This window comes from Numenius arquata, chromosome 5 (genome assembly GCF_964106895.1).
Source record: "Numenius arquata chromosome 5, bNumArq3.hap1.1, whole genome shotgun sequence".
NCBI classification, from domain to species: domain Eukaryota; kingdom Metazoa; phylum Chordata; class Aves; order Charadriiformes; family Scolopacidae; genus Numenius; species Numenius arquata.
Genome location: NC_133580.1, coordinates 14,914,626 through 15,202,983, shown reverse-complemented (window position 1 = coordinate 15,202,983; position 288,358 = coordinate 14,914,626). Strand labels below are relative to the sequence as shown.

At 37.0% G+C, this 288,358-nt stretch overlaps 2 protein-coding genes across 2 annotated transcripts; both read right to left on the bottom strand.

Annotated features, from left to right (window-relative positions):
- Positions 1-18,347: 18,347 nt before the first annotated feature.
- On the bottom strand, positions 18,348-39,183 carry APOOL (apolipoprotein O like). Its single transcript, XM_074147446.1, has 9 exons — positions 39,149-39,183; positions 31,693-31,797; positions 30,974-31,093; positions 29,364-29,418; positions 28,360-28,458; positions 27,055-27,146; positions 26,129-26,215; positions 24,334-24,490; positions 18,348-22,580 (listed from the first exon to the last, which is right to left on the bottom strand). Exons 1-9 carry the CDS (start codon positions 39,158-39,160, stop codon positions 22,483-22,485), a joined length of 825 nt encoding a protein of 274 aa, XP_074003547.1. The 5' UTR covers positions 39,161-39,183; the 3' UTR covers positions 18,348-22,482.
- Positions 39,184-46,989: 7,806 nt separating this feature from the next.
- LOC141464290 (connector enhancer of kinase suppressor of ras 2-like) lies at positions 46,990-260,272 on the bottom strand. The gene is made up of 25 exons (XM_074147092.1): positions 260,121-260,272; positions 259,170-259,243; positions 185,665-185,828; positions 162,331-162,533; positions 160,774-160,861; positions 153,656-153,697; positions 148,763-148,882; positions 137,568-137,627; positions 132,316-132,384; positions 119,410-119,556; positions 111,329-111,462; positions 110,547-110,752; positions 106,097-106,182; positions 104,383-104,637; positions 88,117-88,151; positions 77,188-77,236; positions 73,547-73,595; positions 71,999-72,174; positions 70,453-70,526; positions 63,041-63,112; positions 50,899-50,969; positions 50,045-50,148; positions 48,106-48,613; positions 47,574-47,773; positions 46,990-47,205 (listed from the first exon to the last, which is right to left on the bottom strand). Exons 1-25 carry the CDS (start codon positions 260,144-260,146, stop codon positions 46,990-46,992), a joined length of 3,228 nt encoding a protein of 1,075 aa, XP_074003193.1. The 5' UTR covers positions 260,147-260,272.
- Between the last annotated feature and the right edge of the window lie 28,086 nt (positions 260,273-288,358).

Below are 288,358 nucleotides of genomic sequence, written 5' to 3'. Positions count from 1 at the left end.
CACTTCCATTTCTTTTGACCTGTAGTGATCCTTTGCAAGTAATCCATAGATCAAAACTCTGGAAGGAACATCCTGTATTTTCATTCCTTCATCATTTTTCCATTGAGTTAATGGCAAAACAGTCAATGCATATCACAACTCCTTCTTATTTAATTATTTTCCCACTTATGCTAAAGGCTCCACCTTTTTAATATTTTTCTGCAGTTGGAACATGTCTTTCTGAACTGTGAGTTTTCTTTGTTGTAAAATGTTAATATTTTTATTTTTACAATAAACTTTACCCATTTTGTCTTTTTTTAAACTATTATGAAGAGAAATGCCTGTTTTTTCTGTTTTTTACTGGTAATTTATACCAACTATTGGTACCTCCTTACAGAAATAACCCAAAAGGCTCATTTACATAAACTGTAATCACAAAATACTGATCTATCAAGATAAGTGCAAGACAGACAGCTGACTAACACATTTAACAATTTTGATGAGGCTCATTTTTTAGGTACAGAAAGGTCTTACGGTACATACATCAGTCTACAAATCGTGCAATTGTCTGGGGTGTTGCAGGAGGAAGCCTGCTAGAACACTTAGTTACATGAATGATTTCATAAGTTCTGGAATAAATAATTTATTTTCTCTGTACATCATACTATTTGTACATGAAACATACTATAACAACTTCCCATGAAGCTTTAATAAGTTTGAATTATGAAATGGTGGAGGGAGGGGAATAGGAACCCCAGAGTCTCAAAGGAAAGCTGCTTTGTAAGAGGAAAGCACTAACAGAACTATTAGCAGTCATATTTTTCACACGAGTGGGAATTCAGTTGTATCGTTATTCAGGATAGAGTTTAGAAAATTATTGTAATTTTAAAAATTTTACATTGTCATTAAATGTAACAAGACAGTTGTTCCATGAGAGTTAGCACTCATTCATTACGCAAGTTTTCAGCATGGCTGGAAAGTCATTGCTTGATCTTCCACAGTATTCCAGTGCAATCACGAGACATGCTGGCATGAAAAAGCAGTATTGCCCTAACAGGCACCGAGCTTTTAGGCATTTATTTTTTCATGTCAGCCATATAAATTCCCTTCACTGTACAGTGAGTTCAAACATAGAATTCCAGTAATCTGCCAGAGGTGCAGGGATATCTCTATTGACTGCAGTGTCCGTTCTTAAGGGGTTGTCTTGGGCAGCCATTCCTCAGTTTGGTGAAAACCCTGTTTCTATTAGTTGTCATATCTAAGTGTGAATGACTCAGAAAATGATTAAAACACTGCACAATTTATCCAGGCTAGAATAGAATTAGCAGATATGTAATATTCCTGAAGAAGACACCCATATAATAAAAGATGGGTTTAGACTACTTATTAGCTCACATTTTTTCTTAGACTTAAATACTACCAGTCTGAATTACGGTAATTTGTTTTCAGTACCAAGACAGAAGATGATATAATATATATGCAAAGGTATGTTATTGATACCTACCCGATACTGTCTCCTCTCTGCATAACCTGCATAAGGCACATTATTGCTTGGAGAGCCAAATTTATCATACCGAGGTCGCTGATTAGGAATATAGTCTGTTGCTGGATCTGGGCTCCCTAATGACTGAGGATGCATGGGACTATGCAAAAGAGAAAAAAGAGGTTATAAAAATATGCGTAATAACATACTGCAAGTTACGTAAAAGGTTAGTTTAAACTAGGGTAAAAATAATACAGCTCACTACTGCATGCATGACATTGAGGCAATAACTTTAAGACATCTAAATGTTTTAATGTTCTGTCTTTTAAGTTCATTTTACTGTCAAACCCTCATCCTGCAAACACAAATAAAACTGAATTTAAAGGAGCAACATATTCTTTCAGTTTTTGCACCTTTACACTGAACAGTGCCATAATATCTAATTTTCTATATTCCCATGATTATTTTGAAAATTATTTAAAATCATGATTTTGAAAATGTTTTAAATCCATGATAGGTATACCTTCAACATTTTCAATGTTTATATTAAAAAAAATCAGACCTTCTTGATAGACCTAAATATCAGAAAGGTCCAGTCTGTTTCTGCAGTTGAACCCTGCTACTTATGAGAAGAATGCTCTGCTATCATTTACTTGCCTCATGGTAAATAAATTCTCTGCAAAAGTTGTGGGCAGGAGCTGCAACAAGTTGGCTGGTGTTAACGAGGAGTGTTAAAATGAGGAAGTACAACTAAGGAAACTGCATTTCTAAAATGTAATGAAAATGAATACATTTGCAATTATTAGAGGAAAACCATACAAGCCTTTGGATAAATCAGTACTTTAGGATTTAGCTTCAGAAACAAGAGAAATAGGCACTCTTTCTTTTTGATGATACATTAGGAAAACAGACCAAGTCTTACACAGCAAACTCAATGTAGTCCTGTGTGCTAGTTTACATTTAGTAATAACATATAAAATAGTCCTAGAACTCTTGCAGTAATGCTGTCAGAATTATGCAAGGTAGAGGAGAAAAAAAAATATCAGAAAAACACCTTCTTTCTATCAAAGAATCAAGCCGTGAAATATATATGAATAATCCAGTCTAAAGCTTAGCCATTTACTGGATCTTTGCCACTGGCAAAACTACAAAGTCATTCTTAGTCTCCAAACCAGAATATGAATTGAAAACAAGTAAAAGGGAGAGAAAAAACAGCAGCATACCTGTAATTCCCTAATTGCCTTGGGCTTGGGACATCATCAAAATCTTGTCTTCCCAGTACAACTTTTGGAATTTGTCGACTCCAGACATCCTACATGTAGAATATCAGGTGGTTACACACAGCACTATGACAACAAATTACAAAAATAGCTCACCAGGTACAGTATGTCAGCAGTTGTCTTTGGTATAAAAAAAATTGTAAAAGCTGATTTACCAGTTAAAAAATACAATTGTTTGTTACAGACACATTTTCAAATACGTAAATTCCATTTATCTAAAAGACTCAGTAGAAGAGAAGCCTTTACATATTTGGATAATGCAGAAAACGTATCTCTCTATATAAGATATAACAGAGAAATGCCCACCCAGGTAAGTCTCTGCACAATTAAGTAAACCAAGTATTAAGGGTCTTATCAAGGTCTGGAAGTTTTGTTGAGTCTTTTATGATTAAACATTTCAGAAGGATGCCACTTCCTAAATAACAGTGGGTTTACCTCCCATTTGTGGAAAAAAACCAGTGATAATTAAGATCAATTGAATATTGCCGTTTAAAGTGGCTGCTGTCTTGCCAAACATACTGCTAGAGGAAGAAGGAAAACATCATGAAGAAACAAAATATTTTATGTTGTTCATAAAACTAATAAATTATGTTCATTTGCTAAAGGTATCTTTGTTTAAAAATAATAACAACTTGAAGTCATTTTCAAAACAAGGTACCCTCAGGAGAAAAGCAGTGTTCAGGGCAGTTCATCAGCAAAAGCTGACACTGTCAGCTGCAGATTTTGGTTTCCTTTTTTGCCTCTCTCCGACAGCTTTGGGGAGGGTCCCACAGACTGCAGAGCAATATGAGCAGTCGCCTGCATTATTGGCATAAAAGCAAAAGCTCAGACAATTAACAATGGGCTTTTTACAAGCTCATATCTTCACAACCACCACATCTAGCAAGGAGATGAGGCAGGCAGAAGTGTGCCAGGGACTGCCTCTGGGCTCGCACATGAAGCCAGGAGCATGAAAAAATAGGAAGTACTGCAGCCCTTACCCAAAGCAGTTCCTTTTACAGTAGGTTTTCTTCCCTAACAAAGCATGCAGGATTTGGTCTAATTCACACCTTGAAAATGACAGCATCAGTTGAATGAAATTCAGAATTAGTTAAAAATTAAACAGCACCATCTCCTGGTGAAGACAGGCTCATGCCTCATTTTTTTTCACCACTGCATTTCCAAGATACCAATACCTTACAAATATATTTAACAGGAAGTAATGTATCAGACTAGATTATTTTCTTTCTGTTCTCCAACAGCCTACGTCTTCTTCTCACACACCCTACAACATCTTCTTCGACATTACACATCCCTTAGATATGTAAAATAATCACTTTAAGTACCGAAGGAGGAAATGAACCCCCACAGACAACTCTTTTGCGTTTCTTTTTATTTCCCAATATTTCCCATTTCCCATTCTGGTTTTGAAATTAATTTATCCATCTTTTCTTGTGACACTCACTAGTTCAAGCGATGATCTCTAAAGGACACGTTGGTCAGTGGAAAAAACGGGCATGGCAGAGGGTTAGCCCAGCCAAAAAGGCAGCGCCTGGCCCTTTGGGGACCAAAGCTCAAATCCCAGCTCTATCACAGATTACCTTTGTAATCCCATAAATGACACTGTCTACTCTATCTCACAGGAATGTTGCAAAGGTCCCAGTGAAACATTCTGTTACAAAGGTAGCACAGGTAATTTAATTTCAGATTTGATTTAGAGAGTTTCTCCTTTCTAGAAAAAAATAATAAACCAGGAAATGGTTAAATATTCTAGCCCCAAACCTAACTCGGTTTTAGGCAGTTAATTTTAAACAAATATAGCCAGAACCCTGCCAACAATGTACTACAAGCAGTTATGTACTATCATTCCTAGAATACACAGCTGAGAGATGGCAAAGATAAACAATACATTTGGTACAGCCATATCCTTCTGATTATCTACACTGATCCCTCCCTTGCCTCCAAAAACGTCCTCAGAAAGCATTGCTCACAACATGAAAGAAGGGTCACATTATTGCAATTTAACCCATTCCATTAATTTTCATTCCTCTTCCAATTGAATAACCATATTCGAAACAAACATTTCTAATTTTCATAAAGTTTTAATCTTAAGACTGGGCCTGCAGAACGCTGTGGTGTTTATTCACCAAGGGTCAGATTCTCAGCTCGTACCACCTGGTTTGCCTTAATTGAGTTGTGCAATTATGCTGCTCTGCATCAGCTGAGGACCACGTACATCTTCATTACAAAAATAAGTCTGATTTCTTGTCTCTGAAGTGAACGATATAGATAAATCTTTACTAGGCCTCTCTACCTATACCCTGACACATCTCATACTTGCAAAATTTACTTTTGCACATATGGAAATAGAATATAGGAAGAGACTGACGGAGTCAGGCCACCTAACACATCGAGAACAGCCAGTAATGGAAGCATAAGGGAAATATATGCCAACAGTGTAAATAACTTGAAGTACCATCAATACATCAACGTCATGAATTGACTGAGCTTGAGTAGAGCCTGTGGCTGCATTCGCAGCAGCAAACAAAGCGGACTGATGTAAGTGGGACCCCACATTGACACTTCATGCACATCAGAAGGGTTTGCTTTTTGGCCTGGGCAGCAACTGTTTATCAGGGACTGAAGCACATATTCTGGTTAGCTTAATCTGAAGGGGAATCAGTTTGCGCACTCCCAGGTTGCTCTGAGATGTGAACTGCAGCACCACAAGTGGAACAACCAGGATATTACCTACCTGAAAGCACACACCCAATCTGAACACCTCCGCCTCCCTGAATGTGTCTGATTTTTTAAAAACTAATTTACATTATGATTACATACGGCTGGATTATGCGTTTTACCAAAAAGCACTTTCTTTTTGGTTTAGAAATTCTGTCTGATTTCATTTGACATTGCCTAGTTCTTACACTAAAAGTAGGGAACAGTAATTTCTCACACAACCTCTCCTCATACAGAAATCAGTATTGATGATCCTGAAATTCTAGATGTACTACATTGCTTGCTGAGATGGGGGCTCAAAATTACATTCAGTAGTCAAATACAGGCATAATTAAGATTTGGACACTGGTATTACAATGTTCCTCATATTGTTTTCAGTTTCTTCCTAAAACCCCTAGCGAACAAACTTTTTCAGAAAACATTACTCTAGATGTCTCTTCTGAGTTCTGATTTTTTATTTAGAGATTATTACCACCTACACAAAGTTAAAACTGCTTTTCTATGTGCATATATTCCTTGCATTTATAAAAAATAAATTTAATTTGTCATTTTCTTGTCCAGTCAATCATTATTATATGCTCCTTTTGTACTTCTTCATAGTAAGGCCTGTTTTTGACTACTCTGAGTACTATGGTATCATCAGCAACGTGTCACCTCACTAGCACTGCCTTTTACCTGTTCTTACATGAACACTACACAAATCCTCATGGAACCTTGTTGATAACCCTCATAAAAGCAAGAAAACCTTGAAGACAAATAGCCTTTGGTGAAATATAACTAGTAAACAGTCAAATTAAACAGCAGACATGGCTCTTCAGCAGTTTAAATTGGTTGAAGTTTGGACAGTATACCAAACTCTTCCCTCTGAATTTGTAGCACGTGGCTTGAGCTCATACTCAAATTATCTCTCTCCTTAACACTAGTCTTCTAACTGGCTTAAAAGGAAATACTTATTTGAACATTCTCTTAAAATAATCCCTACTTCTTTGTTTTCTCCTACGCAAATTAGATTCACTTCATCCTTGATGAAGAGTTTCACCTTCTCACATGCATTTAGATGATCTTGGAAATCAAATACCAGTCAAATAATAAAAAAATCAAACTCAGTTTACCTTGAATTTTACCAGATGACATTTTTTTGCTATTCATATACCATTCTGTTGAATCACAAAATCACGTCCGAGTTCCACTAGCATTAGGAACTCATGATTTGCCCCACACACTGTCTCTTACCCTTGGTGACTGCTGATAACCATGCTCCATGTTATTAGCCATTTCAGCAGTAAATGCAGGGTTATGTTGTGCTTCACGGTCTGGAGGATTGGTCTGGTTCCTGGTTGGGGAGAACAATGTGAATTTAGAGCATTAACAATAGTTCTGAGAGTCTTGAATCTTTTTGTACTACAGATTTATTCAACAGCCACATCACATGTTTAGATGTACTGTGGCAACGACTATGCCAGAGCTATGTATTATTACAACTTTTCCATGACAGAGGAAGTACCGGTGATACACATTAATGGGGCTCAATGAAAGAAGAAAAAAACCCACATACTCTCTATGTACTTGGGATATTTATCGGGGGAAAAAAACCAACCATAGTGTTGAAAACAAAAAGCAGCATAAATTGCCAATGCCCAGGACTGAAGACTGTGAGAAATTGTGTTTATTCACCAAAACTCTTGTCAATGTTTACTGGTCGTACCTTTTTTTTTTTTTTTTTTTTTTTTTTTTTTTAAACCTGTGGAAAGCAAGCCAACCCTTAATAGCAAATAAATCAGCAAGACAGATTTGGTAGTCTTGAGTTAAAGTAGTAAATGTACTTACTAATCTTTAAAGCTTGCCCGGTTAGCCCTACAGAAGAGAAGCAACAACTTAAAGTGAAAGTTCTGTGCAGAGCAGTAAAATGCTGAATAACTGTTAAGTGCTCTGGTAAGATGCTTTAATTTAGTTTTTAATTGCATAAACAACATTTTGACAGAGGATGCTTTATGGCATGCTTGTTGATTTAAAAACCCAGAGGTTAAAAATTAATCAGAATACCAGACTTCTTTTGCTTTAACTTCATCCAGAGTAACTTACCCAGCTTTTCCACTTTTACAGGAGTAGATACTGTAAAATATTGCAACAAGTATGATAACCAGTGCTACTGGAGGAGTAACAGTTACTAAAATAAAATCTAAAGTGTTCCAAAGGTGGTTACATTTGGGACCCATGTACCAATAATCCTTCCAATCCACTCTGTAGTAATCACATCTGCAAATAAAAATATTAATTTTTACCAACATTATTTAAAAGTAAATAATACCAAAAATGGAAAATATTTTGCTATATAATTATTTATCACTGAATACTGTAGGGATCAAGATATTCAATACTTTTCCTGTTTATCTAAAGATGTTACTTAGCAATACACATCTTATTCTAGATTTGATGTAAATGCACTCTGCCAGGCTCTGCGTCAACCAGTCTAAGGGTCACGCTATATGTAAAAAACAAACATGCGAGATACGGTAACAAGATTTTCTACTCAAATGACTAGATTTTTTTTTTTAAAAAAGGAAAAAAACCCAACTGTGTACTGTAGAACAGAATATTAAGATATGTATCTTTTTTTTTTTAAACATTAAAGAAATTTTGATCAACCTGGGAAAAAACTTGCCATTACACAGCATAATTCAGTTCTAAAGAAAAATACCTGAGACAACAGCAAGCATGTAAAAATTGAAGATTATAGTGATTACCTAACTTATGAATTACACGGCCTACGCATATTCTAAAAAAGAAAACGCTGTGCTCAGATCCCAGATTTGATGCTTTGTAGCAGAGTTAAGAGCTTATGCAGATTGTGAATGAAGATCAACATCCACTGTCATGGATTGCACTGCGGGGTCTAAATTTGTTTCATCATTAGTAATATATTTGACAAGCTGCATTTACATAGCACATATTTACACAAACAAACCAACCAACCCACCCCACACCTTACCTGCAAAAAGGCTTTTCATTTTTACATTGACAAGAAATATTGACAGGACAGAAGCCTTCTGTATCACCCAAGCAGTCTCTAAAGTCCTCAACTCCAGTGCAGTTGGCTGTAAGTTAAAACAAATAAAATATTTATTTAATTCAATTATACACTAACATGTTGTTAGTGGGCTGTATTTCTAATTACATCAGAAATTTGAGCTGCATATGATGTACTTTGCAGATGATACTAAATCTTCCTTTCCAGTGACTGGCCCCTTCAAAATTTTGAAATTATTTGAAAAATGGAGGTTTGCCTGCTCGTATTAGCAGGCTTTACTCAGAATTTGCACCCATCTTCTAGTTAGCCGGTAAATTGTATGGCTTGTATTATTATGACTTCTATCTTATCATTTAAGTGTGGTTGTGTCTGAATTCCACTATGTATCCTCTCTGGTCTGCTAACAAAGGATAAAAATCATTAAACCCATATGAGACTCAAACTCTCCAATTATAATTCAAATTCAAACCTTTTTGTGTGTTTTGCACTGGTATTATTCCTTATTTTGGTCTACAAAGGGATTTGTTTTGCATTAACGTTGGTTCTTCTCCATTTCTTTTACTGTTTAAACATCGCGGGCTGTAAATTATGTTCCAGAAATTGAGTGCGGCTTACAGTACTTCACAGGCTTACAGCTATCTAAAAATAACTTCCTCATCAGCAACCTTAATGAGACATCAGAAGTCACCATGTTGGGCACCCAAACCCTACATTCTTTGCTACGCAAGTACTCATTGTTCACATCAGCAAGCTACAAGCTGACCCAAAGCCACCGAAGTCTGCGATTTACAGAGATGTACCTGGAATCTTGATCTATAATGTATAATCAAACACACAATTGCAAGACACCACTGGAGATGCTGAGAGAGGAAATTAAAAATGGTACCATACGTTGCAAGGTCAAGCATGATTATGATACTCAAAAAAGCCCGAAACAGTCAATACAGCTGAGTATAGCTCTGCATAACTTTTCACAATGAGAAGATACACATTTAGAATGAAGCCAGAAAGTCAGAAGTGGAAGAGATCTCTTGAGTAAATCCTTCTGAGCCCACCTGGCAACTGACAGGAAGAAAGTAGCATCAGAGCATTGTTAATATTACTGTTTTGCTATTGCAAGAGGGATTTTACACTTTGAACAGGTGGATTAGCAAACTCATGACTGATGCATTATTAGCTAGGGAAACTATGCTTTAGTCAGCAGTCTTTATTTCAAAAAAATATGGAAGCCTTCCTCCTCCCCACTGTCAGAGACAATCTAACCCAACGTTTACTGTTAGTCAGAGATAAATCTAAAGGGTTACACAGTGATCGAGGCTTGCATTTATATAAAACTATTTACATATATTGCATTCCTTTCTCTCAAGAGGGCATCACATTGAAGCATTTTCCAAGACAACCTAAATATAGATCATATGTTATGACTACAAAGTACAGAACAGTGAAAAATCCCTTGTATTATTTGACATCATATCATCTGGGAGATAAGCAGCACTAATGTTTAGCTACCCCTATGATCAGTAACAGAATGACAATTCTTTTAGCAATATTACAAAAACTACTAAAGTAGAAAGTAACTAGCTGTGATTCTGCTGGAGAGCGAGCGAGCACGTACCCTTTGATATTAATGCTGTAATATTCCATGTCATTATGGAACCCACTGCTGAGCCCTTCATAGTACTGCAGTCTATACAAATGCAAAGTTTTCCATGAAGTGGCAACTTTTTTTGGCAATTTAAAGGCTAAAGTAGAATAAAAAAAATTCCTCAAATCACAAACCAAAACCGTATTAGAAAAATAGTAACTGCAGCTGGTTTACACCACTGTCAGGTTAGTGATACCTAATTACTAGTAACTGGTAGCTACCAGGTAAAGAACAGTAATAACAATAAAATAAATAAGTAAAATCAATCTGTAGGGAATCTTCCCATTAAAAAAAATTCCTGACCAATACTGTATACTCTAACAGAACCAGAGACACTTACCTCCTCATTTAAAATAACCTTTTTTTTCAATGCATTCTGGTTGACATGCTCTTAATTACTGATGATTTCCTCCCTGTTCCTCTCCAAAAAATTTTCTAAAAATACTTGCTATAAAAAGAATATACAATTTTTTAACCCCTACAGTGGGTATTTCTTCCTACTGAAAAAGAACTGAATCATCTCACTCATTTAAAATGCACTCTTTTGTCATTGACAAATTGACTCAAAATGATTCAAACCCACCAGAACACCTCGTATTTCCGCTGCAATTCATATGGTTGAAATCTTTAATGTACAGAAGCACAGAGTAAGAGATTAAATGTCTTACGTGAAGCTTCTTGTTCACTCAGCGAATCACTGGCCATGAACAGAATGAAAAGCAAGACTTTAAGAATGGACATCCTGAAGTCCATTGCAGTAGAAGACCGTTTCTTCCAGAGTTTGCGAGCAGAACACACTCTCCTTTCTGCTACTCTTACCGTAACAAGTCAAGGATCATGGATTTTGAGCTTGTTTACAGCATCCTTCTCTATAAAGAATTACTAATTAACTTTAACAGATACAACTTCCTGATAACTTCTCCAGTATATTTTCTTTTATGACAAGTGGGTAGTTCCATAAAATTGTCTCAGTAATCTTGCTATTTCTGAATTTTTTAAAACATACGTGAAGTATTCCTTTAAGGACTTCAGTTTCAACACACTAATGTATCTGTCACGTGTTTATTTGTCATCCTTTTAGGGTTAATGCTACCTTTTAAAGTTAACAAACTTTGAATGTATTAGAAAACAAAGTTCCATAGATATACACTGGTTTTGAAGACAGGTCAATGACATGGATCAAGAACATAAAAATTATGATTAAAAGGTTATTATCAGGCTGGTCCTATGATGTTTCTGCTCCTAGAAAAAATGAAGTCTTGCTGCAGTAATTATTGCTGCTCCAATTGTTAGGCACAGCTGCAGCACATAGTATGTTACTGACACCTCTTTCTTCAACTCCCAGTCTGTTTGATTACAAACCGTGGTTGCAATCTGTTTGCATTTTTCATCATTTCCTAATAATCAATCTCATGATTTTACCAAAACTTCTCCCATAGTTTGGCATGAAATATCAGACAAATGCTTCCTCATTATTGCCAAATGAATTTATGCATTTTCAAATCAGATTCTACACGGAAATTAAACCTAAAATTTCTGTACTGAATAGACATGAATACTTACACTGTCCCAATTACTCTGAATCTGTTTTCTTTTTGCAAATGTGGAATTACACTGAGATTTATTTCAGTTCAAACTGCAGCTTTATTTAGGTATTTTTATCCACATATATAAAGGTAAAAAGATGTCCACTCTCTGCAAATAAGTGCACCGGATTCTGTCCCAATCACAACAGCTCAATTTACTACATCTGGAAGTGAAAAAAAAAACTTACTTCATAGCATGCTTTCCCCCCCAGATTAAAACACAATTTAAAGGCAAAATAACCAAATACCCACATTAATGAACATACCTTATTATCTTTTGGAGAAGGTAATTCATAAGTGGACAAGGAGTTCAGTATATTCTAGCACAAAGCCAGAACATTTGTTCATAACTAGGAGAAATAAATATTTCAAATCATAGTGTTGACTACACCAAGACTACTGCTTGCAACTTAATCATAATTCTTATTAGGATTTTGCTAGTGAACCAACTCGGTGCCCTTTCGTGTGATATCTAAACATAGCACATATGGAAGTTGTCGTTTTCTTTCAGATATATTTTTTTTAAATAAAAAATTGCCCAAGGCAGGTAGGGAAGGAATTACCAGAACCAGATGGAGAAGCTTTGATAGGAAAAAAAAATAATCTCCAAGTTTCATTTTAAGAGTATACCTTCCATGTGTGTGTATATACATATATATATATATATATATATATATATATATATATAAACCATCTGAAAAGAGAAGGGACAGAAGGTAAAAATCTGACTGCATAAAATGGGGCGATGAATTTTGGGTAAAAACAGCCAGATAGGAAAACAAGTACAAACACATTTTGAAGACTAAGAAGGAAGACTGCTTTGTTAGACTACAGTTCAGAAAGAGACTAAACTTGCTGGCTGTTTTCTTCCCTACATCATGAGATAAGAAGGGAGTGAGAAAGACAATATCCCAAGTAACCTCCCAGAGGTTTATCCTTCTACCTGGAAGTTTCTGATTCTCTGCTGGCAGCATTTTCTTCCAAGCCTGGCTTTGATGTTTGCACCACAAGCTGTTTTCAAATTTGCCCAGCAACACCTCAGGATTATCTTGAAATTCTGTCTCATCAAAGAATGACAGGGAGGAAGACACCTCAGACAGGAATGTGACATCTTCTCCCGTATTGTCTTTCCTAGATCACTTTTTAAAGGCTTACTAGAATCTTCCCTGTTCACCATTACTAAAGCAAGCATCTATCCCAGCTACTGCTGAAGTATTTTGTTGTCATTTATACTGTTAAAACAATCCACATTGTTAGTTAGGAATGTAAGATGTGCCCACAGCTCCCACATTGCAATCCAAGGCTTCTTTTCATACTGCCAATTTATTTCCCCTTTGCACCTACCCCAGTAAAAGTTGGGATCCATTTCCTCCATGAGTCCCTCACGCTGTTGTTTCCCACCTTTCCTCCTTGACTGTCCTCCTCTCTGTGATCTGCGATACTTTTAATCTTCTCAAGTTCTCTTTTTTTCTTCCAGAAGTACCAAGAATCCAAGTGCAAGTAACTGTAACAGGGAAAAATAAGTGAATAATATGGAGATAGCTATCAAAATGTAAACATGATCTAAATGTCATCCTAAACTATCTCAGCCTGCTCTTCAATGCCGCCTTCCTCTACCTGTATTAGAAAGCTGTGTCTTGGCAAACTCTTAAGTATAAAAACTTTTATCTCAACCCATAAAATGCTGTTTGTAATGTGTAAATACTGGGATGAATTAAGATGGCTAAATTAAAAAAGGAAATCTCCTGATGTTCACAGTAATTAATGTCTTCTTACTTCTGAAACCCATGATTTTCTGACCTATAACTCGCAACTATCTTCTGAAGAGATAATGAAAGCTCTACTAATTTTAGACTTTTGAATGGAAAAAAAATAGAGAAAAACACCAGAATATGTAACACAGGAACTTGTACTCAGCTGGCACGATAAAGAATGTTTTGCTGACCTCCGCCACATTTGGTTTCTAAGGCTTCACATACAGCGTGTATATTATAAACTGTAGATCAAGATACATAAACACAATCCACTGATACAAATATTTGGTGTTGGAACTGAACTGTATACGTAAAAGTAGCTGCACACACTTCTACACTATTTTGTTTTTTAGTTGACAATGCTACTATTTATACGCGATGCCTCTATGTGAGATCTAAATCACTAAGTAGTCATATGTAGGCTGTGAATAAGAGTATTTGTCAGTAGTTTTGCGTAATAGCAGAGAAACTGGCCTGCTTTGTAGTAACAGCTGTTTTCTTCATCAATACTTCCTAGCTATTCTGTTTCCCTGGGACTTGACAAAGATGAAACTATAAAGGGCTTCTCTTATCCCTCTCCTTGGAGGTTCTTTCCATCAAAGTACTATGACATGCAGACATCTAACTCCAGAGTGAAGAGTTTTGTAATTTAAACTCACCACGTTGTTCTGAACTGTCATTTTGGTCTTGGCTCAGTCAAGAATGATTGACTTAAAACCTGCTTTACTCAAACTCATCATAGCAAGCGTTATCAATACACTAGTGACAGCTAATTAAATTATTTATAATAGTTTGTACCACAAACAGAAAAGATTCCAAACGCACACCATTGGTGCCAGAGGATTATATCAACAGCCCACTGATTACCTCAGTTAATCAAAGTTAACCCCTTTGACATATTATGTAATATTGTTTTGGTCAATGAAGAAAAAAACCCCTTATTTCATTATAAATATTACCAATGAATGCAAAATAAATAACAGTAAGTGTGTACAATAACTACTTCCTTTTACAAATGAAGTACATCTACCTAGAGTGCACAACTCCTCTAGGGAAGGAGGAGTTTAACAAATACAACTATAGACAGGAATTTGTTTCTCCAATTACTCTATATCCTTTATTCAGTTGTAACAGCTCTAAAGAGGCACCAAATATGAGGAAAATCCACATGAAGGGAATGTGCACACTACCGTTACAGTCTTAGATCAACAGGAAACACAAAACAGCAAGTGCCACAACAGCAGCATTTCTTTGCTGTTCTTCATCTCTTCTGGGTATTTGTTAGGGCTTTTTTCCCCTCAAATGTTTGTTTATTCAATTTCAGAGCTGATCTGCCCTCAAGACCTCCCAGATATGTTTTATAGACTGTTTTATAGACTCACATTGCTGAATTGTTTTTCCATTATAAAAGCATCTATGCAAGTTTACCTGTGGATAACTGGCATCACAGTATTTCTCCATTTACCTAACTCCCACAAAGGAAACTCCTGCTACTTTTCTACTCCTTACACAACCACTGTTTTTGTAAGCATTGAGACAAACCTATTCCTTCTGAAGTCAGTGACTTCAGAAACTATGAGATTAAGAGAGAAGAGAGTACAAGGGAGAAACAAAGATCTGAACAAAGTGCTGAACACCGAATCTCTATTATTTAATATCTTTCATTATTAAAATATTTTCTGTTATTTATTTCCTGTGCAATTTCTATAAAGCTATAAGCTAGACATCAAGAGTTTGGTAAGACACACTGTGGAATGCACACTTACTGTATCTTAGACCATTAAAACACTTTAAAAACTGTAATGAGCAGGAAGCCTTTGAACTGAGGAGGAACGAGGCAGGGCACAGGAAGAATAAAAACTCAGAAGACTCCACCTGGGGGAGGGAGGTAGCCTCAGCTGCTACATGTACTCTGACCATCAGCCTGATCCAACTTACAAATCAAGTTACAAATGTGAGAAAGGAAAAGAAGGATTTCTCCATCATTTTGTCTGAGACTAAATGTAGTCTCAGGAAGGTGTGCGGGGCATGCTGGTTCTGAAGCTAACTAACAGGGATGAGACAGAAGCTAAGAAGGAATCCTGTAATCGTATGAATGTACCATTACGGTTTGTTGGTTAACTTTTCTCTTTTGCAATCACGTTTCCTTTCTGAGGAAAGAATAGAAAATACCCCTCTGGCAAGGATGAATGGCAACAAAAATTGACACTTTAGCACACCCCCAAACTGTCAGCTTGCCTTTTTATTATTTAAAAAGTCTTTAAAAAATTCTCCACATTCACTGCACAACAAGACCCTGAATATGTGATGGCCTCTATGTGAATGATTCGTCATCCTGAGGAACTACAGAGGAAGAATTGGGGATACACCCAAAGTCTGTAAAAGATTAACTGCGCTGAAGTTTAAGTTAGCACAAGCATTGCTTTTTAGGATGGTGCCCTTGAAACTTCTCCATAACTGATAAAATCCCAACATGGATTTCTTCATTTGACAGGAGATAGCTGCTTATGAGAACATGCCAAACGCAATTACATTAACAGCGAAAGGTAAACTTTAACCTTTACTCTTCAAAGGATAAATAATGATCTGTAAACATCAATGCCTAGCAAATTCTTGAAAGAATACTGCTTTGGCTGAAAGCCCAACAGCACTTAATTTTACAGCAGACGATAGCGAAAAGACTGATTCTTAGCCCTGCCAGATCGCTTTGCAAGAGATCCCAGAATCACGTCCACAAGAACAGAAAAATAAATGTATACCTCAGTAAAAATAATTGTGTCATCCTTTTTCAATTGTAAGGCAGAAGTGCGAAGTACCAGTTCATACACTTGCTTTGTTCTTGCAGTTGACAAGGAATTTCCCCTCTGGTTCCAGCTGCTGAATGCTGGTACTTCAGGTTGTGTTATACACAGAACGCCTTTACCTACAGCTTTTAAATTTCATTGAGAGATTGAGACAAAGATGCAGAAATGTAATTTGCAGTTTTTACTCAGGTGAGCTGTTCTAATGAAGCAGATTACAAAATCCAATCTATTAACCTTCTGTTATATTGTTGCCATTTTATTGAATGCAATAGGTTTGGAATGGGCCTCAGGGACGGGCTGCAGAGGCCATCAGTAGGTTTCTCTTTTTAGTGCCTACTTAGGTAACAACAAATAAAATGAACACCAATAGGCCTAAACAGCTGTTAGCTTTGTATTTCACAGCATACCCATTTATTTCCCTTAATTGTCTTAGTTTCTGGAACACAACAAAATCAAGTGGAAATTTATGCATTCTACAACTACAGTCTAGGTAGACTACAGCTAGACTAATTTTATTTCCTCAAATAGAGAGCTGTAACTAAAACGAAGTTACTGACCAAAATTAATGGTGGAAGCTGATCAACTCCTCATTACCTTTAATCTTAATTTCAGATCTGCTTCAAGATGGCTTTGGAGAACTCCTTCTACTACTGTTGTGTTGCAGAGCTTCCGAGGGAGACGCAAACAGAAAGCAAGCTACTTATTTCCTGATATTAGGATGCTACAAATAAAGCATAAAAAAACGTTACCCATGAAACGTTACCCATGAAACCCATGATAACCTAAGTTTAGACCTATTACCTGGCCACAGCAAGGGAAACAAATAATTTATTTCAATTGTTTCAGTAAAAGCAATCTCCTACAACACATAAACAAAAGGGCAAAGAACTAATTGCACCTTGAATAATGTTCTGACTCTGCCCCGCAGTAAACCCCTAATTCCCAACTGCACACCCCTGTCACCACCTTCGAGTCAGTAATGAAACTTCCATTTCCCTCTCTTTTCCCTTGTTGTACAACCTGTTAGCATGTACCAATATATTTGGGGTTTGCAACACAAAATAGATCAGGCCATTAGACTTTAGAATGTAAAGGAGTTTCTTCAAATAAAAAAGAATGTAACAACAAGATTTTCCAACTTTGAGATGTTCTCTTCAGCATTTCAGTTTGTTTTGTACACTTGTGCTGGTCTACAAGAAGAGCACATCAATACTGTGGTAATAAATAAAATGATAACTTCTAGAACGGTTCCAATTAGTCTTTCTTGACTGTAGCTTACCATCAGCATGTACCTGAGCTTTGCTTCTTAGAATCCCTCTGATTTAAAATAAAAACTACACACAATCTAGTGCATACTAATGCTCCTTTTTAAAAAGTACAGGCTCTATAGGACCCCACTTTCTTTTTAGATTTAAAATACATTTTCTGTATTTGAATATGATTCAGAAATACACCAAATTTTCACTACAAGATAACTGATGCATTAAAAAAATCTTTACAATATTTCCTAAGTTATTTGAGAATCATAATGATAATCTGCCATTAAAATAGCTACATTACTTATTCATGCAATTTTTCTTCTTTTAAGTAGTTACACTGTAGGTTACATCATGTATTACATTATTTATGACCCTTGGATTGGCAAATTACTTCATCTTGAAGATTATAAAGGAGCCATACTGAAGTAAATATATTTGCTATCTGCCTCGTTCTTATAACAGTATGTGTCATTCCTCCAGTATGGATGAAAGTCGTCTTTTTCCCAAGTTGTGAGCTACAGTATTCTTTAGAAGAAATTACCAAGAAAAGAAAGTGGAAGCACTTCTCAAAATTTAAGACGCATAAAATAACTGAATGCTGAGCATTAGCATGCCCTGCATGTTACTTCGACAATTTCTTCCAGGAATGTATGTTTCAGTACTTCAGGGGTGAAGCTTTTTCCCCCCAACATGAGGGAAACACGTGTGATAGTCATGATTACCAATTAACTTTTAACATGTACTTTAGAGAAATGGAATTAACAATTTGCCCTACAGATGAGACAGTATACAGAAGTCCAACTTACTTTTTAAAAAGTATCTTATCACCCTTTATTTTCAGGTGCTTCACAATGATATGACAAAATAAAGTATCACAATCAGTTTTATGTAAATAAAAAATATCAACAATTTCCAAATCTCTCTATATTGAGTACAATCATAAAACCATGCATTAAATAAAACTATTTCTATATTATAAAATATCATTATGTGACCCAGTTCCTTAAGACATTGAATTTTTCACAAATATATAACTTACATCATATAAAAATTACAGTATACATTCTTTTATTATGTTAATGTATTATTGCATTATGAAAGAAACTTTAAGTGGCTAATAGTGATACATGTGAGAGGCATTTCACAGAATCACATTTCAAAGTGTTTCACTATAAATTAATAAAACCACGTCTTGCAATGCCACTTTTCTTGTGTACTTATGTTAATTTTTCATTGTTTAACAAGTTTGCACATTGGGTTTGAAATCTTAAAGAGATCAAGCCAGGCACACGTGTTTGAAATGAGGACTCACAAGCATGGCATAACGTAGATTCGAATTTGCTTTTTTTAAAGCCATTTCATAGCACCTTTACTAGAAATTATTAATAGACAGTTTCTTTCACTTATCTGGAACAAGATATCTGTAAAGCATTATATAAAACACGGAGGTTCAGATGTCTGAACTGAAGAGGACAGGTACCTTTTTAGATTTGAAAAGAAACACTTCACAAAACGTCAGCTGAGTAACAAAGATTCAGTCACCATTCCAATACTTGTACAACAGCCGATTAGTAATCTGACTGGGACTGCCTCCATTTCAGCAAATACATTACAAACTTCTCTATAATAACCTGCATCTTTTTTAGTACCTCTAGAAATTTCTCTCGTCACGTGTCTCAGATGGGTGGATGAGACAATGACTGACTCTAACAGAAGTTTATGTTAGCAAAGATCTATTATAATAGATCATATTCCAGGTTTTACTAAAAAAATTCCTTCCCACTACTAATAAATTTATGCTGCAGGACAGAGAAATACCGAGAGATTGATTATCTTTCTGAAAGCAGAAAACACACCCAGACAGGATACAAAACTTTTCATACTTAGTCTCGTTTTCTTTGGCTGCAGATAGGGAAACAGTTGTCTTTAGCTATCTCTGTTTTGGTGCCAAAACCCAAGCCTCTAATTTTAGTCGCTGCTTTTAAATTGTGTGGGGATATTAAACAAAAGCTGTTGATAGAAAACAAACAAAAAGTTACCCTATCTTGTAGAGAAGAATGAGAAACACAAATCTCAACTGGCAAAAAAACTAAACTAAAAAGTGACAGTAGTAGGCAAATCCTGTACTGGAATAAATCTGTGCTGACTTACTCCTCTTGTCCACCAAGACGAAATGACACAGCACAGGGATACCATTTTGAGATCCAGACCTGTACTCCTCATACTGTTCATTCATTAAAGTGGGTAGGAGCAGTAATTTTAAGTTATGTCCTAGAAAACGTATCTAAGACTTCCCAATGGTGATTTAACCCTGAGGTATATTTCTATTACAATTTTGCCCTAAGGAGTAATCTGAGACTGAAATACCACTCAAGGATGGCTTTGTGTATCATGTACATTTACAGCATGAACTGCTTATAAAATCAGTGGTTGTCATACAAACTGCTTGCGTGAAACTTCTAATTCTTGACTGCCTAACCACCAAGGAGTCCCACGTACCTTTTGCAGACCAGACACTTTCGTTTGTATCATGAGATTTAAGTAGTAATGCCCTTACAAGTATGGAAAGGACCAGACCAGCTTTTGGCACTGCATGTAAAGGTATCTGTGTTAAGGCCCACTCTTGCCTGGAAAGGGCAGACATCCTTGTTCCTTAACAGCCATCCACAGCAGCTTCTCTCTCTGCTCCCAGAAGACTAATTCCTGTGCGAAGCTTTCCACTATGTGCTGAAAAACATCACCACAGTTAACCCCTACAAAATCCACGCAAACCTCCATCAGCTTACCTTTCTTGTTGACTTGTTGTGGTAGCATATCACTCAAAGGACACAAGTTAGAATTTAAATGTAATCTAGGAGTAGAGCAGACGGTTTTTCCTTTACGTTTTTTAATCCAGAATCTGATCAAAGGGAGATAGATAATACCATTTCTGTCATCCAGTCTTGCACTTGAAAACCATTTCTTCCCTGTTTTCACTTCCTGCCTTATGTCTTCACCTGTTTCCCTAGAAATGGTATATGTAGCCAAGATACCTAGTTTTTCTACTCCTCTCTCTGTGATGGAACACTAAATGTGTCTTGTCCAGGAGCTCTGTGAAGATTGATTTAATATCCTCTGATTGCTGCCTGATTTCTGACAGTTTCCTAGGCCTTAAGAGATGATTAAAGAAACAAAATACATTTAACTCTATGTCAGCCATCCCAAGCAAGTCTAACTAATAGAATTCCTCCTCTTTAAACTTCATATTTACTGACTTCACCTTCTATTGACTCTGTATAACGAAGTCCAACACTTTGTCTGAAATCTGGATTTCAAAAATCTCAATACTTATCTATTTCTGAACCATCAGAAAAGCCTTACTTATTCTTTCGCTCATTCATTTGTGCCTTGTGCACATCCCATTATGCAGTATCTCCTCACAACTTCTGCTAGTCCCACAGTGACACTAGGACTACTGTTTGCCTGTATTGCACAAGTCATTTGCCTTTGCATTAGTAGCCCTGGAAAAAGGAATCAGGTTGTGGAATCTCTTCTTATGAAGAACAGGAGCGAATATCCCTTCATATCCCGGTGCCACGAATACACCATTTTCTTTTGTGTATTTATATACAAAGTATTTATATTAAAGTGCAGCATTTCTTTTCAGGTTTAAGTCTTCCAACCAAACTATCTGTTTGTATAGTTTGTTCTTGCGTCACCCCTTCAACTTACAACAAAGCACTTATTTTCATTAATGGAAAGATAACAGAATTCAACAGATCAAAGGACAAACTACTAGCACAGTGTCCTTCTGCAGTTTATACTAGGAAAAGTGCCACAGCAGATAAAGATGAGACTACCTCTAGGCAGCAGGCTCATTATCATTGCGTACTGATAATGAGTTGCACTCAGTTAAAGGAAGATCACTAGATCTATTCCAACCCTTATAAAAGTGTTTTGAAGCGAAACGGAAGATGAACAGAAGTAGAGTGATTTACACAGCGATAAAAGCAGTGTTTGAAAGTTTCATTCTAGGAAACTTAATCCATTTCCGATTCCATTGTTATGGAAAAATACAGAATTTCACAGATATCCTACCAAGATCAGTGGGTACTGCATACACACTTCTAGGAAGAAAAAGCTGGCTGCCTATTACTTCTGCATTTTTAATACTTGTCAGCACTTTAAACCTCAAAACTACAGAAAGTTTCCAGCTTCCTCAAGATTGCTAACGCATTCTATATAAATTCAAACAGTATCAGTTTCACAGATTTGCATACAGTTCTTCAAGGTATTAGGAGTTGGTGAAAACTAATGCATAGTCTATAAAGGATGATTTAGAGATTAGGTGTGTGTTTTTTCCCCAATTTAAGTGACATTTCAATACACAAGAAGCATGCAGGACAAGAAGTTGTTCCCATTCACCTTCGTGAAAGAGGCAAACAACAAGCGACTTGTTTATACAAGCGTTAAAGATGATGCTATTCATATGATACAACAACTGACTTTTTAAGGGTACTCAAGACCAATAAGAAATTGCACTTCATTCCAAAGGTGCAAGAGAAAAAGACTAAGAAGCCTCTGCAAACCCGATCCATCACATTCTTCTTTCAGATCAATGAACATCTGAGCCGAAGTATAAAGATATGTTTACATTTTCAAATATCCTTTGTGAAGTGACATTTATTAACAAGCTTGGCACAGAGAAACCTCTTTGTGAGAAGACACTGACATTTTCTCAGTGTTTCACTAATGACACAGACAATAAGTAATTCTCACCACTTATAAGTAGTGAGAAACAAAATATTCACTGAACAGAATCATGTAAGTCAATAATACAAATTGGTATATAAGAAAATACCTGATTAAATTATAGCTCACAGAGTATGCACTGTAAGGATTATTCCTTCCCTTCTTCCCTCCCCCTTATCTGTAATACTTTGCAAAGATTTGTAAGCAGATTTGTCTTAGCTTCTAGTACTGTACATATCCACATCTTCTGGGCTGGACTGACCATGGTCCATAAGTTTTGGATCAGGCTTAAATTTTGGTGTCTTCACTGTTCCTGTTAGAGATATTAAAGAAATTTAATTAATAAATACATATATTTTTGATTTGTAGGAAAAAAAAAAAAGCTTATTGACACATTTTGAGAATTACCGTATTGCCAAACACTTACAAAATATCAAAATATGTATGTTCTAGTTAAAACTGGGTGACACAGGACAATGAAGGCATGTTGTAATCATTAGCATAGAGAGCAAGTCTTCCTCCTATTCTGTATAATTTAATACTAGTTCCTGAACACAGCAGGGTGACAGAAGAAATAGTGGTGCTTTTCACTACACATGGAAAGGAAGAGAAAGTTTGGGACATGGAAAGAAATCTCCAATCTTTTTTCCCCCACTGCTCCCAGGAGCAGAGCTGTCTCCCAAAACCAACTGAATCAGTATCTTTCTTGAAGCTACTGCCAGATGGTAAGAATTCGAAATTAAGGCAAACATTCTTACCTAGTTTCACTTCATGACTTCCAAAAACAAAGAACCGAGTTTACAAAAACATTGAGCCCTCACACTCATCCTGAATGACAATGCACAAAGACTGACATATTTAATGATACTGTAATTCCAGAGGACTGAAGAGAATAGAAAGGCAGGTTTTCTAGGACTGAGCTTCGTACTACGAGTCTGATTCTTTTCCAGCTACATGAGTTGGTTTAACAAAGGGTGCTATGTTCTCCTGAAAGCTTTACCCGTCTGCTAGTGAAAATAATCATCTCTGGCAACACATATTAATTTAGGGCATGGACATTTTTGGCTGTATTAGGGACATGAACTAATTCCACCCACAAAAGCAAAGACAGAAGATATCTATATACATAAAACCACTACAGACAGTCTGGCCTGAAGCAAACGTAAAAGAAGATCTAAGTATTCCACAAATTAAATCAGAGAAAATGCAGGGGCAAAGCAAAAAGGATATGAATGTATATTATAGTGAAACTAAAAGGAAAAAAAATTAAAACCCCATCCAAATATTTTCTACTTGCTCTCCAGAAAAAAAAAATATTCTGGTAAAGAAGACAATAAAAGTAAGCAAGCTTAAGTGATGAGTAAAATTCAGAAACTGTCCCTACAAAAGTTCACATTACTTTTAAACAAATTCTGTCCTCTAACAGGTATTTTCACTGTTTCTCTTAGCAATTGACCCATCAAAATATTTCTATGTTAAATATGCTATTACATGATCTAGTCAGTTATCTCAACCACTTAAGATGCACAAAGAGCACCACTGCAAAAAACCTAGCAAAATAAAATCCAATGCTTCATTTGTCAATTGCACATCCCTCTTTTACCAGTATCTGAAGATATAGAACCTGTATAGAGAAATGAACGGTAATTCCAATTAGCTGCTTTCCCAAAAATCCAGCAGTAATCCTTTAAATTACAGTTATGGTATTCTGACAACAGAAAGACAATTTAAAATAAGTATTTAACAGAAGTGCTTAATGATATCATCTTATTGCTAATAATATGGGATATGGTCCACACCCTATAGAATGAAAGAAAACATTATTGAGAGAGAACAACAAATACATAAAACTTCTGATACTGTGACAGGGTCTGCAGTGAGAAAACTATCACCTCCCTGAGGCTCTGAAGTACATATTAAATGACAGCATGTAGAATATTCTCAGGACTAATATGCTATGACAACCTGCTCCATATTAAAGCAACAGTAACTACAAACTACAAAATTAAGTAAAGTAATTGGATTTGCAAGTTGCCCTGAGATTACACTTGAAATGCTTAATTCACCTGATGAAGGCACTGGATTTTTATTACTCCAAGACTCTACTGGAGAAGATTCTGTTCTGTTAAATGATCCGGACTCAATAGCAGATTCAGGTTTTGTACTAGAAATTTCTTTCTTTTTCTTATCTTCTTGCGTAACTGATTTTGACTCTTGCTGCAGCTGTGAACCAAACAGTAATAAAAAAATAAATGCACATGGGTATATGCTTAATACATTATTGCAAAAAAAAAAAAAAAAAGCTTTCAAGTCTGAAAGCTTATCTTTAATGAAATTAGATATGATATCGCACAATGATATTCAATGATGTTAAAGTGAGCTGGGACACGGACACAGCTGGAAAAAATAAAATGTATGAAAGAACCCCACAGTTCAGATGCAGTAACTTCAGGTTCACACGTAAGGAAATTTACTTTGTCGTGAGTACACATGTAAGCCTTGTACTGTGCTTTTACCTGACACCCTCAAAGCACTTCACAAGGAAGTCACTGTCCATTTACAGATGAGGAAAATACAGTCTTACACAAGACTGAAGTAGCAGTTAGTTTTTACAGAACTCTTACTACCCTTAGTTAACAGAAGATGGAAAGACAAATCATGGTAACACCCGAGTAACGAAAAAAACCCAACTGTTTTGGGAACAGGCTTCACTCGGGGGACAAAAAGTTAACAGAAACTTTCTTTACCACACCAATTCCTGTTTCACTATCAGTCTAATGACATTTATTTGAATCTCATTTTCAAAATTCAGAATTCCATTTGCGCTCCTCAGTGGAAATAAAAGGTGAGGACTGCATACAAATGATGACCACAAATGTAAAGCAAAATACTTCTAAATGTTAATAGGACTGAGAAACTTTCATTTTTCTTTAAAAAGTGAAAAACACCAAATCATTGTGCAAAGCAGAATTTTTACTCAGGGAAGTACTACTTTTGTCAGGGTTTTTCTTAAATTTCCACTGGAGAAAACCCTTTTCAGGTTCAGAAACAACATGTTTAATTCTGGGATGTAATAACGCAAATTCCATATGTAATTTACAGGAGGTTAATATTCCCCTCTACTTAGTGCTGGCAAGGTCTCAACTGGTTTACTATCTCCTATTTTGACCACTTCACTTAACAAAAACAACCAACAACACAAACCACACACAAATCCCCTAAAAACAGAAAAAGGAGAGGGAGAAACTAGAGAAAGCTCAGAGGAGAACAAGAACTAGGTAAGAGTTCAAAACCCTGCTCTGTAAGAAAAGGTTATAGTAGGGAGAAGATTATGTCAAAAACCACAATAAATTTTCCTTACGTAACAAGGAAATATAAAGAGGTTACTGACCATTAATTCACTACGGCTGCAATGAGGACACAGCAAGAAAAAGAAAAAAATCAGACAGGGACAATGTATATCACAGGGTAATTAAAACAAACTACCTAGAAGAGTTGTGGAATTTCGTTCACCGATATGTTTAAGAATAAGCTCATACCTAATCATGTGTGTACTTATCTTAAATTCAGCGGTCTGCTTAGAACCAAAGCTTGAAACAGAATGGATTATTTTTGTCAAGATCAAAAGAGAAACTATCTTCTCTTGTGCATGTCTTGTGGGACTACATAGGGGATCTCAATATCTATTGGTCTGAAAGGTACAACACATATAAATTAAACTCTGAAGTTACGAGGGGTTTTTGTGACTCACAATGCAATTAGTAATCTTAAACACTATCAGCAGAACAGTACTTGACCTTCTCATTTACTTTTTTCTGCCGTTGAATTTATGAGTTAGAGTCATTACTTCATAAAGCGTACCTTGGTGACATCATCTTTTTTTGCCCATAGTGATCGCACAGCTTCATAGGTTTGATGGCTTGCAGAAAATAACTTTTTTCCTGTTACCTGTTTGTTTAGACAAACGTAATTTAATTACTTTAAAAAATCCCAAGATACGTAGACCATTCAAATAAATGCATTTGCATGAGAATATGCTTGACCCCATACCAAGACATCTCAATCATCTACTTTTCAAGATCTAGTGCATAGTTCTCTCTTACATCAAGCAAATCCTAAATCGTGTTTAAATTGGTATTAGAAATCCGCAGGTAGCATTCACATGCTATATCCACCTACTCAAAATGGAATCAAAACCTGATCAGCAAACGGTGTTTTGGCAATGTTAGCACAACAGACTGCAGCAGCAGTTTAAAGCATCCAAACTTGTCTCGCTATGTTGGAAATGATCAAAGACAGTAACACAAAAGGAAAAAACCCCAAAGATGACCTGGCCCATGTAAGTGAGCAGTGCTTTGTTTTACTAATGGCCAAATCCTTCACTCTATTTTCAAAAAGTAATTTTATAATAGTGCAGCAATTATGGAGTACTTTCACAAACACTCTAGAAACTGAATACTTCACAGCTGCAGCTACAAAAAACTGTGCAAAAGGTGATACATAATGTGAAGTAGACAAGAAACAAGGATTTAGCTTCCTGAGACAGGTCATAACATACAGTGTAGCACTCTCTATTCATTTCTCCAGCTTCCAACCCTGACATTTAAAGTCTTATGACAACTAGCCAAGAAATCGCACTGCCTCTTGAGAAACTGTAATCCTCATTGATTTGCATATAAGAAAAACCAACATAGCAGTTTAGCAATGTAAGACTTTCCAAAGATTTTAACCACAGTATAGGTCTTTGCAATCTTCCTACATCCATATTAAAATTCAAGCAAACTTACCTTAGCAAATACCACTGACTGAGCTGGATAACACACAGAAATTCCTAAAGTAGTAAGTCCCAATGGATAAGCAATTTTCTTAAATCTAGAATCTGTACAAAGCCAAATATTTCAAATAATTAGACACTAATGAAATGTAAAGCTAAGTAGTTGTATCAATTAAACGCAATTGTTCAACCCCTAACCATTGTTTACATCAAACTTATCCCCACAACGGCTGAAGGAGAGAATACAGAGTGTGATTATAGTTTAGTAGAGTCACGTCTGCAGGAGACACTGGTATTCTGAGCATCAGTTTCTTGAATGAGAATTAATCCCAAACTAGATTTTCCAATATTGTGAAAAATGAGAAGAGCGCCTGTGTTATTTAGGAGCTGCTGTGGTTCTTCACTAGCTCCATGCACACTCTCTTCAGGACACAGGCGGCAGCATTTGGAGCAGCCAGGAGCCTGGAAACCGGGGCCTCCTTGTTTAAATGTGAGAACAGCTGGGCCAGGCTCACGTTCCTGTTTGCTGACAAGGAGCCCTGGTGACATAGACTCTCAAGCCCAAGTCTTTTTTTTTTTTTTAAATCCGTCCACCAAGAAGTAACAGGGGAGTTGGACTAGATGATCTCCAGAGGTCCCTTCCAACCCCATGATTCTGTGATACAAAAAACCGTTTTCACTGATCTGCGAATGTATTGATGATTCAGATAGACATTCACTAGGTATTATGGATTAACGTTTTCTGAACAATGTTTTCTGGCAGGTTAAGCATTATTCCTCTAATATTTATCTTGAAAGGAGAAGCGGTTGTATCTATTAAATTACCCTTTTGGCTTCAAACCTGCTGAAAACATGCCTTCTAACATGTATTCTCCTGTACCTGTTAGCCAAATGCCAACATTCTTTAGCATCTTTCCTCTAAATTCCCTTAGCTTTCACTACATTCAGTAACCTTACCTGTTATAATTTGTCTCCCATTTCCTCCCATACATTGTTTCTGAAAACCAATAATGAACAAACTCAAAACAAATGTCCTAGTTCGAATTTTTGTTGATTCCACCATTAAAAATGACTACATAATCCTGCTCTATTAGGCCTTAGCCAGCTTCTGAAAGAAATATTTAATAATGTTCCTTAAATTTATCAGGAAGGATTTTTTTTTCATACTAGTTACATAGGCTTTTGCCTATGTTTCAGAACTAAAAATCTTTTGACCATAAAAATTACTACATGCTACATATTCAACATATCAATAATGAAAATATCAAAAATGAAAAATGAAAATGAAAATCAAAAATGAAAAATCAAAAAATCCTACCTTTTCTTGCCAGCACTACACCAGCTAAGCCTGATATTGTAATTACACCAACTTTGGGAAGAAATTCTGGTGGTGGATTCTTCAGGTAAACATAAGCATCTTAGAATTAAAAAAAAAAGAAAAAAAAGAAGCATAGCAATTCAATTTTAAAACTTTTACTTTACTTCCCACTTAATAAAGATGGAAGTAAAATTATGAATATCCAAAACTGAAAACAGTCCAAGACTGGATTTTTGGTTAATGAATGCCTTATTTTCCATGTGCACGCTCTGTGGTCTATGTTAGAACCAGAATCACAGTCCCCCAAACACAGCAGCAAAGTTAACAGCTTTCCTCTTTAGATACTTTTTTTGTGTTTTATAAAATGTTAGTCCTTAATAAAGGAAAAGGAAATCATAATTTTAAGTTTTGATTTTACTGTGAGTTAATATAGATTAAATGAGACAATGCATATTTTGGAATCTCCCACTACACTATTTCTAAGGAAAATAACTGTTACCTATAGCTTCTGATACTGAACTTGAATGCAAATACTGCTTGTAACTTGTGCTAAAATTAAGAAGTCATTTTTATAATTAAGACAGGTTGTGGGATTTCCATCCCTGCAGATGTTGAAGACCTGACTGGACAGAGATTTAAGTAACCTGCTTTGGCCCTGCTTTAAGCAGGTGACTGGACTAGATGATCTATAGAGAGATCTATGGATCTGTACAGATTCCAACTTCAATGATTCTGTGATAAGAATAAAGCTAAAATCAAAGTAATAAGAAATACTATTTAGTTGGTCATGTCTCTCATTTCAGACAGAATGAAACTCCATAGTGAATTAACAGCAGTCCCAATTTTTTTGTCTTCACACTTGCAGAAAGCATTGCAGTGCACTCCCCTTCCGCCTGTTCCCTCTCCTCCTCCCTGTCACTAGAATTTGCTGTTTCAACCGTCTTTCTAAGTTGCAAGGAGAAACAACAGAAAAAGCTCAATTCAGAAATATGTGACTTGCCTACCTTTTCCAAATTGAATTGAATCCATTATTCCATTTTTAACAAAGACAAAAGCATCCTACAAAAAAACAAAAACAAAAACCACCAAAAAAACCCACACCACAAAATAAATATAAAATCTTTGCAAAAGTACACATCTTCAGTACAAAACTACTCGGTTGATACATATGGCTCAGCACAATGAAACGAAGAAGTATTATGTAACTTTAAAAAAACCCAAACCAGATCAGTGAACTTCTACAGAGGCTGTGCTGAGACCTAGTTCCTTTTCAACTACCATGTTTATATTTTTTAAAACTTCCATCCATATTTTATTTTTAAAAATCTCTTTAACATAGTAAGATCAGTTTCAAAATTGACATTGTAGGGCGGCAAAACATCTGGATGCCAACTGTATAACATAAGAAAACTCAATAATACAATATAATCTCCTCTTCCCTAAAGAGACTTACCCAGTAAAATTGACTTTGTCTTTTAGTCTGTAAAAAATGGTGATCAGTTTTGCTAAACATAAGCAATACTGATTTGATATGCTCAACTTCAAGGGAGTTTGCATTATTCCCTTCAAATTGGTCAATTTATTTAATTACAAGTTTGTCTTTATTGAGAAAAAAACCTCTTTTACTAGCCTACTATTAGTATCATTGTCTCAACAAATTGAGTAAATACACATTCTTTAGGAGATTAAGGAAAAAGAAAGTCATCTTGAGTTATTTCACCAAAATAACTTGTTTGCAGTAACACAAAATTTGTGCCACCAGAGGTCGCTGCTAGTCAATTTCGCAAACACGATGATTAAGGGCATGGAAAAGTTTGATACAGATTTATAACTGAATTATTTCTGTTATGTAGCCACTGACAAAATTTTCAGAGACCAGTTGAATAAAAATTTACAGAAAATACAGGAGATATTTTGATTTCTTTGTCTTTTTCAAATAACAGGGACTACTTTGTTTATAAGCGAAAAATACAAGCATAAAATTTCATACTAACAGCAGCCAGGGCAAAGCTGTCGTTTACCAGCAGTTAAGAGAAGGGTGGCAGATACCACATTTTCTTCTATGCCTAGAATATTCAATAACAGAATTGTAAGGTCTTTTTGATGACTAGTTAGTAATAGCCTGCTTTAATAGTTCCACTGCATGCACTCAGATTGTCTTTCCTAAAGTACCTAAATCAGGTCTTTTAACCTTCCCTTTGGAAGCAGATCGCTCTCTCCCCATGGACTGTACCTGGGAATTTCAGACTCCTAAATGCTATCAAGTTCTGCCAGGAAGAATTTACCTACATCACTCTTGCTGTAGAAGTTAACCAAGAGGTATTTCTGAACCTGACATTGTGGGTTGGCCTAGACCCAGTTTAGCATTGACTGAAGGGGATCTCTTTATGTCACTGCCTTTGGATTTGGAAAACAGGGAGAACGTGCGTGTTCCCTGTTGTAAGCACAGTAGGGAAAAATGAGAGAAGAGTTCATTTTTGCATCTTAAATTATAGGTGTACGCTAACACAGGGAACTGCACAAAAAGCTCCAGGGTGAAGTATGCTGTTTTTTCCATGTTTTAATGTAGTGTTGTCAGGAATTGTAGGAAACTTTGGGTGTGGCTATTTCTTACCTTGCACCATCCAATATAGCGGCCGGTTGTCTGTCTTACCGAAGAAAATTGCTTCTGCAAGTGACCAGGCTGTTCTTCAATGTATTTCGATTTCAGAGGTGGTGGACAATAAATTGGGAGCTGGAAAGAAAAGCATAACTGTACTGCAGGGAGACAGTTGTGTATTCTGGTTATTATTTACACTGAATAGTATTTTTCAAGACCGCAAATCCTAAGTGTTCCCATAACAGCAAACAAAACTTCTATATCAAATTATGTTCTTTTATATTTACAAACTTACTTTACACAAGCTTGACTACAGGTTAATTCTTTAGAAATGAAAACTGAAAGTATTGTATTCCAGAAAGTGGAATTACTCAATAGAGTGAGAACATCTTTTATTCAGAAAAAGTATGAGCAAGAATAATTGGAAGATGCGTATATGTATTACTAGAAGTTGTACAATAGGAAAAGACTTATTATCGGTAAGTATTATACTCTTTTACCTTTTCTGGCTTCAGTCTGGAAATAATGTAATAATGAAAATGACATAAAACTTAACTAACTTGCTATTGTGACACTTGATGTTTTATTTGTGCGATAGCAGTCAGTTATTTAGGAAGTAATTTTTATTATCAGATATTACTTAGCTATGTATTTTATTTGCTGGATAATATAATTCAATGGAAAGAGATTCTTCTAGTATTATTTTAAAGACTCACAAACTGTAAGATTCTTACCTGATTTGGCTTCACAAGCTGACTTTTTGTTTCCTTTTCTGCCGCTGCATATACAGTAATACATGCAAACGGCAGTCCAGAAGAAACAGCTGCCAGCTTTGCCACCTGAAATAGAGAGATGAAAAAAGGACATCTTAACACAGAAATAAAAACTTCACTACAGTAAAATCTGGATTTTACTATTACGTTGTGCTTGATCAAATATGGAATTAAGTCACACTTAAAATCTTTTAAAAACAGTACTCCTTTTAGGAACCTCTGCTGTCTTACACAAAGATTTTCTCAAATTACAATGGTAAAGAAAAAGCTAGAGTTCACTGACAACAACAGTTAGGTTGTTGATATTAGGTTGTTGAATACCAGGAGAATTTTGTATTCAAAGCCATGCTGGAGCTTTCATCATCCCTTAAGGTACATTAAGTTCTAATCTATTCAACCTGCAGGTACTCCAAGTCAATGAATGACTCTTGTTTCAGCAAAAAGCACCTCAATTTTATTTACAGGAATTCGCCATGACATCAGACAAAATGTCATCTCCCTTCCAATCCATAGAACAGTCCAACTACTGCCTGTTTGGAATAACCATGTGTTGACAATAAATGAAAATACATAGCAGTAACTGGAATTAAGAATCACCTACTTAACCTTTTGAATCACGTATAGAATCATAGAATCATCCAGGTTGGAAGAGACCCTTGGGATCATCGAGTCCAACCATCTACCCTACTCTACAAAGTTCTTCCCTATATCATATCCCCCAACACCACATCTAAACGTCTCTTAAACACATCCAGGGATGGTGACTCAACCATCTCCCTGTGCAGCCTATTCCAATGCCCGACCACTCTTTCTGTGAAAAATTCTTTCCTAATGTTCAGTCTAAACCTACCCTGCTGGAGCTTGAAGCCATTCCCTCTTGTTCTGTCATTAATTACCTGTGCGAAGAGACCAGCACCAACCTCTCTACAGTGTCCTTTCAAGTAGTTGTAGAGAGTGATGAGGTCTCCCCTCAGCCTCCTCTTCCTCATACTAAACAGTCCCAGCTCCTTCAACCGCTCTTCATATGATTTGTTTTCCAGGCCCTTCACCAGCTTCCTTGCCCTCCTCTGCACTCACTCCAGCACCTCGATATCTCTCTTGTATTGAGGTGCCCAAAACTGGACACAATACTCGAGGTGTGGCCTCACCAGTGCTGAGTACAGGGGCACAATCACCTCCCTACTTCTGCTGGTCACGCTATTTCTAATACAAGCCAGGATGCCGTTGGCTTTCTTGGCCACCTGGGCACACTGCCGGCTCATATTCAGCCGCTTGTCAATTAGAACCCCCAGGTCTCTTTCTTCCAGGCAGCTTTCCAGCCACACTTCCCCAAGCCTGTAGCGCTGCTTGGGGTTATTGTGGCCCAAGTGCAGAACCTGGCACTTGCCCTTGTTGAAACTCATGCCATTGATTCTGGCCCAATGATCCAATCTATCTAGGTCTCTCTGTAGAGCTTCCCTAATCCTCCTGGGAATCAACACTCCTGCTTAACTTGGTGTCATCTGCAAACCTGCTGATGATACACCCTATGTCCTTGTCAAGATCATCAATAAAGACATTAAACAGAAATGCTCCTAACACTGAGCCCTGAGGCACACCACTTGTGACCGGCCGCCAGCTGGATTTAAATCCAGCTGTATGTTACAATATAAATTACAGAAATACAGGTTTGGTCATGAGAGTTGAGATGTCTACTTAGAACATTAGTTTGGAAAAAAACCACCATGTATTACACAAAGCTTAAACTCAAATATAGCTTCATGTAAATGTTTTTTAAATGATTGCCTTAAGATTCCAATCAGAGCTGGTATTAAGCATGCTGGCACACCATATACTAAAAAAACCTGCCCCAGCACATTGCAGAAGTTGCAGAAGTATCTGCAACTTAGGTAGCTTATGGTTTCTTCTATATCAGTAAAAATTCTTCTTTCTTCACCTGAAGTATTTTTGGAACTTCAGAATTGTGAAAAAAAGTATGAAAAACTTTCCCATGATCTGCATAGGGATAACAGTGAAAAATAGAAAAGTGGGGAAAAAATAAACTTCATTTTGGGGAACACCTTAAATCCCTAGTATATCAGCTTTCAATCGGAAACAATCTGTCAAAGGAGTGGGATTTACTTCACAGCATTTAGTGGCAATAATGAAAACACAATGAAAACAAAGAAATGCAAAAGCACCACCCTGAATTAGCTCAGGTTCATGAGATGTCAATCACATTCAGATTAAACTACTCAAGACAACAAAACACTATCTAAAGCAAACTGTGCAATCTTTATAGCAAAACTTTCAGATCTTACAATCACAACGAAACACAAAGCCACAGGAGAACAAAGGAGGATGCTGCAATGATAAGAAGACTGTTACAAAAGAAGGGGCAAGCACGCAATGCCAGAACTGAAAGCTGTAGGAGAAAGCTAAAAATTACTCTTCAGTTGCATTTTTTTTGCTTGGGGGCTGAGGAGCGGAAGGGTTACTTCAGGTTTCTCTACACTAACGGTCTTAACATATAGTTTTCCCGCTCTTAACACACAGCCAGTGTGCCCTCCCCTTTCCTTGGAGCACAAAACCTTCTTGTCAGCATAATTATCGCCCCACCTTAAAAGTCTGCTGGTGGCTACTACTTATTTCATGCTTTTCTTCAACACAGAAATAGTAGAAACGCGTCTAGGACTGAGCTCATTTTGCTTTGAGAAACAGAACCCCACCATTTTTCTCTTCAGGCCAGCTTGATGTTATGAAATTTTTCAAACACAGCTATGTCAGCTGGAAGTGTCAAAAAACCCACAACTCCAGTACAGCTGGGCTAGCAAATCTCAGCTGGCAAATCACTGCAGACACAATCATGCTGACCAGCATGTGCTATTCTCTTAATTTACACTAGTGACACCACAAAATACTTTCCCTTTGCAGATGAAGTCCAACAGCCCTGGGGGGCACTGATACAGAACTGCTAGATGTGGCTACTGGACAAAAGTTGGGGACACAACTGAGGAACCTGCTGCACCAGGAGTCCCAGCCAGGGGAGAAGGGGACAGCACGATGGCCAAGACTGAGTCACCTCTTCTCCCCTGTGGGCTGACAGGCTGGGCAGCGACTCGAAGGCAAGAGCTCTGATAACAGAACTAGATGATCTTTAAGGTCCCTTCCAACCTAAACCATTCCATGATTCTATACCTGCTGCCTGTTTATCCCCCGGGGAGGGAGGCAGGGTCCTACAGGCACCACACATGCACACAGGCACGGGAGCAGACACTGCAACGGAAACCAACGACGCATCTGGATTTGGAGCACGACAGAGGGGGAGATACCAAAAAATCATGTTACTAAAGAATTGTGTTTTTCCCATGTTGACCTAGCCATGCTGGCAAGTGCAGACACAGTCAGAAGGAAGACAGAGGTGATACCACTTCCAGAGATCTAGAGAGAAAAGTCCTACATACATGGTATCATCATGGCTGTATTTTCATGTATGTTGCCCAGCACTGTGAAAAAATTCAGTTACTCACATGTTAACAAAAGGTTTAGCACATAATGTTATTTAACGTTAAACATCAATGATTTAACACAGTACATCTTAGGTTATGACTGCTACGCTGAGGAGCACTTGCCGTGTTTCCTTTCTGCGCCTGACACGACCGCCTCAGCAGAAGAAATCAGCAGGAGGCTGTTGACTCAGCTGTGCCAGCCCAGGAGAGCTGCTCTCCTGGCACTGAACAGCCCCAGGATACAGAAAATAGGTGAGAGAGGATGGCAATCATCAAAATATGAACCAATTAACACAATAACTGTCTTTCTGATAATGTTGCTTAGAGCAAAACACCAGTCTGAGCTACAGAAGATTATCTATAAAGGGACACCCATCCTCAAAGAAAAGTCTGTGTTTTTAAAGCATTATTAAAGGAAACTGTTTAAAATGTATTGTAATTCGGATGGCTTACTTCAGTGCATGTTGCTACCAAGACAATACACCAATATTCAGTAGATACTAGAAGGAAAATAAAATTTAGAAGAGAGAAACCATGAAAAAGTTATATTGGTGTCATGGTTTAGGCTGGGCTGGCCACTAACAACAAATTTGATTAATTTGGTTTAGAAATCCACAACGGAGTTTATTGTGCTAGATTTAAAAGAGAAAGCAGTACTGTGAATGAGGAAAGTAGTCCAATTCCTGACTGGCAGTAATTGCTTTACTTTTGGACACCTGAAGACAAATGCATAAATGCTTAAAAATCCAAGTGAACAGCCGTAATATCTAACACGCTGGCACAATTATTCCAAGAAGGTTTCACTCTCTTCTATTGAAATCACAAAGAACTGAGGTGAAAGAAAAGCAACGTCACCTTGGCTACCCTAAAGAGGCTTTACTGCATTGAGCTGTTTATCCTCCTTATCTGAAGACTAGGTATATTAAAAAAGATCTCAATTAGCTAAGTTGTTTCTATTATTAATTTATTAAAATTATTTTATTAAAAATTACTTCAAGGGATACTATGTATTAAAAAAGGAAAGTCACATATTGTTTAGCTAAAGAAATTAAAAGGTATTTTACCTATGAAATATTCTAAAAGAAGTTATTGAAAACTAAGAAATGGCAGGATCACATAGTTATATCAAAGACTAGGAAAGAAGTACAGAGAAAAGTATCTGCAACAAGCTCAAGCTGTAAAAAATCCTGAAATTACATGGTCAACCAGTAGAATGACTCCAGAACATCAGTCAATAACCAACCAAACAAAAATCTTCTCTTTAATGAATTCAGGAAATTTATTTTTTTTTAATTGAAAGAGTTTAGTTCAACATCTGCTCTTATTTTACTACTAGTTCTGTGTTTGTGTGAATTAATGCTCTGACCTAAGCCCTATGGAACTAACAAAAGAAAATCACCCAGTCCCTAATGGCAGCAGATCTAAATGCCAGCAGTTACAAAAGCCATGAGCCCAGATGACATCTTGTGGAGATAAATTCTATACGAATACAGATCTAAACATCACCAGAATTAGAGATACTAGAAATTACCAGCCCTAATGCTCTGGATGGGGGAAGGTCAATGGTAAGAGTCAGAAGATTTCCTGTAATACCACTGCCATGCTACTGACACTGCCATCACACCGCAACACATACCGCCAGTAGGTTGTTTTTTTTCCCAGGCATAAAAAGCACACCAGTTATTTCAAAGCACTAAACAGCACAGACTAACAGACATGGCATTATTTTTGATGAGAAGACTGAATAGCAATTATTTGCTAAAGAAATTTATTATATGCTCTCTAGCAGAAAACTGTTACAGCTATGCCTTTTGATAGTAGAACTAGAGTAAAACTAATCAAAATATATTAATAAAACTGTCAAATGTACCTGGAAAATTTTGGCTTTAAGTCTTTGCATTTCAAACAATATACTTCAAAGTGTTAGAATCCTATCAAAGATCAAAACTACAGATTCTACAAAAAAAAAGTTAAAAAGCTACATCACTACAAAGAATTCACTATCTTCAACTCAAAAGATGCAGAATACAAACTAAAGAATAAAACCATATATTTAATTTATGCTAATCTCCAAGACATTAAGTACTGTTTCCCACCGAAAATGCAAACTCTGTATACTTGCTTCAAGAAGTGGAGCACAAATAAGGAAACCTGCCCTAAAGGCAGGAACAAGCCTCAATACGAGAACAGGTAATGAAAGCAGTAGACTATATGCAAAAATCTAATGCAAGTATATATTAATATAGATGCCTTCTCTATCACAAAAGCAGAACCTACTAGCCAGGATTAGAATAAGATTAAAATTTTAGCAGCTACTGCATGTCGTATTTTCAGTGGAAAGCTGTTATTCAAAGAATAAGAAGCATGGGTTTATGGTTTTCTCCTACCACTAAGATGTCTTGAGGTAGAACAGAAAACTGTCTCACATTCTTTTGATATATTTTTCCCAGAAGTTACATGAAACATGATGATTGTCAGAAGCTTCTGAAATCAGTATTTTAATTTGGTTATGTATTTCTTTATAAATATCTAATGACAACCACAAAAAAAATGCACACAAGTGAAACAGAGCATCCTTCCACTTCAACTCAACTTACCGACACTCCACGGATTTGTTTTTAACCTTTGTCTGCCAGATGGTAACCCAGGGAGAGTGAAAACTTAAGAAGAATAAAACTCTATTAATTTTTCATAGTAAATAGTAACACACATGAAGTTACATCACTTCACCAAAGGCACTGAATCATTCAGATTTATGTATGCTATTTCAAGATCACCTAGGCATACAGCAAACCCAAGTACAATTTCTTTTTTTCAGGTACTTGTTTACAAACCAACTTGTCTACAAACTAAATTTGTCTACTTGTCTAAGAAACTAAGGTAAATTGCTTCATTTTCATTCATTTGGCTATCCTCATTTGCATCATCTTTCTCTTCGCAGATACATACACACTTTAAATGCTTTGCAAAAGTAAACATGAAGATTCACATGAGAGCATTCTATTCTTCAGTTTGACTACGAAAACTGAAACACCTGTCTAAATATTTGAGCAAAAGCCTAGCTCTTTACAGGCACATTTTTCCCTGTTTAAAGACACTACATGAAACTACAATGAAAGATACTTCAGATACTTGTTACCCTGTTAGTTTGCAACCACGTTATTGTAACATCCTTGTTTTAGCGAAGGTCTAACACTACTACACTTCACAATGCTACTACCAAACCGGCATCTCTCCCGGAAGGAGTGGAAGGCGTTTCAGAGGCTCTAAGTAGATGCAGAACAACCAGAGCAGAAATGTCCCTGCTGTACAGTTTAACCACTCTCTCGAACCAGCTCTTTCTACCTCAACTTCAGCACCGGAGAAAGCGATACCGAGACCTTTTTCCTGCTCCTCCTTCAGGGGAACCCTCGGTGACAGGCTGAGGGGGTGTCCCCGCTCCCAGAAACCACCATCACCTGACCGCCCCCCTCTGGCGTAGAGAAGTTGTGGGGCCAAGGCGAGCTGGGCACTGGGGACGGGCTGCGGGGGACACCACCGCCCCCTCGAGCATGGCGGACTCCTCCGCCTCCCGCCCTGCGCACCCCACGCTCCTCCCGCCCTCAGCGACACCCCGGCCGGAGCAGCCGCCAGGCCTGGGTCGCCCACACAGGCCCAGCCAGCTCGGCGGGCGACCGCCCGGCTGAGGCAGGGGCCCGCCGGCCGAAGGGGCCCCTTCCCTTCCCTCAGCCGGGGGGTGCCCGGGCCGGCTCTGACAGGAGACGGGGTGCGGGCAGGCCGCGCGGGGCCAGCTGCTCCGGGAACTCCCGAGGGAGCCCCCGCGGGGTGTCCTGCGGCTCCCCCAGGGCGGCGGGTGCCTGGGCGGAGGGGGAGCCCAGACCGAGGGAGCCGTCGCAGCGCGGACCTCCGTCACGCAAGGCGGCACTCACCTTGGCCGCCATGTTAGCGACAGCCGCGGGCGGCCGCGTACGGCGAGCGGGAAGGGCCGAGCGCGGGGCGGGGCTGCGGGCGCGCGGGGCGGGCCGGGCCCGGCGGGGCAGTGTGGGGCGGCGGCGGTGGCCGAGCTTGGGGTTGCTCGAGCGGGGCCCGGTGGGTGGCCGCGCCGCGCCGCCGCGGGGGAAGGAGCGAGAGTTCCCGAGGGCGCCGGGCTCTGGTGTTCCCTCACCGACGGGGCACCCTGAGGGTAGCGGGACGGGCACCTGAGGGCTGGGCTGGAGTGAAAGTGGCTCAATAAACTGCTGCGATAGCGGGTGTGGTGTGGCGGCATCGTGAGGCACCGAGCTGGCTTCCCGTGATGTAGTCCCGCTCTACAGAGCGCCTGTGGTTGGAAAGCAGAGTCCGTGCGTGCCCCGGCAGCGCTGCCCGCAGCGGAGCGTGCCCCCGAGGGCGCCCGCCGGGGCGGCTGGAGCGGAGCCGTCGGTGCGGGGCGAGTCCTGTGGAGAACTTCTTCCCGCCGCCTGGGAGGTGTTCTCCCCCAGCACCGGCTCCAGGACACGCGATCGCTAATTCTGTTTTAGACAGGAAAGTGCTAATCCCAAATGTCGCCATTTTAAAACACGAAGCGGAGAGAAAACCCCCAAGTTAAACCGCGTTTGCTTTGACGGAGGAACCAACCGGCCAGAAGAACCTTCCGCGGGCTGTGGCCTTCGAGGCGCCGCGGGGAGAGGCCCAGGCGAGAGGCCACCCGTGAGCGGCCCCTGCCCGCCCCACGCACCCGCTCCTCTTAATTACAGGTTATTACGGAACACACACGATCACAAAATTTTAAGTGCAGATAATTCGTTTATTGAAGTCCAAATTTACAACTGAAGTTTACAACTTTTTTTTTTTTTCCCCAAAACAAAAGCTTTGTTTGACTTTAGGAAGAATAAATGTTCTTTTTAATAATGTACAGACTATATCTCTTAAATAAGTTAATATCTTTGAAAAAAGAGCAATATGTTCCTTTTTTAATGTTGCAGTGCAACTTACAACTTACACGTCTGTGCAATGTACCATGAGGTATATGCCCAGTGAGCAACACACAGTGAAGTTTTCCATTCATAAATTTTCATTGTAGACACACAAAAAGTTAACAAGATAATCTGTGATAGAAAAAACGCAGCCGGTTACAGTAATTCACACAGAACTCATCTGAAAAGAGGGAAAAAAGAAACCTAACGTTCATTGCCTATATAAACTATTGGATCATCTCTCAACATAGACAAGTATAAAATTAAAAATATTGTTGTGAAACTGAAGGAATACTGTATTATCCAGGGGTTGAAACCCAGTTTTACCTGTATTAATCTAGAGCAGTTGGTTTTCTCTCTCTGTAGCATCAATGAGCTGAGGGACCTCACTATGGTGGCGGCAGAGCATCTGCTCGTGAAAGCGCTTAAGTGAGATGCTGATTAGAGAAAAGTTGCAGAACGCTCATAAACTGTGACGCAACTCGGACCTTTTCCCCGGCATAGAGAGGTGGTTCACCATTTCCTCTCAGTTCATCTCACAGCTGATTGATTAGAAAAACAAGGCTGAAACATGGAAGATTGCTAGTATTTGAAGCCTTCGCACTTCAGACTTTTCAAGATGGCTCTAAAATACTTATTTTTATAATGACAAAAAACATATTTATTTTAGAAAGAATAATCCACAACATAACTTTGTGATAAATAACAGTTCTGCCTCTAATACATATATACATACTGCTTGTAAACAAAAAATGCCCACAGGTCATGGAGTCTCCATGATTTTTATACAAGGCGCTAAAGATTTTTTTGTTATTGAAAACAGTCCTAGTGAAAGTTTGGTTTATAACCTCCTATTGCTACAGAAACAGTAAGAATGTTCATATTTACAAAGAAACAAAGACCATGGAGACCCCATAGCATTATTTGCTAAAGATTTTGAGTTAGTGGGGTTTTCAAAACACACGTTGTCAGCATGTTCAGATTTAATTAACAGTACAGGTTGAACACCAGCAGTACGACACTCCAGTGCTTTGGTATTTCAACCCCTGAATATACAAAGACATTACTACAGCCTACTTCACAGTTTAATGCAAGTAAAGTGCAAGCCATAGTACAAGGGTGTCATACATTTTCATACATGTAAGCATTATCTAAAAAAGGCTCTCTATACAAGTTTTATTAGCTACTTTAGTAAACTAGACAGAAGTCACCTATGGCCCAGCAATTATGGTCTTACAAGGATATTTTTCTCTGTAATACAGTATGTGTCAAATGTAAAAAGTTTATTAACACTAGTGCATTTCTCTTATATCCTAACCTGTTTTCTTCTCAGATTTTTAGGCTGAAATCCTTGTTTCTCAGTAAAACAGAAGTCTTAACTGGTAACAGGGTCTTGTATTTTGGCCAGTGAACATGATTTGTTAAGACATATTTGTTTCATGGTTGCTAGTGAAAAAAATGCAATAGAGTTAGTATGTATAATGTGGCATCCATATTTAATCTGAAGCATTCGGACAGATGCATTTACAGCCAGTAAAAAGATCTGTATTGATACCCTCACCAATGCCTGGGAACGAACGATATTCTAGAGATGTGAGGACAGAAGCTAGAGGGCCTAGTTGGTCAAACAACAGTTTGTCGACGTATTTTATCATTTTTACAACATTGCATTCTTTCAAATACTGCTCATACAGTGGCATTAATGCATACAGCAAAGTCCCTAATTGTCACTTTTAACACTTGTATGTGCTTGATAAAAATAAAGGTGTATCTGTCTGGCCTGCATTAAGAATGAATATGGTTCTTTTCCTGAAAATAATACAGGCAGCATCTGTCTGAATTTTTTAAATACTTTTATTAAGAATAGGTCCCAGTAGTATATTAGCTATCTCAAAAACTGATCATAGCTTAAACAGTATTATTTGTAATCCTCCTTCTGAATGCGGAAGTCTGCTATAACCCATAAAACATAGAAACTAAGCTTTAAAAAAATGCTTCGTCTATTAGTTTTATCAAGAATAAAGAGTTGCCTCCCGACATATTACTGAATGGAACTGATCAGAAGTACATCATTATGCTTTATATGTAATGGGATTAAAGAAAATAGTTTTAAAAATGAACTAAGAAAATACAATTTACTAGTTTCTGTTTAAATAACAATGCATTTTCTATTCATCAACTGATACGGCTCAGGTTTGACTTCCAGGTGCATGCCCAGTTAACCCCCCCTGGGAGCCTCAGCCACGCCACTGAGTTCGTCTGGGGTAAGAGGAGACAGGGAGCCTGTCCCCGCAGTAGCTCACCTGAAAAAGCTTCTCTGAACCTTAGCTTTAATGAGGGAAAAAGTTCTAGAAGATAAAGGAACTTTTTATTACTCAATATAAATTAATTAGCTAATATTGCTTCCTCAGTCTTTCCTGTTACTACCCATTTTTTGTATTAGTGGTAAATAAACACAAACATAATTTGGCAACAGGGAAGTTGGTGTATTGTCTCTAGTGGGCTAAGGCATGTGGTACGTGGAAAATCTACAAACCTACACTCCAAGCAAAAAGGCATTGCTATAACCCACACCCTTCTGTCTTCCCTAGAAATGCACCATTTCCCTATGGGAAAACTAAGGAGAAATTGTACATTCTTTCTATAGTAGAGCTAGATTAGTACCTACGTCCAGAAAGAAGAAACTGGTGGTGGGAAGGGCTGTAGTATAGAGTTGAGTACACGTGCAAGAAGTATGACAAAATTCTTGTGAAATGACTTTCAAATGCCAGCTGATGCTTGTGAAAGCATGCAGTCTTTGTATTGCTTAATTTAACCATTAGGTTTTGCTTGCTCTAAGGCACAAGCAACGCTAGACAAATCTTTCAGACTTTTCTCCCAGTTAATCCTAACACCATTACAGGCGATTTCTTTAGTGTATCTCAGTTCACCTTATGAATCTCTTGGATAATTTTTTATCTTGACTATTTCAGTGCGAATCATATTTGATGAGAACTGCTCTCCAAGAGCAGAATAGACATGTGTGACACTCAAAATTCCAGAAAAGGTGAACTCATGACACAGAAAGACTTTAAAGATAAGCTGAGCGAAAGCATGATCTCCCAACTTTTCATCTCATCTACTCATATTTCAGAAATACATTTTTTAACCTTGAGAAATGAAAATTGAGATTGTCTATTTTCCTTACTAATTGTGTTATTTTTGAGAAACACACCTTCCTAATGATTGTAATTTTCAGCTGTACCTATAAGTAGCATTTGAGAAGAGAAATAGCTTATTTCGTTGTTTTCTAGGGACTTCACTGAATATACTCAGTGGACAATCGTCATTTCTGTCCTGAGTTACAATACAATGACATTTGAAATCCTTTTTGAAAGGTATTTTAAAATCGAATAGATCTTTTATTATGAAAGCACAAACCATCTTTTGGGTTTGAAACAAAAGGCGTGTTTAAATTTCTTTATGAATATAGAAAGTTCAATCCATTTAACTAATTCTGTGACCATCTGTTTGCACATACAGTATGAACTAGCTTCTAAATGGCTTCTGCAATTTACCCTGTTGCTTGCTTCACTGGATAATATTTCTCCCACATTATATGAAGGGTAGTATTAAAAAATAGTGAAATATAGAGCTTTTACAGATCTGATATGAAAAAAAGCTAGGCAAGTTCTCTCTATTAATGCTTCTGCTATTCAGTTGTCCAGTAACTACAAAGTTCACATAGTAAACACAATTCGATTTATTTCTACATTTTGCATGAATCCTGCAACTCCAATATTGGTGAAACCTGTGGTGGCAAATTATTGTTCTCTATTGCCTCTATCTTTTTTATTACCTCAGGTGCTTAGACAGAAGGTGAAGTGCATGTTTAATATTCAAGAAAAACACATACAATGTGATCCTGGTCCTCTGAAGTCATTGGCGTTTTGCTATTTACTGCAATGGAAATATGATTAAGCTCTGGTGAGTGCATTTAAGGAGCCATTGTCTTCAGTGATTCTTAATTACAGAGTTGATTACTTTGTTGAAGCATGCCTTCATGGTGCATATCTATCCAAATGGTGTTATGCAGTTGTTGCAATGATGCTGTGACTCAGGTGCCTGTGCGATGCAAAGAACTCAAACCAGCCGTCAGTGATACTTCTCTACTAATAACATCTTGTATAGGTATAGACTCTTATTTATTTGATCACTGCATCTTCTGTGGTTCAAAAAAATGCCAGTGCAAATGAGAGTAAAAAACAAATCTGAATTGTGTTTCTTCAGCCGCTATATTGGGTTTACATGGCAAGGTTTTGGTAGCAGGGGGCCTGCAGGGGTGGCCTCTCTGGGAAAAGACATGGGGCTGCTCCCATGTTGGGCATGGTCAGTTCCAGCTGGCTCCAAAACAGATCTGCTGCTGGCCAAAGCTGAGACCATGAGGGAGGCTGGCGGTGCCTCTGTGATCACTTATTTAAGAAAGGGTAAAAAAACTGCAGAGCAGCTGTGAGAGAGAGGAGTGAGAAAAATGTGAGAGAAACAACTACGTAGACATTGATGTCAGTAAAGAAGAAAGGGGAGGAGGTGCTCCAGGCACCAGAGCAGAGATTCCCCTGCAGCCAGTGGAGAAGACCACGGTGAAGCAGGTTGTCCTCCTGCAGCCCATGGAGGACCATACCTGAGCAGATAACCATGCTGCAGCCCAAGGAGGAGCCCACACCTCAGCAGGTGGTGATTCCTGAAGGAAACTGCAGCACATGAGCAGCCCACACAGAAGCAGGCTCCTGGCAGAACCTGCAGCCTGTGGAGAGGAGCCCATGCAGGAGAAGGTTTTCTAGCAGAAACTAGAAACACGGGGTCCTTACCCCATAGGAAAGGACCCACACTGCAGCAGGGGAACAATGTAAAGAAGGAGCAGCAGAGAAAAGCGTTAGGATCTGACTGCAACCCCACTCCCCATCTCCCTGCACCACTGAGTGGGGAAGGAGGTAGAAAAGCTGGGAACAAAGGAATGAAATTGAGCCTGGGAAGAAGGGAGGAGGTGGGGAAAGGGCGTTTTTAGTTTTGTCTTTGTTTCTCACTATGCAACTATATTTTTAATTGGCAATTAATTAGATTAATTTTCCCCAAGTCAAGTCTGTCTTGCCCATGATGGTCATCGGTAGGCGATCTCCCTGTCTTTATCTCAACCCACGAGATTTTCCACTATATTTCCTCCCCTGTCCTGTTGAGGAGGGGGAGTGAGCGCATCTTGGTGGGCATCTGGCAGCCAGTCAAGGCCGACCCACCACAGCTGCTTTGTGGAGACTGAGCTAAACAAACAGCATACCTTCACCCAGTTCTGGCTTTGTGAATCATTAAATCTCTCTCTGATATTAGGACCTCATTGAGATAACATTTTTTCCTATGTTACATTGAACTGTATGAATTTTACAGTTCTTGATGTATGAGAGATGGCTAGGTCTATCTTGTGAAAAAATTATCAGTGAATATCTGTGTTTAAGTGAAATGACATCAACTGTATTCACATTCCCTTTGTTCTGCTTTCTAGAAATATTCTAGCAAGCATAGTCAAAGAAAATTGTGAATGGGTGTTTGAAATTTATATTCGCTACCATTCAATCTTTTTTTTTTTTTCTTTCCAAGAATACAAGTATTTTCTCCAAAATCTGATTCTTAGAAATCATTCTCATCCAGGCAAGGAAGTGAAATACACTATGTGACTTGTGTGTCTTCCCAAACCAATCAGTACAGATTGGTTTTCAAATGATGTATTGAATAACTTCACCCACTTGCTAATGTACTACTAACAGTTAAAAATTATTGCCAGACATTATATAATTTTGAATAATTTACTCAGCTCTAGATGTCACTCTATTACAGAATTTAATTGATTAGTTCAGGATTTTTTCAACTTAATTCTCATCCTTGAAGTATCAGAGCTTTTTTTAATTTTGTGACTCACAGTCATGTGTCACTTAAATTCACAGTGAAGAAAATATGAAAACCTGCAGTATGTACCATATTCAGCGCAGATGTTTTTCTTACACCATGAAATACTTCAAATTATATTAAAATCAGTTTAAGTTGCAGCATTAGTGAACAACCAACATTGTTCTACTCATATCTTAACCTCTGTGCCATACCTGCTTGCTTATGTTCATTCACTTTAAAGGCAGGCACAGTATGTTACAAACACAGTATCTAAATGGCATGTACAGTATGCCCATAGGGCCAGATTGGGATCTATTTGCTAGATGTACAGTGTACATTTTAAGGCACACTATAGGGATTGAGTTTACATTTTGATAACTGTCCTTTTATTTGCAAAGATGGTCACTACCTGGAAATGTTGCAAAAATAAATGTTCATCTCTAAGAGTGGCCAATGTATTTATGTTTTAATTTTATTTTTCTCAAGAAAAATGTGAACTTTAGGGCATTTTAAAAGTAAATGTCAACTACTGTGTTACATTTTATATACATAGATATGTCTTTATAAATATCTAAATATATAAAATGATTGTAGGAGCTCATACTATAAGCTTAGTTTTAGTACAGTACTTTAAATATACTGGTATTTATTTTCAGTTACACTTCTGCACGTCTTCTTTCTAATGCAGAGCTTGATACGGACATTGGTCGATAATAGCAAACAAAAAAAAAATTCATAAAGAATCTTATTGTCTTATCATGCAATGTAGTAGGCATCCTGTGGCGCTAGTCTCTTACCCAACTTATTTACAGTACTGCTGAGTACATTATCAATAAATATTACAGTGTTTGTCTTATTCGCTTTTTCATGGCACCCAGCAATTATTCAGGATATGAGTCCTGTCACACGTGAGTTTCAATGAACGAGTGTGTGTGTGTCAGCATTGGTGCTGATGTTGCAAGTTCAGAGGCTCCATTTTGAGATTTCACAGCAGCACTGTACTCACAAATGTCCAGGAAAAATTCATAGTTCTTTAGTTTCCAATCTTTAAACTTCTTTGATGTTAAGTTGGGATCATCCAGAAGGCTGTTGATAACTGTGAGGTCCCCTTCCTTCGCCTGTCAAATTCCAGAAAGACACGATACATGTCAAAGTGAAATTTATGTCACATTTTGTATTTCGCCACTACATTTCTTCTTTCATTTTAATGCAAAGTGCTAGGGAAACTACTATGGACACTTGATCTTTTACCTATATTCAGGAACTATTACAGCTTAAACTGACTTGGCACTTTCTACAACATGCCTATAAAGAATACCAAATAGTTTTTTTTTTTTCCTTAAGCTGGAACATGTTTGCTTTCAAGTATTTTTAGTTCTTTGGAACTTAATTCCAAAGCTCAAAGAAAGCCTCATGCATTGAAAACATTAATTATACTTTCGCTAGTTTATATTGCTTATACACAAAATTAACGATACAGCCTTACTTTTAAAGTGCTCTTGAGAACTCTGATGTGGTGAAGCTTTTCATTGATAACCGGATCATTACATCGCTTTACAAAAGACCTGCGGAACTCCTGCTTGGTGGAAGGACGCTGCTCTCCAAAGGCTGACAAACTAGCTTGTTCCAGAGATTTGTATAGTTCTTGCAGACCATCTGTATGTTCTCCAATCTCTTTTATATTTTCTGAAAGAAAAGATAAAGAATTCTAACAACAAATTTAACCATTCAGATGAAGTCTCTAAAATCAGGAAGAACTATTGCGAATTCATGTATAAAGGAACCCTATAACACAGTTTTCCAGTTTTTGTTTTGGTAAAACAAGAATATTTTGAGCAGTCCCAAAGCTATATTCCTAACACTACAATCAAGCATTTTAAGTGCAAGCTCCTGTGTAGTGACTGATGAATTTGCCAACACGTAACAGTTCAACCACAAAAACCTTGCTGAAAATAATGGCGGTATGTCTCTGGCTTTCAATGGCAGTAAAGAGGACCACAGCATCTCCAAAAGCTTACCTTCTGCACAGAAACTATTATGCCTTCTAATAGGAACTTTCTCTTCCAGCTTGTCATCTGTTCCTTCTATGCACTGTATGTGTGCCTTACCCCTGACATCTCGGTTTCGGGGAAGGCTTTGACTACGTTGCTTCTGTGGTCTGCTATGGGAGCTATGTCCCCTTTGACATTCCACCAAAGGGAAAGGCCCATCCTGCTCGTAATTATGACGCCTTTGTACTGGTAGCGTTGCTTGTCTTCGTTTGTCGGGTGACATTCCAGGCCGGCCACTCATGTACTCTGCATCAGGAGGAACAGTCTGCAGAAAATGGAGCCCTGAACTGGTTAATGGAGTCTCTATCAGATCCTGCCAGGAGCGTCTTTCTCGGTAGGGGGGTCTGCATCCTGAGGAGTGGGTGCTTCCTGCTACATCTTGTCGAGAGTCCTCGGCTGAAGAATGAGAATATGTTGATTCACTTGAAAAGTGTCTACCGTGTTTGGCTTCAGGGAATGGACTTGAAGAATTCACCTGAAAAGATACAAAAGTATCTGACTATAAGACAACGTTTTGAACAGACCCAAGAAAATGACTATAGCATAGAACATTATATGATGTATACTAATAAAATGGACTGATGTGTGTGTTTTGGTATGTCATAATGTGAACCTCGGTAAACAGAACATAACTAGCAGTGAGATCTTTTATGCAAGTGCTATGTTTTTACCACTCCCTATTCTTGTTTTGCACATTCTCTGCCCATGAGCAACTCCTGCTGGAAAGAACAGTATAATCCCGGTACAGGTTTCCTGAAGACCTGTCCAGTTTACACTCAGTCCAGCAGTGTGCTGTGAAGACATGAAAGTCCCCAAAAGAAACCGTAATTGGATTTCCTTTTTTTTTTTTTTTTGAGCATAAGTATCCAGCCAAATAGAAAAAAAAGACTTCAGCGTCCAGGAAGTTTTTTGAATTTTGCAGGACTGCTGAACTTCTCAAATTATTTTAATTAATTCTGCTGGGTCTGTGTATAATTTTAGTTAAAAAACAAAGAGAAAGGCAAAAAAGTGGAAAAACAGAAAGGGAGGGGCTTAACCTGTATCCCAGTTGATAAAACAGCATCACATGGGTGAAAATCAGTCTGAACTTCACCCATGTGATGCTGTTGTCTCAGTCACTCTTTCTTTGGTTCTGGCTGTGTGAGGATCGTGTCATTCACGCTGAAGAAAAATCTGAAAGAAAAATAGAGAACAGTCCTATCTGCGCTTAGAAACAGGTAATTATCACAGCCTGTCTATGATCTGTATAATAGAAATGTTCTTATTTGCTACTAGAGCTTCTTCATATACATAATTTTTTTTTCCCTCAGTTATCAAAATCTGTCTGTACACAATATATTAGAAGCTTTTTTTTCAGCTACTTAACATCTTACGACACCAACAGAAAACACTATCACTACTTTGGTATTGTATACAATGATTATTTTGTAGAAAACCCTTGCCTCTAAAGACATGTTCTTGAAGTTTGTACTAAAACACGATTACCTCATGAATGTGATCTGATCTTAACCTCTAGCATCCAGTATCCCATATCATACTTGTAAAACAGTCTCAGTTAATACAGACTGTCCCAGTCACCACATTCTTTTCATATTCTGAAGTAAAGTCAACATTTGAATATTCTGTTCTTATTAGGTGTAAGCTCCCAAATCCAAAAAAAATGTCATATTTACAGTCTGGTGACATATCTGTGTAAGGATTTACCTCTCCTTCCTTTGTAACTGCCTTGTTATCGAATCCTTCAGGCCTTAGCTCATGAGGAACAGCAGTAATTTCATTCTTACAATGAGATCCATCTTTGTTCTGCCTTTATGGTAATTAAATGTTCCAAAAGAAGGAAAATGCAAATGAAGGCACACAGATATTTATTTGTGACCTACTGTAAAATGCAATATTTATAACTCACCGAGGGTGTTCGATGATAGGTGTCACACAGTGTTGAAGAGCCTTCCTGCTTCAGGGTTAAAGAGCCGTCGATGTCATCCTGGTCACTTTCACTCCAGTAATCTGCTAACAAAACACCCTGGGTTTCACTCATGTGCTTTTCAACAAGAAACCGGGTCCCACATTTTAAAAATATCATTAGCATGCAAAGGTGAACATTTCACAGTCACCAAAGTGGCTTGGCAGTCACTAAGGAACAGACTTGTGAGAATGTCTGGGACCTAAGATACACAGATATGTGGAAGAACCTTCCAGTGTTTCGGGAGAGCATCACAGAAAGCAGGTAAGCACCTAACTCCCACTGTACATAAAAACCAGCTTCTGGTCACAGACTTTCAAAGTGCAACTTCATTCTAGATGCCGAAGTAGAGCCGAGCCTCAACACTTAATTTAGTTAGTATAATAGGTTCTACCACGGGCGATGGTGAAAAAGGCAAGGCTGGCATCGGAGCTCAGGAGATGCAGATACAGTTCTAAAGCACATTTTGACCTGTGTTTGTGACATCTTCACTTGCTCTAGGGTGACGAGCATAGCTGATGTCTCTGATCTGGGAGATCACACCTCACCCTGAACCTTGCATTCTCTTTATCACTTGTTTTAAATATTTCTTAAAATTATTACTCAGGGTTTTATTTTCTTTGGTGGTAGCACAAATAAAGTCTTAAAGAATATCGATTCTTATGAAAAATGGTATTTTTAAAAGACACGGCACATATGTTAATAAAGATGTCACTTATGACATCTACAACTTTGTTCAAATAATGAACAGATTTGTACTCCCTGCTCTCTTCTAATTATAATCTCTGAAGCATTACCTTCATCTGGATGAATATCCTTGTCATCAGGGGTGTAACCAATTGCTGCAAGACCCAAACGATTCATCCATCTAATAGAACAATAAACAATGAGGAAATGAGATACTTAAAAGGAACATCTAGTGTAAATGTGAGGGCACACACATTCTTAACATTTGGAAAAGTCAGAGATAATGCTTAGTCCAAAAACTGAACATTGTTCAGGCTGTTAAAATCCTGATTCAGAAGTGTTCTGTGGTTAACAATTTTAAGTGAGGGATGTTCCAGTTCATGTGTAATGCAGATGTGCTTCTGGACTTCTATTCACATCTGCTGGAGCACATTTTCCTAGTGGAGTATCAGACTCACTGCATTTTATTCTGCTGCCTAGAAAACTGAAGAATCGTGACATCAGTGTCATCAAGACAATGTGGAGCCTACATACTAATAGGCTAACTGTAGCAACGACTACACAACATTTTTAGAATAGTCTGTGTAGAACAAAGAACGTCGAGCTCTGTCTCCACCTGAGCAGACTCAAACCCTCTCTAAGTTGCATCTACAAACCATTTGTGTGGAACGGTTTCCAGAGACATCATGTAAAGGAGCATATTGCATTTATTCTGATTGCTACTTCTATTAATTTCAAGAACTTGCATGAATTCCAAAATACTACAAAATAAGATAGAGTTATGATAATAAATTCTATGAAAACCTGTATTAGGAAATAAGTTGCATTAAATTTGTATACTCAAAAAGCTGAAACAGACTATGACTGGTTATTTGGTAGTCTGCTACATTCATGATACTGGTGATATAAATGTTTAGGTTTCTTGAGCTGCAATATAAACATTATTTTCCTTTTTTTTTTTTTAAATACAGAATCTTAGGTTTCTAAAATAAGACTTGGTAAATTTAAAGTACTTCAATATTTGCATTTCACATTGGATGTTCTGGTTTCTTTTTTGCCCCCAAATTAATTAATTTGATCAAAAATAAGATTTGTTTCATTAGGAAAATATTATAGTTTATTTTGGGGAAAATACCTTTAGAGTTTTCTTTATATAAGATCACTGAATGTTTGTGCAATATATAATTGCAAGACAGGAAGAAAGGAAATTAACACATAGAGAGGAAAGTCACTTCTTAATCTTCAGCACATGGAAAACCAAGAATCAGCTTATTACAATCAACAAGGAAATATAACCGAAGAAAAAAGCCCTATGAATAGACATCTGTAATAATTGGGATCCATTCTTAAGTATTCCCTTACTCAGTGACTTAATTATTTACTATGTCATTAATTTCCTTGTATACTGCACTTAAGCGTTTTCTAGAAGCAGCTCTTTTTTCTTTTTCAACGTGGCAACAACATTTGTTAATAATTATGTTCTTGGTCGATGAATTGTATAATGACAAAAACATCTTTCAAAGACCTCAAGAAAGATACTAGTAAACAATACATACTATATCATAAGGACAAGTTTTTTGCAGATTAGAACATGTTAACTACTCAGTGTAATTCTTTCTCGCGTGTACTAGAACAGGGAAAAAAGCTTCTAAGGGCACACGTGAATGTGTTATTGGTCTTCCACAGTAGGTGGAAGACAGTATACACAGCAAGGAGGCAGAAAATGAAGGAAGAGTGAACTCTCTGCTAAAAATAGCACAGAGTTCAGCACATATTGATCTCCTGCTCCAAGCAACACTCCGCAGTTGCTCAGAGCAATGATCTTAATCTGTAATATTGGATATAACACTGACTCATTGCACGCCCTTCAGCAAATCGTTCTACATATGTTATGACTTTCCTAAGTATCCAAAGGGGACAACACCATTTACTACTTACTCGGAATTGTTACTGGGTTAATTTACTTGCAAAACTATGAAAATATAAAGAATTGCACAAGAATATTGCTTTGCCTTTCAGTATGAAAACAGAAACGAGCAAATTGGAAACAAAAATGGAAATGATGGTTAGTTTTCACAAGTATCAACTGCAGGGTTAGGACTGCTTACAGAGACACTGTTTGTGTCAGCATGTCAGTAACTCATCTTTACCACGAAGGAAGCAAATTTCAAATGGATTAACAGGACTACAGAGAAGCTCTTTCACAGTGCTCACCAGCATAATTTCATTCAACAAACAGCATGCTGATCACTTGACATTTGCTTCTCTTGAAAGGCATATTCTTTATTGCAGTGCTTGAAGTGACATCATACCCTCTCTCGTTATTAAGCATTTGCATTCACTATTTTTTCAACAGTTGTTCCTGAATTCCTAAACTCATTTGCACTGGAGCAAAGCAGTTTTAGTCATACTTCACCATATGCCTTTGGCAATTAAGCAGAATGCCTCAGTGACATCAACTAAGGTTCTGCTTAACCACCAGCGATAAATCAGGACTCGTTACCATTTTCAAAATTAAAACAAACTCCACTGTATTCATGGTCAGTGCATGGAATTTTTTATTGTCTTAAATTTCTTGCCAGTTATCTTGTTGCTCATTTTTAATTTGAGGGTTTTCAAATCTTGGAAGCTTATGTAGGTAACAGTCAAAGCATTAATATTAACCTTCAAGTTATTCTTAGAATACACAGAGTATCGGCTTTACTCATATGGCCTCAATGTCCAAATCTGGAATTAGCAGAAGGTAATCTTCCTTTTCTAAGACTGCTCAGACTTTCCTCTTCCAAAGGGCAAGAAGACCTCAGCTATAGTTACAAATACTTTCTTACCTCATTTGCCACAATTTAGAGTTAGCTCTTTGTCAAGACAACAAAAGGGTTATCTGATGACATTCAGTGGCTTATAATGGTAAAATCTCTTCTGATAAAAGCAAAAAAAGTCTCAATTTTAGGTTTTGTGGTTTTAAAAAAGGCACGAGTGAATGTTTTTGAGGTTAATCAGGAGTTACAGCAGTGCTGAGATTACAGATCCTTTTCTTAGAGTTAACAATTTTTTTTCCAAGGAAATGCAAACTCAGTTCAAAAGGAACACTGTGTAAACTTGATGAATTTACTTGATGAGCAAACCACTTTCATTTTTAAGAAAACAGGCAGTCAAGGTTATAAAAAGTTCTCTTTGGAAAGCTTGGAAACTCAGCCATTTGGTTCTGAACTCTGCACTGAATGCCTTGTAGGCAAATGTCAGGTTTCAGGAAGGCAATGGGAGTGTCAGAACTGGGCACTTTAAGGGACAGTTGACTACATGTTTAATTGACAGACGTGCAATGCAAGACTATATGCTACACCTGACAAGCAGCTAAAGTGAAAAAAAAACCAGGAGATCGTTTGTCTAATTTGGTTTATATAGCTGTACGTCCAATAGCTCTTTCAATTTCATGTGATCACAAAAAGACGCGAGATATTCTGGCAGGTACACGTACAGCAATCCTACATGTACACCTCTATATATCTTGGCCCCCAAGGCAGAAAGTTGGACTCCTCTTCCTCCAAAAAACCCTACCTTCTTTCTTTAATAATTTTAACAAGTCGTTTCTTTTGATAATTAAACAACTTGAACGGCATGTCTCACTAAGCTTGAGTCTAGGCCACTCGACAAACCACAGGGCTTGCATTCTTGATAGAGATTAGTTGTGATGACACGGAGCCATACTAAATATCACAAGGATACTTTGCTACAACATTTTACCTTCAATATTGTACAAGATCTCCTTGAGATATTATATCTCTTTTACTGAGGTACATTGTTACAACTTATAAGAGACCAAGAAGTGTATAACTATTTTTTATTGCTTGTACGTTAGTGAACCAAATGCAGGGAAAGGTAAGCGTCAAGTCACCTAAATACACGAGTAAGTTTTGTGCTTTGCCTCAATGGTTTAAATTCTAAATAAATCAGACTTGGCTTTAATTAATTCTGTTGATTACAAACAGGCACCGTTGTCATTGCTTTGGGATAAAATAGAGCTGCATGGCAGGAAGTTAAGTTAAATTTACTGAGATAATTCTGGTTAGTACCAGGGGATTACAGCCCAGGGCCTCTCCTGAGAGTCTGATTCTGCCCCCAGGCCTGGAAAGTGATGATTACAAAGGCACTGAGGGCAGTGATGAACTAAGTAGCTGTGACAATAATCAAAACTTGATAGTGAAGAGTGAGTCATGCTTGAAATACCCCGAATTGTCAGGAGTCGGGAGCACATTTTCTTAGTGATCATTTAATGAAAAGACTGGAAAATGTTAAAGGGGACCAAACAGCCAGGGAAACAATTTCATACAGCTTCACTGCAGTAACACGCTGTATTAAAAACAAGAATATGCCATCACCCATTGTACAAATGCAGTCAGTTTCTGTTTATTGACCGTTATAATTTCCTCCTGCCGAGCAGGGTGATGAGCCAGCCCAAGGTCAGTCTGAGGTTCTGGGATTGAGGCAACAGTGGTTTTCACAGTGGCATCAGACTTTACCCACTTGGCTATTCCTTTCTACAGCCCAGAGTAAAATAGCACAGGTAACAAACCCAAAACCACTTGGGCAATCTCAGTTATAACAAATTGGAAATTACTATTATGTTTAGTGTAGGAGAATAAAAAACCAAGGCAAGAAGGTAACCATTTTTTTTTTTAAATGGATGCAAGGCTGTTATTTTTAGGGTTATAGTTAAAACTGTACCATAAATCCATTGAGAACAGGTCAGGAAGTAGGGAGTTTCTGTGGTTCAAATGAATTTTATATGCTAATATCCTTAACACTGGATACACTTTTTGCATAGACAAGACAGCTGCTATATAGAAGAAACTATTTAATTCAGGTGAAAAAGTAAATAACGGATATATCCTAAAAAGAAATAAATTCAAGAAAGTGTCTATCCACTTTCACTATTTCTTTCTGTTAAATGTTCCCTTAAAAATGAAACCAATGAAATACTGAGGCATTAAAAGATAGAATGAATAAACAGTTACGTATTTCCTGTCTTTCTTGCATCTTTTAATTGATTAATAGTTGCACTTGTATGTCACCTGAGGTTTGGATTCTAAGTGTTTCTGAGCAAGAATATATCTTTCTTCACTTTTGAGATTGCACCTACATTTGAGATTAATTGTTTAAAAGGAAAAACCAGAATGGAAGTGGAAGTTAAATTTGACTTTTAATCAAGTTATCTTTAAGTCGATTAAAATACAGCTTCCCTTGAACCCTTTATTTCATACAAAGAATTTATTCAGGGCAATTTATATTTACTTCCTGATTCAAAACTTTGTATTATATCAGTGTGATAACTGGATTCCAGAGTTCACCACAAAATTCTTTGCAATACAAAATTATATTTTTAAATTTATTCTGTACTTCCTATGTTGGCTTCTTACTTACTGGACACCTAAAAAAATCAGTATGTTTCCCGTTTTCATTCCTACAGTAAATTATTTTCACTATTTTCTAAGATTATACAGGTAATATATTAATTTAACAGAATAAAGGTTCCTGTAATAGGTATGGCTAAAAAGATACATTTATTTTTCTCCACACAGAAGAAGCCCAAAAATGTAACTGATGTCTCACAGTGAAATATAATGCTGAGCAGAGACTTCTCAATGAGCTCATCTCTCCAAATATATCAGCTCTCAGCAGCCTGTATTTCTACTATTTTATTTGTCACAGTTGCTGGAATTTGTTAAGTAAAATCGTTCATGGGATAAACTGTAAGTACGCTCTGATTTGATAATTTGACATGACTCTGTTGATCTTGTTTCATGCATTGTCTTCTTAGATTTGTCAGGCTGGAAAAATATGAAAAAAGCCCCAGACAGCATAAGAGTTGACAAGTGAACCATAGCAATTTATGTCCTCTTTGCATGTGCATCTACTTCATGCACTTAATGGGAATTTTTTTTAACTTCTTTTTTTTTTTTTTTTTTTTTAAGTTCACCCTGTCAACCAAATGCACCACTTTGTAGTCACAAGTCTGGTTTGGTGTTTTAGGGTTGGTTTTTTTTCCCAGCGGATGATAGACAAAAAACGTCACTACTTCTGTAGCAAATAAATTATCCTTCTGGTAACAAATGAAATAGCATCTCACTGTATAAATATAGTTGTGTATCCCAGAGATTATGCACACAATAACTTTATAAGAGACTATAATTTCAAATAAAACCAATAATAAGCCCTAAGAAAATCTACTAAAACAGTCAAAAACCTCACCCAACTGGAACTTCTCATGCCAATTTTCAAAGCCATTTACAAACAAGCTTGTGGCAGCACTAACATCACTTCGGCAAATCAAGAAGTCAGCCATTGTTACGCCAAGCTTGGAGTTTCAAGCTGATACTTAAAGGAATCTATTAAGATGACAGTAAGATATTTTCCTCATTAGTCAAATGCAGCTACCGGACTTCTCCCCACTGTAAAACCTTGTCCTATTGGATTTACCGTATTACTCTGGATAATTCACCAAACTTTCTGGGCATCCACTCACAGGCAAGCACTAGCTACTGCATTCACCTACTGTTCCTATACTGACTGACATTATCTGTGGCTTCAGCACCTGCAACCACGTTGTATTCTCCCGCCTTTCTACCATTCGTACTGGTAAGGGATAAAAGGCTGTAAAAGTGAATCCAAGCCAGGATTTCTTAACATTTAATGCATGCTGTAATTTTACTCAGCTACTCAAGCTTTTACCCTAGCTTTCACCCAATGACTGGCCTAAAAGAAAGCTTTGGAGAACTGAAACATTCTTTATGAGCAAGAGTACTGAGTTTAGTATGGCTGAAAAAGTATGGGTGGGGTTTGGGGGGTCTCAGGATTTTTTTTTTAAGAGATGGGAAGATTTATCATAAAATTATATAATTCTACTTCCAAATACTCTTAAAGAAATCAGATCAAATAGGCCAAACAATACCATTAAATGCCCAACTTATTTAAATAATTATGTAAAAACTTCACATTTTGCAGTGTTAACTTAGTGCCTTCGGTATAACACCACAATATGTGACTGTAATGCATGCGCATTCATCACTAAGAGGTACAGTACTGTAATCACAAAATCTCCTATATTAAATGCAGTTGAACTGTTCAGCTCCCAGAAGAACTATAACAATTCACAACGGTATTATTTACAGCAGAATTTGATTAAGTTAATTTTGTAATTTAAACTAGTACAGAAAGCCGATGCAAATCCTAACTTCTGTGCGTTAGGGATAAATTCACACCTGAATGCTAATTTGGACTGCATACTGGATAATTGCAATTGTGTGCTGTAAACTCCTTTGAACTCCTATAGTGTAATGGTATAAGCCAGTGGTTCTCAAACGTATTAAGGGGGAAATGGTAGTTCACAAGTTTATGGCAAATAGTCCATTAACTGCAGAAAGGAGGAGTTCGGTGGCTAGCCAAAAAAAGGACATTTTGAAGACTTACAGCTCTGTACTAGAAATTCCTGGTGTAGTATTTTGCCCACATGGAGCACCGTAGCGCTACTATTGCGCTGTTCATTCCCATATACATCATGGTTTCATCCAGTCTCTGGGGCCTGCAGCTAATTCGGATCAGAAAATTGTTTTACTTGTGCTGCAACTTAGGAGCTTTTACGTGAGAACAATAAATTAGAGGACTGAAATGGCCTCAGGCATAGACTATTTTTCCTGGATTTGAAACAAGTGTATAGGAACATAAAGGAAGAAGGGGAAAACCTGCTGTTTATTTACTTACAACACCATTGGGAAGCTCCATTTCAGGGATTTCAATTTGAAAAGTACCTTTCATATTCTGCGGAATTCTCTCTTTGCTTTTTGGCTGGTAAGGGACTGGGAAGTAAGAGCTCTTTAATAACTTACTTGGCTCTATTTCTTAAAGAACTATTAAATTAGTACAGACAGATCTGATGTGATTACTCTCCTGCTCGTTTCTTCAGGAACTCTTGTTTAAGAGGGGCAATGTCTAATATGGGCATATGTCTGAAATTTTTAGCTGTCAAGATCTTTTCCCAGGTGTTAGCTTATTTGTAAGATAAGTTTGAAAGAAAATAAAAACTGTAAAAGATGCATTAATACTGGCCTACCATCTGAGTTGGCCAAGATCAGTAAAGGAGACTTACATGCCCCAAATTTAAGGAAGACAGCTGAATGAACTTCAGTAATAAACAGGATGGTTTAAGAAAAACCTTGAGTAACTTGCTTTGTTATATCCCATACGTAAAAATACAGAGGATATGCACCCTGAAATTTGCTTATAATCAATAGAGATTTAATTCAGAATACTTAGATTTTCAAACAGTTTCTTTTTAAGAGAAATATCATGTTAGAATCACGGAATTCTCAGAATTGGAAGGGACCTCTAGAGATCACCTAGTCCAACTCCCCTGCTGAAGCAGGATTGCCTAGAGCACATTACTCAGGACTGCATCATGGCAGGTCTTGAAAATCTCCAGAGAAGGGGACTCCACAACCTCCCTGGGCAGCCTGTTCCAGGGCTCTGTCACCCTCACTGGAAAGAAGTTTCTCCTCATATTTAAATGGAACTTCCTATGTTCCAGCTTGTGCCCGTTGCCCCTCGTCCTATCGCTGGAAACCACTGAAAAGAGTCCAGAATCTTTCAGGTCTTTACTTGGAAAACATTGGAAGTGACCCCATAAAATCAATCATCATTCAGTTTCAGTGGCTAGAAGATATTTGTTATATTTTTTGAATGAATGCAAAAAATTTATGGGAGTTATTAAAATTGCAAAGTTAACCCAGTTATTCAAATCAAATGTGATCAAATTATTCAGCCTAAAATAGGAACCTTTTTTAATTTAATATTTGGAGTCCATGAGGAGATTGTAAATGCACTGCATCGCATACTTCAATCACATGAAAGTTTTAAATAAAGTAGATATTGTAAAACAACTGAATATTAAATTCAATGCTGATTTCCTTAGGAGTATTAAGGCCATAAACAGGTTATGCATGGTATGGTAATAGATGAAGCACCTCTGGGAAATAAGGCCTTTAACAAGCTTGGAGTACCCCGTGACCGTGGCAAGCGAAAGATGAGCTCATCAATTTCATTATTAATTCATTTCTAAGAACACAACTATGCTCATGTAAGACCTGACAAAACAGCATGAGCATCAATTTTGCAAACTGCAGCCTGCACCATGCAACACAGCAGGCAAAATACAGCTACAAGAGAGTAACTCTATCCGCTACACACAAATCAATTACTACTCATTGGTAAACAATTCTTTCAACAGCAATGCAATATTAAAGGCAGGTTAAAATATTCTGGAGTGGAAAAAAATTATTAAACAGTGAATCTGAAGTAAGAAACTGTAAAAATGGCTGTTGAAACAAAAGCTGGTGGTAAATGCAGTTAAAGAAAGGGTTTATGTTCCCCACATAGTGAATAAACAAATGCTGTGTTCCTCTCCATATTTTTTTTCAGCTTTACTTTTCAGCACAGCCTTCTGTACCCTTCTGTCAGCAGAGAAAATCCAGTTAAATTTTGCGGTGGCAGCAGGAGTGTGAGGTACCATGCAGAGTATTTGCCCTATTTCCTCAGATTACATGGTTAGCAATTTGCTGGGAAGACAGAGATTTGGGAAATTAGTATTTTAAGTACATTTTTCATCTATGAATCTTGCTTACTCATTTCAAGTTTCACACAGGATATCTGGGAGAAGGTATTCCAGAAAGCACGTAAGGGCTGCAGGGGATGCCCAGGGATTTTACAGAGGTAGCACAGTAATCCATCATCCGGGCTGAGGAGCGAATTACAATTACCCTACAGGAAGAGCATTTCTGAAGGAAAAATACTGCATAAAAATACATCAAGAGGAAGTTCACCCATTGTCTTTTCTCATGGGAAGAAAACCCAAAATGTCAGGAAGAAGTCTCTTGTAAATTTCAAACTATCATAGAGTATATGAAAAAATATCCTGGCACCTTTCCAACTCTTACTCTCCATGAAGGCTGTAAACTGTCATAGAGACAGCTTCGTTGGCTCCTCAGTGTAGAAAAATCAATGAATATTGTAAGAGCAGTTTATTGAACATATGTCAAGACTTCCTGGTTTTCCTTGAGTCAAAACATTTTATAGTATAATAGAAAGATATGATCAATGATCATACCTATCTTCAACAGATCATACCTATCAAAGTACCTAAAATCAAGGCAGAAACCATTCATAGTTAAAAATAGTAGAAGATCCTCATGTCAATTTTGGATCAAACAAAGCTCAGCCATGTTACATTCCTGAACAATGAAACATTATTAACACTGGAAAAAATATTTTCCAGCGAATTTAGATGCTAAAAATGACAGCTAGCCACAGCGAGGTGCTCCTGAGAACTGAACCTCCTCATCATCATCAGTGGATGATGAACTGCCCTGAAATGTTTCAATACAGTCAGTCTTATACATCAAATACACTATTTCTTGAAGAGCCATGTAAATTACAGAATATAGATGTTCAATTTAAAAATAGTTTGTGGACGTTAGTATTCCAAAGGAAAAAGTCCATCTGTATCCTGAGGTAGTTGTGTCTTTCTAAGTCTGTGAATAGAAAGAACTAAATCTCAAAGTTTTAGCAGTCTGTGCCAGGAAAGATTTAAGACTTCAAAGTATGGTAACATTGTCCCATGTGTCCTTGCTTTTTACATCAGCTGGGAATAAACAAATCACTCAAGTAACAGAAGGAGGTAGAACATTTGACTCTGAGGATCTAAGGTACCTTTCCACCTTTATCTAACCTCTGCCTTCATCACTGAATGACAAAATAGAAGCACAGAGTAATTTAGGTTAGAAGAGATCTCAGGAGGTTGTCTGTTCCCACCCCCCACCCACAGCAGGGCCAACTTTAATGTTGGATCAGGTTGTTCAGGGCTTTGTCCAGTCAAGGATGAATGTCCTCCCAGCACATCCAAGGACATTTAAAAACACACAGCAATGCCAACAATTAAACTTTGCTAGTCTCCCTCGTGTTCCTTGTTAGGACAGTGATGCAATGAATAAAATTAATTATTACTGGGGTTTTTTGTTGTTGTTGGGGGTTGCGTTCTTTAGGGGTTTTTTGGTTTTGGTTTGGTTTGGGTTGGGTTTGAGCTTTTTTAAAATTCTGGCATGAAAAATAAATGCATCTCATTAGTTCAATCCCATTCCTGTTAAAAAAAAAATCACTTCAAATTGCTTTTGTCTGGCTTCAGGTCATGTGACGTTATTGTGGATTATCAGCAGAGCTACCTTAAAACTATCTTACCCCATTGTGTGGGTATATTCCTCAGTGTGAGCTTTGGTACATATGCATTTGTCATGGTTTCAGCTGGGACAGAGTTGACTTTCTTACTAGCAGTTAGTGCTATGTTTTGGATTTGGGATAAAAATAGTGTTGGGAAAACAACGATTTTTTCAGTTGTTGCTGAGCAGTCAAGGCCTTTTCTGCTCTCACACTGCCTCACCAGCGAGTAGGCTGGGGGTGCACAAAAAGCTGGGAGGGGACACTGCCAGGACAGCTGACCCCAACTGTCCAAAGGGCTATTCCATGCCATGGGACATCATGCTCAGCAATAAAGCTGGGGGAAGAAGAAGGAAGGGGGAGACATTCAGAGTGATGGTGTTCGTCTTCTCAAGTCACTGTTACGTGTGATGGAGCCCTGCTTTCCTGGGGATGGCTGAACATGGCAAGTAATGAATTAATTCCTTGTTTTGCTTTGCTTGCATGTGCGGCTTTTGCTTTACTTATTAAACTGCCTTTATCCCAACCCACAAGTTCTTTCTCACTTTTACTCTTCTGATTCTCTCCCCCATCCCAGCTGGGAGGAGCGAGGGAGCGGTTGCATGGTCCTAGTTGCTGGCTGGGGTTAAACCACGACAGCACTGCTTATATATACAAGAAACTTTTATTCCACATTAATCTTCCCAGCCTTGACTAACAGAAGTTTAAGGTGTGATAAACCATTAAAACCCAAACATACTAATGAGTGTAGATGAGACCAACATGACTAACTTTCAACCTTTGCAGAATTGTGCCAGGTGAGAAAATTTCAGCAAACATAAAATGAGCCACACAATGTAATGCTGTACATACTAAAATCAAGGGGGGACTAAGTGGACTGTACTGAGAACACTATTAATCAGCATTCCATCATGCTCCAAGAGTGCATTTCTATGTGACATGAAATATTATTCTCAATTATTGGAGTACCATGATAAAGAATACAGAACTTACCTATTCATTTCTTCAAGGCAGTCTGTTGCAAAGTAGAAACTTTTTATTTTGGGGTGGCATGCTTTGAAGGCACTACAAAAATAAGCACAAAGAATTAAAAAATGCATTTTCCTTCAAACAGTTTGTCTACAAATACACAAAAATGACCTGCTCTACAATTCTTCAGTATGTTACAGGTTTCATAGGCATTTTGTATCTTCAGCCTGAATCTCTTGCTGGGTAAACTTACAGATGGATTCCTACTGACCTGAATGCATCTACATTTGCAAGCCTAACTGGCACTTTGCAAATTTTCAAAAGCCCCTGAATGACTTAGAAATGCAAATCCTTTCAATAACCAGTGATGTTATACATCTAAAAACTTCTTGGGTGAATTTGAAATTCTCTAAAGGAGTAAGAGTTTGATCCCCCACCTCTTCTCACATATTTAGATGACTGTGGTTTGTGTCCTACTCAAAGAAATATAGAGGGCTGCCAACTTATAACTGTTTCATATCTTTACTGTAACTTTGGTTCTGAAAATATACATGAATTTATCCAAATTTTATTTGATGTTAATAAATGAGGAAGAGAAGAAATATAAAGATGAATAACCAGTATTTGCATTCAACTGGAGATGACATTTAAAATACAGCACTCAAATTCTCTTTACTTCTTCACTTATTCATAAGACTCTAAGATCTCCAGCATAAACTTAAATAAAGGAATGTTTCCTAAATTTGCTACAATATATTTTTAATCTGTAATTATAATCTTCATTCAATTTGAGTTTCACAAAAGCAATATAGAAAGTTCTAGGGCATATAAGTGGCAGTTTTTCTTTGTTTGGAAGTAGGCAATAATAAAGCTGTTCCTTGGGTAGTCTTAACTCTTTAAATAGTCACTTCTAATTCCAGCAATTGCTTTGTCAAGTTACTCTAAAGCCAACCATATCCCAAGTATTTCATCTTAATCTACTAATCTTTGCTGTATCTTTCCTGCAATCAACACAAGTCATTAACAGTTAATGCTTCTTCATCTTCCACTTGGCAAATAACAGTTGCCAATATTTAAATTTAAACCTTATGTTGTTACATTACAATTTGTGGTCAATTCTATGTATCTAGGTATTTTTTTAATTGCAGCTTGTTCTCACAGATAGCTTTTGATTGAAGAAGTCCTAGTTGTTTGGGGTGGGGTTCCCCCCGCCTTGGTTATTTTAAATGTATGCAAAGTTTATTTATAGAATTAAGTTCTTTGAAAAATCCAAATTAAATTAGAAATCACTGGAATAGTTCCAAAAGCATATCACAACAGGTTTAACTTGATTTAAGAAGTCTTTACTGGTTCACTTTTGTAACTAGTACAGTATGAGTAGTATAGTGTACTACATTCTTGGCTATGCTGACCTGAGGTACTGAATAGTAGGATGACAAAAGGTAGCTGTAAGACTGACATTGTTCCGTGCGTTGCTAATATTCCTTCCTCTTCCTCAAATGTCAATTCCTTCCCCAGCCACTTGGCCAGTGTCATTCCATTTTATATTACTGATTTCATGGGAGAAGGCCTGGTTCTCACTTTAGGCTGGCTACAGACAGACTTCATTACTTACACTGTGGTCTGTTCAGACTACATGCCTGAGATAATCATCAAGCTTAAAATCTTACAGCATGAGTGATTATAGTTCACACAAAAATGCTTTTTATTAATGCGTTTATATGGCATAATTCCTAAGATCTCCCTCAGTTGAGCAGTTATTTGAAAACTGTTAAGAACAATAATCATATTTCTTACAAAATTTTTATGTCAATATAAGTAAAACCAGTATTGCTATCAAGGAAACCACAAACTCAAAGCATTAAAGATTATTATTTTGATTAGTTCACAAATGTTAAAAAACCCAACATTATCATTCATAACATTTACATTAAAATACTGACATTTATATGGTAATTACCAGATGTAAGAATTAGATTAGGAATCATTACACATGGCATTATGAAAAACCTGTGATGCAACCTTTCTACTATTAATAGCTTAAATGCAAATGAGTGTTTTATTAATTACTACGATTTATGGCAGTTTCCAGAGACAAAAATAAAAGCTGAAGAAGCTTCACTTGGGCACACTGATTTTCTTATATATATTACTAATACAAATTCGTACACAGTAAGAGGCTTCCCTAACAAAAGTTTTACAGAGGAAGGAGGTAACAGCAGAGTCGTATTTGTGTGCAGTTTCCTTTTTCATGAGGTTTGCCTCATGAAACCTAAAGGTAGGTTTGCCTTTGCACAGAGGGTCATAAACCACCTTAATTCCATAAAAGAAGACTTGAGAGGTATTTAATTATTCTTTTAGCCTCTGGACATTGATAATTTCAACTGCAGATCCTCATCTCCCTCGCTACTTGTATTTTGCATATGAAAATAGTGAGTACATGGCAAATGCTGAAGAGGGAGGAAACTTTTCTGATGCCCACTAGATGGCATACGCTTGTTAATTATACATACTGAATTTTAAGATTTTAAAGCATGAGATTTTGATCATTATATAAATACCATTTTAAGTATACTCTAATCAAATTTATTATTTATTTTACCCGATTAATGTAGTATGATTTTATTGTCAAATATGCTTATCATTCTTAGCCTCCTACTTCTGAATGGGGAACATTTTACTCCCCTTATGCCAGCTGACTACCAGCAACTCCCACTGCTCTAGCAAAACAGACGATATCTCTCTGTGAGTAAGAAATGTGAAATAGTTTTGTATACGTCTTTATGCACAGACACATATATTAGAGTGGTACATTACACATTGTTAATTACACAGTAATTAATAAATACTATACCTCCTTACAGAACTTAATTTTTAATACTCAAGATAGAAAGTAAACAAAGACCTTTGCATTGTTATACTATTTAAGCATGATATGCTATTTTCTTGGATGTATTTTACTGCGAAATCAGCACTCCGGTTTCAGTTGGTCTGAAGTTCCCGCAACATCTCCACCTTCTAGTGTTCCATTTGCCCAACCATCTTCCAGTTCTGAGCTTTTAGTATTGACTCAAATTGGAGAGGATTACGTGGTGGATCTAAAGATCCTAATCCTCTTGATTAATCCTGTTAGAATGTCACATGATGGAGTTTCTACATGTAAATAGGATTATTTTCCTAGACAGGAAATTTATATACATAAAAGCATTAAAATGCCAATATTGGGGTTTCAAAGTCAACCTTTTAAAAGTTAGAATGTTTCAGAGTTATATAATATATATGAATATATGAGTTATATTTGAGAGTAACATTTCAGAGTTCACTGTGATAAACAGATCTTAAATTTGGTTCCACTATGCTCTTGTAATGTGATACAATCTATGATTATGTATTTGAATATTACATTCTCACAGGAACCATATCTCAATTGGGTTACAGAGTAGACTTGCTGGAGAGGTGAATCAGGATTATGCAAAACATAAGGCTACTTTCTGTCTTAGTTGTTATGGAATTTGTGAATGTGCCATAAAACGCCGAAAGAGCAAGAGTTCTTTCAAAGGCAAATCAGCTAAATGCTGCAGGTCTTCCCGCTTACATAAAGGAGTTCTCACATGCTAAGTCACAGCAAACAGACTTAATAACTGGTTACTACGTGAACATTCCTTAGTATCTTTTTGCCTGATACTCTGATATACTGACATGGTGAGGACTTACAGCTGCAATAATGTATTTTGCTGTTATATATTTACAAACTCTGAAGAAAACAGCTCTTCATTGTTATGAAATGGAAAACCCAATTCTGTGGAAACTTTTGATTTAAATGTTTTGCAGTTCTGTTTCTGGGCTGCAAAACATGACAATAAATACATCTTCATCTCCCAGAAGTGTCACAAAGATTATGATTAGAGAAGCATGTAGACACACTAGCATTAAGAACTACAGAAAACTCTCCAGGGAAATAATTCTAGATGTATAGAAGAACATGAATAATGCAGAAGAATGATACCTATATTTTTACCTTTGTCTTGTTTTGGAGGGCCCAAAACTGGATGCAGTAATCTAGATGTGGTGTAACGAGTACCAAGTAAAAGGCAATAATCTCTTCCCTCGTGTGTTGGCTGCCCTCCAGCTACCACAGTCCAGGAAGCTGTCTGCCTTCTTTCCTGCAGGGCCCTGCGGGTGGCTCACGTTTGGTTTGCTGTCTACCAAGACTGTCAAGTCCAGAAGTAATAAAAAATACTGGAACTGTAGCAACTTTGAAGATATAACTTTATGTTTACCTATACTATATCAATGACATTTTATACAGAATTCTGACTGTACAGTTTCAATATGAAGTGGCAACAGTACAGCATATGGTCTCATAAATTTAAGACCTAAATTTGCATTAATTACGCAATTAATTATGCAATGAAAATTTTCACTAGGTGGAGACTTCTTGAAAGTTCAGGCAAAGCACTAGTTAAGTCACTAACTATATACCTAGTTCCATTAATCTTTATCCTTGTGGATCAGTTTCATCATGGGGCATTATAATTATATTTGAAAATAATATGTTATTCATGTCATGCCACATCACACAAAAACTTAAGTAACTAAGATTTCTAATACAGTATGATCATTTTTAATCATGAAGATGCAAGTGTTGCCTAAAAGCAATGGAAAGTTTTTCACAGTCAATGGAAGAAACCCCCTGTCACAGGGACAAGGTCATTCTACATCCAAATATAGCCTGGAGAGCTAAACCAGTCTGAGATAATGCCACGATTCGTATAATATTCAGGATACCTTCATTAAATGCATTAGCGAGGCAAATCATCAAACCATACAGAATAATGCGTTCAATTAATACATATTTTGTGAAAGCTTTCTTAAGGCTATTTCATTCAGTGTATACTATGGGCATCAGTCATTCTATAAAACAGCATTCTCCTTCTGACAGAAGAGTGGAAAAGACAAATCTATTCATTATTCTAGTAAGACTTCAAATTCTTTTGTTCATTAAGGTTTGAGCATTTCACGTTGATGGCTCTGAAAATAACAGAAATTTGAGGAGAAATCCAAGTTGAGTACCAAAATGTTCTTAGTTTTCTTTTAAGAGAGCTGAAAGAAAACTAACGCTGTGATTTTAGCTAGACTTCTTTATGCACTAAAATACTAAGCATAGTTTTCAGGCAATTTTAATTTAAAAGCAAATTAACCTAACAAAAAGTAAAAAAGGAAAGAACTAGGTTTCTTTCCCCTGTCCTTATTTAACTGTCACGGTAACTGCTTTACTAGGTTTTGCATTAATGTTGAAATGGACTCAATCATATAGAAGTGAGTAACAACGCAACCAGATTTATATTTTCAGGTTTAAAGCTTGCAATAAATTTTAGGTTACATTCCAGCACCAACTAAAAAACCCCTATTCAGTGAAAAAGATAGCCAAAAGTGGAAAGAAGCAAGAATGGATCCTGTAAAATCTGTCTTTCCCTAACTCTCTGAAAAGGAGGCAAGAAAATCCTCACTGAAATGTTGCCCTCTAGTCCAGCAGAGAGAATAATGAAGCGTGATTTAGAACTTTTCCAGAATATACTGGGTCAAAATGGGTCACCACCACCTTCATTTTATTTGTAAAAGGAATGCAGAAGAATCAAACCCCAGGAAGTTCTCCCTGGGCTCACCAGAACCATTAGCTTTTCTGCGGCATCAGGCCATGGCAATCGCGTTCAGTCCTGTCCTTGGTGAGACAAGACAGAAGGGGACAGGTACGTGTTTAGAGTGTGCTTATAGAGGCTGTGGATTAGCGCTGGCTGCAGCACAAGCAGGGGCCCCCACTCACAAATGCTGGATACACTGAAATGTTAGTGAGCCTAACACTGCATTTACTGTCTCTGCAGTTTTCAGAGGAGCAGGTAAAACAGTGGTAAATGTAAGGTGTAGTTTTTATGATAAGGGAAATATATAAATGATAGTGCATGAAGGAAGAAATCAACCGGAAATTCAGCTCAGTGAACACAGGGAATACTATTAACATCTTCATTATTCTTTTACCCTTGGACCTACCTCTTTTTGAAAGGATTCAAAGCCTGAAGGTACTCAGTTTTCAGTAGTGTGCAAAGTTTTAGTTAATCAGACTTTTTCCTGTGCATACACCCTACAGAAATTGTTCCCTAAGAAGTGTTCTGAGGAAAAGTGTTCTAACGCTTAGAGCAAAGCTCTGGAAGCTATTTCTAGCCGTGCACAATGACCTTCTGTTTGATCTTGGTTAATTCACTGAAATTTGTTAAGTGTTTTATATTCTAACAAAAGGGTATTATTTTTCCTGTATTTTTGTTCAATATCATTATTAATATCTACTCATTCCTCAGAGGAAGTTATCGTGCTCAGTTCATGTTTAATTTCTATAGCGATACCCTCAGCTGAAAGGAGTAATAGAAGTATAAATTCACCATCTTCTAATTCTCAGACAGACAGTAATAATACCTCCCGACAAGAACAAGGAATCGAAGAGGTTTGTTTTTCTGATGAGTAGTCTCTATTGTAATTCATATCAGTATTTTTATTGTATACGTGATCATAGTTGTAGGACTTACATTCCTCAGACCAAAACTGCATTTAGTCATCAGAAAAGCACAGCAAAAATTCAGGTTTCTTAGTTATAACTTGGAAAGCTTTAGTAAGAGAGTATGTAGCTCCTCATGGCAGCAAGTTTTAAAAATCCAGATGCAGTGTACAGAAGAGACACGCAAATAATTCAGAAGATACTGGCAAAGTGCTAGTCTCAAAGCATTAGAACTGCTCTGTTGAACCTGCTGTTTGACAGCTATGCATTCCAGTCCCAACACCGCTTGCAAACAATTTCCAGCGAGTGTCTGTTATTGAATATGCCTTAAGGGTGGCAAAGCTTAGCATATGCTTTTTACTGGGATCATAATGCAGTAGGAGAAATATGCACATAAGCAATAATGCAATGTTAATTTTGCATATGGAACCTAAATATTTTAGCAGTTGAGAATAAGACAATATTGGGTAAGTAAGCTTCCTCCATAAAGGAGAAAATGGAGATTACATTCACCATACCTTGCTATGATATTTTTAATGGTATTTCCTATGGTAATTGTTTTTTGCACACTTGATATTCATCAAGATGACTATACTGAACCCAAGAAAGTTTTATCTCTTGGCTAATGTATTAATTATTTTTTGCTTTGCTTATTTAACTGAAATGGTAACTGGGTCATCTGGAAAGAGTTATGGAACTTACATTAAGTTGTATCTTTTATAATAAAGAGAAACACTAAAGTTTAAGTGGATCTATTATGTCTTATTTACAGATTTCAAGGGTTTTTGTATAGCTTCCTTCTCTGGGCTTTGCAAATTTTCAGTACTATATATAGAATACCTCCAAGAGCGATCCCTTAATTTATAAACATAATTGACATATTACTTACTGTTTTCTTCTGCATTCAATTGCTCTGTCTATTCTGAACTCAGGTAAACTAATGAATCCTTCTGCTTTTTCATCCTATCAAAAGAAAAGAGAAAGTGATTGTGAAGAAGAAAATAAGAGACAAGTGAACAGTAACCATTTGGGTCTTACACTAAGAACAACCATCCAATCAATTCAAATACTGAACATACTTTCCCCATAATGTTTTGACTTAAAAAATGTATTTTTACTTCATAGTACAATGTTAAACTTCTATGATGTAACTAAACTGACAGTTTCTTGAAGGAGCTGCAGTTATCCTAATTCCTCTTTGCTGAAGATTACAGAAAACATTTCAGCCCCAAATACAGCACTGAAAATAGCATTCAGGATATCAACAACTACAAAGAAGAATTCTTCAGTTTCTTCATCATTTTGTCTACATTTTAAAACTGTTTGTGGAATGCCTCCTTTTAAAGTCACCATTGTGCAGACCATCTGCCCTGCTAATAATAATTGATGAGGTTCCTACATCGAGCCCACCAGTGATTAAATGGAAAAGTAATAACTAGACAGTATCTCTTGTCACTTTCTGCTTTTTTTGAAGTAATTTACCAGGAAAAGCAAGGAGACATATTAACACCAGCCAGGTTTTTGAAAAGTACTAGGAGTGTAGCATGAATTATGGCCTGGCTGTAAACAACAGACTGAAAATCAGTGGGACACATAATGACTACCACCTTGCATGCAACAATGTCAAACAAACAAAACATACAACACAACCTGAAGGTCTTTATCATCCACAGCCTGAAACAATACTGTTTTGGGCTGACAAGAAAATACTAAAACTGAGGATAACTATGCTAGTAAAATTGTCCTTTTGAAGAAAGTAGAAATTCGGTACTAAATTATCAATGATCAAAGCAGGCTGTACGCAGACAGTTTAGATCAGGCACTGAGGCTCAATGCACACAAATGGAACAATTTTTGGCTTCTCCCCTCCATTAGTTTTTCCTGCATATATGCAGATTGCACAAGCATAGGCCCAGTGGTTCTCAATAACATTTTGCAAAGAACAGCATTTTACACGCCAGAAACTGCAAACTCCAGACTAATTCAGCAAAAAGCAAGAGGAACATCCATATAAGAATAACTTTCAGATAAAGAAATCTACAAATTCAGATTTTTCACATCTGCTTCACTTAATGCTTAACTAACATGAACGGTTACGCTGTATATGTCTCCCCACACAACTGAAACTAAGGAAAGCTGCATGGGAACACACTGTTAATCCAAATAAATAGTATCTGTGGAAAACTATTAACTACTGATATATTAATTTCTTTAAGAGTGCCATGAGCATCTGCTATTTTATTAGGCTTGGACATGGACTTTGGAGACTTTAAAAAATAATTTCAGTAGAAATATTTCCAGCTAGAGTGACCCAGACTTGACAAAGTGGCAGTTCACTAACATATCCTACCATGTAGTAAAAACAGACGTTATTCAAACGAATTATAACGTTTAAGGTTTAATTTTAGCTTTCTCCAAACATAGAGTATACTTACATTCTGGTTTGTGTACCAGTACAAGGAGGAATCCTTCAGAATAAACCAGTACTTTTTCCATTTCTGTGTGAAATAACCTTTGGCATCCTTTTTCTTCCACAGCCAGCCTTCACAGTCTCCATGCCCCAAGTCTTTGCAGGAAATCCGTCTTCTGCTCCCACTCGTTAGAGAGCTCCCTGAGAACGCGACAATAGTGTGAGACATCACACTGAATGAAAGAGTGAAAGAACTGTTCTTCTCAACATAAACACACTAATTTTTAATGATGATTCAATTCAAAATCCTTCAAGCCAAATCCTCTGCAGTTTCAGGGAGAGGGGATTGAATGAACATTGCCAAATTCCACAATGCTCTGCAATTTTGGTTTCAGCATGAATGCAAAATAAAAAGGGCCTGTTTTATGTAATGGATTATTTAATCTCTAGAGGGTTCATTCCTCTTAGGGCTGCATTTTTATCTGATTAAGATGGACATCATCCTACCAAAGTAAAACTGTATTCACTTAGCCCTCAATTTGAAAGTCAGAGCATGATATAATCTGTCTACAGATGTAAACACTACTTCTTCCGTATATTTTCTGTTACTACTTTTAGCAATAGAAGGCCTGTCAAATTCTGGGCATTTTTAACTCAATTTTTATAGTCAATATTTATGGTCAATAAAAAAGGAAGATCATCCACTTCCATAAAAATGCACATGCTCCCATTTCTTCTGTCCTGAATTTAGCTGAAAACAATATTTTAACTTTACTGCATCCTGTTTAAAGGGACAGCACCAGGAAACGGTGGGGTTTGTGTCATTGTTACTCCAATGAAATTTAAAGACTTAAAATTTTAGTGTGCCTTGTAAATATCAATAAGAACAGGGTTTTTTTCTTAATTATGGTATAATTTTTCCTGAAAAAGACTCTGTACAAAATTTCCTTAAAATATTCAACATTTTTCTGTGAAAAATCAAGTTTATGTTGCTACAAGAATTATATTTGTCCTACAGCTGTGAAAAAGTGAAGAAGTTTAGGTAACATCAAATGACCATCCTTTTCCTGCAACATTCCACAACCAAGTTCTTAACGTTTTGCTCTTTTTAGAGTAATATACTACGCTGTGTCCTGGTCAGGTTTAGAAGGAATTAAAATTGTATAGTATAATAAAAGGGAAATTTTCACAGAAAGGAGACCAAACCAATAAATAGTATAAAAAGAGCAGAGCTCACTGGCCATATACTTTCATATAACTATTATGCTGTAACTACTTTTCATATGTTCATTGGTTTAACACTCTCAAATAGGCCATGAATAGATAAAGAGCAGAAGGAAATGGCAAAATATACAGATACTCCCTTTCTTCTGCTTAAGTCAGAGGAAATTGCACCACTGAATCTAGCAAGATTATACCTTACAACACAATTATTGGGTATTTTACTTTGGTGTTTACTATCAAATTTAGAAATATTTGAATTAAGTTGAACTTTGACATTTGATCCAGATCACTTATTATCAGAGAAAAAGTATCATTTTCTAGTTTCAAAATGTTAATTCAGATAAGTTACCTTTTGACCATTTTCTGCTTTTTACCCTGAGGGAAGCGTAGTGGAATGACTGTAAGGAAAAAAAAATTTATGAAAACCAACGCAGTAATAGTAGTAACATGAGGCAGCTGGCATTCACTACCATCTCCATGGTTGTCTTATGGTTAGTTATAACAGAATCAATTATCATAGGATCTCATTTCTGCCATTTTTCTCTTACAAATATCATAAACAAAACAACACAGTGCTAAACGTGCAAATTAAAATCCCATTTTTTTCGGTTATTAATTACAATTGCAATCAAATCATTAAGGATTCTTTGCATCAATGGTTATGTAGTAGTTTGAAAACTAAGGATGTAAACTCCTACGAATGATCTAATAAAATGAATAATACTTTGCTGTAGATATACATGAGATAGTTACACAAATATTCATTCATAAAGAAACATCCACCACAAACTTTATATAGTTTATGTGTAAAGTCATGTGTTCAACGACACATTGAAGTCACACTTTTTAATTGTTTCCAACCACAGGAAACAATTAAGTTTGTTAGGTTTGTAGGTCAACAGAATAACTGAGGAGAAAAAAAAGAAATTTATTTCTTTTGTAGCTGCATTATAAAATTGTTACAGATTCTTAAGAAAAACCTAAAAGCATCTCATTATTTAATCCTTTTAAAACAAGGGCTACTACTCAAAAGATGCTAAGGTTTTACCTCAAACATGTAAATGCAAGGGGAAAAGTTACAGCTCAACATGATGAAGTCGCTGCCTGATTGGTAACTGATGCTACCATTACCAGAAGAAAAAACAGTGTGATAAACCAGCAGATCCAGGCAAAGGGTAGCATAGAAAGGGCCCATCTTTTTAATTTTCTTGACTTTTCCTTTGAGACAGATAAAACTCAGCTCAGTAGAGGGCCTGGAAGAAGGGTGCCTCAGTCACTGACAGGGATGCTGCCTTAACTAGTGGTATGACTACAGGCACCTTCTCCCGGAGATCATCTGACTGCTTACCCTGCCTGAGGCGGCTCCTCCCCACGCAGTCAAAAAGCAAACACTTGCTACAAAAGTCCTTATTAATAACTGTGGTGCAACATATTAAATAAGTGCTTAAATTTCACAATATAAAAATTTTAAATAACTGAGGATGATAACTAAAATTTTAAAAATTTAGTTAATATTTAGAATAACAAGGATTACAGTTTAAGCACTACAGAAAAGCAACAGCTGAAAAAAGAAGTCCAACCATTGGAGCAGCAAAGTTTTCTTGTAAATAGAAGTGAGGAAGAGGGAGTTGTTTTGCACATGCACAGATCTATTTGTAACCCTTCTGCAAATTAGCCAGTTTACAGCATTGAACAGCATGAACATTTTCTAGTGACTCGCACAAATCAGCAATTCTTGACTCCTGAGAGAGCTGCCTCGGAGAACACCAGCTTTGTGTGTTCTGTTTATCTCAGACTGTTCTCCCAGTCAGTCACAGTATAAGAATGCTTCACAAAAATACTGTCATTCTGACAGGTGACAAGCTCTGTAAGTGTTTATGCATTGTATCACCATAAGACACTAGAGATTCTCCGTTTACTTGATAGCTGCAAACTTATCTCTTTGTTTTGAGCGCTAGAGAAGACAAAGATTAATGCTTGCTCCTGTGCTACAGGAATTGTAGTAAAAAACAGACAGAAAATGAAACAAACAAAATCAGTCTATGAGAAAGTATTAAAGATGCACAGCAACACTGTTTTTTTTATTTGATGTATTGTTAGCCACAGTACCGGTCAGTCATATTGTGCCAACTGGAGTTCTGTGGTGTCTGTGACTGCAACAATCTGTTCTATGCTCCTCTTTCTGTATAAAAATGCATTAGGACAGAGCAGGCATCTGTTTCCGAAAAAGAGATCACCAAATTTTTCCACAATTGAGGCTATAAAATATAGCGATGAATAAACCCATATAATTAAATTACAGTTTTCATATGGGATTAAATTTAAAGAACTACAATAAAAATGGAAAAAATGGAGGATATACGCATTAAGATAGTCACTGGAAACTGGTATGCATCATTCAACAGACAAGTTCTAAAAATAATGAGGATACAAGCACAACAAATCAAGGAGAGCTAAAAACATTAGCTCTTTTAAAAACAGAAGTCAGTTAGTCTTACCATGTTTTGTTTATGCATACATACAGTGTATTCAAAGCAAGAAAACTAGAGAAAGTGAAAGGTTTGCAATACCTTGGGAATCAGTACTTAATTAGCACTGCTAACTGAAAAATTCAAGCTTCATATTCTGAGAGATAAAGGAACCGCTATATAATTAACTTTGTGGTAAACACTGTAAGAAAACAGTCAGAACTTGCAACTTCAAAATGACAGAGTTGCTACGGGAAACAGACAGAGGATGGGAGAGCATACTGTGGTCGTCAGCGTTCAAGTTCTCATCTCAAAACCACAACGCACAGTAGGATGTTAACCAAAACGCAGACCTTCCCACCCCAGCCCGACAAGAAGCACACCACAGAAAAAAAAAAAAAAGTGATCACGTTGAATCTGTGCTACATGAAGCTAAATTAATGAGACCTCAACATAACGACAGTGTAGTAGCAGGAGTGCTGTCACAGAATCACTAAATGAAAAGTTACGCTGTGTTCAAAAAATGCCCTGGAGACTGGAGATTCAGTCACCTGTCAGGATGAAGGGAACCAAGCCCATTAATGCAAAACTGGTTGAATGTATCCCTGTTATTTTGAGCCTTAGGAGTTTTTAAGGAAAACCATTAACAAGTTCTAAATCCAGCCATCAGTGCATTCATTAGCGAAGTACACAAATCATAGGGACATAGTGCTGATTTCCTCACATTATATGTATTAGATGATCTGCAGTCCCAGGATCCCTGGGAACAGCCACAGGTCCAAGTGTTTTCCAGTAGAGGCAGCAGGCAAGGTAGGGATCGGCAGATAGAGGCAACATATCAGCAAACACAACTGCAGCTTTTCTCAAACTGCAGAAAATTTAGTCATCTATCTTCCACTACTGTCACTGGTCGTTAGCCTCACTTTGTAAATATCTGGGAGGCAGAACGACATCTGACAACTTTGAATTAGCACGTACTTCGTGAAAAAGGTGCTAAGTCGGAACGAAGAAAAGGCATTCTATAAAAAGGAAGCTATATAATATTTGTCAAAATACTAAAAAATAATGTCTGGATATTTTCCATTGAAGACCTTCAAAATTAGTACCACAAAAATCTTTAAAAATCTTAGCCCTTTATCTCCCTATCATAGTATTTACAGTACTTAAACATTTTAAGAGATTTTAAAATTCTCTCTTCTTCCAGGGCAACCTTTCCTCCAGAGTTCCCTTCCAATCTAGACATTTTCTATGATTCTCCTCCCAAAACTACTACATACCTTAGAGCACATACTAAGGTTCCTACTAAACTTAACTAAAAGTACTGCATACACACTAACCTGCTGTGGCTGCAATAGCTACATTTCTGAATATGGAAATTATTCCTAGCTTATTATTTTAAGATGTTTCATAATATAGATGAATATCAAGGTTTGTGATATCTTAAGTATCTTTTAAAAATACACAATGAATTGAACTGTTGGGGATTTTTTTGTTTTTTTATAGTATATTTATAAATCCTTACCTTCCTCATGGATGTGCTTCCTTGACGGTCAATGGCAGAACTAGCATATCTAGGAGAGAGAGGAAGAAAGATGTCGAGTAACTACCGAAAAAAGAATCATAATCTGAATAAGCAGTGCATATACACATACACTCTATGCATTTCCAAATGTATACTTACAGATGTAATTATGTTTCAGAGTGCTTAAAACGTGAGGCCCTTTGAAAACTTAACCATTGTTTTCAACAATCAGTGCTAACGTTACTAAGAAACCCATTCTTAATATTCTGACTCAAGAACACACAAATAATTTGAGAATATCTGGTTCTGATTCAATCACTGGCCTAAAAATTCTCAACCCTGATCAGCTAAAATGCAAAAGCAACCAATACAACTCCTCCCTCCCAGGGACTAGAGTCTTAAGACACATAAACCACTGATTCTTTGTAGCAGGGCTAACTCTTATTTGCACATTTCTTTCAGCATCAACAACATTTAACACAGGTATAGTGGATTCCTAGTGTCCAAACTAAAATGGGAAAGAAAAAGTATTTTTAAACAGGAAAAAGTGCCAATTAATAATTTGGCAATTTTGTTTTAAGAGTAATTTCCATTTTAAAATCTAACAGCTTACAGATACATATTTGAACTGATATTCTAACTTTTAGGAAAGCTCATAGTGTTCCATATCTTGCAGAGTTGGTTCTTTTGCATGTCATTACAGAATCAAATCAAGGACAACTCAAATTGCTTAATATGTGCCTTCCTTGAAGTTTTTGGCTACCTTAACTTTAGCAACACGTAAGCACGTGTATAAACACCCAGACATTAATACGTGTGTAACTATCAGCCAAAATTTGACATGACTGTCAGATATGTTTGCCAGGTACAGAGAAAGTCTAGTATCTTCTTTTGTTCTGTTCTTTCCCCACCACCTCCTCTTTCAAACTCAGAAAGCACTTAAAAACAGGAAATTCATAAAGACCACAGCCATTCAGCAGCCAACGAGAAAATTTAGATCATCAGAAAAACAGTAATATTTTTGCAGTACTGATATCCAAACAGAATCCTCTTGGCTGGCAAACAAGGAATGTGATGGCTACATTTGCTATTGGAAGAAAGTGTGGTGACTATTTTCTGTGGGCCCAGAAACAATCCTGATGTAAAGAATAGAAACTCTTAGCAACAAAATGAACACCAAGTAAACTTTCCCAAACTAACTTCAGCGAGGGCTCCAACTGCTGCTACAGTTCAGTCGTTAGGCTTTTTAACATCAATATCCCTGTATTAAGGAAACTGGCGTACTGCTCCGTTTGCAGAAAGGCTATTGCAGAGCGCAGTTTGCAGTTCTAAATCCCTGGAGAAGGTCCAGGCAAAGTTTCGCTTTTCCAAAGATGTGATTAGTGTCCTGGCACAATGGTACCACAAAACTTTTTAGGTTAGAAAGGGAAAAGCCTGAGAGAGTCCCTGTTCGGTAGGCCTGTTTGTCAATTTTTCATTTATTAAGGGGACATTTTCTGCATAGCTTTCTCATATAAGTAATACGCGTACAATAATTTGTCTCTGCATAGTTATTAGCAGTTGTATTCCTAAATTCTTTTGAAACACTACAATAGTGAAGGCTGTTAGGTGGGTGCAGACATAGCAGTGATCCTCTAAAATATTTCATGGCATACAGTTCTGATTCTTTAGCACTGAAGAGGGAAACAGAAAAGAAACTCATTGGCCTCTCGAGGCAACCGAGGGCAATGCTATGGAGGTTTATGATCTCAGGAGTGTTCTCAAGAGAGTAAATAGGAAATAAATATTCAATGTCTCCTTGAATAAAGGAGCTACGTAAGTTATATAAAATTAGCAGTTAGCTTCATTTTGAATCTTCATTCATTAACACACAATTAAAGATTTTAGCATTCACACATCCTGTAGCAAAGAGTTCCATAACATTTTGCTACAGGATGCCATGGATACCAAAAATTTACACAGACTTTAACACGCAAACATACTATCTATGGTATACGTGAGCTTTCTCCTGGAGTTCTCTAAAGGCTAGAGAACAAAGCAGGGAAGCACCACCAGAAGCCTTTCCCTATATAAACAGAACTGGCCATTGATGGAAACAGGACACCGAACCAGGGTCAACTCTGTCTCATCTAGCATAGAAATTCTTAGACACAATTTCCCCGCATGTTTTCAAAAGTAAGAAAAAGGAGAAGTGGGAAAAACATAAAAATGTAAATGTTTTTGTGTATGTTGTATAAATAGAAAAAGGAGTGCAAGAAATGTAAAGGAATTGAGGGAGAAAATTAAAAAGGAATAAAAGGGTTTTGGACATTTTAAACATATTCTCAAATTATGTTGGTCATAATAATAATAATATATCTTATGTCAGCAAGACAGGAAGTAGCATTTTCTAATTCGATGATTTCCATTGTTACAAGAAATCGAATTTACCAATAGAAACAATTCCTGCATTGTCAGTTAAAAGCATTTATCAGTCCTGAGTCAAAGGAAGTTTCCAGACTGCATAAATGGGATGCACAACATTAAAATTAAAATCATAAAGGTTAACAAGCCAGACTGAAAAGTTCTGAGCTGTCTGTAGATTACAAGGATTGAAAGAGAGAACTGAAAAACAAAAAAGTTCAACTTAAAACATTTGGTGAAGGAATGGACAGACACCCAAACTGCTGCAAGGCAGATTTTATCATTAATGCTCCATTTCTGTCTGCCCATGAGAATGCCATAAATGCACTTCAATCCTGCTGGGCATCTCCCCCCTGATTTCTGGTCTGGTTCTTTAATCACGGCTTTGACCCATCTGGAAAGTGTCAGTTTCAATGCTTCCATCCTTTCTCTCAGCCAATATACAAGATGAATAATACATCTGTGTTTTTCACTGAAAAGTCCTTAGTCAAGTTTTATTCGCTTCCATGCAAACACAATATTGTGTGTCTTTACAGTAATCACAGACTCTTACCAGCAAAAATGTTGTAAAGCTATAGAAGCAGTCTGCAATCAGACTTTTCATAGCTCTTCAAAAGCTGACATCTTATGAAAGGTCAGGAATAGGTGTTCCAATGTACAATGAGCTTAATGCTTTTATTTGGGAATAGTTTTCAACAGTCTGCAGGAGTTTTTTCTATTTTTTAAAAATATTTTATGTCTATCAAATACTCCTCCCCAAATGTAATTATTCCTCAAATATTCAGATCTACAGATCACAGAAGAAGAAATCCTGATCTTTTCTTCTCTTTAGACAAGTAAATTCCCTGGGTGAAAGTGACAGAACCAGTTCATTTAGACATAGAGGAACCCTAGTATATTGTCTATTCTGGTTTAAATGCTCTGTATCATATTTGCTTGAGTTATTCTTCACCTTTCTTTTTAGGAAAACAGTTGTTACAGAAATGAAAGGGAAAAGAATAAGGGGGGTAGGAGGTGGGGGGGAAGGCATGCACAGTGATACAATTATAATGGCCTGGACTGGTATTTCTTAAATAATTGAAACAGATGATCTTCTAATTAAACGCTTGTTTTCTTGTTCATACGGAGTACTGTTTTTGACACAAACTGCAAAATCCAGAAAAAGGAGTACCAATCACTTATGAGTAACTTATACCAATTTAAAAAAAACAAGAAACCACATCAAACAACTGTTTTGGGATGTTTCCAGAAACATTCATTGGATAATATTACATAAAAAAGGCAAAATACTACGCAAATGACTGCAAAACTTTAAATGAAATTTAGTTTTGTAATAAAGTTCATTCTAAAATACTTATTCTATCACACAATTTTCTTCAAATGGATTTCCGAGGTATTCCCATTTGACAGAAATATAACGGAGTTTAGCAGCATCTGTTCTGAGTTTTGACATGCTCTGCCTAGCTGGATGTCATGTATTGGAATTTCCAGGGAGAAAAAGATTGCCGCCCTCCTTATCTATTCTTCAGAACTTTGACTATATTATACATTGTAAATAAACTGAAACACATATAAAAAGGGAAGAAGAATTAGAGAAATACAGGTACTAAGAAGCAAGCACAGATCAAGGTTAAATACAATCTGTCTCCGGTCTCAGTGCTAGATGTGTCCTGACTCAGTATTCAATCAGAATGATGCTGCTGAACATCGAGCTAAAGTGGAGAGGTTAACAAGAATGAGCTAAATAAAGATGGAAATTACTTTGACCTAGATGGAAGCAAAACACTGAGAATTTAAAGGACTCAAGTAGGTGTGGTAAGTTCCAACTCGCATCTTGAAGGACATGCAAATCAAATGCAAGTCTAGTGATAAGATTTGTAATCAGGATTTTAAATGAGGAACAGTGTTGTATGATTAGAAAGTAACAATAATGAATTTCTAGAAAACAATTTAGAATGGAAAAATCTGGAAGTATGGGGGGCTAGCAGAAGCACTATATTCTAGTTTCACGTATTCAATAAATGCTGTAAGAATCAGAATGTAAAGACATACCTGGTAAAAGATTTCTAACGAATGCTGAAAATTGTCACCTAACAAATACTGAGTATGAGAAATCAGCAGAGCAGCTGCATATACCTCTTGTGCTATCAGAGCACTTATATCCATTTAGGAGCACCACCAGAATTCTAAGTATCCTCCATTTTCTGTTCATACAAAAATTCCTGTTATAGCAAACAGAAGTGACTTGCTATTTCTTCGTGAAAGAAGTATCACTAAGTGAGTGCAACTGTGAGTACACTTCCGTGCTGCCACTCATTCCTCTTTTCCTTTTGAGGAACACGTTTTCATTTTCCACCACAGAAAGATAACAACACAGCTTTAATTGTCCCATAAACTCTAGTAAGGAATTGTGTTTTAGCTTGTAAAATTTATATAGTATCTATTGAAAATGATGACTGATTTTAACCAGCTGCATACAATTTAAGCATCCCTTGATCACATAAGCAATGCTCAGAAAGATCAAATAAAATGGCTCTTACACATTATCAGTGCTCTTAATTATAATGTCCCAATTCTCTTTCTGTTACCTTCAGGGTCATTAAATCCATCACTAAATTAAAGTTATAAGAGTATCAAAACAAAATTATATATCTTATTAGATTCCTATCATTCTGACTTCTCCACAGGTGACAGGATACAGATAATAAATCCCAATGAATGAACACAATCTAGAAACAAGAATAATTACTTTGGGCGTAGCTTACCTTTCACCTCATCTTTGGTATCTCTAATAGTTACGAACTATATTGTTGCCTTTTTTTAAGCTCCTACTCTGGCAGCAATGGACAGGATTATAAATTAGAAGTATTTAAAAACTATTCTAGTTATAACAAACTGCTAGTAATATTTACCATTGATTAAACAACAGCTTTAGATACTAATAATTTCTTTGATTTATATTTATTTATTTGACCAAGCAGAGGAATACAAACTTATCTTTAGACTATTCCAATTTGCAGTAATTTTTTAATCTCCAAAATTTTCCAGTAGTTATAAAAAGAAAACTATTTGCCAGATTTTACTCTCGGAACAGAGATAACCGAGTATAAATTACTGGGCAGTGTATTTAATGTTCCATTGTGTACAACAGGCTCTGATCTTTCTGACTGGGGACCTATGCGGAATGTCCAAGTTTACGTACAGTCCACAAACAGACTATTTTGAGAACTTTTCTTTCTAGTCCTCTGTAGGATGGCTCCTCTTTCATAAGGTTACATAAATGTAGGATCTCAAGTACACAGCCCAGATGATCAAGAGATAATTTCAAAGCTGCTGGTTAAACATGGACAACAGTGAAGCCTGCATTTGAAAATCCACTGTTAGTCCCTGCTGCCACCTGGATACTTAGGAGCACATGGCAATTCGGAACACAGAGAGCCTGGCTAACCCCTATTGATCCACAGCAGCTCTGAACAACTAGAAAATGGCACCCACCATCCTGCTATTTTTCACTTGGCAAATACTTGAGAGATGTAAATTTCTAGATGCAAGAGGCAGGCAAAGCTCTTTTCAACCGTCATGTCTCACACTGAATTACTTCAAGTGCAATCTGATTGCAGCTCAGGGTCAAGGCCACCATAGTAAACTTGAGAAAAAAAATAATTCAACATATTAGAAAATACATTTGTGCAGAAAAGTATTGTACCTTATGTGAAATTTCTTTATGGCTAGTTCACAAGGATGCATAATTAACAAATTGGATTTATCTACCTGGTCACAGGGATGCATTTGTAACCACTTTGCCTGGATTCATGATTTATGTTTACATTATTAGAACCTCCATAGCTTACGTAACGTACTCTTTTCACAACAAGTAAATTCTCACTTCAAATTAATTATTAAGTATTTTGTAGTGAGATTTGAAATCCCTTCTCAGTTCCATGCTGGCTCAGCTACAGGCTCAGAACTAAGCTACAGGCTACTATTTGATCCTTCAAGTATCAGCCAGCTCGCTCAGCTGCATCTGTACTCTTCTGCAGTCACTGCAATACAGGTATATCTGTACATGCAAAGTTAATAAAACAAAGTAATTTTCAAAATATTTACTCTTCTTACCTCTCCAGCATTAACCACAACTAAAAAAAAAAATAAATTCCAAAGTATGCTGCTGTGGATGTTTGAAACAATTTTTAAGCATTACTATTTACAAAGACAAAGCATGTTATGAAAAAGAACCTGAGCAGCATGGAAGCTAAATGCAAATAGTCATAAAAACTCTTTATTCAACTAGCAATTGTGCAATGCATGAATGATAGAATTTTTTCTGCCTTCTCTTTCCCTTGCAGGCCTGCGTGGTTAGCGAAGCAGAGTTAACATCTTCAAACTCAAGGTCTCTGTAATGATGTCATGATTATATTAAGCACGCATGTCTAGAATCCACAGATGTCAAGGTTTCCTATTAATAGAAAAAAACTTCTCCCAAAGTAAAATGAAGATCAAAGACCACAGCAATGCTGCTAAACATATACTCAGATATTTGTTTATAAAAAAGCTGCAGCGTGGACTACATGTTAAATACCCACTACCCCTTTCTCATTTGTGAAACAACAACAAACAGGGTAAACTGCCTCCAGTAAAAAGGAAAACAAAACAGCTGCTGCTTCAGGAAGCATTTAATTTAGCTTAACTTCCTAAAACCTCAGAAAGCTCACACATTTAGTGACTCCACTTCCAATTGCAGAGTGTAATTTCCTAAATCATGACACCTGCTCAGAAGTGAAACGTCACAACTTGCCTGTGGCTGCCCTACTTTCCTAGTCACAAGACTGCTTATAAGTAGAGCTCAGATTCTCCGCACTGGTCAGACAGGGACAGAGTTTAATGTGTGAATGGACAGTATTATACAACGAGGAGTGTGGGTGATCTGCACGGGTGGTCAAAGTCTAGCCCTGTGCCTAGCGCTAAGGCAAATCATAGCATCATAAAATACCAGATTGGAAGGGACCTCAGGGATCATCTGGTTCAACCTTTCTTGGCAAAAGCACGGTCTAGACAAGATGGCCCACCCCCTGCCCAGCTGAATCTTAAAAGTGTCCAATGTTGGGGAATCCACCACTTCCCAGGGGAGATTATTCCAGTGGCTGATTGTTCTCATCGTGAAAATTTTTCGTGTCCACTTGGAATCTCCCCTGGAGTCCTTGTACCCCTTACCCCTTGTCTTTTCCATGTGACTCCTTGTAAAAGGGGAGTCTCCACCTTCTTTGTAGCCACCCTTTAATACTGGAACATGGTGATAAGGTCTCCCCTAAGCCTTCTTTTCCCAAGGCCTTCTACAACAAAATAACCTGCTCAGTTGATGAGGGGCAGCGGTGGACGTTGTCTACATGGATTTGTCAAGCGCAGTTTGCACTTGGTGAATCCGTGCTGGCTATTCCCAATCATGTGCTTCACTTGACTTGTAATAGCCCCCAGGATTTGTTCCGTAACTTTCCCAGGGGTTCAAGTAAGACTGACAGGCCTACAATTTCCTGGATCCTTCTTTAAGGCCTTCTTGTAGATCGTCCTTTAAGCTCTTCATTAGCTGTCTTCTAGTCTTCCGGGACATCCCCTGATCTCCACTTCTCCTCAAAGATTATGGATAGCGGCCTCACAATGACGTCAGCCAGCTCTCTTAACACCCTTGGGTGGATATGGAAAGGGCCCATCGATTTGTAGGGGTCAAGGTCCTGTAATTGTTCCCACACCAACTCTTCCTTCACCGGTGGTGGGCCTGTGTTTGCGTCAACCCGGATTTTTGTTCTCAAGGCCTGGAGCCCAACGGTGCTGGTAAACACAGAGGTGAAAAAAGTGTTGAGAACCTCTGCCTTTTCAGCATTGCCAGTGACTAATTCACCTCTCCTGTTTAACGGTGGGCCAATGTTTTACTTCTGTTTCTGCTTGTTGTTTATCTTCCTAAAGAACCGTTTTTTGTAGTTTTTGACATCTCTGGCCAGCTTCAATTCAAGCTGAGCTCTTCAAACTCATTGAAGAGTTTAAAAAGCTAGATATTCATAGTAACATTCTGTAGTCTTGTATTTCTCACATAGCAGTAGTGGTTTTGGTATACATTCCCTGCAGCCTGTGGCACATTCTACTACGTGCAAAATGCGTCTTTCTTCCGGGTTTTGGCTTTTTTTCTTTTTTTTTTTTTAAAAAGGATGCAATCATCTTACAGAAACTGCATAGGCAACTGTACAGTTAATAAAGATAATGCTATTTAATCCAAATACATGAATCTATCCACACAGTTTGTCTTTAGCTCCCCAAAACCTAACTGTATGAGATTAAAATCTTCTACCAGTGCCCATCTCAGCTGATTTTAAGCTGAAATAATTGTGTTAAGCTGTTTTAAACACTCAAGAGAAGGTTGCTAGAAGCAAGGAAATACCATTATACCTCTTTTAAAATATTTTTCAATATATTGAAAAGAGATAATATAGTCATGTTATGGACCTGAAATTTAAAATGTGAGGGAGAAGGATTAGTAAAGGGAGAGTAATTCTATAAAAGAATAGCCTTTTGCTATGAAAGTTTGCCAAAATTTCATCAAGTCATATGTCCCTGGAAAATATCTCTTGGCAGATGTCTGGTAGAGACTCATGTCCTGTTCACCAAGGATGTTCCATCTGGATGGTAATGTCCCTGCCAAACTGAGCATGTGCAATCCATTCACAATAATTAGGGATGCTTTGCTCTAGGAAGAACAAAATTCCTTTGCAACTCTTCCCTGCGACTGCAAGAAACTATGGGTGTGGAGAAGGAAGACAAAAAAAGTGTTGAGGAGTATGACTATTTTTTTTTGTGTGTGTGTCTGTGATTTCTTTCTGTTGCCGAAAGCCAGGCTGGAAGGACCCGAGGGAGGGAGCAGCCATACTGGAATGAAGGAGGTGAGAAAACGGAATGACAAAAAGTAAGGAGAAACAAGTATGAGGGAAGAACGGGACAACAGCACCTGGCATGACAGAGTTAGGAGACTCAGTGAAAACAGTAAATACGTAAGATTGACAGTTAAGTTCTGAAAACTCCAATATAAGAGATAAAAGCAAAAGATGAAATCCAGCTGTTACTTAAGAAGAACTGAGAATGACACACTTTTTCCCCCCTTGTACCCCCTGCCTCATACAAGATGGAGGCTGCTTTAGCTCGGAATTGGGACTAAATGCCAAGTGGGGCTATATTTTTTTATTGTAAAAATATACAATAAGAGTATAAGAATCTCTGTCTAGCTGAGGTAATGGATGGAGAGGTAATGAACTACTGCAATGGTGGCAATGGACAGACAAGACCATCTTTTATAAGATGACATAGAATTTTACCCTAGAAAAAGCCTTTTGAACTCCATCTTTACCTGATTTTCATCTGTGATAGCAGTGCTTCTCAATTTAGTTAAATGGCGTTTTAAACATGGACAGAACCCTACAACTGGGGAAACATCAGTAAATTCTCACCACTACAACTGTCTTTGAAATGAACTATGAAGCTTAATACACCTATAGAGAGGAACTACGATGTTAGAGGTAAAAGTGCTGACAATCCTGAAAAATCTAGCATGAGGTGACTTGTGTTTGCTGATCAACGACTAATACTGTTGTACCTCAGACTTCTGGCTGTAACGTAGTGGTATTTATACCATTGAAGAAAATAATCATCAGTTGTAAATCCTTTAGATTGGTGAAAGCAGCCTAATTGTACTGAATTATTTTATATTCAGTGGACGGTTTAGCTTCTTAAATAGGTATAGGCCTTATACAGGATAAAAAGATGTAAAAAAAGAATAATTACCCATATGCACAGATACCAATTAACTTAATTATGACATTCCACGATACCCAAGTATCTGTTATTTCAAACTTATTCTTTTAATATGACTTATTGGATGCAACTAGAATATGAACATACTTGATCAGATATACTGCAAAGAAAAAAACACAAAATCACTATTTTATTCATTAGAATTAGTTGATTAAATGCAATTGTAAGGGACAAACTGAAGTCTCCATTGTTAGTATTTATCGAATATGAGCCAGAAATATGAACAGTAACTTCTATACAGACTGAATCAGCATTTAAATGTTCATTGAAAAATTCTGCCTGTTCTTTCCAAAAATCATGTTAGACATGCATTATGCTTTTCATCCTCAGAGTAATTCTGAAATACTAAGTTTCAAAAGTAAAAAAAAAAAAGGGGGAGGGGGAACATCTGCTACTTTGTAGTAGTATAATTTTTTCCTCCTAGTAATCTTTAATAAACTTATACCTGAAGTATTTTTTCAACCTTTTGTAATTGATACTTATATTTGATGTAGCGAACAAATGAAAGTTATGACATTTATTAAATTATATTAATGCTTTTCTCACTAAACTCTGAAAATTTATTCTTCCAACACCGCCACCACCACCAAACTAAATTTCTAAAAGCAAATAAGCAAATATAATTCATAAATAGATTATGTATATATGTAAATGCAGAATAACAGAAGTACTTACCTTTCAGTATCTCCACTGACTGTGTCCCCTGCTCTCTGTAGAAGAAAAACAAATAGTATTAAGCATGACTAAAGACTATACTTCCTTGGTGCACTCAGCATAGCAGGCATCTGCAGCGAAAGAAGTCACAGAAGTTAACCACAGTAGTCATCCCGTAACTCTAAGGAAATGGAACATTTATTTCTATTTCTAACTAAATGTTATTTCACAAGATCAAATTTAAAGCACCTTGCATCCGCACTTACAAAATAGTTTCAGCTGCTATGTAATCGTGACCAAAGCTCTTTAAAATAAGAAGGGAGCTAAAAAATTGTTAGAATGTCAATGTTTGCAAAAATGTTAGTATTTGAAAGGGAGTTTTTTAAGTGTAAAGAAACAAATATTACAATATAGAATACAGAATTTCAGAAGAATGAACTGCAGAGGATTTTAAGAACAATTATGTACCTGTCATCAACACTTTCTTTAATACCTTTCTTTTATAGTTTTACATAACTTGATTTACTACACTGGTTATTCCTCTGAGGTTTGGAAATGAACATGTCTTTTAGTAGTGTTTCAGGATTAAAAATAACATCTTCAGACTGTTTTTGTTACTTTAAACAAAGCTTTATGATGGAGAAGTTTTCCCACAGCTAAAAACCAGTTTTTCATCTTGAAATTGCAGAAATGTATGTTTTAAAATTAATGTGTATTTGTTTATAAATGCAGAAATCTGCACTTGAAAAATTTTTCACTATATACTTTCTGAATAACCAAACAGGAAACAGATTATTTTTTGTAAGTATAGCGTTTGTGTTTTCATATCAATACTTTAGGTATAGTGTAAGATATTTAATGACATGTGACTTCAGAGAACAGTTACAAAACTGAAATACATGTTGCACACGTAAAAGACAGGAAGTCTGCCGGGTCTCTTTAACCGCATGGGCTATAGCACAGATATATTCTAACAGCGTGCATTTGTAAGAAAACTTTAAAATTTTCAGGGGACAAGCACACATTTTGCCACCTCGCTCCTTCACACATCCCTCTGGTGTATCCATATGCAGAATCATTTATCATCTTTTATCATGCTACTTCTACTATAGGTAATAGATGATTTGCCACTTGAAGCAGGCAAAAAATCCCTCAAGTGACCAAGTCACCCTGGCAATAACTAGTAAGTCTGGTGGGGATTGATGATACCACAGTAATATCAAAACACCTGAGGAGTCTTGTTCGTCACTTGCTTGCATCTAGTAAGATTAGACTAGTTATCTCACCTAGGATCAGAAAGACATTTTCCCCTGAACAGGACCACGTAGATCTACATGACTACTTTTTCTTCCTTTCTGTACTGGGTTTGCGTGGCCAGGTTTCGGTAGCGGGGAAGACTACGTGGGTGGCTTCTGCAAGAAGCTGCTAGAAGCTGCCCCTGTGTCCGACAGAGCCAGTGCCATCTGGCTCCCAGACGGACCCACTGCTGGCCAAGGCTGAGCCCATCAGCAACAGTGGTAGAGCCTCTGGGACGACATACTTAAGAAGGGGAAAAAAGTTACTGTGCAACAGCAATTGTAGCTGGAGAGAGGAGTGAGAGTATGTGGGAGAAACAACCCTGCAGACACCAAGGTCAGTGAAGAAGGAGGGGGAGGAGGTGCAAAGATTTATTAATGTTAAAGATTTATTTCCAAACTATCAAGCGTCTGAAGGTACTGACAGCCTATGTAAAGTCAAAAGTGGATCACTAAATCAGTACATGGAGTTTCACAATGATCACTAATGATCTTGGGGCTGAATATTAAAGAATGGTAAGCACTCTCCATAATTTTCCAGCTGGTACATTCTGTGACCTGCCTCTGTTTTGAATAAAACGTTGCCACAGTTAACCCACACTCGTGTCATGGCAAAACTGTCTACAATGCAACATAAATGACATGCACTTCTTACTTACGTAGGCTTTCCTGTCTCTTTTGTTCCACAATAATTAGGACCCTATATACTTTACAAGTAACTCTTGTTGCTGCATTAAATACTATTTACTACTAAAAACTTTTCCTTTTACTTGTTCTGGTAATTGATTCAGCTAAAATATCCTAGCAAATGTGAGCATCAAAGATGGTTACCATTCAAATAAGATGATCTTAGCTCATGAAAAGTAATGAAATGGTGCAGGGAGTTCTCCTACATACCTTGCTGAAAACAAGCAAGTGTAAGAGGTCCCCATCGAGTAACTGAGCACACAAAACTGTAACAGGCTTTCCTGAGTCCTATAAACAACTCCTTAGAATACACCGAAATCCAGTCTCAACAACTTACAAAAAATGAAAGTATACCATCTAGAAATAGTCGTATTTTCTTGAAGTAGACCATCAGACAGACAGCACATATCTACAGCTAAGCATCTGAAGAGCTTCAGTAAAATCCTGCACAAGAAACGTCAGATTGCTGCTGCTGCTAATGCACTATTGAATACGAACGAACCAATCTGATCATCCCTGAAAACACCGTGTTCGGCCTAGTAAAATACTGCGTGGCCAGACAAGTAAAAACTTTGACAGCAGCACTACACATGATACTGTCATAACAATAACATTTATTCATTCTAGAAGGCTCAAAGGTTTTCTTCTCATATCTCTCTGCCTTCTAGTGTTACTAATTTTAGCAACTAGAAGTGGGAAAAATAATTTAGTCAGTTTAAGTGTTTCCCACTCTATTTCTTAATCAGTAAAGGCCTCTCCTTTCTAAAACCGCTCCTAAAGTAAAAAAGAAGAGTTTTCCAAATCAGGGTTTATTCACTTTCTCTCCCTAATGGGACTCGTCCCACACTCCCTTCCCTGAGAAAGCTACAATACTCCTCCTTGTTCACACTGTGCTGGCCACCTCCTTTTCATCACCTGTATTACGAATTGTCACTACCACTACAGAACTATCCCAGTTACTTATTTCCTTCCAAAAAAAAATGCACAAAGAACACCTGTATCATGGGTGAGTACTTTGGATCGTGCTTCTGAGATTCCTTTTGATCAGACATATTCCATATTCCATTAGTACAACTGCGAACAATTGTTTGGGTGTTGTGAACTTGCATATATTAGACTGAAAAAGACATGCTAGAGTGAAATGTGCTTCTATTAATAAGATATGTTTTTCTAGAGGTCTTTCTCTCAACGCCACTGATTTTTGCATTAATGAGCACTAATTTTCAAAGATACTGAATAATCTAATCAAATAAAGAACAGTCTGTAGTAGGGAAATTTTCCAATGGCTCTGTAATAGTAGAAAAAAGAAAAAATATGAGTTAACCAATAAACTACTCAAAGATTATGCAAATTGTAACTGATTATTAGGCAGCCTGTTCCAATGCTTAATAACCCTTTCAGTTATTAGAAATTTTTCCTAATATCCAATCTGAACGTCCCCTGACACAACTTGAGGCCGTTTCCTCTTGTGCTATCATCCGTTACTGGGGAGAAAAAACCGACCCCCACCCGGCTACACCCTCCTTTCAGGTGGTTGTGGAGAGCAATAAGGTCTCCCCTCAGCCTCCTTTTCTCCAGGCTGAACACCCCCAGCTCCCTCAGCCACCCCTCACAAGTCTTGTGCTCCAGACTCCTCACCAGCTTCCTTCCCCTTCTCTGGACACACTCCAGCACCTCAATGCCTTTCTTGTAGATACTGTCAATGATCTATATGTGATAGACTCCTATCTGCTATTTCAGCAACCTTATACATAATTTTTTTTGAATAGTTGCTCCTTAACAGTGTTATGTTCCTGTTATCTGGAAAACAAATTGCTTTATCCTAGTTCCCAAACTAAAACTTTACTTCATCTTACTAAAAGGCTGCTTTCATGACTAGTAGACATGTGGAACGCTCAGGAGGCACAAGTCTTGTCATGCTGTCACAGACTATAATACACAAATTCTAAGAAATTCAGGTCACTGGCACCTATCAGCCTTCTTTAGAGTCAGCTTCACGTTTATGTAGCCCTAGGGATTTTAGTGCATCTGCTTCTGACTTACACAAGTAGAAATGAAAGGAGAATAAGGCCTATATAGTCTAACAAGCAGATCTGATAATCTTCTCCCAAAGTAAATCCTGTAGAAACTACTATTTACCTGAAATTTGTATAAATAACTGACAAATGAAAAATTGTTTCCTTGAATCAGGATTTCATAATGAAAAGAACTACTTTCTCCTAGGAAGTAAAGAAATCACAGAAAACAAAGAACACTGAACTGCAGAGAGAGCGTGAAAACGTTCAGAAGTTATTGTTTGTTGTTTACTAGTGGAAGAGACTAGAATAGTTGATAATGAGCCTAGAATAGTTTGGTAATGAGAGTTAATAATCTCAGTGGTCAAATGCAAAATATTCATTCCATCTCAGTATGTTTTTATTCAGTTACAAAAGATTCTTTTACCTTTATTACAAATACTGTTCTTCTATACTCAGATATTGAATTCCCTACAAAAATGATCTATTCATTATCCTAAGCATTTCTTTACATTATGTTTGTCGAAAAGCGCAACAGTAGCCTTGTTGCCAGGGGCTTTACTTATCTCTCTAGCTCAGTGACCTTGATGATGCTTAACCCATTGAATACACTTGCAAAATTACTATGCTCAGCTGAAAATGAAAGCAGCCTTTGAGGTTTTTCTTCTACTCACTCTTGTTGAGTGAAGAGATAATAGAGACAGGAAATAATCTCCTGCAAGCTACACCCATGTACAGTTCAGAGATACTCAATTTTTATGCTGAAAAATACAAGATGACAGATGAGAAAATTAACAAAGGACAGAAGAAAAACATCCACTCAGAATTTTTAATTACGTGGTGCATAGTGAACACTATGTCAGCATACAGCAGACAACAGAGAAAGCAGCAAATTTTTTAAAGGAATGGAAGGTTCCATTTTTTGGAAAAATGTTACATCCAAAAGAGAAGCTCTCCCAGATTACAAATGAGGTTAAAAAAGTGATCTACATGAGTATGTAAAGGAAGACTGCCCTGTTGCAAACAAAATTTATCTTATGTAGTAAAGCAAAAAGTAGTCCAAAAGGACAAATCACAAAAATGGATAAAGTTTATTTTATGTTGACCAAAGCCTACCTTTATCCTCATCAATCAGCTCTTTCAGTTTAAGGGAAATTGTAGAAATTTAAGGGAGGTTTCATCTGAACATCAAAGGTGTAAAAAAACCCAAATAAAAATATTCGTACACCCCAAGAAAACTCAACAAAAAAGTTCTTTTTTTCTTCAAACACTACAAATAAATATTGCATTCCAAAGAAATGGGTGAGGTTTTTTTGGTCAAAGAAAAACAGCATATTAACTTGTAAATATATCTGTGTTCTCCAAAACTCTTATTTTTTTTCTGGAACAGACACCAGATATGATCTTTTTTTTGCATACTGAGTTTTATGGAATGGGCAATCATTCCATGTTGTATAATAGCAATCTTTATTTTATACAAGATGTATAGCAGCTAAAGAAGATGTTCACTTGAAGTATGCACTAAAGTTTAGAGAACAGAATTTTATTTCATCACAGAAAAATTAGAGGGTAGAATTTAATGCCATTTAATAAAAGGTAGAGTGAAGTTTTACCGATTTCACATGAGAAACATAATGCAGTTCTTCCTGAGGAAAAAAAGCATTCAGAGCCCTAATACAGTTGGAAATCCAGTCACACGAGATTATGCTGTTAGATGGTACGTATTTCTGAACTGCAACTTTCTACTGTCATAAAGCACAAGCATTTTTTTTTGCTGGGAAGTTAAGGAGAGTGGATACGCAGCCCAATATTCAGCAGTGATTTTGCTGCACAGGATTCTATGGGAAAGGTTAGGGGAAGCAGAAGGAGGGGAGCGGCTGAAGTTGAAGGGATGTAGCGTCGGTCAAGAAGTTACGCAGGTCAGGGAAAAAGACAGTCAATATTTTCCCCGTTCCTCTAGGTACAGCCTACCCTCATCACTGCCCTTTACAGAACTGGCCTCCTCTTCTGTCATGCAATGCTTTTTCTTGTCCTCCAAAACCCCATCCTCATTCTCTTGCTGGGGAAGGCAGGAAGCCTGCTGAGAGGGTAGAGAGGGAAGGGCACGGACCAAGGCCTGAGGCAGTGAGTAAAGAGAAAGACTCAGAGGAGAGTCTTCAGAGTACTACAGCTGGCTTCCTGCACACTGATCCTTTCGTCAGCAACAGTAGATGATATTTGTATTACAAGGAAGATGAATTTGCATATTTGCATTTGGTACATTCTTCTGGATGATAAATATTGAATTATGGCAGCAATAATATCAGTTGTAGCTAATATTTATTAGCAAATGCAGAATCATATCAATCCAAATGGCTGTCAAATTTATCTTCAGACTACATATATAAAATCAGAAATAAAATACTTTTTGTTTTGGTAGCCAGCAGAAATAATAAAAACAAGCCATAAATTCATTTGCTAAAATAATACAATACAGTGAATCTTAGCTCCATTGTGACTTTCTGCAGTCAAAGGACTCCAGAATGCTTTACAAATTACAATTTAGACATGAGGATACAGTAGGTTAATGAATGCTTCATTTGCTAACTTTCATTACTAGTTTGTAGTGGTTCGTTTGAAGATTGCAGTAGAACGTAATTCAAATATGCTCTAACACAACAAAATTACTTATGAAAACACTGTGTATGTTTGGATCAGATCAGCTGCACGCTTATCCAAACATGCCTCATATTTGCTTTGCTCGGCCAGTGCAAATGTTATCAGTCCTAACCACTGCAGTGTGTTCAGTGCAAAATTCCAGGCCCTCTCTTGAAATACTGCACGAATGGAGCCCAAGACAGGTCTACAACAAATAACAGAGATGCTCGTAGAATCATAGAATGGTTTAGGTTGGAAGAGACCTTAAAGGTCACCTAGTTCCAAACCCCCTGCCATGGGCAGGGACACACCTCATACCTCAGCCGAGCTTCACAACAGCACAGCGCTCGACAGAGAGGGATGGACACATGGTGCTCGGATCCAGACGCAGAATATTCTTTCAGGACTAACCTCAACCATTTTTCTCAGTTTCTTCCAGGTCTGAAAAGGTGTATCTGAAACAGATGTTGGTCTGTGCTGTGCAGATACACGAGCTAAATTAGGTCTAACTTAGAGAATCTATACATGGTTTTCACTTTGCACTATTGACAGAGCAGAAAGGGTACCAAAAGTTCAGATTCAACGGTAATTTCACTTCCTTAGTGCAGTGGAACTCACAGGCAAAACATGTCAGTATATGACAGAACGAACTTTATGGAGTAAGTTGCTCAGGACTAAAATCCAACACAAATCCAAACGCCTTCTTACTTCTCCTTACTACAAATAGGTGTTTTTTATAAAAATCAAGGACTAACACTTTTTAAGGCATTTTTTGCTGGATTCACATGGATTATGAAGTTCTTGATGGCTGAATGAATGCGGAATCTAAAGACTGTTGACATCATTAATAAATTAATAAAAAACATTTCGTAACATTTTATTTCCCTTTATTTTCCCTTGTACTATAAAATGCCTTTTCCCTTTTGAACTGTTTAGAGTAATGAAGAGTGTGGTTTAGAGAATCATGTCTGAACAGACCTGTAAAGAAATGTATTGTTGGACGTTGCTACTGACGGATCCATCTTACAGCACTAGCTACATACTTGTCTACTCAAGCCTTCGTGTGCACAGTTATGATACAGCACAAATACAAAATAATCTTATCTTACAATCAGGAAAACTGGACAGAATCCGTTTGAAGCTGCAGAAGCTAGAAAGACTTATATTAGTTTCTCTGAGCAGCTAGATTCCACATAATCATCCTCATAGTGGTTTCTTAACATACCTGCAAGGTAGGGAAAGAAGGTTTTCCATATTACCGATACTTAAATAAAAAGCAAAGATAGAATTTATTCAGCAATTCATAAAGGAAATAAAACTCTGAAGAGTCATTCTCATCCTTGACAGTTAGCACAGTTTTGTTTCTTCCGCAAAACCAGGAAGGAAGAAATAAAATATAAGGACATTTCCTACAAAATTGGCAATAGAAGATGCCTCCTTCAGTCGTAAGAAGCTGAATATATATGATTCTCCTAGACTATCTTAATTATAATACTTATCATAGTAGCACTCAGACTGCTTATCATCCAAAAAAGTGTCTGGAACATCTGGCACATCCCAGCATGCAGGCATTACAGAAAACCCAGATCCACATTGGTTTTGCACACGCTTTAATTCTCAGCATGTACCATTAAACTTTATGTCATTTGTCAAGCTGCCTTCTGCAGCTCCAAGAACAATTAAATAGCATTTACATCATTCTGTGGTAAAAAGCATATATTACCAGCTTCCTGTGATCAGCAGGAAGAAAATTAAAAGCAAGTTAGTTAAGCAAGTTCTGTGAAACAATGACTAACCCTAAACTACTATAATGCTTCAAATTCTCTTTAAAATAAGAAGTGACTACTGCCATAACATTCTCAGTGACTACCCTAAAGCTGCCATTATTTCTGCTTTACTATGTAGGGAATATTGAAATGAAAGCATCTATCTTAAAATTCATTAAAAATTAAGTCTCTTCAACACGTTGAATTCTAATTCACAAAGAATGTAGAAGACTCAATACCTTATAATCCAAGTTCTTAATATATGATACTATAAAGCAAAATATCCAAACACTTTGCAGATAATAGGCCCAGAACATTTATCGCCAAGGAAAACCAGATGAGAGATCATCATCTTATTTGAGAATTTAATGTAGGAACCAGCAAATTAAGTTTCAGAGCTTCAGAAACTAGTGCAAATCTGAGGCAGTAAAACCACAAAAGTTGAACACCACGTGGATCTGGAATAAGAACTCCAATATTCCTTTTAGACAAAAGCTGGTTCCCATAGTGCAAAATTGAACTGAGCAGCAGAAAACGCAGTTTGCTGAAGTTTTTTAAAAAATTGAACATCAGTTTAAAGATGGAGAGTGTTTGCCATTCAAGACTTTTTGTGTTTTGTTTTATGGGGGAAAATAGAGAATAAAAAATTTTTCTTGTACATCTGGTCTACTGTGCAGGAATTCTACTTGCTAAATTAATTTTCTTCAGGATGAGCTCTGGCAATACAAAATAAAAAGATATTTAGATTTTAAGTCTATTCTTGTAAATCCAGAGTTTATTCCAGTAGCGTATCTCAGCAATGCTATAATGGATATACTTTTGTGATATTAACATATGGCTCACTATTTAGGCTTAACCTGGTAAACAACATCACTTTAGAAGCAAAGCATTAGTAAACATAGGAAGTCCTGTTCTAAGAAATACTTTATTGATTAATATTAATTACAACAGCCTTGTTAATTGTAATTGACTCTTCCACAGATTCTGTGATATGCATCACAGAATTGCATATCAATTAAATTAGATTTATAAATATATCCCGAAAGGGGCAGTGTTTCTTGACAGTAATATTTTACTGCAACATAGCTTTATGCATCCTTTTATATCCTGGGCATACTGCCAATATTGCATTACCTAAATATCCATTTTATATAGTAACTCTGCATCCTCACAGCAACTTATGAAATCAGTCTAATTGTTTAATTTTAGGTTCCAAATCAACATTGCCTTCCAAAACATTAATCTAGTGGTGAATCTATGCAATTATCAATTTTGTAAAACTTCTTATGTCTGTGTCTGGTAATTTAAACTACTGTTAAGCGCGTGCCTTTTTTGTGTGTATATATTTATGTACGTGTGCTTAGAAAATAAAGCAACGGCAAAGTGACAGTGTGTATCTCAGTTTCTCCTTCCATCATGCCATACTTCCTTACTTACAAGACACTATCACCTTCCCTTTACTAAAGATGATTCAGATCCTATTTAACATTATCATCTCCATTTTCCAAAGCATTTATCTGGGTTGAAATTTTGATCTATATCCAAAAGTTGTTCTGGGCATGTATTAAGTGTAGAGGAATTAAATGGGAATTTGATTGTAACAGTTCTGCATTTTTGACTTTCATAAAAAAAAAAAAAAAAAAAAAAAACCACCCCACCCAAACAAAAAAGTCCACCAAAAAAACCAAACCAGTTCTTTCATCTGATAGTACTGCTGCCTCCAGAAGCTGAGAAAAAACAAAACACAGACTAGAAGAGCAAGGAAAAAAAGTAAGCTGACCTCAGACTTTATTTTTATTTTTTTAATACAAAAGTAGCAAAAGCTGGTTTATGGTAATTTGTTTAGCTAAACTTTTGAAGTATCTTCTTTTGATTAACCTTAGTCTTGTTGTAGAATGAACCGATAGAATAAAATCTCATCATTCAAATAAGTAAATATATTGAAATGATTATGAAAATCCTGATAACACCTTAAGATACTAAGGAAATTAGATGATCTACTTAATACTTAAATTTCTATCTAGGAACACAACTATCTGTTATTTTTCTCTTCCTTTTTGATATCAAAATGCCATTAAATGTTCTTTGATATTTAAAATTTCCATTCTGGGTAGCTATCATTTAGGATAAATATGCCAAACCATTTTTTGCTTCGCTTTTCATAATTCTTTCAGTATTCAAAGTGGAAAGATGTTGTAAATATGAATGATTATGTATTGGCAAGAACCTACACAACCTGTGTCAGCAACTCTTGTATATTTGTCGACTCAGTTCCTCATATATTTATAAGGCAGTTGACTAAGTGCCTGAGATATTTCCATTCCTATAACTATCTCCTGAAGGACAGCAAAGGTCTGTCTCTAATGTTGTTCAGAAAATTTATGGTGATAAAAGAATTTATACCACTCTGTCAGTCCATGAATAATCATTTCACATGCGTCCTCCTCTGTAATTACTGCACTAATTATAATGTGCAGGTGCTGCACTGACTTTTCGGCAGACCAACTACTGCCTGTAATGTTATCTCCTCCCATGAATCACAGAATCACAGAATCACCTAGGTTGGAAGGGACCTTTTAAGATCATCTAGTCCGAATACTGCCTTTTTTCCAGTTTCTTGCATTGCCTTCAGACCTTACAGTTGACATAATATGTCATTAGTTTTTTCATATTTATTATGTTATACTAGAATATCATATTACTAATTTATTATGTCTGTTTCAAATAGTTGCATTTCCTTTAATAAACAATGAAGACCACAGAATGAAGAACTGCTTCTAGTCCCTATGACCCACAAAAGAAAACAGTTGACAAAAATAACTTAAAACTATGTATTATAATATTGCAGACCTTTTAAGACAAAATAATATTTCTATAAAGTGTAACTGGTTGTTTTTCTGTATAGAGTGATTTGCAAACTTCTATACAGAACACAAAGCTCACATGACAGTACAGAAATCATTCAAGATAATATATTTTCAGTTCTGAAGTCATGGTATGTGGCATTTAAATCTTCAAGAGAAATGTCATTTTATTTTTGAAAGACGACTATCGACTTCCAAGTACTTTGGTGAGATTCATATGTTGCCCAACATCTGCCCCCTTATACTTTCCCCTGAGGGCATGACTTTTGTCATTGCTAGGCTAAGAAGGGCAATAGATCTAATTTGATTTGGTGATTTCTTAACAAACTCCAAGTGTTAAATTCTACGTTAACTGAATTAAACAGAACTTTTATCTCAACTTTGCCAGGAAATTTATTTTGCCTTGGCAAACTTTAAACAGAGGTTGTGCTGACAATGAAAAATAAATCATGTGACAACAGGATTGACTCTGGGAACTTAACCAACAACTACCATTATTTAAAGGGTCCAACTAGCATCTTACTCCGTATGACCCATTTCCCTTTCTTTAGAAGTCAGACGATTCAACAGACAAACATCAAAAAATTCAATCATCGAAAATTTAAATAAAACCAGTTGATTCATCTACCAAGTTATGAAATTTTGTATTTTTGCAGACTTGCAAAATAATTTTCTCATTCATCCCAGTAAACTAGCTACTGCTTATCTCTCTGGATTTCACAGAATCACAGAATCACAGAGGTTGGAAGGGACCTTTTAAGATCATCTAGTCCAACCAATGGAAAAAAAAAAAAAAAAAAAAAAACAAACCACAACACAAAAAACCAAAAACAAAACCACCACACACGCAACCCACACACACACCACCACACCACCCAACACTAATCCATATTCCCAAGCACTATGTCAACTCCTCTCTTGAATACCTCCAGGGATGGTGCCTCAACCACCTCCCTGGGCAGCCCATTCCAATGCCTGACAACCCTTTCAGTAAAGAAATATTTCCTAATATCTAACCTGAACTTCCCCTGGCGTAACTTGAGGCCATTGCCTCTTGTCCTATCATCTGTAACTTGGGAGAAGAGACCGACCCCCGCCTCTCTACAGCCTCCTTTCAGGTACTTGTAGAGAGCAATAAGGTCTCCCCTCAGCCTCCTCTTCCCCAGGCTGAACAGCCCCAGCTCCCTCAGCCTCTCTTCGTAAGACTTGTGCTCCAGACCCCTCACCAGCTTCGTTGCCCTTCTCTGGATCTGCTCCAGCACCTCAATGTCTTTCCTGTGGTAGGGGGCCCAAAACTGGACGCAGTACTCAAGGTGGGGTCTCACCAGTGCCGAGTACAGGGGGATGATCACCTCTCGGGTCCTACTCACTACACTGTTCTTGATACAGGCCAGGATGCTGTTGGCCTTTTTGGCCACCTGGGCACACTGCTGGCTCATGTTCAGCCTGCTGTCGACCAACACCCCCAGGTCCTTTTCTGCCAGGCAGCTCTCCAGCCATTCTTCCCCAAGCCTGTAGCGCTGCCTGGGGTTGCTGTGACCCAAGTGCAGGACCCGGCACTTGGCCTTATTGAACCTCATCCCGTTGGTCTCAGCCCATCGATCCAGCCTGTCTAGATCCCTCTGCAAAGCCTCTCTACCCTCCAGCAGATCAACACTCCCACCCAGCTTGGTGTCGTCTGCAAATTTGCTGAGGGTGCTTTCGATCCCCTCGTCCAGATCATTGATAAAGATGTTGAAGAGAACCGGCCCCAGTACCGAGCCCTGTGGGACACCACTCGTGACCGGTCGCCAACTGGACTTCATTCCATTCACCACCACTCTCTGGGCCCGGCCCTCCAGCCAGTTTTTAACCCAGTGGAGAGTATACCCATCTAAGCCATGAGCATCCAGTTTCTCCAGCAGGATACTGTGGGACACTGTATCAAAGGCCTTGCTAAAGTCTAGGTAGATAACATCCACAGCCTTTCCTTCATCCACCAAGCGAGTCACTTTGTCATAGAAGGAGATCAGGTTTGTCAAGCAGGACCTGCCCCTTGTGAACCCATGCTGGCTGGGCCTGATCACCTGGGCATCCTTCATGTGTTGCATAATGGCACTCAGGATGATCTGTTCCATCACCTTCCCAGGCACCGAGGTCAGACTGACAGGCCTGTAGTTCCCTGGATCATCCTTCCGACCCTTCTTGTGGATGGGCGTCACATTTGCTAGGCGCCAGTCGGCTGGGACCTCCCCAGTTTGCCACGACTGTTGGTAGATGATGGAAAGTGGCTCTGCAAGCACTTCTGCCAGCTCCCTCAGAACCCTTGGGTGAATCCCATCTGGGCCCATAGACTTGTTTATGTCGAGGTTATGGAGCAAGTCCCTCACCATCTCCCTTAGAATTACGGGGGCTTCGTCCTGCTCCCCGCCCCTAACTGCTAGCTCAGGGGTCTGGGTACTCGGGGGACACCCTACTCCACTGCTAAAGACCGAGGCAAAGAAGGCATTCAGTACCTCAGCCTTCTCCTCATCCTTTGTCACTATGTTACCTTCCATATCCAGGAGAGAGTGGAGGTTCTCCCGAGTCCTCCTCTTGCTATTAATATATTTATAGAAATTCTTTTTATTGTTTTTAACATCCAGGGCCAGGTTCAGTTCTAGTTGAGCTTTGGCCTTTCTAATCTTTTCCCTGCATAACTTTACTATACCTTTGTAATCTTCCTGAGTCGCCTGTCCTTTTTTCCAAAGGACATAAACTTTCCTTTTTTCCCTGAGCTGTGACCTTAACTCTTTGTTCAGCCAGGCCGGTCTCTTCCCTCGACAGCTCGCTTTCCTGCGCACAGGGACAGCCTGCTCCTGTGCTTTTAGGACTTCTTCCTTGAAAAGTGTCCAGCCTTCCTGGACTCCTTTGCCCTTCAGGGCTGCCTCCCAAGGGACTCTGTCAAGCAGACTTTTGAAAAGACCAAAGTCTGCCCTCCGGAAGTCCATGATGGCAGTCCTGCTGGTTCCCCTTCTTGCTTCCCTGAGAATCAGAAACTCTATCATTTCATGATCACTGTACCCCAGACGGCCTCCAACTGTTACATCCCCCACAAGTTCCTCTCTGTTTGCAAACAGCAGATCTAGTAGTGCTCCTTCCCTAGTTGGCTCACTCACCAGCTGTGTCAGGAAGTTATCCCCAACACACTCCAGGAATCTCCTAGACTGTTCCCTCTCAGCTGTATGGAGTGCCCAGCTGATATCTGGTAGGTTGAAGTCACCCACCAGGACAAGTGCAAGTGATCTCGAGACACCTGCTAGCTGCTTATAGAACATTTCATCAACCTCTGCATCCTGGTTGGGTGGTCTGTAATAGACTCCCACCACAATATCAGCCTTGCTGGTCCTCCCCTTGATTCGTACCCACAGGCACTCAACTCTACTATTACCCTCATTCATCTCCACACATTCATATTCCTCCCTAACATACAGGGCCACTCCTCCTCCTCTCCTTCCTTGCCTGTCCCTTCTGAAGAGCTTGTAGCCATCCATTGCAGCACTCCAGTCATTCGATTCATCCCACCACGTTTCTGTGATGGTAACTACATCATAGCTTTCATGCCGTACAATGGCTTCCAGCTCCTCCTGTTTGTTGCCCATACTACGTGCATTTGTGTAAATGCACTTTAGCTGGGCTAGTTTTCTTGCCATTTTTATGGGGGGGTGAGGCCCAACACCTCCCTGACCATGCTCAGACCCTTATTTGAAATCCTTTTCTTTGTGATCCTGATAATCTATGTAAGAGTTTATGGACAGAATAAGCATCTCCCAGTAAACAAACACATGAATTGATTTATAAACTACTTGACTTTCTCTGAAGTTGGGGAAAAAGACCTTCCACCTTTTCCAAAAATACTAACTTCCAGCAGCATAGGAAAGCGAAATGTAAATTTCCTGAAAACAGAAGGAAAGTTATCTGATCTTTTGACTATCAAATGCTGACAGCTTGCAGCACCAGAGATGAATTGCTAGCTATATTTCAAATGTATCCCCTTGGGTGAACCTTCTTTAGCTCTCAGACTAGACACAAATACAGTCATCTCCCAAGAGTTTGCTCAGAGAAACACCAAGTAGAAGGTCCAAATGCAAAAAAGTCCAAAGAAACTTGCTACGAGTTCTGTTTTTTCACTTATGTCTTTCTAGGAGGACATTCACCATAATTAGAAAGTAAATACACCTTGAAAAGCTTCCATACCGATGTGGGGGGTTCAGTAAAAAAGTGCCCTGAAGAATTAAGGATTGAGCACAAAATACTTTGAAGCTACTCTCTGTGCCATGAGAATGAAGCAGTCTGCTCCCAAGCGGTAAGGCCATGAGTAAAATTTAAGAATGCCTCTATAAAAAGCAACATACACATACAAAGCACGAACAGTGAGGACTGAGCTCTGAAAGGCTATTATTTCAGGACATCCAAATCAGTACAGCGAAATTCTGCACTAGTCAATAGTCATGAGAACCAAGTGCTTTTTCATGGCTGGTCATTTCTCCAATTAATTATATAGCCTACACAGTTTTTAGTCCAAAATATTTCCTCTATTATCACTATGAATAAATTCACATTACTAGACTGTGGCCATGGTACTGCAATTTACACAAACAGTAACTCCATTAAGCTGATCACAAGACATAGTGATTGAAGTGGAAATACAAAAGGATACAAACTAACTTACAAGTAATTGTTACCAGAGGCTGAGTATGGGATCCTTACGAACCTTTGAAAAAACCTTAAATTAAACAATTTCTCAGTCTCAGTGAGTAATAAAGAGCACTATTTTACTTAAAGCATCTGATATCAAATGGTCCTTGCCTTGCATTTTTCCATTCTGTCTAGACTGTTCTCATGTGAAAGCTCTGACATTTAGCAACTTTCTTGGACTATAAAATATAATATTAAAATATGAAGTAGAAGATTATGCCTCTATACCTGTATTAATCCTAAAAGGAAAACATTTCAGTGTTTTTCCATGAACTTTATGTAATAAGGTTTTTTGTTACATACTTACATGATAAAGTGGAACTGTATTGTTTTCTGCTAGTGAGAAATTCAAGACATCTTGCTGTCCAGGTTCAAGCCTGACATTAATAGTAGATGTCAGCACAGGTGGACTAATAGGGTAGTTTGGACCGCTTGTGGTTTTGCCCTTTTTTCTTGACCTATGACCTGTGTCCCTTTTGTTGTCTTTTTGTGTCAAAGGCTCTTCTTGGATAACCAGTATCTTGTCATCACTCAGATACCGCAGGAGTGAATTCTCAGAGTCAGTTGTTGGAGGGGGAAAAAAAGAAAAAAAAGAAATATTAGTAAGAGGAAACAAGCAGAGAACCATTTTGGCTGCATCTGCATTGTCAGCTTCATTCATTCCCCACTTCATCTAACGCTCTTCTGCAAACAAACTTATTTATACCAAGGTTCCAATCAAGAGCAAACTAAGTACTTGGCACAAAACCTAGGCACAGAAAAGATGGTGGTGCATACCCAGGTCCTGGCATGACAGATAGTATGAAGCTAGTCCACAGGATATGGCTTGTGTAACAACAGAAAATATAAATAAAGCCAGAAGGTTTCAGATCATCACTTGGTACTATTAAACTGGAAAGAGTCAAGTGAACGTCAAGTGAATTGTGGGGGCCTTGCACTGGCCTCAGTACCACATTTACTGACACCCCCCCACCATTTGAGGTGAAAGTGAGCATACACATAAAATATTTGTAAATTGTATCAATAAAGGAACATCTCTGCGATCATTCCAGAGACAAGGACTGTAATTTCAAGGAGCCCGACAAATTGGAATAATGGTCTTAAACAGATGTGCAGTATTCATGGGCACAATTTCAAATTGGGAACTGGCCTGGCAACAAGTTGGAGGAATCTGTCTGTAACAGTGAAATACAAACAAAACATAAATCAATAGATTTGGAATAAATCAGAAAAGGCTTGCGCCTTAAATGAAATTTGTTTTCTCTTGGAATGGAAGATTACCGAAAAAGGTAGTTTAAAACCCTGTATCAATTTTCAAGAGTATCATTCAATTTTGTCACATTACAAGCGGTCAAGTTGAACTCCTCTCAGCTGCCCACATTTTGTCTAAAAGGTTCTGATAAAAATGGTACTCATTTAAGGATCTTTAGCAACTGACATAACAACCAACATACTTGAATATTTGAAGAATACTCTTTTGAGTGATATAATTGCTTTCAAGCAGAGGAAAAAAAGGAAAAAAAAAAAAAAGAACTTTGCTATCACCATGCTTCTTCCAAAGCTTGTAATTCCCACTGAAATCCATAAAACTATATGATTAGTGCTAGTCTGAACACTGACAGACCAGCTGATTCTGGTTTCAAATATTCATTCATACTAATCAAAATGTGTCTCAAAGGACATTACCCTCCCCCTCTGTAACACCACTTACAGTTTTCTAGAACTGTGCAGATTAAGAACTGATTGTTATTAACATATATCTGAATCTTATATGTCTTTTTTCCCTTGATGTTTATCTTTCTTTATAATAGAATTAGATAGAGTAAATCCTTCCTGCTAATACAAACTTTTTAATTTTCAGAAAGAGAAACACAAGAACTCGGATACTAAACAGGCTCTTTTACATTCCTCGTGGCACTCGAGAAAAATAGATTTAGGTCCTGTGATGATAACTTCACACTTCTTAAGTAACAAAGAAAAAAATAATCTTGGAGAACAGCAGAGAAAAAAAAATACTCACCTCTGCTTCCCCTCTTGTACACGCTTTGTTCTTTTGACTCCCCTATCCAACTGTACTCAGTAGGCATAGAAACAGGCCTTAAATCTCCTGGAAACAATTCAAGATAAACCAATATAATTTTTGAAAACTAAAAATAAAAGGCTGTTGTCTACGTACTGCCTATAAATTACAGGAATGACATGATCCTTCAGAGCAATCCTTTTGATCAGCACCTATACATTACTAGAGCTGTAGCATTCAGGATTAATTAACCATCATATACGATGGATTCTCCTCTTCATTACACTGATCTGAAGGAAAGCACCACTTCAGCGAAATTAGTTGTACATGTAAAGCAGATTACAGTTAATTTCAAATGCCTTAGAAAGAAAACATGGAGTGCAGTTTTGTAATAACAACAAAGTACAAGATTCAGACACTAGGGTTTTAATTAATACAATTTTATGGCACTAAGGCTGTAAGATATCGATGTGCATTAGTTATTCCCTACTATGGTATCAGTAGAACGTCAATAGCAGACCATTAAACGAGGAATACTACAAAAACTGACTATAAAGCATTAGCACTTTGGCCTTGTCAGTGTGTATTATTATCACAAAACACAGAAACACACCCTCTAGATTATAGGTTAAATTTTGTCTGACCCATAAAAGCAAAGATTCCTTTTTCTGTATGCCAGCTGACTAAATTTAGTGTGTTTCTTTAGCACTCGAGTAAACTTTTTGTCTACTGTTCTGTTTCTGGGACAATTATAGAACCTAAATGTGAACAAGCATTTCTATTTCATTTTCAGTCTCCCCAGGTTGATTAGAGTGACAAAGTGGATTATTCTGTGGATTATTTGTATGCCGAGATCCACCATTCTTCCAAAATACATCTTTTTGGCTACTAAAATGTTAGGAGGATTTAAGAACAAGCAGGTATATGACAAATGTGCTTCTGGGTAACATGATTTTCTGAAAACATATACCTAGAGTACTGAGATTTTCCCATATTATACTCTCACTCATACCATAAAAGTTAGTGTATAACTAATTGTATGGAAAATATATGTAGATTCCCGGCCTGCCTAATAGTTGAAACTACCTTTAACTACAAATGTATTATTGAACTCAATCTCAAATTTGGCCTTAGAAGAATAACATTAATTAGGGAAAAAAACAAACGGAAGAATCAGTAATACAGAAAAGAATGAGAAACAACTAAAGACCATAAATTTTAAAAAAATTAAGATAAGAATGCACATAACAAATGAAGATCAACATAATAAAACTTAGCAGTATTTCTGTAAAAAGAAGAAAGGTCTGAAGTGATTTGTAACACAAACACCAGATGCCACAGCATGACTGACATCAAAAATAGAAATTTAGGGCAGGAAATACACAAGCCAAACAAAAGAATTTTGTACTTCCATGTTCTTTCCAAACAAATGTAACCTACAAACTGTTTTAATTTTGGAAGGTGGATTTTTTTCTGAGAATCATTGCCACAAGAACTCTAAATACCATAGCATGTTAGTCAGACTAATATTAGAGTATAACTCTTGGTTAAAAAAAAAAAAAAAAAAAAGCAATGCAGTGCACAGCAATGATAAATACAAGCTTAATTTTCACAAACAGTTTGAGAAAATGGACTTATTTGCCTCCTTGGATTTTGCACATATTATCAATACTGAAGGGTCTCATCTGCCTGAGTATCCTTCCATCTACCAGCTGCAACAGAGACTGGTTTCTAATAATCACTTTAATTCTGGTAAGTCCACGGCAGGAATTTCTGAACCTTGGTTTGTGTGAGTCCTAACGATAATGAAAGCATCTGCTCAACCATGAAAGACTTCAGCATTTTTATATTCCTTACTTTGCCCAAGGCTCTCTGGTTCCAGCATCAGATACGTGTTTACTTGATCTACCATAAATCCTGTCTTTCCAACAAAAGACATAGTGTTGCTTTAATGGTTCAAATGTGCATCTTTAAGTCAAAAAGTACAAACCATTCTACTACAGTAGAACAGAATTTGGATTTGGAAGTTGTTAATTGACAGATTCATATAATCTGTAGTTTAAAAAATTCTGGCTTATCAACTGTTTTTGAAACAAAGGCATATTCCTGAGACTTTTAAGTCAAATTCCTTCTAGATTTTCAAAGTTACAGAAAATCAGGTCTGTCCATCGTAAACACAAGAAAAATCTTGAGTATTACTGGGATCAGGCGCAGAGCCCAACATTTTAAGTCATCATGCAGCATGAATTTATGAAAGCACGCCAAATACATCCATCTACCTCCAATTTTAACCACAGTTAAGATCTATCATTCTAGTTTTATTATAAAATGATGTCACCTACCAGGGAGATAAAGACTGAGTATTACTAGTCTTAAAATGGAATCCTACTCTTCAGTGTTACAGCTCTTTCAAGCATCAAGTATACAGTTGTACAAGTTACTAAAAATACCCTACATATAATAAAGACCTATTAAAATCTCCCTATTCTGAAAAGGTAGTGTATTTATATATACACATGATCCTGTCCATTGTACAACTGGTACAATGGTACCATGGTATTTTGCCATTTTTTACCATAAATCCAGCAGTGTTTACCAAAATGCAAAAACAGGACAAAAGTTCTGTTTACTTTATAAACATAAGCTAAGATTTCTTTCAAACTATAAGAATGACAAAAACAAAACAGCACTTGGAAAGTTGGATGTTCTTTGTTGGGGAAGTCTAGCTGCAGTGAATTATCACTCTCCAGCTGCAGTGAACTATCACTGCAGCTGGACAGAATTTGAAGTATTCTTGCAGCTGTATTTTTCAGACTTCAATTCTACCCTCTCAGCTCTTGAAACAGCAGGTGAAATTACTTAACTGTCACTCATTAGCTGTTCTTAGGCAAAAGGTAATGCAGTTGAAACCTTAACCCAGGTAAGTTACAGATATAGATATCTCACATATAATAAGAAAATCTCAGCAAAAATTTACAGAAGAAAATGCTTTTACATCTTAACTATCAAAATCTGTTTTGGCATCTGGGGCTGTCAGTTGCCCTCTCTTCTAACATTTATGGCAGCAAGAACACCTTAGCCTGAGATGAGGGAAGAGAAAGCAGCATTGTCTCTAAGTACTAACAACTGAAAGAAGCATGGGAAGCTACATTTAATAACATTCATGGTATCAAATCCTGCACCAGAGTAGCCAGTTCTATGGCAGACCAGCACAATCAGAGCCTGGGGTGCTTAAAGATTTTTCTTTTTTTTTTTCCCCCAACTGTGTTCCATTTCAGCTGTTATTGGACCTTCTACTATAACTGCCTTTGATATTATCTCCATTGAACTGCAGCATGTTTTTATTACCTCTGTTCTTCACAGACACATTTTTATTTACTACTGTGAGCTTGTGAGAGGTTTTCCCATTCCTAGATATCCAGGACAAAAAAAATTTAGGAAACTTTTTAACAAAATGAGGGAAAGTAAAAGAAAACTTTGTCTCAGAGTAGGTGAATGAAGTACTGATTGATGGTATCACATGTATATAAATATAAAAAGGTAGAACCTACACATACAGAATGCAATGATCAGAAGGAGGAGTCATTGCTTTCTCTGAGGCTCAGAAATAATGTCATTTTCAGTTTTTAAAAGAAATATTTTATTTTAAAGTCTGTCAACTACAAAAATAACTTACTGCCTTGAAAATAAAACCACTGCAAATATATGGAGAATACACTGCTGTATTTCATAAGTATTCTTCTAAAATTCAATAGACACCAAACAAATCAGTTTTAACAGATAAGCAATAAAAATTTTAATCAATTAATTTTCAGCAATACCTTTTATATAGATAAACTCATATACAAGCACTATATGTTTGTGTACCTGTACACCCACATGAATTTACATTCACATGAAATTTCTATATAAACGCAGAGTTTATTATTTTTTAATAGCATCTTATATAGTTAATCAGTCTCCATTCTAAGATTTTGAAATATATTTCTTGTATTAGCAATGCCTTGCAGGATACTACTCATGTAATTACATCCATTTAATACAGCACCGAGTTTTGGAGGGCCTTATATATTATAGATAGTTTTACACCACAAGTAAGCCTTTTCAGGCCCTCCATTGAAGTTTAATAGTCCAGAGCACTGCAACTAAAATAACCTCCAAGAGCTTGCGACTGAAACTGAGTAAAATCCAGATGCTAACTATGCAAAAAACATGAAGTTAAGGCTTATTCAAAATTTTAAGTGTGCACTGCAGAATAAACAACGTAGTCCTGATCCTGAATGTTAGCTTGTAATTGTACTCATTATTCCTTCACATAGACCTTTGCCTATTATTCACAGCCAACAGGTCATGGTGTAAGAAAGACTGACAGATATTTGGGGGTGTTGCAGTGTTAATAACACAATTTGTAAATCCAGTCAATTCAGAAATATTAAAGAAATCAAGCCTACCGTGAGTGGGTGTTTTTTCTCTTCTCCGCACTCCTGTAGCTCTGCTTCTCTCATACTCAGAGCCCACAGAGTGGCCTTCACCTTCAATTAAGGTGTAGTATTTCCCACTTTCATGCTCCAAAAAATAGCTTGGAGACTCAGAGCCTTTCATTCCAGGTTTTCCAAATTTGCTGATGTCATCACAAGACATTATTCCAATTTCATCCCTAGAAAGAACCGAGAAGATTATGGAGAAATAAACCATTTTATGATAAAGCATACAACTGTCTCTCCCACACACTACAAATGAAAAGTCCTGTAATTGAAAAGCTGTATGTGTAAACTTTCATAAAAGTGATTCAAGAAATGTAAATTAATGAAATCATTGTTAGGTTCCATTTTAACTGTAAGACAAATACAGTTATTTGTGAGTTTTCTAGTATTTGAAAGGGAGCATAAGGAATTGGTATAACATGAGAAGGCAAGGGTTTCCCTTGCAGAAATGCCTGCTTTAGAGTAGCATACAAGCAGTCACATGAAAGGAAATAAAACTGAATGATTAAAGACTTCTTTAAAGACTTTCTTGGTTTAGGAGTAAGCCCAGGTTTTGCTCAACTGGTATCTAGCTAACTAAAAGTTAAATGTCTCAAAATAATGATATGCTGCTTAATGTATTTCTAGCTCTTAATTTTACTAAATATTTGGTTCAATTGTGGGGCTTTTTGTTTGTTTTTATTAATCTAGTGAAATCAAAGTGTAAAATTTTATTTTTCAAAACCTCAAATTCATTACGATGTAAATACCTGGGGCCATAGAGTCCTGACATAGGAGACAGAATGAAAACATCCTGGAGTGCAGAGTTCTCCATTTTTGAGGATATCCCCATTGTACTTGTTGGTGTTGTAGAGCTGCTTGTTGGACTGGTCGGAATTACAGGCTGGAAAAAAAAAAAGCACATGAATAAATTAATGTTTTCTGGAATTCAAGACTAGTTATGAAATAAACCGATGAAAGACCAGTAGTGAAATTAATCTAAAAGCTATCTCATGGAAAAATGTGAGATTCAGAATCAAAATATGATTTTTTAGCAATGCAGAAAATCAAGTATATGGGGAGGAAGGACATACACTATTAAATGCCATAAATACAAAGCTTAATCGCAGAACTCTGGAATACTCGCTTGGAATGAAAGTGTTCATGACCATAATGCTGGTTTCAGTAGAAGACTTATTATTAACAAGGATAGAATATCTAGATCCTTTAAGAAAACATCTATTGTTTCTTATTTTTTTACTGAAACCATAGCCATGGTGATTGTACTGCAGTGATACAAATATAAGTTCTATGGTGACTAGCAATGAAATATAAATTAACCTAAGCAATAAATATAAGCATCATAAATATGAAAAAAATAATGTCTGGTGGTCTTTTGGGTTTTTTTTTTTGCTTTTTTAAAATTTTTAAACAAAGTTAACACTTTTTTAACTCAAATTCCACAGGGAAGCTCAAGTCAATGGCTATAAGGACTACAACCAAATATTCTGTGCAGGATACAAAGATATATACACAAAGAATATTTTTCAACCAAGGTACAGTCTGTGTTTATATTCAAGAAATAAAAAAAAATAATTAGTATTATTGTTTAGATTATTTATACGAAAAATTCCCATTCATATACAAAATTGTGCTTAAATAGATACAACTAGTTCACTACAGGTGGAAGGAAAACACGGTGACCTAGAAACCGGATGAAAACTATGAAGACCAGTTATAATCTTTTTCTAAATACAGTGCTTTCTATCTTCTAGAGATAAACACTGAAATTATTCTTACGTGATTCAACAAGTAAAAGCAATCCCAAATATCAGAAAAGGATGTTTTTTTCAGGAGAATATCAGTCTGTGTAGGGGTCCAAATTATACTACTCTTCCACGCTTATTGTTAAGCTTCTTACACTTTGATCACGTTTTCAGTTTTTTTCATGTTATCAATATAAATAAATAAGAAGTGACTGCCAGAGACAAGAATCATTCACTACTTACTTTCTCATATTGTTGGAAATTAGGGCCTACCATCTTATACACAGTATCAGTCACTACATTTAGAATATTTCCATTATTTCTGAAGTTTTGACGTGGTAGTGTTAGTAAAGAGATTAAATATAAGATACTCTAATAATCTCCCAATTTACCCGCATTTGGCCATAGTTTCCCATGGGTCAAATCATAAATTATCACCATCACAGAAAGACAAGCAGAAACTCCATTTCGAATCAGAAAAGAAATTACCTTTACCAAGTCTCTTGTGAAAAATTTCTTTTCAATGGGTTTATATTCAGCAGTTGTTAAGGTTACGGGTTAGTCAATGAAGTTAACAATAGAAAAAAAAGGACGTGGAGAGTTAATATGACTGTTCCTAAATATGTTCCCAAAGAGGGTGACAGCCATGTTATTCCTGATAGATTTTTAAAAATCTAACCTTACAGCAATGTAATCTTTTTTGCTTCAATGTAATTCAATTCTTGTCCTACCCATCAGTGAAAGTGAGAACTTTCTTTTTCATTATTTAACTTTTCATTTATTTTTACATTCTGTATACTATCTGTTTCCCCTTATTTTGGCTAGAAAACAAGAATAAAACCTACTTCTTCCCATATAGGTCTTGATTCCTAAACACTAATAAACTGTAGTGTGCTCTGTACTTTTTCCAACTTATTAGACAGGTGTACCCAGCGTATACTAGGCATACTCAGCACCCAGCTGAGATTCTTACTAACACTAAATAAAGCACAATCATTATTTCACTTATCTTGTATTTTATATTCTCATTTATGTCTCTCAGTCAAATATATGATTTCCTTCCAACATGACATTCAGCTTTTTGTTTACTGTAATTTCCACATTATTTGGAATTATTGTCATAGTATTCAACTACCACATTCTTTAAAATTTCATTTGATTATTTCAAAGTCGAATACTTTGTACTTGCTCCCCTCAAATTTAATTACATTTTTAGAGCTTTTTTCTAGTTTTCTAAGTTAGATTTTTTCATTAGCAGCCAAAATTCCATTGCATTTGCAGGCCCTCCTGGTTTAGCACCGTATGAAAATTTAGGAAGCAGATCCTTCAGCTTGTCAGGAAAACATGGAACAAAACCACATGTGTCACCTCTCCGTTGAATACTAAATTATATGTCCTTTGTTTGATAGTGAACCATTAACAGCTATTTGTTAGGCAAGGTTATCCAGTAATTTTCCACCCATTCAATCTCAATTTTCACTTAGCCCTTAATTCTCTGTGCCATACTTAAGAGAATGTCATGAGAAAAGGTATTAATATCAGAGTAAGATATACAGCTTCTCTCCAATCTACCAGGTCAGTTAACCGCTCACCTAAGAGCATTAAACCTGTTTAAGGATTTCTTCATAATAAATTCTTGTTGTTTTTACTCATGTGTTATCTTCTAAGTGCTCACAAACCATTTGTGCATATTGACTGACTTATAATTCCCTAGCTGTTGTATTTCTCCTTTCTGAAGACAAACATTATTCTTCTTGTTTTTCTAACCTTACTGTAATTAATCCATCCACAATACATTTGAAAAATAATGGTCAAAGAGTGCTCCCCCCCAAATAGCAGCTCTTCATGCCTTTTCAATTAGCATACTGTAGGAGCTCATACACCGAGTTAACAGAAATGCGTGCTCTTGAAATTCACTTTCCCTATATAACGGTTGTAAGTTTTTATTTAAATATATTGCATCATGATTGCCCTCAAATAAGCTGTCTCTTGCCTTCTCCTTCTCAGCTTTACTTAGGCATTTTTCATAGAGAAGGTAGAGAACGTATCTTTAGTGCTTTCCAAGAATTTGCTGGCCATTATGTTTTTGTAAGGCCTGTTTCTACCCCTTTCTCAAAGGATCCCCCCTCGTCCAAATAAACTGTATTGGGTGATTCCACTAATTGCTCACAAGAAACCTTCTTCACTCATCTGGCCTGGAATTCTTTAATGAAGTGAAGAGAGACCTTGCTTTCTTCTCCTCTATCATCACTCAGATAATTCCAGCAAATGTAATTCTTCTATGACCTGAAACTCAAGAGTGAAGTTACCAAAGATGTATACCTTCACTCTGAGCTCCAGATATGTCTGTGATATCAGACACAGAATTTCAATGGTTTTAGGTATCTGGAAAATAGCACAGGGGTCTTTTATTATTAAAACATTTATATTTTAATAAATAGTAAATATCATACTAACCAGGTCTATCAATTAAACAGAGTCAATTCTTTAAGTCTTATAGTTCAGTTCCAATACAATTTCTTAAAATGACTATACTAGCCGTGTCTGCATACAAATGAATGTTTGCCAAAGTGTGTGCAAATACATGTACAGGTGAAAAAAAATCCCAAAGAAAACACATTTGTTTATAGAGGACTTCTGAAAAGTGACACTTAAGGTATCTGCTGTATGTTATTCAAAGTTTTTAATGACAATAGCTAATTATCAGTAAAATGATTAAGCAATGCTGAAATACCAGAATAAAAAAGAAAAACAAATGGTAAATTCAAAACCCACCAGAAATAAACAGTTGTTTGCTAAAGAGAAAAATTCAAACTGTTTCAGAAAGAAAATACACTGTTGTGATTCTGAGTGTGTTTTGCAAATACTGGGGATAATTAACTACTGTATCTATTTAAAAAGTGCTGTTCAAAAACAACAAACGAATGATGCCAGTGCATCCTGCAAAAACCAGCAGGACAGGATGCAGGAAGCTGGTAAAGCCCAGTGGTGCAGCAACAAGAGGCTTGAACACGGACATCCCTTACCTTTTGAGGGGGTATGAAGATTAAGGGTGGGGTACTGAGTCTCTACTTTCTCCCTTGAAGGAATAAACTCAATCCCCAGAATTCCCCTGATGGGTGAATTCACAGAAAATACACAGGCGTCACTCTTCTACATGGATTGCCTGTGGTAAGGGAAAATGGGGCTTTGTAACTGCGTATCACCCTATAGTGTGTGTTTTTTGTCAGAACAAGCTCATTCATGCCAGTGATATAGATGACTAATTGCTTACTGGACAAGCTGCTATTCAGAAAAATTAAATGTTCAACAACACAAACACTACTTACAGTAGGAAACAGAACTCTAAATGTGGCTGAGTATTTCTTGCATACTGGTGATGTGTTTTCAAGTCTTGTGGATTTTTACTCTTTTGAAACTTGATATATAAACCTTTTTTAATGTGTAAATAATATTTGTCCTCAGAGCAAGAGAATATAATGAAATACATAGGAATATGAGAGAAGTCAATAAAAGCATGAGCAGCATTAAGATGAAAAGAAAATTCATCATCTCCTCTGATACAAGACACTTAAGAGAACAGAACACAACTTTCTTACTTGCTGCATTTTCTTTGTCTGAGGTGTTACAAGTCTTCCCTTGCCCAAGTTGTTTCTCACTGAGACAGTAAAGTAAATGGGCAGGAAATAATTTCAGAGTTCATCTGAGCAATTCCGTCAGGGTACGGTACTCAAACCATGAACACCAACCTATCTCCAGAGGTGAATGAGAAGTGGTACACACCAGCTTGTTATTTTCCTATTTTCCCTGCTACAAGCATCTGTTCTCATAATGCTATAGAATTTTTCTTTTGTACAAAGCAACATCTCTCCAAATTCATCGTTTTTAAAATCTGAAATGAGCTACTTTGCTAGAATTAGTCTGAAGATACTTATAAAGTTGCAGAGCATAACATGTATTTTCTAATAGGTAAAAATGATTATAAAATTGTCCCTGTTGACGTAAGCTTTACTCCTCTCCAGCTATCACCAACTGACAGATTCTGTATCTCAAGCTGAATAATAAAAAGTTTAACGTTCTGAATCAAGCAGTTGTTACAGGAAGGATTATTCCAATTAGAAAATTTCTGCAAATAAAAAGAAAAAAAATACAATAAATGTTTGAATTTATTTGAATGCAGTTGCCGGTGTGCTCATTTTTTAAAAAAACAGAGCATTATTTGCCATTGCAGAAGAACGAACCATTTTATATTGAGTGGGAAGATAATCACAGAGTTTAAAAAAAAAAAAGCCTTCTAATATCATTTAACGCCAACTAGAGACAAAATAAGAAAATGGTATGACTGACATGTTGTCTCACAAAGGTAACTGTAGCATAGAACCTTGGCATATGTTAACATTCTGCTTTTGTTAATTAAGCATCAAGGGAAACTATATACAGCGAAGGAATACTACAAAACCAAGAAATAAATTTTATAAGGATTCACAGATTCCGTATATTTAATAATTCATAAATTATGTGGTAAAATTTTAAACATAATTATTATGAAAAGAATTATTAATAACACCTATAAACATCTTAAGCAATATTAGAAAACAAGAAAGTTTTTATTTTAAAAATTACTGCTGCGCACCAACCTGAGCTCACAAATGTTATTTCTGGCCTCTGAATTTCACGTTCTTAAATCCTACTTCCTTTGTTCCTTCCCCAATTATGTACTGCTTTTGTTTTGTTTTTTACCAACACTAAGTCAGGATGGAAGAATTGCTCTGCATGTGTTATTTTCATGGTGTGTTACTTATATGTAATCCATGCAGAGCAATATATGTGGACCCATATACGCAACGCCATAAAATATAACACATCCATATACGGTACTCTTTTTTGTGACAGTAACATTTGCTGAGGTTTTTCTCAGTTTTGACCTATTTCAATTAAGATCTTTTTCTACAGATTGTTGCTTAAGTGGTCATTCCATATCCTACATTCATGCAGCTGGTTACTTTTGTCTAAGTAGAAAACCTTCCATTTATACTGAATGTATTCTGCTTATTTTTGAAAGTCTGTCAATAGCCTCTGTTCTATGAGAGCCAATGTAATCCATTAGTGCTATAAAACTCAAGAAAAACAAATAAACAAAACCAGAAGCCTTCCTACCAATTCAACTAATTAAATGAATCTAGAGAGTCTAAAAAATGCCAAAGTCAAACAAATGCGAGGATGTTCTGCAGCCAAGAGCGGGGAGAGGGAAGTGAGATCACTGCTTTCCAGCAGCATCAAGCTGTTATGTCAGCTGCCCAGGAAACACAAGGTTTAGTATCATCTTGAAATTTAATCATGCTCGTTCCAAGTCATTAATGACAACAATAAATAATACCAGATCCAGGTGAGAACTGTAGGAAACAGACAAACCCAAAAACTGCATCCTGAAGTGTATCCAGGTCCTAATACTTGAGCTTGCCTCTGTGGCATGAAGACTAAAGAAGACCTGAAGATGCTAAGGAAGACCTAAAGATGGTTTTCAACATCTTATTACAGAATATACTGTTAAGAAGTCACAGTGGCAATGCTCTTTTTATTCCCTGAAGTGATTTATATTTGTATTTAAATCCCTCACCGCACTATTCTATAATATAGAAGAAACATATCCTAGTGAGGATGACACTTAAAGCACCCTTTGCTCCTCTGGGCCTCTTGTATTCTGGGTCTTCAGGAGAGGACACATCACAGAAATAGAAACTGTTGATAATTCCACAAAAACAGCTTGGTGAATTTTCACTTATTTGGCTACCATGACAAAGGATGGCATGTTTTGTGGAAAATAAAGTGCCATGTATACAGTACACACTGTTTTCACAATGAGAAAACTTCCAGAACTAGCGCTGCTTGTGAACTATGATTCTTTAATGTACTAATATAAAGAGAGCATCTCTGAAGACCTGTGGCAAATGCCATTTCCATTTTGCTGCCCCTGGAGGCTTCATATGAAGTTCACAAGTAGATACACAATCATCTTATTAGAGCAGAGAGTATTATTCCTGCACCCTTATGACAGAAAAAACGTGAAGAGTTCTGAATCTCCTCTGGGTGTCACAACACCCCTTCCCTCTCCCCCACAGGTAGTCACAGAGAAAGGAAAGATGGCACTAAACCCATCAGCACTCCTGAGCTGCAAGGATTACACAAACTCCTTAAGCGAAGCAGCTGCATAGGATTTAGGCACTCTGAGGAATGAAAGACTCAGGAAGTGCCAAGGCAGGAAGGAAATTTGCCTGGATAGGCTTGACGGGTTTGCTTTGTTTTGTTAATTTAAAAATTATTCAGAAACACATTCATGTAGTATGTGATCCAAACAAAACAATTCTGTGAAGCTTCCACGTTAGGAAAGTACATAAGCGTATTACAGAACATTACACAGTATCAAAGATAAACATGAATAGTTACTAACTTACTCAAAAACCATTCCTTTAATAACAACATTTTGAGTTCAGCCTTTCTACTGTGAGTCAGTTTCTACTACGGATGTTGATGCTGCAGGAAGAACCAGCTGTGATGTTCACAATCAATTTTTTTTCATATCAACAGGTTTTCAAGCAGTAAGTGTGCAGAAAACATCAGTGGTTCTATTAGCATTGCTACCAAAAAACTCAAACTTGATGAGATGTAGAACAGAAGACTTTTCCTGAAATGTAAATGGTCTGACACACTCGATTCCAAACAAGTAGTTTTGACAGGCTGTGAAATAATGGAAATGGGGGCAATGTTGCCTTTGCCGGTCAAAGAAAGGTACTGAACCTTAGGTTGCCTTAATCTTCAGTAATACTATCTGTAAATATTCTTTCCTTCTATGAATTCCTGTGGCCCCCAACTTCACAAAAAAAAAAAAGAAAAAAAAGAGGAAAACAATCTTATTGACACTTAGAGTATTGCCACACAAACTTAGCAACTTAGCACACTAAGCACACTATTTCAGAGGAATCTGGGACTTTTTAGAGGCTCCTGTTGGTTTCACTGGAAGTAAAGATTCTAGTGTTTTCCATTGAATAAAGGATTTACCATCTGCCGTGTTGCAGCAGCCTTCTTACCTGAAGCGCAAGAGGCTTCCACCTCACATTCTTCAGAAGGGCAGGAGCAGAAACCAGAGTATTCTGAGGACGTTTTTTCAAGGTTAAAATCACTCCATTTGGGTCTTCCCGCAATGCATTTACTAGGTTCTTTAACTGCCAGCCAACCTAAGGAAAAATTCCATAATTGAATTTTGAAAGCTTTCCGTTTAACTTCAAATGTGAAGGCAGTCTTCTATTAACTGAAAAGGTCTATTACAGCCTACTCTTTGCAAACATAAGCAGTTTTTATAAACTGTGCTTGATTACTTCTGTTAGACTGAAACGATGCTGCTGAAGCTGGATTGTTATTTTTTTCTTTTGCTACATTTCTCAACAAAATAAAGCAAAAGTGAACACTGTCTCCCTTTTAGTAATTTGTGAGATCACTGTACATTTTGAATGAAGTGATGAGGACTAGAACTCATGAAATAATTTCCATCTGAATCCTTAGTTGAAATATTCACTGCTGAAGATGAAGACAGACTATGCTATAGCAACAGATGAAACATATGTGTAACAGCTTTAACATACGTGTAACAGCTTTAAGAGCCTAACTGAAGATAAATGATAATTTGATTTATCTATACTGTCCCTGGATAGAGCTGAGTAATTCAAGTTACTATAAACTGTAAACATAACCATAAAAAAGAATATCATGAGTACTGAAAGAATTTTATATGCGCCGCTCACAAAAAGCTACTTAGAGGCATTTCTTAATCTTCTTGATTATTTAAGTATGAATTTACCATGAACCATTTATACATGAAAACAGAAATTGTATTTTTATGGGATTTTTTTTTAAATGAATGTTTACACTACCCTATTATCCCAAATGGTTGAAGAAGTTTTAAAATTGAATAATAATATAAATGACAGCATATAAAGATGTTTATGATAAAAGTAGTTTCTTACATTTCTTAAACATTTAAGTTCTGCTGAATTGCTATCTGTGTTTCCACAGACACATAAGAAAAAACCAACAAAAGAGGGTATCAAAACAGTCAGATATGTAAATTCAGAACTGAAAGGGAAATTGATAAAAATTCAAATTTTTCTAAACCTCAGCCAATCTTCTTTCAAGTTACACCACTGAAATCAGTGGAACTGTACTAGTTTGAATAAGAGAATAAATTTGGCTCCATTCAGCAATCCTTTTGCCCTTCCTATATGGAACTGATATATTACTTGTTCACCATGAATAAAATAAGAAATTCCTACCAGCTAGCATTTCACTGTGAATTATCATTAAAGTTGGTTTGCCCTGTTTCCCGAGTAATACTACTATTGAAGAAGTGTCTTTAATGTTACAGTCTCAAAAAATGTATCCTATGTAATACCTAAATTAGTACTGAGAAACAGAAATACATTGCAATGCCTATAGGATTTGCCAACATTCACTTCTAAAGCTTGTATTTTTTGCCAATATACTGGTGACCTCATCTAGATAACTAGACAACACCAAAAATTTTGAAATTTGTCTCTCTTTCACTGCTGTCAGAACAATGGTTCAGCTAAAGCAGACTCTTAGTTAATGTCCTGGTTTGAGGTAAAACAGAACCCATTTTCTTTTCAGTAATTTTTCTTTTCAGTTAAGCCTCTTTTAATTCTGGGAAATTAATGGCCCAAGCCACAACAGCTACTCACCCCTAACCTTACCCCTGGGTCCCAAGGGCTAAATTATTGCCTCCATTTAGTCTCATCTTGTTGTTTTTTGGAAGTATACTAAGGATCTTGCTGAAGTAACTCAAATTACAAGAACAACCCTACCTAGAGAGGAATTACTGGAGGGAGTAACCACTCGCAAGTGACAATTAGGTTAGTGGTTCCCATTCACCTCTGGGACACAGCAAGGCCTGTGTAAGTATTCATAGGGAAGACTTTGGAGGATTTTCCTAGCCTTACTTATTTGCATCTTCTGTTCACACACTATTTCTAGATTTGCCACTCAAAGAAAGCAAATAGGTGCAGGACACACTCTCCACTTACCCTTTTAAATATTGAGCCCTTTTTTAAAGCATTACTGAAGCGAATGAGGTTTTAATTTGATGATTCCTATCTACCCACAGTTCTGCTAAACAAAGCAGCATGGATCCAATCCTGAACAAAATATTTTTTCAAAAGTCAATTTCTTTCACAGAAAAGCTGAGCCCCCAGCACCTTGGTAAATGCCTGTATTAAGCACTTCCCTCCATTTGCTATTCCAAACACAGCAGACTTTTACAGTAGCAATAAATGACCACAGTAAAGACTGTCGTAAGTGTTATAACTACCTCAAGTCTTAAGCCCTAGTGTCAAGCTGATGTGTACCGAGCAGGAATTGGAATGCTGTGCTCGTACAGCAGTTTTCTCCAGACACAACCTTAGTGAGGCCAAACTGCAGCAGCCTTAAATGGAATATATAAGAATGAAAAGCTTAAGGAATACAAGAGCAGTAACTGAACAAGTACATGCAAGCATTAAGTGCTGCTATATTTGCTATGCTTTTTGACCTGTCAGAGTTCACTGTAACACTTAAATCTTCATTGCTCTTCTGACCAAAGTGTGCATTCTGCTATTAAAAAAAAAACAACAAACACCCACACACACAAAACACACACCAAACCAAAAAAAAAAAAAAAAAGAAAAAGATTCAGGTGTTCAGAATCACAGCAGTCTACATATATCACCATATTATATCAGGTATAGTTTATAATTACTTCCTCTTAGAGGAAGAAATATCTGATTGCACATGGAGGTGGAAGGAAAATAATAAAGACAACCTTGAAGAGATTTCAATTCAAAACCTTTTATAAGGGCTGAAGAGAAGTTAAGATATAAACTGTAAGGTTCTAGCTTGTCTCCCATAGTGGGCTGAAGCCAGGATCCCAAAGGTGAACATTTTGCTTGGAAAGAACTGCGGTATGTGTCATGATTCTAAAAAGGATTTTAATAGGTTTTTGAAGTTCTGTTCTATTTTTAATGTTGCTGTTCTATTGAAAACTTTCTAAAAATGCACTGGCCACAGGAAACCAGAAAGCGATAGTAACGATACATAGGCCACAGCCAAAAAAATGCAATATGTCAACTTGTGTTCCAAACAAACTCTTGTAGTTGTGCTTTGTTTATAAAATGACAGAGGCTATATTTTTTAACTCAATCATAGAATTAAAAGTGTACTATTTTTAATTTTTATAGATCGATGTAATTTTCAGAATGCTGAAATCTTTAGAGTTCCACGAGCTCCTTTTAGAAAAGAATGATAAATAATTAAGTTAATGATAAATTATTCCAATGAGATCCTTAATGACAAAACCATTAAAAACCAAGATCTATTAGAGAACAGTCTGCAGTCATTACTACTAGGCTATGATAAAAAGCTCTTAGGAATTTGGACATGTTATTATAAATTGTATTACTAAAAATATCTTTGAAAAAATAGAAATCATTAGAGTGGATTAAAAATCTCAGTTGAAAACCAGTCCTTGAGACAGATTTTGACATTTATTCTTAAAGAATCATTCTTTAATAGCAATTACTAGCTTCCAGCTATAGTAAGACGCATTCAGCAAAAGGGTATTTTGCTCCTTTAAGATTTTTATCATATACATTCAGATAATCAGATTATACAATATTTCACTCAGTAATGAAAGTAAACATAAAAATTAGACTAATGAAGGAAAAAAAGAATAATGTAATACTTTGCTTATTTTCCTGAGTAAGTGAAATTAGAGCGCTTAGGATACCCATTACATTCAAATAAATTTCAGAAGGACATCATTATGTTGTCTTTGCACAGCACGGTCATGGTGCACTCTGCGAAACATATTTGCATATTGAAATACAGTGCACTATTTTTTATCTCTTTATAAGCTGGTCCTACAAAACCTAGAATGTGGAAAGCCACATGCCTGCTGTTGCGTTACTTCATAAGTCAAAGGAAAAAACAAAACACAGTCAGACGCCAGCAGTGACAATTGCTACCACAGTGACATGCATAGTCTGTAAAAAGATTAGAGTCACAGAAACTTTGACACTGGCTTAAAATCATTGATTCTTAATTTTAGAAAAAAAAAATGTTTTTCTTTTTAATTTAGATGCTAAATATAGAAGAAAAGTAGGATAATGCAGAATAACTCACTGAAAATGATAAGAGGCAGGCAGAAGCTTAAGATTTTGGTGGTTTACACTTAGGATCACTCTAATCAATAATTTTTATTGGTTTGTACATCCTCAGTGTGGAAAGAAGGACTCCAGGGGAAAAAAAATAAATGTATACTCTTGTTTATGTTCAAGGATTTGTTAGCTTCCTCATAGAAAGTACAAGCCTGATAATTAGTGGAAATTGCAAAATATAGTAACTTTAAAAATAATAGTTCCAAAAATATTAATCACTATGATACTAAAATTCTTTACCACAAAACTATAATGACTTAAATATCCACACTGCTGTAGTAATTTTGTATACCTAAAGCCTGATAATTTTGTAGCTGAGACTGCATAACTAATATGTTCAGAAAAACTTAACTCACTTTCCTTGACCTACAGTAAACTACTTTCTTCTCTCGTTCTCCAGCATCTTTAGAATCTTCCTATGCTGACTTTGTTCCTTCTCATTTAGAAGATCTAGATTTCTATGGATGGAATTCGGAACACGTACTGCCAGCAATAGGGACTTCGGCATTTTTATAAATCCAAATTCTGTTCATGCTGCACAAGCCCCTTTTCTCCTTTTATAAAATAAAGGCTACCTCGCCAGTGATGACTCACTAATAATCTGTATGGAAAAAAAAACCTATAGAAAAAATTCTTAATGTTACAGACAAAAAAAAAAAAAGGAGACAAGAAAACACAAACTGGTGCATTTGTGGATGACTGCACAGGCATTAGGTGCATGATATATTTGTCTATTAAAAGAAACTGAAAAAACAGCTGGACTGTTGAACATGATGCAGCTTATCGAAGGATTCCAGTCGTCAAAACCACCACAAGTTACTCAGCTCCATGCCAATTTCTTCAAAACATTATACGTACTTGTTATGGCACAAAGTCAGAAGACACAGCTTAGACAGTGGAACTAGGAATGCACAGCGGATAGAATACCTATATTCTTTTCCCTGCTTTTCCTGAAAATTCTGGGGATAAAGCAGAAGTGTGGTTCCTCAGTTCCTTCACTGCCTTACCAAACCCTAAAAATCTATCAGGACTCTGAAGAATGACAGTGTTCTAAGAAATACAAAATTACAGAGTGCACCCCACAGAAGGAAGGTAGGTTACACCTTAATTTGCTTGTGAGACATGCATATTCTGCTCACTGTATCATATGCCTGCTTTGATCTTACCTAGGATGGAGAGAGAGAGAGCATTAACTAAACAGGAATTTAAGAACTACGTTGTTAGGCACTTGATCTGGAAATCAATTGTATTTGCTAAATATTTAGAACATACTACATTGCACACCACCTGAAAACAAGTAATTCTGCTTTGACTGCAGTAACCCTTACATGAACCAGGACAGATGTTTCCCCTCAAGGCTCTTTAAACACATAAGCAAAGCCATCTGGATACTTACTTGAACCTCAAGAGTATGACCCCTCTTCATATTTGCATTTAAGAGAAAAAAAAAAAAATAAGTGGCTTGTGTAAACAGAACTTTTTGTTAAGGAAACAGACTATCATCCCTTCGTATTTTAAGCCTATAATTCACTTTGCCCGCTTAGGGAATTAATCAAGTGAATTTTTTTGATTAACATGGAAATCAGAAATTATTATTAGAAAAGAGTGTGTTGGAAGATCATAAGACTACTTTGTGTCACTGAATGGGAAACTCGTCATTAACACCTGTAGCCAATTCACTCTTCTTAATATCCTGTTACTAACAGTAATTAATGATGGAAAAACAAATGATCTCCCATCATCTTACACAGTTATTTTCATTAACTAATGAAGAAATACAGCAAGATTCCAAGAAGCTGCAAGATTGGCAACTGGAAGACATGACTTTTGGAAAGGCAGAATCCTGAGAATAAGTAACGTGGTAATTTGTTTGCAAACAGAATGACATCGCTCGGTGAAAGAAGTAATTCTCATGACATCTCCCCTTCAGTTTTTATCTTTCCTTTTCCTACTTGTATTTTGCTACACACAGTGTGCTGAAACAGAGACGGTGTGACCTGGCACTACACTTACAGATTCACCTTAATCTAAAATCAGCTCTCATTAAGACTCAAATTTACAATTCAATAAACATACTATATTAATTCAATAAATATCTTTACACTGATAAATTAGTGCTGAAATTATTTCGTTGTGCCAGGGCTCTTGACAACATATGTAATTTTGAAAAGTATGACTATGTATGTACTCTTGAAGAAGTCTGTGATTTAACAATGAACAGTATGAAAGGGTACCAGGCTGCTGATCAGGTATTTACAAGGCATCCCTCATTCCAAAGAATAACCTCATCAAGCATGAAAATGCAACTACATTAGTTAAAAAGAACAGCTATTTAGAGATAACAGAGCAAACACCTTTCACAACAAAGCAAAGGTGTTAGAACTGAAAGAGCCCTTCTAGGCTACAACAGCCATTTGTTTACTCTTCTACAAAGCTGCAGGCAATTCTAACATAAGCATTTTCATCAATTCTCAAATTCTCTTAAATTCTACCACAGATTTACTTACAGATGTTTTATGGATGCTTGCTCTTGCACAACATTGTTTTTTACCTTAAAGAGTTCTTTATCTTTCTGGTCTTTATAGCCTCTGTCTGTTAAGAAAGAGGAATTCTGTCTCACACTGAGCCGGCTGGGTTAACTGAATTGAAATCCTTATAAAAATTCTCTTCATATGAGACAGAAGATACATTTTCTTATTTATGCATTACATTTTTTTTTAATATTCACATGTATTTTCACACCTTTGATAACTGTAAGTGACCTGAACATCACACAGTATTTCAGATAAGATATTATCAATATCGAGACAATGGCATTAAAACTCTGTTTCTCCTGGAAACATGTTCCTGATTAATTCCAAGTTCATCTTTGCCATTTTCGGTCACGTCACCTCTGTGGCGCTCAGTTGATTTGGGCTTAATTACTACATTCTGACTTCTGGAGTCTTCCCAGTTGCTCCTGAGTAACATATAGCTTTCAGCAGGAATTCCCAAAAGCATTATTATTGCTCTCTGTCCTATTAAATGACCTTCAAATTCCAATGCTCAAAAAAAAGTTTTCAGTTTTCTGAAGTCAGGTTTCCCTGGTTTATCAAAACTTTTCTATACAGAAGTAGATAAAATATTTTAAAGGTGGTCAGGCAGATAGATCAATATTGTTTGGATCTGCAATATTTCTGTTGTCTGAAAAATTGTCAAAGGTAGAACATCAACACAATTTACTTTTCAGAAATTTATGCTGCATTTCACTTAACATGCCATTTTCCTTCATGTCCTTAGTTATCCTTTCCTCTCTAAATCACCTACAAAATCTTGCATAGTATTGACTTTACAGTAAGTTTTGCCTTATCACATTTCTCCAGCGTATAATGCTATCCTGAAGCACACAATTCATTAAAAATACTTGCTCAGGGACTTGCAGTTGAAAGTTTCAGTCTCTTCAGTAAACTGAGATGTAGATGATTTGGCATTAAACTATCCAACCTTGAATATCATCATGAATATGTATATATATTTGTTATGACTGGTTTTGTTCTCTTTGCTCTATGTTTGATACTATTCTTGTTACGGAAAATTGAAAGAAACGTGTTTCTTGGCTAGTGACCGCCTTAGCTTCAATTCTACCCTATTTTCACTGCATGACAGTCCCAATTGGCTGACTAAAGAATCATGTCCCATACATAAAACAACTTAAAAAAAACCACAATATGAAATTCGCTATTTCAACTAAGCAGCAGAAAATACGCTATCCATACAACCTAAGGTGTAATTATTAATTTTACAAGCAAATAAATGCACAGTGGTATATTCAGCACTTGTGTATGATTTTATAAGAAAGGAAGTAAAAGTCTACAAGGCACTGGCAGAACTAGTGCCTGTTGTTACTGTAAGAAAAAATAAAGAGTTGGTGTGGCAGTAATTTAGAACGTATAACTTTTAATAAAACAGCATAAGAAAGTTTAAAAACTAATAAGCAAGAAGGACAAGTAGAAAAGCAAATAAGGAAACTGGATAATGATTAAATGATCTTAACAGCCAGTGGTGAATCGCCCGATTTAATTAATTTCTTGCCTAAAGTACTATTATTTCTTCTTTGATCTTTATAATTGTATTACAGAGTGTTCCTTGGTTAGACCAGATTCCACATAGTAAGTCTTTTATTTCTAACTCTTTCAATTGTTGCATTATATAATTTGTTAGCTGCTTTCCTTTGATACTTTCTCAACTCTTGTTTTTAAAAAAATCCAAAACTAACCAAACCTCTCAGCCTCAGCTGCATTTAAAAGTTATTTGAAAAGTAAAACAAGTGGGTTTGTATTGTTAATATATTTAATATATTTGTTATGTAACTGGTTTCAAGGGAAAAATACAAGTGAGAGTATGAATATAGCTACCTCCTAGATATCTGGTATTTCTTACTTAATACAGAAAATGCATATTAATCGTAGGTAATAATACTCATTTAGAAAATACACAGCCAAAATATTCTAGCGACATCAATCCCAAAATCCTTAACTCCACACATCCAGCAATTCAATGGATGGACATTGTCAGCATGCTTAATCCTCTGCTATCACTATACAACCCCAGAGAAATGCCTCCAGGACTAGAAATGCTGTTACCTGTGCTGACTCCACTCCAATGCAGGGACAGCACAACTATTTCCAAGTCTGCATCTTCTTAAACCTGTTTAAAAGCTTACTCCTCTCTCAGTTTCAAAGGAGATAATAATTATCCTCTTAAATTGGACTTCCTGATGAGAGTCAAACTTAAATTGAAATTACAGTTTTGTTTTTAAAGGGGAAAAAAAATAATCAAATCAAAGTGTCCTCTTAGTTTCATTTCTGCCTATGTGTGAATTAAAAAGAGAAGCCTTTTAAAAAGAGTAAACAGCTAGTTGGTAATAGCTACATTCATGTAGTCTCATCTGTACTGTTTTAGCACAGGAGTACTGCCCTACCCATGAATGAATGCTTTCACTGCACAGCTCTGTAACTCAATGTTAAATACGCAAAGTACTAAAGTTGGGAAATTAAAGAGGTTGTTGAGGAGGGTCATGCATTAGGATGACAAACTGGAAGTGCTCAAATTATCTAGCTCATCAGAAAAAAGTGAAAAGGTAATTTGATTGCATCCTGAAAACACCTAAATGAGAAACCTGCTCTCCAATCTAATAGATAAAAATATATCAAGATCAAAGGACTGGAAGCTTGTGCCAGACAAATGTAGACTACAAATAAAATGACTTTTTCCCCCAGCAATGAGAATAATTAACTACCGGAACAATTTATTACAGGTTGTGGGAACATCAATGAAAGTTTTAAACCTCAAATAGTCTTATGAAATGAGCGAATATGAATTTATCTAGAAAATGCATTGGCCTAGTTCAGTCAGAATCAGATTAAATGATGCCAGTAGTCATTTATAGGATTGGAATCTATTAAAAGAGATGCATACTTTCTCTAATTGGGAAACTATTTTCACTAGTGACAATAAAAAATGACTATATCTAATCACCTTCAGAATAGATTCTTTCAAAACACATTGTGTTGAACAGGATTTATATTTGATAGATTACCAAAATGCTACAGAAACTTCAATCTTAAGAAAATATCTTTGTTAGGACAACAAAGATAAAACCTGTGAGATGCAGAATCTCTGAAGCATACAAATCTCTGAAGAAAGTGTTTTTCTGCATCTTTACATATTATAACTTAACCCATGTATACATTTTATGAAAGCATGGAACCTCCATTACCACTGAACAGCTAAAGTAGGAATGAGAAATAATACTAACACCAGATTTTCATCACATAGGCTTTTAATGCTTTAAGTAGAGTCTATGGAAAACTAACATGAGAGTGGAGGCCATGGATTTCACCAGATACATATATTGTAAGTAATATTTTAACTATCTTGAAAATTCTGTAACAACCCAGGAAGTATTTAGGACACTAAATGTAATAATTTGCCTTTTCACAGGGCAATGCTAAATGCTTCATACAAAATATATTGAATATTCTGATATATTACAGAAATAAAGAAACACTCTGCTTCTTTCAGCTCCAGGAAAAGGTAAAGGGAAAATGCAACCATCATAACTTGTTATAAATCAATGCAAACTTTTGCTGCAATTTTATTTTAGAGAGAACGAATATGTGACATTTGACTTAAAAAAAGTGGATAAAATATTGAATAAGTTTTTTGCAGAGAGAAGCAAGTATTTAATCCAGAAACCAAACTAGTGGTAGAAATTTTACTACCAAGTACCAGGCAAGAAAAAAGCCTAGAGAATATCGTGAGAGAAGTGAGAAGTACAAAGCAGCTGAACAATCACACTTTGGCCAGGTATAATTTCAAACTGCTTTATATTTTCCTCTTTTACAATTTTACTTCTACTAGTGCTTGCTTCTGCTAAGCTGTGGAGTCAAAGGCTGGCATGAGGAAGTGGGTTCTAGCAAGGACTCTGTGCAGGCACAAATTCATGCTCCTCTACTTGGTGAGCAATAGTTTACAGCTCTGGAAATCCCTTAAGACCACCACAGACACTCAAGCCTTTCTTTTGTAAGGTTACTCAGCTGCCCCTCCCAGTTATTAATTTCAAATGGATTATACCTCATTTTATGAGCTGGTCTTGCTAGTATTAAAATATTGATTACATGGAAATCTAATGAGCTGTTGCCTTTGAATTATTCTAGTCCACTAACGGAAATAATGGTAATTATAAGCATGATATCAATCATGACAATTTGCGATAACTGGGGTGAAGAAGGAACACAGCTAAGTGTAGTTTGCAGCAAGATATACGAGAAGTGACTTAAAGGGCACACTTGACGATCAAAGGGATACTTAGAATATTAAAGCTTCCAATCCACAAGGGAAGAGGGTTGGACATATACCTCTGAAACATGCAAACACTCAATATTACTGTCTGACTTCCCAAAGTCATAGTGAAGACAGAGTGAGACTTTCCCAAGCATTTCAAAGGAAGAAAAAAATTCTGAAAGAAATAGCTTGCCATTTATCTCTTTTCTTAGCTTATTATAAACTTCAGAATGAATAATTAATAGTGGGGTTTTTTTTAGGAAAAGGTATTTTATGCTACGACTCAGCTGTTGGTACTGTGCCCTTAGCTGGAAAGGGATTCCAAGTATCAAACACCTCGGACCTGTTGTAACACACATGGAAAGAGTTGCTATCCAGAAAGCCAATTCTTGAGTAGTTGAACGAGTGCATTTCACCTATGGGAGTAAAGATTAAATTAGGTCTGTCCCTTGAAGAGTATGTTTGATGGAGAAAACCAGCCTAATGCATATTTCAACTTGTAACTATGACAACTCATAGAACCTCTCTAATATAGATAAGAGCTGCATCCTGCATTAACATTGAAAGTCTAAATGAATAAGTTATACTTCTTTTCAAGAGAAAATATTTGCTCTCTAATCATAAGACTTTAATAGGCAGACTTTCATATTTCCATCTCACACAAATGACAGACAGAAAGATATTTCTTAATCTTGCTTCTGCTGTGTTTGGAGATGTGGTTCAGCAAGACAAAGTTAGATCATTAAAATATAAGCACTTTAGGAAGTTATCATCATTATTGTCACAATGCTACTCATGTCTAATAAGTCATAAATGCAAGCGTTCCTTTCACCTGTAGTTCCAGTAATACTGTTTCCATTCTGCTGCAACATACAATTTTATTTTTTTTTAAACCAGACAGTTCCTATGACTTAAGATAGTACTGGGACAAAATCTGACTGCATTTTTTTCAGTAGTTATCAATATTTGAACTTAGATCAGTTAGAAGGCAGCACCTTGCATCATCACAAAATAGGAAGAAAAATATAATCATTTAACCATGGATGAGGCTCTGACAGGCTTTAAGATAGGCACTCTGACAGGCTTTTAGACCTCAATTACAAATAATATAATCTAATAAATAAAGAAATTATTAATTCTTCAGTGAGGTCACATGTGTTTTAAGTCAGGATACAGTTCTATGAATGCTGCAGAAACATATTATTCCTGCATTTCTACATAAATGACATGTAGTTTTGTATACTTAAGTACACAATACACCATACAGCTGTGAAAGAAATGCAATGCTAAGCACATTTAAACTTATGCAAGTCACTTACTACAGTTCCTTAAGGCTTAGCATATACTTCTGCATACACATGCTTACGTGATTTTAAACAGATTAATAGTTTCACTAACTTTATAAAACTGTTCATCTGTTTAAAAATTAATCTGCATAACAGAATGCACAAAAGCAAAATCTGACAGATTTCTATCAACACTTTAATCGTCTTTGTTTCCCCCCTCCAACAGATTCAGAATATATGGCTGTTACAGCACTGCTGCATTTTTAATCTGAATCCCATATTAAACAGAATGTAGTATTCTGTTTAAGAGAAAAAGTTAAACTAGCTGGTGTATCCATAATGAAAAGTCTAAGAACTTCAATGAAATATTCTGGGATCTCCTTATAGAAAGAGTATGATATTTAAACAGCAGCTATGCAAAATGTAAATTTAGCTTAATCCTTCTGGGCTGGTTACTGACTTAACTTGTGCCTTTTCTGATTAAGCATAAGCAGTGGTTATGATGTTTTAAAAGACATAAATAATAATCTAGTTTGGCAAAGTTACCTTCTAAGAAGAACTCCTACCTTTTTAGCAGTGGGAATAGGCAAAGCCTGCAGAGTGAAATTTCCAAAATACTTACCACAGTTTGATGGTTGACCTGGATCACCTCATCACCAGCATGGATCTTCTTACACTGGTCAGCAGGAGACTAAGGACAAGGGAGGAGAATTAACTTCACACAAGGGTTGTGGAGAAGGAAGGGAAGAGCAGGAATTAAAGCAACAAATGTTGCAGGAAGCAAGAAAGCCGTCTCCAAATAAGCATTATTGTTACCAAATAAAAATAGTTCTTATAAATATGACAAGTTATTGTTATAAGGAACTACATTTTTCCTGGTTACAGACAGCCATTCGATGAAGTAATCTAGAATCCCACTTCCATTGGCGATGAACAGCCTTTTTAACTGGTTGAACTATTCCAGCTTCTTCACCTCCCCAGTGAGTATGAGCAGTCTCAATCTTGCTGGGAATACACCAAGTGAATTTACATCACACAGAAGCAAATCTGTTAAGTCAGTAAATACCGAGCCCACCGCATGGTCAGGGACAGGGCTGAGCCAACCATGCGTGTAACAGAAAAGCAAGTCTCATAGTCCTTTACGTAGCAGTTTTACTGCTCAAGTGCACTGAAGAAACTCTGCAAAGACACTACAGCTCAAGCACTTCCAAGACAGTACTAGGCTAACCATTTGAACACAGGAAGTGGCAATTTACAAATGGATAATGTCAGTGACAGACTAGCTCTTCAGGAGATTTTATATATTTTTTTATATATATATCTCTCTCGAAGTGTTCAAGGCCAGGCTGGATGGGTCTTTGAGCAACCTGGTCTAGTGGAAGGTGCTCCTGCACATGGCAGGATGATCTTTAAGGTCCCTTCTAACCCAAGCCATTCTAAGATTTTATGATATAGACACACAAACATATACACACATTACTCCACATATACCACTCGCATAATTTTGGGATCACTGAACTCTTATTCTAAACACAGCTGTTTCTGATCACATTAAGATGGATTAAAACCCATTGAAAAGCCACTTGAACATGGTCAACTGCTATTTAGCAGACTATTTTTAAATGCTTCAATGAAACCAGATCTTTAGTCTGTAAGACAAATATATAAAGCATGCAGGAGATTAGCAGTCATACTCAGGAGTAGAAAATTGAGAATTCATGGCAACTTACTTGCACTGTGGACTAGCTTACAAGAGCATTCTACTGACAAAGTACACCAACTTGAAATTCAAGAGAAAATAACCAGAAAAGAATTAAAGACCTGAGACACCACCTTGAGAAATAAATCGCAGTGGAAGTTAGCTATTAAGGAAGCAGACCAGCCAGGAGACTTGGACAAGGTTGAATGTTTACTCTACTCGTTGGACACAGTCAGAGAGAGGACAGGACAGATTGTCCCATCTCAAACAATGCAGAAACACTTAAAGCAAAATACACTTCAAGTAACAGTTCCAGTTCCCAGTCCAAGTAAGCAGCCTGCTATGAAAGGCAAAAAAAGACCCACCTGCAGCTACAGAAAGTGGTCTAGCGCTAATACTGTTAAGAAGTTCCTCGCAGAAAAGGGGTTACGTTATCAAAGCTTAGTTTAGTTCCTGGATGTTTTTTGGAGCCAGCCTATAACATGAATTGCCCATGATACAAGAGCCAGGTGTCAAATACAAAGGAAGAAAAGATTTACTGAACAAAAGGTGACTTATAGAAACTTATACTCATGAATTCACTGCATACCGATCAAGACCTCCAGGGAACAGGCAAGAGCTCTTCAGCTGGATAGTCTTCACCAACCACAAATCCCATCCATCATTTCCATCCCTCTTGTGGATAGAGATTAAAAACAGGAACAAGGACAAGAGGAAAAGGTACAAAAACCCAAATAGCCACTGGGAAGAAAAAGACTGCAATTACTGCTGAATAAAATGCCACAGAGACTCATCTATAAGGAGGTCAAATCACTCTCCAATAGTCAGCACCTGCTGACTAATCAATAGATTCTGCAGTCTACACAGCTGCTGGAGAATAGTAGGTGACATCATTAATTATTCAATCAGGAAGAACAACCAAGCCAATAGGGCAAATAGCCAATATTTGACAGTGATTCCAAGTGTGTTATAGGTGCTACTCCCGAGCATAGCTTTTACCTTCAGCCTACTGCTTATCGTTCCTAACCTTGCTCTGCCCAACCTCCCCAACACAGGCTACATTCCAACTCCTCACCTGTTTGATCTCTGTTGTCCTTTTGTAAGGGCTTGTGTGTCTCCTGCAGTGGGGAGTCCAGCCCTTGAGCTAAACTATCTGGTCATTATCAACTTCTGTCACCGGAGTCCTTCGGCACTCAAATAAACAGGATTTTACCTACATGCTTCATAGGATGAAGAACTACATGGTTCCTGTGTCAATTTCTCCTTTTAGTGGAAACTTGCAGAATTTTGGCAGACTACTCTTTTTGCACAGCACTAAACGTCACACTAAACTGCTCACACCACTCACACAATTAGACACTGCTCACAAGCTTTTCACACACTACTCAGACATTACTAACACACTGCTCGCACTGTACTCACACACAGCTCACACTACTCATACTCTTAACACACTTAGACACTACTCACACGCTGCTCACACTACTCAATCATTGCTCTTATACAATGCTCACACATCTCACACGCTACTCACTTTTCCCACCCTACTCAGACACTGCTCGCAATACTCAGACACTACTCACACGGTGCTCTCACAACTCACGTTTCTAGAGTTCAATGTGAATACGAACTTGATCACTCCAAAAGGTAAATGAAAGATAAAGCAGGAAACTGAAGTAAACACCACCATTCATAATGTCCAACTTAGTTGACATCAGCTGGAAAAGCAAAGGCCTCACTCTTTCTCTTTTTAGCTCCTTTCCTGACTTTGATGAGGCTGAGCTAATTATTATCTTTTAAAATTAAACACTGGCTCTGAGGTCAATTATCCCTTCAAAAGCAATGAAAATCAATTTGCTGAAATGCCAGAAATTAAAGGTCTTTGAAGCTGCTTTATTTTAGCATATGATTACACTTTTAGCCAAAAAAAAAAAAAAAAAAAAAAGCGACTTCTTATGGTGGTGTCTTATCAAAAAGCAAAAAGTTTTGACATCTCAAATTTAGTCAAAATAAAAATTTTAGTGGCTGGCAATTTAGTAACACCTCCTGTGAATTTAAATTATAAATATATAAATATTTTCCCTACAAACTACATTGAATTTCTAAAATGAATTAAAATTAAGTAAAAAATGGATTAATTATAGCATGAGTAATTCAACCTATGAACAAAATCTGTTGCAATATAATCAAGATGGATCATTCATACGTTTCAGGGCCCAAGATACACGTGTAGTTATTTTTAGACTTCTAAATGCTGCCAATGGCACTAATACAAATAAGCAAACAAATTTTAAGTTTAATTTGCATTAGAATTTTCTTCACAAATTGTGACACACAAATCATCAGGCTTTCCATGGGTTTTCACTGTCTAAAAACTGAGTGACAAAACCTGCATGATGCAGTACTACTCAATATGTAGAAATCAAGCAGAACAAAGTATCACATATGAAGCCTATCCATAAGGACCAGCACACCACTGGTGTATGCCAGCAAGTACTTACATCTTTGGCTAGCTGCACAGTGATAATTTTATGTTCCTTGGGTGTCAGCATTACTTAATTTCAATATTAGCTTTATAAAATCTAAACTTGTAATTTATCCAGCCATACGCTGTTAAACAGATCCAAGACTAAATGAAAACAGTGTGACTAAAACTCTCTATGACAAACAGAAGAAATGGGTCTTATTATGAAGCAGCAGTTGAAGTCAATTTATTTTCTTCAAATTTATAATTATGAATTGCAAGTTAAGTAACAAAAAGGACATTTAGAAGCTACTTTGTTATTCTTGTCACACTGTTTGGTGTTTCTATGATCACTCATCCTGATTTATGTGCAGCAGCATTTCTGTGTGCTTTTGGTTCAGATTTGCCTAACACTTCTGGGACTACAACAAAAAAGATAATTAATACATTTTTCTGGGTTTCTTCTGTTTTTTTACTACAGATGATGGAAAACATGAAAGTCCAATGGTGCTTACCTTCTCCTAATACAACTCTTTCAGGAATGGTTATTTTTATAAAAGAACATCTTCACACAACAGTCATTTGGATTGTTAATTAACTTTTTTTCCTTAACGTTGTCATCCGTCCCCTTCTGCCCACGTACCAAAATCTATTTGCTCCTTGCCACATTTTCTCTCTTCTTAGTGCTAGTCCTGTCAGTAATTACTGCTAGCTTTGAAAACTTTCTGTCTTATCAAAGATTATTCTATAATCTGTCTGATATAAAAAATAATATTTTATGTTATCTTTCCTCATTACACGTTTTTTACATCCACCCATACTGCTGATACTGTAACTACTTTAAAATTTATTATTTTATAATATATTTTTACTGAATTGCTTAGACATACAGAAGCTACGCATTTTCTGTGAGTCAATCCTAGGACAGGCATCATCTCCAAAGTCTAATTTTTCTAACATTCTTTTTATATTAATTTGGTAACTAGCACAAAGAAACAAACAAAAAATCACAAAAAAATTGCCGTCCATTCTAAGAAGAAAACAAAGAACTCTTAACAAAACGGTGTTCACCATTGTATGACAATATTTACTCACTGCAAAAAGCAAGCTGACTGTACATATTACGGGCTGCTCAGATGACAATGACGCTTATCAGTAACTGCAATTTTGTGACTACTTTAGTCAATATAAACACCTGACGCAGATTTTTTCCCCCTGTTATATTATTTCTACTGTTCTGTTGACAGGAAAATACTTCTTATTTTTAGTATGAACCTGAACTGTCCTATGTTCTGAGAGAATTATCTGAAGTAGAGTACAAAAATTAAATACAACAAATAAGATTTTAGACTAATGATGATGCTCTTACGTGAGAAAAAAATCACTTAATATAAAGGAAAACACTTTTGTGCCAGAGAGAACATATACATGAACATTATTAGAAAGGTGTATTGGAAGAATCATTGAGGACAGAAATGTGAGATTTTCCTTTTTTTATATTGTTAGTTATGAGTCATATTTCTCTACGTCTATTTTCAAGGGTTTCAAGTTTTTACAAAGGTGATATGATATATATACAGAAAAGATAAAAAAGTATTCATAAAAAGTGGCTTGATTTAAAGCAAGTTTTCATATTACAAAATGCACCATTGCAGATATACCAGAAGTAAGTGTATGCATGATAAAAGTCATTTAGAATAAAGAGGCTTACATTTTCAGTTGTTCCTGTAATTACATGTAATCCATCATATGTTGATTTGATATACATTCCCTGAAAAAAGGCAAGAAAGGTAATTAATATTTGTAGGAAACAAATAAATGATGTTTGCATGATAATTAAAATTGTACGTTTATTCCAGTTTAAGGACATAACATTTCAACAGACTGGAAGGAACCATGGTCAGTTAACATTTGCAAACAAGTTAAACAAAGATGTATCAAGACCTATTATAAACAGCATCGTTTTCTCACTTAATGCTTTTTATTATTCCAAACAAAGTTTTTTTGGACCAAACATTGAACATCAGCATAAAAGCTCCTTCCTATTCAGCATTTGAAATATTTAACATGACCTCTTTTTATTACTAGTGATATAAAAGAAGTATCAAAACTGAAACCACAAGCAGGAATAGTCTTTAAACTTAAATGCCCCGGCTTCAGATAGTTACTGATTCAATAAAAATGAAACCCTACCCCAACTCAGAAAATATATGAGCCAGGGCTCATATTGCCAATTTACGGAGAAAAATGAGCTTGGTGAACTAACAGGAGCTTTGTAATTAGTCCAGGAAGAATTCTGCTTCAAGGAGACAATGGACATGATAGAGACAGACAACCTAAGTAGGCATCTATCTAGCTGTACACACACACACTCACACACAGAGCGCGCCTTAAATGTCAGCGAGACTCAATTGCTTGTATTCTTGCCTCTCAGGAGTAAGGTCATAGCTTCATATCTCTCCACATAGTATGGTTATCCATCAAATTTTGAAATCTAATTAATCTAATTGGTACATTGTACTGCTGATTCATTATCCTTTCAATAATTCTGCGTCACCTTGTGCTGTCAAAAGGGAAGCTTAGAGCCTCCAGCGACAAAAATAGCATTTTGTTCACAGAAAACAATTTCAGAACAGTAATGAAGATCTTCAGGCTAGGTGTTTACACAAACACACACAGAAGAAAAGGTAAAAGTACTACAAAGGTAAGATCATATTGCTCTCTAGAAATACCTAAATTGCAAGGGTATAGGAGAAGATGGAGCCAAACTCTTTTTGAAAGTGCACAGTGAGAGCATGAGAAGCAAGGAACACAAGTTGGAACTCAATTAAAAAAAAAAAAAGATTATTTTAATTTTTTTTAATTTTATTTTTTTCCTCCGAATTTTACCATTAAGATGATAAAACTCTGGAAAAGGTTGGCAAGGCTGTGGAATCTCTGACTTGGAGAAGATCAAAACTTGACTGGACAAAGCCCCGAGTAATCTGCTCTACCTGCATTTGTTTTGATTTTTCATCCTGAGAAAATGTGACTTGTACCTTAATATTAACTAATTCCACTTCAGCAAGTTTTAACCTTATTTAAACCTTAAAAGTAAAGACTGGCTAAAGATGATGAGGACACTTTGCTGCACATGAAATTGCATTTTAGATTTTACTCATTATGACTACTTGTTCTCTTAAATGAGACTGCTTTATAAGCTATTTCATTTTAAATATATTTAAATAACAAAGATGTTCAAATTACATCTTGAGAGTCTTGGAACCACTTTAATAAAATGTGATTAGCTCAAAGAAAGAAGTTTCGGGGGGGTCTTCCACCCTTTTCTTCTATACAGTTGGCTTAATTTTATCAGTGTTTGCTGTTCTCTTGTTTCTATAGTACCTTCAGCTGTTACTGACAAACATCAGATTCTCATTCTCTTTGTCAACTGAAAGCCATAAACAACAGCACTAATTCATGAAAAGCCCTGAAGGTTCTCACTGAGAATGGGACGTTGAGTCTCCATTAAAAAAACTTAAATTGATATTTAAATCCAATGTGTTACGTTGGATTTACACAGTGAACTTTTAGCCAGAATATTACATGTTGCTGCATCCATGACAGAAGTCTGTTATTTTAACACATAGTAGACTTCAGTAACACATTTCCAGACACACTTTTAATATCAATTTTAATATCACAGTTTTAACATTCTGCTTCTTTTGACAAGATTCATTCCCCACTTAACAAACCAAGAGACTAAGATTTTTAAGGCCAAACCAGAAGACAGTGCTAAACTTTTCACTAAATTTTATCACATACTTTTTCATAAAGTTCTTAGCCTCCTGTTAAGCTATGTGTATTTTTGGAAAAAATCTAATTACAATTTTATCTCTTAACATATGCCATCTGAGAGACATAAAAACTGACTTAGCACTAAGAATTACTCTACATTTTGCTATCTGCTCTTTCATCTTAGCTATTAAACTTTAAGAACCAAATATATAAAAATAAACAATTTCAGAGAATGACTCATAGCCTTCAAATTATCCTAGATAGAGCTTTCAGCCTTGTTTTCCCAAAAGAAAAATAATGAAAGAGCTTGTTTGTTTTTGACCATTACAGTAGCACTGTATTTCCCTGACGTATCTGTGTTAACTGAAAACCTTGAAAGATTACATTCTATCTAAAAATATTTAAAATGTTATATTTATTTTTTATTTTATATAGTCCAGAATGCAAGGTATTTTAAATAGATATAACATATATATATATTTTACGTATCTATCATATATAACATAACAGCTCCAAAAATATTTTTCCACCCAGGAGAGAGTTTTTAGTATAATACGCAAAACAAGATAGAAAGTATTCTCAAAAAGAACCCCTTGAAAAACATACTCCAATTCTGAAAATGGCTTTATTTAGTCTGACATCTGTTCTAGAGGCCAGATATGTTCCCTACTTCAAATCACTCCTTCCAACTTTGTATTTTTCCCTAAAACTCCTGTCCTTGATGTGCTGTCAGCACTTGCCTATTCTTTTACACCAGATACCGCAGTGTGTAACAGCCTGTGTACAGTTCAATCCAGCTCTCAGCTGCTTTCTGTGGTAGGAAGATTTTTAAAGGACAATTTCTCCTTCAATGTGAAAAGACACTAACACTTAAAAAAATATTGTTTCTAAAGGACAATCTGTGCCAACACTATTTTAGTGACTGGTGTGCTTCACCCCCATCCTTATTTTTCTTTTTAAAACCAGCATTTGTAAAAAGAAAGACTAGAACCTCCAGGCATATTTCAAGCATTACCGGCATAGGATAGCGTAATTATTCCCAAGTTTAAATTGCTTATATATATAAAAATACACGCAAAGTAGTCTATGAATATAAACAAAAGGCTTTGAGGGGATCACTTTCATCAAACTTCCAGTGAAAAATTAAGATAATCTACTCTGGCATATATGAAATGCCAAAAATTGCATAACTTAGTCACTTACCTGTTAATTCTGTCAACCCAGAAAAAGCACAAAATAATTTACAGTTTGAATTAGGCAAAAGAGCTGGACCTTGCTTTCAATTTAATGGATTACTGGCTTTAATTTTGTTCATCATTGTTTCATTCCGTTTCCACTAATATAAGCATTTTTTTATGGTTAATAAGCCTAAAAGAAAATATAAATACATTCTGAAAAATTTTCTGTCAGATAACATAAGTTCCAGGCAAATACTGATTTAATACGGCATTTGAAGAATTGAAGCAGCAAGCCTCTTTTTCACAAGCCCAGGTAAGAATAGCTAAGTAGATCCTGTTGTGGCAACTGCTAACACTTCTGGAACTGTTAGAAATAGTTGTTTTGTTTACAATTATTTTCTATTTTACCTGTGGCTTAAAGCAGTTCCATTGATTCAGCATACTGGAGAGTCATATTCTTCTGTAATAATGTATTTTTTACATAAACATAATCTTTAACTTGTAAAGTAATTTATTAAAAGAGGATCCACATATCTGCTATTTTGATCCTACTGACTTCTGTTATAAAATTTGATGGAAATGAAGATATACTCTTATAAGCTAATTATTCTCACAGAACTCTCTACACAAACTGCTTGCAAGCTATTTCATACGTTTCAGTCCTATAAGCTGTCCAAGTAAAATAACAAAAACATCAGGCTAAATAAGAAGACTGTTTTGTCAGTGAGTTTCACAGACAAAAAGCACATAAACGAGGGAAATTCCAAATCCTGGAATCCATCCTAGGCTCTGGATGGGAGACTTTCAGAGGGAAGTGGCTTTTTTGTTTTCTATTGTATCCCACCTCCTTCGGTCTTCTGGTCCTTCCTCTTCAACACGAATGGCTATCCCTCTGAAATAAGTTTTCTTGTCTATTCAGTCTCTGTAACACATGCTTCTTACCCCCCTGCCCATCAGCTTTAGTCCCACTTCAAAGTAACCAAGAAATATGCATAGGTTTGGCATATATGGCAAAGAACCTTCTGGAGTGGCAACTGAAATATGGGCACATAAAATAGTACCAGGTATCTACATCTACACAACTGAGTCCTGTAGAGGTTTCTCCTACCTCTTTCCTTCCACTTTTCGTTGTTGCCCTCTCCACCCGTCTGTCTTCCTTTCTTCCTGCTCTTCTGGCTCACAAAGACCCATTCTCTTTGTTTAACCAGTTCCAGGGCTTTCCTACCATATCCTTCACTATCGCATCCTATTGTGTTCTTTCTATCCAACTAATTCAGTCGTGACCTCCTCAATTCCCAATCTTCTGTCCTCTTACTGACCTATTTTCTGCCCTTTCAAGCAGAATTTCACTGGAGTCCCTTTTCAAAATTATTTCTCTCATTTTTTTCAAGAATGGGTCTTTATTCTGATTCTAGTTTCTTCTTGAACTCCCCCAATGATCTCAGAGCACAAAAGAATGATAAACTATACTCGTTATCCCTGGGCAAGAGTTGAGCATTCTCATTCACTCTATGAAGATGGCTCAGACTAGTCAACAGCCAGGGGGTTAGAAGTAAATAGTTGCTCTTTAATAACTGTGATAAGTCAGATATGAAACTCCAAAGAATCATACAAATATATGAGGCGTGCTACAGAACAAGGACGTATTTCACAGGCTATTATATCAAGAGCTTGACTGTTCCTGAGTAAATCTGACGCTGCACCCCCTAATAAGAGAGTGACTTAAAGTTTTTTAATTAACACCTGACCTTTGAAAACATATGGGGAGGAATCAGCTATTTTAAATCCCATTTTAAAGAGACTACTCCCCAGAAAATGGTGTTTCCAGTTATAAGTGGAATATCTCTGAAAAATTTCTTGCAGAGTCATCTGCTTAATTAGACAGGATATAATGGCAACAATGTATTTTTAAGTATCAACAATTATTCCCAGGTTAATTAATGGATTACAGGGAGAGAAGAGTGCTGGCTCTACTTCTGTAACACAGTGAAGCACCAATAGTGGAGATGCAGGTCTGTAATGCTCCAAACTACCAGGGAACTCTTACGCCCTTTGATCTTTTGCCCCAAACGTAAAATGGTTCTTTAACCTTGTTTTAACTGTCAAATTTGGACAGAGGCTTTGCAGAGAGCAAATTTCTTTGCTACTACATAGCATAGTAACAGTTTTATGTATTTATACTCAAAAGAGAGTTTATTCTTCTTATAATCCTTTTATTAAATTCTACCTAAATAGAAACCTATAGACAACAAAAAAGGTAGGCTATGAGAACCTTTGTATATCAAGTATGAGGAAACTTTGTCAAATTTCTGTGGGCCTTTAAAAATAATGTGAAATAATTAAATTAACACCCTAACAGTTTTAGGACAGCTATGTGTATTTCCACAAAAAAGCTGCCTTCATATTCTATTTTTTCTTCTTGTATTCTCTTGCACTTTCTTGTAAAAATTGAAAAGATTGGCTTCCATCACCTTAAATTGCAAATCTGATATGAAGAGAAGTACTATTTTAAAGGGTATCTGTACATTAGATAGATGAATAATCCTTAATAAAGAAGAGTCTTTGCATCTGACAGCTTGTCTGTTTGGTTTTGTGTGTTTGGTATTTTTCTCCAATGATACACAGCTGGTCTTACAAAAATGTTTATTCCTGCAATCTTTGATTGCATTAGATCCTTAAACAAAACAGGAAAAGTTCCCTCTGCAGAAAAATTAACAAAGCTGTGGATATAAGCAGTGTATATGTCAATTGAAGTGTGACCAATAACACTCTTTTTATCAGCAGTAGGAAGCTCAGACACAACAGAAAACAATGACAACAAAAAAGTGAAAGCAAGAGGAATAAAAGTGATACTGCATTCCAGAAGCAAAACATTCCTCAGACATCCGAAGATACAAAACCAAACAATAAAAACCCAACAGCCTGCCTGTTCAGAATCTCCTGCTTAAGAGTAATCATGAATCTCGTCAAAGAAGATTAAAGTTGCATGTTACACGGAAGTATCTTTAAATATATGTACAGCACATCAAGTTCAGAAGATTAAAAAAAAATGTTTAGTCCAAAATAATACTGGCTGTAATACAAAAAAAAAAAAAATCTTACAATCCCTGATCACGCATGAGTAGTACAAGGAAAAAAACCCCAAACCTCAAAAAACCCTTCACGCTCCCATCTTATGGACAATTTCTATATCCATCGTCTCAAATAAAACACTGGTTCCCTTAGCCTGCCTTTGTTTATCTGACAGTAAAACTGCTCCAAAGCTGGCTCTGGACTTAGTCTGAGGTAATTAATAGTAAGGTTCACAGAGCCTTTCACCTACCCTCACTCTCAAAGGCTTAGTAGGAAGCTTGGGAGCTGCGCCTCTTCCCCTGCAAACAGTAACACAAACTCTTGTCTCAAGAGGCTATTGCTTATGCTGGGTCCATCAAGCCAAGACATTTAAAGTGGGCACTGCTGCACCAGCTTTGACTAATCACTAAACAGAAATCTGGGACTCCTAAATGCACAACTTCGTTTACAGACTTTTGAAACATAATAGATTCCAGGGGAGTAGATTTTTCAAATATCAAAAATCTTGCCGTGTATTGAGAAGTTATGCACCGTGCTTAAAAATTAAAATCATGCTGTAGTTTCATTTACCGCAAGTTACTGTAACTTCAAAAGGAAGTTTATCATGCAATGCAATGAAATGGAAACCTATCTTTCTCTAAGCAGAAAGAGGAGTAATTTGTAAAAAGCATTTGCAAGTATAAAAATGATCCAATTTCCTTTGTCATGCTACAATTGACAATATAAATAACTCAAAGCTTTGAAAAACTAAAAGCCAAGGAAGGGAATTTTCTTAAATCATGAAGATAAAGTTATTTTATTCTATTTCATAAAAACATAGGTATGCATGCTCTCTTTCTGTCTATGCGGTCAGAACTGACAGCGGTTCTCACAGCCTAATACTCTTCTAGTACAGGAGTTTATTTCAAGTTTGTCAAATTGGTAGTTTGAAACAAAGTTTTGCCTTCCAGACATCTTATTCAGGCTGATCACGCAGTACACTTCAGATGTAAATGGTAATAACATACCCAGTACTACAATTCTACAACTACTTTAAAATGAAATGGAAAAGTATATGGAGGGTGTTTTAGTATTTGCCGCTGAAAATTCAGTGACTAAATAGGGGAAAGGAGGAAGCGACTGGTAAATGCAACTGGTACAGCTCAGGAAGGAATGGAACAAGAGAGGAAAAAAAACAACAGTATGTTTCTGGAGGCCAGAAAATGCCTGCAGAGATCAGGATGCAAACACAATCATCAGAACTTGGAACAGAACCCGAAACTTGTGCTTCCCAATGCAAATTCTTTTGTCCAGCAAACTGCCATGAAACTACCACAGAGAGTGTGTTCTGGGAAATGCATGGTGTAAGAGTATTCTTCTAACAAACCAGACTGAAAAAGAAGATACTTTAGGGAGGGGAAAAAAAGAAAAAGATGACAATTGAGCTTATAAAAGCATGGACAGAAAGTTAGAAAATGCTGGAACTGAAGGTACACATTCAAATGACATATGGTCCCTTTGTGAAAATGCTTTATGATCCAGAATTTATTTGAACAAACACACAGACACAGCCCTGCAGGAGTTCTGACTCCATGCAATAACTGTATAGACTTGGACCTGGAAATTAATTCAGTTTATGTGTAAGCTTATACGATGTCTATAAGATTTCTGGTTCATTTGTTCAAGGAATTAAAAGGCATAGAATAAAAGCAGTTTTGCAAACAGAGTTTTGAAAATAGAGAAAGACTCATAATTAAGTCAACTGAGTATCATTCAAGGTAACTGAATTCCCATATAAATCTGAGTAAGTAGTTTACAACACATTTTTCACCAATGGCAAATAACTGTGTTCATTTTCTAGATGCCAACCCTGTATGAAGCTGAAGGTACCGTTCTCAATAGCTCTGATAACCTTAGCTACACTCAAAACCAAGAGAGACTATATTTTAAACTTATGCTATAAAAGTAACAAGTGTTCTGAAAAATTACATGGTAAGTTTCTCCTGAAAAGTAGATTTCTGGTGATTTTTCTGTGCATTAGATTCCTATCTATAAAACTAAAATTACAATATCATTTTTACAAGTGTGTTGTGAGGATGAATTAATTAGCGCCTATGAAGCACTCAGTGAGACCATATAAAAAAAACCCTCACGATGAAATTAGTAACTCAAGGGAATGCATAGCTAAGCTGAATTGTGGTAAATAAGACCTCAACCCCTGCACTGAATGATAAGGATAAAAATGGAACTCTGAATACTTTCCATTCAGTGAATAGCGCTCATTTTTCTCTTGAATGGAGCAGAGATCCTGTGGAAAAAAACTGCTATACAATCATGAGAAAGCCATTTGTAATTCATTACTCTGTTCTATATTTGATTCTGATTAATGTTTTCTTTTCCTTTTCACATGATTTTTCTTTTATTCCCATTTATAGTCCTTTTTCATTTTTTTTTCTAAACAGAACACAGCGTCAGCAAAATTGATTATAAGGAACTTCCCAATGTAACATGTTATAGCGCCTTCACAATTAGGCACAGAAAACTCAGTCACTCACTGCAATTTCACTTCATCTAAAAAAAAAAAAAAGAAGAAAAAATTGACGGGCAATTTTGATTGCAGTATTTGTCTCATGTCCTCTGTCAGCAATGCCCACTTACTGCAGTTTTGTTGGCTATAAACTTATGAGTACGCTGTGGATGGAGAACTACATCATGGTTCTTCCACCCAGTGATAGAGTCCAGTCTACAGTATTATTACAGCACAGGCCCCCTCTGCTCGATGTTCTTTTAGAAAAGAGGGTGGTCCAGAGGGAAGTGTGGACCATATGACAGGCCAAAACAATATAGCCAACAACTCTCATCTTGGCCTCTCATGCCTTAAAGGTTTAAGTCATACTCTGACCCTTATGACTAGCTGCTTAGAAAGGATACCATTCATACCCTGAAAGGCACCTACTTAATACTGCACACCATTAAATTTGCTGCTCACTGTAGGAAATGCCATTTTTGAAGCAGGCTACACTCTTACTATCCTCCACCAGCCTACACCCCTGTCCTAGATCTAGAGCTATCACTGAATGGGAAACAAGAGCAATGCCCAGCCCTGCTTGATATGCTCCATCATCTCCAAGGAAAATACGTCCTATCTGTGTTCACATTCTCTTCAGCAGATCGTGAACTTTCCTCTAAGTAGACCAGCAGAAATACATTACATTTCTGGATAAAAAGGAAACCTATGCAGAGATCCAGACTGCTAGGATGCAGTAGCCTTCATGCAAGTCGAAAGCCCCAGCAGTTTTGCACCATATATAATACACAAGCTGTAAATTATAATGACCTGGTATTTCCTGGATATCTCTGCACTAACTCAGAAATCAGACTGGGACGCGGCAGCAAAGCAAGAAAATGATATCTGTCTTCTGGATTACATGCTGGGCTAAGCATCTGTGATGCCACAGAATTAAAATTAAATGTTTTACACAGTTGTACTGCTCTTTGCTGACTAAATCAGCAAAGACTAAATCGGTCTAAGAATAAAGTAAACTTACGTTGTCATAGAAAACCCCCTCATGTTATTAAAACACATCTTTCTCAAATTAATAAGCATACCTCAAAATAATTATGCTCTTGTAACTTTGACTGGATTTGCACATGGTGTTCATTGCTATTCAATGTTAGAACAAAGAGTAAGACATTGTAATAATACAAAATATCTCAACTAACAAATTTAAAATAAATCTGTAAATCACACTGAATTACAAACAAGAAACACGCCACAATGTGTACAGTGACACTCAAATGTATTTTAATGTCAGCTCTGGATTCTTCTGCAGGTAAATCTCATGGCTACCAATTTCTCTACCCACTTCTGCCTTTTTTCCTCGTCAGGAACATTCCTGGATTCCTCCTCTTGTAGGAAAAAAAAAAAAATACAAAAAGGTCCGGAGAAGGCAGTTGAAGACAGTATAAGAGATCACACTGGGAAAAGTAGACTGTCTCTTGAGAAGAATGTGCAAGAACATCCCAGTGCCTGCAGTGCTACCCTACTCTCTTGTTTTTGTTAGTGTCACAGGTTCCCCAGCACAGTCCCTACCCTCCCACAGCCTACAAATATCAGAATGGTTGTAAAGTAGGGGACTGAGGAGGAGAGGCAGAAATCTCTACCTGCTGACTCCTAAAACTCCACAAAAATCCTTTGTCCAAAAAATTTAACAGTACATTAAAATTTAAAAGTGGTAGCCAAGTAATTATTAAACTATCATCTCTGCAGAAAATTTTAATGGTGTGACCCATTAGTTACGCAGAGCAGCTGGGATGTTCAGAAGCCACCTAACTAGTCTGCTCTGTGAGCAGCAATTTATGAATATAAGGGATTCATTTTGTTCCTGGGATGGTACTTCTGGAAGCTTTATTTCAACTGAATCATTAGGGAGGCATTTAACTATTTTTATGCAAGCCCAAGAAACATACCTTCCACTAATCATTTTCAAAGCAGATTAACAAATGATATTTAGTTAATTTTATTTGTATATGTATGCATTTGGGGATTACTTTGGTACATTCCAAAAACTGCAATATGGCTATCAAAGGACTATAACTTTTGTTTAGTTGTTCATATAGTTACCAGTTGCACATGTAAAGGTAAAAGTTGCACATGTCCAGGTAAAACAGGTTTTAATTTTTTTTTTAAACTACAATCCCTTTATTTATATAGATGTTAATTAAACCACTTTCAGAAACCTGACTCTGCTTACCAAAAAAGAAATAGTAGAACACTGCATGAAAACACACTTTGATTTCTTGACAAATTAAAAAAAGAAATCACCCTAAGGAACTGAGGCTTGTATTCTGTATTCTAACAGTTAAACCTAAACAGTTAAAAAGTAGCTTTGCTACTTACCAAACCCTCACTGGGCATAATGCTGGTGAGATGAACTACCTCAAGATGTGCTGACTGTGACACCAGAGAATCAGATGAGAGCGAAATGATGTGGTCACAAATCCCAGACAAGGTTTTACACTACGAAGAAAAACAAGTCAATATAATTCCTCATATTAAACTGAAACTACTAGTTAAGAAGTTCTTGTTCTGAGAACTACCTGAGAATAAACAGATAGAGCATTGTAAAAACTACAGGTACATGGAAGTCAAGAACAAGAGGTTAAAGAAACAGAAAATATCCATAAATGTCAAGAAAATGTACATGCATGTACAGTTCCTCTGATCAACAGATTTTACTGTGCACTGGTAACATCTGTGTAACTAAACTATTTTCTCCACTCCGACTACATGCGCTTTTTAAAAAAAAAAAAACAAACCAAAACAAATTCTGATGAACTTCATCTTATCTGTCATTATAATGTATCATTATAAATACAACGGAACTTGGGTGAAATATGTTAAAAATAAATGCCTTATGTGCAACTTAATAACATATTTTGGCTACCAAATAATGAGAGGAACACAACCAGCAGTGATAATTAGGTGAATTTTGCATTATACAATTTAGAAAATCTTTCCTTTGTTAAAAACTACACTGGGAGAAAAGTGCCTTAATTTAATACATTTCCTGAAGTAAAATTCTTATGCATCTTTGAACACAACCTTTAATTGATATTCTAGATCACAACAACTATGCAATAATGTTATGTTATCCTGCCTTCAAGCTGAAGATCTCAAAATCTTAATGCCAAACCACATGAACACCTTCGAAGTCAGAACCCCATTGCCTAGGTGGTAACGGTGATACTGACAGATTAAACCTATCCATCAAAGTAGGTCTATGGATCAGAAAGGAGCTCATCTGTACTCTCAGAGAATCTTCATATGTAAAGATTTATTCCCGAGTTTATTATTCCCATCTGTTGCTTAAAGCGTTCCTTTAAAAAGCTTATGGATAAAAATATTTGAACCTAATCTTAAAGCATTAATTTAGATGAATTTCAGAATGGTCTTCCAGTCAAAGTTGTGCTGTATGCGTCTATTTTCCTTTGGTGACTATACTGTCATTTTCCCTAATTATAGCACATTCTAGTGAAATCCCTTAAGGGAAATTTTATTTCAGGCATTTGCAAAAGCATGAGGATTTCTACTATCCCATTTGATACTATACATATAAGTTACAAAAATAAAACTGTCACAATGAATAAATTAAGTAACTGAATTTATAGGTTATATTTCCATTCACTGTATAGTTACTCATCTGGAAATCCAAATACAGCTCTGGAGTACTGGATGTGGCATTTGTATTTTCTATCAGCTGCAAGATGCAAAGCATCACATTCAGGTACGCACGACTGCATCCAAAGGTCAGCATTAGCAGAAATATTTCTAGCAGTTTCAGCTTTGGGCCAGAGCCCCTAAACAAAACTTTGGGCTCTGTCTTCTCCCACCAGACAGAGAAACTGGCTTGCTCAAAAAATGTATTGTACTGTTATTCTACATATGAACTGATGGCTGACCCTGACTATGAGTATATACTTTCATCCAGCTTTTGAATTATTGTCATATCAAAATATTACTGTGATTTTGAACTGAGGCCCTCTTTGATGCCTTAACATTTAAGATCGTATGTACAGATTAGATGCAGACTAAATCCCAGAGACAATACTTTCTATGTAATATTTTAACATTACAGTTGTCACATGAAATACTTTTTCAATAAATAAACCTTGGGATGAAATAAACAGCAAACAAGTTTTCAATCAAATTTAGTCTTTGTCCTGGTTCTGGGGGGATATAGTTAATTCTCCCCAGGCTCTGATAGGGACACAGGCATTCCACATGGGCTGGGGCGTCCTGGTCCGGTGGGTGAGCGGTGGTACTGTAACCACATTTGTACATTGATCTACCAGTGTTATAGTTGTTGTTTTCCGGTTCCCTTTGCTCTTCTGTTAAACTGCCTTTGTCTCAATCCACGAGTTTTGCCTTTTTCTTCCAATTCTCCCCCACGGCTGTGGCAGGGCAAGAAAGCAGCCGCTGTTTCTTTGCTGGCAGCTGAGGCTAAACCATGACAGTCTTATGTATTTTTAAGATTTCCCCATGATTCAGAAAGTTAATTAAAATCAATATAGGATTTTAGCACCAGGAAAATATTCAAGAAAATTATGTTAGAATAATTAAAAATATCAGTTTTCTGTAAAAGTAGTTCAGCAGATACAAGAGAGGCATCAGTTGTAAATAATGTAAAGGCTGAGATAGCATAAATGAGAGCAACTGAGCAGAATTTATGAATAATAGCATGGATTCAGGAAGCAATGTTTGACATGGCACTATCATTATGAGATGATACATTCACATATGCTAAATTATTTTTGGCATTAAAAAAATAGAAAAGACGAAAGTCTTGTGTACTAGTTCCAAAACCACAGAGAAGCAAAGTGGACACTCTCCAGATGGTGCAATACTATCTCATATAAGAAAATCTCAAACAAAAACGGGTTCTTCAAGAAGTACCTGCTGCAGAGCTGCTCTACATACAATTTTACAGGCCATCTAACACCTAAAACCATTCATTACATTTCTGTCAATGGGCCATGACAAAACAATCTCTAGGAAACCACTAAGTCTTTAACAAGTTACACGTGACAAAGTATTTTTAGTATGACAGCCACTGCTGGGTCTTCGCTAAACAGATATACAAAACCAAAGAAACCCGACTCTCAGACATGCGGTTTAAGTGATCCTGAAGATCGCTCCTCAATAATTTCTCTTTTCCCATAATACCTGAGCGGCAGAACAGACACAGTCTAGTCACATGGCTACTGAGGGAATGGCCACTCTGCACCTGCAATCACATCATCTGAGCACACGCCGGCCTAGTCTGGAGCTCTTCCAAACAAATCCACACCTCAGTGAATCTCTCAGTAACCAAAGAAGAAAGTCAATCATGGATCTTAATTTTATAAATCTATCTTTAATTCCAGTATATCTTTCTTAATACCTTTCATAAATAAAACAAAACACCACGAGTTATGTGATTAATAGATTCTATCTCTTACAAATGTAAAATTTTACTGTAAAGCATCACAATTGTTTTTCTTGAGTATTTTCTTGAATTTTATTTTTAAATAAAATGACCATAAAATACCCAAACAATTTACAAAGCTTATTCTTGAACTCGGTATCCTTGAAGTAATTATTATTTTTTAAAATACTGTGAGAACAATGGTGATTTTTCTCAGAGTTACGATGATAAACAGGTTGATTCTCAGAGCCCAGATGCTCTGGATCAGGTAGTTTCAGGTGATTTTGCTCAGGCTAAGACAAGTTCTACTGCCTTGGGATCCAGGTTCTTCAATGTTCATCACACTTTCACTGCTGAGCCTATGGAATACTTTAAAATGGAAACTTTTCTCTCATCTCTTCTTTCTTTTCTTCCAACGAGAACAGGTAGAAAAGTCAAAAGTAACGTTCCTGCTAAAGATCTATTTTTAGAAGTCATATGCAGTTAGAGTTGTGGGTTAAAAGGTGTATGTATGTATGTGTGTGTGTATATATATGTGCACACTTCAAATCCCAGAAGATTTCAGGTGCTTTTAGAAGTTCTTTTCGGAATCAGGTTTGCAACAATAAGCTTTTCTCTAAAAGTCACTGCATGCTTTCTGAATTTAACAGCACATCAATGTTTTATGACAAATTCTAATCCCTGCTGGAAGCAGAGCATGTGCAAAAGGCTTTAAGGAAAAAAAAGGAAAAAAAAAAAATGTCAGGCACTTGGTTAAAGCTTGTCGAAAGCTTATCTGAACTTGTAAATCCCTTGAGATTTCCCTTTCAGCATCAGTTTTAACTCTATCTCAGTGACAGTACAAGTTTTCGGTGTAGGTGCCAGGACAATATAAAATATTTGAACTTAAAGGCCAATATCTAATTAATAACTTTGTACAAGATTCTTCCATTCCACTTTGTTGTTACATTTTTTGAGTGCTGAAGGCACAAAGTGCTCAGTCTGACAACCAGTGCAGCTAGTAATGCACCTGATGGATCCATTGCTGTAATTCCATGCCAGCAATCCTAGTAAGAGTATTATATTAGTAACAGTATTGTGAAGGTTCTGAAACAATCTAAGAGCAATAATTATAGATTTGTAATTAACTGTAGGTATAACAGTTAATAATAAAGAGCATTACTCCAGGGAACTGTTAATAATAAAGAGCATTACTCCAGGGAACTGCATGGAAAGGAAGATTGAAAGGGAGTACCTAGCCTTGTCTGCTAAAATAAACAATTATAAGTTAAGTAATAGCTGGTTCTTAAGCCTTAAATTTGAAAGACTTTCAACTTAGGAAAAAGTAAAAAGGCTTGGTAGAAACGGTTCTTAAGTGAACGACACCATATTCCATAAGCCTCCAATCTTCAGAGAAACTGGAAACAGCACCTTGTGAAAAAATATTCTGTTAATATTTTTTGGATAGAGTCTCTCAATTTCTTTACATTAATGCAAAAAAAAAACCAAACAGGCATTTTGGAGTGTTAGACCTAGAGCGCTAGGGCAGTCATTAAACTGGCCGGTAGGAGGCACAACTAACGTGCACTAAGTCAGTTTGAGGGGGTCACTAAAATTAAGCTGATATCTCACTCTCGCTAGTCTTGAAAGTAAATTTTAACTTTTTATCTATTTGATCTTATTTATGAAAACTTTAACTTTTAGCAGCTGATATAATTCATCAAAAGTTGTGTCAAACAGTAAGGAACTCTATTTTCCTAAGGTAGCTTTATTTTATTTTTTTTAAATCATGTAAGTGGATGTGGTAGGATTAGAGAATACCAAAGCAGAATACTTAGATTACTTACCACATGAAGAATTTTATTTTCTGTTTCATACACTGTACAATCCTGCAGTAAAATAAAACAAAAACAATTAATCCACATTATTTTAAATTTCCAGTTAAGAAATAAAAGAATGCTTTATGCTGATAACTATCTCTTATACATGCACCTGCAAAGACAAATGATCTCTTGAGTTTTGTCATGTCCAAAAGGTTACTTTACAATCTTAAGAAACTTGACTTCTCTTGTGGGTGGTTGACCTCAGGAATCTATTCTTCCCTTTACAGTCATGAAACTCTCGTGCTCAATACTAGCAGCAATGCAAGTGTAAGGCAGAGGGGACAGATTCATGATAGTGAGAAAAAAGTAATTTAATATAATTAATCTAGCATGTCAGAAACTCAATGATGCGCAGAGTGAGAGATGCATTGCCTAACCTTAAATCAGGCAGAACGTTTGTTAGCTCTCCTACAAGTTGTGTGGGGAGCAGACAGTTGTGTCAGACCTACCACTAGCAAACTGTGTTACTATAAAGCATGGGAAGAGTAAACAGAATATTTTGACAAGTACAATGATAAAGATATCAAAATATGGTGTATCCATTCAGTCAGTTTGGTGCAGTCCATCTCTCTTTTCAAGCCCTGATTGCCTACACCATCCACAAGGCACAGCAGTGGTCCCATCTCTTAGAAGAAGTCCCTTAACTGCTCGAGCTTTGGAAGTCACACCAAAAAGGAATGGGAAAGGATACGGGCTTGCTCATGCTGAGCATTGGTCCAGGGATACCCAGGGGGTTTCACTGCCTTAAGGCCTCACACACAACTCCTCCTCAGCTTTCCATTACACAACATTCCTATTAATCAATTTAAAGTAGGCCTGAAAAACAATATTCCTGATCATACTCTTCATTTGCTTAACACTTGTAACTTCCAAAACAGTAGTTTTCCTATTTTAGTTATCCTTTTAAGAAGAAGAATAACGTTTGTCAGTACACAACTTAAGAGTCATTACTCCTTTAACCTGCATTTTGATTTAGTGATATTATAGTGGGTAGACTATTACTTTTCCTTCATATAAGAAAGTATATCAATTCTTTAAAGAGATCTGCTGCCTCTACTGCTTTTTGATGTTTTGAAGATTTCCTCCGTACAGTCCTCTGTAAAGCATGATAGTGTTTCACTCTCTCGTACAGGAGAGAGCCCAAGCGCTGAGGCAGCTCTCTCCCACTCTTGTGACAGCACTCCAGAGCACCACACGGGCTCTTACACGGGCTCTCAGGCTATACTTTACTAAAATATAAAATTAAAATACAGAAAACTCAAGTTTGCCAGACAGAGTGAGATCAGAATAGAGTCCCCCCCCCAAGCCCTTGGTCACCTCTGAGGCCGGCCGCACCCCCACGGCCGGCCTCGCTCTCCCCCCAGCCCAGAACCTTCCGCCGCTCGCCGCGGGCAGGCAGCCACCACACGCCTGCGGGGCGAGCTCCGGCCTGCGACACCTACCCGTCACCGGAGGGGTGCTGTTCTGTAACTAAGTTCGGGGAGAAAATATTTCTGAGGTATGGCGGCATCTCCCTGTGTCCAGGGAGGCTGGCACCCCACCCCCTGGCCGACGGGAGCCCCAGAGCCCTCTGTGGGCGGGAACAAAGAGGCGCCACAAGAGACGCTGAGGGCGGGGCGGGTTCCCCCCAGGGGCCTCCTTTGTCACAGGAATCTTCTTTATAATGCCATACTGGCACCGATTATTTACATTTAAGTGAACTAATGCTTAGTAACTGAAGAAGTTGTGTTGGGAAATTGCTAAATACTTTTCCAAATGCCAGGTAACCGGCAGATCTCCGCTCTTGTCCCGCAGCCCGGCTGAGGCCGTGCCCAGCGCCGGGACTTTCTCCCTCGGGTGCTGCTCGAGGACCCCGTCCCTCAGCCCGCCCGGGCCCGCCACAGGTAACCCGCACACCCTCCGCTCTAAGGGTCACGTTTATTTGGGAGGATCGGCGATTTTGTAGAGAAATTACTTTCTAAGTGAAACCAGCTTAAAGAATATCGTTAGAGAATAAGAAAGTTAAAATCAGAAGGTTGTGAGTGCCAAGGAACACGGAGAAGAATTTATATTAGCATTTCATGGTCAAGTATCCCTTTGATGTTTCTTCTGTATTCATACTGTTATTTTCTACAGCACAAAAAAATAATTAAATTAGTCAGTTTGGTTGGCAATGCCCAAGGCATTTTTTTCCACAAGTTGTGCACGCTTCGAACTGCACATCGCCCTCTCCTTTAACCCTCCAAGTACCAAGAGAACCAAATGATCACAGCAGGGCTTACAGCTTGACTTCAGAGCTAATGCTCCTTTTTAAATTATTCCTTTAATTTCTGTGCTAGAAATACATTATGAGCTTCATTCTGAACAAACTTAATTACTTCAGGTCAAAAAATAGAGGACATATATAGTAAAACTGATATTTTACTGTTTTGTAGAGCAGAATTAATGTTAGCTGTACTTATGTTGCCCATTTAAGATTACATTAGCATAAAAAATGTTAATGGCTTTGGGATTCCTTCCAAAATAGACGCTTATTGACTTTTTTTTTCTTTAAAATACATCAGACTAGTTTAACTGAGAAGTTAAAAGCACTTGCAATATTATACTAAAATATAATGATATGTAGGTCACAATAGTCTTCTGATTTATTTTTCTCTGATACATAGCAATGCACTAGGGATCTCATTAAAAAAAAAAAATCTTCCAGGACTAACATTTATAGCATTTTGATCTATTTTTCTTAGAAATAAATAATAGTTATAGAAATATTAATCTAGATCCTTCATAAGCAGGATAACATGATAAAAATGTTTTTTCCTTGGAGTTTAAAAAACTCTTAAAAAAATTAGTAGCTGCATTCTATTTCCCCTCTGTAAAATGGTAAAATACAGGAGTTACAAAAATAGTCACAGCAGCAGTATTACGTACAAGCCAGCTTTTGCACTGTCCAGAACGTCCTACCTTTCAAAGGTACAGTACACCTTCATAACTCTGACAAAGTAAACCAGCATTCTTTTGAATATTCATAAAGAGAAAAGGGCAGTAGGACTTGTGCTCACCTACACTGTAGTCACAATTTTAGTCCATAATTCCAAAGAGAGAAATGCAAGTACTATTGAAATTTGCAGATACCATAAAGAATGTTTTATGACAGGTCTTGAGGACAGTTAACTAACACATAAAAATACTAATACATGTAAAATATTTTGTTCATTAACTTAGTACAATAAAACAGCATGAATTAAGTCAAGTACTGAAAAGAAACAGAGACTCTGTAAAAGAGCAGCTCAGAAGAGAACTTAAAACCCTGTGGTGTTTGCTAGTTGGATGCCATTTCCCAATATAACACTGCAGTAAAGATCTACTGCAATCTTCGAACGGTCAATATGACAAAATTATATTTAAAAGTATATTGCTTGTATACATAAAATCAAACACTTCTGGAATTCACACATTAAAAAGAACAAGATTGCTCTGAAATTAGGCAAATATACACGAGTAAATACACTGAAGTAACTTATTTGACTTGGTTTAATTAAGGTAAAGATGATCATAATCTATATTTAGAAAACAGTGAACAGATGTTTGATAACAAAATGTTCTTTAGCAAATGCAAGCAAAATAAGATTGAGGGGCTGAAAGCTGAAGTCTGCAAAGTTCAAACTGAAAATAACACCCACATTTTCAATGGCAGTTGCTGAATCAGAGAATAATTGAGGTGGAAGGGACCTCTGGAGGTTATCTAGTCCGACCACCTGCTCAGAGGAGGGCTAATGTAAAAGTTAGACTGGGTACAGGAAACTATGAAGAAACAAAAATTTCTATCAATTGCAGTACAAACTAGATAGCTTCAAAAAACATATGCTTCATCCTAAATACAAAGTATCTGACTAAAATCTGTGATACAACCTCTGAATTAATCTCAGTGAGGTTAATGTTAATGAAGGGGAGAACAAGCAAAATTTTGTTTGGCTTTTGTTGGGAAAAAAATTAGCCTGAGCTGTGCAGACATTCTTTGGGAAGACACAGACAAACTTTTTGTTTAGAGAATGTTTTTTCAATGTATGTAGCAAATGTATGTAGCACAGGTTTAAACGTCTTTGACATAATCAGGAAAAAAAGTAATCACAAACCCAACTTTTACTAGAAGTACTGAACTCTTTCTACTCAATGAAAAATTAACCAGTGGCTGTGTTTTATGAACAAAATTCCAAACCAGTTCTTCCCCAGTTATTCCAGTTCTCTTTCCCCCAGTGTAGCTGTGGTACTAGAGCATGATCAAATCCAAATTCAGTTAAGTTAGTCTGGTGGATTCATTTTCAGGGCAAAAATAAAAGCTAGTCTACCTTGGAGGTAGAGCTATACTTGAAGTCAACAGAAAGACCAAACATTTGCAATACTCTGATCTAACATGCTTTTTTGCCCGTTATCATCAAGACTTTGATGGGACATTGCACCTCAAAATCAGGATGTTTCTGCAGCTGTCTGCATAATGCTATTCTCTTATAGTTTCCCTAATTATTTTAGGGAAGGTGAAGTCATGAGTGATAAGAAAACTGAGTAGAATAAAGTACATTCCCAAGCATAAATGGACAGTTAAAAAACTTCTCTAAAACTAGAGAATAAAGAGCAATGTTCTTATAACCAGTATGAGGAGATACTGTTTTCATACGAAAAAGTGACAGCTTATTCATCATGGCAATTACACGGTATGTAAATAATAATAATAATCAACATTGCAGATCATCTAGTTTAAACTTTGAGTGAAGATCTATCTTCACACTCACCCAGAGAAAGAATATGACCTAAAAGCTAAAAAAAATCTGCTTCCTTATTAGATCTAAGAGGATGTCACTCAGATACATACAGTACATCCTAGAAAGAAGATTCATAAGCAGTGTCTATATTGAACTAAGATTACATAGTAATGCCCCCTGTTTAGAAGGGAGTTCACCATGAGTGGCAGCTGTAAGTTACACACACAAAGCATGTTAATTTTGCACAAAATAAATTTTCAGGTTGAAAACATTTCTCACTTAATGTGCCAAATGCATATCCTTGACTGCTACTTTCACACTGACTAGATTAGATATCTAAAATTTATCATTCATAAAACAAGGAGTATCTGAAAGGATCTGAGCCCTCGGTTTCTATTAGTTATGCCTTTCAATTCATATTTTAGCCTGCAGTTAATACTGCAATTCTGGTTTAGGTGAGACATTTCTGCTTTCACACATTAAGAGCAATTTTCCTCAGATTTAGTAACGGCAAAACTGTCTCCCTATGAATGATTTTGTTTTATTTGCTCTTTCTGGTGCTGTTTAATATACTGTAAAAAGATCTTAGGAGATGATTTCCAAACAACCCAGATCTGACAATAAGGTAAGGAAAAGACAAAACTTGATTTGTAACTGACCCGAAGAACTAACTAAATATTTTTCATCTTGGAATGGAGTTTATGCTAAAAGATTGATTGTTTTCAAGTTGTCAAAAGGAGGACAGCTTTGGTAGTGGAGTTGAAGAATTGAAAAAAGAGAACCAAACTATTGCTGGTAGAGGAGAACTGAATTTCATCTGTGAAAAGCAGTGAAACGAATGACAGAAATGGAGACAACAAGTCAAAATTATACTATTTTCACCTAGACCACAGGGAAAAATAAAACTCACACAAACAACGTGCAATATCAACAGAAAGGCGGAATCAGAATGTGAACTTTTTATGTAGAAGTTCATTGTGCTTAGTCTGTAAATCAAAAATAGCCTAGTGCTATAAACACCTTGTAAGAGAAAGCTTAATAAAGATACATAAATAATTAAATGCCTACATAGGAGTTTTTAAACTAAGAAAAGAGAAAAAGTATTTTTTTTTTTTGCACTGCAAAAATCCATAAAGGACAAAATTTATAAAAAGAGTAAAGCTGAATATTATAAATTAAGGATAATAGCTTAAAATACAAGGATTCATATTTTCAGCTTTAGTTCTTTTTTTTTCCCCCCAAGAACTAAAATGAAATTGAAGAGGAAAGGAGGAAAAAAAAACAGTTTGCAGAATGCTACTACTCCAAGAAGCCTTTTAAATTGAATGAGTTCTATGATTGGTCTACTGTGGGGTTACATGGAAAACCGCACAAGCGCAGGACAGGGGCAGGGGCCCGCCATGGAGCCCTATGTACTGGAGGCAGGGCCAGTTTGAGGTGCTTATGAAAATATAGCTTTAGCTAAGCTTTCTTCTTGCTTTCCCTCTCACAGTACTTTCATCTTTCTCTTTTGCTTCATTCCAGGACAGCCCTGCCTGTTCTCTAACCTCTCCACGTATTCCAGTAACACTATCTTGTCTCATCAGTATTTTTATCCACTCACAAGAGAAGCAGCTCACTGTAAGTATTTGTAAAACTAATTTCCACTCAGTCTTTCTGTACCCATCTGTCACCTCTTCTCTGAATTCAGGGGCAGACACTGTCAGAGACTATTATTTTATACTATGTAGCACTACAGAACCAGTTAAATTAATATTATGTACCTGTGGACTGTGCCATATTGCAATTAAGTAATGAATGTCAGTGATGATAATACTACTACCCTTATTTGTTCCATATTTAGTTTGTTTAATGTTATGAATATTTCATGTTAATCACTAAACAACTTTCATGTGACTGGCTCTCCTTTAAGTGAAGAAGCCATAGTACAGGTTCTGGGTAAATTTGTATGTATTCTAACAACTTGTCCCTGAAAGATTTTTGGTCATTCATATTTTAATCTGTAATAAACTGTTAGTAGTAGTTGAGGTGTTGCCCACTGTGGCTTTGTTAACACTTGCATAGTGGTAGATAACCTAACATGAAACTGTCTACTCAAAAGCAAAGTGGATTATTTTTAACTTCACACTATCCTTCAATCTATCCAGGCATATTAGGATAAACAAAGTCCAAAAATCTTCCTGTGACTCCCAGAGAAAGAGAATATGCAAAGAACAGAGACGTAACACTAAAACAATTTTTCTGATGAAGTAAGGGCTTAGCAATGTTTTTACTATTACAATTTTATTATTATTTATTATTGCAACAGTATGAAGAGGACTCAGAGTGGAAGATAACCACCCTTACCTGTTGCACAATGGTGGTTAGTTCCAGGCACAGTTGAACAATGTTGTTTTTCAGCAGTGAGTATTCTGTCACGCTGACAAATGGAGACCTGTGACAAAGGAAGGATAGGTTCATACACCAGTAAGGATTATAACTGCTGTTTGCAGCACAAGCAGTTGTTAAACAGATTTATGGTTAGTAAATTTGTTTTCATAGAGGCAAATATAACCAGGTTGGCTAGCTGTTCTAATGATTAATCAAGAAAAAAGTCCTAAAATAATGAATGTAATTTTCAATAGCACAGTCTTACTGTTTTTTGGAGTCTTAAGGGGCATTTAGAATATATATGTAATATAGAGATCAGTTCTACAGCACAGAAATGTGAATCACCTAATCCTGACAATCCTCAGCAGCAATTTATACAACTTCTGTAAAATATGCCTTTGAAACAAGAAAGGCAGGAAGGATGTAAACTCGATTTTGGCCAGAACATCAGAAGTTATCACTCTTGTAGAAGGTGGAAATAGAAGCTTCCAAATAATCATTAGTCCAAATTTCCTTTGCACGGCTCATTAAAGACAACATTTCTAGTATGACATCACTCTTTAGCAGCAGTTAGCACCTTAATTCAGAGAGCAAAGTAACGCTTACTTATTCACTAAGAGCTTCCTGCACACTCAAATTTTCTTTAGGCTTTCCAAATTCTAGCTGGCTTTGACCCCATTTGAATTTATAAGAACTGACAAGGTCATAGCCTGAGAGAATATGACTGCTGGCATTAGGTTAGGAAGATGTCGCCAGGATTATACAAATCCTGTGAAGGAGGGTGATTCACTCTCACTGTGATTTCTGAGGTGCCATTTATACATTCAAGAGCATTCAGATTCAAGATAAAGCTATCCATTGCTGTAATTCCAAAGAAAGAGAAACAAAACATAAATGCTCTAGTGCTATTTTATGTTTTAGTTCCTTTCTTTCCACAGTCCAAATTTTAACTGCATTTATTCAGAGAGATACTTTTAATCAAATTCTTATTTTGTAAGTGAAAAAAACCACCACCAGTGGGTGATTGTTGAGGATTAAACACCACCACATCTGTGCTTAATAAAATGATCCCCCTCTTGATAAAAAATCTAATAAGAAAATTTAATTTTCAGACTAAGCAAGCACTGTAATTTATTTTGAATATTCTGAATTGATTTTCTCAACTTCAGCTTTTTTTGTATCTCTTTGATGGCTGAAGGACAGTTCAAACTCCACAATCTTTTCTTCCTTACCCTTCTGAAATTACCAATGATGTTACTACCACTTCTGACAGTAAGATCTCAACTTGGAACAGCACAAAAGTATTCATTTTGCACAAAATGCTATCAGACTGAAAAGAATCCAAAAAAGTAACTAGAGAGTACTACATTTTTCCTCCAATATTTGAGAAATTTGCAGACCAAAATTTAGAGCTAGAATTCCGGAACTCCCATTTTAATATTAGAATAAAAGAGTACAAAGGAAAAAGAAAGAACAAATACAAAACAACCCCAAATTCTCACGCATAAAGGAGATGAAGGAATAGTAAATTACCTGTCCAGCCAGGCTAGTAAGTTCTTGGCAGCACCAATCAGGTCAACTACAGAGGTAAGAAAATCGTTTGGCAGGCGTCTGGAGGCCCTGCCGTCATAATGGCCACTCCTCCTTCTACCCGTTATAAAGTTCTGAAGGTTTTTGGCTGAGGCATTCAGCTTGTGAGACAGAGTTCTCAGGTTTTCGGTCTCCAAACCATAATTCTGAGGGGAAAGAAGATGATACATAATTAAGTGAAATAGTGTATTGTCAGCTCCGTGAACAAAACAGTGAGGTTAAACATTCTGAATGGTATTGGCTGAAAGAATAGGATTGTTATGGATGATGTTAGACTAAGCAGCAGGCTACTTCATTTGGAACATACAGGATGCATCTATCCTGTCACCGTGACAACCTCTGCTGTCATCAACATTCACAGTGTTGGTTGGAGTCCCCAAACCCATTGGTCCGATTAAGTCACTGAGGGGAAGGCAAAAAGAATCCCCACATGCTGAGTCTCAAGGTCCTTCCCATTTTCAAAAAGTGAAGGTGAGCGAGTCCACTCTCCCCTAGCTGCTGTGGTTCAGTGTTAACCAACCATTTGGTGTATTTGTTACCCCGAGAGCAGGTATTTAGCAGTCCCACTGCACTGGATCTCACTCACTCAGATTTGTGTTAGTCCCTCTACTAACTTGTAATAACTTACCCTTAGCAGAACTTCTCTTTTGCTTATGCTGTGAATAAGGCGTAAAACCTGACACGGCCTTGGTGACAGGCTTTTACAGGAAAATTCCTTCCTGAACCCTGCTTGGTGAGCAGCTCTCCCATATGTAATGTAATATGGGAACAGTCAAATCAGGTCAGAGCAAAGCGGTGGTACTCCTGTTTCCAATGACGGCATAGGGAAGAATCTCAGAAAAGCAGGCATGTGGTAACAGCTGTTAGCGGTTTAGAGACTTCAGCCAGTGACAGTGTCTTCATATTTAATAATTCTTAATGGATTTTCTTCCATTGTTCCAATTCTGATGGGGAGGAGGAGGGAGGACGGTTTGAATCTAAGTAAAGTTTTCTACACAGAAGTCCTTTTTCCCTTTTCCCACATTCCTTCATCTGTGTCTCTCCCTTTATCACCAAGCCAATTCCCCACTTAGACCCAGGTAACAAGGACAAAGATGTCTCAGCTCATACGCATTAAATAATTCACTCAATTTCACGTAGAAAGTCTTAAACAGACTGAACTGAACCCAGATTTCTTGCTGCCACAACAGGATGTAGCATATGAAAGAATTTAATGAGCATTTAAACAAAAGCGACTTTTGGAGTACAAATTGACTGCCCACTATTAATTTCAACTATGCATATGTTACAGAGGATGACTGATCATGAATATCACATATTAATTTTTCTGCCTAAATTTCTTCCTCAAAACAGAGAATAAAGCACCATGGAAACTACACAATGTATTGACTAATAACCAGCTGATGAAACAGGAGTGTTTGGAAGTCAAACATTTGGTAAAGTTGTTTGGCCACTTGCAGCTGATACTTAGGACCATGGCTCCTCTGACAGCCATTCTCCCTCTCAGTATTCACTCTGAAAAATAAATCAAGCCCCCTGCCTCCAGCTTGGAGGGCAACCTACAAGGAGTGGAAACACTTTGCTGTCTTAGCTCACTGCAAAGAACTTAGATTTTAAAATAATTTTAACTACTAGGGACAGAATTAACTTCATCATTACACACATATCATGCCTAAAGCATCACAGTCAGTAAGGTTTGGAAGCATCCAGTTTAAGATGGAATAGTGAAACAAATTAAAGTTACATTGGTTTAGCTACAGATGAGAACAATTCTCTTCTCTTACTTCCAGTAATAATACTGTACAGTTAGCAACAGCATCACTGAAGTAAGTCATTCTGTTTTGGAAAAGTTTAAAGTTAAAAAGCAGGTTGTATTTGATATCAGTACGCCATCTATTTAATATCTGCAGCTAATCTTTCTTTCATTAAAGCACTGAAGGAATTGCCTCCCCTGCCCTATTTTCCTCTCAACTTCTCGTGCCAAGACGATGAGTAAGTGGATGTACTGGGATGCCCTTCCCAGCTAGCAACCAGCTAGGCGGTGCTCCATTTCCCCTCAGAAAGAGTTTGATTTTGCACAGTCAAGAACACGTTATAATGATGATAAACCAGATCTCCCTGTTTTTATTTTCAAGTCCAACTTTGCTTATCCCTGTGGAAACAAGCAGAAAATATTTCTCCCAATAATTCATTATTGCATAACAGCCCTGGAAACTGTCAGTTTACATTCAAAAAAAGCCAAGCAGGAAAGTAGACAGTATGACCAGTGAATCTTTAAAAGCCAGTATACTTTTACCAGAGCGTAAATGCCTGAATTTTGAAGACAGTATACTAGATACTAGTAGTGTCATCAACCAGAGCGATCTTACCCAAGTCATTGGAAAACTCACAGGATTGAACAGAAAATGTGTTTGAGGAAATCCACCTCGTGAGCAAGTTCTTTATCTTAAAGTTTATTAACATGCCAGTGGCAACCTCAATTAATGTCAATATAAAATTTAAAATATAGCAAAGCATAGATAAAATATAAAGATAATCAGGAGATTAAAGGAAATTTTTCAGCACAGTAAAAGTGGTGATGCAAGTTAGTGGTTTAGCTGAGACTTAGCAAGACTCAATAAAGGCAAAAAGATAAAAATATTACAAAAGATGACAGTGAATCAGTATCTCTGTAGAAGAGCGAGACATTGTATTCCTCTAAATTTAAGCTTGCCTCAAATCCAAGATCTTCATTTTTAAATGAAGCAACCATAACCAACTATAAATAGGGAAAAAAAGCGGTTAAAAATCACCCTTGAAAGTATCACCTCCAAGCACCTCATGCTAATTTACTGCTCCGCAGCCCACCTCATGTCAGCCCCACACGTTTCTCTCTCCACTGCAACGCCTCATGCAGTCTTGTTTGCCAGGCTGAAGCTGAGATGCCACAAAGCCCCACAAGCCCCACGGTGGCAGCGCAACATAAAATACTACTGAAGGAAGTTGATGGTTGGACTCAATGATCTTAAAGGTGCCTTCCAACCTAGATGATTCTGTGGTTGTATGAAGCTACGGCCCCTTTCCAGCTTCCTTCGTCAGCAGCCAGGGTGTTGGGATTTAAAAGAGATTGTTCCAGAAGAGAAAAGTACGAACAGGCGGGTACGCACACAAATTTGAATGGCATCGATTATGATTCAGTGAGCGTGCTTGAAATCACGGAGAGAAGAGTTGCAGTTCATGATAACCATGAGTAGGTGGGTAGCCTTGTTCTGAATACATGACACTGCAAGTATCCAGATCTCTTCTGTTTCCTGTAGGAATCTCATCTGCATGATGCTAACTGAGCTAATCTCAAACCTGCCAGACTAAATCATTATCACAGCTATCATACCAGAGTTCCATTTTCACAGCCATGTATTCTGCTCTCACTGTGTTAAATACGTGCTGTTATTGTGAGACACACCACAGAAATGGTGCTTCTGAGCCTGTAAAATTCTACCTCCTGGCAGGTGATTTCTTTCTTATACAGTAAATCCTAGATATAATTCCTCTTTTAAAAAGAAAGGGGAGAAAAAAAAAAAAAAAGCCTCTAAAAGGGACAAGAAGGTGCCGTTAACATAGGCAGGACTGTTTTTCATAACAAGAGCAGGGGAAAAAAAAATAAGCAAGGTTTTTTCCATTCCATAGTTTTGTTTCATGATGCTTAAGGTTGCTGCATAGTAATTTTTACTGAATTAATGGAAATGGACATGCAGATTTAGAGAACGAATACTGACTATTAAAGCAACCCCAAATACTGTCTCTCTGGAAGAACTACACAGCCATACCGTTTGTCAAGTTACCATGAAATCTGGATCGTGAAACTGCTTAGTGAGAACAGAAAGTAGACTAAAGTCGACTGCTCTCCATTTCAGTAAAATGGGCCTGACAGGTATATTGCAGGAAGGGTAACTGCCGGAACAAAAGGGCCAAAGTAACAGCAAATCTTCAACACAGGAAGACGTGACTGGGAAATCTATTAAATCTTTACTTAAGCTTCTTCACAGATAGACACTGTTGAAACAGTTAGAAATTCTGTATATCCACTGAATGGAATATATGATAGCTTTATTACCATCACACAAAAGAGTTACATAGAGATTATCTGATTTATACAGTGACAGACTGATTTGGTAGTATATTCTAGGCTGCAGCTCAGCAACTCCTGGACAGGAGTTGGAAGGAAGGATTTCAAGAGGTAGGAATTAAACGCAAATGTGAGATGAGAGCCAGACAAGCTTCTTGTAGAAGAATATCGTTAGCAATAATGCCAAGATGAAGCTGTGCTTAAAGTGACACTTGTTAGAGAGAGATGTAGAACTGACTTGCCTGCTTGCTGTCTGCAAAACACAGTTTTCAATTTTAGCAATTTCATTTTCTAATTCTCTGATTTTCAAACTATTGGTGAGGATTCCGGCCACCCCCACAGTTCGCCTCTCCAGTTTAAGCTGCCTGTTTCCGTGTTCCTAGTGATTAGGGTTATTGTAGGGTAGGAAAAGGCAAGATGCAGGACAGATCGCCTCCAGGGCTTTTGCAGTTGATCTTTCCTTTTTTTTTTTTAAGTACAGAAAAACAGGTGGCTGTTGTCTGAAGCGCTAGAATTCAGGAAACAGGAGAGAATACAGTTGGGTTTTTTTTTGAACAATCTGAAATACACTGTTGTTCTTGCTAGTGCAGAGTGGAAGATACAATGTGAGACAGAAGCTGTTGAATATTCCATATAGTTAAAAATGCATGCTGGAAATTGAAAAATCAGAAATCTGCATTCAAGCAGGTATTTCTTCCTTTTTATGTCATAAATCCAAAATGCAGAAATAGCTAAGTACACTGTGACAATGAACACTCCCGCTCTGTCTGTCACAATTCCAGCTAAAAGGTCTGCTTGTTTTGTACATACATTTTGGTATGAAGCTCCATTTTTAAAAGACACTGCGAAAATTGAGTACATTTTTTATGTCTGACAATAACACCTGTGTTTTTTACATATTCAAAGAAATGGAATGAAAAAAATCTTCAGCTATGGCTTAGGGTGTTTTCATATCTTATTACATGTACGTAATAGCATCACAAATTAGTATTTTATGCTAATAAAACTATCTGTGGAAATTTTAGCTACTAAGATAAAATAGGCCAAATTATTGTAGCAAATATTAAGACAAAAAATAACAAATACAATGGAAAAAAATGGTAAGTTCTAATCAATTTTTTGTAAACACACCTGAACATCAAAAGAAGAGCAAGAAACACCTGCGCTATAAGAAGAGTTTATTTATTCTGTGGAAAAAAACACCCCAGTATCATAGTATCATATTCTTAAGGGTACTAATGTAATAAAATTGTTTTGCTGTAATGTGACACAGAGGTAAAAAACCGTATGCACATTGATATTTATTTGACACAGGAAATAATTTTAGCTAAATAATTTGTACTGCATAAAGTAATGACTTTAACTTACCTTAAAAACAGATTTATTTTTAATTGTAGTAGTTTTTCTTGATGTTTTCATTCACGTAAGTAGTTGGTGTAATACAGGTATAAATATATATAGGAATATGTATAAACACATGGATGTATATATAGCTTTTTCTGTAGGTGATATTTCGAGAACATTATAATTACCACTGAACAGTAAGGTTCAGAGGAATAAAAGTGGGGAGCAGAAGATCCAACTGAGGAGATTAAAGAAAACTCTGATGGAAATTCAAGCATCTTACATGAAATTCACCATATTAAGGCATTTAAACAACATGACCTAAATATTGTGTTACACTCCGATTTTTATCTTTCATGCATAAACTTAAAGAATCCCCACAGTTTATCAGTCCAGCCCTACTGCAGCAGCCATAGCTGCAGGTGTCAGTTTGACACCAGCTCGGGGCCATTAACAGGCGCAGGCAGTAGATGTGCTTTTGCCCTGTGAGTGCCACCCTGCCCCTAAACACCACTGCGCTTAGCCCAGCAGGCTGCTGCCCTGCTCCCCCTCCCAGCCCACACTTAGAGCAGCACATCTGGACTCATGGCACGCTCTGCTCCTCAGGGCTCAGGTTCCCAGTTGCTTTAAGCTGACATATTTGTGAACCGCCACAGAAAGAGGCTGCCATGTCCTCCTGCCCAGCCTCAGCACCATTGTATAGTGAGCAGGATAGGAAATTAATTCAAAAGCTCAATCTTCAGGCACATCTTCCCCACTACAGCTTGGTTTGTGACCCGTTCTCAGATTACACATATATTGACTTAAAGTTTTTGTGGACTTGTAATATCTGATGCAGCTCTGCAGACATGCTCTGCCCCTTTTCTGCTGGGAAAGCAGGTCTGCTCCCTTTCAGGCTGCCTCCTGTTCCCCAGGGACGTGCACTCATAGGCTCTCGGGCGACAGCAGGAGACCTCTCCCCACCTGTCTCCCTGGGGCACGGTTGCAGCGTGGGGCTCTTGAGATGACTAGGAAAGAAAATTCCCTGAAGCAGCTCTGGGCTTTTGGAATCTCCTTTGGGAATACGCAGCGTGCCAGATGGGGTCCCACAACTCCCTGCTGTCTACATCGCTGTGTGTGCTGCTCCTGCAAAGGCTGTAGCTTCACAATGAGAATTACAGCGTTTGTGATAGTATATAGTCATTTCGCACTTAATGAATAAAAACAGGCAAACACAGCCTGTTTAATAAAAGCAAAAATTCAAATAATCATACACTATGATTTTAGCATAAGTAATTCTGACACTTAAATAAAATGAAAACGAACAAAACACACTTCTTAAAAATTCCTTTCTGGAGGTATGTTTTTAAAAGTTAAGAGGCTAACAGAAACCACAGTAGAAACTTAATTCTAAAATAATTGTCCCTATAAACATTTCTTTGATTTCATCAGGTAGAGCTGTTAAAATTCTGTGGTGATATTTTTGTGATACAACTTAAAACTGAAGTTATCAAAACAGTATGATGTCAAAGTATGTGAGGCATTGCATTTCAGTCAGGCGTGTCATTTTTTCCTCTTTAAAAAGAATTTACAAGCTAAATATCTTTTATATGAGTAGTAATTTGAAGGAAGTAAAGTAAATTTTTAATGTAAATCACAAAGGTCCTTCTTTCAAAATTATCTTAGCAAGTAAACAAGTTTTACTATAACATTTAAAATGCTAACTTAAAAGTATTTATTAAACCCTGGTTCCACAGAATATGACCCACTTTAAGTACTTATTACCGATTTCAGATAAAGTGCTAGAAGATCTAGATTGGTATTCTGTGTGACTGAGGTGACATAAATTGAGCTGAAGGAAAGAATAAATTATACCTTGTAATTAGTGTGTTATCTTTGGCAGTGTTAAAGTTCTGCTGGAGTGCTATGCGGATAGGAAAAACAATTACTTGCCTTGCAGTCTGCTAACAGTTACACCTTTGGCATAGCTACTGCTCACAGCATACTGGGGGCTTTTTTTTTTTTTTAATTGGGCTATCACTGTTCTAAACACATTGTATACCTGGTCCTGGGGAAAACGCAGAGCTTAATGGCCTGTGAGCATTTGCTGATTACCGCTGTCTGATGGCTCAGAGCTGAGGTCTTGCTTAGAATCAGAGAATGGTTTGGGTTGGAAGGGACCTTAAAGAACATCTGAGCTCCAGCCCCCCTGCCCTGGGCAGGGACACCTCCCACTAGAGCAGGTTGCTCAAAGCCCCATCCAGCCTGGCCTGGAACACCTCCAGGGATGGGGCATCCACAACTTCTCTGGGCAACCTGGGCCAGTGCCTCACCAGCCTCAGAGTAAAGAAGTTCTTCCATATGTCCCACCTAACTCTACCCTCTTTCAGTTTGAAACCATTACCCCTTGTCCTGTCGCTACCAGCGCTGGTAAAAGATCTTTCTCCATCTTTCTTATAAGCCCCCTTTAACTATTGAAAGGCTACAATAAGGTCTGCCAGAGCTTTTTCTTTTCCAGGCTAAGCAACCTCACTTGCCTTATAGGAGGAGTGTTCCAGCCCTCTGCTCATTTTCATGGCCCTCTTCTGGACCCGTGTCTTTCTTGTACTGGTGACCCCAGGGCTGGATGCAGTACTCAGGGGAGTCTCATGAGCATGGAGTACAGGGGGAGAATCACCTCCCTCTACCTGCTGGCCACACTTCTTTTGATGCAGTCCAGGATACAATTGGCTTTCTTGGCTGTAAGTGCACATTACCATCTCATGTCCAATTTTTTATCTGCCAGTATCCCCAAGTCCTTCTCCACAGGGCTGCTCTCAGTCAATTTATCACCCAGTCTATACTGATTTATACTGGGGATATACTGACAATACTGGGGATTGCCCTGACTCACGTGCAGGACCCTGCACTTGACCTAGTTGAACTTTGTGAGGCTCATATGGGCCCACTTCTCAAGCCTGTCAAGGTCTGTCTGGATGGCATCCCTTCCCTTTAACATATCAGCTGCAACATTCAGCTTGGTGTCATCTGCAAACTTGCTGAGGGTGTGCTCAGTCTCATTGTCTGTATCATCATTAAACAGTATTGGTCCAGTACAGACCCTTGAAGCACACCACGTTACTGGTTTCCGTTTGGACATTGAGCCAGTGACTGTAACTCTTGGATGTGGCCATACATCCAGTTCCTTACCCGTCTAATAGTCTGTCCATCAAATTCAACTCTCTCCAATCTTAAGAGCAATCTTACATGATGCCTAAAACCGTTCTCCATCTAAACCCAACTAACGAAATCCATTAGTGATCATCGGAATCAGCGTACAAGTTCAGGTCTAGAGACTGGAACCTGAAACTGAACACATTCCCTAGGCGGCAAAAATAGGACAATGACTATAATAAAATGCAAGTTTTGACAACACTTAATGAGAAGTTACACAAAATAAATCAACGAAACAGTGTAAGTTTTATGAAGGAAACTCTTTGTCAGATGTAGTTCGTACAGTGTCAGACTTGTCACTGCACAGTAGCGTTTTAATTGGGTAATGATCTTAATCACATACTCTGTGAGCAGAGGAGTGAGGCATCTGAATAAGAGGCAATTGAACCCAACGTGACCTAATTCTCAGAATGTCTTATCACAAACCCTCACTTCTGCACAGTTTAACTTATCTGTCTGTAGTAAATGTCTAGTGGAATTACTATTATAATGGCCATCCCGGTTACTCTGTAGCAAGGAGATGCTGTACAGCACACCAAAATATATTAACACACAAAATTACACCTATTTCGATATTAATCGGGATCAATTTCCCAAATGACAAAAGAAGCCTGGCTTACTAAATAAATGCGCTTTGTATATATTAACACACAAAATTACACCTATTTCGATATTAATCGGGATCAATTTCCCAAATGACAAAAGAAGCCTGGCTTACTAAATAAGTGTGCTTTGTTCTGCATTAGGGAAAGGGAAAAATAGAGGACACGTCTGGATATGTGCTACTTAAAAGTAAAATATTCACTAACTATTATATTTTAAAAATACATAAAATCATAGCGCCTGTTGTTTTGCAAACTATAAACGTATTAAGAAAATACATTCCATCTTAATGGCTGGGGATTGCAGTTCAAGTAAAACATTGACCAAATTTGTTTCAGCTTTTTCTCTAAAGGCTCTTCTCATTCTAAATCAGTAAATTGGCAACACTATATAATGGAAGCAATTCTCACTGTTTAATAACCTCTGCCTATCAGTTTATTATGACAATTAAACTGCAGTATTATAACCTAGTTTATGTGGACAGAACACAATATTTCATAAAAATAAAAGTATTGCATTTATTAATAACTATGGTAATAATATGCAAATATGCAACATCATAATACAAATTAGAGTTTATGATCTGAAACACCTCAATTCCCCCTTGTGCTCCCTTCCATTATAATTACCCTCCCTTTCAGAGCAAATTGTGTCACAATTCTTTCTTGTCTCCCGAGTCTATAATTTGGAACTTGTCACAGCGCTTCTAAGCGCTTCGTACACCTTCCTATTATCTTGTAAATAGATACATTAAGTAGATAGTGCTAAGATTAAATATTTTAAGCTTATTTAGAAACTTTCCATTCTATTTTTAACTTCCAGAAAAAGCTGTAGCATTTCCATTGTAATTGATATGTATAAATGTAATCAAGCATAATTAAGGTGCCTTGAAAAGTAATTTTCTTGAAAAAGCCATGCATTTCTGATTTCACATAAGAATTAGAATATGATAGTCTTTCCTTTAAAAATTGGACTTGAAAAGACCGTAAGACCAGCCACTGCAACGGATTTTTTCAAGAATATGGTATTTAAATAAATTGTTAAAATTATGTTTAAGAGAGTCAAATGACTGGACACCTGGTAAGAGGAACTGAGTTAGAAAAAAGCAAAAGAGGAAGTTATATTCCTGCAGATCTCTCCTCTGAAAACATGAGAAACACATGGCTAGACTGGACCTTGAAATGACTATGGATAAGAGATGAAGAGAAGATTGCAGACACAGTTTGCAGGTTTGTTGTTCATGGATCTCAGAAGGGTCACTGACTATGACAAGACTTGATGCACTATAACTATGCACCTGGCCAAAACTGCACAGTACACCAGTTTCTGCTGTGAAATGGTCAGGACGATCAAGAACGAGCCGGTGTTCTTATCTCCTGCCTAAACATTTTTTAAGTAGCTTTTATATTGTAGCTCTTGCTACAGATCTCTGAACAAACTGCATAAAGCTTTCTTGGTCTGCTAAATCCTAATGAAGTCAACGTGATTTTAAATTGTGTAACATCCAAATAGCCTGCCTAATTGGGTAAGCTTGAATAAACTAGAACATCTTAATGTTTCTGTTCATGTACATATACATATCTATCTATGGGGAGAGAGTGAGAATATATTACTATGGTACAAGTATCTAAACCACAAAAAGGTATGATAAAATTAAATTCATTACATACAGCACAGGCATTTAAAAATGTCCTACAACATTAAACAAATCGAATACCCAAGAATCTCACTGATTATCCTGACAGTGAGAAGTATGCATTTCCTTAAAATGCATTGTAAAAGTATATCTCACCATGCTATGTGGTCACACAATATGATCCAGCACAGCATGACAGATCATCAATGTAATTTTTGGATAAGGTCTGTAAAAACATGGAATTGTATAGACTGCTTATTGCCATCATAATGTCAAGTACAAAGAAAGTACTTTTATGCAAATAAAAATGCCTCGATCACAACATCTGCTCCCAGATGACTTGGGCCACTGGTCTGAGACACTTTGAACATACAGAAGGTTCACTTTCTAATACACCCAAATATATTTTTAAAGATCATGCCACTCTGAGCCTGCTGACTATTTTCATTCAACTGACTATGCATTTAATGTTTTCTCATAATTTCTGAGCAAAACCATAATATTACAGCAGCATGAAATCATGAAATTTTCTCATAAACATACTAACATAAAATGGTGACTGTATCGCTCCATCCGTACGTCATTTGTCCTCTGTCAAGCTGACATCTCGGCATGTTTAATAGCTTCAACGTCAACTCTCAGAACAAATACCACTAGGAACATAAAGCTGTGGCAGCGTTTCTTTTCTGATACACACAAAAGCAAGACCCAAGAGGATGAAGGAAGTTAGTCTATTTTGTGGCTTCTTTTCACATCACAAAATAAATTGTTTCCAATTACTTCACTTCAGTATTAAGTAAGGACTGATCTGCATATGGCTTCAATTAGAAAAACCATATGTAAGCCAGACATCTGTGATGGCTTGACCTCTTCCATATGTGTATGAAAACAAGCTATGCAGAATATGCTGATAGGGGACACTGTGATAAATAAACAAGACCAAAGGATGAGCTAGTAGATATTACCTCCGACAACCTAATAGACCGTGATCGGCTAACTTTTGAAAATGATTACCAGGTAACTGCCTGCATTAGTGGTTACCATGCCTGCAACTGTTGTTTCCCAGTGTGCACCGTGCTGCACGCTACTCCCAATATCTTATGTCTCTCAGAAATACCTGAATTACAGCCAAATTCTTCTTTAAATTTCCTGTTGGCAGTTCAGGGAACTTCACTGGCTTATTTCATGGATAAAATGTCTCAAGTCTACGCTATATGTTTCCAGTACTCTGATCTCTGTTCATGTGCAGTTTTCTTTCTCAGCAAAACTTAATGAAGCCACACGTGTAGCACACTGTTCAATAACCAAAAACCTTTATTATTTGTTAGTAAAACCTTGTGACCAATTAACCTTTGCTATTTATTTAACCATAATTAGTTTGTGAGAGAACCCACCATCCAATCATAAGAAGTCTAATTTTTTCAATTTTTCAAAGTACCTTTTAAAATGAAATATAAGACAGAAATGCAAGATTACAGAGAATAATAAATTCAGTCCATAAGACAAAATTAGAATTTTAAGCAGTAGTGAATTTTTCAATGTTCAGAGAATAAATGGTAGGCTTGCCTTTGGGAAATACAGTGTCAACACTGACCATTTCACTTAGGTCAGACATTTAGTTTAGGTTCTTGCAGAATTGGTAGTCCGTGTAAAAATTATATCAATTCAGGAAAGATGTTACATGTATTCATAACAATCTAGAAAGAAGCATCTAAAAATTAAATTAGTAACAAGATTCTTTTGAATGGGCATTAACGAGAATATGAAGAAATTTAATTTACCTATTTTTATCATGAATTTGCTGAAGGCTGCTCAAGGATTTCACAGTCAACAACAATTACATGAATCTGCATGTGCATACAAACATACTTGCATGGATTTATCTATAACTGATCACAGATAATTACTCAGGAGTTCAGGCAGCCTATAATGATTAATATTGTAACACAGAGGGGTAATGAAAAATAACTTCGTGAGAATTTATGAAAGAAATTGCTCCTTGCAAATGAGAAAAGCAATTTTTCAGTTTTTTTTCCATCATAGGGAAAACGTCATCATTCTTAACTGACACTGACATACTCCCTGCATTTCCTTTGCACAGAGAATCCCTATGGTATAGTGCTTGCTACCAGTGCTGTAGAACATTCATTGCATCGTTCAGTACAGATTTCAAATCAGGATCCTAAAGAAAAATTGAACTATTGCTTTCTGCAAGGAAAAGAAGATTTTGCAAATGAAACACATAAGCAATAAATAAAATTTAATCATTTCCAGTGCAAAAAATCTACAGTCTTCGAAAAAAATTAAAAGCTAATTTTAAATGTTCATAATATTGTTAATACCTAATTATTTAAAATACCATGTAAGTAGTAGTGCAGTTATTTTTCATCAAAAGACTAAGAATTACCAATGCATTTTACGTGGACCATTACAGAGAATTTCTTTAATGTTTAAGACTTTGAACACATGAACATGCCCAGGGCAGGGGGGTTGGAACTAGATGATCTTTAAGGTCCTTTCCAACCCAAACCATTCTATGATTCTATGAATCAATATTCCATTAGCTGGATTCAGTCAATGAACTGTCTTTCACTGCCTGCATATTCTAGTTCTAAGGTTTGCAGTGCTGACACACCACAAGCATAAGTTACTGCAATACTGGCAAACCAGTAGTCATGCACATATATTTATACATTCTGCTTTAAAATCGCAGTGTAAGGAGTAACAAATTGTTCAGTGAGCAGAGGTACTGAAAAGGCCTGATTTTCAATGGTCTTTGTCCTCTTCATTCCCACGTCCCCTTCTTCACATGACTCCCATGCCAATCTGCATACGAATAGAGGCTGATGCCTCAAGCTCTGGGAGTCTGGGAGAGCTACAGCTGAGATGGCTGCAGAGGCCACAGGCACAGACCTGTCATTGGCCACAGGACTGATGCTTCTCCCCACAGATCGAGTGCATTTTCTCCCAGAAAGTCACTGGTTTAGGACACGTGATACATCCCTCTATCCCTCTAGCAACCTACTGACTATCACAGCAGTTGCAGAAATCCTTCTGGGCTTACTGTTCTGTCGAGTTTGGTTGAGATGATTGGCTAAAACTTTCAAAACTTTAATTAGAGGTGCTCCAGGGATGAACTAGTGCAGACATGGGCAACACAGTCACAGAAAACTTCACCTGCTTTGAGAATTATTTACATTTGGATGGTTCTCACACCCAAGTATGTATGGGAATTCAAACAGCTTTGGTAAAGACTTTTAATAAAGCATGCTAAGGCAAAGTTACCAATTTCAGCTGGCTAATCGATTTAAATTATATATTAAAATGTTTAATGCAATACTATATAAATAAATGTTCTTACGTAGCAACACACCAAAAACATTTGCTAGTTTTTGACAGAAAACATAAAAGCCCTCTGAGCTGCAAGTCATGATTTTAGAAAAACTATGTTTTCTTCCATATACCCTGCTTGAAGTATTATTTCTGTTTTTGCAATAAAAGATCAGAATGGAAGAGATACCACTGAGCACTCCAGAATTTAGACCTTAAAATTGGGAGTTTAACTCTTGTACAAAAGGATGGTGTTTCAGTGGCATTTTTATGAAATCACAGCATACTTTGCAAGATCTGTATTCTTATGCTTTACTGAATGGAGCAGTAACTTTTCAAAATCTCATTATGAGAACAGGCCAACAATTTCCAGACGTGTTTATTGTGACAATGATTTGAAGTCAGCAGTAAGAATTATTTAATATGAAGCATATATCTGTAATGGTCTCATACATATGTATAACACAAGACAACAGCAGATAGAACTGAAAAGTTACCAGTATCGAAACAGCACTTTTTTGCCACTGCTTGTTTTCCCCTTCGAACAAGGATAAAGGCAATCTAAGCCACTGACATGAGTCTTGTTTTTACAAGTCAGTGCACACATGGATGTCTTCGCACAGTAAATTAACGTGGATTTGCATCAACAACCAGTAACTATGTTTCATGTCAGCCAATAAAGAGCAGAGGAACGATGAATTCCCACTGTCAGAGCTGGACTATATACAGCCACAGAAAAGTTTTAATCGGTTCCAAAATTTAATGCATCTACCAAAAATTAACAAAACCTTAAATGTAGTCCACAGACAAATCTCAAAACAACATGTCTGACTAGATTTACAAATTTGGCCAGTGTTTCTGCACTGTCCAGAATCAGTGATATTTCCGTAGCTCTCAAATTCTAGAATATTGACCCAAACATTCCTATCAAGATTCAGTTATCTAAGCCAATTTTCATAAAAGTTTCACTGTACTTAATTTTGCTGTATACTTTTACATGAATCTGGACATTTTGGCTATAAAGCTTCAGAAATGCCAAATCAGTGCCCCCTTTTACACAAATGAAAGACACAGTTGCTTAATGTTAAGCACTATGTAACGTAATACTGTTATGTGAAAAGCACATTTACTAAAGACATTATATTCTGTAGCCTATGGCATTCTATATAAAAGCCGGGACTCTTAAAATAAGAGGCTATGGCAGCTGACCATTTTATACATGTGTTTTTGTATGACAGCATTGCCACTAGTATTATAATGTAATAAATGTTACAAAACCAGAGTGATCTATAACCTGACTTGCACCGATTCCCACACTACAACTCAGAGCTTCATTCCTTGAAGGTGGTCAAACACTCGGCTCTGATTCCTGTATTTACAGTCTTGCAAAAAATTGACTGCTCACTTTCCTCAAGGCCCTGTGGAAACAAACACATTCTCAGCTCAAAGTCCGCCACAAATATCATGCAGAAATGGAGAAGAAAAAAAAAACCAAAACAACAAAGGTGTAAAGTACTATTTTATCTCAGAGATTAACGTTTGTGGTAGCATTGATGAGAATCTCTCACAAGATTGCTTTTTGTGGCAAACTTTAATCACACTAATGTTACCAGAAGCAGTGTATAAATCTAGCAATATATTTTATTATGAGGTAAGAGGTGACACGGGACGAATATTACAAGCATCTTTCTTTTTAGTTCCTTTAGCCTAGAAAAAAAAAAAAGAAAACATGAGTCCTCTGCTGCACAGCCCACGGCCTATTCATGTGTCACTACCAGACTATTCCATACACTTCACATTGAAATTCTAGGGAAAGTAATAATTCATATAAATTAATTGGATATGTCAATTCTAATTAGTCGACAAATGCTAGGTAAGAGTCCTTAGGAGACCACAGTATTCTCCACATTGCTGCAGACAAATCAAGTATCCACATCTTAGCTAGTCTGTGGCTTGGGACACAAGAAAGCTTACACAGAGCAATTCACAATATTGGAGCGAGGCAGCAAGGCAACAAGGTTAAAAAACAAAAGCTGGCCTTCCTGCTTCTTGCTGCCCACTGCTTTTGGCAAACTAGACTACTCTCAATAAAGAATGCCTTCCGAAACACAAAGAAATCAAAGCAAAAGAAATAATAAACATTCACTAAACATTGTCACGTGCAATGTTATGGCAGCTGGTTTCAACAGAAACAGCCACGAAATGGAACAGAGTGTTACTATGTAGGTTTTTCATTTATCATTGTGCAGGGAAAAAGGGAACATCCAGAAAGGCTGAAATTACAAACAAAAACATTGTCTTCCAGATCTAAACCTCAGAAGAAATCTAAATGATGTCAGGAATGACTGTACCATTAACATGCTCTAAATCATAGGTAGAACAATATACACAAATTATAATGTATACAACACTATTTGGATTGAATTTCAGCCAGTATTTTCTCTCTTGCCATGGTCTACAGCATCGGACACATGTCGTTTTTCAGCACAGTATCATTAGCTTACCTATTCATTTGCATAAATTTCTGCTACTGCATTGACCTAATAAGTAACGATACCATTTAATTACACATATTGCAGTGTGCTGTTCTCCACCAGTGAGTGAGAGTAACTCACAATATGGAAAAGAATAAAAAAAAAAATTCAGGAATACCTGAATGGGACCATTTCCAATCTGTGTTTGGCTACATGACATGCAGAGACCTCATAAGCACAGGGTTCTGTGCCTTCATCAGAGGTTACATGGCCTTGCCTACTGAGGCTGCTGTACAAGACGATAAATTCATATAGGATAAAGTTGTCAAAAGAGCCCACGCCTAAGTTTCTAGTGCAACTTAACATACAAAACACAAATTCATAAGTCGCCTAGGTTCTAAGTTACCCTTAAAACAATCCTGTGCTTGGGTACCTCTGAAAAATTTACTTACAAAACTTTTATACTACCATTGGTGGTACTGCTACAGTATTCCAAAGTACTCTTACTGTTCAATCAATAGTCTTGGAAACCGTGTGCTATTATGGAACAATCGGTGTAGGGGTAGTGGTCCTTGAAGAGAAAACTGAGAATCCATCAAGAAAAATTCCCTCTCCCTTGTTCTCTACTTATATCAACTCACTATAGCTGCCTCTGCATCTGGTAAGGGAACACTGGGTGATTTCACAATTAAAGAATCTCATTTGTACTAGGTAGTCACCACAAATAACATGCAATTACATTCAAGGTTTTCCTTTTTCAGCATATCAGTTTAGCAGGACCTTGAATGTCTTACTTCTTATCAGTAAGACAAAACTACTATGCACTCACATGTGTAAAGAACCTGTGAACAAAAGTACTTTAGGCTACTGTGAACTGTTTGTACAAGCTTACAAATTATCTTCCTTCAATGTCCTGATCCTAAAAGATTTTTTTAAATGCAAACATTGGCAACAGACTTTAAAATGAGAAAAAACAACAGACAATCCGTAAAATAGTTTATCAAACTACACAATTTGAAAGGCTAAAAAAGAATGAAGCAGCTAATTAGACTAAGCAAAAGATGATACATCCTGTGTAATATGTGGAATAGTTAGCTAACTCATTCAATAGTATTAATTCAGTGGTGTGGCACAGCATAATAGACAGCACTGGACTGTCAAAAGTTGAACTTCTTTTCCAATTGAGATTAATAAAGCTCTTTGGAAGCATATATGCTTGTATAGACAAAAGTAATGTATGTGCCAGGTTCCTCATTCAGAACTGAGGAGATGGAATATCTCTTCATCTCTCACTAAGAGAGATGGCATTCCATTTCAAACAAAGAAAATTTATTTCCATCTATTTTAAGTATCAATATCTCAATAAAATGAAGAATTCGGTCTAGAATAATTACCTTTGAATAACCTTTGAAATATGGAGAGAAAAATATGTATCTGGCATATCAAGTGACTTGTTAAAAATGAAACTTGATTACATACCAGATAAAGTAAGAAAAAAACCTTCCCAATATACTCACAGGATTGACAAATCAAAAAGCAGAATGAAAGACAAAGGATGTCAAGAGAGATCATTGTAGGTATGGCCATTAAAAAGTAGCATAAATTTAAGGAAAACTTGAATAATTTTAATTCAGAAGAAACAATCTTATCAACAGATACAGAGACAGCTGTGAAAGAGTGGCTGCTTCGTTTTCAGCATGGCATACTTCAAAATTAATTGTTGCAAACCTCTTTCCATCTGACCAACTATTGCTGTTGTAATTTTGTTAGAGACTCCTAATAAAAAAATATATAAGAAAAATGCTAGAAAAAAACCCAAAGCATATGTGTTTGGTAACTATGCCCCATACGTTGTTTAAAGAAAGTAGTAAATATGCAAGCAAATTAAACTCACACCAGTTGTTATAATCACGTTGACCCACAGGTGACTTTATGTTGCCTTCCAGCAGAAAAACTATCATGCTTGGCTTGGTAGCTTTTGCAGTAACTGCAGAGAGAAATTTTCTAATCTTTATTTCTCCTTGAATGCTATCACAGCACAGTGGCTAATTTCACTAGCTGAATGCCTATGAATTAACAGTACTTTTAATTACTTTAGATACAATCTATATTTGAGCATGCTTTTCATTTTACATTCATTTTTCTTCCATTCATTATCAAAGTCTTCCCACTAGGCTGTTTATATTTTAATTTATGTGGGCTTTAACAACATACTGACTCCAATACTGTCCTAATTAAATTAAATTTACTTGCATGGATTTGAACAGCAACCCATGTTGACCTCAAAAGTGCTCCTTTTTCCTTCTTTCCAATATATTTTACTATCAAAGAATTGTTTTCCCCATGCCCTACTACTTCTTCAGTCAGCCAACGCCTTTGTGTAACTAGTCCTCCAATACATTTCCAGTATTTCAGCTATAATAAAATTACAGTCCAAATCCTAAATGGCCTGCACTTTTTAGTCCATAGACGTTAGTTAGGTCACTTCAAATAAATAATTACAGAGCAACTTCTGACCACACAAGTAAGAAAGGATTTTGATTTTATGATACTATTTTTCTCCATAGCCATCATTCCTAATGTTCTTCATAATTAAAACACTATTCAAAAATGTCTTTCTGGAATGTCTTCCCCTCAAAGAATTGAAGCTGAAAGTATGGCTGACCTATGACTTTTCCTTTCATAGCACATAAATTCAACCCTGAGCAATCCCAAGAAAGTGCTGGTACTTTCCCTCCTACAGCGAAAGATACTCTCACCTTTTGCACTGCAATTTTACCCTTTAAAAACCAGATTATTCCAACATTTTAAATTATTTAATTTTTAAAGTAAAATACTTCTGTATCACCATTTTGCCACTTCTGTTATGCACAGGTGTACTGAATACTTTTTATTTTTCCCCATTTACATTTCCGACATCTTTCTTCCCTACTGCAGGTTGTCTTCTTCCAGTGTGGAATCTTTTCTGGACAGAATTCTCATCCGTAATGCCTAGTTAAAGAAAGCTCTGAATTCAGCTTTCTTTTAGAAGAAAAATTATGATCTGTTACATTAGTAACATCTCTTCTGATTTTATTCAGAAGTAATATGATGGTTTGAATCAAATAACCAAGACTTAATACTAGTTGGGGTTTTTTTCATGTTTATCTGTGAAAATTGGGTATAAAAATATATCAAAGGCAAATGCGTACTAATAAACCTTCCTTGCCTTTAATAATTTGCATTTGAGAGTCCAGTTAATACATGGGTTAGGACAGAACCCATAGATCTTTCTTCCCAGCTTAGGGAAGAAAAACCACAGAAGGTGCCTCCTTTGTTTTCTCTTGCACTTAAAACCTTAATTATGGCTCAGCATTTAGTTACGTATATGCTGTGTAATGGTTTGCATCACTATGATAGAAGCAGAGACATTGCTCTTTGATGTGTAACCCCAAACAACTACTCCCCACGCCCCCAAACGCAGTGGGCTGATGGCCAGGCCCTTAGGGAGCGCATATGGGAAATATGGCATCACAACATGCACTTTCAGTATGTTCCAAGAGCTTGAGCAAAGACAGTCAAATTTCTCTTGGTTTCCTGAAGCAGCGTAGCTGTTCTGCAGCTAAACTCATGACCAGCGTGCAGCTGAATTCCTGATGCATCACTGATCCTAAGCTTACCTGAGAGATTTCTACAGTACATTGGAGATGCTTCTGTTTAAAGCGTTACACAACCCATCTAGCTGAGACAGAGGGGAACATCCTGCTAATACTGCCTGGAAGAAATAGGTCACGTAAGTTGGACACTGCCAATTGCCAAACAGAAATCAATTAAGAAATCCATGTACGGAAAAAAAAAAAAAAAAAAAAAAAAAAAAATCAATGCTCATTGACATGGCCCAGTGAGTGGATGATATGCAGAGTACAAAGTAGTACTGACATATATTGATAGAAGCAGGAATGCAGCTATCTGTGATCCAGACAGGAAGAAAATACAGTGTGCATAGCATCGTGGATGTTCTGCCGGCAAGGAACTGGGAACACATGCCATGCTGAATGGGGCAAATGGAGGGACTGAACAAACTATTGCTCCTGCTGTTACCACACATCCACATGTGGAATTTTAGACCAGATTGTTTGAATTTATGTTTCCCCTCAATTCTTTTCATAGCAAGCTTTGAAAAAAAATGTTGAAGTATATGTATATATGAATCTAGAAATCTACTTAATTTGTACTCTGTGCACCCTGTCCATACATACAAACACGCATACAATGCATTAAGTTATGGACATCTTACTGACTGGGGCTGCATTCTACCTGCCCCTAAACTGTATTAAGTTTGCTTAGAATGTTCTTCAGGAAATCAGGGGTAAAATGACATGCTCCTTAAAACATTCTGATTCAAATAATTTCTTTTAGGTTAGTTCTTGTTTAGTGGCATAAGCAAAACACAGATACACCTATACCCTCCTTTTTTAAAAAAAAAATATTACTTTTTAAATAAGTTTTTTTCCTCTGTTTTTTTAAACTAGCTAGTCTAAAAATCAATTACTGTGATGAACTCCAATTCACAGTTTTTACTGATTACTTAACCAGCAGTCAGATTTTAGTGCAATAATCTATTAGTGTTTCAAGATTTAGTACAGAATAAGAATACAATTGTAATATTTTAAAAGTATATTTCAGTTGTTAATAAAGGCAGCATCAGGTCTCCTATCATTCAATTATTTTCATTATTTAAAAGAATTAAGAGAAATTTTTAATGATGCTTTTTGGTTACATAGATTAAAATTCTTATAAATTATTACAGATTAAAATAGATATTATACTCAGTCTTGTAAAACTTTTTCACTTGTGATCCTTGCTCCATAAGAAGCTGCAAGAATTGAATAATATGTTGTGCATAGCAGCAAGGCAAAAATGTCAGAAGCGAGAGAATAACCCCCAAGAGCAGAGCCGCAGGCAGTGGACTCAGCAGAAAACACATGGAACGGGCAGGAAGATAAAAATTTAGAAGCAGGGGAAAAAAGAAACCCCATACCAAAAGAACCAGGCATTTTAGAGAGAGTGAGAAAGGAAGGGTAAAGGCTTAAAGGCAGGAGGCTAAATAAATGATACCAGGAGCTGGAAAATCCCTATTCTGCTTTAAAAGAAAAAACAAGGTCATGACACAGAACAGTAAGAGAAGAGCTGCGCTACTGACCAGCAGCAGGGCCAGCATTTAAGAGGTACAGTTTCTTTGTATAAAAAAGAAAAAAAAAAAACCAAACACAAAAAAAAAAAAAACCCAAAAAATCAGCAAGGGTCCTCCTGGTGCGCACACTTCACTGAAAGGCATTCTGTTTCCAGAGGAAACTTCTTGGGTCTGCTATTTCTGACTCGTGTCAGGGCATATAGCACTGCATCCTTCTTTAGATAACATAACATTGTGGGATATTTACCTTCCTTTTATGTGGAAAACAGTTTCAGAGGAAAAACTCTGGAGTTCAATTTTGTTACCAAACCACGGGAGTTTTCTGGGTTATGCAGTATGCACCAGTTTGCAGGTATGGCTGCATCAAGGCCGAAATCATCTCTCTGATTTGACATATATGTTATTTAGTTTGGAAGAGTAGATCTCAAGCTACATTAAGTGTATTTTGTAATTAGAGGTACTTGTAAGAAGCGTATGCATAATAAAAGGGACATCAGACTACTTTTTTCTTACATCAACTGCATTTTTCCTTCTTGCTTTCTATCTTACTCCTAAGTTTCCCTGTTGGAGACAATTTATCATACCAAAATCCCACAGGATAACTTAGTTTGTGCAAAAGCAGAACTCCTGACAAAGAAATAAAGTACTAGGACTGTCTTATGTAACTTACCTACTTAATTTTACTACTTTTTTGTATTTTCAATATCCTTTCCCCTGTTCACCTACACAAAGTTATTTTTTATTTTAGAATTAATTTAATACATTGCATTTTATTAGCTGGTAGAAATTAAATAACAGAGGAAAAAATAATTTTCTGATATCAAGTACTTTGTTAAAAGGCTAACTAAATTAATAACTTGTTACATGGAAAAAAGCGTTCTTCCAAATTTTGATGCTCGCAGGTTCCTAAAAAAAACCCCACCTTTAAATTGACACACGTCTGTACTTTCAAGTCAATTTTATCATTCCAGTCTTATCTTAAAGCTCATTCTAAACAATCTTCCAGTCTAATTAGCATTACCTTCTGGCTCCTTAGTACCATCCTTTTGAAGGCTGGCATGGTTAAAACACTCAGGTCTACTTGGTTTAGTACAGTGTGGCGAATGTCAGTGAAATACGAGGGCATATGGCATATAATTACAGAACCATATGGATGCCAGCAGTGATAGTCAACAGTATTTGAATGCAAGACCAAGAAAGTTAGAGGAAGAGCAATAAAAGACAATAGTACATAATCATAAAATGCATATATACTTTCTTTACAGCTGAAGGAAGCCGGTACATATCTGTCCCTTAATGAAGCCAAGTCACTCTGTGTGTAGAAGCATATAGCTGTGAGTGCAGTCTACATTATTTTCATTTTGATTTGGAAATTTATAAACCCAGATTATTAAGATGAGCGATGCAAGAAATGACTTACCAATGCACATAGCAGATCAACTGCTTCCAGTATCAGTTCTTGGTGGCCAATGCGAGTGACTCCCAATTCCTCAAGCTCTTGGTGAGTGATGTGTAGCAGCTGTTCGCCATTGATCTTTTCTCTTTCAAAATTTTTTATGTATTGTTGGAGACAATCATCAAGGCCTATTTAAAAAAGCCAACAATGCATATTCAGAGAACAGAGACAAAGAGTCATAATTCCGTAATTCAGAAATATAGAAATTTCTTGGGAATACAAGTATAGTTCCTTGTTTGGATCTATTCTGGACAATTTGCAAAAAAAATTTTAAATTATATAATTTACCTATATATACATATATATGTATAACTTACATAGTATAGCGCATACTACTAAAGAGAAAAGCTTATATTACTGGCATTATTTTCAAAATTCTTAAACATTTTAATATTAATTTAAAACCTTCATGGTACTTATTAGGGAAACAAGGGGAAGGACAAAGAAGCACAGAGAGTGACATTATAGAAAACCTTTTCCTTATGATGTCAAAGACCTAAATATAAGTTTAACTTATGATTAAGAGCATATTCTTCCTGATATTCATCGAAGTCATACGGTGTGGCTATCACTGATTAGTAAGAGTGGTTTTCAGGTTTAGTAACCACCTACACTAATTGCTACACCCAGTGCCAATTTTTAACTTTTTTTTTTTGACTACCTAACTTTCCAAAACAAAGTAACATACAAATGGTTTTGTTACAAAACCTTAGATTAATAATACAGTTTTGCCCACGCACAAAGAATTATTCCATTTGTCCCTGAAACTTGGTACGGTAAGATTAACAGATTCAGTAGCTGCCACGTTATTCTGTTTTTCAGGGCAGAGAAGGGACTGATTAACATCACAACTTGAAATATTTTTCATTCCTCCGAATCTGTTTCGGAACCACAGATGCTTCAAGTTCCAGCTAGAACAATTAGTTGAACACCAGACTCTTTGCTATTGAAAGATACACAAGGTGATACAGTGTTCCCTCAAGGACTCTGCCTAGAATTGTATTAGATTCAATGAAAACCTCATATGCATATGATTTTTGGAGACCTACAAAAATTCAGCTTCAATAATTTCACCTACTAAGAGTAAGTAGAACACTGATTGTCAATTATTTGTCCTACAGTGAAGCAGGTAAACGCAAGATCCATGAAAAGAACCAATAGCCATAAGCCACAGAAGTAATCAGCTTGGGCATTTAAGGAAGATAAAAGCTTTGCAATATCAGAACTTCTGCATGCAGCCTTCTATTAAATACACATGAACTTACCAGTATGGTTAAATTAAGGAAAAAAATGTGTAGGCAAGCACTTAAAAAACCACAATGCATATAAGGAAAAGGAAATAAGTGGTGAATATTGCTTGCATTAGTCAGTTTAAAAGTTCTCACAAATGCAATATAAACAGAAATAAAGGAAATGTTAATGTCTTTATTTCCTGGATTATTAACGTAAGGAAACAGATAATTCTATCATGTACCTTAGTATCTTTTGAAAGAGAAATTTTTAGTTATTTTAACATTTTTTTAACAACAAAAGTTCTTCTAAGTAACCAGATGATACAGTTTTGCAATGATGAACTGAAATACATTCCTCTAAATTAGTACAGGAACACTTAATGAGTTAAACAAGAGGATGAAGGAAGCTTACCGAAAACATATTAGAAAACAATCTATAACTCCATTTATCGATTATAATCTATTATAATCTGTTACTCCATTTATAAGCATACCTACTTAGATATTATCAAGTGATTTAATTTGATCTAATAAAACCAGTCTATTTCTTATTAATAGAGAACATTAGCTAAACATACTACTAACATGCAACAGCCCTGCCTGACCAAATGCTGAGATTAGTTAGCATCCAGAGATGAATTTCTGAAAGTTATAGGAGGACTTTGTCAGAATAACCAAACCACCTGCTGAGGAAGTGAAAGCTTGTGGAAACTTAATTCAGAAAATGTGAAATTTAAAACTATCCTGTGAATAAAAATAGTTGATATTGCCCATGTTTTTCTATTCTCAGTTTTTTAAACAGAGTATCTCAGAATGGGAGATCTGACACTTTATATTTGGCATGCTGAATATTACCACACTAAGTCTCAATTAAGCCAACATAATTCAGTTGAGACACAAAGACTGTGACAACACAAGAATTGAATAAAACAAAACAATGCGTTTGTCTTCTGTTCCATAAATACAAGGGGATATATTGCAGTTTCCTTCAATTAACTTATCTTTCAAAATTATTCAATTATTTACTCTGTAAACATCTAGTCCTAAATTATGTTATAGTGCTCATTCATCAGTTACTAAATAACCTGCACAGCTTTACAGTCACTTATACATATAACCCATACAAAACTAGATTAGTGATATAAAATGTCGTATTTTATGTTGTTATTCGTAAGGATGAGGTAATTTGGGGGGGTTGGTTTGTTTGTTTTGTTTTTTGTTTTGTTTTTTAAAAAAACCCTCAAACCAGCAGCCTGTTTGTAACTATTGTAGCCAAGTCATTTTTCTGTTCTGGAACGGTCTGCAAACAGGACACTTTTTCTGTATCTGTTCATGGTTTTAAATGATCTAATGAATGATTTTATGTAATTATGTTTCAGTTTGGATTGGTTGAAAACTGGTCACTGCAACTTCTGCAATTATTATTTAACATTTGAAATTCAGAGCCATTACACATTTCTGTTCCCTGCTTGCTCAAGAACAATTCCTAGAAACAATTTCAGAGCAAGATCCAAAACCCATGCGTTCCAGATTTGCTTTTAGTGAATATTTGCCTAAAACTCATCAGAAAAAGTCACTGAAACTGACACCAGAAATGAAATTATTTTGAAGGAAAGTGAAGCAAATTAATTTAAAAGTTCAGTATCAGTGGCCACAAATAAGCATTTGTAGTATTCAGAAAGGTTTAGAAAATAGCAAATGAATGTGACATCTTAGGAAAACTGTGTAGTCAGATGTATTATATGTGACTGTGCCAGAGAGAATGTATGACAGATGAGCAAAATAATAAATTTGTATTATTCATACTGCTCAGTAATAGCTCTCCAGGGCATCTTTAGAAGGCGTTTACTTAATGGTGCAAACAGTATGGCAGTTAACAATAGAATACAGAAATATATCATTAAAGGACCAGGCTGTCTGGTACCGTGGCAGCGTCTAATAACTACACACAAGAAAAGAAATATTTGTCCATTGCTCTCTGCTTTTCTGTCTACCTAGGAACTAGGTATTGTATTCCATTGTTTCTTTTCTTGCAATGTAAAATTTTGTGTTTGATAAGTCTCAGGTGTTACAACATGAGAATTTAGCTATCAGTAGTTTCTTCTTTTATTATCATGGCTATAATTGTTTTTAGCATGAAAATATCAAAGATGCAATTAAAATGAGTACAGAATGAGATCATTTTGACTCACCAAAGCCAAATAGAATATTTATTTCCTCAAGCCTCTTAGGCTTCATTAGTGCTTTCTATGCAATATTCTCAATATAATTTCTGTTTACAGGCAAGACCTTTGTAGCTATGAATCTTGACTAATTTAGAAGTAAGGGGCATTAACTCTGCTTTATATGTAGGTAAATGAAATTAAGCCACTATTCCCAAGTTACACAGTATCAGTTAGGCAAGAAACACTGAGGCTTACAGTTCCGCTTCTGCACATTCTTACTTTTTTGGGGTACAGCTTGTAAACTAACAATATAACCTTCGTAGGGCAATAAATTAATTCAAGGAAAAGGGCTTAAACATGTATGCTTTATTTTAAAGCTGAGATTTAACATCCATGATGAGAAATCTGCTATATTGTCTCTTTCCATTTTTAAATAAAAGAAAGCTAATTCTATCTACACAGACCAGGAAAACTACCTCTGTATTCAAAGAGTAGAGGAAAAGCAAGCATCTCTCCCTGATGTATTGACTGCAAACTATGATTTTGCAAATAAGGGCTGTAGTAAATTGCCTAAATCAAAGAAGCATGAAAAAGAAAGGAGGCAGAAAAAAGGTAGGGAGAAAGGGCAGGAAAAGAAAAGCCTGTTAGCTTTAAAATGTTTCTTTTCAGGACTACGTAATTAAGAAAAAAGAATCATTAAAACAACAATGCAAACCAACATGTCATAAAAAATTTCTCTGTAGAGCCAGCTAAAATCAGATTTAAGTATTAACTCAGAACCAACGTTACAAAAGAGATGCTGCATATTGTGGGCAATAAGGTCCTCTGAGATTAAAATGAATCTTTCCATTGATGTCACCAAACATCAGGTTTGTTTTACATTAAAAGCACAAACATAGTTGCCATGTTACATAAACATCTGGCCCTTTCTCTCTGGCATTAGAGATACTGGAAAAAAATACTATAAAAATAAATGAAAGAAAAGCATAAGTTGTTGCCTTGTATGCAGGAAGTCAAATTATGCAGACAGGGCAGCTCTCACAAGGGAGAAATGTGGTGATAACTTCATCAAGTGTGATCCATCACAAAAGAAAAATAATTTCTAATTTTGAAAAGTCTGTCATTTACAATTTTTCACAAATCTCGCCATAAATTACATTTATTTGCTTCTCCTTTTTCATATATTTTAATGGATTTTTGTTACTTATCCTAAATTACACTGGTTTTGTAGTCTATCCTAAAAATTCCTGACCAAATGATGGTTTTGTTCATACTACATCATTATTCCCAGAGGAAAATACAGAGCAGCTGGCTAGAACAGCAGAACACTGGCTGTGAAATGGAGGGGTTATGGGGAGGGCAGACAGGAAAGGTCCTTGCCAGTTCAGCTTGTCACAAACATGACTGCTCTCATGAGGTGATTCTTCTGACAGAAGAGGGTACACAAAGTGAGACACTGTGTTATAAAAACGCAGCGTTGCTCATTCTGCTTTTAGAGTCTAGGATGAAAGAGAAGGAAAACAGCTCAGTGGAAATGCACTCACCGCTCCTGACTTCTGCAGTTTAGCACCGATGCAAGGGAGCTTTAGAGTCTGCTTACACCCAGTTTAGCAAAGAAGGCAAAATCAGTTCGATTAAGTGTCTGAGAAAGTATTTAACGTTTTTCCTAATTGAGATACATTTTAACATAAAAAGCACACAGCAGAATACTGAAAACACAGTTGCACAAAGGCTTATATACATCAGATTTGAAGTACAGATACAAGAGTCTGTGGAACCTGGGTCTAAAGGACAAAATCTGAAAGTCACCAGAAGGATCTCAGTTTGTTCAGAAGGATTACACTTTGGTCTGCCAAGAGCAAATTAATACCTCTATTAGTGTATCGCATTTGACTAATAAAAGCTATACAACAATCATACCTCATTACAGAATGGTGATTTGCGAAAAATCAATAAATCAAAGTGAAATGGGGACAAACTCAGTTTTCAAATGTTGTGGTGCTAGATGTTGGACAAAATCCACTAAAGCTGCTGTGTCCTTCAGTGAAGCTAAATGCAAATGATGGCTGAGCTTGTTTGTGAGGGCAGGTACCTGTATAATATGACCACAGCGCACAACAGGAACACGCTCGCACCAGCATATGCATTTTAGGAGCGTGAGCCAAGAGGGTCATCTAATAATTCAAAAGAAAACTGATTGTACTGAAACTACCCCTGGGTGACAAGGATAAATAAAAAAAGGACAGAAACACTGCAAAGAGAGGAGCAGAAAAGGTAAAAACAAACAGAAACTGTGTGCGCTTAGAGAAAAGGGCATAGAGAGGAAGACTGCTAAAGTAGGTCTGGAGCCGTAAGAAAAGAAACATATTGTTTGACTCCTGCTGATCTTTGCAAATTACCTCACACATGACCTTCTGAATAAATGGGACTGCAACCCTGAGACACCTCGCCTGATTCCACCAATGGCTTCTCTACCTAGGCAAACGAACTTGCAAGCCCAGAAAATTAGTTCTTCACTATTAGGAAAAAAAGGAAACTCATCTCTGTGCTGGAAGTTAGGTAATTAATTGGGGAAGGCGGCACAAACTTCTGCTCCTGTCACAACCTTCTGTTTACATATGCAGATCTGCTTAAATATATCCAGTATTTAACAGCATCTACAGGCTCGGTCCAAGTAGCAGTTACAGAAAGCAAAAACGTTGAGTTTAAAAAAAAACCACAACGGTATTTTCTATATAAAGCATTTTTCAGCAGCTAGCTAGAAAGATCTGGAAGAAATGGACTGGTTGGCTAACAGAGAGAAGTGGAGAATGCACGCTTCTTCCTAAATATCATTTTACTGAATACACACATCAATTTATGGGTGTTCTTGATCAAAACCGCTTTTATTTATTACATTGAGCTTAGGCACAGTGGATCTTTTTCCAGTCCTTATATAGCTTGTAACAGTGAAAAGTATCAGGTGCGTATTTTTTGCCAATGAGGTTAAAAGCTTTTTAAGAATTTTTCAGTCCAAATAAAGAAAAGGCATAATCCTCGGAACCACGTTCACACTAAGCCGACTCTCAAATATCAGCTATTTGTTCTTGAGCCCTTTCAGGAGGAAAAAACCTGTTTGGAGTTCCTGGAGAAAAGGGTCTTCACATCTCCATAATTCAGAAAGAGACAAAGGGAATGTGTCTGAAAACACTCTAAAACACCAAGCTTGGAGCGTTTCAGACCTAAACTTTCCTGAAGTTTAGAGTCTATCTAAAAACTAGAGGGTATCATGCAGTATCTTGCATCTGTAAGCCTACTTGTTACAAACCTGATCTATAGCAATATAGTAGCCAGATTACAAGATTTCATACAAAAAATACATTAAGAATTGCAAGTTACAGCATGAGTGCACAAACACACACAGAAATGAAAGAATTAAGATTATTGTGAAAAAAAAAAATCCCTCAGTTCTGGCATTATCTGACCTTTAAATGCTTGACTGTGCGAGTATAATGTGTTTAAATGCTGCTTCCCAGATGAGTTTCCTCTGCGTCACTATAATATTCACACAGATACAGATGGATGTTTTAGATGCAAATGCAGGCAAGACTTCTGCTACTTGAATTTACAGATCCATCATCTGCATGAACAGGAACTAGAGCGGGATGAGTGCTTTGAATTAATATTTTCCAGACACTGACACCAAAAAAGTTGACTTCCATTCCAGGCTTCAAAGCAGATTGAACTTTACTGGATGTAAACTCTTCCACCTGTCCCCGACCACTGGCTAAGACTGTGAAGGTCCGCAGCTACTTCTCTTGCTCCTTTTCCCCTCTCCTGACAGAGCCAGGCTCCACATCTGCCCCGTCACATCCCTCTGCAGGAAGGCTCAAGCACCAGCATCCACCCAGCACTGCCAGGCTCTTGTCCAGCCAGACCAGTTCTCCCACTCTTGGTTTTTCCTTCAGAGGCTTCTCCTCAGCCTCTCTCATCCTCATCCTGCAGCTACATCCCACATGCCAGGCGTCACTGCCTCAATATTCCTGGATTATGAGTATCCTCTCACCCTCCTAATTCTTACCACAAAACTTTTTAGCTTTTTCTCTCCCAGCAAGATCCTGTATATCTTCAATTCCCCTCATCTACTGCCAGCTTCCATTTCCAGAGGTCACATTTTTTTCTCCTTCCGCACTGTCTCTATTCTTGTATTTTCTCTGCGTGGCTTAGGCAGCTTCCTCTCCTCTCTGCCAGCAGGGACGCAGTGTTGTGGTAAGACAAGCTGGAGGGAGGTGGAAGCTTCGACTTCAGTTCCTCTTCTCTCCTCAGAATAGGTCAGAGGTTCACTTGTGACAACAGATCTTCTCAGCCACAAGCACCTTGTGTAAAAGGGACATAATCCTCGAGAAACATGAAAAACCAGTAGCAAATTCCTAAGCATATGAATATGCTTTTTTCCCCTCCAAAGTGTCCTCCCCTGAATAAGGGCAAACATCACAGTCACTTTACCAAGAGTGCATGCCTGAGACACAAACAACCTCCCAAATTCTATCCCATATGCAAAACCAATGGGAGTACTATATCATTACTGTAACTAACTTTATTTATTTATTAAGCATGGCCAAAGCAACAGGCTTTCCCAGAATCTCAGTGTCTATAATGACAAGCTCTTTCTGGAAGCATTTTTCCAGGATAACTATATTATGAAGACAAAAGCTGTGCTGAAATTATTAATATTTTAAGAGTGCAGAGCATCTGAGAAGGTTTTGTAAGGGGATGTGTCAAGCAATATTAATAACAAATGAACAAGCTGCTGCATTTATAAAATTTGATTTAATGATATGCCATCACCCTTCAATTGACATTCGTATATATGAAGTAAATGACTTAACAGAGTTCTGCCTTCATTACCTATGACTGAATTATAGGAAGCGAAGACATTCTAACTTTTTCCTCACAAACTGACAGGGGTTGTGGAGCTGTGCTATTATCACGGAAATAGTAATCAGCATTTTCAAGCAGCTTCCTGGAACTAGACTTGACCTTATAGATGTTTCTGGAAGAAAAGCGTAGCACTCGGAGAGTGTATCACATTTTCAGACACAAGAGCATGCTCCTTACTGTCACATTTCACAACAATCTTAACCTCGAGATATGTCACTGATGCTGTTACTGATGAATTTCCCATAAAAGTGATAAAACACAGAAGTGTTTATTAGCTCTCTGTGCTAATGAAAATTTCAGTCTTTCCTTAGCCTCATTAATTTTCTCCTTGATAAAGTTATAACAATAGCCTCCAGCACGGCTGAAGAGCGACCTGGAAGCGCTAGCAAGCCTCTAGAAGCCAGCACATTCATACCTACCATTTATTTGATTATATGCTTCCACATTCCAGTGTGACTAAGCTGAGAATACTCGGACGCTGAATCTGCCTTGTTACATTTATTTTAAAAGATAAATGCTTTGGCCAAATGCAAGACAAGTACTTCTATCTATTTCCTGCACTGGACTCATGTAACACATTGCTTTACTTTTTTGAGAAAGAGTTTGATGAGAATCACTTCTGGCAGAAGCGCCGGTTCCAACTCAGAGTGGTACCCTTGTACACCCTGCTCCTCGTGCTTCGCACGGCTCTGCGTGCGGCTACGTAGTGAATTGGGTCAGAAACTGCTCTATGTTAACTTCACTCCTTTCTGTTACCAGCTATTTTAAACTGAAACAAATGAGGTGGAATACACCAGTGGATGAAAGAGCAGTTGCTTAAGCTGTCACCACTGCCAACATACATCCTTTTCAAGCTACACTGCAAGAAAGTCACACTTGGGAATTCCTTACTTTGTTTTCAGTTTTATTTGTTGAGATGACAACTTTATGATCACCATCCCAGCCACTGTTCCAGACATCCTGAAATAGGTACTGACATTTAAAAAAAATTGAGAGTTAGCTAAAAAGCCAAAATAAAATAAATTGAAAAGGCAAAAAGTATATTCATATTTAGAAGAATCTTCAGCTACTAGTTTGATTTATACTCAAGCCAAAATGCAGAACCAGCATAATGAAATCCTTGAATTTCTTTACCCAGATATGGAAGAGCAAATACCTCTGTATCAGAACAATTCTGGTGATGACGGAACATCTCTAGGATCAGCAATAACAGTTAGAAGAAATGACATCTGCCCTGCATGCATAAGGGGTAGTGTTGCTTAAAAGCAGAGAATTGATGTGATCAGGTTTTGTATTCCTCCTTTTTTGCCAAAAATGCCAAAGGCTTCTTCTTACCTCCCCAGCCTGAAGGGCAGTGGTGCAGGTGATTCAGAATGCCTGCTCCAGTCCACTATTCGCAAGGTGTTGGTTTTGCAGTAACCATTAACCTGCTGCCAAAATTGACAGCGGAAAAAAATCCCACAACGTGACAAAACCAAAAATGACAAAACAAAACAAAAACCACCAACAAAAAGGAACTATTCTTAGTTGGGAATGAAGATATTAGTAAATCAAGTTTGATTTCCTTCACTAGTGCCTAAACACATTGAGGTGAGTTTATTTCAGATCCCTGTTGTCTCCATTTTAGAAAGGTCAGAAATTCTAAGAAGGAAGGAACAGCATTAACTGTGTTCTTGTATACAAGGACTGATCTAAAACCAAAAGTACTAGAACAAAGAAATATAACTGAAAGCTCCTTTCTCCAGCTTCTGAGAATTTCTCCACTTTGGACTCCCCACAGGAAAGTCTTAATCACGGATTGACCTTCAAAAACCTACAGTTTGATATACAAAACCAAACAATCACACCAAACAGTTTTTGTACAAGTAATACAGAGATATGCTCCACTTGTCCTGGTCTTAAATGTGAAGAAAAAAATACAGTGAAGAGATAGATAACAAGTCTGAGCTAATCAACAGACAGAAAAGTCACTTGTTGGACAAAAATCATATAATCATAAGGCAGATATTTAAAGTTAGGTGAAATAAATCATGCCCTAGAAGTATCTCTGATGAACTTGCAGTAGGGCTCTACATTATATTCAGTTCATAATCATATTCAAAAACATCCAGGCATAGTGTCACAGATCCTTCAGAACAGTGACTTCCTGGCCAAAACATGTATAAAGAATCTGAAATTTTCTGAGGCACATAAACAGCTGCAAAATGTTATCAAGAAGGTGAACCTGTAACAAGATAGCCAGAATCCCCACATCACATTCTCTGTCGGCAAGTGCTAACACTTGCAAAGCTGAGTGGTTATAAGAGACCTGACATCGAAGAATCAAACAAAAATACATTAATTGTTGAATTGTTGTTCACTGATGTATTTTACTAGAAGTCCTGGATATTAAGAGAACAGCCAAATCCAGTGTAAGCATTTATAGTGAAAAACCCCAACAAATAAGATTTCTGCTCAACACAATTTCTTCAGCAACTATGAATCTAGAACCTAATTCACAAGTAATAGTTTAAACACCTGCAAGATGCAAATCCTAGAAAGTAGAAGGTAGGCTTGACAATTCATCACATAGTTGCCAAAAATCACTAGGAAGTTGCTTTCAGATTTCTGCAAGAAGTAAAGAAAAGGCTATGATTCTAGGATTTGTGGGGTTTTTTTCAGGGATATTCAGCAGCTTTGTTGATAGCATCTGTTGGTCGACTACTTGGCAAAAGCTGTGGATCAGCTGATCCGGGGTTTCACACACATCTCCTTTTATTTCAAGGAAACAGAGGATGTAACGCGTAGCACCACAGCTCTTGTTTATATTGTCCTGTTGACCCTACAGATCTGGATGATCTTAAATTAGGTTCTTTACTTAAGCAGTTCAGTGGAATTAGCTCTAGCAATCAGTGATTAGCTCAGTTAAAAGTCAGGCAGTCGTCAGGAAATTCCCAAACTAGGAATCCTTACTTTTATCAATACAAACTGTGTGAAACTAGCAGAAATAGGCAAGTGGGAATAGATCACAAAAGAAAAAGAAATCAGACTGTAAATCCCACAGAAGAAAGAAGCTTTTCTCTTTCATTTACCCATCTTTATTCTATGTATTTATGTTACGTGATGATGCCAGAAAAATTCATTATAGTTGTTATTACACAGAATGAGAGCTAGAAATTTTTATTCACTAATATTTTTCATGCAGTATCAGATTAAGACAGATTAAGTCTCTGACTTCAACTACATGATGAAAAATATTACTACATCTTAAATCACTATTATTTTGTTGTTTAATTCTGTATTCTAAATGTTTTGCTCTTTGATCTGGCCATAGCTTATCCAAGATTAAATACTCCTATATGAAGTAACACGAAACTGGCAAGAATTTTATCATGAACAAATTATGATTATAGCTAAATGTTTAAGAAAATTTTATTCTGTCCAAGTTATTGGTAATTCAATACAAAAAAGTAAAGTCAAGTGATTACAAAACATTTCAAAACCATAGGATATCACTCATATATTTGAAAAATCATTTTTTAATATGCTTTAGATTATTAAATCTTTTACATGGCAGCATGCAAAAGATGGGCATAGGTCAGGGCTAGCACCTGATATTTAAATCTCTTTGAGAAGGAAGCAACAGACTGAAAGTTTCCATCTAGAGCTAAGAATTGTGTCTGCTATAGAGCCCACTACTGCCAAAGGACAACATGGGAGTACTAGAACGTAGTTCTCAAACCATTCCTAGTTATTTTTCTATTCTTCGTAAGTAAACAGTTAAAGCTTTTTTTCTCAAGACACCAGTCAAGGAGTAAGAGATACGCAACAGTAATGTGCCAGTAATAAGAGCTGTCCATAAAACCTCTAAATAGAACTGCTGGTGAAAAGGTAAATATATTAGATTCAACATCCTGGAGCAGTGCACTCTATTAACTGAGCAGGGTAAATTAATTCTTCCGTGTCAGCAAAAGCAGCACGATACGAACTAACATTTCTGGGGGCATTCCTCATGGCTTCTCAGGGATAAGGCTGCTGCATTACTCTAGCAGCCATTCCCAGTAAAGTCTCAAAAAAGAAAAGTCTCTTCTGGTTGACTGTTTTCCTTTTCATATATATCAGAGAACTAAACAAGGGAAGACATGAGAGGTTAGTCAGCTCCTTAAGTCACACTTAGGAAGTGGTTTGCTCCTGTCACCACATTTTGCTACTGCATCTGATACCACAGTCACTGGCTGTGACACACAGACAGGTTTTAGATGTCTTCTGGTCTTTGAGCATAACCCTGAGATAACATGGTTGGGAACTTCAGGCAAAATGAAGTTATGCAAATAGTAATACAGAAACAACAAGTTACTGGGAAAAGTAAGTATGCAAATAAGTTAAAGATCTACAGGTTTCTGTATAAAATAAAATAGCTATGATAAGGAAAAAGCAGGGAAGTAAGACTGAGATAATCCAAAAAGGTCAGAAGAGCAAACTAGATGTGAAAAAGGACATTTTGTCTTTAAATCATTACAAGATTAGCTTTTTCTAAATTCACATTTTTCTGAACTTCTAGAAATATGATGTGAAACACGACAACTTCATTTCTTCAGATATTACTAATTCTCCGTGAAAAGGCATTATGTCACCTGTCACTGCTATTGTTTTTTTTCCTGTGATATGACTTGATAAATTAATAGGTAAATCTGGCCACTCCAATCTCTCTCAGAAAATGTGGAAAAAGCTCAGTCCATCCTGGATCCAAGAGATTGTCTCTTCCCTACTTTTATATATTAGTAAAAACAAAAGGAAAACTTGAAAATCTTTTACACGTGTGTTATAAAAGCCAATTTATAAAGGACATGTTGCCATTTATAACAAAGGGTTTCAGCCTATAACTAATGATAAAGTACTCACAAATAGGCCATAAAAGAGGTGTTCCAGGCTCGGAAAAGTGCTGGATGAGCAGGGTCCCTTGGAGGAGTTTGTTACACAACTGGCCCATGTCCTTTTCAATCAAAAGAGCAGGCAAAGAGCAAATGTAACTTACTGGCTAAATCTACAGACCACAGCACAATTTCAGGCTGCTTCATGGCTAAGAGGATTTAGCAAACAGTAAGTTATAATTTGCTTCTTCACTATCTGGAAATGGAAGCCCACTACACCTGTGTTAAGAGGATTGTACAGGTAAAGGGTGGCAACTTGCATCTTCAATTTAGCCAGAAGCAGAGATGCATTTTTATGGTATAAGAGGATTTGATTAGTAGTTTTAGTTACCGTTGTGCTGTAATTGTATGCTTTTCCAGATGACACACAACTTTGGCTCAGTATTGATCTATAAAAAACAAATGGCCCTCCCCACACACACATCCTTCCCCAAAACCACAACTGCAGCACCAACCGTTCTTACCAGTTGAGCCTTAACACCAGGCTTGTTGAATCTCAGTCCAAAAAGCAAAACAAGTACATGGAAAGAATTGTGGAAATGGCTTCAGTTGTATGAAATCATTTAAGGTTGCATCATTCACATGGCACTACTTTAGCAAAAAACTCACAATCCTAATTTTTTTCTTTTAAAAATTAGATGCTAACTGCATTATTTCCCTGAGGAAGCAGCTAAGTATTGATAATTTTCAATTTGAAAATGCATGTAATTATTTTATGTATTTTACATATAAGGAATATTATGATTCTTGCTTTTAAATGCTTTAAAAATGCCTACTTTTTACACAAGACATTTCTATCATCATACCCCTCCCAAGTTCAGTCTCTGTAATTAAGAATTTAAAGAGTTTCAGAAACAAAAAGGTGTCATTTTGATCTCAAATGCAGTTGCTGTTTAAGATTGAATTTGGTTTTTTCCTTTACTATCCTTTTGTCAGATAAACTACTTTTAAGAATGTAACTTTACTAACTTGATAATGTAGATTGCCATTACTATTCATATCGTTTCTTTTCCCTATAAATGTATAAATAGGACTTGAAAAAAAATCAATTTACAAATGACCTTTAATACACACCTAATGATGCTAATTGCTCACTGTGATCAATTTTCAAATCCTACCTTAAAGAACAAATCGGGTACCTGCAACCATGTTAAAAATGATCTACAAAAATTGAATGTCCTTGACTTAGTCATTTTCAGGGACAGGATGAAAAATTAGTATTTCCTCTAGAGTGCTTCAGGGTCTATATTATTTCACAAGTCATCTAAGTTATATTCCACTAAGACTGCACTACTAAGGGTCAGAAAGGCCCATTGCTATTCCAATTGCTCCTGCTTTCAAAAAAATATCATGCTTAGTTAAGTGCAGAGGTAACACTGATGATCCTATCATGGCTAGTGTCTCACTTCCCAATACAACTATAAGAAACCAAAAAAAAATAGATGGAGACTGGTTATATGATTATTTTTACTAGAAATATTGAAGTTAATCAATTCTCACTTTATGTTTACTTAGAATATTCCTCCCTATGGAGAACTAGTCCTTTTCTTTAAAGTTTTTTTAATACTACATTTAGAATTTAACAACACATTCTGAAGTAACACGTATGTGAAACTCATATACTAAATAAACTATTATTTTAATTTTTCTCTAAGTCTGTATTGTGATAATCTTTGTTAACCAATGTCCTGATTCAAAGAATTTATACACTAATACAAAATTTAACTAAAGTTCAAAATTAATCACCTTACTGTCTCAATGTTTCCATGTCTGCCACCAGAAATCCTAGGCCTGATCAGCCAATATAGTTTTATGCTGTATTAGGTCTGTTTCTCTCTCTATTCTTTTGCAAAACTTGTACTTTTAATGTCTACCTTACTACAGAGCCACTATGTAATTCACTACCTCTCAGCAGCTCTTACTTTTCAAGTATCTGATGTGTCAACTATACTTCTAAAGATGATGTATTTCTTATCTTTTCAGATATTAAAAAAAAAAAATGTCACTAAAGGTGCAGTTCCATAATGGGCTTCAGCCAATTTCAGACCATGCTGCTGCCAAAAGAGGCAACAACTTTTCCTCCCCCCCTTCTTTTATATTGGCATTAGTAATTTTATGGCAGCACGGTGAATCGGATCAGCCTGTTTCAGCAAACTAAAGATGTAGCATGCAGAAGATGAAGGGAAGCTCAACTGTTTTTTGTCAACAGCCTGTGAAACAACTTTGGTTTGAAAATTCAGCAGCTAAAGCAGTCTTTTTTTCTGCTCTTCTCTGCCTCTTGCCACTTGCTGCTACCTCCAAGTGTTTTTGTGGCTGCATGGTGAGCTGGAGTCCATCTGATCAATAGCCCAGAAACAATAAAAGAAAAAAGGTTATTGCTTGGCAGGTGAATATTCTCCAACCCAATCTGCAATACAGGCACAAAAAACAGAGCCAGCATACCCAGGAGAAAGGGCAAGGAGGAGTTGCAGGGCACAAGAAGTACGGAGGCAGAAGCAAGTGGATGGAGAAAAACCATTTAAACCAGGACTGCCACAAATAAAGTTGTTTGATTGACTATGTCTGTATAAAAAAGCTTGGAAAAGAAAGATGATTCTGAGGTACAAGACTGCTACAACTTACTACAGCAAACTTTTAAAAATCTACTATAAACACAAAGCACAAGAAATAAGTGCTTTTCAGCAGAAAAACAGGCAGAAATTGTGTTAGTCCCAAGTGTCTCTGGTGGGACTGGTGATCTTTTTTATATAAATATGATGAAGGAAAAGAGAAGGAAACTGAAGACTAGTCAATGAAACTGTAAGATGATAGTTAATTTTTATACATTGCACTAGCAATTAAGAAATCATCAGTTAAATCCTTGATGATTACAGGGAAGCTTCTCAAGATGTATCTTATGTTTAATTTCACAACTGAAAGAGCAGTCAGACTGTATAACTCACTGAATCAAGCACATTTTCTTTTAAAATAGAAGTCCAATTAGACTTATCTCAAGTTTGATGTTTGTCAGATGATTCTGTGGAAATCGTAGTACTAAAGTTCCCACTGGAAGTTCCCCTTTTCCAAAAAAAAATTTAAAAAAAGATTTCTTGGCACATAGCTATTTGAAAAGATAAACTTTTTACGTATTCTGGTCTTGGAGGGTCCTATTCTTGGTACCAGTCATTATTTAATATATGAAGCACTATAGTGATGATTTGTGTGAGTGTGGCCTTGATCCAACAGAGAACTTAAGTGCCTGCCTTGCCTCCCTGTATATTGCTAATCGTCCAATTGATTTGCACAGGAATATTCACAAGATTCAAATCAAACTTAAGTGCATTGCTGGAGCAGAGCCAGAGTGCACTGAACATTGCATGACTGAGCCCATGATGGCCAAAGGTTTGGAGATGGTCTCATTCAATTTCACAGATCAAAATTCATGTCTGTGGAAGGACATCACATAGAAAATTTATACCTCACTTAAAGTTTCCTTCATTTTGAAAAAACCTCTACAAGAATTAACGTCTCCCATGGTACTTAGTGCTATGCATGTGTGCTAAGTTCTTCAGTAGAGATGCATTTTGGTAGCATATTTACATTTTACAATTGCACTACTCTTGTTGTCTCTTCCACTGTAGGATAGGCAATAACATGACTTAAACACCACCTACTTGTAAAGAGATTATATTTCTTTCAATACCAATATTTTTTTTTATTCAATACCAATATATTTTTTCAATACCAGTAAGTTGTTGGTTCCAGAAAAAGAGAGAACCACTAAACAAAAATTTCTCATTCTGTCTCATCTTCTATATGTTGTCTTCCTCTGTGATAATCTTTGAGAAATTCATTATAAAACCCTTTAAAGTTGTACATAAATATTAGTTTAATCAAGAAAATACTATATAACCTTTTAGGGACTTAAAGTCATGGCTTTTCAGTTAACTGAGGAAAAAAAATATCAGGAGACAGGAAACACGAGAACACTGGTCACATTCAACAAAGTGAAGACACTGATCACGAGAACATGATGACAAAAAGTTCCCCCAGACCATGACTGATGGGTTGGGTCAGTTCTGAAGAACTACAGCCAGTGAGGAGCCAAGAGAAGCGGGACTGGCCTGTTTTACACTGTTCAGTGCTTTCCCAAAGGAGCGAGAGATACAGAGCTTAAAGAAATTAATATTTCCATTTTTCCTAGACAAGTCTCTTTGCAAGATCAGGATGGTACGTACACTGAGTCCAAACTGAAACCAAAGAGATTTGGCTCCACATATGGAAAGACAAAAGGTCAAAACTAAAGCTTCCTTTTCAAGGACTGAAGTAAAAATCCTTGGAGACCAGACTGATAGCTGACAGTAGTTAAATGAATGTTCTCTTCATCAGTTTTATTATTAAGCACATTCAGATTTCAAAAAGCAGGTGCTCAGCTACATCCACGTCTCCTTTTAAAGCCAGAAGGACATAATTTTATAAATACCAGTGGTTATTGCCACCAAATAGCTGTATAAGTAGCACTATACGAGTCTGAAATGTGATGTTCTAGCACAAAACTGTCTCTGACAAAAATACACGGTGCACAAAACCAATCTTCTAACTTCAGTCTTAGAGCATCAATAAATGTCATCACCTCAAGGTCACCAGTGTTTTGCATATAAGCTGAGATAGAGAGTACACTAAGCTATATACAATGTTTTAAATGAGGATTGAACATGCCATATGGATATTGCTAGGGCAAAAAGATGACCCATTTCTGGTTGCTTGTGACACACATCCAAATCATAACAGACACAAACTCTTACTCATGCTACTCACTCAAAAACAGGAAAAAAAGAGTATCTGTTCCCTGTGCTGGCATAAAAGTTGTCCTACAATACTGATAGACTTTCAATAGCTCCTTTAGATCTGTAGACCCATTGACATGGTCAACCACAAGTTTGAACAAGCAATCCAGTCATGTAGCTTATCAGGGGACAAGTTAAGGCACTTTTTCCCTCTTCCAAGCTAGAAAAGCCTAATCAAACCCTAAATTTTGTTGAAATGGTCTTTTAAATACTATCTTTATGTCACTTAAATTCTATGAAAAAAAATATTTTAAAAAAGGTGTGATAACTAGGCTGAAAACAAAATGTAATGAGTTTATTTTGCATATTGGGAAATTGTCATGCTTCATTCTGAAACAGGTTTTACATCTTGCTACTACAAAGTTGGCAGTTGTGCTGTATTTTGGATATACCGTGAACACATTTTGATTTGATTCTGGCAGGCTCCCAGTTAAGCTGAATTGCAATGAATGCCAACACATTACAATTTCTTTCAGTAAACACAAGCCACAGTTTCTTAGGCAAACGGCCATATGCCATGTTCTCGCACTATTCATTTTTAACCCAAAGAGCTGAATTTAGCTGTTGCTTATGAAGAAAAAAAAAGACAGTCAAAGGAACTCCTCTTGTTCTTAAAAAAGCAGAATTTGTCTCAGTGTCAGAGAAACATCTGTATAAAACTGCACTATACAGCTCTACCAACTAGGGAAAGGTAATTCCAGTTCCAAGGACTAGAAACAGAGGTGAGAGCAGGAATGTGACCTCCCATTGTCTCTATTTTTTTCTATGTTTGCTTGAGTCAGAGGATCGAACATTGGCTTGTATAGTCATTCATGTAGTTTCAAAGCTACTCCAAACCATCAATTGCTGCAGCATGGAGATTAGTTTGAAGAGTGTTTTAAGACTGAAGTAAATATTGAAATTTATTTTAGAGAGAACCTTAGAATTTCAGTTAAAAATGCACGAAGATGAACCAAGCTAGGTAGGGGCATGGCCAGAATTCAAAGCTCACCCCTTATTAAGGATCTAATTTCTCACAGTGAATATATATGACATGAACTTCCAGCAAATGAAATCTGTAGCTCCACAAGCTTCTCAGAAAACTGTTCTGTTTAAAGTCTAGTATTAATCAAAATATTCCCAATACTTCATGATTTCTTCAAGACAGTTCTGACAAAACTCTTCTGATAAGTCAGTGACAGGCAGAAGCACTGTGAGTAGATAGCTCTTTTGTTAATCTTTTTAAACCTAGTGGAAATGACAACTCTCTTCTTTGAAGCCTATCCAACAGACAAAAAGCAATGGGAGAGCTCAAATTCACCTAGAGGAAAAAAAAAAACAAAGATTTCTAGACTGGAATGCACTTCCACAGTTACAATCACCTTCCTGCTGAAAAAGGCGGTGGTGCTTGTCTCCAGCTCTTGGCTGCACATTCTGATCCACTCTCTTACATCCACACTCACAGTTGCTGAACTCTGCAGCGAGTTTTAAGAGTTCACCAATGTATGAGTGAGAGCAGGTTTTTTAACCCTGTTACAGGGCAGCATATTACCAGGATAATGACAGAACCACTGCTAACTGTGACAGCACAATGTTAGATCAGCTTAAACTGATGGAGAACCTGCACTACTTGCTGCCTGATGCAAAGCTGCTAAAATTGCAACCTACTTTCCAGAGATACTCCAAGGTTAGCTTGGCTTCTTAACATATAAATCCTCAAGGAGCATAGATATACAAACCTAAAATATGCATTATTACTATATATATTATTATATGTATTAATAATAATAATACCTTATCCTTACGTAGCACTCCTCTTGTTAGCAAAGCTCGGAGCTTATTACAATTCCCTGTTTCACAGGTAGGAAAATTGAATCAAAGAGATGTAAAGCAATTTTCCTGAATTCACACTGAAGAGCAGTGGGAGAACTAGAAATAGTCCCCATGTCTTTCCACAGTTTTCATGCATGGGCTTAATTAACTGGGAAAAATTAGAATCTTCTCTAACCAAAAGTGAAAGGGAGCACACAAACTACTTAATCATCCACCCAAATCTTCATGGTCTCTGAGAGAACAAAGAAAAATTTGACATACACTTTACCCTTCGTTTTTTGAAAATAATTTTTCAATATTTGCAACAAGTGCTGTTCAAGCTGCATTTTCCTCTAATACATTTTAGTTCACAAGTGTTCATAATCAAAATAAATTCAACCAAGTATTGTAAATGAGACATGGAAAATTATATCCACTTGGTCTACCACATCTTTATCACATTCTTCATGCCAAAAAATTCAAATGACTATGTATTATGTATTCACACATTCTGTTGCTTGCTCTTTAACTTTACTTGTTTTCCCACACATCTCTTGTTCATTTTGCAAATGCCATCTTAACATTCTTGTCTTTCTTGTTTTAGTTCTCTGTGCTCCCATTTTTTAATCTCAGTACCTCAGTTTTTAGACGACTCTTTTGTTTATTCCATTAGCATCCTGCAATGTCAGCTCTAGCTCCTATTTCCTAACCTGCAATTTCTGTTACCATTTCTACTTATGTGCAGCTGAGTGGCTGCTGAGAGCACATTAATGATGATGACATATTACAATTTGCAGCCTATCCCTTTTTGCAGTCCATTCTATTCACTTCTAAACAATTTTAATCCCACTTGCAAGTACATGGCATTCCCATTTTTCTCCCCACAAAACAGCATGCCAATGCTATGTCAAAATTAATCCTTTCAAAAGCTTTATTAACAAGTTAAAACAAAAATAATAAATTCTATTCTATATTATTCCTGAATTTAGTTGTGCCCTAGCATAAATTTTTTCTCCGTCCTTGATTTTCAATTATTTTAATTCAAAGTGTTTTTATAATTCTCCTACAACCCGTTCTCTTACTGCAGTAAATCTGCAGGATGCCATATCTCTGCATGGTTTCAATCTCTGATCGTTAGATGGGTCAATAGAAGAGTCAGCTTCCAGCTGCAGGAAAAAAAAAAGTCTTTGAGAAATTTCAGGAGGAATCACAACTATGACCTCTCAAAAAGATGCGAAGCATTTCACCATTGTTTCCATAACTGAACACCAAAACGGACTACAATACAAGCAAACTCAAGTTTCTGTCTCATTTCAGTAAGCAGAACAGATATAAGCTTCTTCAGTTACAGTGATTTCTTAACCATGAATCTTGATGAGAGCTCATTTTCAAATTGCTACACCCACCCCTAGTACAAATTCACTCTTTTCAGCAGTGCAAGCAAGAACATGATCGTTGATGTGAAAGGTGGCTGTAATGTGTTTCAGAGCATCAGACCTCAGCTGAAAGGCCCTTCATTCCACAATCATCTTCCAGGAAGACTTGCAAGATTTCCCCCTTGCTCACCTCGCAGACACTGAATGGTAAAAATGCTGCTTAGAACTTTTAAAACCAATTTTATTTGTATGCTGCTGGATTTGCTGCTATACCTTGAATTTAAAAATAGAAACGGATTAAAAGTTGTCTCAAACTTACCCTTATTTCCCAGTTCCATTTTGTAAAGTCTAGTTCTCACACACACACAAATACTTTTTCACTCTTACTCTCATTATCCTTTAATTACTCTGTCCTTTTTGATCTTAAGCACTCTTTGCTTCCCTCTCTCTTGAAAAACATCAAGTCTGTCTGGAAATCCACCTCCAAACTCTTTATAGCTTCTCCACCACTTTACCTTCCAAGTCTCCTGGCGTATTTTCTCTTCCTCCTGCACACATTTCCTTTCTGCTGGCTTTTTTAAATTGGCTTCTTTCACATTTCATCAAAACTGCTCCCTTTCATTTTCATAGTCGCAGCAGGCAGAGCGTGCTCATGAAACACATTAACAATGAACTTAAAAGGCTGTGTCAATAAAAAGACTGAAATATTGTCTGAACAGGACTGTATGACTTTGAGAACTAGACCAGTAGAAATTGAATGAAATACAGCAGTACAACAGGTCGTGCCATCTGGGAACTATTAACAGATTACAGCTACTGTGTAGAGAGTCATCCCGTCATTAGAGGGGAAAAAAGAGGGGGTGGGGAGTGGTAAAGAGAAGTGAAAAAAGGAGAATCTGAGTACTCTAATGGACCAAGAGATGAATTCCTGACAGCAATAAGATGGGGCTGTGAGGAAGGTAAATACAAATCTCAAAATATAGAAAATTTATCTCTCGATTCACTTAATTTATTCATACTAAAATTAATCAAAGATCTGTGGCGATTGCCTTCTTTTCTATTGTAAATCTGTCAAAGTTTCCTTAATAATCAGCTTTGTTACAGCTAAGCAAACCCATGCTGCTTAGATTTTGCCACGAATATAAACGACTTTAAGTGCACTCTAAAAGCTGATTGTTTTCATTATTTTTTATTTGCTCTTTTTATTTTAGAAGTCTGGAATGCCATATTGGATTCTCTTTAAACCCAGAGCCTACAAGATGTGTTACCCATCCACATTTTGTTTGCGTGGTCTAGTACCTCTTTCCCTAAACAAAACTAGCATCTAGAGTGACCAAAACAGAGAGAGAGATGCATCTTATTTTCCCATCCATTTACAGAATGGTTAGATGCAGGATCATGTTGCTTAATTAATTTTTCTTAAATAATGCAAAATTTCATTCTTTATTTGACAAATTAACATCTTAAAATTCAAAATCAAGTCAACAGAACATCTTTATCACAGCACCACTCAGAAAAGTTACAGGTATTACTTCTAGGTGTTTTATGCAGTGCATCCTGCTCCATCAGCATTTTTCACTTTCTCATTTCCCAGAAAAAATGTCACAAAATTTAGATGATGTTATTGAGAGTGCTCTCATTTTCTTCTCAACTCACTGCAATACTGATTTCAAGTCAAGATTTATCAGAAAATGCTGGTTTTACATCTAAGAAACTTCTTCGGAAAAAGGAGGAATAGTAGCACTGAGAACATGATGGCAGAATCTCAAGTGTTACCGATCAACAGGTTTTTCTTTATGACAGAACTATTCACAAGCAAATAATAAAGTGGAGTTGCATATAACAAGTGAGGTGTTCCATAGGGACAGTTCTCTTTTCTGGTTACATCTGCTCATACAAGCTTTCATAAGAATTATCCTTTGCCTTGTCAAGTTTCAAGTGCCTTAGGAGAGATTTAATTCACTGCCACTGAACTTAGCATATATGCAACTACCAGTGTAAGTTGCGAGCATAATTTCTGGGTTAACCAGGCACTTTTCACGTCACATTATATTAATACAGTGTAAAAATGGAGCATTGTCGCATTTATCAATTTTATCAGATTACCAAAGTTATCACATGTTCTAGCAAGTTTGCAGTGCTTGTTATGTAACACAAAATGATCTGCTACTACCTCAGACTTTATTTAATGTTAATATACATTTTTTCAGACCTGTGAAACCTTTTGGACTACTATTAAGACTATAAATATCACAAACACACAAACAAAAGTAGACCTGAAAGAGCAAAACCATTTGCTCAAGTGTGCAGCTTTGCCACAGAAGAAAAAACATAGCAAGGTTTCAAAGTGTGAAGAAGAATTGGAGGAAGTAATCAATAATTAGGGGTTTTTTTGGGGGTGGTGGGTATTTTTTTGTATTTTTTTTTAAAGTTAGGATCTATGTAAAGGTGATTTAAAAATTTAGGGTTTGCTGGTTTTTTTTTTTTTCTTTCAAAAACTTGTTGATCCTCGGGTCTTACACACTAAAAAATAATCAGTAGACAAACACTTGTAGATTTGGCTGATGGATTATTTAACTTTGATTCCTTATGGGGGCTTTTTGCCCCCTTATACATGATGAATTAAAGTCATAATTGATATTTATAACTGTAAGAATGCCCAGAGGAATTTTGGAGACAGTGAATCGAAGGACGATAGTCTTGAGAAGATTATGAAGCACAACTAGTAGAGACCCAATCATTATCGATCAAAGACATTCTGCTGTTACAAAGAGGGAATGTTCATTAATGCTCATCTGTTATGTCAGTCACGTCAGATTAATTTTGTCTATAATACCGTCTTCATAGGAATTCTCCTATCAGATCTGTCAAAGAGGTTGAAATGTTATTTTATTACACACATCCTGAATTCTTTTGTTTTCTTCTAAAACCTACCAAAGTCATTCATAGGGAGCATGCAACAATCCACTAACAGCAACTCAAATTGGAGCTCTTAGTCAGAAGGTGTACAAGAAGCAAGCAGATTTTCACTTTAGGTATTTTTAAAGCCAAATCAGCTCCCAGAAGCTGCTTCACAGCATGACCACCGCAGCTGCAGGAGTCAGTGTTGTCAAATATAGCATTATTGTATAAATCTGCCCATACAGTCTAAACAATTTCCATCAGTGCACACATTTCACCCATCAAAAGCATGACAAGTTACACATTAAAAATTTCAAACGTACACATACCTAAAAGAGTAAAGTTTAAATATAAGGTTTTATGTAAGGTTTACAACTCCTCCCCCTGAAAACAGTAAAAGATGGGAAATACAAAAATTAAAATTTCAGACTCAATTTTCAAAGGAAAGAGTCTCCTTTTGCATTTCCCATGAATGAGGTAGGGAAAAAAATTATTCCCTTATTTAATGAATTCTAACAGCATTCAGCTACAATTAAACTTGGTCTATAAAAATTAAGAGAATCTTAGTGTGCCCAGAAGGGAAGAATTATCTGTTACATCAGACTCAGAACTCTGTCTTAGGCCAGTAGCCTCCCTCTCTCTCCTGGTATCCAGCAGATGTTAAACAACATCGCACAAAACTGCTGGTTATGGTCCATAGATCTGAAACCTCATTTATTCCTAGCCTTCACTTCCTATTTTTAATGAACACTCATCCACAAAAAGGATTTCTCCCTTTCCTCCCCCAATATTTTGCTATCTTCTAAAGTCTTGATAGAAGCATTCTGAAAATACAAGTGCAATACCATCAGCTAGATCAAAGATGCCTTTATCTGCATGCTCACCAACTCCCATAAAGAACTCTGATAGATTTAGGAGCATGAGTCCATTTATAAAGGGCATATCGATTCTTTCCAATGTATCATATTTATTCATGTAACTCTTAATTCTTAACATTAGTTTCTACCAAACTTGCCTAGCAGGATAATCAGATTTATTTCTCCAGTATACCACAATCACATGGCAATCCTTTTTAAAGATTTATATCTCGTTTGCAATCTTCTATCCCTCTGGTACTAGGATTTATTTGAATAAAAGATTATATATCAGTTATCTTATGTTTGAGATGATGTTGTGTTTTGTGGGTGTTTGGTTTTAGAACTTTAATAATTCTTTTAGTATAACAACTTGTAACAATTTCTTACTGTCCACGAATTTATTCCATAAACTGTCTCCTAACACTTCCATTCCAGACAACACTTCAGATGCATTTCTTGTAAAGAATATCCTCCTGATCTCCCCTAGTAAGGAGTTATTTGTTCTACATTATGTTTCAACTCAGCAGACAAAAGACAAATGAGGTTGTGTGTAATACAGTTTAACAGAGGAGCATATAATGCTCAAATTAGGCAATTACTTGTAAAACAGTTGTGATGAATACTGCATTTAAACTCAATCATGCTCTTTTTTCAATATTTTTCCTGTACTGTGTACAGGCCACAGTTTCCTAAATGGACGTAGATATCCAAGTACTGAAATGAATCATTAGCAGACAAATTAAACTTGTTATCAAAATACAACTCTATTGTTAACAGATGAAAAAATGAGTGGATTAAGTGACTGCAGCAGGAAAATCTAGTAACAGCTCATCTTTGACCTGTCATGTCCTGCCACAGCACTTAATTCATAGTAACATATAAGCATCAATTATTTCATACCTGCATGTATTTTTATATCTCTGAAGTAATTTCAGGGTTCAGCTATAGCAACTTAATTTCTGAATTAGTGGTTTCCAGGGAATGTGCTATCAGAGTAACAGGCTGAAGAAAATGAAAGGGGGAAGAAGGAAGCTGGGAACCTTCTTGGCAAAGCATGAGTTGGTACTTTCAAGGTTTGAATATGAAAAGATGATAGGGAAAAAAGGAGAGCCTAAATTCAGTCAAGATGTTCCATCTCTGTGCTGAACTTATATTGTTATTCTTTGTTCTAACGACAGAAATAAGAGAGAGGAAGGAGACAGAGGGACCAAAACAATGGTAATACAGAGAACTTGGATGCTAATCTCAGCTGTTGAAAGGTTTCTAAATTTTGCTTTAAATAGCAAGTGACATGTACACCTCATACCAATACTTGACAGAGAGAAAGTCATTCTCCAGTGAATACATACAGCAATGAAAAGGTCCTACTTTTCAGCAGTATCTTGAAATTTGAGTTTTCCAGCAAGCAAGGAGAGAATCCTACTTTTAAACAGAAATTTTGGAAACCAAAATATTAAGCTTTTTGCTGGCTAGCTCTCAGAAGTTTTACAGGTAGTATTTTGAACATGAAGTGTAACAGAACGTGAAAACTGTGAGTCAGAGGGTGAAGCAGGAGGCACAATCATAGTATACATACTTCAGAGGCTTGTGACTTTTCTTCACTATTAGCCCAGTTAACACATGAGAAGTCAAGGTTTCTGCAGATACAGAAATACCTCAAAACTCTGCATATGTATGAAGATGCGATCATCACAGAATCACAAATATGATCTAAAACTAGATCTCCTATGGAGATTTTATTTATATATTATGATTTTCCCATACAAGCTACTCAACTTTTCTGAGATAGATTCTGTATCTGTGTGACACGGCAAGCAGAACAGGAAAGGGTGACATAGGATCATCTAAATACACCTTTGCTAGAAACTTTTAATTTGCCAAGCAACTGCTAGTTTAAAAACAAATTAGTTATATGCAAACTCATACCATCATGATGAGAAATGCTCTCTTCCTTTAAGAATACATGCATATATCAAAAAAATCCTGGTAATATACTAAAAGATATAAACATCACTTTATTGAACCACAAATGATAGCTGAACTATATAAAGGAAGGAACTGACAAATTGAGAGAATCACCATACAGTAGAAAGTAAAATATAAAGGTATCAATGGGATAATAAATCTTCTGATACCATCTGGGAGAGCCCTGCAGCCATCACACCATTATTCAAAGTATTATTAATGTGAGTGAAGTCTTCATAGGAAGATTATCCTCATCTGTCTGTAAAATAGACTGCATTCTGTGAGAAAAGCTCCAGTCTTCTGTATTCAGCTTTCCATCACAATCTCCTATTGATAACTTCTGCAAGTCAGAGCCACCCAGCAGTCTAAAAAGGTTTTCGCGTGGGCTTTCTGAGATGGAAAGAAAGGAAATTACAAAAAAAAAAAAATTTCTTTCTTTTCATTCCTGGTTCCCTTTATCCCTAAATTTTCTCTTTTTTATGAGAGTCAAAATACATGAGTCAAAATGCAATGGTTGCCTCAGTAAGAGGGCACAAAACACTTCATGTCCGTAACTTTAAAAGGTATGTCCTCCTCTTTTACAAATATTTTGAACCAATTTATGTGCTCTATAATATTAGATAGGATTTACAGCTTCACAGCATTTTCATTTCAATGAAGTAATTTTTAAACCTTCACAAGAAGTGTCTCTCAAGTACAGGCCCTGAAGTCATCATCTCCAAAAAAACGTCAGCCACAAATATAGAAGAATATGAAGGCCACCATTTCTTTGTGTATATTATTTTCATAATATTAAGTAAAGTACTTCTTAAAATAACATTTCACAACTTTAAATTTATTGTAAAAATACCAGTCAGTATTTTACCAACAGACTAAGAGAAGCCATTAGTTAGATTTCAGTTCTGTAATCAACACACACTCTCAGCCACACAATTCAGTCTGACTCATTCCCTGCACAGACTCTAATTAACTTCCGAAGGAAAGCCAGGGGATTCCTGTTCAAGTAATAAAGCTATTGAGACATTATGCAAAACTTTACCTCTAGGAAACAATCTTGTCTAACTGGGATTGCATCTCAACAACAATGCAGAAAGCTTTCTTGATCGTGAGGAGAATATAATCAATCCGTTGGCAAGAATGGGGGAAGATTTTTTTTTTCCTCTTTTAAAATGAAAGTATATCTGAAAAAATTATTATTGAGAAAATACCATAGACAAAACTGTGTCCTATATTATAGGGTTTTAACCTATATGATATATTATATGATATCCAATTATCAAAATAGGAAGCTAGTGACTTCACACTTCAAGCTTCTGAGACCCAGCATTGCTGAGGCTGCCATCATCAACAGGATTCTTACATTAACAGAAGGGAAAAAAGAAGAAATCTTACAGAACTTACCCAACATCATTATAATAGTACATATGACTGAAAAAACAACCTAGAAATCCCCAAACTATGATCCCTGAAGAATGGGGGATGGGGGTGGTGTATTTTAAATTGATCTAAAAAAAAATATACTAAGGTGACATTGAAATTAATCTTTAAGAGAGAAGCAGGCCAAAGGATGCCTATTTTCAATTATAATTTTTCTTGTATTTTTTTTCCCTTCTCTTAACTACATAAGAGACACCATAGTCCCTTCTCCCTTTCCTATCCAGTTCCAACATACTGTATTTACACTGTGACTGCTTCTGCAAGAGTGAAGTCCTCATTTTCACATTGCAAGCCATTCCTGAACCCCATTTAATTCCTTTCTTGTATCATTATAATCTTATCCATCTTCTTTTCTTCATTGCTTCCTTTGAGCCAAGTTTTTCTATATCTTCATTATTCCTATCCATTCACAGGTGATTTATTTTTGACATGCAATTAACACAATTTCATTCTATCCTTCATTAAAAAAAAAATCTCAGCTGGTATTAAATATAAGGTCACTGCAAATAAAATGAACAGATTACAGAAAGATCAGTAAAAATGTAAATAACGACAACGTTAGGGCACTTGTACATCACAATCTAGATCATTTAATAAGTCTGACCCATTCAAAGAAATACATTTTTTAAATGGCCAAATACATTTTACACATTCAGGAACGAAGACTGTAGGGCATACTTTCAGAATGGGGGCACGCATCAGGGAAATCGGATACTATGAAAGAGACTTGAGATGGTCCAGTAACTTAACACGAGCCCCAGGATACAATGCTATGGTGGAAGACATAACTTGATCCTTAGATAAATATCTAAGAATGTACTGACAAAAATAGGGGAGTTGTTTTACCTCTGGATGTACCCCAGGTGGAGTGGTACTTAAGTACTGCACCCAATTTTGATGTCTACAATTAAGATGTAAAAAAAAAATATATAATCAGAGAGGATGCATAAAAGTGGTACAGGATTTAGAGGAACATCATGATTTAACCTCCTCAATTCATTTAACTTATTAAAAATAAGACTTAAGTGGTACAGCTACAATTTATTAGTACCTGTTCAAAGAAAGAAAATATCAGGAACTGAAGCACTTCAATTTAGCAGTGAAAGACCATTTGAAAGTTCAAGCCAGACAAAAAGATAGAAATTAGGTGCTTTAAGAAACAAACAAGCAACAGAATGCTGAAAACCTGTCAGTGAATGTTATTAAACATTAGAACAAGCACCCTGGAGAAATTATGGATATTCCATTTCTTAATATTTTCAAATGTACCTTTCTGGAAAATTCTGCTTCAGTAAATTAAGTTACTAGGCACAGCACTTCGCAAATGGGTACTAGATTTTACATAGCATACAAGCTTTACCAGTCATCTCAGAATACCGTTACTGGAGTTGTTATTCCATCAGCTGTACTTTTCAGAATTTATTGATCACATTTATTGATCTTATTACCACTATTACCATTTTTAAATATTATGTGTAGTTACCAGTTTCATTTTTTTCTCAGTCCAGACCTGCAAGCAGATAAAGTCAATTGCTGCAAGCCTTAGGAAAAGAAAAATCAGAAAACAAAGGGGGGGGGGGGGGACCAAAAGATATTTTTTTTGTTTTGTTTTTGGATGGAGAATATATCCGGTGTATAAGAAATGAGCCAAACAGCAATTGCTGTGTTCTCATTAGTGTTCCATAGGTCCTGTGGGATTCTGATTTTATTTTTACAAACATTACCTTGATCAATCAAGAATCTTCACTTTTTCTTCCTTGACTTACAATTCAATGTTTTTGTTGATCCTAATCTACACTTTCAGCAATGCTATTTCATGTAAATACAATCTTGCCTTGGGTTCAAGATCTTGAACTGTGTAAAACACACAGCACACTAAAGTAGTTAGGTAAACCCTGTAGGGGTCTTAAATGTCAAAAAGCAGCTTTCTAGCTTGAAAAGGGTAACGTTAGAGGGACTGTATTACCCCACCATATTTATCACTACCAATTCAGATAATTTTCAAGTGCCAGAATAAGTATTTGGACTCTGAGCAATGGGCTTATGCTGTTTACATACAACCAGGCTATGGGGTTTTAGTATCCATGTATATATGCTCCCGTTCAGTGTGTTTTATAAGGTTATATGGATAAATAATTTGAACAATCTGGCTTTTATTCAATATACTCTGTAATTTATTTTTAAAGAAACAAAAGGGTGGGGGGGCAACAATAGGAGAATGAGGTTTTATAAATCATCATAGTGCTAAAGTGTGTGTGTATGGAGTTAAGATTCTCTTAGTATTACAATATTTATACTCTCTTCGTTGCTTTTCCAATATAATCTAGATTTATTCTAAGATCCTTGGAACAGTTTTTTCACCCACTTAAACAAGACTGCCTTGAGACTGAAATGATGAACAATTGTTTCAATAATTGAGAATGGGGAAATCAGGCTTCTTGCGGGAAGGAGTTGGTTTTGGTTTAGGTTTTTCATCTGTTTTCTTAGATTAAGTAGAGATCACCGTAAATCCAGTATTTGCTTAGAGTGATGCAGTTTTAAGGCACTTGGAGAGTTTTCTATCAGGTTAGTACTGGAGCTTGATTTTTAAAAAACAGACTGTAACTTGAATTTTCATTTGCTGAGGAAGCACAAAATTTCACAGAATTCAGAGTTCTTAAAAATAGGTTGACTTTGCTTTAATTAGGGCTGCAGGTATTCTGCAGAAATCAAGCTAACAAGCAGAACTATGCAAGGCAATTCACATCTTTGGCAAAAACCAACGAATGTTAGAGTGGTACGAGATAAAAGCAAATTCTGCTGTACTTTAAAAATTTCAGAGATGTGTATAGATTATACTAATCTAGCCACACAAGAAGTTTAGGATTTAAAAAAAAATCCGTTAGATATTTTATCATTTGAGTCAGTTCTCTTGCCTTTCTTACAGGTTTATGCTATACTAACCATTTGTTCCAACAGCTGGGGACCCATACAAGCCTGGGTTGCCTATAACTATCTATAGTCCCACAATTCAAATACAGAATAAAAAAAGAACTTTTTTTTTCCCTAACTGGTGTTGCTATACCATGAATTTAAATGCTCTGAGAGACATTTCCTCCAAGAGTTTCTATGCAACTTTTTCCCTTCCGTCAGCAAAACCACTCAAGAAGGTCCCTGCCCTCTTTGCAGGATTCATGAGCCATCTGTTGAGCTCGTAAGAACATGCATAGAGCCATGTTGTAAACAGGATTAATGACATGATCTAGCTTAAAATTAACCTTGTAGAAAGAAAAGGAGGGGAGAGAGGCATTTTTAGCCAAGTGATTCCTTTCACAGCAAACCCTACATTAAATTGTTACTAACAATCATGGAGATGGGGACCTATTGAACTGGATTAACCTGAATTTAATTAATCTAACTTTAGTTGGATTCATCAAATATATGAAACTATTTTCTGTGTGGTAAAATTATGATCTTTGCTCTTCAGGAGATATTTCTTCATGTCGATGCTAAAAATCTATGCATCACAATAAGTACTAAATATGTCAAAGGTGTAATATAGCTACACTTTTGTTACTGGTAACAATGATTTTTGTGAAACAGCTAAATTTTTAGTTTTGAATTATGGAACTAATCACTCCACTTAATTAAATAATACCTATTAAATTTAATATTGTGTCAAAACATGAACTACTAAGTTTTGTGAGAAAATTGTTTACTGTCCAAGCTCCTTAATTAAAGCATCAATAATCATAATCTCCATCTGAAATGCCATCATCTGTAAAAATCATCATTATGTCATAACTAAGAGGCAGAAAAACAGGCTGTAATACAAAAAAAACCAACCAAACACAAACAAACTTCATTGGTAGATATTACTTAAAATAAATCCAAATTGTCTAAATAAAACCCCAAAAGTTGGAAAGGGTGCTTGCTCATTCTCTTTAGCCGAATTCTTTGACTGTCCCTGGTTATAAACCCAATCTCCTCAAAGTCTTATTACTATGTCTTCTTTGTTCATCCATTTAATTTCAAATGTATAGCCTTATTGCTGAAAACAAACTGTGCATATTTACCAAAAAGAAAAATGCAACAATAATGAATAGGAAAACTCAGTACAAAAACCCCCAAAGTACACACTTGCAGACATTTTGTTTGGGATCAAATACTATATCTTTTATCTCTATATGCTGTACTTGGCCCCACTGATGTCAGATAGAATATTTGCCACCAAATGAAACAAGCATGAAATCAAGCCCTACAACACAGCAGTAGAACATATGAAACTATTTGACTTCTCAGACATCATACCTAACTACAGAATTCTAAAGGCAGGCCTACTGTCTACAAAAAAGGGGTTTTTTTTGTGGCCATACTTCCTATTATCATCTTATGTGCTGATTCTTCCTCCTCAGGTTTATAGTCTCTCTACCACACTGTTTTGCTTTTGATATAATTAACAATTACGTTCCAAGGTAATGAACTAGTTAGCAAAAAAAAAAAACAAAACACACAACACACCCAAAACCAACCAGTGAATAATGAGTGACGTTTTTCTGCTCTAAAGTAGCAGAGGCTTTTAGATATTTTTCTCAGGAGGCCAATAGTAGGTAAAGACTAAGGTTTTATGAAATAACAGAATCAGCAAGACCAGTCACGTACCATACCACAGCCAGATGCTAAGGCTTCAGCAAAAGGTGTACATGGGCAAGGATACTCAGCACATGCTACAGTGAAGTTGGTATTGAGTTCCAGATCTTCAAAAAGGATTTCCCCAAACAATGAAATGCATTAAAGAGCTGTAGTGTTGTAGAGAGACCATACATCAGCTAGAAGACTGTAATAGATTAGTGAGATATTTAGAGCTGACCTTTCATAAGCACCAACAAGTACAGTAATGAATCAGACCTTTAATCCGCTTTCATCTGTGCACACAAAACCCAAGCTTAATCCAAAATTTTAAAACAAAGTTACAATAAAACTTCCATCATGCAGTCTAAAACAATAATGGCAAAAGTCTGAGAAGGGCAGTAGCTGAGTGTTTCATATTTCAACTAAAATTTACTGACCCCTTTCTTGCTACTAACTGTGATATGAACCAGAAAACTCCCATAGTAAATGACTTTTTAAGAAACACCAATGTTCTTAAAGGAAAAACAAAACCCCCAAAAAAGCAAAATGCCCCTACACAAAACTGGATGCCAAACTAGTTACTGAGCTAGTAAGGGCATTCTGATGCAAGTGATATATAGCCTACAGCAAAATGAAGCCTCTATTTCTAATTAAATCAGCAGTCACTCTAGTTTGAAAACCGACATTTCAAATGAAACTTACATTTCTAAGTTGTTATTTAAAATATCTTTTCTACAAACACTGAAGTTTCAGTAGCATCAAAGAATTATCATATATGATCAAAAGAACAGATCTCACAAACCCATACTTAGCAGTGATGAGTAAAAGTTAATTAATATTGAATGCTGTCACTGAAGTACAAAGCAGTAGAGAATTTTATTTCAACAGAGAACTGAAAGCTTAGGAGTTTTTTTGAATTCAAACATCAGATGTTTTTACGTATTATTAAGGCTAATTTTTTTACTTAAGGATACTACTAGATAATGCATATACAACTAACACGTGTCTAAAACACAGTGATCAGAGACATTTATTCATTTCACACCTCAAAAATTATGAAACAGATTTTTCAATAGCAAATGCTATGGCATAAATATGTGACATTACATACCTTGAAAAAAAAAAAAAAGCACTTTTAAAACTGAAGATATACAAAATAAGTGTAAAGAAGAATAAATTATGCATTATTTGTATGCATTTACATGATCAAAATCCATCCAGACTCTATAGAAGTACTCAACTCCAATGTTGCGATTAACCAAAAATAACTAGTATTTTCATAGTTCTTCCAAAATATTACTTGGAATTATTTTACCCTATTCATCAGCTGAGACTATCAAACATAAACAAAAGCTTTTAAAATAGAAAATTCCAGTGAATATCACATATAAGACTTAATATGACATACCTGATTTCTTCTTTAAGTATCACAATAACTATATATGCTTCTGCTAAGTAAACATGTAGCATACACCTCCCGCTTATGAACTCATCTGACCATCCACTGAAAATAAAATGCATTCCCCAGTGGTCTCAAACTAACCAGCACAATTTGTATGGCCGTATACATTTACCAGTGCACTGGAAATGAAACAGGTATTTTTAAAATGTATTAAATAAAAAACATCTCTGGAATTGCTTTATAAAGTATCCTTTTAGCACCAAAAGTAAATCTGTGCTTAAACCAACTTAAAATCAAAAATTTCTGTAATATAAACACTTGAGGCTTGGTGCTCCAAGGCCCTAAATACTCTGGTCTAAGTCTAGCTAAGCAACCACTTAGTAGTTAAAGAGGTAACACCTGGGCAGCTCCAATGATTACCAAAGAACGATCATGCTTCTCACACCTTTGGAGAAATGCTGCCTGAGTTTATCCTCTCAAAAAACGAAATCAGGCAGAACCACATAATAGAGACAAAAATCTGCACCTGACAAAGGTCAATCCTTCATTTCTATTACATCTGAGATTTCTCCAGCTGATCTGATAGTAGGATTTTATCATTAGCACGTCATCTTTCATAATTAAACAGGATTTCAAAAATTATATTCAAACTTTTAATAGAAGTGAGTACATCAATCAGCTTCCTGTTATATTTTTAGCAAGCTCATTATTTACACTTCCTGAATACATTTCTTGTTAGCAGAGAGATCTAAAACTGGCTTATTGCATTCGTCTGAAATACTCATAGCCACATCCCTAAAGCTAACTTCATGCCAGCTTTATTTAAAAACAAAACAAAACAAAAGGAAAAGAAATAGTCAATAGCTCAGCAGGAAAATGAAAGAGTTTACTGTATTCAAAACAAATCAAGGCTCAATTCCATGTCTGAATAAGCACAGAAAAGAGTAATATAATATCTAATGAGGCACTTGGTAAATTATACATAGTACTGCTTATTTTGGAGGGAAATGTTGCATAAACATAATCATAGGATTCTCCAAAGTATAATGCTTTACAGCTTGTGCATTAAAACTGATGTCCAGCAGAATTCCTCAGATATGGGGCACAAATGCCAGTAGAATTTGCCAAAATTGTCTGCAGATGTCTGTTGGCCATGCAATCAGGCAGTAAGTCAGAACCAAAATGGTATTTAACGCAGCCATGAAATATCAATTACACAGGACCCCTGTCTTTCTCTGGCTTTGACAAGATGCCAGAGTTTCCTATACTATTTTGTTAATGTCACTCATAACTTCCCATTAGCCCTGTAAAAAGCTATTTCTTCTTAAAATCTTCCATTATATCTGACTCCAATTCCCTATCTCTACCTTCAGCTGATTCTTTTTGTAGGTGCTAGAAATCCTCTGAAATTATCAAACTGCCCAGAGTCTTTGCACTATCCCAGTAGTTTCAATTTCTTTTTTATTTGCTGACTTCTGAAAAATATTCCAAAGCTGGATGGTGAATTTAAGCATACTGACAACAGGCCAGCTTTTCTTTAAAAAGGACTACCTGAAGTAAGGCTGAGTACCTTCCTACTCACAGACCCCTTCAGGATGGGTCCAACTATGAACATTAAATTGGTAATTACTCTATTGATGATTACAATTTGCTGCATTTATGTATAATTAAATATAAATGCATTCATCACCTCTTATATGTTAGGAATGATATATTTTTTAATATTTTTCACCTTTCCAGGTCTCACATCTTGACCAGAAAAAAAGGAATGTATGGACTATAAATGCCATGCACTGGTATGTATTAATTCAATTATTTTCTTATGTGAAAATATAACATTGTATCACTTATGCACTACAAAAAGCTAAAAGAAATTTTCTTCGAGGTCATCCATTTTTCACAACCATTTTATTCTTCTTTTAAGTCAAATAGATAATTCACAACAACAAAATTAAAACATTTATTTTTTCTATTTCCACAGGGTACTCAATAATTTCTGTGAATCAGGCCAACGATAGAAATGTGTAAACTTTATATCCTAAAATTTATTAACAATTGAAGAAGTATAGTAAATGAGTCTATATGCAACTCACAGACTGCTATATTTATAGAGTGAGAAAGTTTCTATCCTGACTTCTAAAGTGGAAGGAGGCAAAGCATCTTTAAACATACGTTTTTAACTAGTAACACTTCCAAATTGGGAACAGACTGCCTGATGGCTACAATTAAAAGTGTTATCAGCAACAGAAAAGAATATATGGTTGTTTCCAGTAGCAATAAATACATAATCCTACACTCAGCCCTGACAAATATGATCCACACTACGTGTTTTACAGATAAACAGTCTGAAAAAATTAAATACCATATCAGCAGGCAGGCGAAAAAAACAACGTATAGCATGAATAACCGTTAAAATAAGGTATAGGTATGTAGAAAAAATGTAGCAAATAAATGTGGTTCAGGAATATTTTCTCCTTTGGGGGCAAAGCTATATAATGGGTGCTGGGTTTATTTTCTTTTATTCTGACTCCACATGTTATTCAAGAACTCAGATAATAATGAAAATCTTTCTTAACTGAAAAAAATAAAGTCTTATTCAGCCATAATACTTTCAGCAAGACTGATTTTTTTTTTATTTTTAGCACTGTAAAAAGTGCTTTTAAACAGTTTTAATTCTTATTTGTTCTTTCTTCAACAACTGCCCAAGTAATTTGCTTTCCTTAACAAAACTCAGCAGTTTTCCAGAAATTTCTGGCATCTTTGCCAGAAATGGCTTGAATTACAAAAATGTGGAGAAGTAGAACTATTCTACATGATATTCTGCATATCTTAGTAGATTTTTTTAATTCATATTTTATGTTCTGGATAAGTCCACTTACAGAAAATGCATTAAAATGAGCAAATATCTGCCCATTCTCCTTTCTAGCCTTTCAGATCCAAGCCAAGACATATCTGAAATGCTTTGCAGTGTGCTTAAAAATTAACATTTTTTGGTTTGGTTTCAAGCTATTTTAACTGCCTGAAAATTTGCTCATATAAGAAGCTAGAAGTCAAAAAGAGATTAGGGGAAAGTTACATTTCATTTAGAATGTCTCTGTAATTATCTCTATAAAAATACTGACTGGAACAATTGCATACCTACTCAAAACTCAACCTTTTCCCTGTTTACTTTAATATATTTATAGAGAAAATACCCTAATCCATGAAAATAGAAGTTAAATTTTGGGTCCACTCTGTTTATATCTATTGAGAAACTAAAAATCTAGATAAATATTATATATTTCGTTCTGTTTAAGACGCTGATTCAAACACACCTACATTTATACAGATTTTGTTGTTCCAAACCCCCTTCAGAGAATACTAGTGCTACACTGCTGGCATGAACACAGAGGAAAAAAATGGAGCATGAATAACTCCCAGAATCACAAAGCCATTAAGGCATCACCACCATCTACTATCTGTGAGCAAGTTTTAGAGATCTTTCAGAAAATATATAGGTCAGCATCTGTCATTCAGAGTCCTACTTGACAAAGCTTCTATCAGTTAATGTTTTAAAACAGGTTTGTCATCAGGGGCTGTTGCTGTGTTTAGCAAGCAGCACAAAGTATGTATTTACATTCAGCTAAATTATCCTTCACTGAGTACATTGCTCCCCTTCTTCCTTCCTCTGAAATATCCCACCCCCCCCCAAAAAAAAAAATCAGCAGGAATAAAGTTTGTTTACTATTTGGGAATGAGTTTTGCTCAGCTTTATGTATTTAATTTCTGAGCTAATGTGGCAATCCTTATTTACTATGAAGGAAAAAACTGGACATAACTGCTTATGTTATAAAACTAGGAAGTTTTACAAAGTGCTGATCACTTAATGATAATCACTGGATGCATTTGATTCTTAGTATTAAGGAAGTATTAAGTTTTAGGCTTCCAAATCTAGATTTGATTGAGACTCTTAGCATTCACTGAGCCTCTTGAATAAGTAAAATGTTTTTTGTACTGTTAGATAGGACTGCGAAAATGTAAGAATAAGATGCCAAGCAAATAAGAAAGAGAAACTTTTACCATCATGCTGTTCAAACTAATTTTTTATTCCACATGAGAGACAGTATACCTTCTTTTTTCACAGTGGCAAGACTGGAACAACATTACTACTAGGACTCTATGAGCTGGTAGTCATTCTGCAGGGCTAAGGCAAAAAGTGTCCATGGAGGACTGCAATGACTTTCTGATTATAAAAAGTGAAATTACTCCCAAGAGATCAGCCCATAGGGAAGATGTAAAATTACTACCACCATAAGCTAATAAAACTTTCCTCTACTTCAAGTGGTAGAGAACTATACTTCTGGTCTAAAGAAATCAAGGCTGCAGTCTTAATTCCCTACATCTGTATGTTCATAATTAATGTATTTCTGGAAATTGTTGCACTGATGTCTGCAATGTAGCCTAGAAATAAAATAGGTGAGATTGAGAACCAACCTAGTTGTTGTGGGTCAGTTAACTTTGCTAGCTGCCAATTTATCTGAAGTTATTTTAGATTTGTGTGCATTATGCAGCAGTTTTCAGTACAGACATTTCATTTATTTACATTACACTGATCCCTCACTGAATGCTAAAAAACAAAACAAGATATTTTTTTTTTTAAGTAACTAAAAATGACAAAAGCAATCCCTAATGCCAAGACCGGTCTTAGAAAAACAGTATGTTCAAACTGAAACGATCAGAAGTAGATATTGTCAACAACATTTTTCTATAGTGTTTTAAAGTGTTAAATTTGTCTGGTTTAGCTTTACAGTTTGTACACCATTTAAGATTGATTTGTAAGAGCTACTTCTCTCAACAGCATGGTTAGAGACTCGGTAAAAGAGTACTGCCTTATGTTACAGTTGGAAGATTTTCACCACAGCAAAATCTGGAAATACTTTCTAAGCAACATTTAAATCCTATATAACCCTCATTCAGACCTATTATCAGTGAATACTTGCAGACAAAATATGTCTAGTTATTTGTTATACACTTTCTCCAATAAAAAAAATCCCAATATAAATTCTTGGCAGGACTGCTAGCATGTGCTCTGATACAGACACAGCTTTTGTGCTAATGTACCAATTTCAGCAAAAAGCATGATTTTATGCTGGAAACACTTCTGCTGGTACAAGCCCCTGAGTAGGTTATTTTCTTATAAAAGTACTCACACTTGAGTTCCATATTCCTCTTTCTATAGCAGAATAACAAAAAAAAAATACATCCATATAATTTTATTCCTATAAAAACGAACAACTTACAGCTTTAACCAGGATGTAAACTGGGCCAATGTAATGTGTTCCTTTATGTTCCAAGGCATATGGTAAAATAGCCCTTTTTTCCCCCATGTGAATATCAAATTAATAGCTTGTCTATCAGGACTCTACCTTGCTCATTTTGACCGTTACTTGTTTGTTTCCTTATAGAAGTAGACTCTTTTTTCTTACACAGAAAAATAATGGGTATAAGATTAATATTTAAAAACCACTACATATATGCCCCGGAAACTCCTATTTAAACACTATATAATCAGGGCTTTGTTTGATCTCATTTTCCTCTTTTTTCCCATCCTAAGACTTCTTTCAAGTGTTAGACAAATCTCCTCCAGTCTAACATCAAAACATACTGACAGGAAGAAGACTGCAAGGCTGCTAGCTTCTCTCAAGCAATGCCACCCATTGATCCATGAATAAATGTTCCAGCTTCAAGGCGCATCTCTGCTGTAAAGCTATCTCTTTTGAGATTCAAAGAAGAGCTCCTTGTCTGGTGCCCCGAGATCTGAAAACCTGCTGTAGTAACTCTGGGGATCAGAAACTGACATCATGGTTTGTAGTGTTCGGTAGGATTTACCATCTCATTATCTTATGAAATAACAACAGAATTTTTGAAGATTCACATATAGGATTCAAACACTTTATTGTCACATCCTGGCATTCTGTTGAAAATTTTGTTATATTTAATAATATCTTAAAACAAAAACACTGCTTGTTTTCAAATTACACTCTCTCTATATATATAAAATAATCTCTAACCAGAATTGCAAACATCTTGCTTTCATTTTGTTAACAAAATGTTTTAGTGATACTGTATCAACAATTTACCTTAAAAATTACTAGAACATTGTATTGCCTACAATATGCTAGGAATATTGAAGCTGTAACTGAAGTCTTTTAGAAATTCTGAATTTAGAAAATCTTTTAGAAATTCTCTAACAATAAAAGCTTTCAGGTATATGGCTTTGCTTTTACCTCCACATAATGAATAGAACTTAAAACATCCAACTTCATTCACTTTGCCCCAAAAGCCTCTGTGAAGTAGTAGCCTAGCTTCTTACTCAGACCTTGTTTTAAATCCAAAACCAAGTACATCTCAGAATAGTAGTACAAGTGCTACTCAATTATCTTCTGGATCTTAAATATGAAGTAAACTTATTTTCAATCTCTATGGCATTCACAGCTTCAAAAACTCACTACTACTGAGGTATATAGGCTGAAAAAATGCTAAAACCTGTACAAGTGGATATCTATAATAACAATTTTCCTGAAATTTCATGGCACTATTTTGTTTCATGTCAAGTGCTCTAGTTCATAAACAAAGCTGAATGAAACTGTCTGAAAAAAAATGGGGAAAAAAAAAGAAAAATAACAAATATAACTGGACTCCTGACTGAACCTTATCTGAAGAGCTGTGATGAACGCTGCTATAATATATCAAATGCCACTTAACAATAGTCTACTGAAAAAGAACTGGCTTTGGGATATATTTACTCACGTCATTCTTGGCAAGCATACAAAGTATGAGTCAGTCCTGGAACATTTATGCTACTTGTTACAGTTAAAAAGAGATTCAGGTCTGACTATTAACACCCAACTCACTTTTAAAAATATTTATTTTTCTACACAACTGTTTCCTAAATTCTGATGTTTAAAGTATATTTAATTACTTTCTAAGGGAAAAATACTGTCTTGGAAGCAAGAACCTATTTGTGAAGCAAAAATGGCAATGTGCATTGACTGAACCTGATTCAGGTTTATCTGAGATAAACAGTGGAAGTGAAATATAGGTTGAAACTAAGCTGCCAGCCTGTTTCTGACAGAGGTTCTAGCTCAATTCCCTCAAACCTTCTACAACAGTTCCTACATTTGCAAGAACTGTCATTAGTTTTCCAGGGGAAAATGGCTGTAAAATCTGTTCCAAAATCACAATAAGTTGCCAGAACACCAAACATAATCACCTTTCAATTACCCAAAGTAATTGAGAGTTCTGGTAACACAAATGAAGCAAAAAATCAGTAGTTACACAAACACATGCATATTAAACTGCAGAGAGCACTGAAGAATCAGGAACACTGTGGACTGTGAAGGCAGAGATCCCACAGCGAGCACTGACCTAAGTCACGAAAGCCACGTATCGCAGCATTGCATCAAGTACAGCTACTCCGCTTTCACGCCCACGCAGCTCAAGGGGAACCAGCTCCATGTTTCTGCACCTGCAGCCTGAATAACTGTGAGGTGATTGCAGATGAAATCAAAGAAAATGAGCTAGCTTTTACTCTCTGCAGAGCTATTTATCACAAAAGCCTAACTGCACTGCATATAGATTGTAAGGAACTAGAAACGGAATGGAAAATAATGGACTAGTGCTTTCCTCAACAGCTAAAAATAATATGATTCTAACTTGAATATACCTCATTATTTCCTATAAAATTATATACACACAAATTTGCAACAAATACGGAATTTAAAATGTGATTTGGAATTTTATTGCATTACATTCTCTTAGGACATTAGATAATTATGGAGTTATTTGTACTTGATATATTAACAGACTCATACCAAATATACTAGGGCTGAATACAGGTATTTTTTTAGTCAATAATATCCAAGGGAGAAATTACAAGTACTTCAGTGAGCTCCTCCTTTTGGAAGAAGGCGTATAAAACAGCCGGGAGGAAGATTATAGTAGGAAATGAAGGTGCAGATGAGGTTAAAAGTGATTGTGGGTTTTGTTTTCGTTTAACAGCCAGTACTTACTCAATCTGTGCTCAATTTAAGAAACTAAACAGACAAAGCGATGTGACTGACTACTATGATTTTAGCAGTTCCTCATCAATATTTGGAAAACAACAGCAGTGTCTCATTCACACATATTTGCACAAATATGTGTTCAGTCTCAGCACATTGCATCTGTTTGTCCTACTCACACCCACTCACATCAGCGAGCGTTCATCCCCCATAAACACTTGCTGGAACCATTTTTTCCTAAGCAGGCTCCATCATAAATCCATTTAGCATAGTATATAAATAAAGAGACATGTGCGTATACATTACCCACAGCGATGTCTCATCCTCCTGCTCCAGGCCCACATCCAAGCCTCCTCCACACAGCCGTCCATTACCCTGCTCTCCCCGCTGGCTTTGTGCACACTTCAGGCCCTTACTCGTTGTTGGCATTCTTTCTGCTAATGTATACACGTAGACCCTTCTCCTCACACACAAACCTGAATTTTCTCCCTCAAACCTCAGTCCCAGTCCGCAAGGAGGAAGCCTGAGGGAAGCTTGGGAAGAGCAGCAGTGACTCAGTTGTCCCCAGGCCTGGCCATTTTGCCCACATTCCTGTTCTCCTCCACCTTCCCGCCCCCCTCTCTCAGAGCTGTACTGCCCAGTGGGAGTGGGCCCATGCCGTCACCAGAAACATGCCCTTCTCCCAGAGCATCAGTCTTCTGTTTCCACTCCGCCATTCACCTTCCCCATCCCATGCCAGCCATCCTCTCCTGAGGCACAGCCACCCTCCCACCTCGACATCAGGAGCAGCCCCATGCCCCCCTTGGGCCCACCTTTGGCAGCAGCTTTGACCCTTCAACAGAGCAGCCATTTTCTGAGGAGCAGGCGGCAGTCCCCAGTGGGGGCGTCCCACCGGCAGCCCTGAGGCGAATCCCCTCCTCTATCTCCCTTTTCCTCACAGAGGGCAGAGCTGCTGCCCACAACGTGCCCTTTGAGGTGAGGAAGCTCAGCTGTGAGGCCCCTCTCCAGGTTCCTGTAATGCCGCAGCAGCTGGGGCCATCTCTATCACGGCCTTGAGGCCGGCTAAAGATAAGGGAGCCCCGAATTTCACCTCAGCCTCTGCCTGCCAGCAATCCGGCTGGTAAGACCGCAGGCCTCCATTTCCCCATGTCCCAGGAGGGATATGGCACAGAAATATTGCTGCATTTCAAAGACAGGCGTGTTTTTGGCCTTGTGGAATTGCTTCATTGGTCCCTTCTCTCTTAACAGGGAAATGAAATTAACTGTGGAAGGCAGGAATTGCTTATGGAGTGATCCAGTTTCTAAACAGCATTATGTTTTCTTAAATATACTCTCTATTGTGTTTTCCATATCCTATACAATATATTTTGGCTATTTTAGCACAGCAAAATACAAAAAGTTTGCATTAATAGGTTATTTAGGAAAAATAACTTAAAAAAAATTAAGGAAAAGCATGCTGCAGCCATAGGGATTCAGACTAGAATTATATATTTAAAGTGTCTTTTCTTGACATCATCTTGTTGTTTTAAGCGTAATGTGCATTTAGTGTGCAAGATGAACAGACTTCTTAAAATGTAAATTATTTAGTGAAAATTATGTTTTATATCCACACAAAAAGTCCACTATCATATACGTGTCATCCATTTAAAAATCAGGAGCAACTTTCACTCAAGTGATTCTGTTTATCTTAGAGACCTAGACAATTTACTAGATTTCCAAGTGTGTTATTTAATCTTTGATGAGTGCTGCTGCTTTTGCAAATATTGCTGGAGGTGGTAATGAAAATACAGTTTTACAGAACTGTCCCCTAACAGGTTGCTCCATGTATTGGAAATAAAAGAGACTTTTGAGTCTTTTTCACACCAGCTTTCTGGAGGCTGCAAGGAAAAATGGTTCATAGTCTTCGGGCTCTCTTCTGCTCTGAAATGTTTCTAGATGCTTAGGATACTGGATCTTTAAGGCATGCATAACAACAGCAGATTGCTTGTATTTCCTGAGCGCAGCTCAGTGTTAGTCTGGGACCTATTGTGCAACATAATCATTAAAATATGGTTTCTTGGAGCCAAGTAATTTTGGTTGCATATTTAAAGTAGTACCGTTTGCACATAGACATATCCTCTTCTGAAGCCTGAGAGAGTCAAACAAAATCTATTTTTGAGAAGAAAATAAACACCAAATAAATAACCAAGCATTTTTAATTAGAATTTGTCCAACATTTAACATTTACAACATGCTGGATAGATATTATGGACAGAGTTATGTAACTTTAATGGCTGATAGGTGAGTACCATTCAGCAACGTACTTCAGCATGGTGCAGAAATGCTGTCAGACTCTTGACACAGGTTTTCTTTTCCTTGGATTTTTTAAATACTGCTTTAAAACTCAAAAAGGTACAAGATGGATAGAAAATAGTTAGGCAGATAAGCTAGAGACCTGCACACAGTATTCACTTGCTTTGATTTCATTTGCTTTCAGATTTTTTTGGGAGAGGGAAGCTCAGGAGAAGGAATTTACCAAATAGAAAAGGAAAAGACAGAAGCATCCCATTTCTCTTATGTGGAAGAATTGTACTGGAAAGAGACAGGTAAAAACTGGAAAAGATCATTGCCCCTGCACACTGAAGATGGTGGTGGGCAACTTAGACAAATACAAACGTATTTGCCTGTGGATCAGTTCAGATTGTGCTAGCATGTCTATAATTGAATCTGCCTAATTTAAAAGCAAGAGGATAAAACATTTGACATTATCAAATCACAGAAATATGTGTATTAATCTCTGTCAACACAAATATGTGTGGCACTATTAAAAACACACACACGTATATGTGTGGAATATTGCAGGAATCCAAGAAATACATCCTTTGGTTGCCCAACTCTAAGGATATTAATTCAGTTTCTGTTATGGATATGACTATGCAAGTTATCAATAAGGCATGAATGCATTATCTGACTGAATTAGGTTTATTGTAAGACTGTTTCCAAAGACTGGGTAGCTTAGTACTCGGCTCGCGCTTATGTATTTATGTTGGTCCTTCTATTCAGACAACTTACGTTTTGAGTGCTATTAAATATTTATATGCTGTCAGGAGTAACAAGATAGAATAGTAACTGACATTATCAAAAATCGTAAAGACATATTTAATCTTACTTCTCCACTAGTTTTACGAAAAAAATACATCATCTGCTAAATAATTTTGATAGTTTTTCCATGGCAAAGGACGTTACAGAAAGCATTGAAGTTCAGGACAATAGTATCTTCCAAGCAGCAAGACAATTTCACAATTATTGTGGTTTTTTTTTATGCAACACTTCAGAGAGTCATTGCCATATCCTCCATATGTGTTCTCACTGGCACACTCTTGAGGTCAAAACTGAAGACCTAACATTTGAAACCCACATTTTTGGATCTGGGTAAAAAAGAAACAATCTTTCTACTAAACAGTAGTATCATTTTTCTTAGAAGCCATTTTGTGCTGATCTGGCACTAAAAAAGACTCCGCCTGTTTACCAAAATATATTTTTCTAAATTACACTAATATATAAAATAAAATTAAAGTTTGAATAAGAAAATTTTATTTTAAAAAGCCTGTCGGATTTTAAACTGCAGTATCAATACTATGCTTGTGTTGATTGAATGCAGTGACACAGTATTTAAATGAACATTCATAGAAGTGACACACATCTTGAATTTTTTTATTCCAGAGAAAATGAATGAAATATTTTTCTATACATTATATGTGTAAAATGTAAATAAATGGTTTGATCTTTAGTTTTTAAGTACTGAATATTCAATTCAGATGAAGAAGCTCAACATGAGCCGGCAATGTGCACTGGCAGCCCAGAAAGCCAACCGCATCCTGGGCTGCATCAAGAGAAGTGTGGCCAGCAGGTTGCGGGAGGTGATTCTACCCCTCTACTCTGCTCTTGTGAGACCCCACCTGGAATACTGTGTCCAGCTTTGGAGTCCTCAACACAGGAAGGACATGGACCTGTTGGAATGGGCCCAGCGGGGGGCCACGAAAATGATCAGAGGGATGGAGCACCTCCCCTATGAAGACAGGCTGAGAGACCTGGGGTTGTTCAGCCTGGAGGAGAGAAGGCTCCAGGGAGACCTAATAGCGGCCTTCCCCTAATAGAGGGGGGCCTACAGGAGAGCCAGAGAGGGACTCTTTGTCAGGAGATGTAGTGACAGGACAAGGGGTAATGGTTTTAAATTGGAAGAGGGAGATTTAGATTAGATATTAGGAGGAAATTCTTTACTGTGAAGGTGGTGAAGCACTGGCCCAGGTTGCCCAGGGAAGTTGTGGATGCCCCATCCCTGGAAGTGTTTAAGGCCAGGCTGGATGGGGCTTTGAGCAACCTGCTCTAGTGGAGGTATCACTGCCCGTGGCAGGGGGGTTGGAACTCGATGATCTTTAAGGTCCCTTCCAACTCTAACCATTCTATGATTCTATGAATTGTTTCCTTAAGAGTATATCTGTCATGGAATTTGTGTTTTTCTACTTAAATTTGGAAACAATTTTCCTGTAGAAAATGTAATATTTATTGAAACAAGTTTTATGAACTCTTACACAAGTATAACTACTTAGGGAGTTGAGGCATACATATATACACAACTAAATGAAATACTTTATATAAGTTGAGTTTATCAGAAAATGAAACCTAGGACCGAATTGTATATACATAGTTTTAAATACAGACTCATTGTTTGAATCATGTTCCTGTTTTTCTTTCCTTTTCTATGTGGGGCATCTGAAGCAGTGCACTGTAGGAATAAATCGCTAGTTGTAAAGAAACAATTCAAAAAAAGAATGTCATGTTAGAGAACTATCAACTGTTTTATTCTATTTAAATTTAATGTGACTCTTTAGGACTAATTTCCTTTACCAAGTTTCATAAATCTGTATATCAGAATGGCAAATTATAGAATTATCACTGGGAAGAGGCTTTCATGCTGCCCTTAACTTAGTCTCATTTTTTGTGGTCAAAGATAATTATATTTATAATTTTATTAATTCAGTTATTTGCAACTGAAGAAAGTTAGTCTACTATCTGAAAACTGACCTCTAATAATTTATGCTTTTATTGCTGCTGCGTAGTGCTAGTTTGATGTTAAAACCACAGAACCTTAACTTTGTTGTTTTATCAATGTGATCTATTTAACTATTTGTATGTATATCAAAGTCACAGTACTACTTTTTCACCAAAGTTTTTTTTCTGCATTTAGCAGAAGCAAACATTATTTGACTCAGAATAATGAGTTACAGTAATAATTTTCATCATTTTCTCTACCCTATTCCATAAAAATGATTTAACCCAGAGGAGGTCTTTCTAACTTCAGCATTATTCAAGGGAGTTGCTTATGTGTAGCTGTAAATTTAAGCAATTATTGACTAAGGACATTGGCCTTGTTATCATGTTGCAGCATTTGGGTTCTTTTATGAGATTAACTATTAAATTGTTTACAAAACATTTTTTTTTAAATTGCCATTAATTCAGTATTTTATTTTGCTTTACTGTTAGCTCTACTTCTCTTTTTTCATCATGCCCTCTGTTGTTGCACATGCTGATCATCATTTATTTCTAACTTTTTATATAGTTACTCATTAGGATATGGCAAATAATATTGTCCTTATTACCTGTAATAACTAAGATCCTGCAAGTTATGCCACCTTAAGCTCTTTCAACTAAAAAGATCTATTCAAATGCACTATTGGGAATTTAGGCCCCAAACTCGAAACTGTTAGAGTCTGTGGGTCATTTTATTGCAACAAAAGGAAAGAAAAAATGTTTCTTTTGAAAAGTATATTTTGTCAAACAATATTTATTTTACAAGCTACTTGGCTGTACTGTAGAATATTTCTGGGCTTCACAGGGATAGAAGACAATGGCTTTTTAAATTATTAAACAATTAATTAGCTGTCCCATACTTTTGTGACATCTTTATGAAACCAAATTGTTCTTTTATTAACTTGTGCTTCAGCTTTGCGAAAATAGTCCATATAAAATTGTCCACGTATGCATGTGAATTTGCATTTCGTAGCATCTACACTACTCTCTTCATTCATTGCCTTAGAAACGAAGAGAAACATGGTTGAAGTCAACAAGGTATGAAAGAGAATAATTGACCTATTTATTTCCAGTAGGCTTAATTTTAAAAAGTTAATTTGAATAACCCCATAATTTGATAAATCATGAAGAGCTGCTGGTATAAGTGCCTAATAACGGTAGTACAACCCATGAAACACGCTTCAGGCATATATCCCTGACCAAGTTACTGATTGCTAGCCCCTACCTTGTTGCCAGACTGGCTGCTGAGCCACTGTGACGTGACAGGGCTGTTACAAGCAATTTTCATGTGTAACCCATTGGACTGAATTTAAATAACCTGTGAAAGCTATGTGAACAGATGCACTGTTTCAAGTCGGACTGAAGGATCCAAATGAAGTTTAGTAGGTATGTCTTCATATAATTCATGCATAGCATCTCTCATGGAAATATGTTTGAAAAGCCAGCCTGCATGCTTTTCTTTCTGTAGTCCTAAGAGAAGACAGTGCAATGAATCATTTCTCTGCTGAGCTTGAGACTGTTCAGAACACATTCACTGACTCTACCTGGAAAGCTGACAAAAAAGATCAGTGTAGACTCCATCAGTTCCACCTCCTTTCTTCCTCCTTTTGTGGGTTTCCACTTCTCCCTTTGATATTTTATGTAAATATTACAGTTGCCTGTAATAGCTCTCGCTTTTGTGTCAGTGGTTGCAATAATTCCCCATCTCCACCAACGTACTAGAGAAACGCAACAAAAGACCATGTGATTTCCTAGGGACTATCCTTGTCAGATTTCAAACTTCCATCACCAAGACCGGGTGCCCTCAGTGGCTGAATGAATACCAGAAATCTTGTAAATAACCTTAAAGTGTGAAGATTCATTAGAAGTAAAATTCCAAAACCATCTAAATGAGTTAGAAACTGAATCCAGAGGCAGATGTGGGTGTTTCAGTGGCATATTAAGAAGTACCCACTCCACCCAGCCTACAGGTGGATCATCATGTTTTCGTCATGTTTTCATCATGTTTCTTTACCCTCTTTCAGAGGTTATTCATCTTTCCCCCATCGGATCTCTAGGTAGAAGCATATACAGATTTTTTCATTAACTAGACTATCAACATACTCCAGGTTAGTAAAACTACCATTAAGTGTGTTTAAACTAATCCAAATAATTTTTAGAATTTACTTTCCACAGGAACCAATCCTGAAGATATATAGTTGCTTGTGAAAACTGTAGTCCTTGTTAGTTGCTGTAAACCAGCAATGTATTTACAATTGGTGGCATGTATTAATGTGGTTTTTAACACGCTGCCTCTCATTTTAAAGTTTTTCTGTTAATCACTGTGCCTGCTGGAAATGAAATACATCAAGATCATTTTTCCTTACTGACAACTTTAGTTCTTCAGTTCATTCCCAAACGTTAACTGTTTCTGAGTTAGGGTAGCTCCTCCTGATGGCTCTGTATTCATTCTAAGAGACAGTGCACTGAAAGGCTGGAAAGTTGTTTCTGTAAATTCTGTCATGACAGAAGTTACCAATCTATGCAGGCAGATTTGTCAGTTGTTATTATTGCTTTATTAAATAAAGCAAATTTGTCTCTTTGCTTGCCTTCAGTATTATGCATATCATTAATTTCTCAATTGAGAGGCTAACTTAATGCAGCAGTATAATTTTAGGCATTAACTGCATAACCCTGTGTGTGTTCTTTTGCAAATATGCAATATGCTGTTAGAATCCCCTAGGTGCACTGCTGAGATCTTGCCCTCATGATGTAATCTTGCTTTTTTTTGTCCTTTACAGCCAACTCTTTCAGTATCTTATTGATTACTGTTCCACTGTTTAAACCTTCCACCTTTCACAGTCATGCATTATACATCTGCTTCTCTTGTTTTTCATATTCTTAATCCTTATCTAATGTCCTCTTCTTTTGGCAAATGTTTTTGCTAACGTCTTTATTCTGGAAAAATGCCAGATACATCTATTCTTTATAGTGTGTATTTTTTTCCACCTTAAAACATGCAGGCATACAGTCTGGACGGTTTGCTTGCTGCGGTGTTCTTGATACAAGCTGATTGTCCTTCATTAAGTACACTCGCTCTTGATTCCAGCTTCAAAGTGAAAGGTGTTCACACTTTGTGTGTAATTCAAGCTGGTGGGAACCTGAGTTGAAGTTCATGTATTCTGTGTAAGCAAGATCCTTAACTCCACTGAGTTTCAGGGGACTCGTACATCTTGAATCTATTCACAGCTTTCTTGTCTGCAGATGGAAACACTATGTAGCCGTATGGGTTCTTGGAGCAGAAATATTCTAAAGAAAATTGTCGGAAGGGCTATGAGCTAAACCCTTTTCTGTCATGTAATTCAAATTTATTTTCTATCCTGACTGTATTTCCCAGTGCCACTGATACTCATGTGCAAACCCATGGAGTCCTTCTTTGCAGATGCTATGAAGTCTTGTAAGTGTTGTATGATAATAGACCTCTTTGCCAGCTGTAGACGCCTGTTATTAAGAGAGATGATTTGCTGAATATTCCAATACGTAGAGATATTTTCGAGTGGATGTGATTTACATAGCATGTGCTGATGTGCAGTTTGCTGTCATAGGGAGTGATACTTCTTTGTATATAGAAGAACACAGCTGAAAGTAATAGCAAAGGCTGCAGCATGCAGTGGCTGAATGATTTCCATATACCTGGTATGAAAAATTCCTTGCCATTTTGAAAGGTAAATCAACTTCAGTTTGGTTTTTTTTTTGTTTTTAATCAATACATGGATATATTTTTACAAAGTTAGGATGTGGATCCAGTCCATTCTAGTCGCCCTTTTTCTGCTGTCACAAGCTTCATGAGATGTCTGGGCTCAAGTAACTCTGCTTATGATTTGCTTCTATTTTACAAACAGCTGTGATATTAGAAGACGCTATCTTCATGCACCTCTTTTTCTAAGATCTTCTATGACCTCATAGCTTAGTTTAGGTTTCAATATTTTTTAGAGAGTAAGCGTAACACTTTCTGCCTACACAAATTTAAATTGAATTGATATTAGTACCTGTGGTTTCTGATTTTTTTCCATTACAATAACTTGATGTCCTCCAATGCTGGAGTATCATCATTTTAGCCAAATTGAGGCCCTCCCCCCCTCCTACTGAGATGCAGCCCTGAGGAAAGGGACTTGGGGGTGTTGATGGACGAGAAGCTGGACATGAGCAGGCAATGTGCACTTGCAGCCCAGAAGGCTAATCACATCCTGGGCTGCATCAAAAGAAATGTTGCCAACATCGAGAGAGGTGATTCTGCCACTTTACTCTGCTCTGGTGAGACCTCACCTGGAGTACTGTGTGCAGGTCTGGAGCCCTCAATATGGAAAGGACATGGACCTGATGGAGCGGGTCCAGAGGAGGGCCACTAAAATGATCAGGGGGTTGGAGCACCTCTGCTATGAGGACAAGCTGAGGGAGCTGGGGTTGTTCAGCCTGGAGAAGAGGAGGCTCCGGGGAGACCTAATAGCGGCCTTCCAGTACCTGAGGGGGGCCTACAGGAAGGCTGGGGAGGGTCTGTTTACAAAGGCCTGCAGACAGGACGAGGGGCAATGGTTTTAAGTTGGAGAAGGGGAGATTTAGATTGGATATTAGGAAAAAATTCTTTACCATGAGGGTGGTGGAACACTGGAACAGGTTGCCCAGGGAGGTGGTTGAGGCCCCTTCCCTTGAGATATTCAAGGTGAAGCTCGACGAGGCCCTGGGCAACCTCGTCTAGTTGGGGGTGTCCCTGCTGACTGTGGGGAGGTCGGACTAGATGACCTTTGGAGGTCCCTTCCGGCCTGGACCAATCTATGAATCTATGTTCCAATAGCCACAATGTAAATATTTCTATGAAAGTATTTGACACTGGTTATAAAATAAATGGAGATATGTTCATTCTTTAAGGGTGCAATAATATCAGAAGTTTTCAGCATGTGGTGTACTTAGCGGTCATTTTGTCCATTAAGAGATCATTCAGGCAACACTTTAGGGAAGTAGAGACATTTTATTTAATCTATTTCACATTTTATTCAATCTATTTCTTATGATTCTTATGATTTTGAAGTTACTCACACAAATATGGAAGTCAAACGCAAGTGGATGAGACAAATGCAGTTTATTCTCCCACAGAACAAGGCACCTGTGGGGATAAACTAAACATGACCCTGAGAGCTGTCAAGACAAATTAACTGGTCAAGAACCATCTAAACAAATTCAAATTTAAACTGCAGAAAACTAAAACAGAGGTCTCTCAGCTGTCATGCTTAACATTTAGACCTACAGTGTTTAAGGAATGAAATGTATCTTCAAATTTTTTTCCTAAAGGACAAACTTATTAAAGAAATAAACAGTAATGTCTGAAGCATTACTGAATTCTTGCCAGATTAAGTTTAAAAAGTCAGGAAAAAAGACTTTTTTTGAAATGGAAATTAGTTCAGTAAAAGTTATCATAACTGCCAAACTGGTAACGTGATGATTGGGAATTCAAGTTGTAAGCAAAACCAATCTTAATTTTCCAGGCAAATGAGCCAAATGCCACAAGAGAGTATTAAATCACAGGTATTTCTTTGGAGCAGAATCCTTTCGGTGAGAAAGGTAACTTGTCATGCAAACAAATATAGTTTATATTCTGAAAACTGGCTAATTCTTACTTGTGAAATTAAATGTGAACAGGAAATATTGAGAGCCTGTAAAATGCTAAAGTTAGCTGTTAGGGAGAAAAGGTTTTGGTGATTATCGTTAGTTACGGGGTGACTTGACAGAGATTCTTATGCAAATTCTGATATCATTCTTGGCCACATACATTGCATAATATTGACTGTATCAAAACATGAGGCAATTAAAGATACAGTTTACAGTAAGACTGCAGTCATAAAAGCTTGTGGAACATACCTCTCTTAGATGATTCCAATCTCTTTTGAGGATATCACCATTCATATGATGTAGTAAATGTATTACTAAATTATAACTATGCTCATTCCATAACTGCTGAAAATACTGTGGTGACCAGATGCTCCAAACTCAAGCCAGTGAGCCAATCTGTGTAGCTCTGACACGAATGTTGCTGGCAGTCACACTAGTGGTGCAGTAGGGACCTAGCTACTGGGCTCTCCCAATAAAGTTTTCCTCAGTGCCACTAGAGTACTTTTTTGGATTGTAAATGTTCCTAATTGAGCCCAATTAATTCAGGAATTAACACCACAGTGAAGATGTTGTAGATGATACACAGTAAGAGGTACTGACCACAACAGTGCACCAGATATATCTGAAGTAAACAGTACTGTTTTCCCAGACAGTGTTTCACAGAAAAGCATACAACTGGATTATAATTGTATTGAAGGTTACCTTTAAATCTGTTGTTTTCCTTCTAGAATTGATAAATGATATGGTCAGTTGGGAGCCTTTAAGATTTAGGAAAAGATGTAGCTGTAAAACGTAAAGTACATTCTATCATTTTTTCTGAACTGACCTTCCATGTAGTTGTCATCTATCAGAAAGGACAACCACAAGTGTCCGAAAGAACCGCCAGAGAAGTCCAACTCCAATATGCCAGATACTGTACTATTTCTGAGAGGTGGTGTTCTCTGATATTTCAAATCCACTTTTTTCTGATTCTTGGTACAAATAAAGTTATTTTGTACAGCAGTTGTTTATCTGTGTCTCCCCTCGTGATCCTTCTGTAATTTCTTTTAGCAACTTCGTTCATAAAAGCCCACTTGCTGCATGTATTGATTTCTGCTCCAGTTGCTCCCTAGAGCTTTGTGGCATCACTTTTATGATGCTTATAATAGCAATCCTCTTTTGCAAAGTGGAGATGCCATTTATAATTTATGTACTTACTTACCAGAGCAACCACATGTTTTTATTAGGTTCTGTTCTCATTCAAACTTTGCCTTTAATGACATTGCTGCCTTGGTCCAAGAAAACGGAAAAATGGTGTGACTTTGACTGGACTTCTGTGCGTTTCTGAATACCTTTATGAGCTAGTGATGACAAGAGTTGATTCAGCATCAGCTGAACTCCTTAGGAGACTGAATTCAGCTACTGAATTCAGGATGAGCAAGATCAGACATTATAGGAAGAGAACATCAACATCAGACTGCATTTAGGCAGTGTTCTGAGATGCTGTTTCCTGTGTTTGAAGCACCCAGTCTTCTGAGACAAAATGTACTGAGAAACGAACCCTTGCAACTCTATCTGTGTAAGATAAACAAAAAGAATGTCTACAGAATCAAATTTGTTATAATTTTATTCCTTTTTTTTCCCTCTTTATTTCTTACTTTAATTTTCTCCTGATGGAACGCTTAAAATAGAGCTGTTGGTGAGAAATTCGAAACTGAAGTGAAAATTGTATAACTCAGATGTAATGTGTTAGTGTTCCACATTCTAACCATGCCTTTTAATTTTGTAACAACCATTAGTGGAAAGGCTGACAAATGGTAGAAACCTGGAAAAAAGTGTCAGAATAATTTCTCGCTCTTCTTTTTCTTTTCCCCTGTTACCTACAAAGAGCAGAGAAAGCATGAGAGATTACATCAGCCAGGAAAAAATAGAATCAAGAGGGAGATATGTGATGGAAATTCCTATAAAATCTGTTCTGTGATTAGAGGTATCGTAAAGTGTATGAAGAAACACAGGGGATTGCCTGGAGTTTTCTTACGACTCAGAGGCATCATCACATGGTAGGGCAGACAGCTGCAGTCTTTATGAAACAGCAATCTTTTCCAATATATTTATTACAGCAAAAGGAAAAAAATATTATATGCACTTCTTCAATTAAAAAAAGAGATAGGCTGGGTAGCCTGTTTTGAACTGAAACACAGAAAATGTGCCTTCTCTATATTCATAACCAATTAAAATCTATAATGCCGAGAGTACCAAGAGAGATACGAGCAAACTTTACATACTCAGTTAGCGCCTAACATCGAGTGCAATTTTTTTTGTCTTAAAGGTCTGTGCAGTGCAGAACTGAAAGGAAATTAAGTATTTTTACTCTATTAAATTGCTAAAACAAATGTTTTTGAGTGTAGGACTGGTTATGAAGAGGCAGTTCTCCCCTTCCATGTTTTAAGATGGGAAATAAGAGAATGAAACAAATGGGAAGTTTCTCAGCAATATTAAGCATTCCTTGAAATCTTTGGTTTTGGACATTACCCATGGCTTCAGTTCTGGATATTCCACACATATAATTAATGCACAAAGAAACCATTATTTTCACCTTCTTGATGGTGATAAAAAAGATTGTTCACTGGAAATATGAAAATAACCTGATATCCTTGCCCTGAGAATGAAGTTTGCTGGCTCTGTTTTATCACGAGCATAACTGAGTTGCTTCAAAAAAGGCATGCAGATCTCGCATGTGTTTCCTCTCCCACATCCACGGGGCCCGGGGGCTACAGCTACTGCTGTGATCTCAAGGGTGGCACCCCTGGCAAAATGTATGAAAGTCTGTAATTAAATACCTGTTTAGCTTTCAGAATTCAAGGTTGGAATATGTGATAAAGTGTTAAGATTCTCAGTGTAGGAAGGAATACTGCTAGTTTGGCTGAGGAGATGTGCTGTCCTCTTAGAATAGTTTTCTGCCTAAAAATTCAGTATTTCCTTGCAAAAAAAAAGGAATATTAGAAAAGAATACTAAATAGTTTTGACAAAGATGATGACAGTTAGAGCTTTTGTATGGTCCAGGGAGTTCTATGGCAGAAGATTTTTCATTTTGCTGTAATTCTCCTTAGTGGTGCCTACATTTATTGGCTTACCGTACATGCTGGTTGAGGAAAGATTTTTTTGTTTTGTTTTGATGCTTGTTTGATCTTTGCATCTTCTGCTTTTGAAATGATCAACATTCTAGGTCAATGCTTTCTATGGGGTAACAAAGTATATTGCAAAGACCCAGCTATATCTTTCCAAAAGAGTTGGCTGTTCAAACACAATGTTCTAGAATTGTCCATCTTGTTTGATGTCTTCCTCAGCCTGCTCCTCCTCCTTTCTGAATGTCATGCTGATGTAAAATCTTTTTTAAGGATAACATCAAAGAAGCCTGTATGCATGTCAATCCCACAGTGATACTTAGCACGTTGCTAGCGTTTATGTTATGTAAATGTAAGAGAATCGCTGTTTGAGAAAAGCTGCTACAAAGCAGGTAGTGATTTAATAAAAAGCACAAAGATTGAAAGGGGTTTGCCGGAGCCCTGTGTGATGTGAATGTTAAGAAGCCCATTCACGTCATCAGCTTCCCTGCTGTACTTTCTCTTCTCCCTCCTTTTTCAACCCAACTTGAATACAGGGAACTGCGTGCTAAGGAAAACCTTAAACTAAATGTGGAATCAGTCTAGTCACAACCAATGCAGCACAGTTAACAATTTTTATTAACGGAATTAGCTTTTTTTTTTTTTTTTTTTTCTGTATCTGCATCTCTTTTGAGACTGGAGCACGTAAGACATTTAGAATGTAGTTACTTTTGGAAAACTGCATTTATACATTCAAAAGAAAAAACAAGGTTATTCTTTCTAAGAGGAATGTTCAGGTAGCATATACTTAAATAACAAAAGCGTATATCTAATGCCTAGTGGAACATGCAAGGTTAGCTCTGAGGGTCTGACTCCTCTTTAAGCAGTGAAAATCTGAACTAATGCAGCTGAAAAAAAATTACTAAAACTGTAAAACCCATATTAAATGAGAGTTTGCTGGAGTCAAGGAATTTCTGCTCGAATTAGTTATGGGATTACAGCCAAGCTAAGCCTCTAGGTGTCTGGAGGTACACAGGAAAATACAAATGATCACCATAAGAGCTTTTTAGGTTCACGGAGCCAACATGGGTTTTGGCTCAGCAAGTCTACAAATTTTACCTTAATCCTTTTTCAAAAACATAAAAAAGTGCCTTTGCCATTGGGGTACTTCAGTTGCACCAAACACTATTGATTTGTTGAGTTTGTTTGTTCATAGACACAGTAATATAACAAATATATTCTAGAAGTAGTCCCATTGATTTAAGTGAACAATTCAGTGCACGTGCTGTTGATGTCACCTGCAAGTAAATAGTTTTAATTATCTGATAGGAAAAATTAAAGTGGACTTTCATTTACATTTTGTAAGAGAGAATTTATTTTGTTTCTAAGCCAGATTGTTTTTGTAACCAGTTTTTGTAAACATTGCAGCACAAATCCATTAACAGTTGGATGCAGTGATTCATAGTGAAAATGTACCAGTGATTTACATTGGTAGGAGTGATAGGAGAATGAGGCATCTTATCTCTGTGGTTTTTTCCTAATTATATACTGTCATTACTAAAAAGTCCATTGTTACTGCTGCAAAGGAAAATTGTATAACCTGTTGCACCCTTCAAAATAAATGAAATATCAAAGCAAGAATTTAACAATAGAAAAAATAGACTGGATAGTAAAATATTTCACTTTATTAAAATTTGGTTTGGCATCACATGATACAGGAAATTAATGTTTATGTAGAATTTTCTGAGCTTTTAGTCTAGCAATGTTTCTTTAACATAAGTAAATAGACTGTAGTATTTAAATGCCTTTGAATTCCAAGGGATTTGACACCCCCAAGTGTAATTTAAGCCTTTTAAAATTAATAAATATTTTATAAAAATACAGAATATATAATAGTATAATTACTTAGGATTTCTTGCCCAGTGTCTGAGATGCTTTCTATAATTTTCATCCACTTTTCTTGTAAAAAAATTTTGTTATATCAAAAAAGAGGATATATACCCACATATTTATTTTCTCTTATTCACGTCTTGTTTTCCTCACCATCCTTGTCAGCCTCAACCTATTGCAAAACAGGGAGCTAATTTGCATGCATTACTTTCATTTCAAGCCTAATAAGATTACATTGTTAAATAATGGCAGTATGTATTTTTACCAATAGATTCTTTTCCAGACGCATATTTCTGCAGTGGCAAATTTCAGCTAAAGTCAATGGACACTGATTTCTAACTGCTATGTAGAATTTCAGATTTCTTCCTGACTGACCTGCTTAAAATAATTAGCTTTCTCCTTATGCTGGACTGACAGCTACCTGAGAAACAGCAGGCATTCTCAATGTTAATAATCTATGCAGCCCAAGGCTTTTTTTCTTAAATTACTAGCATAAAGAAGATTGCAGCAAGTCATATTTGTTGAATAAATTTGAAGATGTTTTAGCTTAACAGAATCAAAGATGAAATCAAAATACACACACAAAAGAACAGAGAATTAATATTATATTTTCCCATAGGCTCTGGTTCACAAAGTACTTAGCTCACGATGACCAGACTATGTGATTTTGTTTCTGTATATGATTCCTGGTTAATACTTGGGCATGAATTAGTATGTGACCTATCAAAGATATCTGTAAGGGTTGTTTGGCTTTGGACAAGAAAAAGATTCTCTGTCATGGCTTGGAGATAACTCAACACAGCATCATTAGGTGAAAAGTCATCAGATACATGTATCACTGAAAGAGGATCCGTTTTTTTCATGCTGTACGTACTCGTAATAAAAGATAGTCCCTTTAGCAAAACAGGTTACTCTTGAGGTGCCCAAGGAGTGGGAAGGACAGCCACAGGAGTGACTCTCTCAAGTTAGCAAGGATGACTCAGGGACCATGCCGGAATTACCACCTTGTTCGCCTTTTCCTCAGTTCACTACACTTCTTGCTGGACCATAAAAAATACACCTGCTGTTCTTTCCCTAGCTTATGTTATGTCACCTACCCACTTAACATCTTCTAAGAATACACCTGAGCATTTGTACCAAGCCTTACATCAGTACATTTGTACTAAGTAAATTCATACTAAATCTTGACAATGCAGTGCACTGTGAATCTACAACATAGGCACATTCAGAAGAGATGACAATTTACCACACAAAAATCAGTGCATCATAAAGCATTTTCTGAAAATTAGTTTTGACAATAGCTATGTAAGCTATTTTCTACTTTGAACATGTTTCAAAATAAGTAAACGGTAACTTGACAAGCATTGCATATGCTTTCGGAGAGCTGTGAGGCATAATGGGGACAGTAAGGAGCTTTCATTCAAGAGGAAATCACATGGAACAGTCCTCCTGAAGGCCCTGATATTATCATTAAAAAGACATTTTTGTTGTATTTTTGTAACAATTAGCTAATGATTCCCAACCCATATGCTTGTACCAGATGTCTGAACCTTCACAGACCCGATCAAATTTATTCCTTTAGACAAACCATTTCATATTACTTAATAGTAATAGTCAAGATCATTATTTTAATTGTCATCACTTCAAATCCAAACGTAGCAAATATGATGAATAATATGTTTCAAATTTTTCCCTTGATTAATGGGGTATAAGTGTGCAGAAAAATGCTCCAGTATTGAAGATGTGATTTCCCCAATGAAGCCATTGCTAGCAACATCTTTCCTGGAGCAGTTTCCCTCCGCTGTGGAACACTGTGATTCTTAAGGGCAGCACCCAAAATTAAGTTTTATAACTTTCATGCGCTACAGTTGCTAACGTTAATAACTGCCATTTCTCTGCATTTCACTGTGTCTCCCTGTCACTATTAAGAGTTTGTTGCTCTTGAAATACTTATTACCTGTAAAGCTCAGAACCTTTATCTGCATCATACTTGGCTTGAACTTCTCATATCTCTTTAGTCCTTATCAGCTCTGCCTGTCACTCTGGCCATTCTCTTTAGCAACCCAAAAATGCCCCGAACTACGCAACAGCAGAGCTTTGTGTTGAAATACTGCTATATGAGAGTCACCAAAGCCTGAAAAATGTTAATAGTCCACAATGTATATAAGGTTGCCATTACTCTTTGATAGTAAATATTACTTTGTCCCAGGTTACTTGATCTGAAAAAGAAAAGACACTCACAAGCAGCAGGATGCTAATAATGATCCTACATTTACATAGGGCCTCTCATCTCAGAAGTTTTAAACTCTCTTGTAACAGCTGCATAAGGACAATGTTATCCTTAAGTGAAATGCCAGCTGTAGACTGAAATGTGGTGGTTGTTTAAAACAGAGGCGAACCACGCAATACAAGCAGTGAGAACAGACAGTGCAATCTACCTCCTGGCTTTCAATAGAAGTGGATAAGGGCGCAATTTTTAACATTGTTTTCCAAAGCATTTCGACTGTTTTCTATCATCTCAGTCTGTTGGAATCTCAGTTTGGATCACATTAGAATGTACTTTCATCAGCATAAAAATGGAAATGCCACCATGATGACTTGGTTCAATATAGATTCAGAAAAATGATAATTTTCTGAATAATAAATGTCATATTTACCTTTGTATTAGTGTTTGCTTTTCCAATCTGATATATTTGCAAACCAGTGCCAGTGCACCTGTATATAAGCAGTACTTTTCACTGTCATTAACTGCAGTTGTGTAATCGTGTATGTATTTTTTATCAGAAGTCATGCCTCCATTTGCCCATAACTGCACTAGAATACTATGTCTTCTTTAATGGATTTCTAGGTAGGTTTTTTTCAACTCTTGTTAGTATCCTCCTTGTCTGCAAGCATTTATTGATTTTTAGAGTCAAACCAATGAGTCAAAACACAGGAGCTGGAAACAGAAATTGCAGAGAGGTAAAATGGAAGGTAATGAACGCTGGAAATAAGCACGGCTTTAATAAGCGTTGCTTCTTTCCTAGCTGCTAGTTGGTTCTATCAAGAGAACTCTTGGTAGATCACTATAAATTTTAAATCAAAAAATTAGAATATACCCGTGCATGACTGTACTGTGATCTAAAGTGTCCCTTGAGAATATTTCCTAATTATACTGCTTGATCAATTTTATTACGTTACCCAGAACAGCCAGTCTGCAAGATATACTGACACTTCTGTATAAAGAATGTTACACTGTAATAATGGATTTATTTTTACATAGTTATGTCTCATTTACTAGACTGACTTGTATTACCTGTATGTGAGATTCATTAATATGAGGTCAACTTCAGTTAGCTTTAGGATATCTACTGCAGAAAATGTAATAACAAAAAAACCCCATGCTCCTCTTGTTCTGTTTTGCTGTACAAGTGGTATTGACAGTCATTTGGGTTGAAAGCAACACAGATTATAGTGCATCCATAGTCTATAAATACTACTGAATTTCTAATTATTTAGTAAAAATCTCAGATAATGCTCTTTCCTAAGATTATTACAGATAAAGAGATTGTGGGATAGGCCTTAAGGGAAGACCACGTGCTTTCTTCAAATACACAATTCCCAATAATTTTGAGGTATCATGTGAATTTATCTCAAAGTACAATTGGTCATCGAGACATGTAAATCAAGTTTACTGAATAATCTTACCTAAAGAAAGGGGTAAGATGACCTTTAGACTGAAATAACATGAAATAAGCTTATCTTCACACTCCTTTGTACTTTCTGGATGTAATTTAGAAACCTTGTTATTTTTTAACTCTCCAAAGAATCACAGTTCCTGTTTCAAAATGTACTTTTTTAGAACAAGAAGCTGGCCATTATTTTAACATATCTACTAAATGGTTCTTTTTTTTCTGAGAAATCTGTGTTCTTTCTCTGCACCAAAACCAGAAAATGCAAATTCTGTTATCATTTAGGGAATGCTTAGTCATGGAGCTTCATTATCATGTTTGGGGATGGTAGCTGTGGAGTAGAGAAAGCCATTGCCCCCATAAGAATTAGTGATGGTCTGATAGACACATCATAATTCATTCTGGTATATCTTGAACTGCTACAAAATTATAATAATTATGTTAGTATTTTATGTAATTTATGAATTTTGCATATAATTGTGGTCTTCTCTTAATCATCTTAATGAAACTTTCTTAACAGCATAAGAACAGTAGTCCAAGGTGTGGCTTGCACAGATAATGTTAACTCAAGCTTGCATGAATGCCTACTAGGGTTAGCCAGAGATGCAATCTATTTCCTTCTGCTCTTCCACCATTGTTGTTTGCTTCATTATGAGAATAAATACAGACTGTTCCAGGATGGCATTAACATGGCTTAACAGTACGCCATAAGGTTTAATTTTGCCGGTGACATTGTTCTCTTATGTGGCAGCTTACCAGTTTGCAAAAACTGCAAAAATTGAAATATTGTCTATAATTTCCCCTCAAAAGATGGGATATTAATGAGATTTGAAAGAATACATTTTATGAGCAATTCAAATCAAGTATGACATAAGATGGTAAAAGAAAAAAAAAAGAAGGCACTAGGGTGAATCATTTTGTATGCCCTGCAATCAGCAGGCCAGGCTGACAAACCAGGCAGCTTTGGTTCGCATAGAATTTCTGCCTGGACATACAGCATGGAAAATGGAGACCTATCAAAGACATTCATAGGATACTTAAGTACCTTTGAAAACCAATGCCTTTGAAAAAATGCCAGGGGTTATGTGGAATTAATTAATTCCAAATGCCAAGATTCTTCATATATCAACATCCTCTTACTGCAAAAAATATTATAAAAGAAAACGGAAATATACAAAATATTTTAAGAATAAAACATGCTATTTTGACACTAGAGGACCCCATAAAGGAGGCCTTATTAATGAATAACTACAAAACTACCTTTAATTATGCAAAATTTATGGAACTTAACAGTGGAAAGAACAAGCAAAGAGCAGTCCACAATAAGCAGGGGTTAGGAAAGTTTTTTTTCACATTCTAAGCAATATTGATGGCTTTTGGAATGATTCAGAGATTGAATTAAAACACTTTCATTGAACGATCATTTGAGCTATTTGGTTTCTAGTTTAAGTATTTCCTCACTGCTGATATGCAAATAATGATTTCTGCTTCTACCGCAAAAGCTATTGATAATTTGTTCTGAGAATTACCAGAGAAACAAGAAATAGCTAATAAGAGCCGATCCCCCAGCGTGTTTTTCTTTCAGTGGTTTCTTTCAGATGGTTTCTTTAGCACATTTCCTAGTGTTTTTAAGACCACTTTTGAAAGTCTTGAGTGTGGTTTTCTCTAGTTTCTTTACAAAACTATAATTATTTAAACTTATCCTTTGTCTGCCTCTTAATTTCCTATGTGAAATTTTCCTGTCGCTCTATTTATGTTTATAATTTCTCTGTTTTCTTATTTAGATTAATTATTTGTTGTATTTTTGATGGATTATTCACTAGCTCTCTTCATTCTCCAAAAACTATTTCTGGAAATACAGCATCTCTGAGATACTGCACTAAGTGGATCTATTTCTTTTTATACAACATTCAAGTAATGAATATTCTAAACTTCTCTATTAATTCTGAACTTCTCTTACACTACTCTACCTGTTCCCTTCAACCGCATGATACAAATGCAAGCTTCAAAGTTGTTCTTTTTCTCTGCTTTGAATGTCTTTTTCCTCTGTAAACCATAAAGTTGTTTTCTGTATAAATAAATACAATTATCAGTGTGGCTTGGCAATGAACAATTAAAATCTCCTGACAATGGCCAATTAAAATATCTCCTTACTGTTCTGTAATTTAGGACATTTTTATTATGAGCTCATTGTTCCTGCTGAGTGATCAATAACAGATGCCTACGTCTGTCTTTCCTGGTTTTAGAAATGTGCCCACCGCAGCACATTCCTATCTAGTATAAGATGTGTTCTATCCATTGCAAATAATTTCATAAATAGATACCATTTTTGAACTACGTCCCTCATGCCTTCCAGGAAAGCAACATTTCATAGTCTGAAAGAGAAGTTAGAAGCATCCGTGATATTCACAGTAGATTTTAATGTAGAATCAATGAAACATCAATATATGCCCTCTTCCAACTGCACCTTAAAGCTACTAGAAGTTGTACTCGGGTTCTTTAGGCAGGTGGTTTTCAACTTGCTCAAACTGATCTGAGGCTGTCAAAATGGCAACCCTTTATTTATAAAAGAATATTTTGATGGATTTGCATACATTTGCAACATACAGAAGCACTCCTAGTTTGCCAAGCTTGAGATCAAAACTTGCTGATAAATGTCACTTGGTTTCTGTTACCTACTAATGCTTAGTATGGGCATGTCTTTCTTATTTTGAAAAAGCAGAAATATTTGCATTTCAGGATAGACAACATGGTACAGCAGCTGAGCTTTTTGTTATTTAGTGTACCACTTGAACTCTGTACTACAGGACAGTAAAAACTCCCATGCAGGACCAGACACTGATTGGGCAGTGTCTGGGAGAAAAGGAATTTATCATCCCCATGCTGTTTCTTCCGTTCTTTTCTTCCGTTGCTCTCCCTTTGTTACCTTCTCCTGCATTTTGAATGCAGTTCACTTCCAAATCACTGCAACCCTCTCCGAGATACATAAGGCCAGAGATAGAATTTTTTAATGTTAAATGAACGAATTACTTCACAATCTGATGCTTACTCTCCATCGGATTATGAAAAAGGCAGGAAACATACTGCTAGAGAGTAATATGAATAAACAAGAGCAGAGAGAGGAAAAGAGAACAGAGGAAGCTGCTGGAGAGAAAGCTATAACATGCTCTTCATTCAAGTGATAATTGCTGTGTCTGAGTTGTCAGGCTGATGACACTACTGTCTGTCTTAACTCAAACAGAGGTAGTTTTCCATGTAAACTGAAAAGCAGATGTGTCAAATTAATCCTTTCTATAGTTGTAGTAGTTTCAGTTATAGAAGACACAATTTCTGCCTTAAGAACTCCTGAAATCTATAGAGTTTTTCTAGGCTTTGTATGATGCTTATAATGAAAAAGGTGAACGCTTTTGTAGGGAATAGAAGTGAGTGTATTTTGTAAAATTATTGTCTGTTACATTTTTATTTTAAACATACCATCCACATTATAACTAAAATGCACCATAGACCTTTTATAATTCATTTTTATTGGAAAACAGTTGGTGAAGAATTTGAGTAGGAAAACCCAAACATTACATTGGACTTGAATCTTCTGAGTGCATCACTATAGAAGGTTAACAAGGATACTTTTTGGGAGCCATTTGAGTATTAGTTAATCAGAAATAATTTCATTTTGATTCATCACTAGAGCTCTCCAAATACAGCCTTACAATTTCTTCCTCTCTGAATCCTATAATGATAAGTCACTAAGCTCCATCTTTCCAGTGCCTGTCATTACTACAATGACATCAGGGGACAGGGGGAAGTTTTGTGTTTAGTAAAAAAACTAAACTACAAAAGTAGCTTTTAGAAGATTTTTACAAAATTATGCTGGGGAGAAAGGATGAATGCATATTATTGCTCAGGATTATTCCATAGTATTGTAGTTTATTAAGTACAATGCTTCATTTAATATCAACAGTGTCACTAATTTCACCAGCAGAACAACAACCTCCATTTGTGTCAGCATGGCAGGACAGCTGTTCTCAGAAAGAATGGCATTAAAAGGATAAGTTCTTTTCTTTTTAGTTTTCACACCTTTGTAGGTGTTAAAAGAATTTTGCAAAGCACCTCAGGACAAACTGTAACATACCTCTTACTTTCCTGGCGTATGTATACATTGTAATATTTATTGTGCCTCATGCATTTTTTTCTTCATTACAAATAGAAATGCAAGACATTAAACCTGTCAGAAAGAGATGTATGGAAATTTCATGAAGTAGGTATATTTCTTTACTCAAGCAGAGGAAGTGTTCTTCTGACCTATAGTGTACATTTAGGAGACTACCCCGAGGACAGACCCATAAAGCATTCAGCTGCCTTCCCACTGGTTTTGAGATGTAAGAATTGGCAAGGAACTTTGCCTGACACTCCACCATCTAGACAGTGTTTTCTGGCATACACTAAAATACTATTCATGATGTATTTGTTGCAAAGTGTAATGTTTCTAAAACTGCTTTCCAAATGAGGTAGCCAGAAATACCATAACACTGAGAGCTTCTGCTATTTTTCTAGGAAATATACATTTTATAAACTTGTAAAAGTAACTCTGAGGTATTACACATAGAGTTCTCAATGTTATGGTACATGTGTTGGTGTCATTCCTGCCAAAGCACGGTAAAATTTAGAATCAGGAATTATGAGGGCAAGAAAGTGTTGTCAGGATTATGTCTGGGAAGAAACCATGAAAGTATATTATTGCTCAGCAAGATCCAGTATATTTGCAGCTTCTAGACATACAGTACCTCATTTAATGTGATCTGAAAGTGTCATCCACAGGATCCAATTTATTCTGAATTTTGCTTCCTGATAGAATATATTGTGAAATAATGGAGATCGGGAGAATGTTGTTCTCCTCTGAATTTGCATTGCCACTCTGTTCTCCCCATAGTGGTCAGAATTTGAAGAAAGGTGGGGATTTTGCATAACACGTCTCAAGAACATATGGTAAGGTTACAAGATACATGCATGACATTTGTGTCTGGCTGCCTATATTAAGGTTCAAGACAATAAAATAAATTTCTTTACATAATGACCTGGAAGATTAGTTATGCTTGATAAATGTGACTTGAGAGACACTCATTCAACTCAGACTGCAAGCAGAATTGCATTTATTTAAAAGGTCTGAATGTATCTGGTTTATAGATAATATATCCCTAAATATCCAGATAATAAATATAGGCCATTAAATTGCTAAATGTTGCTGAAATCTTTTATGTAGATAGTGCTAATCCAGTCAGTTCTTGGAAGATACATGGATTGGTTTCTAATTGGTCCTCAAAAAGGTGCTAGTAAAAATGACGTAATAGTGATAGGGATGTAGAAATACCTCGGATAAATAATTTCCATAGAATATTACATGAGATATGGAGGTCTTTCTACAATACACTACTCAGCTTGTAGGTCAGCTTGCCATGACACTAACTGTGGCTGTGTCACTACTGGGAAGGCAGAAAATGGAGTAATGGACTCAGCAAAGTGTTTTGTTGTCTGTCCAGGCTGCCAGCAGTACACAGGTTGAATTAAAAGTGATGATAGTTAAAGCCGTGAGGGTACTGGGTCTTAGTTATCCTGCCAGTCTTCTGAGCGCTTTATGATATCTTAAGGTTGGAAAGAATGAGGCTTTTGTAAAGTCTTAGCAAAAGTGGAACAGGCATAGATTTGCTTCTGATGCTGAAACTCTTCTGCTTTCAGGAGGCTATGCCATTAGATTCTTATAAAATAAGACATTTGGAACAGAATATTGATTTGATCTTGAATACTTTGTCTCTGAATTTTTTTTGCTAGGCTTTCACTAGAGTTAAATATTTTTCCTGCTATGCCTAAACATTATACATATAGCTTTATTACTTACAATTTATAGTCGATATTGACTGCATCTCTTTTTCCATGTGTATAGTAGGTGATAACAAAAACATGACAAGCTTGCAAGGTCTTTTGGCCAGTAACTTTTATAAATACTAATTCTTAATGATATGCCAATATTTTAGAAGGAAATGAGAATTAAAAATAATTTAAATAAAGTCAAGACAATGGAAGAGAAATTAAAAAATTAAAGTGAAAGTAAAAAACTAAAGAGAATTAAAAAAAATCCAATGTATCCTCATATCATATTTACTCATTATGAAAGCAACTCACCTGTGCTAAACTTCCTTTCCAAGACAGAGTGAGCTGAGATCCTGAACTTTTAGATTACACTTTGTGTATGATTTTTTCGTATTCTCTCCTAACCAAGTTGTAGCCTCCTCCCAGCCCAGTCTTCCCATTGACATTGGTTCTCAGAGTATTTGAATGCAGATTCATTCCAAGCATCTGCAGCTAGGATAGCCTTCTCACACAGGTATTCTGGAAAATACACACCATGAAATATCCAGAAGGAAGCCAGAGCTATAATCTCTTTGGGACTGTTTGACATGTTTCAAAGATGAGGGTTATACATATGCAAGAAACTATCCCAAGATCTTGTCTGAACTGGCAGAAGCCTTGACAAGAGGTTAGGCCATTCTTCTGCAGACAGGCTGGATATGTAAACTGTTCCAGAAGGATGTTTGTCTGACCTGTTCTTAGTTGTGTTCGAAACCTCCTGCAAAGGAAATGGCCAAACCTGCCCTCACAACTTAACTGCACCCAACATCGGGAACCTGCTCCTTGAAGTCTGGTCTTAACCACTTTTATATTGTGAAGTAGTCAACTCTGAGGTGTGCTCTGGTGACCCTTTTAAAGCAAATAGTTTACAACATTCGACAGAATAGTTGTTACCAAAATTTATTACTGAAAAGTATTACGGCCTGAAACTTGTAAGAGGAATTACAGACAATTCTGATTCAGTGACTTCCTAGCGACAACTGGAAATGTGGTACTAGTGGAACACGGTGATCCGAGGGGGAGCCACATCACTAAATTATTTGTTTCCATTTTGAAATTGGTGAGAGTAGAAAGAAAATGATGAAAACTTTGCTTTTAGAACTGCTTGAAAATTCACTGCTAATTGTGAGGGCATCTCTATTTGTGGCTCTTCGTTCTCTTCCAAACCTATTTGTCTTCAGAAAGAACTGAAAAGATGTTATAAACCCTACATTTTTCTAAATAAGATATGACCTAAGTTATCTATCAGGTTTCAAATTGTATGTTGTGAAGTTGAATTCTTGCATTATGGGAGTCTAAGGTCATGAAGGGGGATCAAGAAAGCTAAGTATCATCCAGCTGAGTACCTATAAGGCTGCTTTTGCAGTAGATCATAATATTTAGCTGTGTTTCCAGTATGCTCTAAGATTTTATATATTATGTTCTGTAAATAGAGGAGACTCCCTGGTTATGACATATTGCTACAGAACAGGTAGTGATCTAATGAAAAGCAAGAGAAGACTGAGAAGGGGTTTGCCGGAGCCCTGCGTGATATGAATGCTAACAAGTCCACTCACGTCATCAGCTTCCCTGCTCCCAGCTCCCCCCTCCCTCCCTTCCTTTTTCTTTTATGAGCCAGCTTGAAATCAGGGAATTACATGCTAAGGAAAACCCTTCAGCTAAACATATAATTATTCTGCACAGGATCAGTGCAGCACAGTTAATCAGTTTACCAACTGAATTAATTTTTATTTTTTCATGTCTGCATCTCCTGTTGAGAGTGGAGAAATTCTAGATTTAAAGAGGAAAAAATGGGTTGCAGTTGTGAAATGAGTATCTAAGGCTGAGCATTCTTTATGAGAGAAACCTCCACTGCAGGCTATTTTGGCAGAGAAACCTTACTGTCAGTCCCCAAGACTGTGAATAACTGACTCCATGTGGAGTTATTACTTACAGGTACTTAAGAAATAACTGGCTTCCTATTTTAATTTTCAGCTGTTTAATAACATTCCATTCTCTGAAAGTCACAGCTGTATTTCGTTGCATTGTATTTCATTTCATTTCATTGGATTGTTTTGAAAAGTTAGTATTTATTTGGACACAGGTGTCACTTCACGGTAAATGAGTTCACATTTTAAATAACCTACTTGCAAATGGCTTCATTTAGGAAGTACAAAATCTTAAATGCTGCTATTTGTAAAAGTAAAGAGAATAAATTTTAGATTCTACTTACAATGAAAACACAAACTATCATGCTTCTATTAATTCTAAGTGCAAATAAGGCATCATGCCTCCCCTCTGCCCCCCAAGCCCCTCAAATTCTGTACAGGATTACCTTCCATAGTGCATACATGCATATGAAGATAGATGGACTTTGGTTCAGGAGTGCTCACTCTGATAACCTGTTTGCAACTACAAAGTGTCACTGAGTTTCACAGGAACTTCATAGGCCAAAAGGAAATCAAAGTCTCCGGGTAGAAGCATTGCAGATTTAAATACGAAGTGTAGTTTGTCATTTACTCATGTTAATATGTTAAACTTAATCAGAGGAAAACCAGACCAAGTTTGAAAACTACTCTGATTCTTATGTACTTGCAAACTTTATGTGTAATATTTATTTTCCCAACAGTGGCAGAATGGAATTTTAGCATGGCAAAGTTCTTTCTCGTAACATACCTTTTGGGTCCATAGTACATATCCCCAGGAAAACATTTAAGTTTTGTAAGAAATGGGTACATGCCAGGAGAAATACTGGCTCATTTTCTGAAGTGAGAACCATTTAGAAAGTTAACATTTTGGAAAATTTTGATAAAAACCTGAATAACTGTTGTTAAAAATATCTTCACAATTAATGTCTTCCGCTTCTTTGAAGATTTTATTTTTAATGACAGTGCCTTCTGCTGTGTATTTGCTAAACTTTACAAAATATTTTTGTATACTCTAAAGAATTTCTATAACACAAAGGCATCTATAGTTTAGCTTCTAGAGCCTCTATAAGCCTCAAGAATCAATTTCTAAAGACTTGCATGGCCTTTTCAGGTTGTCCACACATTCAGATGCAGTTCCCAAGTTGAATTCCAGTTGAATGCGTTCCTGAGAAAAGAACTGTGGATAAATAGAAAATGCCAACTTGTCATAATAATGTTCCTTAAAGCCTACCAATTTTTACTTTTTTGGCAAGTAACATTTCCTTAAGGAAAAGAACAGAAGGGTGTCTCCTCTTGGTTGGGGCTTCGGCTACAGCTGCTTCTGATAATAGCACACTGTAAGCAGGATGCATTCTGGGTAGCCAGGTCTCAAACTATTAACATCATTTTGGTGGTTTTGTTCCATCTTCTCTTCAATTTTTTGATTTTGCTGGTACTCACTGATACTTAATTTTAAAACATGTACTTTGCTAACAGTTTTAAAAGTAAGTTATGATAGCTTAAGTAATTATGATAAATTCATTTCCCTATGAAGTACATTATAATTTATAACCTTTACAAATAAAGCTAATCAACTACATATTTTAAGCCAAAAAAAGGTGTATTACACTTACAATATTTGTTATACTGTTTATTAACATGTTGCTTTCTATAGCAAAGGTAATATTTCACATTCATAGCGTGGTATTTTTTCTAAAAAGTTTTTACTTTATCTTTTAATGCTGCCAAAGAAGTGTATCCTTCAGTATAGAAGACATATGTAAAAGCTACCTTATCACTTGAATAGTACTACCTATGCAGACCTTTGACCTCTCTAATGCATTAATAGCTGTTTAGCAGAATGACCATAGCTAATGGAGCTGACATACAGAATATATGTAAATTACAGATAAACAGTGGCCACAATCGAGAATTTTTTGTAAAAGAAGAGATTTACAAGTAATTTTAAATTAATTCTGGTATACTTCCATTTGTGTGTGTTAGGTCTTTCCTTTGGCTACAATTGAAATATGCATTTATAAAGATAAGCACCAGGATTAAAAGGGGAGTTGCAATATTAGCATGGTAAAAATGGACAAATGTACAACTTCACTGTTTGTGGATCTGCAGCTCTCACGTTACCAAGGAATATACCTATCTGTCTGGTGAATACTTCAGTGTTCATTGCATCATACTTATTTATGCTTAAGTACAGAGGCACGCAACTGACAATACTGTCTACTCCAGACATCCCTACAGATGCAGTATGCAGTCTTTGTATAGAAATTTAACTGTCAAGCAACATTTAAACCTTTTATTTGTATGACCTTCTTGCTTCCCATGGTGTGCACTACACATGTTATGGATTAATGTTACTCAAGATGTAATTAGTTTACATCAAAAAGGATAAAAAAGTAGCAGGAAGTATTTTTAAATTTAGCAACAAGTACTATACACACCTTGACATTTAATTTACATTATGAGTCAAGTAATGAGTTAAAACAGCATAACGATCTGTTCATTTTTAAAGTCTTTTATGTACGGAAAATAAAGGTGTGGATCATGCATGTACAGTAGGAATTGATTTCAAGGAATGACATTGGAGTATAAGAATTAATCCTTTATGAAATGGTTTCAGGATCCATCCCAATGACCTGCTTAAGATCTCCCAATTAACCTGAATTCACAAACACCTGAGAAACAAGCTACATACATTCCCTAAGATACCATTACCTTCATAATACTGTGTGCTTGTAAAAGAATAGTTTGCTCATAACTGTAATATGTCTGATGAGCACCTAAACAGCCCGATTTCAGTTAAGTATGGAGACGTGTCTCAGCAAAACGAAATCAAACCCATTCCCTTATTAATAATAATACTATGAAAGCTTTAAGGATATCATAGTGGGCATCCAGTTTGACCCTCCAGTAAGTTCAGTGATCACATTACAGAAATCATCTCCATGAGTGAGGTACAAACAAAATTTGCACCTCTTCTCCTTATATAATGGAGATCCCTCGTAGGGGAAATTATTTACAGCTCATCAGAAGCAATATATAACAGCACTAATGCATCCGACTGTGGAAATGCATTTTTCCTCACTCGGGAGGAATTTAAAACACTTATCGTCAGGACCAATTCTTCACCCTCCCATCCAGCGCAGCCTGTTTGCAGCACAGCCGAGCACTGTGAGGCAAAACATGTCACAGCTTATGGCAGTGTTGTGAAACTGCCAATGTGCAGGGAAATCGTCATTCCCCTCAAGTTACGGGGGAGAGTTTCCCCGGCGAAGCCGTGCTCAGCCCGGCGCGTACCCTGCGCGCCCCGGGCGCGGCGCGGGCTGCACTGTCCAGGGTACCGGCGGCGCGGGCGGGGGGGCGCGGGCGCGCTGAGCACCAGGGCGGCGGGAGCGGCTGGGAAGCCTGAACGAATCAGGACATGTCACCAGAGGAGCTGAATTCCTCAGTCCAGCCACCGGCACCTTATGCTCCTTGTGGTACCCTAAACTACACGCGAGTGCTGCACAGCCACTGCATCACATCACCTGATATGAGCAAAACAGACCTAATCAGGGCAAATTTAAAGCAACCAAACATAATAATGTTACACTGTGCGATGCATAATGGAACCATGAGACACAAACACTTTATGGCTGCATTTACCAACAAATGCGTTTGATCCCTACTCAGTTCTCGGCAGAAATCCCAACAACATGCTGCACAGCTTAAACAGCTTCTCTCCTCAGTCGTGTCTTTAAAAACTACTGTGCAAAGCAGCATACAGATTACTAAAACTGAATAAACTCTTCCCAAAACAAAGGATACAAGAGCAGATATGTAAATCGCAAGGATCCAAAGTACAGACAATACATGGTAATAAATGATCATACCTTTCATCCAATCCACTACTTGCTTGGGCGTCCACTTGCTAATAGGTTCCATAACGAGAGCCATCATCAGATCACTTTATCATTCACACCAAAATCAGAAAAAGGAGAGAAAAAAATGTATCAGAGCATGGCTGGGCTAAGAGAGCTGTAGGATTTTACAGTGCAGTCCAAAGAGAAGATGATGCTTTGTCCCTCCAGGTTTCTCCTGCACTGATTCAGTAATGTATAAAATTACACTGCTTGATCAGCTCTGGCACCTCCCCCACTGCACACAGCCTGCAACACACTGGAGCACAGAGCCAGGAAATGGTGCAGTACGTATAGACTTACTTACAAAAGCCTCTACCCAGTGATCTACTTATTAGACTGGCACAAATATAAAATTATATTACACAGAGAGCAATTCAAGCTGGAGCTGTTCCAGACACTGAGTTTTAAGGAGCTTTATTCCAACAAGCTCTGGGATCTTCATCAGGGAAAATATCACTACTGTAACTTGATAGCAGATTGTCTTGGCTTCATTGTGAATATGCTGACTGCCACTCAGTTTAAAGAGAAGATAGAAATATCAGAACATCACTTGGCATCTGGCAAAATGCTGAGCATCTCCATCTTTACAATACAAAATGTTGCTGGAGTCTTATACTATATAATCATGTAATTCAGAATGTCAAGCACAGTATAAAAAGTCTTACTCAAGAAAAAAACTATTGGAAGAAAACTCTTTATTCTGGCCAAATTCAGAGCCCATATATTTCGTCCTATGAGCTTCTCATTTTATAGAGAAAGAATGACAGCATCAAAGAGTCATTTTTTACTGCTACAGCACTTTAATGTAGACATGTGTAGCAAGAATTTTGATTCAAAGCACTGGGACCATTAGTCGATCTCTACCTTTTGTTAGGGAGGGGGAAAAATGTTCTAAATATTCCTAATACTGAGGTTTACTACCCTTCCATAACATGAAGGTTAAACATTTTAATGAGATGTCCTAAGTAGTGCTTTTTGGACCCTTTTGTGACTCTTTGCACATCATGTAGCACAAGTTCTGCATCATGTGGTTGAAGAGGTTTGTGGTTTCTGTTTGATCCACTGTCTGAGATTATGCCGCCCCACTATTTTATTTTAGGGGGAGAAACTCAGATTCAAAAAAAAAAAAAAATCAGAACAAGCAATTTCACCTTTCTTTTCAGAAATCTTTCATCTGTGCCTTTTCTTCCTGCACTGCTCCAAGTTCCACCAGCACATTAGGGTAAGGAGATGACACTGTTACCAGGTCTCCCTTACTCCACTAGAGCTGTGCTAATTTACCCAAGCCTTATCTGTCCTTTATCTGTCCTTTCTTTCTCATATGGGAGAACATAAAATACAAATGGAATATTTATGCTATACCATTTCAGGGTTCTTCTTTAAGTCTATATAGCTAAGGATGCAGACAGGCATTCTTTTTTTCCCCCCTGAAATGTCTCCAAAGAGAGGTACCATTCTCAGTTCAGTGATGCACTCTATCCTTTTTTATTTTTCTACTGCTTTGGGAAGTAGTGTGATTAGTATTCTACGATGTATTTTGAGTGCTCAGAGCACAGATCTCCTTTACAAAAGGATTCACATCAATTCTCTTTCAAGAAGGCTGTTTCCAGCTGAACAGCATGTCAGCTTCCTCTGTGAGTTTTGGGAGACCACTTTTAGTAGCTTTAGTTCTGTCTAAATAGCTGTTTACAATGGACATAATAATGACAAAGACTTCAAATACTCAGTACTTCTCCTTTTGGGCAATAGTGGACTAGAATTGAGATACTCAGAATAAATATTTCTGTTAGCTATTGGAAACTGTACAAGCTGATTTTTTTGAGGCTATGCTTTCTTAAAATTATTTTCACAAAATTATCACCTCTCATAAATTCTTTTAAGTTCAATACAAACATGGAAAAATTTGAGATAAGCTATGTTGTGTATGAATTTAGTATTTGGACACAATTACATGTAATAATCTTCATTCATGATTGTTTGGACCATTTCCCTAATTCCTGTAATTTGACAGACGTTCTGTCAATGTCCTTTTGTCACATTTCCTACCCCTGCTTGACTGGGCAGACTTTTTAGAAAATATTTTGACATATTTTTGAAAGAGGATGGAGCCTGAATTCAAAGCCCATCAATGTAAGTGGGTGTTCTTGCATTCATTTTAATTGTCCCTGGATGACAAAATAAGCCCAAAACTACTATTTTGAAATCAGTACTTCCATTTTCAGAATGGGAATTTTCAAAAACTTTTTGATGTCCTGTTACAGAGGCTCCTCACCACGAAGATGGTTTGCAGTTTCATTTATTCATAGTGTTATTCACCACCATGGTGTTAGTTCAGGCAGTAACTATAATTTTTCTGAAAGATCTTGACTATTAGATAATCTCCTATGCTTTTCTTTATTATTACTGATCACATTTTCTCTTTATTTTGGGATCCTACAACCTTTTGGACAATGCATCTATTTTTGTACTGCTTCTTGAAATAAATATTTAAAAGTTGTTAAAAACAGTAACTCTCCTTCTTGAGCAGATGATTTATTCAGCTTCATTATCCGTTGCACAGATCAGTGTGCATAGCCATAGTTTGTCATGAATCGTTCTAAACCCAGACAAATGTTCCTTTAACTTATCTCATGGGTATGTTCATCATTGCAGTCCATGGAAGATGGTACCTGAGTATTTCCTCTGCTTCTTGCTTTGTTATTTCAAGAAAGATGTATTTCTCCCACCCTGTCATACGAGAATATCACAGGAACATGGGAAACCTCGTCTAGATCAGAAAAGGAACCTGCGACTGACCACAGCAATGGGTACAACTGAGCAATACCTACAGCCAAATGGAGTCAAGATGCGTTCAGACTATTTCTGTAACCACAGTTCAACTCAGTTCATAACACTTTTTAATATAGGTTGTCCAATATGCCAGCTGAGGTAATGACTCTGAAATGAGTAATCATGGAATGAGCCACCCATTGCACTGAGCTGTGGTCCTTATTACTGACACAGTTCTAAACATAGCTGTGCTAGAGTTAAATCACCTGGCTTACATTTATTGTCAGCTATAGGGCACTGTTGTAAAATCAAGTTTGAACTCACTAAACAAGAAACTTTTTTAAAAAATAAGCAAAACTGTGTAATCCCTAAAGCTATTCCATATGTTTTTCTGTCCATTTATTGCAAGGCTTCTGCCTGGATCCCCTGATCTACCTTGCATTGCTTCCTAACACCGACATAAAAGAAACAATGCATTCCCATGATTATGTTTTTCTTCCAGGCTGAATATAGCAAATCAACAGCAAAAAAGATCAAGGAACATGTTTCTCACTACTATTCTATCTAGGTCATGTAAATGAGAAATACTTTCTGAGTGAAGTCTGTGTAGGCATCGGAGCAAAGTAAGGCATTTGAAACAGAGAAGAGAAACAGACCTTTCACTGTGTGATGCAGTGTTGTTGTCAAAGGCCTATATAAAATAATCTGGTAATTTCAGGCCATAATCACTGCTATCATCTTTGACAGCAGAGGCCTAGGGCTGAAAAGACTGGTTGAAAGGTTTTGAATCCCTCCTTCTTCACAGCAATAATGCTGGTTGTTCTTCAGCTTTTGAGCACTGCCTGGTATCTCTGGGATTACTAATTAAACCATCATTCTCTGTATTTTCATGGTCACCGTGGGAGGCAGCTAAATGTTCTTGTGTATTTCGTGGCCAGTGATAACTTTCTGATTAATGATGATGCTCAAACCTGGTAACATAGTTAGTATGACACTTAGGGCAATCATATATTTCTTGCAGTTTGGTAACAATTATTCTTGTATTCTTTGATGAAGAAATAACCATATGTTGTGAACTAAGTCCTTTACATGCAGGTTAGTTTAGTTTAAGAATCTCTTGACATTGCATTTGATAGCCATTACGGAGAACATAAGCATGCAGTTTCAGGTTAAATAAGTAATGAATTCCCTGAAAAAATAGTATGTAATGTTTTAACTTAAGACATTTATGATTTATATTATTAACGGAAGCATAAGCAAAATCTCCAAGGAAAGGACTGTTGAACTCTCCATTATCATTGAAGTTTTTTATCATGTAATATTCATGTATTATACAGCTGCTTTCTGTGGAAAAGAACTTTTTTAAAAAACAAAATGTAGCTGAATTACTAGTTTTGATCAGTTTTGTCCTAACTGAGGTTCTGCCTGATGCTGCTTTCACGCAATCTCTCCTTTGCATCGTAGCCCTCGAGACTTGTGTTTCAAAGATGGAGGGCAAGAAAACTGCCTTTGGCTAATTTGTATGAGCAATGAAGTTTGTGCTACGAGGTACAAAAACAGCTTACATTTGTGATAGGGATCGACAGACATTTCTATTTAATCATAAACCTTTGCCTTACTTAACCCTGAGTTTACAAGCTGAAGGGTTGGATTTTGACTGCCCTCACATAAGTTCAGAAGAGCGGGAGGAGGGTTCCTGTGCCCTGAGCAGCCCATACAAGAGCTGTAAGGGAAGAGTAAGATCACTCCCAACTTCCAACAAGTGCTGGGTGATAGATCTGTCCTACTTCTTTAGAATTGACTTCTAAAATAAGTTGGGTGTGCTTAGTGAGCATATATTGAATCCTCTCCAACATATGCCCTAGCTGGTGCTGGGAGGTATTTTCACCCTATGGAGGCATTAGCCCTTGTTCTTCTTTCTCCAGGTGTTTTGATTGGGACACCACTGTCCGGGGCTGCCAGTGGAGGACATTTGCTGCACAGAGCCAGGCCCGCAGAGCCCCGAGTGATGCTGTTACCCATTCTGGAGTGCCATCTACTGGCACCGCTCTCAGAGCTCAGCTCTGCGGGCCGGGAGCCCGCACGGGTGAGCACAGAGCCCGCACAACGGGCCCTTCGTAAGGCAGCCAGTGGTTTCTCTCGCCTGCAAGATTTTTCTCCGTTGATGAAGCTGTAATGATGGGTGGAAGCATTCCCGTGGGACTTCGCCTGTGTTGACTCTCAGCAAGGTGAAGTTCATGAAAATTTTGAACTTCAAAAGGAAAAACTTTTTGCTTTATAAAATTGGAAGCAAGCAGTTAATTTCTGCTGCTGATTATTGGTATAAAAATTTATAGTATTTTTGTTTGTTTGTTTTGTTTTGTTTTTTCCCACAGAAACCCACTGCAGTCTCTGATATTCAGTCTGAGGTAGTGTATTAGTATTCCCATTTTTACACAGAGCTTCATTAGAAATTTATATTTTTCATGCTCCATTAGGTGATATAACCATTTTATTACTGTGTGTTAGTGATAATATATGACATCTTACATTAATTTGGTATTAAAACACCCTTAACAAATCATTTGGATATCAGGGCTAACATTGCAAAAATGCAAGAAATTTTCAGTATTTTAGGATTACAGAGGAATTATTTCATAATCGCTTGCTTAAAAATATGTCTTGACGTTGATGAGTGGTTTTGTGCAGTGCTTTTTTCTTAGGATATTTTAGTGTTCACAAAAGCTCCTGTTCTGACATCTCTTGAGACTGAAGTCCTCTATTTAGCCACAAAACATGTATCGTATGGACAGAGGCAGTGCAAATTTCATCCTATCTTGCCATCACTTTTATCGTAATATCTACTTTTTTCAGAAATTGCCCTTTAGGCATGTTACAATTCCTTGACATCAATAGTGGTTTATATAAGATGGATTCTCTAGATTACATATCTCGGGGAAAAAAATGATCACTTCTTGCAGTCATATTCAGAGTTCAAAATGTACCCTCGTGTGTTTATGTCAAAGGTATCTAAACCAATAAAAAATTAACATAAAGAATATAGTCCTTCTTTAATATAAACCCACTGACTTCAGTGACGACACTGTAAAGCTACAACTGGAATAATTTTTTTCCATAGAAGATGAACTAGGTGTTGCTTTGACTGGGATTGCAAATGTTTTCTGAGCAGAGAATATTGAAATATTTTCACATTAAGGGAAGCAGGACTGTCTGTTTTCAGTCTGCTTGCTAATATTGCCAACATGTTTACAGTCTTTCCAACAGCTCCAAATAAGAGGGCACACTCAAACCTGTGAATCACTGTGACAGTCTTCAAAGCATAGATACAAGAAGAAAGTACCTTGAAGAAGTGCCTGTCAAATATGCTTCTACCGTGCCAAGGAAAAGGATGCTTTCACACAGAGACTCGTGCCACCAGAACTAGGCACAGCTTCCTCCCTGCAGAAGAGTAAACTTCATGAGCATACAGGTATTTGGGTAAGGCTTATTTTTGAGCTGCTGGAAAACAGAGAGGATTGGTAATATAGGTGCCTCATCTGCATAATCTCTCTTCAGTTTGACATCATCAGTTTTGTAAACAGGGAAAAACTGCAGAAAGGTCTTTTGTTATCATTTTTCTACACAGGATTCTTCTGGGAATAACTATAATGTTCTGCTAAATTTAGAATTGACTGAACTGTGTAACTACATTAGGGAGAAACAGGAAAATATCTTGCAGCAAGTCTGTTTGAGTCTCACATGCAACTTGTTACCTTCAGAGGTGATCCTGTTGCATTGGGCAGACAATTCTATGCTCAGAATGGATTCCCTCTCAATTCAGTTTTCCAAATAACAGGGCTTCTAGTATCAACAGGGTCAACATGAAAATTTCTGAAGGCAAAACTGGACAATCTCTTTCCAAAATATGTTCCAGCTTAACAGAAATTGTCAGTGTGACTCCAAAATTATTACATGTGTCTCAATGGCCTGTATTATGTAGGTATTACGTAGATCAGACTACATTTTCAGAACTCTGCTTTTTGGCCCTAAAATCTTTGCATTTATGAATTTTAAAATTTGAGTGGCTGTTAACTCTAGCTTCTTTTCATTTAAGAAGACAAAATATTAGAATATTTATTACTATATGTTTCATTTCCTGTCAATATATCCATATTCATTTGTACACAATATAATTTATATTTGCCTTTCCCCTTCTTCTAATAAATAAATGGAAAATATTTGTTTGATAAAAAAAAGAAAAAGTGTTCAATATACTTCCTCTGCAAGAATCATATAACCACTTATAAGCAATAAGCCATCTGCTTCTCACTACATTAGGTAAACCATATTACTCTGGAAAAAAACAATAATAATGGGAAACTTGACAACAGCAATAAAACTTACAAACTATTGATACCAGATTCCCTTGTTATTCATTATTTGCTGGCTGGAAAGTAGGCTTTGAAACAAAATTGCCCGTTGATTTTCCTACTGCATTCAGGGAACTTGGTCTGTGTATTCTGTGTAACATTTATTATTTGAAGAGAACAGTCCAGCAACACTGCAAATGGGACTTGTGTTGCCATTGAGGGACAATCACTCTTGTGGTAGAGGAGAGACAAGCTCAAGTTCAAGTGTACAGGAGAGCACTGGGGTGCAACCTAGGCCATGATGTGGAGAAGTATTACACTGAGAAAAGACATTTTATTCTTTTGCGCTTCATCACCATCATCTTCTTCTCCATCATCCCATGGTAAAATTTGCCTTACAGAAACATTTGAACATGGGCTTAAATATTAAAAGAGTCATTTTGCCTTGCAGAGATATCTGATGGGGTCACTCAGGATGTGCTGGTAAGGAGAATGTCAGATTCATAAAATTATAACAATGATTATTATGCCGTCTTCATTTTTCTGTGTGATTTTTGTTCCAAGCTTGTCTTTCATGTTGTCAAGTGACTGGTGACAGGCAAAGCTTTTCTTGAAGGCATTCTCAAGATGGCTTTTTCTTTATCTTAGCATCTCTGCAAAGCCCTGCTATTATTAGGTCTTTCTAATGCCTTGGTTAAAACCTCAGAGATTATGCTCCTACTTTATACTCTGATAGCCGCTTCATTCACGATGTTTAGTTAGACTAAATATTTGCTTAGAGGACTGGCTGTGCAGTGACTACAGAGATATTCCCAGTGTGTGACTAGAGCCAAATTTTTAGTTGCCTTAATATTGTGAACTGAAAAAGAGATATAATAATCTGAAAGCTAGAAAAAGAAAATTCATGTAGGCCGCTAATACCTGCCAGACTAACCTAACATCAAAACACTCACTGCAGCCTTCACCGTGTTTACTTCAGAGAATTTAATACATGAAGCTTCCTACACTGCCTTGGTAAGTCTGTGAATGACTGGTGGATGAAACACCGGGTTTAAATGTAGAGCTGGAAGTTTTTGATCCTCTCTGTAGTAATACACTGACACAAGTAAAGCACTAATACAAAAGAAGGATGCAGAATAAAAAGGTCTCTTCCCTTCAGCCTGTCTCCCCAAATTAACTTGCTTTGACGTTTAAAGATACCAAGAAGATGATGCTGATATGTCCTGTTGTGGTTTCCAGTACATCCCAGCAGCACGCTCTTTGCTTTTAACGAGGAGCTTTTGCATTAGCAACCAGCTTTCCTCCCGTAATTCATTTGTCAGGACTCTCCCTTTGCTCTTTCCGTTCTGCACAGCTCTGCTCTCTCTTACACGCAATGGTAGCTTTATTTTTAAAGAGCTTGGGAAGCAAACAACATCATGTTTTCCTTTTCTCTTAAAAATGCACTTGGACAACCTGAAACAAATTTAAATAGTGACAATACGTGCTCTGATCAAGCAGAGGTAGGTATTAACTAATTACCAAGAACTGGAAAGCTCTGGAGCTGTGTTTCAGAGTCAGCTTTCATTTCTCTCTCACTCTCCTGTAGTCACAAATTGCATGACCTCAGCTCCAAAATAAAGACCTGCCATCCAGAAGCCTTGTTTATACCAATAGCTGTCAGAAGCCCCCTGCCACCTGCAGCTCCTCCTTGCCTTCTTCCTCCTGACCCGCACTGTTTCCTCCCTTCTGCCCGGTGTCCCAACAGCTCTGCAGCCAGACATAGTCCTTGTGTTCTCTGCGAGAGAAGGACAGTCTTGATATTGTGTTCTTCAGCCAACAAAGACCATCCACAGTCCTGCTAATAAAATCTAGAAATAGTCTTTTCATCTTTCCTTGTTTCAGGGGTCTTCAACAGTTAGAGCAATCCTTTAAATGCCCTCTATCTTCTGATGACAGCCAAACTACTGAGTGTTTCCTTAGGACCTGTGTTCTCCAAGTCCTTGTAACAGCTTTTTTTTTTTTCCCCCAGGTCTCCATGAGGAGTCTGTCTTCTCTTTCACAGACTCTTCAACGTGAGAGAAACCTGCATTTTTAGCTCTTCTATTAATGAGGCTTGTGTTTTGCCTATAAGAATGATTATAAATGCTCCCTAATGGCTACAAGTATCAAAATTCCCAAACCTAAAATAGGAGCCAAGACTCTTTTAACACAGATACGACCATGACCAAACCTTGCCCTTGAAGTCCCACTACACGTCCATCAGCAATTTCCCGTGTCACTGAGTTTTACTATTTTTGTTCCTAAGCTTCTGTTAGTTTCCCAGTTGAATTCAGTCCACCAGCTTCAGTACAAAGGTTTTCTCTGAAGAAAAACATCTCCTGTAGTTTGAGTTGTTGTGTTTTTATTTCTAAGTTCAGTGCAGTAGCAGCGGCAGCAGACATCTTTGGCTACAAAACCTCTCGGTAGGTGGTTAGCACTGTGAGCCAGTGCTGTGAAAAGGTGAGACAGACGAGAAACCTGTTAAGAACTTGACCCTCATTTCACAGTCCCTGTAGGAAGAGCACTGTGCCTTCTGTCTGGAAGAGCTCGATGATTTTAGTGACTATTTCACTTTGTTTTCAGGGTGGATTCAGCTTCCAGTCCTCATGCCTTCTTGGGTCTGCTTTTTATTATTGGGGAGACTAAAGTAAAACATAAATGTATCTCAAAAACTTCTCCCTGGGTTTAGCCGAGACCAGGGCTCCCGCAGCTTGACTCAGCTCGTATTCCACCTCCTCGCTCACTTTGAACTTGGTGCCAGTTCCCTCTTTTATTTGGGACGGGTGATGTGAGTCTGGAGATGGTGCTGCAGCGCGTAAGCAGCTGCTGCAGCAGAGAGGAGTAAGAGGGGCTGGCTGCGGGCATCCTTACTCACACCTGCAGCACCAAGCTCATAGTTCCTCCAAGGCTAATCTCGGGATAATAACTTTTCATCACATAAGCTACCCATTTAACATTTTCTTAACTCTTTGATAAAGGGGAGTAATCATGCAGCTGTCTTAAATTAATTTGAGAGTTAGAAAAAAATACTGATTTCGTTCACCTATCTGTAAAACTATTAATACTAGTTCCATCTATTATTTATAAATTCATTTTGCATTCTAAACTAAAACACACACTGTTTCTTATGTTGAATGCTTCCTGCACATTTTACTGATGAAGTGTCACATTCTCCACATTTCTGCATCATATGCTTTTAATAAATGTCTACATTTCTACAATCATGTATCTTTCTAAGAAAGGTTTTACAACTTTTGTATAGCTCACCAGTTTTGTTGTATTGCTACTTTCTCACCCTACATGATCATGCAACTTAGTAGAACATTATTCATGTAAACTGAATGCTCTGCCCATACATACAGATATTTATAATCTCCTAGGGAAAAAGCTGTTTTAGTGGTTTTTCACAGCACAATTCATTTTCATATTTTTACTTATTCACAGAAAATGCTAGGACTAAAAATAGTTTAGTCTGAAAGCTATGTTGAAAGCTTTTTTCCCTAAAATTATAAATTACATGATTTCAGACTTAAACAAAAATATGTATCATTTTCAGCCATGAAAAAAAGTGACAGAAAAAATATTAATTTAAAAATATATTAATTTATTGCAAATAGTCACATAAACTGGTTGCTAATACAGTTGCTTTGATGAACTTTTCTGGTGGGACATTGTCCTGCTTATAATTCTAATATACATACTAGAATGTAAAAGTTAATTCTTTTGCTACTAAAATACTGCTGGCATCAAAGCTTTTCAGGAATTTTGACTCACATTTTTGCTATCTTTATGGTTTTGATCTCAAGAAAAAGGGATCCTTTGGTGATTTTATAACTTCCTAGTTTCCCGTTTGCTATACTTTTGTCTCCCTAGGCTCAGAGTTTCTTTGGAAATCTTGCTTTATTCAAGTGCTTTATTTAATTTAACTGGAGGATATTTAGCCTGGACTTCTTTTACATTCATTCAAATGCTTAAATAAATTCTGTGGTAAGAGCTATCAGGGACAGATTTTAGAAATCTGATATGAATCCTTTGTTTCAACTCCAAATCTCCAAACAGAACACAAATAAAATGTCCAAAAAGAACTCTTCAGATTAAAAATTTAATTTCAAATTAGTATACATGCAAAAGTTGGGTGTTTCTCTGGAGAGGCTCCTTGGCAATACTTCAGTCCATGGTCTCAATAGTTGAAGTCACCCTATCACAAAGAGAAAAAAATGCTTTAAGAGCTAGTAGTTGGAGTTGCCTAACAAAAAGAAAAACTTTATATGACAATTAATTTTGTCAGTGCAATTATTTTTGTAATTGCACAGAATATTATCAATATATTTTATCTAAATCTCTCCAAGTACTTAAAATAGATAATTTGGGAGCTGGAAGCATGGTTTTCTATCTAAATAATTTAAACTCTTTCTTGTGAGCCATGGATACAAGTGCAAGTGGCTACTGAGGACACTTTCAACACTGACAGCGAGGCAAAGATATTTGAGTATTTTGGCTTTGGACACTTACCCAGCTGGCGCCGTGCTGTAAGATGCAGTGTCTGCCTTGAAGAATCTGAAAAGGCCACTGGCTGGCCACCCAGCTGGTGCCTGGTTTTCCAGGCACACGATCTGACTTTAATCTAGTGTTTTGCCAGGGTTTGTCATAGAAAAGATTTCAAAAATAGAGTACTGTATCCTGGTTAAATGACATTTTCTAAAAATATCAAAGCAGACTTATTTTCCAAAGACTTGCTCATCTCCACTCTTACTATGCCAGCACAAGCAAGCTACATTCTCCTGTTATTTAAATGATTAGACCATTTGGTTCAACTCCTTCATTTAAGAATAATTTGAAACTTTTCAACATATTTATTTGAAATTAATAGATTCTGTAGGTTCAAAATGAGACTGTAAGTACAAATAGTGTGACTTATAACAGTCTTGTGATATTTTTACTAAACTGAAGGAATCTTTTGGCAACTAGTAATGATCCAGCCATATTGTTGACTAACAGAAAAATTTTGCTTTTTTATACCAAATCCAGATTATTATTCTTGATGAGATTTAGGATGGGCCTCTGCCAGCCCAGGCTGTGACCCTGTTTGTTGAGATAGCATTTTCAAATTCTTTAACATCAGAAATATATGGCCTCGACAGTAAAATGTTCCCCAGGCAAATATTTTTTTAATGCTGAAGATAAGCGTTCCCCTTTGTACAATTTTAGCTGTATCAAGTTAATACCTCTAAAATATTACTTGATTTTAATCTTGTGTTCCATGTACTGCTTTGCCAGTGTAGCACCTATAAAGTGACGCAAAATCAGGGCAAGCTTTCATGGCGTCACACCTGCTTACCCACTGCCTGAGTTTAGTCAGAGAGTTCTCCATTTCAAGAACCCAGAGAAAAATGCTTTAACCGGAGCACAAGGCTCAACATTTAAGGGGGCCATCTCTGCAGCATAGAGATGTAACAGGGAGATGACTGACATTAGAAAACAATAAAGAATTAAATTTCCATTTTCTATAACTCAGGTCTCCACCTTTTATGGACCTGTTGTTCCAGTCTTGTGGTTAAAAAACAGTAGCTACTATTTGAGTATTCCTTCCTAGTCATTTGTGTCCCTTCTCTTACAGTCATTTCAGCTGGATCATGCTTCCTGGCCAGCTTAGGAAAATAACATAATTATGTGTTAAAAATTATCATAGTAAAGTTACATTTATGTCCATGAAGAATTTTGTTGCACAGAGTAAAAAAATCCTTTGGGTTCATAACTTCCCCTTTTTTTCCTACGGGCATGAAATGATGGGCTGTGTCAATCAGAATATATTCACGTATTAATACCACTTAAGCAAAGCATAAGGGCCTGGTTTGACTTGGAAAGTGGGTATGCTAATTAGCTTAAATTTGCAAGAATTTGACTGAATAGGAACAACTTGACATTTAGTTTGAAAGGTCTAAATGTTTCTGTAGATTTCAGATAACAATATTGCTGGCAAGATATTCCTTTTTTTCTTTTCCCAAATGACGCTACAAATACAAAAAGTTCATTTGTAAATGTTTACCTAAAATAAAATGACTTACATGAAGGCCTATCAATGCAGCTGACACAGATTCCGATTGACTCGAATCCCTGGCAATAGTGTCTGTCACAGAAGTTGGGCTATTTGCTTTTCTTGAATCCTCCCTGGCTTTAGATGCTTTCAAATCTTTTCTAATCCTTGCTGAAGGGCACAGCTAATTAACCTGGGAACGGTGCTACGCTACTGCTTTTTCAGACTACAGTGACATACCTGCACAATATTGAACTGTGTCTGTAGATATATCAAGTAGCTCAGGGAAAAATATGTTTGCGATATGGCACAAAGCCACTTTTCTCTCCCCTTTTTTAAGACATAAAAAGGATATCTCTCCGACTGCAAAGCATCAGAGACATGCCGTTTGCTGGGCTGTACCTGCAACATCTAATTGATAACAACAATTATTAATTTATTTATTTCCGTGCTTTATACTTCCAGAGCACGTTAGTTCTTCAAGACATTCATTGGCCTGTTTCATTGCCATTTTCCCTTAGCAAAGTCATATTTGGCGTCTCCTTTGTAGTCCAGTTTTCATGCTGGTGTTAAAAACCTGTGCTTTGAAGTACTGCTGCCTCTGAAATTGTAGAAGCATGATATTGTGTTGACCACTGCTTCACTCTCCTTTTTTTTTAATTCAGAGAGTTATAAATTGATTAGTTAATGGAGCTTAAGCTCCATGGCTCGCAGCATGCTGCACCCTTTCATTAGCTGTGAATCCAAGACAAATACAGTGATTTAGGTCTGTTAAGCAAATCTATCAGCTACATAGCATGACAGGTTGCTGCTGCTTTTGGATCTTTGTTGAAATAGACTGCTAACACCCACTTTTTTCCATATTATATCAAAAAGCATGTTTTACTCTTGATATGGTGTGTTAGGGCACCACAGAGGTGGCTGCTCCCTGGGGCCAGGAGTAACGGTGACACCCCACCTGGAGTACTGCGTCCAGCTCTGGAGTCCTCAGCTCAGGAAAGACATGGAACCTGTTGGAGAGAGTCCAGAGGAGGCCACAAAGATGATCAGACGGCTGCAGCACCTCTGCTATGAGGACAGGAGAGACCTTAGAGCCCCTTCCAGTACCTAAAGGGGGCCTACAGGAAAGATGGACACAGACTTTTTAGCAGGGCCTGTTGTGATAGGACAAGGGGTAATGGCTTTGAAATAAAAGAGGGAAGATTTAGACTAGGTATAAGGAAGAATGCTTTTAAAATGAGGGTGGTGAAACACTGACCCAGGTTGCCCAGTGAAGTGGCAGGTGCCCCATCCCTGGAAACATTCTAGGTCAGGTTGGATGGGGCTCTGAGCAACCTGATCTAGTTGAAGATGTCCCTGCTCGTTGCAGGGGGGTTGGACTGGGTGGGCTTTAAATGTCCCTTCCAACACAAACTATTCTATGATTCTTTGATTTTATCACAGGTACTCTCCATGGAGCAGGGTCTCGTAGCCAGGACTGAGGTGCCCCAGGAGGACTGTCAGGGGGTCCTAGGTGACTTGTTTTAAAGTTTACCAGTGCTTTTCTGATCTTTAATTCTATTTACTCTATGGAAAAAAATAAGGTGGAATGAGAATGAGTGATGAAGAATTGTGTTGGATGAAGCAACGGGATTATTATGACAGAAGACTCTCGGGACAAAATGAATCAAAATGTCCATGTGAGTGTGAAATATATTATTATTTTATAATGAAATGTACAAAATACAGATTTTTCATTGGAAAATACAAGGATCAAAATAAGTTATTGATACTGATGAACACTGATGATTGACATTAATTAAGGTTTCATAGCTGAAATTCCCTGGTCAGCAATACATTGATACTGTCAGGAAATTCAAATTCCCACAGCTCATCTTTGGTGCATTAAAACATAATAAACACAGTATTTCTGTCATCTAAAATACTTACTGCTTGAATTACAAATGAGTGGATCATTCTATATGTAAGTCACTCCTGTTCTTTAACACAAAACATCTATTGTCAGCCATTGTCAGGCTTAGGTTAAAAAGGCTTTTGATATGATCCAACACATTTGTCCTGTGTTCCTATATTCTTATCGTGCTTTAAAAAGGAGACAACTCTATTTCTGCACCAAATGCTGCTTTCAAGTGCATCACCACAGCAGCATTGCCTTATGATAACAAGCATGGGTGACAGCGGCTAGCCCTGTATCTAAAAAAGATTTGGCATCCTGTCTTAACTCAAAGGAGATAAAAGGGCATTTTCTAGATACGGTTGTTCAAGAAGAAGCATCTGTTAGGAACCCAGCAGTACAAACTATATTGCCAGTTGGTAGATACAGCAATTGGGAAAAGTATATAACCTTCCCTTCCTCTTAAAAAATCTTCCCTTTAAAGTTACATCATTCCATTTTGTCTGGACTGAGATTAAACAAGATGATATGCATGGAGGAAGCAAAACAGATTGGAAACAATGATGTTCTTCACTTAAAGAAATTGTTTAAACAAAGAGTGGTTAATACAAAAGTGCCTGCAAAGCTTTGAAATTGCTCTTTTCTTTCATGAAACAAGTGATTTGCATTTAAACAAATTTCTCTGTATGTAGATAAAATAAATAGACAGGGTTAGTATAGAAGGAAAATTATTTGGCATCAAACCATCAATACTTCAATGTTACTGTTATCTCGAAGACAGAGAAGAGATGGAAGATTACTTTATAAACATATTTCTTAATAGGATCATTTTCTAATGAGTGATAGCAGTTTGTGATAAGATGTAATCTTACACAGTCTTTTTGCAAAATAAATGTGATGCTATAGGATAAAACAAAGTAGGATATTTTATCTACAAAAGACAATGGCTCTCTCCCAAGGAGGACACTTCACCTGATATACTTGGTCTCACAAAACCTCAGGAATCATGCTGTGCTTTTAGAAATATTCACAAGCAAATAATTTTTGTGAAATAGTTAAGGATGAAAATGTTTTTTACTATAGATGAGAAGAAAAACCCGAACTCCTGCTACTCTCATGTTAAAAAATTTAAAAAAAAAAAAGTAAACGGAGGAACTGACAGTTCAGGAATGCAGCTGATTTTCCACTTCCAAAACTGTCAAGAGGCGTATCAGTATGACATACTGCCAGCCTTTTGAAGATGGCAGATGGTGGAGTTAATTGTGATACTGAATGAAAGGTGAAGAAGAATTTAAACACTTTGATTTTGCAGGCTAAACATTTCAAGACAGTAGCACTCTTCAGTAGCGTGGAACATGTGCTTTGTAGGACAATTGTGCTGAAACTGCATTACGAATTACGGGATTATGCAGCAAAGGCTGCGACTCTTTGCCTTCTCTTGAACTCTCACTTGAAAACCAATAGATGGATCAATCAAGCATGGATGGAAACTGTCACCTGGGTTTCCTTAGCTTCGTAGATTTGGTAGTGCCAGAACTGGCATTTTTAGCTGATCCTGTATTTTTGGAAACACATGAAGGTCACGTGAAGGCTATGGGTTTATCACCAGGACCAAAGGGCTCATAGTGGGGTTTATATTGTTTTAGTAGTTTTGTGCTTTCCTTTCGTGAATTGCTTATAGTAAACAACTTTACCATTCACTCTTCCACTTCAAAGAATTTCCTCTGAATCCCTCAGATTTTCACTCTTCTTCAACATGAATGCGGAGCTATTGAGTAACGCGAGATGTTTTGTACTGCTCTATTATTTGTATACTTGATCTCATGGCTTTTGCCTTCACCTTTGTTTTTATGACACTGTATCTTTTAGAATCAATTCTACTCTATGTTCTATCATTTCATTTATTTCCCTTGCTTTGGCTTGCTGTGACTGGGGAGAAAAGTTAGCTTGACTAAATCAAACAAGATAACAGAACCAGGGAGAAACACTTGAAGAAACTGGTGGGTGATGGATGTTTCCTTTATTCCCGAGGACTCAGAACAACTTTTATGCTTATCCTGTTTTTAGAAAAAAAAAACACCACCAACAAACACTTTTCAGGCCCTTTCAGGCCAGTCAGCGGTACAGAATAAAGGTGAGGAGCCGGTGATAAGGAGGGGAGAGGCATAAGCTTTAGTGGACATACGATAAAAGTGTCAACCCACAGTTAGGAAAGAAGGAGCAGAGGAATATGTGCTTGTGGGAGACCTGAGCAAATAGGAAAACCTTCTGAGCCTCTGGAGAAATATAAGTCAAACAAAAAGAAAAGCTCTGCCTAACCTAATAAAGGCTTTGAAGATTCCAACTCAACATCTTCTCAGTTGCCTTTCCAAAAAAATCATGGGAAATCAGAATTGTTTGTGCATCACCTTAGGTGAATCACCTTACCAGTTGAATTGGGGCTTGTAGTGGGGTGCTAAATTCCTGAAAGAGAGGCCATATGGATTTGCCAGGTCATTTATGCTGATACCTGCTATCACAAATAGACCTCGGCGTGAGTGAGACGAGAGCTGTACCCATCTCATTCTGTCCCACGCATCTCTACATTGGATTTACGATACTTCAAGTACTGGAAGGGAAAATTGTGAGAATTACAATGTAGAAAAACTGGAATGGAGCAAGTTTTATAATGTTCTGAAAAGCAATAAAGCTCTGAAGATTTCACTCAAACTAAAAACACACAGCTGCATCCTGGCCTGTATAGCCAAGAAACGGAGGCATCCCAAGGAAACCGAATGGCTTCAAAAAGATTTACTGGTTGAGGGGTATAAGTTTTTATTACTTTAGAAAATAAATACCCCTCCTTTCAGGAAGTCTGTAATAATGAAGTCTGAAACAGTAGACTGGTGGATTCTGTACAACAGGCATCACAATCCAGAAGAATATGGGATTAATTTGTAAAGGTTTCTAAGAACAGGTCAATTGCATAGGCAGGAAAAAAAATTATGGATTCCCTCCGTGATTCTTTGTTTCCTCCTGTCTTTACTGGTTTTGTTTTCATTTTTATTTTTAAAATATTTTAACTTTTTTTTGTACTATAAAACTCCGTATGATAGAAATATTAATGGGTGAAAGATAAATATTCAATAATTATCTCTCTTTTTTTTTTTATTTTCATTTTTGGTGTGTAGCATTTTTATGTGTTCCACAAGTTCATAATTTTCATGTCTCACCATAGGTAAAATTCTCAAAAGCAATAAAAATAAAAAGGAAACAGCATTCCTGATTTTCAGAAAAATATCCCAAGAAATAAAAGAGCGTAATAAATCCCTAAAATACATACACAGCCAGGCTCTTCTGCATTTTTTTCCCACAAGCAGCAGCTGTTTTTTGCATACAGCGTAAGGGACATATTTGCAGATTCAGTTTATGGGAACTTTGTTTATGCACTGGGTGAGGTTTAACAACTAATTTTAATTAATGTGGCAAAACCAAGTTCAAAGAAGACAGAAAATTTGTAAATCTCCTAAGACCACTAATTCTGAGTGCGGTGGTAGATGCAGAAAAGGTGCTGCATGGAATTTTCCATATTAACATGTTTACTAGGGTTTACAGGCTGCAACCCTTTCTCCATCACTATTTCATGAGGAACCTCCTGATTTAGCAGATCTTTAATTACACCCTGTGCCTCCCCATCTTTAGTGTGTCTTTACAACCTTTCTGTAAAAGAGACAAATATCATTATTGCAATTTCAGGTGTTGATCAAGCAGAAAACGTGTGAAAGAGCAGGCAACTAAACCAAAGGGTTTGCTTTTTGGAGCAACCTACACCTATGCAATACCAATGGCATCAATACGAAAAGAACAGCGTATACATTTTGATGGAAACAAGTAAATTAACAACAGGCAATTTGGATTTCACAAGAATAAATCATGTCAAACCGATCTAACTTTCCTCCGTAACAGAATAATGAGCCTGTGGAGACATGAAGCAGCAAATGTTATATATCTTGACTTTAGCAAGGCTTTTGGCATGGTCAGACGTGGCGTTCTTGTAGAGAAGCTGGGGAAACAAAGCCTCAGAACTGGCTGAGGAACTCTGCTCAGAAAACTGCTATTATTGTTTTCTGACAAAATGAAAGGATCCAGCAGGGTTTTGCTGTGGTCAGTCTTGAGCCCGAAGTTTAATAAATCCCTTCTGAGGGTTTAACTTATTGAAGATTCAGGATGAACGTTAGCAAAAATTTCCTAATGGCAGGTCGATCAAGCACTAGATTAACTGTGGGGTTTTCAATTCTCCCATACATTTTCCCAAGCACAAGTTCAACACTGCTCTTTTTGGGGACATGGGGACAGATTCAGTGACAAGATGAGGTCTCTTTTTGGCTGATGCTGTATAAATACGTCATTTAATGCCTTACAGCTCTGTAATAGGCAAATTACTTGTTTGAGGTCACGAAGCATCACACTGAATTGCAACACAAATTGCTGGTGAAACATTCTCGTGCTCCTTTCCACCCCGCTTTCAGTCTTCCCTGAGACACTGCTGACTCTACCAGGTCACCCTCAGGCCTGGCTTAGAGATTATGTCCTTCAAGGCATCACCAGAATAACGGCACAATTAATTGAGTAAAGGTGGCCTCAGAAAAGTTTCTGTTAAGTGGGTTGGTTTTGCCTCTTTGGCTTTCTTAGTGTTTTCTAGATTAAAAAAAAAGCCAAGAAATAGAAGTAGCAGCTGTTGCTCTAAACTGTATGGCCAAAATTGTCCGGGTTCATCGCCTGGGGGGGTCACACACCAGCTCCTCTCTTAGGGACGCTTTGGGCCATTGTTACAGAGACTTCTCTTATCTAGGCACGATCTGCTAAAAATCTGAAAATGGTATCAACTGCTGGAAAAGGGAAAAGGTCTTGGGATGGAGGAAGAGAAGAATTGTGTGATTTTACGGTTGGGTTCCTGGCTGTGGAATATGAAATAGGGCTTTTGACCTATTCTATATCCCATGTGGGGGCGATGGGACAGCCACCCCCAGCGGCTGCCATTAGAGCGGGGAAAAGCTACACACAGTGCCTGGAAACCAGTACAGGCATTTCTGAGAAATGCTTTCTCTGCCACGCAGAAGCAGTAACCCATACTGAGCTAAGTAACTAATAGTAAGCTGAGCTAATTATTTTAATGAGCTAATACAAAGTAGCTACATCAGAGAGTCTCGCTTTGATGCTAATTCCCTCATGTAAGGAGTCCTTTTATGTCCCGGGCTACTGTTTAAACCACTCGACCAATTTGCCAGCCCCTGTTAATTTAAATCTGTTATTAATGAATGAGGAAGCATGTGGATCTGGTTGCAGTAGAAGAATATTTGTTTTATTTCATCCTGCCACAGTTTTTCCCCCAAGGTTTGTCTCATTGAGAGGCAATACCAGGGAAGGAAGTGAATAGCATGAAGTTCTTTCTGGAGCTTGTCACTCTGCTGCTGCAAACAGCAGCAGCTTTTTTAACCTATATGTTCGCTTTTCTATACTGTAAAGTATGTATTGCTGAGCACACCTCTTCTACCCCACTCCTACCACTAGCACGAATATATTTTTTCATGTTTCCTTTACCTCCTTTTTCTTTTCTTATTCTGTTTGCTGGAGACAGACTTTTCTGTTAAGCTTTTAGTCTCACCTTTTCTACTGAGACAAATTTCTGTTACTGTGATCTATAAATCTTTGATGTGGTCACAGGTCTGCATACTAGTTTCTTTGACAACTTAAATACACAGCTGATGTCTCCTTTAAGAACGATTCTATGACTTTTTGATATAATCTATAGAAAAAGCACCTGTGAGCCCATTGTTAGTCAGATAAGAGCCCTTGAAGTACTACTTTCTATTATTCAGCATTTTAAAAGAGTTTAATAAGCTGCATTTTATCAAACACCCGTGTTTCTTTTTCAAAGGATTTTAGAAAGACTGTGTTACCGGTTTTGTTTCCCAAGCCCCATATAAGATGAGAAGAAACCACACCAAATTTCTCTGGAGTCATACCATAGTGAATTCCAAACCAATATTTTCTATAAAAGCGCTATAGGGTTTTTACGGTTGCTCTATTTATTTTTTTACAAGGTGAGTGTTGATGGCACACAGAGGAAGGAAATATATCTAGGGGAAGAAGCAGCATAATACAACACTATTGTATTAAGTGTAATAATACACTTACAGGACTACCTGTAAGACCCTGTTATTAAATTCAGAGTGTTTACTACGGCATTTAATCCAGTGCAATTGGGGGCTACTGCCCAAAGGGATTCCCCCTCCTCTTCCCCATTCTCAGCCGCTTCCTCACACTGGTTTTCTGTGGTGGATCGAGCAACTGTGCTGCACCAGGCGAGCTATACCAACGAGCTGTGCCAGTAGGTCACCAATCCCACCCAGAAAAACACCTTCTTTTCAGCTGGGCCACCTCATTCATCCCATTCCCTCCATCACACGATTACTGGGTGTGATACAAAGGAAATATCGTATCAATATGTCTGGTATATAACCCTAATTTGCTGGAAGTATACAGAGCTCTCAACAGCAGCTACACCAGGAGAGATGTGCGTTACCAGAGGAAAGTTGGCTTCTGCTTTATAAAGCAGGAAAACCAAGTGAAGACTGGCACTTTACTGAAACAACTCAAGTAATCTAAGATCTCTAGCTCAGATTAAGCTTTATTAATTGATTGACTGACTCTCCAGAGTAGTGAAGGAAATGTAATTACACTGTAGACAGAACATTCAACTCTTGAACGATGTTCTAGAAGAATGTATTTTATTTGTGGATGAGCGAACATTCAGCACATCTTGCTGCTCCATGGAAAACCATAGACAAAATGTTAGGTGGCTGGAAACAAAGTTAAATATGTCAAAAATCAGTGTTAATATTTTAAACGATGTAATTTTAAAATTAACATACACATTGACCACTTTTCTCCTCCCTGCCTACAAATAACCAGTGGCAATACTCAGTCCCGCAGAAATGTTTACCGAGAGTTCTGATTAAAGCCATTGCACAAAATTAATCACCTGTTTTAGTATTTTAACATTGTGACTTGCAACGTAAACTATTCAGGACAGGGACATGGCATATCTAGAGGCTTTGTAACTAACACAGCAAAGCTTCCAATCTGATTGAGACATCAGAGTGTTCCTACAGCCCAGCCAATAAATAATGACAGTACATAGAATCATAGAATCATAGAATCTTCTAGGTTGGAAGGGACCTTCAAGATCATCTAGTCCAACCATCAATTTAACTCTGACAAAAAAAAAACCCCATCACTAAACCATGTCCCCCAGCACCATGTCAAGCCATCTTTTGAATACCTCCAGGGATGGTGCCTCAGCCACTTCCCCGGGCAGCCCATTCCACTGCTTGATAACCCTGTCAGTATAAAAATTCTTCCTAATATCCAGCCTGAATCTCCCGTGGCGCAACTTGAGGCCATTTCCTCTAGTCCTGTCACCTGTGACTTGGGAGAAGAGACCGACCCCCGCCTCTCTACAGCCTCCTTTCAGGTAGTTGTAGAGAGCGATAAGGTCTCCCTTCAGCCTCCTTTTCTCCAGGCTGAACAACCCCAGCTCCCTCAGCCTCTCCTCATAAGACTTGTGCTCCAGACCCCTCACCAGCTTCGTTGCCCTTCTCTGGACCCACTCCAGCACCTCAATGTCTTTTCTTGTGGTAAGGGGCCCAAAACTGGACACAGTACTCGAGATGGGGCTTCACCAGTGCCGAGTACAGGGGGACGATCACCTCTCGAGTCCTACTCACCACACTGTTCCTGATACAGGCCAAGATACTGTTGGCCTTCTTGGCCACTTGGGCACACTGCTGGCTCATGTTCAGCCCACAGTCGACCAACACCCCCAGGTCCTTTTCTGCCAGGCAGCTCTGATTTCTACCACACAATCCCTCAGTGCGGATGAGTGGTATCGGAATTCCCGCTTGTTCGTTGAGTAGGTTTCCCTTCGGCTGGGAGACCAAGCCCGGAGGAGGAGGGCTGCCATCCACACACCTGGTTGTACTGTGGGCTCCCACAGCACCACGGCGTCACGAGCGTGCGGAGCTTGTGGTGTGGGGCTCGGGCCATCACTGGCTCCTGACAAGACACAGCCAGGGTGTCGGGGCCAAAACACACTGAGGTGCTGAGGCCAAGATGCAGCCGGACTCTCCGGCCTCCATGAGGGCCGGCCCTGTACTGCCCATCTGAAGGGACCGCCATTTCCCCTCTTCCCAGACAAAACGCCTTCACCCTTCAACCATAAAAAGTTTATTTCTTGACTGCCGTAACCCTCAAGTAATCAAAATCCTGATCCTTTTCAGATTTTACCACACACCCCTACTCCTCCGCACAATAAAAAGCTTGTGAAACACGGCAAATTTTCTGTCAGAAAACGCCGGTTCGGCTTTACACGCCCACCGCTACCCGCCGGGGGCACCCACCACCTCCGGAGGGGCCGGGGCCGGGAAGGGGGGGACAGACCGGGCGACGTGAGGGGTGGGAGGACGGGTCTGCGGGCTGAGGGAGCGGCGGGGCTGCGGGGGAGCGGTCGCCACAGCGCCCCGGGCCTGTGAAACAGGCCCGGGGCGCTGTGGCGACCGCTCCCCCGCCGCGGCGAGGGGCGGGGGCGAGCACTGTCCCGGCCGGCGCTGATCTTACGCTCCTATTGGCCGCTGTCTGCGCTGACGTCACGATCATGATGAGAATTAATGATCGGAGGCGCTGATTTCATTGTGTGACGCCGGGACCGACCCAGCCGAAAAAACCGGCTGAATCCGCAGCCCCCCGCGCAGCACGGTAAGGCCGGAGCGCGGCGCAAGGGGGGGCGGGCGGCGGGGAGTCGCTTAAGGAAGGGGGTGGGGGGAACACACACACACAGCGGGGTCCCCCGGCCGGGAGGGGGGCGGCGGGCGGAGGGAGGGGGGATGATGATGGTGGTGATGGTGGTGGTGGTGATGATGATGATGATGCCCCTGGGCCGGCGGCCTGGCGGTGGGGCTCGCAGACCCACCTCGGGCGCGCAGGCGCACTGCGCCTCCCCCGGCGGCCCCGCAGAGGCAGGCGCAAGGCGCCCGCCCGCCCGCTGCCGGTGGGGAAGCGCGCATGCGCCTGGCCGCTCGGGGAGCCCCCGGCGCCTGCGCCGCCGTGGCCGCACTGCGCCTGCGCGCTGCTCGGGGAGGGAGAGGCGGGGGCGCATGCGCCGAGGGGGCCCGGCCCTGCCCGGCGGGGCGGCCACGGCTGTCAATGTCTGCCGTGTGCTCCTCCTCCGTCCCTTCTTGCCCCTCGCGTCAGTGCAGGGGCAGCTCCTTGAGGCTGGGCTGGTGCAGGTGAAGGCTTTGAGGGGGGGCAGTTGGGGAGAGGTAAGAAGAAGGCTGGTCGTTGCCTCGTGGTGTGAGGCCTGTGGGCTCCACACAGGGGCAGGCGGGCGCCCACGCGTGAGCGGGGCAGGAGGTGGCCAGCTGTAGGGAGTTGTCATGGAACAACTCAAACCTTGATTCCCTTCAGAACTTGGACCTCTCAAAGGCTGTATCAGCCTTGTTTTGGTGCCGGACACAGCCAGTGGTGGTGGCAGTTGAACAGGGTGTTCTTCTGGTATCACACTTTATCCCTGGAGTGCGTGGAAGGGAAGGAGGAGGGAGAAGTGCACTAGCTGCACGTCTATGGCCTTCTGGAGGGACGATGGTGCCAGGCAGGTCTCGCTGTGGAAGTGCCTTGTGTTGCACGTAGGCTTGACCCACTCTGGGGAATAATGTGCAATCCCCACCCCTGTGCCCCTGCATTCTGTTAGGGGTTCTGATATTATAGGCAAGATTGTATGTATCTAAGCAAAAGTAGTTCTGTATCCTCCAAAGTGGAGTCTTGAAGCAACTCGCATCTTCAGAGGAAAATTGTGTTTTAGTATTCCATTTTTCTTAACAAACCCTTGTGTACATGCTTAATTTAAAACACGTGGCTAATCCAGTTGAAGTCAGAAGCCTCATTTGCATGAATAAAGTGGGATGGGATGCATAAACCTGCAGAGTTGTGGTCAGGTTATTATGTTATTAAGTTACCAAGGGCTGTCTAATTTGTCCTTAATAAAGGGCTAAATTTTATAGGTAGAACTGTAATATAATATTGCAAATGCTGTACTTAGTGGAAAGAGAAGCAATTGTGCTGTGAGTCATGAATATTTAAAAGTAGTTTTACGAGTTGGTGGGTGTATTACACTTACCCAACCATAAGCATAACCTACTGCACTTACAGTTGTGTGCTTACTTACAGGTGTAACTGTTTTGGTCTTTTTAGGAAGGAGGCAGTAGCCCACAAATGCAGATTATTAAGTATTGTTGCTTGATCCAGTGTCTCCACAGATGGTGTGTAAGTTGGGGGGTTGGTTGATTGTTTTCTTTCTATTTGGAGTGTGCAAAAAATTGTGAGCTTTTGGCAGAATGGAAAGTGAATTAGGTGGTTGCTGGTACAGTTCAGGTTTCTAAAGCTGTAGTAATAGTCTCACTGCTGCAGTCTGGTTTTATTTATGTATTTAGTAACTTTCTTATTATAGTTGCAGTTTTGTCTCAGATTTATATTGGTGCCAAGTTTTGTTATTTTGTACCACTGGAGATCTGCAGAGGGAAAGAAAAAAAAAAAGAAATAAATTGAGGAATGTGCTGAGTTTCTTCTTGTACCTGTTATGGATAGATAGACTAAAACAGTAATAGGTTTACAGTCTTTTATAAGTTGACTTTTTTCCAAACAAATGCTTGTTTGGTGATGAGGTTAAAAAAGAACCCCAACCTCTCAGGAATTGCTTGTTCCCTTTTATCTATGTGTTAATCCCTGACAGTTTTATAATGTTTTAGACCATAAAGATTTTTACACTTAGTTACTTTTGGTGGCATGTACTCTGAGTGAATTTTCTTCTGCTTTATTAATTATAATTTCACATCCATGACTGTTTTTGTTACTGTTTGAAATGAGAGGAACATCAGTTTTATTTCCTATTTTTCAAATTAATTATCATTAACATACTATTCCATAAAGACTTACCTTGTAAGCATGTTTACTTGGTTCAGCAATCTTGAGACTTTTTGACACTAAGACTATAGTGCTGTACGCTGTAGGCAGACTTTAGACCACAGAATTTTTTTTCCTTCTTATGCTGCTGTGCTTTTTTTTGCCCCCTTTTTTTTGCCCCTCCAGATCTCTTAAGTGGTCACTACAGAACAGCTAAATAACTCTTGAATTATTTTTTTTATTTAACCAGAGGATCATTGATACTGAGTTATTCCCATTTTCTTATTGTTGCTCTTTCTTTTGTGGTACTCCTTGACACCAAGTTGTTTTCATTAGTATCTAAAACCCCATCTCTGGGCTTCACCAGGTCTCCCTGGAGAGATTTGTAATTTTGGATGTTGAATTAAGTAACTAGAGTGGAAGGACTAGGCATTTGCAGCAAGCCATGTGAGATAATAGTTACATTAAGTACCCATTTTGTGAAGCAAATGCACTACTACTTCAGAAGCAAACTCACCTTTAGTGCTTCCATGTTCTCTCCTCCACTTATGCTTGCTCTTGCCGCAGAAAGGGAAAGAAGGTGGATGCGGTGGAAAAAGTTGCTCAAGCAGCTAAAGAAATCTAAAGAAGTTCTGCTGTAAGAATAACCTTAATCTCATCTGAGGAGGAGCCAATGTTGACAGGTCGCAGTGTGTTAGTAGGATTGTCCTTCATGAAGGACTCGGCAGTCTTGGAGAAACTGAAGGGCATGGAGTTCCCGTCTTCGTTCTTATCACTTACCAGCCTTAGATCTCTCATGTGTCCCCAGTGCCAGACTTAGCACTTGGACTACATTTATGTCTCCTGAACCACCGCATAGAGCAAAGGGATTCTTCTGCTACTGTGATGATTTTTTTTAGCTAGTATTCAGTTTAGAAAGGGAATGAAGAACAACATCTTCATCTTGATGGGTTTACAGATGGTTGAGGAGTGGGAGACCACCAAATTGGAAAGCTGAATGATGTTAGTTGTCTTAGGACATATAGCAGGGGTGGAGGAGGTATTTACAGGAAAATTGCCTTTTCATTTGTCATAGATTATTCTCTGCACTGTCACATAGACAGCAACATACTTGGCTAAGGCTATGTTATTTTATTAGCAGAGCAGGCAGGTGTTGAAGTCTTAAAAATACTACTTTGCCACCTCTGTCTTTTATGGAACTGAAAATATAGCTTACATTCATGGAATTTCAGTTTGCATAATGCTTTGCCTGAATTTTATTAAATTTCACAGAGTTCTTTTCTGTAACAAACTCTCTTTTCAGTGCCAATGTGTTGCCATCCAACTGGACAGCTGGCTTCCCAAAAGCTCAAATGCATGTTTTCTAAGCTTGGCAAGTCAAGATCAAAATGAAGTTATAATAAAAATCCATGTGGATTTCTAACTTGGAGTCTGAGGTTCAAGACAAAGGTGAGAAATCCTGAAGAAACTGGAGTGCTTCGTAGGTACACAAATTGGGAAAAGCAATTTACTTCCTTTGAAATTACTGCAGTTGTTCTGAATGATACTGAGTCCACTATGAAGGTGTATGACCTGCTGATTCTGTTGATACTAATGCAGCTACCTTACTGCTTAGTAATGTCAGCACTTGGTAAGTTATCTCTAGTTTGTATAAATTTCCACTGGCTGTCATGGATCTCCCACACTAGAGAAAATGTAAGAATTAATATCTTGTTTTGTATAACCTATTTAGCATCAGTTTTCATCGTGACACTTCTCAAAAAAATCCCAAACCCAAAACCCAGTGTAATCTTTTGATGAACCTAGTATTAATCTGTATTAATGTAGTCTCAGAGACAGTAACATTATGCTCTTACAGATGTTTGAATTCTCAGTGTACTTAACGTAGAAAAGTTGCTAGGTCTGACAGGTGTGGAAAGTGAGCAAAACTTGTTAACTATGAAGACGGTATATGCAGAGTTAGCACTTCATGGATTAATGTGATGGCTTGGGACTTCGTGGCTTTCTAGTGGAGCTTCCAAACATTCAGTAATCGGTTTATTCAACACAGGGTACTGGTTTAAATATTCTAAATAAGCACTTAAGGACTGCTAATAGCAAACTGATTTCCCTCTGGACTTTACAGATGACATATCAGTGGGCTTTTAACATGCCATAGAAGGAATATTGCCAAATGTCCTACACACTGGTGTGAAATCAGTTTGCCAGTTATGGTTTTGTCCTAGGGTATTGAGATTAAAAGCTTGGAGATTGCTAGTAGTAGCAGAAACTAGTAATAATCTTGTGATCTTTTATATCTAGTTAGAAATTACTATGTAGGCAGTTAAAAAGCAAAAAAACTTATGATTCTTAATTTCCTTTCTCTTGTTCTGCGTAATCTAAGATCTTCACATGAAGTTGTATTTCCTGCCTAGCCCTGACCAGAGCATGTGTCTTGTGAGGTTGTGCTACATCTGCAATCTGAACAGCAAAAACCGCCCTGCGGCTTCCTGGGGCGGGATGGGTTTATTGGGGCTTTAGTCCAGGCATCAGTGCTGTATGTTGAGGTTGTCTATTGCTTCTGCACTGTCTGGAGCTTAACATCTACTTGTTAATAACCAAGTTATACCAAGCAACTGTAGTGTAGTTTAAAAAAAAAAAAAAGGATTAATTAATTGGCAGAGCAGAATTAATAAGATTGATTTACGTAACAGGATAGATAATGATATTTTTAAAAAATTTTAATGTCCCTTCTGTAGTTTTTGTAAATATGTGTGTGGATAGGTGGGGCAGTGGAAAATGGTACAGAACTGTCTATTGACTGAAGATTCAGTATATTTAGAACACAAAATGCATCAATAAATTCTCACCTGCTTATTTGAAAGTTTAGATGTTGGAATGTAAACGGAAGTTGTGGCTCAGCTTCCATAACTTTGTGTTTGTAGGGCCCTTTAATCTTGTTTATTTAAATCAGTTTCTCATGGCCTCTGCACAGATCTTGGGGGCTGACCTGCTGGAGAGCAGCTCTGAGGAAAAAGGCCTGGGAGTCCTGGTGGACAACGGGATGACCATGAGCCAGCAATGTGCCCTTGTGGCCAAGAAGGCCAATGGCATCCTG

What these genes read in the sequence shown, in the direction of transcription:
- APOOL (XM_074147446.1), bottom strand. An exon ending in GCTATATTGGATGGTGCAAG is followed by an intron (nt 29,419 to 30,973) that starts GTAAGAAATAGC and finishes GTTTTTTTGTAG; the next exon opens with GATGCTTTTGTCTTTGTTAA. An exon ending in TGTAGTGCTGGCAAGAAAAG is followed by an intron (nt 27,147 to 28,359) that starts GTAGGATTTTTT and finishes GGCTTTGTACAG; the next exon opens with ATTCTAGATTTAAGAAAATT.
- LOC141464290 (XM_074147092.1), bottom strand. Translation starts at nt 260,146, where the DNA reads ATGTTTAACCTTCATGTTATGGAAGG. An exon ending in TTACAGGAACAACTGAAAAT is followed by an intron (nt 132,385 to 137,567) that starts GTAAGCCTCTTT and finishes CCTTGTCCTTAG; the next exon opens with TCTCCTGCTGACCAGTGTAA. An exon ending in AAGCAGAAAATGGTCAAAAG is followed by an intron (nt 72,175 to 73,546) that starts GTAACTTATCTG and finishes TCGCGTTCTCAG; the next exon opens with GGAGCTCTCTAACGAGTGGG.